Below are 208029 nucleotides of genomic sequence, written 5' to 3' on the forward strand. Positions count from 1 at the left end.
ATCACGAGGTCAGGAGATCGAGACCATCTTGGCTAACACGGTGAAACCCCGTCTCTACTAAAAATACAAAAAATTAGCCGGGCGTGGTGGCGGGCGCCTGTAGTCCCAGCTACTCTGGAGGCTGAGGCAGGAGAATGGCGGGAACCCGGGAGGCGGAGCTTGCAGGGAGTCGAGATCGGGCCACTGCACTCCAGCCTGGGCGACAGAGTGAGACTCCATCTCAAAAAAAAAAAAAGATTTGCCTCAATTATGTTCAGTTGCTTTTTACTTGTATGCATTTTTTTCATTTTTTAAAATGTGAAGTAGGTTTACAGTTTGCTAGATAATATGCTTCATGAAGATAGAAAATGCATCAGCCTTGTGTTGTATGACCAGCGGCTGGCCTAGCAACATGACTCAATAAATATGTATTGAATGAGTGAATTAATGGATGAATTAGGGCAAAGTAGGCAGTGCTTGTGCCATAACTGCACTCATCCTCATTACGCTATGCATGAAGGTTTCTGGTGTGGAAAATGTAGTCCTTCTCATATTACATTGTACCAGAAGATAACTTCTGTTTTTGAAGGGGCTAAGGGGCCTAAACACCCCCCACCCCTCACTGGCCTGATTGATATTCACATATTCCTTTTCCTGCTATTGCTAAAGATCAGTTTGGTTTTTGTAATCCTCTTCTTCATCTTACTTCTTTTTACACCTCAGTGGGGAAACAATGAAGTCCAGGTCTGATAATAACTTTAGACTTCATATGTGGTTGCTATAGACACATTTGCTCATTTTACCATGTAGATAATATCTTTGCTTTCAATATTATGCGTTCAGCAATCAAGTCCAGGGAATTCACATTTGCTAATAGATGATTTAATGTTATGCTATAATGGCAATACTTTAACAAATTAGCCATTAATGAAAAATCTCACAGTTAGTTGTATTTGATCTTTGGCCATGGACTTACAGAGAAGATATTACCAAAGTGATTCATAGAGACTGGTGTTTGGAACTGAATTTTAAAAATCAATTAAGAAAAAATATTAATAAACCAGGAATGTAGTACTCACAGATATATAATAATAACATCAGAAGGGATTTTACTGAGGAAGAAACATACAAGAGTTTTCTTCAGAAGAAGAAAATTAAAGTAGGCATCAACAAAATTAAACCCAGTAATTAAAACCCAATGAGTAATGATCTAGCTTTCTTTATAAAATAATGCTGGGCCTTGTTCTGATGATAATTTGATTCTCTTTGATAAATACAGTAGCAGGGAGGGATAACCTTTGAAAACGAACTTTGATAAAATAACAAAGCATTCACTCTTCTCAGCTTCATGCACAATATCTGATCCTCAAGCCTGATACAGACACACTCACTTCCTTCACCTCGAGACCGGAAGGAGAAGGCTGGGATGACAATGTCTTATGTCTGGAATAATTCATCATCCCACAGTGAGATGTGTCTCCCCACAGTATTACCTTGTCTTATATCTTCCCAATATGATGGATGATGATGAATCGTTGTAGTAGGAGGATGAGTTTATTTCTGAAACATAAAATCCCAGAAATTGGTGTAGATCTTTTGCCTATTGTCCCAGTCTTGCTGGTAAGACACCAACCTGGGAGCATATACTCAAGGGGTAGAGTCTGATTGGCTGGGCTGGACCAGGGGAGAAGCTTCTCTGATGTGGCAGAAGCAGTGCCCTCAAAGGCCACAGTCTGCATGGTCCAGGAAGGAAGATTTCAGCCAGAGCTGCAGAAGTACCACCAAGGACCAAGAGTGGGCAGGTTTAAAACTCAGACCAGAAATTCAAGTCTGGGTAAAAAATAAATCCGTTTTCTGTTCTGTTAAGCTGGCTAGAAAATAAATCTTGATCATCATTTAAGATTCTGCTCCAGAGTTGTGTCAAGATCTTACCTTGCCCACCACAGGATACCATCCATAATGTTCTCTATTAGACTATCCATTGTCCCAGTCTGCATGGGACCCTGCAGTTCAGTGGTTTCTGCACCACACTTGGGGTGCCCAAATACTTAGCAGGACTTGGAATCCCTGGGAGTAGCGCCCAATCTTTCTAGAAGCCCCATGTAGCTATTCCTTGGAGGTCCTCCCCTCTACCCAAGGTAAAGTGGAGTACGCATTCTCACTAACCTACTTCCACTTCCCAGTCTTAGGAATATCTTTCCTCTCAAACACTAAGTGGTAGATAAGCTCAAAGGCAGAATAAACAGGGCACTTGCCTGGCAGGGGTGCACACACGTATATAAATACACACAGAAGCTTTTAAAAGAAACTTTTAAGAATAAATAAAATAAAATCATAATATTCATCAAAAGGAAAACTTTGAATGTAATTGCACTTCTTTTACTGATATGGATAAATATTGTTTCTTGAAATCAACCTAGTGGGTCAGAATAAGTGTTTTTAAAAAATGAAAGAGTAAAATAGAAAATATCAAAATAGGTGACACATAGAAAGCCTAAGTATTTTCTTGTAAGCTTTCATTTCAGTTACATGTATACAAATGTGTGTGTCACCGTGCTGTGATATGAAAGTTATTACTGTAAGTCATAGTCCAAATTTTTGAAAAACTCTGCTCTGTATGATACGCATCCAGAGAGTGAGGTTGTTAGAAATGTGATTTTTGGGAAAATGACTGACACCAGAACTTACAACCAAAGCAGATGAAATGAATGGTTTAATGTTTATTCCAATCTTAGCTATTCAGGAGGCTGAAGTGGGAGGCTCCCTTGAAGCCACGTGTTCTAGGCTATAGTTAGCCATGATCGTGGCACTGCACTCCAGCCTGGGTGACAGAGCAAAACCCTGTCTCTAAAAAATAAAATAAATAACATAAATATTTATTCCAGAAAAGTCAAGATCTAATTATATATATATAACATTATTGATGATGCACTTGGGATATTTTCTTGAATCAAAGAGACCTTCAGACCATCCCAGGTAACTGTCTCAATCACCTAAAAGCATGGCTAATAGCCACTGTCTCTGTTGCCCTAAAGGGCACTACCTGCTATTTAATGACAATTTACTGTATATAAGACCCTGTTCTAAAGGCTTTATATACAGGATCTCTTGGTCCTTATGACAAGTTTATGAGGCTGGTATTAATTCCCGGAGTTTAAGATGAAGACACTAGGAGGCAGGCAAGGTGACTGACTTGTCCAGCAGAAGAAGAATTCAAACCCTATTGACATCCACATCCCCAAGTCTAATCTGGAGGGAGGGATAGCGATACCACATCTTCCCTGAGAATCTGTCCCCTCGATGCTTAGCAACTTAGCTTTTTTCTGACAGAAAGATTTTCTCTGGGTCTAATTTAAATTGCTCATGCTGCAGTCGAAGCCCTTTGCCTCTTTGTCTCCTTTGTGGCGGCCAAGAACAGCTGGTCACTGTCCCACTAACAATGATGCGTCGTCAAGTAGGGGACAATAATTTTCCTCCTTCAGAACCAACAATCCCAGCTTCTTGAACTGTTTTTCTTTGGCCCTGTTTTCTCCCAACCCTTCAATTATTTCTTTTTTTGCCCAGTTTCTTGGGGATAGCTCCACAGCTTCGCTCCTTGTCAGCAATGGATGTGGGGGCAGGATGAGGTTTGGGCACTTCTAGTTTCTATTCCTCTGAATTCCCCTGGCTTCTAATCTCATTCAGCCACTGGGGGCCCTGACAGCCCCTCTTAGAGCCCCTGTGCACACAGATCTTGGCTTCCACGCATCCACTTGGAATTGTACAGGGCACGGGTGCCTCCAGGGCCCTTCACCTCATGTGTGGATGGCTATTGTTAAAGTTTGTCACAGTCTCCCTAACTCAGCCTCTCCCCTTAGGATGCCCATCCCCCACCCTCCAAATATCCTTGAAATCCCCTACTCAAGTGCTCAGCAATTCCTGGTTACCAGGAGCTTGGAATCTCGCCCACCCTTGGCTAGCTACATGCCTTTTCTATTTCCCTCTAAGCTCTTTTTATTTTCTGCTTCAGAGTTTTTATGTATGTGTCACATTGTTCTTTTTTATGATCAATTTGTAGTTTAACTTTTTAGACAGGCAAAACTTTCACATGGTATAAAATTCAAAAGGTACAAAAGGCACACACAGCAAGCATTTTTCCTAATACCTTGTCCCCTAGAGGCACGTGACTAGTGTTACCAGTTTTTTTGTATATCATTCCAGGCATATCCCACTTATCTATTTTGTGATTTTACATATACATACACATATTTATATGTGATACATATCCAATTTTTGATAGATATACACATACATATGTACCCATATACATATATGTATTATCCATACACTGGATATCTACTGCACACAGTTTTCTGTGCTTTATTTTCAATTAGAAGTATAGCTTGGTGACTATTCCATTCCATCATATTTATAGAGCTTCTCCATCTTCTTTATGGCTGTATAATACTCTGTTCCATGGATAAACCCTAATTTATTTCATCAGTCCCTCCTGAAGGACTTTGATTTTAGGAACATAGACTTTGGAATCAGACTACCTTGATAGAATTCTGGCTTGATCACATATTAGCTATATGATCTTGGACAACTTATTTAACTTCTCTGTGCCTCAGTTTTCTCACTTGTAAACTGGCAATTACAATAGTACCTCCTCTTAGGGTTGTTGTGAGGATTAAATATGTTAATCAATGTCAAGTACTTAGAACAGTGAATGGCACATAGTAAGCTCCAGTAAACATTAGCTATTGATTATTTCTCAAGTTTTGCTATTGCATTCTGTGCTGCAGTAAATAACCTTGAACATAGGAGTGATACCCAAATATTTAACAGCTATTACAGAATGGGCACTGATGAATCAGAATAATGCTGGCCACAGTGCTGAAGCAGGGTTCCAGAGGTCCCATGTGGTCACAGGCATTTACCTCTTGATTTGCTGGGTTGCAGCAAAGGCTAGGGGTTCTTGGGGAGGGATCGTATGGCAGGACAGCAGCATTTACTCATCAATAAATAAGCATTTTTTTTTTTTTGAGACAGAGTCTCGCTCTGTCACCCAGGCTGGAGTGCAGTGGTGTGATTTTGGTTCACTGCAACCTCTGCCTCCCAGGTTCAAGTGATTCTTCTGCCTCAGCCTCCTGAATAGCTGGGATTACAGGCATGCATTTTTTTTTTTTGTATTTTTTGTATTTTTATATTTTTAGTAGAGACAGGGTTTCACCATGTTTTCCAGGCTGGTCTTGAACTCCTAACCTCAGGTGATCCACCTGCCTTGGCCTCCCAAAGTGCTGGAATTACAGGCATGGCCAAGCATTTCAATATTTCTAACAACCAGCTCTGGAGCATACCAGAACATGTGCAGTTAGTTAGCTATGTGTTCACATATCACTTCATACTTATGTGCATATTATCTTTTAGGATAAATTCTGGGAAGTGGAATTGCTAAGTCGAAGGTTATAAACACTTGCAATTTGTCCTCCTTGGAGATCGTACCAATTTGCCTAATTTCCAGCAATATATGTGGGTAGAGCTTCTTTTTATCTTTGCCCATCTAATAGGTGAAAAATGATACCTCAGTGTGGTTTGCATTTCTCTTATTGTGATTGAGACTTAACAGCCATTTAGGCTGGGCACAGTGGCTCACGCTTGTAGTCCCAGCACTTTGGGAGGCCAAGGCAGATGGATTGCCTGAGGCCAGGAGTTCCAGATCAGCCTGGCCAACATGGCAAAACCCCGTCTCTACCGAAAATACAAAAAAAGTTGTCAGGCGTGGTGGTGTGTGCCTGTAGTCCCAAGTACTCGAGAGGCTGAGGTATGAGAATCGCTTGAACCCGGGAAGCGGAGGTTGCAGTGAGCTGAGATCACACCACTGCACTCCAGCCTGGGCGAAAGAGCAAGACTGTCAAAAAAAAAAAAAAAAAGATTTAACAGCCATTTACACATTTTCTTTTTTGTCTTTTATTATGGTTCATATTATGATTGAGTTTTAATGTCCTTTTATGTGTTTAACAGTCCTTTACATTTCCTTTTCTGTGTACTGCCTTCTTATATGCTTCACCCATTTCACTTTTGTGTTGTTGGCCTTTTTTATATTGATTTGTAGGAGTTCTTTATATATCATATGCCATTTGTTCTTTTACTTAACTATACAAATTTATCGAGCACCTACAGCAGGCTTAGTGCTGTTTGCTGTTCCAGGACTAAGGATACAGAGATTAAAAAAAAAAACAAAAAAAACAAACAATAACACAGTATTTACCTTCAAAGAACTTGCAAACTAGTGAAGAAGACAGGTAAAAAAATTAACATTCACAATAAAGAATAAAAAATAATTTGAGAGGGTGAGCATGGGGTGCTTTGAGAGCACAGAGGAGAGAGAAAACTCACATGAACCATGTCTGATTAGGGAATTCTGCAAAGGGTGTTCAAAGCCTTTGAGTGGAAGATGCTTGATAAACCCTTGTTCTGTGTGTAAAGACTGATTGGCTCCTGTGGTTAAGTACTTGGTTGGCTCCTCTGTTTCAGACTCATTTCTAAGGAGGCCAGTATTCTGATTGTCATCATATCTGACTTTGCTCCATATTTACGACCTATTCCCAGCCCCTGAAGCACACAAAGAATAGTGTAAACATGTTATTACCATCACTGGGAAAGCTCTAACTTCACACGTTTTTGATGATAAGTAGCTTTATCTCTGTTGAAGAAAGATAGTTTACTATTGAGCTATCAGCTAGATTTCACAAATAGATGGGGGCTTTTCCAAATATAAAACAGGCCATATCCCCAAATGTGGTATTTTGATCTACCTATTAATCATTTAGCAACCTTTGGGTTTTCAATGCTGGTTGGACATAATATAGCACTCAGGCCCAACAGTGACCTTCATCTTTCTATTGTATCTTTTATTGAGGACCTGCTGTGAATGTTTCACATCCAATTAACCCATATAGCAGCACATGGTATTAAGTGGGCCATCCTATTTTAAGACTTTTTTTTATAAGAGTTGAATGCAGTTTGGACGATCTATTCCAGCTGGGACTGAAGCAATTGAACACAAGCCTTGGGCAGAACAAAATTTCTTAACAGCTACAGATTGCCTTGTGTGTGGTCTAGGGCACAGCTGATTCCTTGCAATAGTGTATGTCATAAACCCTCAAAGCAGCTCCTACCTTATCCACCAAGGTTGAGAGTTCTTGCTTCAGCTCTCAGCATTGCCAAAGAAATGAATTCCACTTTTCTGTCAGGAAGATGGCATGTTGTCTGAATTAATGGATAAGAATGGCTACATAATTTGTGGGGGCTCAATGCAAAGCAAAAATATAGGACCTCTTGTTTAAAATTATTAACAATTTCAAATGATGACTGCAGAATATTAAACAAAACCAGGGAGAGGCAGAGCCAGATCTACAATCATAGATGTAATATGACTAAAATACATGGAGAAGGGAGGTGCAGATTATTTTCCATGCCCTGAAATTTATAATTTCCTCTATTATAAACCATAACTTATGGTATATATTTTTTAGTAGCTAATTTTGTGTGCCTTCCTTCCCCTTCAAATTAGGCCCAGAATTCAAGTCTTTTGGGCCCCAATTCAATGAACTTTTGACTCACCAGTACTTTTCAAACTTTCTAAACTGTGACCTTACGACAGTGTTACCTTGAAATCTAGGTCTCATCAACACACACATATACAAGTAAATAAAAGCTCCATTAATGGGTGTTTTTACTTGCAATGCAAATATTTGCTCTGCTATTCTTTTACATACCATTTCATTGAAAACAAACAAGTGCCAGTCATGACCCCCTACACTGATTTTATGAACCACTAATGGGTCATATCACACAGTTCAAAAAATACTGCTTGAATGTCTATGTTGCTTATCTGCTGGGAGTGGTGGGTGAAGCCTGAGGACATTTCACAGAAAGCCTCTTCTAGAATAAGAACCACCAAGGCCCAGATGTGCTGGTAATAGGGCAAGAAATAGACATATTTGAACTCTAATAGGGGAATCTAAATTGGAACAATCTTTCTAAAAGTAATTTGTTAAGTTTACTGTAAGTTTACCGTAGAGTCTTAAAAATGTGTTCACTCTGACTCAGCGATTCCACCTTTAAAAATCAGGCCAAGGAAATAATCATTGATGTAGACAAAGACTTAGCTACAAAGGATGATCAATGCAATATCATTTATATAATGGAGGAAAACTGGAAACAACTTAAATGTCAAGAGTTGAGAATTAGTTAAAGGAGGGCCTATATCTATGAATTGAATGTACTGCCATTAAGTCATATATGTAATGAAAGTTTTAGTGATAAAAATATTTATGATATATTAATTGAGGAAAGCGGATACAGAACAGTACATACTGTCAGTATGAAAAAGATGAGGATTTATATAAATTTATATGCATTTAAGGCTGGCCATGGTGGCTCACATCTGTAATCCCAGCACTTTGGGAGGCCAAGGTGGGTGGATCACTTGAAGTCAGGAGTTCGAGACCAGCCTGGCCAACATGGTGAAACCCCATCTCTACTAAAAATTCAAAAATTAGCTAGGTGTGGTGGTGCATGCCTATATTCTCAGCTACTAGGGAGGTTGAGGTGGGAGAATTAGTTGAACCCATGAGGTGGAGGTTGCAGTGAGCTGAGATTGCACCACTGCACTCTAGCCTAGGTAGCAGAGTAACACTATTTCTCAAAAAAAAAAAAATTGTGTTTAAACATTTAGAAGAAAACATATCAACTATTAACAGTGTATTCTGTGAATCTATGGTGTATTAGTCTACTAGGACGGCCATAACAAAATACCACAGACAGGGTGGCTTAAACAGTAGACATTTATTTCTTACAGTTCTGGAGTCTGGAAGTCCAAGCTCAAGGTGTTGTTAGGTTTGTTTTCTCCTGGGGCTTCTCTCCTTGGCTTGAAGATGGCCAACTTCTTGCTGTGTCTTCACATGGTCTTTCCTCTGTGCATGCAAACTTCCAGTAGGTGTTCCTTTTCTTATAAAGACACCAGTCCTATTGGATTAGGGTCCAATCCTTATGACCTAATTTAATCATAATTATCTTCTCAAAGGCCCTATCTCCAACTGTGATCACATTTGAGATTAGGGCTTCAACCTGTGAATTTTGGGGAGATACAATTCAGTCCATAACATATGGGTTGTAAGATTATGGGGGAATTTTATTTTCTTCTTTTTGATTTTCTATACTTTCTAATCTTTCTACAATGACCATTGTATAATTTAAATTTAAATGACTTATTTAATTTAAAAAAATAACCAATATAGGGCTCCTCTAAAAAGAAGAGTGGGGCAGGGAAGATAATGAAAGCAACATGCATTTGATGTAGGATAAGTGAAGAAACTCATTTGAGACTGTCTAACTACAATATAGTAACATTTTATCTCTTGGGTTACATAGCCAATAAAGCAGTTTGTGAATATTTTCTTTTTAAAGGGTTCTAATCATTAGCACTGGCTGTCCAAGTTCTGATGAAGCTTCAGCTCCATTTTTCATCTGTCCGTAGAAGAGTTTCTCCACGACATGGACCCAGGGACTTCAGTGAGTCACTTAAAATAGGTTGATTTCAGTCACTTAAAATAGCGTGATGGCTCACGCCTGTAATCCCAGTGCTTTGGGAGCCTGAGGCAGGAAGATCTGTTGAGGCCAGGAGTTTGAGACCAGCCTGGGTAACAAAAAACTTAAAAATTACCAACAAGGGCCGTGTGCGGTGGCTCACACCTGTAATCCCAGCAGTTCAGGAGGCCGAGGCGGGCAGATCATGAGGTCAGGAGTTCGAGACCAGCCTGACTAACATGGTGAAACCCCGTCTCTACTAAAAATACAAAAATTTGGCGTGGTGGTGCATGCCTGTAATCCCAGCTACTCAGGAGGCTGAGGCAAGAGAATCGCTTGACCCTGGGTGACAGAGGGAGGTTGCAGTGAGCCGAGATCATGCCATTGCACTCCAGCCTGGGCGACAGAGTGAGATTCCATCTAAAAAAAAAAAAAAATTGTCAACAAAAAATAAAAAAAATAGCCAGTCATGGTGGCACAGACCTGTAGTCGCAGCTGCTACTTGGGAGGCTGAGGCAGGAGGATTGCTTGAGCCCAGGAGTTCGAGATCACAGTGAGCTATGGTCATGCCACTGCACTCCAGCCTAGGTGACAGAGCAAGACTGTCTCAAAAACAAACAAAGAAAAAAACTCAGCTGACTGCAGGGGTGGATGGGGCTCCCATATGGCTACTAGCTTCTGGAAGATTTCATATCTAGTGGGGTATGCCATTTTCTTCTCTTCAATGTTTTTTACCACACATTCTCATGTGATATTTCAGGTGGATCCTTACAATAACCCTATGACATAGGAATTCATTCCCTTCTATTATATATATTTTTTGTACGAAGAAACTAAGGTCCCAGAGATTGACTTGCCCAAGGTCACATGATCAGACCCAGAGTTCAGACCCAGGCCCCTGACCCTAACGTCCATGCTTTCAACACCACCCCTACCATGTTACCTTTAGGTCTTGGAAATTTTGTCTGGTTCTGAGAACTCAGTTTCTGGAGGGTTGTGGCGTCTAATAAGAAAAAAGAAGTTATTAAAGGCTCAGCCACCAAGCACTTTCCAACAGATTGATTCCATGTTGGGACAAAGACTCACACTCACAGCCAAGCCTGAGCCAGTGGGGACAGAGGCCAGTTGGATTATCCATGCTCTTTCTCTTTCTCTCTCCTTGTTCATTTCAGTGTCCCCTTCGTGGCCACCGTTTGTGAAGTTGAATGCCCTGACACTGTACTCTGACTGTAGTGCTCACTCAGGCCTCAGAGTCTGGCATAGACCCCTCCCTTGATATACCAGTATTCAAAGTTTGGCTGTTTTGTTTCCTGTTTGTTTCAGGATCTTACAGTTCCTGACCTGTTGTGAACTAATTCACTGAACAGGAGAGGTGAGGAGTGCAGATGTTTAACTGAAAAGAGAGAATCCTGGAAAGGGCAAGGAAGTCAAAATATTAATAAAAATAATAATTTCTATGGATGCAAATCTTTTTTGGCAGGATGGCCTTTCTGTTATATTTGTAATAATATACCAGAGTTGATCACTAACAATATGATAATGACTTCTATCCCTATTTTATTCAGCAATTAATTAAAATGTCCCAGTACTGATAAGCATTTCACAGAATAAATATTTTGATCTCACTTTCCCTGGGTTGATAGTGGAGTACAGGATAGGGTAAAGACTATCAGCTTTGGAGAAAACAAACCTGTATTTAAAGCCCCTGATTTGTCTCTTTTGCATAAGTCTTTGTCTCTTTGCCTGAATCTCTCAGGCTTAGTCTCCTCATTTGTTAAAGGAAGATAATACTGTCTAGCTCCTAACTTGTAAGGACTAAGTGAAAGAAGCTTTCTTTCTCCCAGTGCTGCCCTGGAGCCAGCTTACCCTGGTTCATGAGAGTCAACTGTTAAACTTTCAGGGCATTCTGAGCTGGTTGTTGTTAAACATAGCCCTTATCAAAAATTAAATTATATAAACTTATAATTAAAGACATTAAAACAAACAAAAGTAATAAATACTCAAAACTTACCATGCCCTAATTATTTTGCTATTTTACGATCGTCTATGCTCTTGTGGTTATTTATGCCTAGTGCATCTGTGTGGTGGCGTATAATGGTGTGCCAGTTTGCATTCTCCGCAAGTCCATTGTTAGGTGACTTTACATTGGTAGTTTGAAAGTGGCCACAACTAGAATATTTACAACACAAAAAAATTTACAAATCAAGACCTCATTTATTGTATTATCTATTGTCTAAGGCAGGCCTGTTCAACTTTGGCACTATTGACATTTGGGGCTGCATAATTCTTGGTTGTGGAGGGAGAAGCTGTGCATTGTAGGATATTTAGCAGCATTCTGGCCTCTCCTTACTAAATGACACTCCCTTTAAGTTGTGACAACCACAACTGTGTCCAGATATTGCCAAATATGCCTTGGGGAGCAGAATTGCTCCTTCTCTCCATTGAGAGCTACTGGTCTAAGGAGTTGGCAAATTAAGGTCAGTGGGCAAAATTTGGCCCGTGGATGTTTATATACAGCCCTCAAGCTAAGAAGTTCTGCATTTTTAGAGGATTGTAAAACATAACAGAGACTAGATGTGGTCTGCAAAGCCTAAGATATTTACTTTTTCGCCCCTTAAAGAAAATGTTTGTTGACCCTTAGTCTTAGTGATAAAGAAACTGTTAACAAAGCAGATTAAACTTAAAAGAGCTTCATGTTAGTAGCTGTTACATTGTGAAGAACACACACAATACTGAAGAAATGTTCTTCGGTATATGAAAGAACAGTTTCCAGTATATGAAAACTATTATTTGATTCAGCAAAGAAGCTACTCACGTCACCAACGAACAAGTGAATTTCCAACATACGTAAAGGTGGAACTCAAAGAGGGTTCAGTTTAACAAAAATAATTTGTGTGAAAATCATAGTTTAACAGTAGATCACATATAACATTTCAGTACGATATTTATATTGGAGAAAGGATTAGTGGTCTGGAATGCGATTCCATTTGTCAAACCATGGTTGAACGGCAACCATAAGTTGGCTATCAATACAAGAGTTCAGCAAAACTCAATGAAAACATCCCAGTTGACTCACTGGCTACATGGAATTTACAATATACAGAAACTGTATATTTATTATTATTTGTAAAACATGTGTTACTTACCTGTTCTATCAGTAAAATTTAAAATAAATGTTTATATGTATATATTCACCCACCTCTCTGAGAACTGGTTGTTAATCACCTACCAGCACACCACTGCTCCCACCTCCTGTTCTATCCCGATTTCTTTGTTCCTCCCCCACATTCTTCCTTGAAAGACATTGTCCTTCTCTTTATTTAATGGGATTCTCCAACCTCTCTCCTGTCTCAGAGCCTTTGCTGCTGTCTTTTCCTTACCCTGAAATGCTCCTTTTTTTCCTTCTCAACACCTTTCACTCCCAACACATCAGAGATCCTTCCATCTTAGCTAAAACATCACTTTCTTAGAGGAAGCCTTTCTAAACCCCTCTGACATGGTGAGGGCTCCCTGATAAATACAGTCGCAGAACCCTGTGCTTCTCCTTCATAACATGCTGTCACAAGAGAACTTATAAGATTGTCTGTGTAGTTTTTATTAATTGTCTGTCTCTCACACTAGGCTGTAAATTGCATGACTGCAGGAACCATATCATTTTGTTCACTGCTGATTTGCCAGTGCTTAACAGACTGTTTGGAAAATATTAGCTGCTCAGTAAATGCTTGTTCCTTTTCCCCTTCTTTCTTTCTGTGCTAGTTAGAATTAATCCCATGAATAGAGAGCACATTTTCTGTTTGTTATGATTAATGGAGAGTATTTTATGACACCCTGAACTTTTCCATCTTATCACATAACACAAGTGAATGTTATTCATTCTTTATATGATTTACTTTATTGTTATGGTTATTGCTGTTATTATTTTGCTGAGTGTCCCTTGTTCATGGGATGGTGAGCTTTCAGAGCTTGGGTTTTGGGTCTCTCCTACTCAGCACTAGCACATTGCCTGGGGCATCCAGTTATCAGGGACACAGTGGTGAACAAGATAGGTGTAATCATCTATTTATGTTCCATATAGTGAGAGAGACATGAAACATGTCCATGTATGCTAAGTGGTGCTCAGTGCTTAGTGCTACAGGGTAAAATAAAGCAAGGTAAGAATGAGAAGAGAGGCCAGGTGCGGTGGCTTACGCCTGTAATTCCAGCACTTTGGGAGGCTGAGGCGGGAAGATCGCTTGAGCTTAGGAGTTTGAGACAAGCCTGGGCAACATAGCGAAACTCCATCTCTACTAAATACAAAAAATTAGCTGGGTGTGGCGGCACGTGCATGTAGTCTCAGCTACTCGGGAGGCCGAGGCAGGAGAACCGCTTGAACCCGAAATGCTGAGGTTGCAGTGAGCCAAGATCATGCCACTGCTCTCCAGCCTAGGTGATAGAGCCAGACTGTGTCTCCAAAAACAAACAAACAAAAAAAGGAATGAGAAATGAGAAGTGATATCCTGTACTGGGAAGAGAAATGGCATTGTATTTGGTGTGTCCAGGAAAGGCCTCTCTGGTAAGGTGAGTAGAAACCTGTAGCATGCAATGGAAGGTCTCTGGGCAAAAATCAATCCAGGCTATGGAACAGAAAGTACAGGGGCCCTGGGGAGAGAATGTGCTTTATGAGTTCAGAGAACAACAAGGAGGCCTCATGACCGGCGTGAGTGATAGATGAAGTTAGAGCTATGTTGGGATGGGGTAGGATTCAGGGTCATTTAGATCCTTGGGGTCACTGTAAGAAGTTTGGCCATTACTCTGAGAGAGATGAAAGCCTGTGGGGGTTTTGAGCAAAAGAACGACATGATCCTTTGGTTTTGGTAGGATCACTCTGGCTGCCATGCTGGGAACAAATGACAGAGTGCAAGCATGGAAATAAGGAGGCCACTTAGGAGGCCATGGCACAAACCCAGGTGCAAGAAACCTGGCATGGACCAGAGAGATGACAGTGGAGGTGGTGGGAAGGTATCAGATTCAATACATATATTGTGAAGGTAAAACTTAAACATTTTCTAATGGATTGATTGTGTGGTGTGAAGAGAAGAAAAATAATTGTTGAAATTTTTGAATGGGCTCTTATGTCATACCCAGCACTATGTGCTACACCACTGGAGATCCAAAAGGATGGGAAATACATGCCACCCTCAGGGAGTATCCAGTCCAGTGGGCAAATACGATTGTCAGTGTGAAGGCCCAGAGAAAATAATAACAGCTAACCCCTACACAGCACTTTCTGTGTGTCAGGTACCAGCGCTTTGCATAGATTAATTCATTAAATCCTTGCAATAACCTCATGAAATACATAGTAATTATATCTTTATTTTACAGATGGGGAAACTGAGACAGATGTTAAGGAAAAGCCTAAGGTCTAAGGTCACACAGCTTGTAAGTGGCAGAGCTGGGATTTGAACCCAGCCGGTCCAGCGCCACAGTCTGTGTCTTCAGTCATTGTCTCCATCTCTGCTGGAGAGAATGAAATCACAGTACAGGCTCTTATCATCCAAGAAGAAATGGGCTTGGTGTCACATAGAAGTCACACAGGAGTCCCTCAGGCAGCCCAGAGCTGCAGAGTGCAGTAAGTGTCAGTGCAAACTCTCTTCAAAAGAAAATGTACAGGCCTGGGGTGACCCTCTTCCTTGTGCCGAAGGGGCTGGAGGATGCACCATAGTACATTGGGAACCCCCAGAAGTAGGTAGGAAGTAGGAGCCTGTAGGACCTACAAAAATGCTATTTTATAAGAGAAGCAAAATATAACATTTCTAACAGGTTTGAATGTAGATCTTCTACTAGCTGACCTTGTGACGGGAAACAAATGACACACATCACAGATGGGAAATGCACACATCACATACACACACACACACACACACACACACAGGTGCATGTGCAGCCATGCTGCTTTGGGAAGTTGTTTCTCAGCTCACTCATTGATTGCGTTAACAAAGAGTTACACAATGCTTTTTCTGTGAGAGGCACTGTGCTAAGACAAAGGGTAGATACAAAGACAAGTCTGCTACCATGCCTGGTTTTTGTAAAAGAGATAAAACAAGTAGAAAACTATAATATATAAGGTCAGAGGATTTAAGGGACAGCAAGGAAACTACAAATAAAAGATCAAGGGAGTTGGGTGGGGAGAATAGGGGCAGATGAGGAATGGGGCTGGCTTCAGGGAGAACTCTGCTTCTGTTCCACGCCTGGAAGATGTGTGGGTGTGAAAAGAAAGTAACTGAGGTAGAAGGAAGAGCTTGTGCAAAAGTGTGGAGGCGGGAGAGCTTGGTACAGGTTGGCAGAGGTTGGGATGTCTGAAGGGACAGAATGTGAGAAAATCCTAGAGACATTAGGGCTAGATCTTCAGGTGTGGAAGGGGTTCTAAATGTCAAGCATTTTGTGTTCGTTTTTTAGGCATAGAGAGTGCATTGGGGATTTTCGATGAGGGGAGTGCCTAGCAAGTTGCTGGGTACATAGTAGGCTGATAATCAATCAATGATGGTTCAACTAATGAAGGAGAGAAATAATAATTGCCACAAATTATTGGGTGATTGCTATCTGCCACACACTTTTCTAAACATTTTCACTACTCATGTAATTCTCACCACAGCCCATGAGATGGTTTCTCCATATCCATTCTACAGATGAGGAAACTGAGACTCAGAGAGGCTAAGTGTCTTGCTCAAGGCTGTGACTAAAGAGTGGGCATCTAACCAGAGCCTGTGCTTCCACACTGCTGTGCAATTTGGAAAACAGAAGAAGGGGAGAGAAGAAAAAGGGGTTGTGGGACCAATGTCATCCAGAAAGGAAGCTATGATAGGCCCAAAGTAGGAGAAGAACAATGTGGGTTGGAAATAAGAGACATTCCAAAGATGCAATCAACCCAAATCTGTTATTATTTGATATGGGTGGCTGGGCAGAGGGAAGGGTCAAAAAGGCTCCCAGCTTCTAGTTCAGTCCCGGGGAAGTGATAGAGCTATTCAAAGAAGTTGTAGTGAGAGAGAGGGAAGATGACAGTTTGGTTTTAGTTGATGTGTACAGAAATACGGGTGCCCAGGAGCCCACAAAACGGCCAGAGGAGAAATGCTTTCAAAGGCAAGCTGCAGGGCTCCTTGGTTTTGTCACATTCCTCATTCTGGGGCTTTGCGGTTTTGTCTTGGGAATCTCGAGGCTCTCCCAAGGTTCCTTTCTATGTTTATATCATTTAGCAGGGAAGGATTGTTAATGACTAATCTGTGTCCATGAGGCACAGAGCCAAGGAAGAGATGCTGCTGCTAGCCCAGAAGGCCGCCTGTGATCATGCACAGTACACTGGAACTCTCTCCTCCTCCTCACCTCATTGTCTCCCCGACTTATCCTAATGCGAAATTGGATTCTGAGCATTTGTAGCAAAATCGCTGGGATCTGGAGAGGAAGACTCAGTCCAGAATCCTCCCAGGGCCTTGAAAGTCCATCTCTGACCCAAAACAATCCAAGTAAGTACCTAATTCCTTTGGGAGTGGGTTGTGTATCTCACAGCAACAGAGAAAAAATAGTCACTTAAAAGTTTCTCTTTGACATCTGTAATGTATGTCAATAAATGAATTCTAAGTTAGTAGAGTTTGATGTAAAGTCCTGAAAATTAAAAAAGAGAGAAACTAAAAAACAAAAAGAAGCAGAAGCAAAAGTTAATGAGTCTTAACAGTTGCTTACCTATTGAAAACTTATTTAGAAATACTCTTTTAACATTGTGGTCACCTGAGTAAATCACTGGAGATAGTGCATTTCAGAAATGTCTCCGTTCTGATTCCATAAACAATTTGACTTGTATAGTGTGCTATATTTTGGTGATTTATCAAATCTTGATGTGAGTTTGGGAGTATTGCTAATGTCAGATGACTTGGGAACTAAGAATAAGACATTTAACCTATGCTTAATTGAAATGAAATTTTTCCCTAGAAGAAGAGTAGGTGGAAAAAGTCTTCTTTCTTGACTTCAGTTGTAAACTCTTCTATTGCTTTCCATTTTGAATATTAATATGACAGGAAATATCAGATGGAAATATTTTTAAAAGATAGAAATGTGAGTATGACGAAGAACTTTAGTAATAAAATTGTCCAAGGACTAAATTTATAGATAAGATACCTCTTTGTCTCCTTATTGACAGAGTGAATGGGGCAACTGTGGAGCCTGACTTACTTCTTTTAATTGGGTTTTTATTCAGAAGGGAGGGGCAGGAGGGAATGACAAGTGACTCACCTTGAATTCTTCCTCTAAGAAACTCACACCTGAGCTTTGAGCTATAAAGAAATCTGATGCTGTTTCTGGTGCTGTCTTAGAATCACTTCAGGAGTATTGACAAGAGGGGTAGGAACCCTTAGAAATAATATTAGTGATAAATAAGAAGGCAGGAAGAAACTTTTGGAGGTGATGGATAGGTTTATGGTATAGATTGTGGTGATGATTTAATGAGTGTATGCCTATCCCCAGACTCATCAAAGTGTATACATGGAATATGTAAAGCTTTTATATGTCAGTCACACCTCAGTAAAGTGGTTTACCTATCTATCTATCTATCTATCTATCTATCTATCTAAATTTTTTTTTCTGTTCCTAAAAAAAGGAAGGGAGAAGAGAGGAAAAGATGTTCAGGGAGCTACCATTTTGTTTCTAGCTGTGATTTTATAAAATGATAGACACTTTTATCTTTGTGTTACGTTCCTACCCCCAGTCCTCCAAATTATGGATCTGTGCCATTTGTACCGTGGACTTTTCTGTTTTCTGAGGATGTTGCAACAAATACTGATGCAACTCCTGGTTAACTGATAAAGTACTGGCCAGGGACAAAGCTCTCTTGTCCTGAGACCCTTCCTCAAGATTTGCAGCAATTTCCCACCACGTACCTCTGCCCTCTCCTCACAGCTGGAGAGGGAAAGTCATGGAATCCTTGTCCTTCCTCTTGTTTCCACCTCTTCAAGATTGGGCCAATTGCAATGGAATATCCATTGGTTGTGAGGCCTTTGTACTCTGCAAGGAAAAGAAAAGAAATGTGTGTATGTATGAGTGTGTGATGGAGCTAACTTTTCTACAATGTCTACTAACATGTCCTAGCCTTTACTTCATTCGCCTGTTTCCTTCTCACAAAAACCCTGTATGGGAGTTTTTCTTTACTTTTTATTATTATTTTTTTGAGACAAAGTCTCGCTCTGTCTCCCAGGCTGGAGTGCAGTGGCGCTATATCGGCTCACTGCAGCCTCCACCTCCCGGGTTCAAGCGATTCTCCTGCCTCAGCCTCCTGAGTAGCTGGTACTACAGGCGTGCACCACCATGCCACTATTTTTTGTATTTTTAGTAGAGACGGGGTTTCACTATGTTGGCCAGACTGGTCTCGAACTCTTGACCTCAGGTGATCCGCCCGCCTCGGCTTCCCAGAGTGCTAGGATTACAGGCGTGAGCCACTGCGCCCAGCCAGGAGTTTTTCTTATACTCATTTTACAGATGAGAAAACTGAGACTCAAAAAATACAAGTGACCCGTCCACAGGCAGATAGTTAGGAAGTAGCGGGACCTGAACTTGAGGGCGGGTCTTTCTGACTCCAAAGCCTCTTCCTGGCTACTCTGATATTGGCTATTGGCGGAGGCTGGGAAAACTTGAAATGGGGAATGATCGGGGAGCGGCGAGGGGGGACCAGCCGTTAAGCATTCCAGCCTGACAGGGGTGATTTGTTAAACCCAGGAACTAGTTAGACGTTTCCTGAAACCTCCTGCATAGGGCATTTTCGAGAGATTGCACCATCAGTAGGGAAACTGGAAAGTTTGGAGCACTATTTGTTTTAACCCAGAGACCAGTCTAAGATAGCTGGGTGAATATTTCCGTTATCAGCGTTTTAATTAAAGACCACAATGAACTCTCCATGCTGCTGTGATTAGGGACATCTTAGAGAGGAGCTCAGAACTGCTGTGGCTCACAGTCTCTGGATTATGAATGCCATGAGAATGCATATCATGATGTGATAGATTTTCAAAGGCTCACATTGTCATTAGGTGGGTGCATAAAGGACAGAAAAGGTTCTTTACTTCATAGAAAGAGATTTCCCTTCCCTTTGCTCTCAGTCTCATTTTTATCTTAGTCTCTAGCAACACAGATTATAAAGGGGAATAAAAGAAAATAGGAACAAGCTAGATACAGTGATGAGTGCCTGTGATCCCAGCAGCTCGGGCGGCTGAGGTGGAAGGATTGCTTGAGCTCAGGAGTTCAAGGCTGCAGTGAGCTATGATAATGCCACTATACTCTAGCCTGGGTAACATAGAGAGACACCACCTCAAAATTTTTTTTAAAAAATAAGAAATAGGAACAATTTTCCTCCCAGGTATTTTTTTATTGTCACAGTAGTTTCTACCAGTGAAGATGTAGCTAAAAGGCATCACCATACGAGTGTCCTTAGTCACCAAGCTGTATGAGGAGGCAAAAATCATTATTACATACAAATATTCATCCTTCTGTCTTTTCTCTCCCTTCTCTCACCCTGCTCTGGAATCCCCTAACCCCTTTGCTCTTCACAGTGAATTATTTTCTCCCTCAGTTTGCCCATTTCCAATTTTGGCCATAAAAGAACATCTACTATTCCTACTCTCTCTGCTTTGTAAATTGGTGATAAGATGACACTAATATAATGCAACTTGATTGCAAAGTAAAATTGCAAATATTGCACAGGAAAAAAAATAAGATTTATTCTTTGTTAGGATTAAGAAATATAACAGGGTTCTGGTGATTAAAATAAATAAGTATAAATATAAAATAAATTTTTATTAATTTTCATTTTTTAATATAAAATCCTAACAAAACTTTGAGATTTTGCTTCCCATTTTAAAGAGATTTAGATGACCTTTCCCAGGTCTCAATGAACCTGAGACAACCTGGGTCTATTACACTTTAATTAATGTTATTAATGTAAAGAAAAGGAGAAATGGTATGGCTTTGCATTTTCAAGTCCTGTAGATATATTTAACACAGTTATCTGGAAAACATGGTAAATAATGTAGTTGTGCATGGAGAAGATAGTCCTGCTGTGGGATGTTGCTGATTAGAGAAAACAAAAACACTGCTCTGGGCTGTGACTGTTCCTAAGCAGAGAGCTATTTGCTGCCATGTCCTAGAGAGTTATGGAAGCTGCCAGTGTAGACGACAAGTTGATACCAGCCTGGGGCTTAAGGAGCAAAAGCTGGTTGCCATCCAGAATTTGCAGGGCAGAGACAGGACAAAGAAATGTCATTCCAAAGTGGTCATGTAAAAGATTCTTGCTCTCCTGGAGTCCCGACTCTGAATCTGAGGCTATAGCTGGGCTTCAGGGGGCCAGGGTCACTTAAGACTACATTTAAAAATCTATGCATTTTACAGAGAATTTTTAGGGCAGTGAATTCATTCTATATGATATTACCAATGGTGGGTACATGTTATTATACACTTGTCAAGACCCATAGAATACACAACACCAAGATTGAGCCCTAATGTAAACTATAGTCCTTCGCTGATAAAGATGTGTCAGCATAGGTTCATCGATTGTAAAAAAATGTGCCACTCTGGTGCTGGTTGTTGAAAGTAAAGGAGGCTGTGCATGTGTGTGGGGGGTGGGGGAGAAGACGTATATGGAGGCTCTCCATACATTTTGTTCAATTTTATAGTGAACATAAAATTTCTCCTAAACATTTATTAATTTAGAAAAATATCTGTATTTTGTGTATGTCTTTCCTAGAGAGAGGTTTATAATTTTTGTTGAAGCTCAAAAATGCTGCACAATCCTAAAATTGTTTTAAGAAAATGAAGCAAACCCTTCTTTTCTGGAGAATCTAAATATACCTGCTTATAGCATCTGATTATATAATTGGCAAAGTTGAGGACAGGAAATGATACCCTAGGAGACTGACATATCTTAATGTAGTCATTGTGTTAAAAGTTTCAACATTATGAATAAGTCTAAAATATTTTTTGACCTTCCCCTAGCCCTATTCTCCTCTACTTCACTGTTTCAATGTTAATACATATCAAAACACTTTAATCTTGTTTAACCACTTCCTAATAGTTGATACTATAGAGCACAGTTCATTTAGCCATTCCACTGTTGATGGTTTTTTAGGTGGTTTGCCCTCTTTCTGCATTAGAGGCAATGCTACAATGAACATCCTGGTGCATACCAGCAAAGATTTCTCCAGGAAAGATACCTAGGAATTAAAATTGCACTTTATTTTAAGATACACTGCTAAAGAGCCCTCCAAAAAGACTAAAACCTATGCCCCCACTAGCAATATGTGAGAATGCATATTTTCATACACTTTGAATATTATCAAAGTTAAAATTTTTTGATAATCTCATAGGTGAAAATGGTATTTAGTTATAGTAATATCCATTTTCCTAATTATTATTAGTTTCAGATATTTTCTGTGTTTACTGGCCACTTGTGTTTCCACTTTGGTGAATTTCCTTTTTGTATCCTTTGCCAATTTCTCTCTTGGGTTGTTTATCCTTTCTGTTTTTATTTATAGGAATCGTTTATATATTGTTTGTACTAATATTTTTGGTGTTATTTATGTTGTAAATATTTTTATCCATTTTTATATATTTAGCTTTGTTTGTGATGCCTTAACCTCTGTCTTACATTTCAACGTTCTCAAATGTATTCTTTTCCTATTTACTTCTTATTTAATAAAGTCCTTCTCAATCCCCAAATCCATAAAGATCATAAATATATTTTCTCCCAATAATTTTATAATTTTCAGTCTTTAATCCATCTGAGATGTATTTTCCAAGAATGATTCATAAAGATGTCTTTATTTTTACCCTCAAAGCATAGGCAATTTTCTTGCCACAATTTCTTGAATAGGTCATCCTTCTTCCACTGATTTGAGCTGAGTCCACTAGCTACAGCATAGACAACTATTTAGGGTTGCTCAGAACACAGCATGCTATTTTCCCTTCCTATAGCCATCCCTGTTGCGTGTCATTTTCCTAGCCTAATGCCTATTCCTTCAAGACTAAGTTCAAGAATCAACCCTCCACGCTCAGAAAGATTTCCCTCATTCTCCTCACTATACCCTTGTTTAAAACTCATCAATTACTTCCATTTAGAAGAAAATCCAAACTCCTTACCATGGCCAACAGGCCATACAAGAGCTGCCTACTCTCAGACCTCATTTCCTATAGCCCCTCCTTGGCTCACTCATTTCCAGCCTCACTGGGCTTGTGTTGTTCTTCCAACACTCCAAGCCCAGGCCCTTTGCTTTTGCTGATCACTCTGCCTGAACTTATTTTCCCTTTGTATGACTTACTCATTCTTGTCCTTCACATCTCAGTTCGAATGTCCACTTTTCAGAGAGCTCTTCTCTGATTGCCCTCTCCAAAACTGTGTTCAACTACAACACTCTATACTTCTCTTTTACTTTCTTATTATCCTCATCAGAAATCCTATTATTTGTTGACTTGTGTATTATTCACTTATCCCTCTAGAATGTAAGCTCTTTGTCTTACCACTGTATTTCTAAAACCTAGACCGAAACTTGGTATGTAGTAGAGAATTAATGAATATTGGATGAATGAATGTCCCTGCTTGTGCTCCTGATGGCACCTGTGCTTAGCTCTGTTGTAGCAATCCTCACACTACTACCATTGGGTTTTTCTTGCCTGACTTTTCCACTAAGCTTTCTGAAAAATCATTATTTTTTACTATGTCTAGTGTCTGTCAATAAATGTGCACTGACAAAATAAATGAGTGAATGAATGGGAAATTGATGTTGAGATGCCGTTTTTAAAGAGTAAGTACCTTATCACACATAGCTAAAGAGACCAACTGACACATCCACCGTACTAGTGGGAAATCTTAGATCTATAAGTTTAGAAACATTTCTATCTTCCAAGTTACCACAGGAGACAGTGTTACTGATTGTTTCATGATTATAAACAGGACCCCCATCTTCCCACCTCCTATGGGAATTTTCTTATTGTTCTTCCAGTTTCCACTAACCAGTCTCCTCACTGCCCTTCTAGCCTCAGATCATCCCCCAATCCCAAAGCCCAGGCCATATATGTTAGCGGTTTTTTTAGACAGCATCTCACTTCCAGGTACTGATTTCTATACCAGTCATTTATGTCTTTGTAACAACCATCCCAAAGCTTAGTGGCATAAAACAGGAATGATCCATTAATTCTCATAGTTCTGTGGGGCGGCTGAGCAGCTTCTCTGCTGGTTATGCCTGGGTTCACTCATGTTGCTCATTCAGATGTGAGTTCAACTGGAATGAAAGGACTGAGATGGCCTCACTCATGTCTGGGGTCTTGATGTGGCCGTCAGCTGGGATAGTTGGAAGAGCTGGACTTCTTTCTCCATGAGATTTTTAAATCTGAGATATCTGCAAACAGTATGGCAATCTCAGGGCAGCATTCTTTCTTAGATATGGAAAACAGAAGCTACAAGGTCTCTTAAAGCCTGGCTTAGAAGTCCCCAACCTCACTTCCACCACATTCTGTTGGTCAACGAATTTATTAGACCAGCTCAGGTCCAAGGGCTAGCGAAACAGACTTTGTGCATTGATGAGAGGTGTGGCAAACTCACATTGTAAGAGCGTGTGGAAAGGAAGCAATTGTGGTGGCCATCTTTGCAAACAATTTCCATGAGTAAGAGGCATAATATTTCAAAGATCCAATTAAGTATTTGAAAAAAAAAATGACAAGTTAGTCACGGAGAAAGCATTCAACAAATAGCTTCTTGACCATTTTGACTAATGTACATAATGCGAAAAAAGAAAAAACAAACTTTCCTGATTATGAAGAGTGAACATTAAGAAGACCAAACAACCACAACAACAAAACTATTCCTGGTAGTTCTGATGGAAGAGAATTAACAACGGGAAATTCGCGAGATTAATTAAAACTATTTCCGGCCCAGCATGGTGGCTCACTCCTGTAATCCCAGCACTTTGGGAGGCTGAGGTGGGCAGATTGCTTGAGCTCAGGAGTTCTAGACCAGCCTGGGCAACATGGTGAAATCCTGTCTCTACAAAAAATTAAAAAAATTAGCTGGGGCTGGGCACGGTGGCTCATGCCTGAATCCCAGCACTTTGGGAGGCCGAAGCTGGCAGATCATGAGGTCAGGAGATCGAGACCATCCTGGCTAACACGGTGAAACCCCATCTCTACTAAAAATACAAAAAATTAGCTGGGCATGGTGGCGGGTGCCTGTAGTCCCAGCTACTCGGGAGGCTGAGGCAGGAGAATGGTGTGAACCCAGGAGGCGGAGCTTGCAGTGAGCCGAGATGGCACCACTGCACTCCAGCCTGGGTGACAGAGCGAGACTCCATCTCAAAAAAATAAAAATAAAAATAAATAAATAAATAAATAAAATTAGCTGGGCAAGTGGTGCATGCCTGTAGTCCCAGCTACTTGGGAGGCTGAGGTGTGAGGATTGCTTGAGCCTGGGAGGTCAAGACTGCAGCGAGCTAAGATCGCACCACTGCATTCCAGCCCAGGTGAAAGAGAGAGACCCTGTCTCAAAACAAACAAACAAACAACAAAAACCCTGAAACAAAACAAAACAATTTCCTGGGGTGGTCAACTCATGTATAAAATGGTTCCCATGGGGAGACTGGAAAGCCTATGCTTAAGAGATTTCCAATAAAAATGGTTACCATTCACTAATTAGTCTACATTGTGGGGAAGCAGACTTAGTTGTTAGATTTCTTTATGTGACAAAAAAAAAATCCTTCTTCGGCTCTTGTGTGTATTGTGTTGTATGCCTCTATTCACTAATTTCTGTCCTATGGCCTAAGCAAGACTGATTCTAAAGGTGGTTATCTAGTAAGGTATATTATTCATTCACTCATTTATGTATTAGTTACTTTATTTATTCATGCAACCATTTGTTCATTTACTCAATTAACAAGAATTTATTGTGCATCTAAGATGTACCTGGCTGGCATTGTGCAAGGCATTGGAGATCCAATGTAATCTCTCCTAGAGCTGCTGGTTTAATGGGAGACACAGAAAACCAAATCCACAAAAACAAAGGTTGAATTACAATGGTAACACCACTGCAAAGAAGAAGTACCCAGGGCTATGAACGTCTCCTGGAGTTTGTGCTAATCAAGGAGTTGAGAAGCAGGGCTAGGCCTAGAGCTAGGCAAGTGAGGCACTGAGGGTGCAAAATTTAAGAAGACATTCACTTCCAGGTTCCTGGTCCTGGAAGCCTCAACTCCAGGTGCTTCTTCTACATCTAGTTGGAAATAAAGGTCAGCTGTTGTTTAGGCACCATTGTGTAAGCTCCAGAGAGCAGAGACGCTTTGAAAGCTGTGGATATCTAGTTGATGCAGGTATTTTATTATTTATTTATTTATTTGAGACAGAGTGTCACTCTGTCACAAGACTGGAGTGTAGTGGCGCAATCTCGGCTCACTGCAACCTCTGCTTCCTGGGTTCAAGCAATTCTTCTGCCTCAGCCTCCCAAGTAGCTGGGACTACAGGCGTGTGCCACCGTGCCCAGCTAATTTTTGTATTTTTAGTAGAGATGGAGTTTCACCATGTTGGCCAGGCTGGTCTCAAATCCCTGACCTCAGGTGATCCACCCACCTCAGCCTCCCAAAGTGCTGGGATTACAGGCATGAGCCACTGTGCCTGGCCTGTCATAGTTCTTGACAAACAAGTCATATTTCTTGCTGCTAATGGGCACAAACAAAACTGAGGTTGATTAGTTTGAATATCAGTATAAGTTGATCATAGATATGATCCAGAGAATGCTATTATTAAAAATTTAATTAAAATGTTAATTTAAATATTAAATTTTATTTTAATCTATCACTAAAAATCTATGTAGTGGTTACTAAGATAGTAATAAAAATTGTTTGGTTCTTATAGAGCACTGTCTTCAGAATGATGTGGTCCAATGGTCATATTGGCTCGCAGCCATCCTTGTTGGCCATATGTTGTCCTTGACGTGTCTCTGGATTTTCGGAAGTATCTATTTATTCTAAATCTGTATTTCTGTCCTGGAAAGAACTTCAGTTTGAGTGCTGCTTGAAGACCAAATACTTGGAAAAATAAAACGTTTTTTCTTTTCCTAGAGCTCTTTTCTCTTTTTCCTTAAGAATATATTTCCAGGTCAGGCGCGGTGGCTCACGCCTGTAATCCCAGCACTTTGGGAGGCCAAGGCGGGTGGATCACTTGAGGTCAGGAGTTTGAGACCAGTCTGGCCAACATGGTGAAACCCTGTCTCTACTGAAAATACAAAAATTAGCTGGGTGTGGTGGTGCATGCCTGTAATCCCAACTACTCGGGAGGCTGAGGCAGGAGAATCACTTGAACCCGGGAGATGAAGATTGCAGTGAACTGAGGTCGTGCCACTGCACTCCGACCTGGGCAACAGAGCAAGACTCTGTCTCAGAAAAAAAAAAAAAAAAAAAAGAATGTATTTCCAGCCTTTGGGCAGAATCTAAGGCTTCCTCTGAGCATAAAATGATGATGGTTAGAAAACCTTCATGTTTTTTCCTGCCCTTTAAAAATGGATTACATAGATATCCAACAAAGTGTATACTTTCTATCAACAACTGAGTTCATTTGAGACAATGTCACCAAGGATGATGTCTTGATATGTAGAGTTCATAGTGAACTAGTGCATGTAATCGGTTTTTATCTTCATCCTCCAAGCACTAAGATTCCTCTAAATCAGAGTCAAAGTTATTTAATTGCAGCAGTGTCTTTCCAAGGTCTCCGATTGCAAATGGTTTATACTAAGTCAGAGGAGCTCCATACGCCATGAACTTCCCATGACACACGGTATCTAAATAAGTAAATATTGATAACCAGAAAGTGGGAGTCCAAGCTACCAGTAACTATGTGTCTTATCACAATAAAAACAAACAGTGCATACCATTTCTGAAATAATTCCTGGGTCCTTAAATGAAGACTTAGGTTACAGCATTTTAGAAATAAGCAAAAAGTAAAATAAACATTTTGTCCCTCCTTTCACCAATACCCAAGGTTTAAACTTTGTATCATGGGGCTGCTGCTTCTCCTTCCTCCTCCTTTTTGTATGCTGTACACAAGTTCCTTCCTTCCCATCTCTACTGACGCCACGCTGCTATGCACTCTGGTCACCACACAACAACTTCCTGAATGTTTCTCCTTCTTTTACTGCTTCCCCTCCCCAGCCCACCTTCTCACTAGAGTAATCATATCTACTGATTTTATTGTGCCACTCAAAATTTCCAGTAGTTCCCCATTGACCACAGTTAGGTTCCCCAAACATTTTATGGGGAGGAATTACTTTTTCCTCAAAGCTTTAAGAATGGTGTGTAGCAAGGGCAAGGATGTGTGAGAAAGAGAGAAGCCCTGTATGAACTTGTGTATTTTTACATAGGAAGCTTTCCATATATAATTTCATTCAATCTTTTTCATTGTGAAATATTTTCAACATGCAACAAAATAGAGTAATATAATCAACTTCCTTGTATTTATTGCTCAACTTAGAAGGAGAGCATTACAGGTATTATAGAAACTCCCTATGTACCTGCCCAGTCACATTCTGCAGCTCTATTCTGAATATGGGGCTCATTACTTTCATTCATGTCTTTACAGTTAAGGCAAGGATCACAAGCTTTTTCTACAAAGGATAGACTGAATATTTTAGACTTTGCAGACCATATGGACTGTATTGCAACCACAGTACTTAACTCTGTACTGTGGCTCAGAAAGGAGCCATAGAGAGCAAGTAAACAAAAGGGCAAATCTGGTCCTTGGCAGGCTGGGTTGGGTCTGAGAGTCATAGTTTGCTGATCTCTGCAGTAGAGTAACAGTAATAATATGTAGCACTGCTTTGCATATCTTTATATCAAACTGTATGTATTATTCTGCAACCTGATTCTTTTGCTCAATATGATGTTTCCCCATTTATTCATATGAATACATCTAGTTCTAGTTCATTTTATTTTATTTTATTTTTTAATTTTTTTTGAGATGGAGTGCTCTGTTGCACAGGCTGGAGTACAGTGGTGCGATCTCGGCTCACTGCAACCTCCACTTCCTGGGTTCAAGTGATTCTCCTGCCTCAGCCTCCCGAGTAGCTGGGATTACAGGCATGTGTCACCACCCCCGGCTAATTTTTTGTATTTGTAGTAGAGAAGGGATTTCACCATGTTGGCCAGGCTGGTCTCGAACTCCTGACCTCAGCTGATCTGCCCACCTCGGCCTCCCAAAGTGCTGGGATTACAGGTGTGAGCCACTATGCCCAGCCGCTAGTTCATTTTATAGTCATTTATTTTAGTTCAGATTATAATTATTTTAATTGCTGTATAGTATTCACCTGTGAATGTGCAATTTATTTATTGTATCCATTCTCTTTTTGATGGACATTATGCTGTTTCCAATTTCTTACCATTGGAAACAATGTGGTGAACTTTTTTTGTACATGTCACTGTATACATATATTTGAAAACCTATGAAAGATTCACTTTTTAAGCTTTACGGCAACCCTATTATTTCGATTTAAATCCCCAATCAGGGGAGTGTCTGGGTGGTAGTGTCAGGAGGAGGTGCTGAGTGAGTAGTTCCAGGTCATGCGTGAAGCTACGGAATGTCAGAACTGGCACTCCACCCTTAATCTCCTCATGTCTCATCCCCAGTGATATTTATACTAGACCAAAGCTATTATTTCTGCATATGTAAAACATTGCCAGCTATGCAAAGGGAATATGAAATAAATATAAGCAATGATTCCTCTCTTCTAGAAGTTTACGATCTGGTGATATAGTAAAGACAAAACAGATGAAATCAAAGCATTAATTACTATACAAGGAGGAGGGAGAGAAAAATGACAAGGAAGCATCAATCAACAAACTGGAACATATAGGGGAAAAATCTATAAGACTGAGAGGTGCAAGAGCACATTTGAGCAAATGGAGACATGCTGTGCCCTTGAAAGGCAAAATTAAATATCAGAAATGAGCAGATTTTCTCCCTAAATATCTACGTTTGGCACCGTCTCAAACTCCCAAAGAAACTTTTCTTTTTAAGAGTGTGATAAAAGATATGATAATTTTATCACAGAAAACAAGCAAGGGTATCTTAGGAAATGTTGAAAGAGAATGATCGATAATAAGAAAGGATGATATTGATACAAGAAGTAACTGCACGATCAATGGAAAACTAAAGTCTTAAAGAAGCACTATGAACCAATGGGTGAGGGAAAATGTACTCAAGAAGCAATTCTGAAAAAAAAAAATCCACCTTGTACCATAAACTAAAAATAAGAAGCAATAAAAGTAACCTTTAAAAAATCAGATATATTTAACTACATGCAATGCAAAACTTTTTAGGTAAAGGTAATTTAAAGGCATGTAGTAAATATAATAGAATGCTAATACATTCAACGTATGAAGAACTCTGCCAAGTCAATAAAAAAAGGAACACTTCAGTAGAAAAATGGCAAAGGAAGTAAACCCAAAATGGAAACTGTCACACATAGCCAATATAGATGTAAAGAAATGTTTTTTAAATTACTGCTAATCAGAGTAATTTAATACAACAAGATAGGATTTGTCACCTAGTAAATTAGAAAAAATTGTTCAAAGTGAGAGTGGGTGATGCTAATAAAGGTATGATGAGAAAAGCAGTCTTACTGCTGGTGGGAGTATAAATGGAAAAAAATGATAGAACACAATTTGACATTTTTTATGCTTTGCTGTATTGCCTCAATTTTCTGCAATGACCCTTTTATTTTAAAAATACTTTAGCTTAAAAATAAATTTTAATAACTTTTCAGAAAAACAGTGGATGAAGGAATGCTTAAAGTTGGGGTTTTATTAAGTTAACAAACTATTAATTGAGACTGATTAGGCTAACAGAGGGGGCAGCTGGCTAATCTATCCTGCATCCACCCTATCCCTCTTCCAGGACAGGGGTGGGGAATGGGGGAGTCAGGGGGAAGGTAGGGAAGTGATCATGTTCAAATCAGATCTTTTTCTTTTCTTTACCTGCTCTGATTCTTCTTCTTCTTCTTTTTTTTTTTTTTTTTTTGAGACGAGTCTCACTCTGTTGCCCAGGCTGGAGTGCTGGAGTGCTGGAGTGCAGTGGCGTGATCTCGAGTTACTGCAACCTCTGCCTCCCAGGTTCAAATGATTCTCCTGCCTCAGCCTCCTGAGTAGCTTGGATTACAGGCACCTGCCACCACGCCTGGCTAATTTTTATATTTTTAGTAAAGACGGGGTTTCACCATGTTGACCAGGCTGGTCTCAAACTCCTGACCTCAAGTGATCCGCCTGTCTCAGCCTCCCAAAGTGTTGGGATTACAGGTGTGAACCACTATGTCTGGCCTTTAGCTGCATTTCTAAGGAGATTTGCTTCCTCTACTTCATGTGTTCTGCCAGCTGTTGACCATGGCTATCACCTGACAATGTTGTTTTCCTTTCTTTCTTTTCTTTTTGAGATGGAATCTCACTCTGTTTCCCAGGTTAGTGCAGTGGTGCAATTTTGGGTCACTGCAACTTCTGCCTCCCGAGTTCAAGTGATTCTCCTGCCTCAGCCTCTCGAGTAGCTGGGATTACAAGCCTGTGCCACCATGCCTGGTTAATTTTTGTATTTTTATTAGAGATGAGATTCCTCATGTTGGCCAGGCTGGTCTTGAACTCCCGACCTCAAGTAATCCGCCCACCTCAGCCTCCCAAAGTGCTGGGATTACAGGCGTGAGCCACTGCATCCGGCCATAATGTTGTTTTTCTTTCTGATCTGGTGTTCTCTCTTCCACAATAGACTGCTTTCTCTACTTGTGCCTTTTGGCATGGAAAATGAGCTGCCCCATTTGTAGAGACAGTCTCATGGACAAGGCATAGTTTTGAGTAAATGGGTACTCATAATAGCTAGTCATAAAGTAAATCCTGAAATTTTAAAAAAATGTTTAAAATCTTAAAGTCATTAGAAATTAAAAAAATTCAAATTTATATACATATTTTAGTGGCAGAAAATATGATAAAATGACCAATAACAGACTCTCACGTGTAGACATATGCTACCTTAGGATAAAATTCTGCCATGAAGTGGAATGGAATGAAATGTAAACTTGAGGAAGAACAGGAATGATTAAAAAGTTTCCAGCTGTTAAAGAATAACTTCATCTATTTCTTAAAAGGATAAGGGAGGGTAAAAAGTTGCTGTGATATTTAGATTTAATCGAATTATTTAAAAGTAATGCAACAACATGTAAAAATGTCAATTTTTATAATACATCAGAAATTATATTACTTGCAACTATTTTATTTTTTAGTGAAAGACATTAGATGTCAACCCAAAAAGTGTGTTGAAGGAGCATATTGTTTTTCAAGGGTCTTTCAAAGGTTAAAATTCTCAACCTATAACATGACTCCTTTTATGGAAGGGAGGATTTGAAGGAAAAAAGACTATAGAGCTAAAGTCAAGGGTCTCCTGGGAGTTCTTCTTTTGCAGTTCCTTCCCCAAAATGAAAGTGAAGAGTATTAGAGAAAGAAGAGCACCAAAGTAACCGTAATTAGACAAATAATGTATATGGAAACTCTTGGCAAATAGGCTAAAGTTGCTAATCCCAGTAAGAAGCTGTTAAGAGGTAAAGAAAATCTGACTATTATGAGATGTATTTAATTAAGTGGGTTTATATCCCCAAGGTAATCTTTACATTTATTCATAGTTTACCTCTAACACTACTTTGATTGTTTGAATCCCTTCTGTTCTTTGTTTCAGGCAGGGATTAACATACTTTTTGTGTAAAAGGCTAGATAGTAAATATTTTTGGGTTTCTGAACCGTGCAGTCTTGTGTTGCAACTACTGTACTCAACTCTGCTACTGCAGGGAGAAAAGAGCCATAGATATTCCATAAACAAGTGGCTGTGGCTGAGTACCATTAAACTATTTATAGGCACTGAATATGAATTTCATATAATTTCCATGTGTCATAAAATATTCTTCTTTTGTTTTTTTTAACCATCTGAAAATGTAAAACCATTCTAAGCTCACAGGCTACACAAAAACAGGCAGCCGACCGGATTTGGCCTGCAGGCAATAGTTTACCAACTCTGTTTTTAGATACAGTATTTGAAGGCCCTTTTATACTGAAGAGTGAGAACAATATTCTGGAAGGATACACAAAGAATTAGCAATTGTAATTGTATTTAGGTAAGGAAAATGGGTGTCTAAGCTGGGAAGACTTTTTTTCAGTATACTGTTTGAATTGTTTACCATGTGCTTGTGTTACTATTTCAAAAATTTAGTTTCTTTTTTTTTAAAGCCCATTCGGGAATTGTAAACCCAATGAATCTGACTTGAGTGGACCCTGCTAACTATCTGGATTCTAGAGAGTTCTGCTGTTAGCTAATCAGGGGCATTCACATGGTAGGTCTCCAATCAGGGATAATAACTTAAATGATGCAGAATTAGGGGAACTGGACTTTTCATTTGGGAGAGCAAGTGATAAATTATGTCCTAAGCTTTTGTGCCAATAGGGCTTATAACATTTCTCCAGGAAGAGCAAGTCAAATGTCATAGAATTTGGCAGAACTAAGCAAGAAAAACAATAAATGCAGATAATTTAATAGAGCCAACATTTCTTGAGGGCTGACTGTATGCCAGGCCCTTAATTTGAAGGTGCCAAGTTTATATGAATGTATTGAAGAAAATATATCACAGGAATCCAAAATGAAGATGAGTGTGCCTGGAAAATATTAAAAAACTGTAATGTGCAGTGGAAGTACGGGGGAGCTTGCTGAACATGGCTCAAGGTTAAAAAAGACAGATGTGAGACAAGGAGAGCACAGAGGGAAACCTGAAGTCAGAGTCACAGAGCTGTAATATCCTATTTTTAAAGACCAGAGGAAATGGGCCTTAAGTTACAGAGTATAAGCTTGGGTTGAATATTAGGAAAACTTTCTGACCGTTCACATTGTGGGTTCCTGGAAAATATTATTATGGGAAATTGTGGAATTTCCTATTCCCAAGATAGGAGAAACTCTAGAACAATAATTGCCTAAATTTTGATGGGGAGTGGGGTATTTAAGCCCATTTATTATACAATATACAGACACATATACATATTTAGTATCATGATTCATATATGTATTCATATATACACATTATATATATCCTTATACAATTGATATGTACATGCTGAAATTTGAATTTCCCTAGTCCTCAACTAGCTTATGAGTATGAATGAGGTCCTGTTAATAACAACAACTCAACATTTTTCTTTTGAGACTTTAGCTCTGTCGTCCAGGCTGGAATGCAGTGGCATGATCAGAGTTCACTGCAGCCTCGACCTCCCAGGCTCAAGTGATCCTCCTGCTTCAACTTCCCAAGTAGCTTGGCTGGGACTACAGGTGTGCATCACCATGCCCAGCTAATTTTTAAATTTTTATTAGAGGTGAGTTTTGTCATGTTGCCCAGGCTGGTCTCGAACTCTTGGGCTTGAGTGATTCTCCTGCCTTGGCCTTCCAAAGTGATGGGATTACAGGCAGTAGCCACTGTGCCTAGCCAGAAACTCAACTTTTACTGGCTTACTCTTCAGGACCTCCCGCTCCTATCAGAGCCTCCCTCCCCGACAACACCCCAGTTATTTCAGGAGTGCCTTGGGGTCTCTTCATGTTTATAACTAAGTCTGCTCTGGCTGTTCCTTCCACTCCATTTTGTGTCCATGGGGCAGAGCAGTGCCCAACCAGTAGTCATGATTCCTCTGCTGGGCACCTCTGCTGCCCAGCCCTCTTGGGTTCGGAGTTCCACTGTGATATATGGCATAGTTGTTTGAGGATGAGGGTGAGGTTGAAGTGAGTTCTCTCTCTCTTCTGCTTGTTGCATTGGACGGATCTGCCTTATACCTCAATGTTTCCAGACTTCATTTTTATTTACAACCCTTTTCTTCTCACCTCTGGGTGGTAGGAAGGTCTCCTGAATCTAGTATGGGTTGGTCAAACACAGCTACACTGAAAATTACATATGTCTCTAATGGCTAAGGCTTTCCTTTGGGGTGAAGTTCATGGTCCCTAGCTCTCTATGAGTTTAGAATGGATTTTCTCCCACCAAGCCGCTTATATTAATGGATAGTAGAGTTTGGCAGTAGGGCTTGGTGGAATTTGATGGGCTATGCCGTGGGTTTACCAGATGGACCCAGATATGCCTGGAACCCACAGTGGACACAGTTTGTGTCTCTTCTCAGAAGACTCTCCCTCATTCTTGCTTCTTCATGTGGTTCTTCTCTGTTGTCTTCCCATCAATGCAGATTGCTCTAGTATCGCCCATCTTTAAAAATTGCCCTTGAAACTACATCCTCCCTCCGCTACTTCTCTATCTCTTGACTCTCTATCTCTTCACATCCAAACCTCTCTATTACAGCATCCTGTTATTTGCCTTCATAAACAGCTTTCATGACAATATATAATTATCTATGTATTTGGGTGATTATTTAATATTTATTCCTAATTAAGCTTGATATCATGGATCATGAATGTTTATTTTCCTTTTGCCATTTTATCTTCAAATATCTAGCACAGAGTTTAGTGCAGAATATGTGCTCACTGAATATTTGTTGCAAGCATTGAATAAATGAATAAATGAAGGAAACAGGTTTCTGGTGGACGACTTTCCCAGCAGCCAAGTGCACCTGAAACTCACTTCTGTTTGAGCTAGGACATTTGGTGAGTGAGAGAGAAAGAGAGATACGAATAATGGGGAAATCCTAATGAAATACATACTTATCCAAAAAACCCACTATATCCTCTTCCTGGGCAGCAAATATAGACAGCTATTTATTTGTAAATAAAGTCATACCTTGGTGGAGACAGAAAAAAAAGGTTTGAAAATCATCCTCAGAAAACAGCTTGGGAAAAGAGATTCTGACAGCACACATTATCACTTTTCATTATTTAACCTTTCAAATTACTTCTTTAGGGAGGTAGAAGACATCGTAGAAGGAGTGAAAGAAGAAAAGAAGACTTAGAAACATAGCTCAAAGTGAACACTGCTTCTCTTAGTTTCCTGGATTTCTTCTGGACATTTCCTCAAGATGAAACTTCAGACACTTTGGTGAGATTTACCATTATTTTTCTTCTTACTATATCTTTTTAAAAAGCCCCGGATCAATACATGACCAAGGTAGATCATGACAGTGAAAATGAAAGCCCCTGAAATTTCCTCTAAAAGGCAGATACAAGGAATATCTCTGATTTTCTGATCTGCTGACATAATGCCTAAATAGTCAAAAAAAATTCCAGTAGGAAGTGGCTTTAAATCACTATTAATGTTTATAAAAACCTATTCAACTTTAGAATAAAGTTTAAGATAATAAATCATGGATTCATCTCATTTTAAATCAAGGCCTTTTATATTTGTTTTTTTTTCTAATAAAGACATAGTCAAAATGTCATCATATCTTGCCCAAATCTCCCAAGGGCTGAAATTTGAATGAAAACATACGGTGTTTTTTTCAGATAAATTAGTATCTTTTATGCAAGCACGTATCTTGGGCATTTTTAGGTCCAAATGAGGTATAAAAATGATAAATATTGAGAAAAGATACATACAGAAAGGCTATAGTAAAATGCATTCAAAGGGAGCCATTTGTACTTTCGTAAACTATCTCGCTGTCTCCTTCCCCAGCTCTCCTAACCAACCCTTCCCGCATTCCCACAGTCACAAACTATTTATTTTCCTTTCAGGAGTTTTTTTTGAAGACCACCATAAAGAAAGTGCATTTCAATTGAAAAATTTGGATGGGATCAAAAATGAATCTCATTGAACATTCCCATTTACCTACCACAGATGAATTTTCTTTTTCTGAAAATTTATTTGGTAAGTTGTCAAGTTCATTTGAATATCAATAAGAACAAACTACGATTTGGAAATACATGAGGAAATGCCTAGATGATGAGTCCAGCCCAGGGTCAAGAACATGTTTTTGTTCCTTCCAAGTACTCAATCAATGTTAGCTACTCTGCAAGGTTAGAGGTAGATCGGACCTTGGATTCATGGGACTTAATGGTCTTCATTTTTATAGATGAGGACTGCAAAAGCTTTGTGAATTGCTCAAGGCCGCGAGGCTAGATAATTAACAGAGCAGGGAGTAGAAAGCGATTCCTCCTCTAAGGCTAATTCCAATATTATTATAGCAGGTACTAAACTATGAAATCATGATTCTTATGGCTTAATATGACACCTATTAAAGGCTGAGTTTACTTAGGTTATAGCTGGGCAGATTTCCTTTTGCAGTTCCTCCGGTGCTGGGGGATCTATGGCACAGTGTCAGGATTAGTCATTTAAGCAGGATTGAGGACAAATTGTACTAAGCAGTTTTCAGTAGATCTGTAACTAGATGATACCATAAAATGATATATTGCTCCACTTTATGCATTTATGAAAAACATCTCATTATAAAGAGTTTCAACTGCAAACATTAACAAAGATTTAACCAAGGCAATATTTTGGGTGGGACAGGGAGCCTTTCTGCCAGTGTTAAAATAATTCCCTTCTGCATAATAGCCCTGCTGGCAGCCTGGGATGCTCCCAGTTTTCACCCTCCGTTAATATATGGGCCATGATATACCATAATAGTGAAAATGCAAACACTAGAAGTTCCTCAAAGTTCAATGTATGAAGGCATGACCGCTTATTTGGTTGCTGATATTCCTAGGACCTGTTAATTAATAATTTGTTCTGTTACCTATTAGTCATTAGCACTTTAGTGTGTAATAGTTGATTAGGCCATTTCCAAAAAGGGGTCATTATTTGTAATAATTATTTACATGTGTACCTGCCTCCATACAGTACAAATGCATTTAAGGGCAGTGACCATATTTCATTAATATTTTATTATCCAGTGCATATTTAGTAGGCACTTGATAAATAAGAGTCCAGTAATAAATAATAGAAGGGAAAAGAAAAAGAGGTTTATGGAAAAAACAGATGTTGATCCGTAACTCTTAGAGAGACCAAAGGCGGCAGTAATTATTTATTAAATGCCAGTTCTCCCAAGTACTTGCTGCATCTTATTTCTTCCAGTTGGCTTATCTTCATCCTGTAGATGCAGTCAAGGGCAGTGGGAGGCCCTGCCTCCATGTCTAGCCACTTGACCATTTGCTTCTGGCCTGCCTGCCCTTCCGTGGTTCCTCAGAACAGAGTCAATGTATAGACATCTTAATGATTTTTTCTTCTAGCAATCAGAACTCACAGAATAATTAGGACTATTGGCACATACCACAGATAAAGAAAAATTGCACTCAAGATTTTTTTTCAAACAGAAACTTCCATTTCCTGCTGTAAAATTTTATGATTGTAGGTTGAGATCTCTGAGCTTAGGCTTCATCATTACTAAACCAATCTATTCAGCTCCAATTTGCATACAGAGAGAAAATTGTAGGGTTTTCCTTACAAGCTAGCCCAATTTTCAGCCAGCACAGAAGATTTCAGGGTGATTTCAGCAGCCATAAGGTGAAAAAGATGCCAGTAAATTCAGAAAAAGCCACGAAGATGCCGTCAGGTTAGAAGCATCTAAAGATGATTGCTAAGGAAGCACTGTGCCTTCTGCTTTTATGGTGTGGTTCTCTCCTCTCTCTCTTTTGCTGGACCACATTCTTATTCCATTTCCTAACACTGCATTTAAGGTTTCTGAGAATATATAGCACAAGCTGCATGAGCTGCAATGCAGAGCTGTAATTCTTTGCTGGAGCAGTTTCCTCAACTCTTTATCTGGTCCCCTCTTCTGGTAAACTAATCTGACCATGTGTGACCATTAGGACTCCTTTTCCTTTTCTCCACTAAGCTGTAGAGCCACGTCTAAGCATTATTTTCAAATCTCTTTCCCCTAGGCCCTCAGTCTCACTTCACTTAACACATCTGAGCTAGGCTGGGCATAGTGGCTCACACCTGTAATTCCAGCACTTTGGGAGGCTGAGGGAGGTGGATCACGAGGTCAGGAGATCAAGATCATCCTGGCCAACATGGTTAAACCCTGTCTCTACTAAAAATACAAAAATTAGCTTGGTGTGGTGGTGCATGCCTATAATCCCAGCTACTCAAGAGAACTGAGGCAGGAGAATCGCTTGAACCAGGGCAGAGGTTGCAGTGAGTCGAGATCGCGCCACTGCACTCCAGCCTGGTGACAGAGTGAGGCTCCAACTCAAGAAAAACAAACAAAAAAAAAACATACCTGAGCTAAAGGTATGCCAAAGGGGAGGACGAAGAAAATTTTGATTCCTTTATTCCTCTTCCTCATCTTCTTGTGTGTCATGATGACATTGATGGCTTCTATGGCCCCTTCATGTGCGTAGGGTGGAAGGCACCAGGGAAAAGACTGGCCCATGAATGAGTAGCCCACAGGCCTAACTCAGTACTCCTGAGTCTAAGCTACGCCAGGGGTTCAGAAGGGTTAATCCATGGGTTCAACTGCCCAGAAAGCTGGACTCTTTTCCAGTGGTTAACTGTGTATTGAAAACAGCAGTCATGTTGTTATAATAAAGGCAAACAAGGTTAATGGAATAGTCTATGGATAGCTGTCACTTCTTCTCTTCAAATATCGGACACTGACAATACGCTGGGCCTTGGAATAAAGCAGAGAATAGGACAGGCAAGATCCTAGTAGAAAGCAAACTCACAATAAACTTGTAAGTAAATCAATAAACAAAATAATATTATTTTTATACCTTATTTGGACCTACAGATGCCCAAGGTAGTGATACATGCTATGAAGGCAACAAAATAGGGTGATGCCCTATAGCCTGGAGTGATGGGCTGCTCTAAGTGGTATAGTCAGGAAAGGCCCCTGAGGAGTCCACAATTGAGCACAGCCTGAAAGACAAGAAGCCAGAGAGAACATTCCGGGAGGAGACAATAACAAGTGCAACGGCCCAAAGTCTGGAATGGACTCAGAAGGACCTTGTCTTCTACTCATTTTTATTTAGGGGTGGACAACTGCTTTCCCATTAACCAGCTGTGCAGCCTTGAACAGCTCACTCAAGTTCAGTTGGTAAAAGTAGATTATCAGGCTGGGAATTCTAGGACATTTACTCAAATTAAACATTTGAGTCCACAAAAATGCTACTGTTGTCCACGTCAGGAAGTGGTGACTTAATGGTACTCACTTGGTACACGGCTCAACAAGTCCTTTTAAGGTGGTCCTGGGCATGGTCCCCTTCACTGCAGGTTATTATAAAGGTCATAATTCAATGACAACTTTAAGGCATTTAGAAGGTGACCTGAAGACAAATACAGACAAGCACTCACTACTGGGTCCTGGAGACAATAATGACCTTTTCAGTGATAACTTGCAGCTTCTTCTAGAGGTGACCATGGGCCCCTTACTCTTCAAAGGCTTTGCTTAAGGTGAAGGGGAAATTTCTTCACCCCTGTAATGTTTATTCCAAAAAGCAGAGCCCAAATGAGGACTTGTGTGAAGGCAGTTTATGTGAGACATGATGAGGGAGTGGAGGCGAGGGAGTGGGCGATGCAACAGGGAAGGAGGGAAAACCAAAGAGGTCAGTTGTCAAGATCCCTGGTGTGGGGGAGGCCAGCTTGATGCCACTGGGAGCAGCACAGAGAACTGTCAGCAGAGGGGTCAGGGACTGGAGCATATATTAATATTAACTGCCCCTCGGCTCCCGTTGGTTGAGCGTCACCCCAGGGGGCATTAATTCCCCGCACTTCTGGACTGTTTTTGAGCTCAGGCCAAGCTGTCTCCTGTGGGATTAGAGAAGTTCTGGGCAGAAAGCATAGGAACGTGCGGCATGCTCTTGAAATGACAGGTGGTCAGCCTGCAGTCATCATCTGAGCTCGTGTATGATCAGCTGCCACAGGTATGGCCGAGATCAGAGACGGGCTGAAGGGATGTGACAGCTCCACCAGAAAAAGAAGAAAAGAAACTTGGACAGAATGGAATCAGAGAGATGGGGGTTGGAATCACCTCCCTGAAGTCCTTTAATTTATTCTGTTGCCAGACATCCCTGACAAATCCAGACGGAAATCTAGCCCGTCGGTAACTGAATCCACGTAGAGGCCTGGGGGTGGAAGGACACAGTTACCACACAGAGATTCGTCTCCTTTCCTCTGGGAGATCCTGCAAGCCAGGAAGCTTGGTCAAAGATTAATTTAGTGGATTAAAAAAGGCGTCTCTGATGAATGAATAAGGCAAAGTTTTATGCAATTAGTGCATAATAAAAAGTAATAATGACAAAGTCCACAGCTCCCCACCATCTGACATAGTGAATAAAACAGGAGATGGTATATTAACTAAAGTCTATATTTACTTTTAGCAAATTATGTTTTTAAAACTCAAAAATTACAAAAATTTAGAGACTAAAGAGACAAAGCATTCCAACAATAAGAGAAGAAGCAAGAGAAAATACAGTCTTATCCTCCCACACCCAATGTTCCTGGGCACAGTGATTCCTGATTCACTTAGCACAGTGACACTGGGAATGGAAATAAGGAATAAAATAGCGGGAAATGAAATCTCAGAGGCAAGTGAGATTCTCTGAACTTCAGTTTTTACCCACATAAAATGAGGATAATAATGTCACACTTCACAGGTTGTTGGGAGGAAGGAATGGGCTGTGTGGGAAAGCGCTCTGTAAGCTGCAAGGCATCCTAAAATGTTACAATTAATCCAGAGTTTGAAATGTAGTTGTCATATTTTAAATTGTTGAAATGATAAACACCATTCCACTCATTAAAAGAAGGAAGTACTGTTTATCTCAACATTGTGGAGTGCAAAGAACTTTCAAGGGGCCAGAGAGAATCAACAATACGTAAATAAGGCTGGGCGCGGGGGCTCATGCCTGTAATCCCAGCACATTGGAAGGCCAAGGCAGGCGGATCACCAGAGGTCAGGAGTTTGAGACCAGACTGGCTAACGTGGTGAAACCTCGTCTCTACTAAATATACAAAATTAGCTGGGCGTGGTGGCACGTGCCTGTAATCCCAGCTACTCGGGAGGCTGAGGCAGGAGAATCGCTTGAACCCAGGAGGCGGAGGTTACAATGAGATGGGCGACAGAGTGAGCCTCAGTCTCCAAAAAAAAAACCAAACAAACAAAACAAGAAAAAAACACCAAAAAACAAAAACAAACAATATGTAAATAAATTTCTGGTTACCTCACCTTTGCATTATTACATTGCTAACAACAGCTTTGGAATCCACGTCTTGTATTGCTTTTATTATTGTATCTAACAGTCTTTCCGGAGCCCCATTCTGATTGAGGCCTAGCAAGTGTCAGGAGGTAGATCCTATACAATCCCATTCACTTATCTTTCATTTCCTTTGGCTATTTCTCATTGCCTTATGCTTCACTTAGCTGTGTATGCCCATTTTCTTAGGGTGCGCTTTATTTCTTTATTTTTATTTTTATAGAGAAAGGGCCTTGCTCTGTCACCCAGGCTGGAGTGCAGTGGCACAATCAGAGCTCACTGCAGCCTTGAACTACTGGGCCCAAGCAATCCTCCCTCCTCAGCCTCTTCATGCTTTATTTGTATCAGAATACACTCACTTTGAAATCTGCTTCTTCCCTATGACTTATGCTTAAATTGAACGAATCTTCCAGATGTTACAGAGTCAGTCAGATGTTTTAAAATGCAATTAAAGGTTTTGAGATGCAGTTTGTAGAATATTTCTGACATTTGATTTCAGGTATTTTTCCATCTCACTGAGTTCAACTCAAGTGAACGTAGTTCTGACTTCTTGGGTGAATTAAAGTTCAAAGTTTCCAAAAGATAGAGAGATACCATTGTCTCAGATAAAATGAAGCTTTGTTTCAGCATACTTGAAATATTTTGTCACTGCTATTTCTTCTCCACAGCTCTTCCATAGCTGTAAGCAGTCTCTAAGGCATTTAATTTACTGTTACTTTGGTTTTTTCTTTCTCAAGGAATCTCAGTTCTGGTTCTCTTGATAGTGGAGTAAAGAAATGGGAGAAGGAAAGAAATATTGAATGAGCCTCTTCTTATTACAAAATAGATTACTGATTCTTTCAGCAGGGGCTTGCAGAGTTTGGAAAAGGTGTGCAATGAGTCAGAGAGTTGGCCAGCTGGTAGGCGATTCCACTGCAGTCTAGGCCTTAGCTCTCAACCCTGCAGGCTAAGAAACAGATTCTTAGGGATGCCAAGTTAAAAAAGATTGACTATAAAATCATATTGCAAATATATTAACTTACAACAATAAAAATAATTGTAATGATAACAGCTAGTATTTCTTGAGTGCTTTATAGAAATTAATGTGTCAGATATCAAGCTAAGTACATTTTAGATTTGTTAACAGATTTCCTGGGTTGGTTCCAATCTCTGCCATCTACTACCCTGTGGTCTTGGACAAATTCCTTAACTTTGCACAAGTTACTTGCCTTATTTAAATAAGGTGATAAGAAGAATGCCTGGCACATCACAAGTACTCTATTTGCCACTAAAATTCACTCTCACAACACACCTATAAGGTAGGTACCATTACTGTTCCCCTTTTATGGTGAGAAAAGGAATATTTAGTGATGTTAAATAATCTGCTAAACATTCCATAATTAGTAAGTAGGCAACTGAAATATAATCAGGACAAGGAAACAAAATCCAATGTTTAAGTCTCCAGGCTTAGAGAATACTTCTATTAACCTTGTCAACTGGGAAGGTCTTTCAATAAGATTATCTACCTTTAAAGTCTGCTGACCATGTCTGTTCTGAAGGATAGTTCTCAGAAAAAAAACATTGCCAACATTTACTCTAGGACCTCCCTTTTTTCATGCCTTCATAGCTGATGCCCCACTCAGCGTGAGAGGTACAACATTCACAGTGCTCCCAAATACTCTGCCGAACAGTGCCATCAGATAGAACTTTCTGTGACGAAGGAAATGTTCTAGCTCTACTTCGTCCAATACAGTAGCCACTATTCGCATGTGGTTATTGAACACTTAAAATGTGACTGGTGTGACTGAGGAACTGACTCTAATTTAATTTAAATCAATTTAATTTAAATAGCCTGATATGGTTGGGCTCTGTGTCCCCACCCAAATCTCATCTCAAATTATAATCCCCACATGTTGAGGGAGAGACTTGGTGACAGGTGATTGGATCATGGGGGTGGTTTCCCCATGCTGTTCTCATGATAGTGAGTGAGTTCTCATGAGATCTTGTTGTTTGATAAGTATCTGGTGCTTCTCCCTTCCTACTCTCTCTCCTGCTGCCTTTTGAGGACATGCTTTGCTGCCCTTTCACCTTCTACCACGATTATAAGTTTCCTGAGACTTCCCCAGCCATGCAGAACTGTGAGTCAATTAAACCTTTTTTCTTCATAAATTGCCCAGTCTTGGATAGTTCTTCATAGCAGTGTGAAAAGAGACTAATAAATAGCCATACATAGCTAGTGGCTACTGTTTTAGACAGCAGAGATATTCAGGAAAAAATATTTTTTTAGGGAAAAAATAATATGAGACAGTTGATCATCTCTAAGAGAAATTCAAAGGGATCCAATCAGTCTTGTTATGAGAACATTCTGTGTGAATTTCACTCAGCAACAAGGGTTTCCTGGGTCAGCTAAATAATCCTGCTCATTTCTTATCTAGTATAGATGTTTCTGAGGGCAACCGACAGGTCCATTTATTTTGGCCAGTGAAAAACTTAGTGGAGAATTCTTGAAATGGAAAATTCTGAATCATTCGTCTAGCTTCATATCCTTTGGGTAGCTTTTTCACCTATGACCCTCTCAGGGAAAGGATAGCTCTGGGATTGTGAGGAAGGGAGAACGAGGTCAGAAGTAAACTGAGGACTGAAAATGGCTTTGCAGATGGTGACCCCGATCAAGCAATTCAAACTGAAATATACCCATAGACCACCACTCTTTTCCTCTTTCTTGGCAATTAGGGCAAGTGTACCTTAGTTTTTCCACCACGGGATTTTGAGTCAGAAGACCTGGGTTAAAGTCCCAGCTTCATTCCTTACTAATGGGATGACTATAGACAAATCACTGAAACTCACTGAGTTTAAAAATAGGCTTAAAGATAGTGGAAGTTAGAAATAATACCTCCCTCCAAGGGTGCAAGTGAAGATCTGATGAGATAATGCATATGGAACCGCTTTGGAAACTTGTGAAGGCTATAGAAATGTCTTAGCAATGATTATTCCACTTGTATAGCTCACCTTTGCCTTTCAAAATTGCTTTCATATTTACTATCTCATTTTATCTTCAGAACAGGCCTAAATAGGGCATGAATTATTATCTATGTTTTACCATCTATTGATGTGGACAAATGGGGCCCACAGAAGCTGAGAGACTCATCTAAGGTTACACAGTGCATCTCGCTACATTATGCCTGGGCTCCACCCTGGATCAACTGAGTCCCCTTCTAAAGCCCTCATTTCTAAAAAACAACCAATAGACTTAAGCTTGATGTACAAAAGTTATGCTGAAGGATAAAATATAGAATTATTCCTATTCAATAAGCAACCCAAGGTACAACATGAGTCCAAAGCTGAGCAATCATAACATCAATGTAGTGATGATGGGTAGCCACCTGTTGTGCTAAGCATTTTATAAATACTATTTTAGTTAATAATCACGTATAATTCTTTGAGGTTGTATAGTTATCAACCCCATTTTACAACCAAGGAAATAAAGGCAGAAAATGGTTCAGGAATTTGTCCATTGTCCACAGAGCTAATAAGTGCCAAGACAGCCTGGATGTATTAGTTTGCTGGGTCTGCTGTAACAAAGTAACATAGACTGGGTAGCTTAAACCACAGAAATTATCCCATAGTTCTGGAGGCTGGAAGTCCAAAATCAAGGTGTCAGCAGGGTTAGCTCTTCCTGAAGGCTGTGGGTGGAGGATGTGCTCCAGGGCTCTCTCCTTGGCCCACAGATGGCCATCTCCGTCTCCTCTCTGTGTGTTCACATCAACTTCCCTCTCTGTGTTTCTGTCTCTGTAACCAAATTTCCAGTTTTTATAAGGATACAAGTCATATTGGATCTTCATTTTAATTTGATTTTCTCTGTAATGACCCTATCAACAATTAAGGTCACATTCTGAGGTACTGGGGTTTAAGGCTTCAACATATATACATCCTCATCTTACAATGGTTCAACCTACTATGTTTAGACTTTACAATGGTGTGAAATAGACACTTTTAGCATAGTTTTCAATAAATTGCATGAGATATTCAGTTCTTTATTACAAAAAAGGCTTTGTGCTAGATGATTTTGTCTTACATGGTGGTAGGCATGTCTTACATGGTGGTAGGGAAGACAGAATGAGAGCCAAGCAAAAGGGGAAACCCCTTATAAAACCATCAGATCTTGTGAGACTTACTCACTACCACGAGAACAGTGTGGGGGAAACCAACCCCATGATTCAATTATCTCCTACAGGATCCGTCCCACAACACGTGGGGATTATGGGAGCTACAATTCAAGATGAGATTTGGGTTGGGACACAGCCAAACCATATCAAGCATTATGCTTTAAATTCTTCCATTTTAAATCATACCATTCCATTTTAAATCATACCATTCTGCCACCTTTTGATGGGGACAAATGTCAGGACCCGGAGCATGGCACTTGACCTCCAAGTCCAGTTTTAGAGCCAGTGAACAGAAACCCACCCTCTAAAAGTTCTTAAACTGGAAAAGTACTCCCCCAAAATGTTTATCTAAGAGACTGGTTTCCAGCTTACTAGGCAATTTGGCATTAAGAACTTTCCTCATAAACATTTACAAATATTCTGCTCCGTAATGAAGTTAATCAGTAAACCACACAACCTCTGTCCTCTCTCACTCCTTACCTAGTCTCATTTTCAGTGGCTGTGAATAAGCTAAGAATGGTAATGCAGTTTCAGGGGTTAGAAAATCCAATTCAAATTAGTCCTCACTGCAGCTGTACGCCGTCAGGATTTTTCATGGAAATGATGAGTATGAAGCCCGCGAAAGGTAGGACACTGTTCACAGGTGCTTTCAGGTCGAGCTCTTGCAACTGGACTGAGGAAATCTGGGGACTTTGGTTGGAGATGACAGTAACAGATGTCTGTCAAAGATAGTGGCTCAGTCAGACCCAGAAGACTGGAATGAGAGTTTGGGTTGGGGTGATTTTTATAGGGTTCTAAACAGACGAATATCTTATGGGGATGAAATCCAAGGATGTTTCCCCTAATATTCTTCATAGACTCTTATGTCAAATTATCACTATTCTTCCAAACCAAACATTAGACAATTCTAATATTAATATCAATGGACACTTGAAAAAACATTTTAACAGACATTATTTAATGCAGTGCTCCTAAAATGGCAAGTCTCAGTTCCCAGGGGATCACAAAATTTATTTAGTGTCTCGTGACCAGCATTAAAAACTGGATTAGAATATAATAGAATAGAAATATTAGTGTCCCTCAAGGAGTAAAGACAAGTGGTATTTCATGAAATTTTGTTTCAGTTACATGTGTATAAGTATGTACGAGGGATATGAGATAAAATGTATCTAAAACCGTAGGTTGTGGTAAAAAAAAAAATGAAAAGAGTTTGGGAAACACGAATTAATGAAGTAGTTTCACAGCAGGTTTCTCCCAATAGTCCATGAAAAATCAGATAAGCACAGAGTTGAGCTTTAGGCCCAGGCTCTTGGTTTTCTCTGAATTAAAACATCGATTATAATTAAAACACAGTATAATGTAAATCATATTTTAATATTTTTTAAAACAGAAATTCATCTTTTAAATTTCCAGCAAGAAAAAACTCGAGTCATTTTTATAATAATGATAATTGTGAACATGTTTTTGGTCATAGACTTGGTAGCATACCATTTTGTTTAAATGCGATGTTTAAAAGTGACCGACACTGTATTTAGAAATGGAAATGAGTTGGAAGGCCGGGGAAGCAAATTTTCTATTTACTTCAATTTAACCAACATTTAATAAACATTTACTATGTGTCAGCCATTGAGTTAGATGCCAGGAATATAAAGAAAAGAATATAGTCTAATATTTTCCCTCAAAGAGTTCACAGACTAATCACAACAATCACAAAAGTATACATGTGTATGTGGTGTCAGGCACTATGCAGTTTCCATTCTTTGTCTTAGTTCATCTTTATTACAGCCTCTCATGCAGGCACTACATTCTTTCAGCTTTGTAAAGGAAGGAACAGAAGCTTAAAGAAGTTCCATGTCTTTCCCAGGTTCATATACCTAACAAGTTGTGGGTGAAATGAATCCAGATTTGTCTGCTCAGAGGGCACTCTTAGGTAGTATCTCATACCATCTCAAGTTCAGCGTGGAAGATAAGCCTGTAAACAAAAGAAATGATTGTATGTGCTTCCAATAAGTGCCATAATAGAAGTGTGTACAGAGGTAGGAGAGGTGAATTCCACCTGGGGGAACTGGGGCAGACCTCCCAGAGTAGGTGACCAGAAGTAGGTGATCAGCTGACAAGGCAGGGAGAGGCACTGACATCACAAAGGCCTGATGCCAGGAACAGCAAACAACTTTGCAGTAAAGCCCTGCCATTTAGTGAAGAAACCATGGATTAAGAAATAAAGGAAGGCAAAAAAAAAAAGTGACTTTTCTAGGCACTGCAATTCAACAGACATTCATTAAACATTTACTATGGTCAGCATTGTGCCAGGAATGAAAAACTGGATATAAACTGGACCCTTTCTTAGGAGCATCAGAAACTCACTGTGAGATTATGGGGGAGTGCCATTGTTTTTATGCAAACCTGATTTCCCATTTGGGGGTACAGTGGTTCTGGTCCCAAACTCCTTAGAGCTGCACTGGCTAATATGCCACATGTGGCTATTCAACTTTAACTTAGAATTAAATAAAATTTAACAGTCAGACTCTAAGTATCACTAGCCACATTCCAAGGGTTCAATATCCCTATGTGGTTAGTGGCTACCATATTGGTAGGTACAGAACCCTTCTATCACCTCAGAAAGCTCCCTCAGATGGCACTCCTTTAGAGAAGGTGTTGAAACCTGGAGACTGTCTAACCAGAAGAATTTTACTTTCTTTTCAGGGCTTCTCAGACTCCCCTGGAGTCCATCCATGTGTTCTCATTTAAGAACTCGTCCCTAAACTTCCATGGAGAACCGTCACAAAGGAATCCTAATTCTCATACTCTTTGATAGGCTAATTCCAAAATAAAGATTCCTAAATCTAAATTTTAATATGTATTTTCCCTTTTAAATTGTATCAAAATAGAAATAAATTTACCTTTTCAGAAAGCATACTCTAAATTAAAGTCGAACTACCTCTACTCCCTCCACATCTTATTTTCTGCCAATGTTGTATTTGTTTACTTGTTTACTTATTTTTGTCCTAACCCTTGACATCCCCACTTCCCAAAACACACAAACAAGAGAAAGGCTGGGCCTTCGTATGTGTCTTTTCACTTTCATATGTTCAGACCCTAACACAGTGACTGCTAAATAGCAAGTGTTTATAACACACACACACACACACACACACACACACACACACACACAGAGAGAGAGAGAGAACATGAGCATATGTTTATAAATAATAATTTGTAATGAAAGAACTATCCTAATACTTATATCATCAAGACAGACTGTGTTAATAATTACTTATTAACTATCAATTAACTATGATTAAAATCAGGATTTTGCTAGGTTCTTTAGGAAACATGTCTTTTAATGACACTCAACTTACCGAAACTGCTTCTCAGCAACCGTATTTTACACTCAGAACTACCTTCTGAGATAGCAACAGTCCCATTTTTATAGGAGAGATTGAAATAGGAAAAGCTTAGCCAGTTAAGATCTCATGGTCAGTTAACTGTGGAAGTTGTTCTAGTCCAACCATTTTGGAATATTTGGCCATGCTGGTTCTTTGGTTGTAAAGTTCCTTTGTAATTACTTCTCTATTTGTGGAGATTTAGGAGACACACTATGAAATGCTAGAAGTGAATGTGCTTTGAGAATAGAAGGTTTTTTTTGTTTTTTGAGATGGAGTCTCGCTCTGTCACCCAGGCTGGAGTGCAATGACATGATCTTGGCTCATCACTGCAGGCTCCACCTCCCAGGTTCAAGTGATTCTCCTGCCTCAGCCTCCCGAGTGGCTGGGTTACACGCACCTGCCACCACGTCCAGCTAATTTTTGTATCTTTAGTAGAGACGGGGTTTCACCATGTTGGTCAGGCTGGTCTTGAACTCCTTACCTCAGGTGATCCACTCGCCTTTGCCTCCCAAAGTGCTGGGATTACAGGCATTAGCCACTGCACTTGGCCAAGAATAGAAGTATTATTTAATATTATTGTGTACGGTTCTCATATTTTTACTGATGTTCTACTGTTTTAGCATGATATTATCTATATCTTTGTGAAAGCTTTCCATTTTGATCTAGATTATTCCAGAGACTGAAAGACAGGGATATTATTATCTGACTTGACTTGGGACTCCTTTGTATTTCTTGATTATGAAAATAATTGTTTTGTTGAAATAATGCTTAAAGATTTTAGAATTGTCATATGAGGAGAAAAAAAGTACACATCTCCTTGGATGCTACAGAATCCAGATTCTATCGGTTTTTGATCTTGGGCAAATTACTTAACCTTACTAGACCTGTGGCAGAGAGAAATTGGGCTAAGGGAGGAAGGGGAGTTAAGGGAATAAGATAGGTTAGAGGATAAAATCTAAGTGTACGTGAAACTAATGCTTTTAATACTTTTTAGTTTTTTTCAATTCCATTCACTCCAGAAATTTTCATCGTATTTGGTGATGAAATAGATCAGGATTTTGCTTCTATTTTATCTTTTCTTTTTGTGTAATAATTCCATATTTTTCTCCTTCCATTTTGCGGTCATAAGACAAGGCACCATTTCTAAAATATTTTGTCCATCAGACATACTCGTTTTTTTGTTTGTTTATTTTATTTTGTTTTGTTTTTGTTTTTGTTTTTTTTGAGACAGAGTCTTGCTCTGTCTCCAGGCTGGAGTGCAGTGGCGCGATCTCGGCTCACTACAACCACCACATCCCAGGTTCAAGTGATTCTCCTGCCTCAGCCTCCCAGGTAGCTGGGACTACAGGTGTGCACCACCAAGCCCAGCTAATTTTTTTGTATTTTTAGTAGAGACGGGGTTTCACCATGTTGGCTAGGATGGTCTCAATCTTTTGACCTTGTGAACCACCTGCCTCGGCCTCCCAAAGTGCTGGGATTACAGGCGTGAGCCACTGCACCTGGCCTATGCTGTTTTTATATGGATAAGTCACACAGAAGGAAAGGAAATTGATTTTTGTACAGATACTGTATACCATGTGTTCTGTCAATCATTTCCTGGGTTAATGCAGAAAGCATTATTTTCAACATGTAATATGTATATTCTGAAATTTGGCAGTGTAGAAAAGCCCTAAATTCTAATGTTCATAAACTATTAGTCATATACTTATGGAGACTTTTAGATATAAAGAAGAACTAGAAGATTATCTAGGGTGGAGTCTTCTCTTTACAGATGAACAGAGGGAGGCCCAGGTAGGGTAAGTAATGGTTTTTAAATGGCATGTAACTAGATTCAGGAACATGACTGCCAGGGACCTAGAAACCTCTTCTGTTGGGAAGACTTCCCAAGAGAAGCAATACCCACAGGGAATTTAGAGGTAAGTGGACATTAGTGAGATGAAGCCCTGGAAGGGGTTGGCTGTGTTGAGAACCATTTCAGGCTCAGGAAGCAGCAGGTGGGAGAAGTCCTGAGTCTGGAAGCGGCAAGGCACATTCAAGAAACAGAGATGTCCGAACATGCAAAATGGCTGGAAAAGAAAGCAAGGGTAGAGTCATGCAGAAGCTTGCAGGCCCAGTTATAGGTTATGTGCAAGCGGAGGCCGAGAAGGGGGTAACAAACACAAGTAGGAGGATGCAGAGAGGGGCTTTGAAGATCATGTTTTTAAGTATCACACACCTGAAATTACCCCCAGAGAGCAGCAATTCAGTGCATGGGCTTTGAGATTAGACTCCTAGAGCTCAAGTCTCATCTACTTAGGTAGGTAGGAGTAAAGTTGCTTAACTACTATGTGCCTCATGGTACTCATTTGTAAGTGGGGGTTAATAATGTTACCCACCTCATAGAGTTTTGTGAGGAATAAATGAGAACATACAAGTGCCTGCTACTACGAAGAACTCTATAAAAGTTTTCTGCAAAATGTGGTAATAGTAATCATAATAATTATAGTAATCGTTTCAACTATCTTTTGAGCACAGCAAAGAGCATTGCCAATTTGAAATCCCCAAAGCCCCAAAAAACCACGTTTTTCTAAAAGTTTGGCACACACTTTTTTGGTGACAGAACCTGACCTGAATGAATGTGAAACTATTTATGGTCTTTACTTATTGCACTTGCTGTGAATATTCATACGTTTCCCTGTGGAAAATATTGCTGTATTTGATTCTGGGTTCTGTTCCAGACTGTGCTGGGAGGGATATATAAATAGCACTGTATTCTGTTCTGAAATCCTGAAAATTCTGACTTCTAAAACACATACGACTGCCAGGGTTTCAGATAAGGAACTGTGAATCTGTATCATCTCACTCAATCCTCAGACTAACTCTTGATATCGATATTATCATCCCAACCTTGCTGCCATGAAAACCAAGATTTATCAATAGTTTGAATAATTTGCTCAAAATCCCACTGTTCATAAGAGATGGAATTGGAATTTTGGTCTAGAATTGTCTGACAACACTTTGAAGAGTCAGACACATTTGTAAACTTTCCTATCTCTTATTTATGTCTATTTTTTCAGCATTTGCATAATTTCAATTTTTTATTTTCTAAAGAGCCATAGTTGATGTTTCCAGGAAATAGAAGCATTTTCATAACCTGATGATTTTCTATTACCTAGAGGTTTTCTAAATAAGGGACTCCTTTAATAATGATGGTAGTAAGAATAATTGTTATTATTCCTATTTTAAGTCAGCTATAATTTATCGAGCACTTCTGTGTGCCAAACATTTAGCAAAGCACTTGGCACACATTATCTCATATAATCCTTACATCAACCCAATGAGGTAGGTGTTATTATTCTCTGTTTTATTAGAAGAAGACTGCAACTTAAAGACATTAAGGAATTGCCAGCTGCACACAGATTGTAAGTAACAGAGCAGGAATTTGAATCCAGTAGATAGATTGCAGGCACTGTATTCTTTTTTTTAAAGCTCCTCCTTTGTTTTATAATGATTAAAATAACACATACATATACACATGGCAAAAACTACAAACAGTAAAAAAAATTATGCAATCTTCTATCCCAGAATATAATGTAAAAATATCACCTCTCACAGTCACCACCACCTACTTTCTTCTGTATCATGCAGAAATTTGTCTTTGCACGTGGGCACGTGCGCGCACACACACACACACACACACACACAGAGTTGGTGTTTAATACCGATGTGAATATACACATTGGTCTATAGCTTACCTTTTTCATATAGCACCATATTGTAGAAAATTTCCATAACAGCACATAGAAATCTAAATAATTGTTTTACATCTACTTAATAGTGTATGGATGTAACAAATTTATTGAAGCAGACTCCTATGGATGAATATTTAGATCGTTTCCAATTTATGGCTCTTGCGAATGTGCTGCAAGTGAATATTTTTACAAAATACTTTTTCATAGAGGTTCAAGCATATTTCTAAAATAAATTTTCAAGCAGTGGAAAATTTATGCTGGGTGAAAAGGACATTGAAGTTTAAAAAACTGGAAAATATTGACAAATTTCCCCCCAAAAATATTTGTTTCCCCAACAGTGTGTATTATTAAACTTTTTAAACCCTCACACATTTGAAGATGAAAACTGTAATGTTTTAGTTTCAATTTAAATTTAATTATTGGCAAAGGTGAGCACATTTTTCTGTTTACAAAACACGGTTATATTTCTAACATTGACTATTCCTTTCCTTTATCCCTTTTTCCATAGCTTCTCAAATATTTTCTTATTGGTTTTCAGGAGCTCTTTATACATTAATGAGATGAGTCTGTCCTCTATGTTGCAGATATTTTTCTGAATTTTTAATTTGTCATTTAATTTTATATATATATATATATATATATATATACTCTAAAGAAGTTGTAAACTTTTATGTAGTTAAATGTTTCAATCTTTTCTTAGAGCCCACACTCCTAACCATTACGCCAAACTGCCTCTCTAATTTCCAGAATGATGACATTCATTCCAGTTTTGTTGTCACTTTTGTTCAGGTGTTTTAACAGAACAAGTGGCAGGTCCTCTGGGACAGAACCTGGAAGTGGAACCATACTCGCAATACAGCAATGTTCAGTTTCCCCAAGTTCAACCACAGATTTCCTCGTCATCCTATTATTCCAACCTGGGTTTCTACCCCCAGCAGCCTGAAGAGTGGTACTCTCCTGGAATATATGAACTCAGGCGTATGCCAGCTGAGACTCTCTACCAGGGAGAAACTGAGGTAGCAGAGATGCCTGTAACAAAGAAGCCCCGCATGGGCGCGTCAGCAGGGAGGATCAAAGGGGATGAGCTGTGTGTTGTTTGTGGAGACAGAGCCTCTGGATACCACTATAATGCACTGACCTGTGAGGGGTGTAAAGGTAAGCATCTTTGATTGGCAGTTTTCTCCTTCAGGTTTTACTATATTGGTTGTTGAAATCCCTTGAACTAATTGCTTCCCTTTTCCCAGGCAACTTCCCATTTTCTCCTCCTGTGCGCCTACCTCCTCCTACATCCTCACCTTTGTTGTGTAGTCAAAGATCTGTAGGAAAAGACTGTTAGAGTATTTAGCTTAATGTTTAAGACTGTTAGAGTATCTAGCTTAGAGTGTTTAGCTTTCTTCCTTTTCACAACCTCACACGTAGCTAAAGGGAACTTATGATTAAATTGAATTTTTTGTAGGTTTTGTTTGTTTTTGTTGTTTTTTTAAAAAAGAAAGAAGAAAGTGATGAACACATCTCTTTTAAAATTAAGATCTAGAAGAATACAACTTTATTCAATAAATATTTAAAAATATTTTTCATGTACTTTAGTTAATTGAGAAAGAGAGAAAGAAAGAGCCAAGTAATAATAGCTTATATTACAAAAAAATATTTTAACTTGGCATGGTGGCTCATGCCTGTAATCCCAGCACTTTGGGAGGCCGAGGCAGGCAGATCACCTGAGATCAGGAGTTCAAGACCAGCCTGGCCAACACGGTGAAATCTCGTCTCTACTAAAAATACAAAAATTAGCTGGGTGTGGTGGCAGGTGCCTGTAATTCCAGCTACTCAGGAGGCTGAGGCAGGAGAATCGCTTGAACCTGGGAGGTGGAGGTTGCAGTGAGCCAAGATCGCACCATTGCACTCCAGCCTGGGCAACAAGAGCGAAAATCCATCTCAAAAAATAATTTTTTTTTTTTTTATTTAGCCTAGGCATGGTGGCTCATGCCTGTAGTTCCAGCACTTTGGGAGGCTGAGGTGGGTGGATCGCTTGAGTCCAGGAGTTCGAGACTAGATAGAGCAACATGGGAAAACCCCATCTCTACAAAAAATACAAAAATTAGTCAGGTGTGGTGGAGCACGCATGTTGTCCCAGCTACTTGGGAGGCAGAGGTGGGAGGATCACCTGAGCCCGGGAGGTTGAGGCTGCAGTGAGCCGTGATCATGCCACTGCACTCCAGACTGAATGACAGAGAGAGACCCTGCCTCAAAAAATATATATTTTATTTAGCAGTAATACAGTTCTGTTATGGATGCTATAGAGAAATCATAACAAAATTGCAATCCATTTAAGATGGATAAAATATAATAAATGAAATATAAAAATGACAATGTAGGCCGGGCATGGTGGCTCACGCCTGTAATCCCAGCACTTTGGGAGACCAAGACGGGTGGATCATGAGGTCAGGAGAATGAGACCATCTGACTAACACGGTGAAACCCCGTCTCTACTAAAAATACAAAAAAATTAGCTGGGCTTGGTGGTGCATGCCTGTAGTCCCAGCTACTCAGGAGGCTGAGGCAGGAGAATGGCGTGAACCCGAGAGGCAGAGGTTGCAGTGAGCCGAGATCACGCCACTGCACTCCAGCCTGGGCAACTGAGCGAGACTCCGTCTCCAAAAAAAAAAAAAGACAATGTAAAATCCCATGTGATTACTGTCTCAACTAAGGCACAGATAATCGTGGTATTTATTCATTAAACAAATATTTTGGGAACACCTACCATGGGTCAGGCACTCTGCTAACATCTAGAACATTGAATACTGAATAAAAACCATCTCTTGAGCAGAATCTTTCGGATGGTGTGACACACTGGGGTTCCCTGATGTTGGTGGTTGCCACAGAAATAAACAGAGGACCCAGTCACATAAGATCGGCTCAAGGACATTTCAAACCTTTGAAAGTTCAAATGATCAGATTGTGTAAAGCCACATTAGTCACTTCTTAAAAACTGGGTATGATATTGTTAGAATTTTTTTTAAATAAAGAAGCATTTGTACACCAACTTTACAAACTAAAGCAGATCTATAAAGAAAACTTAAAAGATCCCACTTATGGCCTTCAGAATGTCCTTAACCTTTTTGTGGAGAGTCACGTCTGAATAGGTAAATGAACTTATACATTCGTTGGAAGCATAGATTAAGTCTTCTCTACCTATATTGCTACTCATAGCACCTAGCACAGTGCCTGGTACATAGTAAATATGGAATGTCTTTTGAATGACACAATGAAAAACCATGTTCATCACTGGTACGTAATTAATCAGCCTCTACTTTGCAAAAACACATTAAAATTTTTTTTTACAATACTTAATTCTTTCCCATCTCCGAATGATAAAAAGTAAATATTACCCTCGATTCCTATATGAAGTGGCAGATCTTTTTGAGCTGGCAGAGCTGTGGAGATCGAGATCTGCTTATGTTAAAGATTTTAAAATGGTGTGGAATAAAGCAGGAAAACATTTCTAATTGGTTAGAAAAATAAAATAGGCCGGACGCTGTGGTTCACTTATGTAAGTCCCAGCACTATGGGAGGCCGAGGTGGGGGGATCACCTAAGGTCAGGAGTTCAAGACCAGCCTGGCCAACATGGTGAAACCCCATCTCTACTAAAAGTACAAAAATTAGCTGGGCATAGTGGCACGCACCTGTAGTCCCAGCTACTTGGGAGTCTGAGACAGGAGAATTCCTCGAATCCAGAAGGTGGAGGTTGCAGTGAGCTGAGATTGTGCCATTGCACTCCATCCTGGATGACAGAGCGAGACTCCGTCAAAGACAGAAAGGAAGGAAGGAAGGAAGGAAGGAAGGAAGGAAGGAAGGAAGGAAGGAAGGAAGGAAGGAAGGAAGGAAAAAATAAAGTAGTTTCCAAATGACAAGCCTTGAACTGGAATTAAAATAAACAAAAATAAAACTTCTACAGTTAGGTTTGAGAAACCAACTGCTGATCTACAGGAAAGAAAAAGAACAAACTTTATAGTAGCTCTAGTCAAAAAGTGGCTGGGGCTCTTACACTGGAGGGCAAATTAGGACCAAAAGATGAAGCTTATAGGATGGCATCTTTTGAGGCCTAATTCAAGAATTAATTTTTTAGCACTAACATGAATTGTCCCAACAATGAGATTGGCTTTTTGCCTTAGGTGGTAACGAACTTCTCATTATTACAGGAATTCAAAAAGAGGTTAGATAAACAGGTTTGAGTACAGGAGATTTGTATGTTAGGTGGGACACTGTATTAGCTGGCTTCTGAAGTCCTTCCTTAAATTCTGTGAATCTGTAGTACCATATTTATAATATTCTAATCTGCCTGTTTCATCTTCTAAGCAAGTTTATAAATTTCATAAGTTAAAAAGTGACTATAATTCATGTACTCCCTCCTGTTGCTATGAACTGATGAAAGGGAAAGCTAGACCATGGTTTTTAAACCTTGACACTATTGACATTTTAGGCTGAAAAACTCTGTTGTGGGGGGATGTCTTGTACATACTGTGGGATATTTAGTAGTAGCCCTGGCTTCTATCCACTAGATCCCAGTAGCAACCCCCCACTTGTGACAACCAAAAGTGTCTACAGACATTGCTAAATGTCCTCTGGGGTTACAATCACCCCAGTTGAGAATCACTGAGAGAGACTATTCAGTGAAAAGTATAATATAGAGCTTCTCAAACTTGAGCTACACCTGGAGATTTCTTGAGGGAAGCTATAATATTTCTTGGGTGCCTCTAATGTTGACTTAAATTGCTTTTAATGAATTACTTATGCTATCAAGCAATTATAGCATAAGCTATATTATATTATAATAGCTATATTATATTGTGTATCATCTTTTATACACTGAAAAATTTCTATACACAAAGGAACAAACACAAATTTACAAAATTACATACAAACAAAACTACAAAACCAATAAAATAATGAAGTATATTAGATTGTATGGTTTTGTTGCCCAAAATGTTACCAAACTCAGGTTCTTTTGAGTTTGGTATCACTAGACCATGTGTCATATGAGGCCTCAATTCTCCACTGCTTTTCTCTCTTCGAAGAATTGATTCAACCAAACCTTTGTTCATCCAGAGCTCCATTTGGCCATCCCTGAGCTGGGTACATCTCAGGCATATGAAGTTTGCCTTTGCCATTTTGTCAAAGCTTTTTTTTTTTTTTTTTTTTTTTGAGACAGAGTCTTGCTCTGTTGCCCAGGCTGGAGGGCAATGGCATGATCTCCACTCACTGCAACCTCTGCCTCCTGGGTTCAAGTGATTCTCCTGCCTCAGCCTCCCCGAGTAGCTGGGCTTACAGGCGCCCTCCACTATGCCCAGCTAATTTTTGTATTTTTAGTAGAGATGGAGTTTCACCATGTTGGCCAGGCTGGTCTCAAATCCCTGACCTCAGGTGATCCACCCACCTCAGCCTCCCAAAGTGCTGGGATTACAGGCATGAGCCACTGTGCCTGGCCTGTCATAGTTCTTGACAAACAAGTCATATTTCTTGCTGCTAATGGGCACAAACAAAACTGAGGGTGATTAGTTTGAATATCAGTATAAGATGATCATAGATATGATCCAGAGAATGCTATTATTAGTTTTTTAAAGACTGGCATAAAATAAAAATGTAAAAAATAAATTTAATATGTGTAAAGGCCTTAGAAAAAAGTGTGGCACATAGTCAAAACTCAATAGATGTCTATTGTTATTATTGTTATGGTCCTAGAATTGATTTACATATCGTGTAATGGCAATGTGAGTGTTTTCTGCTTATATTGATAAATATTGATGCTCAAATCATCGTGAGTTGTTTAACAAGATTTATTTGACATAGATTCAGATTACCTAAAGCCACTTCAACTTGTCTGTGTAGACCAGTGCTACTCAAAGCATAGTACCTGGACCAGCAGTATCAGTATCACTAGAGAATTTATAGAATGTGGGGTTTTACCCCAGACTTACTGAATCAGAATTTCTGGGAAAGGGGCCCAAGAATCTGTGATTTAACCAGCACTACATGCTAAAGTTTGAGAATACTGGCGTAAAAATCATATCCAAAATCTTCCTAAGGCCACTCATCTGGCCAAGCATCTTGGTTTTGTGTTGTGAGTGTGAAACCCACAGGATGGGAAAAGAGAATAGGAGGAATGCTACTCTCCATGAGGTCATCAAAAGCACAATTCAGTAGAATAAAATGTAGACTTGAAACCTGGACTGGAAAGACACAAAGCCTAATCTAAGTCATGTTTCCTGCTGGGAGAGAAAGAAGCAGAAAAGAACACGCATAATTTATTCGGAAAATCTGATTCAAAAGAAAAATTCCAATATACATACTTTTGAACCTACAAATTTCAGTGCTGATGACATGCTAATTCTTTTTTTTTTTCTGAAACGGATTCTTGCTCTGTCACCCAGGCTGGAGTGCAGTGGCGCGATCTCAGCTCACAAACTCCGCCTCCCGGGTTCACGCCATTCTCCTGCCTCAGCCTCCCGAGTAGCTGGGACTACAGGCACCTGCCACCACGCCCGGCTAATTTTTTGTATTTTTAGTAGAGACAGGGTTTCACCATGTTAGCCAGAATGATCTCCATCTCCTGACCTCGTGATCCGCCCGCCTCGGCCTCCCAAAGTTCTGGGATTACAGGCGTGAGCCACCGTGCCCGGCCGATGACATGCTAATTCTTATGGTAGGCATTTTGGAAACATTCTCTCTGATCTTTACAGCAACTATGGAAAGTAGGAATTATTGTGTCTATTTTAAAATGAGGAATAAGCATATCATTTCCAAAACAAGCTAAGATATAGAGATGCCAGTGCTAATAGCTTGTGTGATGTGTTTACTATACTTTAGTAATACACTTATTAATTCTCATATCTTATGTCCATTTTATTTTATTTTCTTAAATTTATGATTGACATAATAATTGTACATGTTTATGGGGTACAACATGTTTTCATACATGTATAATTGTGTAATGATCAAATCAGGGTAATTAGCACATCTAACAGCTTAATTTATCATTTCTTCATTATGAGAATATTAAAAAACCTCTCTTCTAGTTATTTTGAAATACACAGTACATTATTATTAACTCTAGTCATGCTGCTATGCAATAGAACATCAGACATATTCCTTCTATCTAACTGTATTCTTGGACCCGTTGACTAATTTCACTGTCCCCTTCTCCCCCCATCCTCCTCATCCTCTCATAACTACCATTCTACTCTCTATTTCCATGAGAACAACGTTTTAGATTCTACATATAAGTGAGATCATATGGTATTTGTCTTTCTGTGCTTGGCTTATTTCATTTCATGTAATATCCTCCGGGCTCATCCATGTTATCACAAATGGCAGGATTTCATTCTTTTTTATGGCTGAATAGTATTCCATTATGTATACATACCACATTTTCTTGATCCAGTCATCCATTGATGAACGCTTAGGTTGATCCCCTATCTTGGCCATTGTGAATAATGCTGCAATAAACATAGGAGTGCAGATATCTCTTTGACATACTGATTTCATTTCCTGTGGAGATATACCCTGTGGTGGGATTCCTGGATTATATAGTAGTTACATTTTTAATTTTGTGAGGAAACATCATACTGTTTTCCATTATGACTACACAAATTTACACTCCCACCAGCAGTAAGGGTTGACTTTTCTCTACATCCTTGCCAAAACTTGTTATCTTTTGATTTATTGATAGTCATTCTAAATGGAGTGAGGTGATATCTCATTGTAGTTTTGCATTTTCCTGATGATTAGTGGTGTTGAGTGCCTTATGCCCATTTTATGGAAGTGGAAGCTGAAGCATAAGTTGTTAATCTATTTACCCAAGTTTTCATAGCTAATAAGAGCTTCAAAACTATAGCTTATAATCTAACTCCAGAGCCTGTATGATTGACCACTAGGCTATGATGCCTTTTATTGGTTGTCCACTAAGTGATTGTTCTGCTCTTCAGTTGTTTGCTCAAGGGTAATATTGACTAATTCAATGGCGAGAGGAAGAAAACGAAGCAGTCCGTTTAGCTGTTAAAGAATCAGTAGTGTCTAAGCCAAGGGAATGAATCCCTAAAGTCACTAACCTTGGATAGCTTACCTCCTTAGAAGAGAATTTTTCTTTCTGTCTTGTGAACTGTGCTTATGACCAAGTGAAACTTGGTCCACCTGCGAAGAGTTCTGGGGCATGGCAGGGTAAATAGAGTGAGACCAGTGGGCCAAGGACAACCCTGGAAAACACTTACCTTAAAGGTGGTCAGGGGAAGAGAAGCCCACAAAGGATATAGAATAGAAGTAATCAAGATAGAAGTCTACAAGGAAGTGCAGGATCACAGAAGGCAAGGAGATGGAGAAAGTAGTCAGAAGAGAGCCAACCTTTGGGGAGGTTTAGGAAGGAGAAGCTGGATTTGGACATAAATATATTTTTAAGAGCAGAGAAAGACAAAATTTTTCCATTGATTTTGATTTGAGACGTTGCCCCCATGGTGTCAGGAAAAGGACAAGCATGCAAGGGAGAGGATGGGTTGGAACCAGGCAGGGCCCATGTTCTATGCCAGGGATTGGCACATTTTTTTCTGTAAACATCCAGACAATAACAAGTTGAGGCTTCACACCACAGCAGCCTCTGTTGCAACTAATCAACTCTGCTACTGGAGTGCAAAGGCAGCCACATAGAAAATGAGCATAGCTATATTTCAGTAAGCTATACTTACAAAAATAGGCAGGAAAAAAAATGACAGTGGGCTGGCTGCAGTTTGCTGAACACTGTTCTTGACCAATGACTTTTTTTTTTTTTTTTTTTTTTGAGATGGACTCTCGCTCTGTCACCCAGGCTGGAGCGCAGTGGCAATCTTGGCCCACAGCAACCTCCACCTGGGTTCAAGTGATTCTCCTGCCTCAGCCTCCCAAGTAGCTGGGATTACAGGCACCAGCCACCATGCCCAGCTAATTTTTGTATTTTTAGTAGAGACGGGGTTTCACCATGTTGGCTAGGGTGGTTTTGAAGTCCTGACCTCAAGTGATCCACCCGTCTCAGCCTTCCAAAGTGCTGCGGTTGCAGGCATGAGCCACCGTGCCTGGCCTTGACCCATGACTCTTAAGGGTTGGTGTACGAATTAACTGGAAGCTGTGTAGTGAATGAGCACAAGATTCAACTCACAGCCCCTATGTGAGAGAAATGTAACTTTATTTTTTAAAATTGGATTTAATTCAGTCTAGAGCTCGGTGGAAACTTTATTTCATTTTATTCAGTATCATTCCATTCACCCCCGCCAAAATTCTTCTGGCGGTTTATCTAAGTACCAGGATTAAGGGAGGGTTGTGGAGGGATTGGGCACTGGGGAGTGGGGCTCTGGCCCCACAGCTGTGGGGCTGGGTGGGGCTTGGTGCCACAGCTGTTGACACAGTCTGAGATCTGTTGGAGTGCTGTTGTATTTGGTCTTCAGTCACCAGTGGGAAAGGTCTCTGTGACACCATCCTGGGGTACTGAGCACACTCTTCCATCACGTCTGGCCCTGGCTGTCTCCTTCATTCAGCTCAGGTGGGTGGGTTCTGATGTTGCATCAGTGCTGTGTTGGGATGCCTGGCTTCCCAGAGAAACCATGCTGCCATTTCATCTGCTCTATGCCATGCTGGGTGCAGAGAACCCTGGGGGTTTCTCCAGTTCTACCCAGGAAAGGGCATAAGAATCCTCGTCTTCCAGGATCCCAAATGACGTGGAGTTTCTATAATCTCTCAATCCACCTATCCTAGGATTCTGTCTGGGGATAGGGAGTTGGGAGGGACAGAGCTCAGGACCTTCTCAGGTACCTAACATGTCTTAGCTCTTTGACTTCCCCTTTAGTTGTCTGCTTCCTCCCGACTTGAATAAGTTTTATCTGGTCTTCAGGATTGGGGGCTTAAGCTCTGGCGTCTGAAAAGCCAAAAACAGGCTCCTTTATCTTCCTTATGTGTTCTCCTGTGAAAACAAATGAAAATTATCCTACCTTAGTGAATGGAGGAATGAGGAAGGGCTGTGAGGAAAACCAGAGGAGAAGGACAGAATAGAGTGGAATGCATATCAGAGGACCAATGCCTCATGCCTGCAGGTCTTGTGAGAGCTGCTCAGCCAACCTGGTTTCCCCGCTGACCCCGCAGCCCACTTCCCCCATGCACATCTCTTGATATCTGCACTCAGCAGATGCAAAGCGAATTATACTCTGTAACTTTCCATCAAAGGGAGCACGGGCTTTGCGGGCTGACAAGCTCACATTGAATCTAGGCTCTGCACTTCTTGGCTGAATAAACAAGTTACTTAATATTTACTGGTTAGAGTTCAGCAAAATAAAACAGAAACCAACAATTCAAGCAGAAAAGAATTAATACAGAAGTTGGAAGAGTCAGAGTAACAGGATCTATGCTAAGTTTCTGGGAGATGCTCAGAGCCACACTGCAGAACTGGCCCGCCGGTTGCTTTTCTGCCAAAATCAAGAAGATGGGGACTCAGGAAGCCACCTCAGGACTGTTGGCTCCAGGAAGACACCACCTCAGCTGCCATCTAGGGATCAGGAAGTTGCCTTCACTGGCAATCACTAACTCCAGAGACGGGGCTTGCCTGCCAAATCTGCACCTGCAAACAATGAATACCCTGTCCCCTGCCTTTCAATACCCTCAAAGCTAGTGACTGGAAGCCAGAGTGCTGCCACAGCAAAACTCCACAATCCCGCTTACCAGTAGAAACAACGGAAGAACAGCTTGCTTCTCCTTTCCAAAAGTCTTACAAGGGCATCTCTATGGGAGAGCTTAAATCATATCCACCATGTTAGCTGCGAAGGAAGTCTGGGCAAGGTTATGTTCTACTTTCCTGCCTCTCTGGTAATAGGATGTGCACTAGACTAGAAGGGAGGTGCAGAAGATATAAAGCTAGCGAATTCTTAAGACCGTGCAATATTTATTCCTCTGAGCCTCAGATCTGCAAAATAGGGATATTATCTATTTTGTGGGACATTTGTGTGGATTGTACAAGATTTATATTACATTATATTATATATTAGAATTTACCAGCTCTCTTGCTTTAGTATTTCACTGAAGATTTGTCAGTCCTGTGATACTTAAAACAAACAAAGAAAACACAAGAGAATTTAAAAAAAAAAAGCAACCTTAGAAACAAAACAAAGATCAGGGTTAAATTTCCTCATTACATTGGTCTCTTTTTCTGGTTCCACTAAAAATATTTTAATTTGTCTCAGTGTTTTATTTGTCATAAGTATTTATAGCATCAATGAGAGAAATGATGGTTTTCAATTTTTGTAAGTAATAACTTGGGAACACAAGCATCACGCAGAATGACAATGACTGCCACTTTCTCAGGACTAGATTAAATCAAGAGCTTTCTTTTGCCCTCAGTTATCAGTGCAGCATATGGAAATGTGCTAATGTCTGAATGAATTTTGATTCAAACCTCAAACCTCAACCAACAAAACTGATCAGCATCTAACTGAAAATTTCAAATGGCTGCATTTCCAAATAGGTCAGTGTCTGTCACATTTGTTTCAATGCCAAGAGAGTCTTCACACATCCGAGAATGGTAGAATTCCTAAAAGATGCTGTCTGAGTAAATGAGTGACCCTACTGCCTTTCTGAATATATTTTTGTGTAGGATTGTGAACCAGCATTAGACTTAGGTCTGAAGTTTTAAAAAAGCTTCCAAAAGTATTGAAACTATTCCAGTATAGAATAGATGTAGTGTTTCCAAAGGATCCTTTGTTTATGGACATTTGTGAAAGCTGAGGAGTGCTGACCTATATATAAACTTATTGACATCCTATTTAAGATCAAGCAAGGTCTGATTTTATACAATTTAATAATGATCCTAATGAATTCTAGAGGTCAAATTATCTTGGAGTATGATGCAAGATGGGGTTCCAAACTATTTCACTGCATTGGAACCCTTTTGTAGTAAGTGTTATGAAAATCGTGGGAAGAGTAGGACCCTGAAGGCAAACAACATGCTTTCCAATCCCAGCTGATTCTCTTCCCAGGTGTCCTAAATTACTTAACCTTTCTGATCTTTAGACTCCCCACCTGTAAGATAAGGACAACAATGAAGATGAGATAAAGATGAGGAGATGATGATGATGATGGTGATGATGATAATGGTGATGGTGATGGTGATGGTGGTGGTGATAATGATGATGATGGTGATGGTGATGATGATGGTAATTATGGTAATGTTGGTGATGTGATGATGATGATAGTAATAATCATGTTGATAGATAATCTATATCAAGTGATTACTATGTGCAGGCACTGTTCTGGGAGGCTTTATATGTACTAATTTGTTTAATCTTCAGGACAGTCTTTTGAAGCAGGTATCTGTAGATTGTCATGAGGATTAAATAAATTGATACCTGTAAAGTACTTAACAGAGTTCTTCCCAATGGAAAATCCTCAATCATTGCCTGCTATTATTACTATTATCATTGGGTTGTTGTGAATTTAAAAAAATGGGATATTATTTTTAAAATATCTAGCTCTGTACCTGGCACTCTTTTTAAAAAGTTTTTTTTTTTTTAGATTTCAATAGCTTTTGGGGGTACAGTCGTACAAATGGTTTTTTGTTACATGAATGACTTGTATAGTGATGAATTCTGAGATTTTGTTGTACCTGTCACCAGAGTGTATACATTTTATCCAATATGTAGTTTTTTATCCCACACTTTTCTCCCCTCCTCCCTTTTGAGTCTCTGAAGTCTATTATACACTCTGTATACCTTTGCTTACTGATAGCTTAGGTCCCACTTGTAAGTGGGAACACATGGCATTTGGTTTTCCATTCCTGAGTTACTTCACTTAGAATAATGGCCTTCTGCTCTACCCAAGTTGCTGCAAAAGACATTATTTCATTCCTTTTTATGGCTGAATGGTATTCCATGGTGTATATATACCACAGTTTCTTTATCCACTCATTGGTTGATGGGCACTTAGATTGGTTCTATATCTTTGCAATTGTGAATTGGGTTGCAATAAACATACATATGCATGTGTCTTTTTATCTAATTACTTTTTTTCCTTTGGGTAGACACTCACTAGTGGGATTGCTGGATCGAATGGTAGATCTACTTTCAGTTCTTTAAGAAATCTCCATAACGTTTTCCATAGAGGTTGTACTAATTTACATTCTCACCAACAGTGAAAAGCATTCCCCTTTCACTACATCCACACCAAAATCTATTATTTTTTGACTTTTTAAAAATGGGCATTCTTGCAGGAGTAAGGTAGTATCTCATTGTCATTTTAATTTGCATTTCCCCAATGATTAGTGATACTGAACATGTTTTCATGTGTTTTTTGGCCATTTGTATGTGTTCTTTTGAGAAATGTCTATTCATGTCATTTGTCCACTTTTTGATGAGATTACTTGATTTTTCCCTTGCTGATTTATTGAGTTTCTTATAGATTCTGGATACTAGTACTTTGTCAGATGCATAGTTTGCAAATATTTTATCCCATTCTGTGGGTTGTCTGTTCACTCTGATGATTATTTATTTTGCTGTGTAGAATCTTTTTAGTTTAATCAGGTCCCATTTATTTATTTGTTTGTTTTTGTTGCATTTGTTTTTGGGGTTTTAGTCTTGATGTACCTGGCACTCTTACATGCTCAGTAATCATTAGATGTGATTTTGTTGGTGAATTCTTATTTGTTATTCCTCTGTTCATTCAACCTCCCCAGTCTGGGTCATACACTGTTTTCAAAACTCTCCCTCTTCCTATTAGTTAACCCAATTCTTTATTCAGCAAATATTATTAAGTACCAGTTTGTATGCCGGAGTCTATTCTAAGCATAGGAGATGCCTTGGTGAGCAAACCAGACCAAATTCTTGCCTTCATAGTCACCATTCTAAAGCAAAAGCAGAAAAATAGTCTACATAACTCAGCTAAAATAGACAAAAAGAGAAAACAGTCAAGCAAACAAAAAGATTAAGAAATATAAAATCAGTAAAAGAGTATCGAAAAGAATACGTAGAAAAATGCAATGGTAATAAAATGATTTCCAGGGAATATGAACTGACATTTCACATAAACATATAGGTGATGAGGCAAGACAAACTAAGATGATAAAAACTAAATTTAAACAAGAAAAAATGTTTAAAGCAAACATATAAGCAATATGTATAAGTAGTGGTTAAAAGAAACGTCTTAAAGCATAAATTACTAAATGAGAAAAGTTATAAATCTACACTCAAGAAAAAAATGGAAATAGGCATTTAAGCAGCAGTTTGGAGGTGAAAGGTTTAACCCCACAGAGCAAACGAATTCACTTGGGCTCAGGTAGCTACGAGCAGCATCAGGCACCTCCCAGTGCTGGAATTCACCTATTAGAAACCCAGAACACCCCTAGGAACCTCAGGGAAGATGCTGGGGACCAGGTGCCGGTCACTGTGGGCCACTAGCTTCTGGGGGTTTGCCTACCTGGCACTTTAAATGGTCACTGAAGGTATCCAAAGCCAAACTCCAGCACAGCTTGGCTGTCCTCATCATAACCCCTGTCCTCATCCTCTCAGCAGAAACCCAGTAGGTCTGATGGTGTCAGTGGGTTTTTGCTTTCTACTCCTTTAGCCTCCTTCATCACTTAATAAGCATTTTGTCAAAGAAATGAGTGCATGTGATTCCAAAGTCAAATGGTAAGAAGGGCATATCATTAGAAAAAAGCCCCACTCCTACCCTCTTCAACTGCTCCTAGAGGCAACCCCTAAGAACCACTTCAGTTTTCTTTGCTTTTTGTATTTTATTGTTTCTTTCTTTGTTGTGTGGATAGTCTTTATTTATTTCTGTAGTACCATCTTCCCTCCCAACAAACATGGAAGAAAAAAAGAAGGGGCTGGTGGGAAGAAATGCCCTGGGGGACACACCTCTCCAATCTCTGCAGTTTTGAAGAGGGAGTGTTGAGGTGGAAGTCTTGGGGATATGGGGAAGATGGCCAGCCCCTCCTCTTGTCTCCCAGGTGGCTCTTGGCAGCCTTTTAAAGCTTAAACTCATCAGTTATTTTGGAGACGATGCTTTTAAAAGACTTGGAAGTCTGGGATATATGCTTAAATGGAAACTTCTTGAGATATCTCCAAAGCAATTTTCACACCTCCATCTTCCACTGTACTGAGTTCTCTTGGTCCCACTGTGGCTGCATGCACAGCAGCATGCAGTTCTTGTACAGTCTCTGGAGTCTGAAGGAGTTCCATTTTGTCTTATCAATGATCTGCACAGCTACCTCTTTCCTAGTTAGGGTGTGTCAGGCCAACTGCATGGTGACCAAGTTACCCTGGTTGATGGTCGTGATGAGCCAGTAGTTGCCAATATGGGTATCCTCAGCAGAGATGCCTGAGAGGTCCTGCAGTACGTTGGAGATAGGGCTTGGAGTCAAGGTGTCCCGAGGTAGGCTTAAATTTGGGAAAAGCTGATTAAAAGCTTGGTCCAAATCATGTCAAAAGAATATAACTTCCAAAATCCACCTGATGACCTAATCTTTATAATGAAATCAAAACACAATGCCAGAGAAAAATAAAAATAAACAAAAACAAATGCTAACACACTAAATTTAAAAAGAAAAATGAGAAAAAATTCTTACAAAGTCTTTGTATAGTTTTGGTATTAGGGTAATGCTGGCCTCATAAAATAAGTTAGAAAGTGTTCCCTCTGCTTCTATTTTCTGGAAAAGATTGTACAGAATTGGTATCATTTCTTCTTTAAATGCTTGACAGAATAAACCAGTGAGACCATCTGGGCCTGTTGCTTTCTGTTTTAGGTTATTCATTATTGATTCAATTTCTTTAATAGTATAGGCCTATTTTGATGACCAATTTCTCCTTGTTGAGTTTTGGTAGGGTATGTCTTTCCAGGAATTTCATCTAAGTTAGCAAATTAGCAGGCTTGGAGTTGTTCATATTTCTTTATTTTTCTTTTAATGTCCATGGGATTAGTAACGATGGGCCTCTCCTTCATTTCTGATATTGGTAATTTGTGTCTTCTCTCTCTCTTTTTTCTTGGTTAGCCTTGCTGGGCTTGGTTAGCCTAGCCTTATTAATTTTATAGATCTATTTTATTGACTCTATTAATTTTTATTGATCTATTTAAAGAACCAGCTTTTGGTTTCACTGGTTTTTCTCTATCATTTTCTTACTTTCAATTTCATTGATCTCTGCTCTAATTTTAAGTATTTTTTTTTTTTGCTTATTTTGGATTTAATTTGTTCTTTTCTAGTTTCCTAAAGTGGAAGCTTAGATTATTGATTTTAGATCTTAATCAATATATGCATTTTAATGCTATAAATTTCTCTGTAAACACTGCTTTTGTCACATCCCATAAATTTTGATAAATTGTATTTTCATTTCCCTTTAGTTCATTTTCACTTAGTTCTTTAAGTAGTCACCTCTATGTCTTCTATTTGCATTATGTGTAACCTTTTAGAAACCTTTGTGATGTAAGATATGTTATATTCCTATATTTCTCTAAATCAAAGTTAATCTCTTCTAAGCTCACAACTCTCCCGGCTGATGTGAAATTCATCTGGTCTATGTTTGAGAATACTCCTTCCTCCAGGATCGTGCGCAAACCTCAGGATCATGTTCAACTTTGAATTGGTCCCTTCAAAGTGAACAACTCAGCCACAGTCCAGCATGGACATCTTACCCCAGGGTTTTCAAGGCCATGGTTCTTAGTATCTTCCTGTCCTTGTCTCAGAGCTACATCATTAGAGATCTGTCACTCCTCTAGAAGCTCTTTATTAGTGCTGGTTCAATACTCACAGAACCTCCCAGACTCATCCCATTCCCAATTCTACAAGCATTGCCCTTCACCTCCAACACCTTTGAGATGATGCAATATAACCGTTTCAAAGAGAGGTCGAAAACAAAAATCCTATGTGAGAGTTATCTTTATTTAGAGACAGAAAAATTGCAGCTTTTGTCCCAGCAAGTGAACAAGAGTTTCCGCCCTCTTGGGATGGAAAAGAAAATGAAAAAGCAATAGAAGCAAGAAAAAAGCACACATAAATACCTTGATCAGTTATCCTTTCATCTTAATGCTCCTACAATTATTGCAAAACAATCATTTATGAACTCAAACTGGGGACGGTAACAAATTTGTTATGGGCTGGGCACTTGCCATGCTGTGTAAAACCTGGGTAGATTCATGTCTCAAGATAATTTTTAAAAATGTAAACTTCCTACTAAAAGGACAGCATAAGGCAGTGGTTAAGAGCACAGAGTCAGGTGGGCACAGTGGCTCATGCCTGTAATCCCAACAGTTTGGGAGGTTGAGGCAGGAGGATTGCTTGAGCCCAGGAGTGAGAGACCTGCCTGGACAACATAGCTAGACTCAGTCTCTATAAAAAATTAAAAATTATTAATAGCTGGGCATGGTGGGGTACACCCATAGTCCCAGCTACTCAGGAGGCTGAGGTGAGAGGATCGCTTGAGCCCAGGAGTTTGAGGTTGCAGTGAGCTATGATTGCACCATGCAATCCACCCTGGGCGACAGAGCAAGACCTTGTCTAAAAAAATAGGAAATAAAAAGAGTGTAGGGTGTGAGCTTATCAAGGTTCACATCTAAACTCTACCATTTGCTCTCTGCAGGACCTTGAGCAAATTAACTTCTTTGTAACTCAGTCTCCTCTTTGGTAAGAAAGAGATAATAGTATGTGATGTTCCCCTTCCTGTGTGCATGTGTTCTCATTGTTCAATTCCCACCTATGAGTGAGAACATATGGTGTTTGGTTTTTTGTCCTTGCGATCGTTTGCTGAGAATGATGGTTTCCAGCTTCATCCATGTCCCTACAAAGGACATGAACTCATCATTTTTTATGGCTGTATATTATCCCTAAAACTTAAAGTATAATAATAAAAAAAAAGAAAGAGATAATAGTAGTATCTGCCTCATTGGATTGTTATGAATAGGAAATGAATTGCCATTTACCATTTTAGAACAGTGCCTGGCACAAAATAAGTGCTGTATAAGCGGAGACAGACCTAGAAGCTGTCTCTATTTAGGTCATCTTGAATGGAAGGATCTCTAGTTACTCACCTCTGTGTGTTTGCTGCTATTTTAAAAGCCTGTAGACCCTTAAAGTTTTACAACATCAACCAATATTTTATTGATTGCAAAGTAATGGGTGGCCTACTACCAGTGGCTATCAGTATCAGTCACTGGAGTCTGGCACGTGCATGTGTATGTACACATATATGTGTATGACTTGAGAATAGGGTGTGGTATGTGGCTTCTACCAGTATAAAGAAGCATGAGAAGTGCCTGAACTCAGGAAGCAGAGGTTGCAGTGAGCTGAGATCACGCCACTGCACTTCAGCCTGGGCAACAGAGTGAGGCTCCATCTGGGAAAGAAAAAAAAAAAAGAGGCAGAAAAGCAGTGTGCAATATTCTGCAGAATCGAGGAATCCATGTAAAAGTACCATCCTATAGCTATTTTCTTGCTACCCCAGGGATCCCATTGGTGCTACACATTCCCCAGATGGCAATGCCAACCCTGTCTACTTATCCTGTATTACCAGCAAGGCTCTGTTCCTCAGTGAATTTCCTTTCCATTCATTTTCAAATGACTTTTCTGATATGAGCATTGTTGAATATGCACAAGAAAGAGGCAGAGGTATGTGTATGGATAGATTTGCATAAGTATAAATACAGTATATGTACCCATATTTAAATGATATAATGATAATATTGTGTTGCTATTCAGAGTGAAAGCTAATTAATTCAGCTATTGAGATGATAATGATTTCTTTTTCAGTTAATACCAGAGTCAAAAAACCCTGCAGAATGGTTCTACGCACTGTTCCTTTGACTCATCTTGGAAGAAAGACCTTTATTCTGTTAACTATTAAGCTGTCTATCAGTATCTATGACAGTTTTAAAGGAAATCATTCCTGGGAGGGGTAGAAGATTATTAGTAGGAAGGCTGACTCATGTAGGCTCAAGTGGACATTGAGGTCATGATTTGGTACCAGGAAAGAAAAAGTCCTCTTTTTGCTTTTAGTCTCTTAAAATGCATGCTTTGGTATTTGCACTCTCAATATCAACACTGATCTGCAGCACAAAGTCTTTTTTTAGACTTTATTTGGTTGGATTTGACATTTAGAAAAATGTTAAGATCTTTCCTACTGAAATTTACACCAGCTGAAAAATTCACAAGCAAGTCCATGACTTTCTTAACCTTGACATCTCTAACTTTTCCTTCAGCCTCTGTTTTCATATTTCATGAGTTACCAAAACCTGATGTTCTCTCTGTTTCCTCCTTTCTCTTCTGTCCCACTTTAGTTCAGGCATTGGTAGCCTCTCAGTTGTATTATGGCAATAGTCTCCTCTCTCTAGTCTCCAATACGCGTTCCACCTTTACCTTGCTCCGAGGAGCTTCCCAACATACAGGTTAGGTCATACTGTCCCCTGTCAAAGCCTTTAATGGCTTCCCTCTTTCAACATGGTAAAGACTCAACTCCTTTGCTTGGCATTCAAGGACACTTAATCACATTCTGTTCCTGTTACAACTGCTTACCCATCTCCCACTAATTCTCTCCATACTCTACCCAACCGCCACCAAGATGGAGTATCTACCCTTTCTTGGAATTTTCATAACACCCTGTGTTTGCTCATTTTTCCGAATGTCTTTCCTCCCTCATGGTCCATGTTTCTAAAACCTTACTTATTCTTCAAAGCCCAGATCAAATTCTATTTCCTTCATGGACCCCTCCCTGATTCTGGCTACTCTTAATTAATCAGGTTCACTCCCAGTCTATACAATGCCTTTTCTTCGGGGCGCTTGACTTCTAGCAGTTGGGAAATCCTCATATTATACTTATCTTGCTAGAACAATTTTTAAGTGCCTTCTGCTGGAAAATTGTCATAAGAAATATGCAGCTCTACATGGGTGCAGTGTAATTGCTGCCTCTCCTCCTTAAATGTGGCACAATCTTTACAAGCATATGGTGTGGACCTGCTTCTACATTTCAATAATTTATTCCTTGTTTAGCTATCTCATCACTCATATTTTATATTATGCTGTAAATTTACTTCTGTTTATTCCAACTAAGTATGCAACTCTGAAGACAAGGAATGTCTTATTCATCTTGGTATTTCCCAGGTCAGAGAATGCAGCTTTCAGATAGTTGGTACTTAACAGTAAACTATTTTACTCTCTTGTAACCCAAGGGTGGCAATTGCAAGATAGTAAAGAGTACAGGCTTTAGTGCATGACTGCCTGGGTTTGAACCTTCCTAGCCAACTACTAACCATGTGATCATGGCCAAGATACTTAAACTCTCTGTACCTTTTTTTCTTCATCTATAATATGGGGACAAATAATACTATCTTCATCATAAAATTGATATAAGAATTACATCAGTAAATGGAGGTAAAGTAGCTCAAACAATAGCTACTAGGTGCTTAATAAATGTTAGATATTATTCCAACAGTCTGTTAAAATAGGAAGGACTCCTCTCAATTTTGACAGAGACATGAAGACACTAGATGCTACATTCCAAGGTGAGCCCATCTGGCAGAAATTTCACAGTGGATATTCAAGAACCAGTTAAACATCTCACTTATTTTGAGGGAATGAAGAGATCAGGAGTTGGAAATTATAGAGAGGTCTTATAAAGATTTTGGAGCATGTGACTAGTGTGCTGTGTGAATCTTACATCCCTACTGCAAAGGAGAATGTTGGAAATGGGAGTGTCTGTCCCTCGGGCCACCACTGGAACGTGTAGTAACTTTGTGAGAATTGGAAAATGGTGTCCCCTCATGCCCCCAAAATGTATACTAAAGAGGTCCTGTTGCCCCAAGCCCAATGAAAGAGTCTTCAAGACGATCACTTGAGTAGGTTGACATGTATCCCCTGAAGCTGACAGACATGGGGACTTTGTGTCTCACTTTCACCCGAGAAGTTGAAAGGCAGGAAGCCGGGTGGCTGACTGCTCATGGATAAATGGGAGAGATTTCTCTGCTCCACAGAGATTGTTAGATCAGAGAAAGCCATTATGGGGTTATCTTAGGTCCATGTGAAGAGAACCACATAGAGTGACCTCAGTGTAAAAATTGTGGAGTGAATCGCCAGATTCCTAGATGTTGAAGGAGACACATACCATGGGCTAGAATAGATATGTATTTGCCCTCATCAAAAAAGTTCAGATGAGGCTGGGCGTGGTGGCTCATGCCTGTAATCCCAGCACTTTGGGAGGCTGAGGCGGGCAGATCACTTAAGGTCAGGAGTTTGAGACCAGCCTGGCCAACATGGTGAAACCCCATCTCTACTAAAAATACAAAAATTAGTCGGCCGCGGTGGGCGGCGCCTGTCATCCTAGCTGCTCCAGAGGGTGAGGCAGGAGAATCCATTGAACCTGGGAGGCAGAGACTGCATGAGCTGAGATTGTGCCACTGCACTCCAGCCTGGGCGACAGAACAAGACTCTGTCTCAAAAAAACAAAAAACAAAGTTCAGATGAAAGTATCCCGAAGATGAGAGGTCTCTAAACAACCCAACCCAATGGAGAAAGAGACAACTTTGAAAACTTGCTATGCACAAACCAGCTTACAGAAATACTAGGCGAGTAACTGCCTTCCTGTCATTTCTTCTCTTACCTCTCACAATCCTCTCCTGAATTCAACACTGCCTCCTTGACTCTGAAAGTGTCAGGAACTGTGGTTAGTCAGATGGAGGAGAAAGCAGAAAGTGGGGAAATGGAGCAGCAGAGTTGAAGTCGGTTACCTCCCTTCTTCACTCTAGGCATCTTACCTGTTAACAGGCTGCAGCTGTGCTATACCTTCTCGGGGGAGATGGTTGCTTTTAGCTCAAGGTTGGCATTTTTATTATTATGCCAGGCTGGCATATAAAGTACTGAATTGAAACCTTGAATGCGATTTTCTCCCTGAATGCCTGGTTAACAGCAACTCACTTTCCAAAACTTAGCTCAGTGCTCACTCCCTATCCTGACCTCTTCATCCCAAACTGAGGAATCTGTGTGTCTGCTCTGCCGCAGTGCAGCTTTTAGAGCCCAGGCAACATGTAATTTCACTTGTTTAGTTGTTTGTGCGTCTTTGTCCTCAGCCAGCCTTTAAACTCTTGGAGCCCAGGGGTGAATTGTTTGCCTTTGTACCCTCTGCACTTAGTGCTCACTGGCATAGAATTGTCCCCCAATAAAGATCTATGAAAGTAATTTGTCTTAGAAAACAAATTCACATTTTTCCTAAGAGAGGCTATAATTCAAATTTGTCTTTATTTCTGAGAGATAAATTAAAAACAACAGGCTTCTCAACAACACAATGTCACATAAAGTATTTGTCACTGGTGTGCTCAAGGATGGCCTGGGTGCTCTCCAGCAGTTGGTGAGAAAATGTCCTGGCATCTCTCAATCCAAACCTGTTTTTTTCCTGAGAAGCTGTGAGAGGACTTTTTACACTTTTCAGTGTTTCTCCCACAGGTTTCTTCAGGAGAAGCATTACCAAAAACGCTGTGTACAAGTGTAAAAACGGGGGCAACTGTGTGATGGATATGTACATGCGAAGAAAGTGTCAAGAGTGTCGACTAAGGAAATGCAAAGAGATGGGAATGTTGGCTGAATGTATGTATACAGGTATTCACTTCAAGCAATTACATTTCACTAAAAATCTCTTAAGGAGGCAGATGTCAGGTAACTCATCACGAGAGTGCTACTTCACATATTAAAGAAGGAACCTACTAAGCCATCTAAGTTCTTGAAAAGGGTAATGAACCACTGAAATTGTCCAAACTGTCAACTAAAGAGCATTTTAGTCACCCGAAAGAAATGGGTTTTTTTTGTTGTTTTTCTTTGTCGCAGTGAACTATACATGGAGCCCAGTGGCATTAACATACCATTCAAATAATGTGCTTTAATGAGCTACGAATGACATCTAAAAGTTTCCTCTAAATTTGATTTTAATATACTTATTATTTATTGCTTAATTAGCATACAAATTCACTATTGTGGAAAAAAATGAGAATGCTTTATAAGGTATAACTGCCTCTGAATTGTCTAAATAGAGTTCTAAACCAAGTCATTTTATTAAGGATCTGTCTTCTCTTAGTGCAGCTTTGAACCAATTTGTATAGGTTTACACAGGAAATTAACTACTCCCAGTTTTAATATAATTTTGTCTTTCTATCTGATAAAGAGACACTGTATTAACTGCTGGCTTTGTGAGGAACTGTAATCTTCATCAAAAATTGGAATGCATGCTAGTATATAACATAATTAATTTTTCATTCTGCAAATTCTACAGACCACTCAGATTCTGAGATATGTCCTGTTTCTCCTCAAAACACAAATAGACAAATGTCACCAAGGGGATGACAGCATTCAGGCAGGGAATGCCAAATGAAATAAAAGCCTTCAGAAGGTGACTCCAGTTCTATTGTTACCAAACTGTACGGGCAACTGGGATGGACCCAGGGAAATAATGCATGCAGGTTGGGGGAAAATAGGTCTGTGTAAATAATCCAGCTCTGGGTGGATGAAAATTTTATAGTAGCTGATCACAATCTCATCTTAGCATACATGAAATGAGAACCTGCAATAGGGGCTGCTGCTGGAATCCAATCTTGCAATGGAAACACTTACTCTGACACTGCACAGCTCATATAGCTCATCACTTAAATATGAACTTGTTCCAGCTGGAGCGCTGAGGACATTTTGCATGAAGCCACATATAGCAGTCTATAATATTTATGAACACAAACTCATCCAGTAACAGATGCGGATATTTCATGGTTCTATAAAATAAATTCCCTGTACAAAGAAATTCCTGGAACTTTGTTTTATTGGCATTGAGAAAAGAGTAAGGACGTTAAATGGGATGAAGGGAAGATTGTTTTACATTATTTTTAATAGCTCTCTTTTTTTTTTTTTTGTTGAGACGGAGTCTCGCTCTGTCGCCCAGGCCGGACTGCGGACTGCAGTGGCGCAATCTCGGCTCACTGCAAGCTCCGCTTCCCGGGTTCACGCCATTCTCCTGCCTCAGCCTCCCGAGTAGCTGGGACTACAGGCGCCCGCCACTGCGCCCGGCTAATTTTTTGTATTTTTAGTAGAGACGGGGTTTCACCTTGTTAGCCAGGATGGTCTCGATCTCCTGACCTCATCCACCCGCCTCGGCCTCCCAAAGTGCTGGGATTACAGGCGTGAGCCACCGCGCCCGGCCTTAATAGCTCTCTTTAAGTGTAAATCAATGAGGTTGATTGTATGATCATTCAAAGACATTTTAAAAGTCACCTTGTATTATTTTTATTTTTAACTGTATTCTCAGGAATTGGCACTGTTCTTAAAATTAACAGGATTTTAAAAATTTCCCTAAAGGATGTTAACATTTGTTTTTCTCAATAAGTTTATATGTATTTAATGTGAAATTCAATATCCTTCTTCTGGTACAGTATGTAAACATGGATGAAAATAATATTAATGGCATGTTTTAAAACACCAATTTTCACAGTCCCCTAGAGCAGGAACAGGGAGAGTGTCATTCACCTTTTCATTGACTGAATCCCTTGCATTTGTACAATGCTTTCATATCACAAGTTCTTTATATAAAGCTCATTTAAAAATGATTATTGCTTTTATTTTGTGTAGATTATTGCTTTTAATCTACACAAAACTCTATGAGGTAGATATTATTCCCATTTTACAAATGAGGAAACTGAGACTCACAGAGGTTAAACTACTTGTTCAAGGTTAAGTCTCAAACCTTGGCCTTCCCTTTCTAAAATGCATAAAAGGCTAGCGTTAGTTCTGTGCCATTGCATAGGGGATCTTCTGGGCCAGGTACATATCAGTGGTTTTATGACCACACACCCAACAGTACTTTCTGTGATTGGTGAAGTCTCTATGCTTATTTGTTTTAGGCTTGTTAACTGAAATTCAGTGTAAATCTAAGCGACTGAGAAAAAATGTGAAGCAGCATGCAGATCAGACCGTGAATGAAGACAGTGAAGGTCGTGACTTGCGACAAGTGACCTCGACAACAAAGTCATGCAGGGTAATAATATGCAATGGTGTCTGCCAAGACTGGCAGGAACTGAGTTTCTAGGTACATAGTGAGCTGGCCAGGAGGCTTTCAAATTAAAGCCACAGGCACAGCTGAATTTCTAGTCCAATTGTTCATTAAAATGGATTCCTAATACATGCTTTGATGTAAACATTCAAATAGTAGCAATGCATAAACTAAAAAGTGAAAGTTTTCCTTCTCTCTGACTCCATTCCAGTCCTACTACCTAGTGTTTGCCAGCAGAAATGATTTGGTGTATAAAATGGATTTTTTCCAACTGAGTATTGATGACCATTTTTTCCCTCTTTTTGAGAAGACAGTCTCAAACTGGGAAGAACATGGTCTCAATAGAGGCTGTGGATTAATCCTTATAAATGAGTAAAACAGGGTGAATACACGTATGTGGATGAATAGAGAAAAGTCCTACCCACTGGGGTTACAAATTTCTCAAGAAATCCATTGAGCAACTTAGGACAAAATAGGGGAACAGCATCCAAGGTGTTTAGACACACACATTGTGATAATGCACAGGACATTTGATGGAATTTTATTTTGCCATTAGCTGAAAAACCAGTAAGCTATGATTGTCCAAACCACACCCTTCTCAATATTTATTACATTATTGACAAAGAAAACTTTATCCACATTTAGTTTTACAAATACGTATTTTTGTATTTATTTAAGAAAAAGTATTTTATATGAAAGCATTATTTTGCCATAGTGCTTCATCAGTAACACTTTGGTATAAGAAAACAAAGAGTTGACATAATTATTCACACTCTTCAAAAGATGCTGTAGAGGGAGAAAGAGATGTTTGGGGTCTGAATTGTCCAGATTGTTGACTCTCTATTTTAGGGGTTGACAAACTTTTTTTCTTTAAAGGGCTTTGGCCACATGGTATCTACAACAGCTACTCAACTCTGCCATTTTAGTGCAAAAGTAGCAGAGACAATACATAAACAAATGAGTGTGACTGTGTTCCAATAAAACTTTATAAAATCCAATGGATTTGGTCCATGGGCCACAGTTTGTTGATCCCTCCTCCACATGAATACTCTCAGATGACTTCACCAGGTGGAATTCATGTAGAATAGTATATGAATATAGTATTCATAGTAGTCATACTATATGAAAACCTTTCATTAGTTATAATTAAAGCTTGAACTTTCAGTGACCTTCAATATGAATGGGCTCAATAGTCTTCATATCCAGACTACCATTTATTCCTAAGAAATACACAAGTGGAATATTTTGTTATTCATATTTTATAGATAGGAAAATTCAGTGAAATGTGATATGGCCTGCCTGAGGACCCAGAGAAAGAAATTATACACTCTCTTAGAACTCATAGTTCCTGCTGTATTTATGCCTTTTTTTTTTTATGATTTCTGCTATTAGGTCCCTCCAGATGAATGCACATATAGAAAGAAGGCTTTATACACATCTTCCCTAACACCTTTTATTTTCTTGCCAGTGTAGGAGAAAACTGAACTCACCCCAGATCAACAGACTCTTCTACATTTTATTATGGATTCATATAACAAACAGAGGATGCCTCAGGAAATAACAAATAAAATTGTATGTATAATATCTGAAAATATGTGGGTTTAAAGTTAATATTTTCTGGAGTTTTTATTGCCTTGGAGGTATAATTTATATGTGAATATGTTACTTTGAAATGATTAGAGCTGAGAATTCAAGTTAGACTTTTAAACTCTCAGCAACATTAAACAATTCAAGAGTATGAAGTCTCCCACCTATCTTGATAATGGTAATTGCCCTCCAAAGATCTGAGAAATAGTAAGATGGGTTTTCAAATTTTATCATCTAAACCTAGTTTTTCTTTAGTCTAATGGTTTTATATTATCATTTTCTTATCTACTTTTTAATCATTGGTTTTTTTCTTAAAATTTAGTTAAAAGAAGAATTCAGTGCAGAAGAAAATTTTCTCATTTTGACGGAAATGGCAACCAATCATGTACAGGTTCTTGTAGAATTCACAAAAAAGCTACCAGGTATTTTTTAAATAATCAAAGTTAATATTTATTGAGAGTTTAAATATGTGCCCACAGATTAGATTACCTATTTTACATACGGTGTTTTAATTTTCAAAACATTCCTGTGAGATCAGCTCTATTTTCACTATTACTTTGCCAAGTATTTTCACATGTACTTATTTCACTGCTATTCTCTACAATAGTCTTGTGACATTGAGAAAGGCAGGTCTGTTCTTTGTAAAATGAAAATCATTTAATATCTGATTTAAAGTAACTGTCGAACTACTATAGACATAAGATATTAGAACTAGAAAGGATATTTAAAATAATGTATAATAATTCTTTCAAATCAATAGATTAAAAATTGAAACTTTGCAAAGTTGTCATTCACCCATTTATTCCTTCAATAAGCAATTGTTGATACCTACTCTATACTAAGTGCCTGGCTATTACCTTCAGGGAGAGTGATCAAAGGTGATAATAATAATGATAAATACACATACATACACATACACACGAAGTGCTGTTTGAACACAGAGGAACTGGTTGCTAATTGTGTCTAGGAAAGATGGAGAGACTTCAGGGAGGATCATATTTGAGTTGAGTCTAAAAGAAAAAGAAGTTTTCCAGTTGGCATGGAGAAGCAGCAGCATTCCAAGTTGAGAGATCTGCTTGTTTTTTTGTTTTTGTTTTGTTTTGTTTGAGACGGAGTCTCGCTCTGTTGCCCAGGCTGGAGTGCAATGGCATGATCTTGGCTCACTGCAACCTCTGCTTCCCGAGTTCAAGCAATTCTCCTGCCTCAGTCTCCTGAGTAGCTGGGACTACAGGCACACACCACCATGCCCAGCTAATTTTTGTATTTTTAGTAGAGATGGGGTTTCACCATATTGGACAGGCTGAATTCAAACTCCTGACCTCAAGTGAGCTGCCCGACTTGGCCAAAGTGCTGGGATTACAGGCGCAAGCCACCATGTCTGGCCGAGAAATCTGCTTGTTATAAGGCACTGAGGCATGAACAAGAATAGGATTATTTGAGATAGGAGAGAAAATTCAGTGTGGTTATAGTATAGTGTCTGTGGTGGGCTCCTAGGTTAGACAATAAGGTAAGTTGGTACCAGACTGATGAAGGCCTAACTAAGGAATTTAATCTGTGTACCCTGGACAGTAAAGAGATTTCGGTGGTTTTTGTAGCAGAGGGAAATGAAGTTTTTGTTATACAGAAATGACTTAATCAGGTTCATGTAAGATGAATTTGAATGGAAAGGGTCTGGGGGCAGGGAAGATCAAGTAGTATGCTACTGCACAAGTCCAGGCAACAGGGCTTGAAATAAAGCAATAGCAGTGGGGAAGAGAAGAAGAAACAAAAAGAAGAGAGATTCAAAAATCGATAGGGCTTGAGGAACAGTTGTATGTGTAAGGTGAGGGAGAGGGACTTACTTATCCACACTCATTCTGATGGTGCCAGTATAGAAACTAGAATGTGGGAGTCTTCTTATATCCCAGCCTCAAATTCTTTTTGCCACATTATTAATGCTATCTAAGCTAATGGGTTTTAGTTGTTTCAGTGTTTATTAAAATATTGGTGTATTGAAATCCCGTAGTCTAGAAGAGTATAATAAATACCTTGTATAGCAGCATAATACTATAATATTAAATTATAGAAGATAACTTCTGACATAGGATTTTAGTTAAACATGTTAATTTGCCTTCTTTTTGCCAGCATTATGCTATTATTTTATTAAATGTGTCACAGATAGACATAAGCCTACATAAAACTCATAAAGTGTGAGGAGAAATTTCTCACTATCATTGAAACACTAATATGCTCTCATTTCTTTATTAACAATGAAAGAGGAACTTAATTTACTATATGCTAATTAAACTGAAGGCAAGCTCAATAAAAAACTGGATTATATAAGAGTAAAAACTGTGGAGGAAAGAACTGGAAAAAGGAGATATTTTTGGTTATTTATGGGAAGAGATTTTTTAAGTTCAAATGGTCAGTTGGTTTTGAATCAAGAAATAATTGAAGACAAATAAAAACCTTATTCATAAGAAGGTAGCTTATCTGAAAGCAATAGCAATATCTTGGCATCTCTTAATTCCCAGTGCCTAGCCTCGTTCCTGAGGGAGCAAGTACAATTAGTGTGTGTTCAATGAGTAAAGCAGAAGGAAAAAATTTAAAATATGGAAAGAAATAAAAGGCAAAAACCCTTGAGAAGGAAAAAAATTGACAATAATGACAGAGATAGCATTATTACAAGTAGTAACAATAGGGATATAATACCAGTACTGAAGGGATATTTTGTGAAAAACTGAATTGAATCATTCCATTCAGTATTCATTGAGCACAACCTGTGCCAGGCACTGTCCAAGGTGCTGGAGTCCCTGAGGGCAATAAGACAGGGCCCCTTTCCTCAAAGAAGCTCTTAGATTCTCTCGGATGGTGGCTCAATTTTTAGCGTTGCTCTCTTCTCTATACTCCCTTTGCTATTTAGTTCTTCCCAAGCCATTTAGGCCCTGATGGTGTTATCTCTATTCATGTGAGTGTATGTGCCAGCATGCACATGAGCTTGTGTTTTGTTTCCCATTCATTCATTCAATCTGTCAATTATCCAACAAATAATTCTTAGGTACCTATTATGTGCCAGGAACTGGGGATACAAAAGTAAAGAAAAACAAGGCCTCTGCCCCCAAGAAATGTACACTCCAGTAGAGGTGGCAGACAATTAACAAATAAGCAAATAAATCTATAATATCATGTCGGGTGGTGATAAGTTCTATAAACTAAAATAAAGCAGGTAGAGACTAGTAGTGGTGGGGAGTGTATTTTAGATTGGGGAATGCTGGAGCAGAGGCTTGATTGCAGGAAGGAGCAGGGCATGGGGCATGGGGTTATCTGGGAAGAACATTAATCTCTGAGGCAAAAAGAGGCTTGTGTGTTCACAGCAGGGCCAGGTGGTCAGTGTGGCTGGAACACAAAGAGTAGAGGGAATGAGGAGTAGAAAATGAGTTCAGAGAAGCTGTTGGGACTGTACTATTTAAGCCTGGATAACAACTTTGAATTTTCCAGGGAGTGTTATATTCCATCAGGTTGGCAATTCTTACCATATTTTTCTGATTTTCCCCCACCCTGTGTGTCGCAGTGCTGAGTTCAGAGCAGATACATCAACATGACTTTGGTTGGCTGTTTTTGGGAAATACTACCCGTTCTTTAGCTTGACTAAAGACTCATGAGTTAGCCAAATATTCTGGGTGCATATAAAGTTTTCTTCTGGCTTGTAGATGCTTCCAATCTGCAGAGTTGACCCTGTCACATCAGGTGTGACTAACATAATGGCTCAAAGAAAATCTACCTGTGTCTAGTTTCTGAGGGTTTCTTCATCTGAATCAGTGTATCTATGCCATAATATATGTATCTACTTGGACTTGACATCTCCCTTTGCCCAGCTTGTTTAATAAATTCTGCTCAATGAAGATAAAAGCCTCTATTTTATTGGCGAGTACAAATGGACTCAACTAGACTACCCAATTTTAAACAACTACAGAATCACTTGATGTAAATGTTTTATCAATGGCAATGATGGTGATCATGAAATATTGTTACTCCTTGATACCAATTTGATTATCATCATTACCTAGGATTTCAGACTTTGGACCATGAAGACCAGATTGCTTTGCTGAAAGGGTCTGCGGTTGAAGCTATGTTCCTTCGTTCAGCTGAGATTTTCAATAAGAAACTTCCGTCTGGGCATTCTGACCTATTGGAAGAAAGAATTCGAAATAGTGGTAAGTGATTTGGCTAATGGTAAAAGAGTTTGTTTCTAGGAGTAAAATTGGTGTGCTTCATGAGGGTGGGGCTCTTGCCAATCTTATGCAATGTTATATGCCTGTTGTGCCTAGCATGAAGAATGGCTCTAAAAAGATATGTGTTAAATTGATAAGACTTCTAGAGGCTTGGTTCAAATATCTCTGTTGTAATAACAAAGTAGCAAAACTACCCCTTTACTGCACTAAGATGAAGAGCCAAAGGAAGACTTTTTTAAAGATTGGAAAATTCATCTGATTTTGAACAACTAGCACAAAGGAGCTAGGATTCTTCAGCCAAGAAAAAGATTATTTAAAATCTTCTGGTATGTAAGACTAAGTATCCAGCTATTATATATCTGTATCAAAATAAAATAAGAAGACATTTTAATAGCAACATTTATATGTCATTTACTAGGTCTCAGACACTTTTCTTTCTTTTTTCTTCCTTTCTTTTTTTTTTTTAGACACAGTCTTGCTCTTTGCCCAGGCTGGAGTGTAGTGGTGTGATCTCGGCTCACTGCAGCCTCTGTTTCCCAGGTTCCAGCAATTCTTGTGCCTCAGCCTCCCGAGTAGCCAGGATTATAGGCATGTACTACCACACCCAGCTAATTTTGGTATTTTTAGTAGAGACAGAGTTTCTCCATGTTTCCCGAGCTGGTCTCAAACTCTTGGTCTCAAGCGATCAGCCTGACTTGGCCTTCCAAAGTGCTGAGATTACAGGTGTGAGCCACCGTGCCTGACTAAAGTTAACTTTTTTTTTCTTTTCTTTTTTTTTTTTTGAGACAGAATCTTGCTCTGTTGCTTAGGCTAGAGTGCAGTGGCATGCTCTTGGCTCACCAGTTTCCCCTGGGTTCAAGTGATTTTTTTGTGCTTCAGCTTCCCAAGTAGCTGGGACTACAGGCGCATGCCATCACACCCAGCTAATTTTTGTATTTTTAGTAGAGACAGGGTTTCACCATGTTGGCCAGGCTGGTCTTGGACTCCTGGCCTCGAGTGATCCACCTACCTCGGCCTCCCAAAGTGCTAGGATTAAAGGCATGAGCCACCACACCCAGCCGGTTTCAGACACTTTTCTAAATATATGATTTCATCTAATCTTCTCAAATATTCTATGAATAAATACTATTATCATTCCCATTTTTCAAATGGAAAAGCTGAGACAGAGAAAGGTTAAATAACTTTCCCAATGACAGAGAGGAAGTCTGACTTCAGAAGCTTTGTGTCAGCCCAATGCAGTGGCTCACGCCTATAATCCCAGAACTTTGGGAGGCAGAGGGGGGTGGATCACTTGAAATCAGGAGTTCAAGACCAGCCTGGCCAACATAGTGAAACTCCGTCTCTACTAAAAATACAAAAAATTAGCTGGGCATGGTAGTACGTGCCTGTAATCCCAGTTACTCAGGAAGCTGAGGCAGGAGAATTGCTTGAACTTGGGAGATGGAGGTTGCAGTGAGTCAAGATCGTGCCACCACACTCCAGCCTGGGCAACAGAGTGAGACTCAGTCTGAAAAAAAAAGAAGCTTTGTGTCTTAACCACTATGCTATAGTACCTCTCAAGAGACGAGATAATAGCACAAGTTACTCAGTGTTTAACTTATTGTGGAATAACACTGTGACAGGGAAGCTCAAGAGACATTGAGATGAATTACCAGGAATTCTGTGCAATTTATCTTAGGAGATCCTTAAGATAGGATGAGTTCTTATTTTCCCGAGAGATTTCATATATGGGTTGGGAGTGGGGAATGAATGAGATGACTTCTCAGGATGTTTTCTTTCTAAAGTCTTATCATTAACAAAAGCAAATTTAAAGACTTTTAAAACCGATATTTTAAGATAGAGATTAGAGGGAAAGTTTTCAGGTAGTTCTGCATCTGTGATATAAGTGAAATAATTTTTTAAATGGAAAATTATTTTTAAAGGCAGTTTCTCCATAGTCATTATGTTTTTTTCCTAGTTAAAAACAAAAAGCATAATTAGCATCATTGGTAGATTTAAAAACCACACACTTTAAAAAGATGCATTATTCTTAATATATTAATTTACTAGTCTAACAAATATTTAAGGGCAAGGTACTATGGTAGCAGTGAAGAGAGAAATCAAGCATGTTCTTTCCCCTAAGAAGCTTACAGTCTAATGGGAAGAGATTAACTGTCCATGATTATGATAAAATATGGAAGAGAAAAACAGAGAGATGATGACTCCTAGTTGAGAGAGCTCCGAAAAAGTTTTATTGGCATTTGAGCTGGGACTTGAATGAGATTTGATTTGGATATCCAGGGTGCAAGAGAGAAGGACCAGCAGGAGCAAAGAGAAAGAGGCAAGAAAGCTCAGGGAATGCACACAAAGAAGGGTGAGTAGCTGAGCTGACTGAATTGAGGGTTACATTAAAGGGAAATAGAAAGGAATAAAAGAATCAGATGATTGAGGGCCTTGGATGCTGGGCTAATGATTTTGTTATTTCCCAAGTAATAGGAGAGATGGAAGATTTTTGAGCAGAGGAGGGAAAATGTCAAAATTAAGCTTTACAAATTTTCTAGCAGTGTTAGGGTAAGCCAGAACAGAAGTCACCTCTTAGGAGGCAAGAAGTCTCAAAGATGTCACGCTTGCTGCCAGGAGAAATGGAGAGAAGAGAAAGGATCTGGGAGATATATCTTCGTGGCTTATCAACTTTTGAAAGACATTATGTTGTCAAGAAATATGGATTTTGGTTCTGGACAGATTGTGTGTGTGTGTGTGTGTGTGTGTGTGTCCAGGCTAAGGGGAAAATGTTGAATCAGGTAACCTCCAAGGCACCATTCAGTTCTACAAGTCTTACTGCTTTTCCTCTCTTAAATAATTCAATTTTCCTGATGGGTGGTTTAGCTAGTCACTAGGCCAGCTACTGAAGTATCCTGATTTTAAAGCCATAATCAATAATTGACAGTTCAACTTAGGAAAGAATTAAAGGACAGGCTGAATTTTCACATGTATGGGTATAATTGTTGTTTTAGACTATTGAACATACACTGGTGGTTCTCTCTTTATGCAGAAAACTACAATGGCTTCAACAGGTTCAGCAGCTTAGCTTTGTCATTTATTTGATTCTGGCTTCCATGGACTGTGGCGGTGCTCCCTTTAAGAAAATCCCAGTTGGCCGGGTGCGGTGGCTCACGCCTCTAATCCCAGCACTTTGGGAGGCCAAGGCGGGTGGATTACAAGGTCAGGAGATCGAGACCATCCTGGCTAACATGGTGAAACCCCGTCTCTACTAAAAATACAAACAATTAGTCAGGCGTGGTGGCGGGTGCCTGTAGTCCCAGCTACTCGGGAGGCTGAGGCAGGAGAATGGCGTGAACCCAGGAGGTGGAGCTTACAGTGAGCCGAGATCACGCCACTGTACTCCAGCCTGGGGGACAGAGTGAGACTCGGTCTCACAAAAAAAAAAAAAAAAAAAAATCCATCAGTCAAATCTAATTCTTACAAAACTAATAAAATAAAAAGGAATGATGACTCATGACAAAACTTATTCATTTTACTGACAGGTCTCTACTCTAGGGAATGTGTGTTTGGTTTATTCATCAAGAGACAGTGGTGATTAAGGATACTGACTGTGGAATCTGGATTGAATATGGGCCCCACTACTTATTAGCTACATGTCCCATTTTTTTAAAGCTGTTGAAATAGACTTCATAACCAATTTGATCTCTTTGAAATCATGTTTAACTTTAATATTTATTCTGCAGTCTTGCCTCAAGTTTGATAATAAAATCTTGATAAGACAGGGTTTTCTTCTTTTTGAGTCAGTATTTTATCCCAAGCACCTAGCACATGCCTGGCTTGGACTGGGTGCTCCACAAAATTCTGTGGAATAACGAAAAAAATGAATGAAGGTTTGTCCGGAGCTATAAAACTGGTCTGTTTATTTACTTTTCAGATGGTTGTTTCCCTGAATATCAGAGTTGTTAATGTCCAAAGCTAACAAGTAACCAACAAAAAGTTGGTTAAACATTCTTCTAGACATTGCCTGTAGTAGTTAATTTGGGGAACAGATATCTTTTTTGCATTTGAGTGTAAGAAAAGGAAAAAGACAGTTTGGATATGGAAGTTCTGTTGTGTTCTCTCTCCTCCTCCTCCTCAAAGATGAGTCATTTAAAGTTGATTCAGGTGCCAGACAATGAAAAAGAGGGGTGCAATGTCTGCCATATGAATTGAAATGTTTTGATGAGAGGGCATCTGCAGGAGAATTATCTGGTGGTTGTTCTATCTTTCTTTCTCTGTCTCTTTTTCTCTCCTGGATGCTCAGCTTCCTTTAAAAAAAAATCTTTGCCTGGCTCCATCAGATCTCCTGGGTCCTGAGCCAAGTCAGATGCTGCCATTTCCATGATGACCACTGGGTTAGTACCAGATTCCTTCCCCAGCCTGGCTGAGGTGGGGAAAATCCCTTCCACTGTGGTTCAGCTAAAAGGGGAAAAATAGTCTTCCAAAAAAGTTTACAAGGCTACTAAGAGGAGAATTATGTTTATAGAAAGGCATATATAAGGCTGAGCATGCTGACTCACACCTACAATCCCAGCACTTTGGGAGGCCAAGGCAGGAAGATTGCTTGAGCCCAGGAATTTGAGACCAGCCTGAGCCACAGAGCGAGACTCCATCTTTACAAAAAAGTTAAAAAAATTAGCTGGGCATGGTGGCATGAGTCTGTAATCTCAGCTAGTTGAGAGGCTGAGGTGGGAGGGTCTCTAGAGCCCAGGAGGTGGAGGTTGCAGTGAGCTGAGATTGTGCCACTGTACTCCAGCCTGGGTGACAGAGTGAGACCTTGTCTCAAAAAAAAAAAAAAAAAAAAAAAAAAAACCAAACGGGGGGCATATATGCGTAATGTCTGGATCTATTAATTACGGCACCAGAAAGATAATTATTCAGCACCTACTGTGTGTCAGGCTGTATTATCAGTGTTTGTGTGAGCTTTGGGTCCTACAAGAAGCAGATATCAACATGGGACTAAATATGTCAGAAGTTAATTGGGGGAAATGCCTCTGAAGAATAAAGGGGGAGGAAGCAGGTGGAGTCCAGGAGACTGTACACTACTATGCTGATCTGACACCTGTGAAAGTGGAGCAGGAAGGCATGATTGGGCATGAAGAGCATCAGATCACAGCACAGTCCTGAGAAAGTCTCAGCTAGGCCATTGGAGAGGGACCTAGTCCGAGCTGCCCACTGAATGGACAAGCACTAACACACCCACTATGCTCATTCACCAGTTGAGACAAGACTGGTGAAAGTGTGTCCTCAGCACTCACAGGGCGGCAGCTGGAGGCTATCAGCCAGCCAGACTCCCTACTGTGGGCTGTCTTTAAGGGTGATCTGAGTGGGTCATCTCCATGGCTAACATTTTGCTTCACGAAAAATATTGTTTGCTCTTTGTAGCACTTTGAGGTAGATATTATCAATTCTATGCCAGACCTAGACCCTGTTAATCCCAATAACAAAATATCAGTCCCAAGTATCTGTTCCCTCTGATATTACTCTCTAACTTTCCAGCTTGCCACCTTCCAGTACCCTGACTCTAGGGATTCTTTGTTCCAAATCAACGTCCATTGCCGGGCGCGGTGGCTCATGCTTGTAATCCCAGCACTTTGGGAGGCTGAGGCAGGTGGATCACGAGGTCAGGAGTTTGAGACCAGCTTGGCCAACATAGTGAAACCTTGTCTCTATTAAAAATATAAAAAATTAGCCTGGCGTGGTGGCAGGCACCTGTAATCCTAGCTACTCAGGAGGCTGAGGCAGGAGAATTGCCTGAACCCAGGAGGTGGAGGCAGCAGTAAGCCAAGATCGTGCCACTGCACTCCAGCCTGGGTGACAGAGTGAGACTCTGTCTCAAAAAACAAACAAACAAACAAACAAACAAAATCAAAAATCCATTTGTTGACCCTCCATCCACTAACCCTCCAGCCATTGACTCTACTTCCTTTTGCCTGACCACACTTTCCTCAGTACTTGGCTTAGAGTTCGTGGTTCATCAATATGATCATTTCCTTAGATCATTCACCAGATATCCTCAACTCTTTGTCTTTCTTTCACCTAAGAAAACCCTCTGCCTGACTGAGTACGACTCTTAACCTACTCTGTGCTTGAGCCTGAGAACTGAAACAGTATGACTGGCTTACCCAAAGTTAGTGATCAAACACTTCAGGTGGACCTCAGTACTTTCCATGTATCCCTTTTCTCTAGCCAATTCACTCTTATACTTATGGAAAATTGTCTTGTACCTTCTCTTTCTTCAAATTTCCAACATCTCTTCCCACTCATTCTCAACTATAACTTTGTTGAGAAAAGGTGTCTTTCAAGAACATGCCATAGGAGTTGGAGCTCAAGGATATGTGGTCAAACCCCAGCTTCAAGGAAATGTAATCAAGCTTAGAGAAAGATGAACTCCCCGAGCTTAGTCAATATGTCAAGACAGAGATTGTCACAAGAAACAAAGCTGGAGCCAAGTTCCTAGAATTAGATGCACACAGAGCTCCCCAGGGTTTTCTGAGAGTTGACTTCATCCACATGATCCACTATGGCTCCCTACCATTTTGGTAACATTCCAGCAAGTGGGGAGGGCAAAGGGGAAAAAGAGTGGCACACCTTCCCTTTAAAGGAATAATCCTGAAGTGGTATGCACAACTTCACAGAGTTCCCCAGAGTTTTCTGAGTCTGGGTCAGAATTGAAACCTGTTGAGGCAAGTGGTGTGGTTCTAGCCGTGAAGACACAAAAGCTTCCAAAACCAAAGTCAGGCAGTTACACCTTGGGGCTCCCATGATTTCTGGCTGCCACATATTGCTGGAGCCTCTCTGTCACAAATCAGCTACCTCCAACAGAAGCAATTGTCTTATTCCTTTGTTTTATTTATTTATTTATTTATTTATTTATTTTGAGACAGAGTCTCACTCTGTCGCCCAGGCTGGAGTGCAGTGACCGTGATCTCGGCTCACTGCAACCTCCGCCTCCTGGGTTCAAGCGATTCTCCTGCCTCAGCCTCCCAAGTAGCTGGGACTACCGGGGCGTGCCCCCATGCTTGGCTAATTTTTTGTATTTTTAGTAGAGACGGGGTTTTACCATGTTAGCCAGGATGGTCTCGATCTCCTGACCTCATGATTCGCCCGCCTTGGCCTCCCAAAGTGCTGGGATTACAGGCTTGAGCCACCGCACCCGGCCCTGTTCCTCTTTTTATTATATTAAGCACTTTATAAACACTTGTTTTTTGCCTGAAGAATACTTATGAGCTGAGTGCGGTGGCTCACACCTGTAATCCCAGCCCTTTGGGAGGCCGAGGCGGGTGGATCATGAGGTCAGGAGATTGAGACCATCCTGGCTAACATGGTGAAACCCCGTCTCTACTAAAAATATAAAAAATTAGCCGGGCATGGTGGCACGCACCTGTAGTCCCAGCTAGTCAGGAGGCTGAGGCTGGAGAATTGCTTGAACCCGGAAGGCGGAGGTTTCAGTGAGCCAAGATTGCACCACTGCACTCCAGCCTGGGCAACAGAGCAAGACTCCATCTCAATTAAAAAAAAAAAAAAAAGAATACCTCTGATGATCAGTTGTAGGGTAGAGATGATTTGCATCCCCTAAACCTTCAGAACAGGCAAGGCTTTCTGACTCATGTCATCTCTCATCAGAATATCTCCTCATATTTCTCAGGGTGGTGGCTCATTAGCCTCCCTCCTCTCACTTGATGAGACACTTAGCTTCGAATCTTATCATTTTCATTTGACTCTGCCTGTAGGGCAACTATCCGGTAGCAATGGAAGATCATTTCCATTAGGACCTGTATTTGTTTATTTGTTTACTTTTTTTTAACAAGCTTTTATTGAGTACTTCTATGGGATAGGTACACTGGCGGTACAAAGATGAATAAGATAAAGTCATAATCCTCAAGGACTTCATCTTCTAGGGGAAATATATTTGAAAAGAATTAATCACAATAGATTTCATGCATAATTTAAGTTAGAGGTTTGGCTGCTGTAACAGAGACAAAAAATAAAGAGTGCTTAAACAAGATGGAAATGTATTTCTATCTTATACTAGTCTGGGCATGAGGAGAATGGGACTGATAGGGAATCTTCATAGTGTCCCTCTGTGTCATAGTTCTATCCATACAGATGGATGTCATGCTCATCCATCCACAGAGAGTTGACTTCATCTTCTTGGTCCAGTATGGCTCCCCACCATTTTGGTAAAAACACATTCCAGGCCGGGCACAGTGGCTCACACCTGTAATCCCAGCACTTCGGGAGGCCAACGTGGGCAGATCACGAGGTCACAAGATTGAGACCATCCTGGCTAACACAGTGAAACCCCATCCCTACTAAAAATACAAAAAATTAGCCGGGCATGGTGGCATGTGCCGGTAGTCCCAGCTACTCTGAAGGCTGAGGCAGGAGAATCCCTGGAACCTGGGAGGCAGAGGTTGTAATGAGCACAGATAGTGCCACTGCACTCCAGCCTGGGCAACAGAGTGAGACTCCATCTCAAAAACAAGCAAACAAACAAAAACACATTCCAGCAAGTAGGGAGGGCAAAGGGGAAAAAGAATGGCACACCTTCCCTGTAAGTGAATAATCCTGAAGTGTTACACATAACTTCTACTGGCATTCCATTGGCAAGAACTTAACTTCTTCATCACACCTTGAGACAAGAGACCTGTAAAGAGAACTACTAATGCAATAACTGGGTGAGAAATGATGAGGGTCTTGCTGGTTAGAATGCATATAATCAAAAAGAAAAAAATCTTCCATGTAATTTCATAAGTTTCAGAACTTGTGATACCTCAAGTTTCAGAAAAGCTAAAGAATGAAGTTTTCCAGAATATGATCTGTATAAATAAATATGCATGTTTCTAGTTTATAATAAGATACTTTCTCCAAATATCAACCATATATTGTGACAATAAAAACCATCCAAACTCACATGCTGCTGCATATTTTATCTATAATGTTTTCATTTATTAATATTTATGAATTTCCTTCTCCCAGTGGGTTTTCAGAACATTGCCTCTTCCACACAACACATAAAAACCTGATCTCGCAAGATGACCTTTCAGACTAACTTTTTATTCTTATGCTAATACAATCATTCTTATTTCTATTATACATTTAATTCCAGAGTAACATAATGCTCAAAGTTACTCTGTTTATGCCTATGCAACTCTTTAAAGAATATGATGTGAAATCTCTTTTCTTGTTCTTCAAATTCATACTCTTTTGTTTGCTGTTATTAAATCCCAATCACATACACAAAGATAACTGTCTCTGAGATGCTTTTAATGAGAATTAGAGTATTTATGTTAATTGAGGCTTTAGAACGTATATCTGATATAATTTGTGCTTGAGTTGTTTCTATACAATTCTAGTGCATCATTGATTTTATTCCTAATGTACCATTACTTACAAACTAGGGGTTTAAGTTGGAATTGTTAATAAAAATAGGAATAATCATAGTATATAAAATATTATAGACTGAAATAGGTTTGCTAACACTGAATGAGTTTATATTTTGTTTTGTTTTGATTTTTTTTGAGACAAAGTTTCATTCTTATCGTCCAGGCTAGAGTGCAATGGCACGATCTGGGCTTACTGCAACCTCCGCCTCCTGGGTTCAGGCAATTCTCCAGCCTCAGCCTCCTGAGAAGCTGGGGTTACAGGCGACAGGCAACATGTCCGGTTAATTTTTTGTATTTTTAGTAGAGATGGAGTTTCACCATGTTGGCCAGGCTGGTCTTAAACTCCTAAGCTCAGGTGATCTTTCCGCCTCAGCCTCCCAAAGTGCTGGGATTACAGGTGTGAGCCACCGCGCCTGGCCCAAGTTTACATTTTAACATTAAGGAAATTAGCAATAACCTCTCAGAGATCAAAGCAACTTGTTCTGTCCATTTCAAATATAAATAATCCCTGACATTTATAGTAGTTTTGGGCCTTTTTCCATCCCCACAAGGGACATAAATAAAATATTCAATTCAGTAAGAATTTACCAGTATGACAATATATCTCATGTTTTGCAATGTTTTGTTTTCACATGCATTATCCTGTTAGTGCTGCTCCCAATGGCCCTCACTAGGTGAGTGTTATTTATAAAATATCCTATTTTATAGATGTAGAAATGGGCTTAGAGAGGCAAGATGACCTGCTCAAGTTCATACAGCTAATCAAAAGAGTGCGAGGAAATTAAGGTGGGTATTCTAACTCAGAGCCCAGCACTCTTTCTATATGTGGCATCTGTCACTCACCAATTTCTAATATTTGCCCAACTATCTGCTAGCAGGGAATATAAAGTAAAACATGGTTTCTGCCCTTCAGTTGAGAGATAAAGTATAAGCAGTTGTTAGCAATTTCAAATTGCTTTAAGTCAGTGATCAAATGAATAGACAATGAAGTCAGAGAAAGGAGATAATCTTGTTAGGGTGATGAAGTTGTAGCCCTTAATAGTACCATACTAAAATATACTGTGCTTATTTTTGTTATATGATTTCACTGCTTTAGCCTTTTCAGCTTGCACAAAATGAAAACAGTTACCAGAACTATGTTTTCCAAAGATGCAAATCTAAGCTGATTATCAGTTCAGATACTGTCTTTGAGAGGGGTTAGAAATGTAAAGAAACAAATGATAGACTATTTATAAGAAGGGTAAATGCTTTAGTTAAATTTAGAAATCTTAACACCTCTACTTTTGCTTTTGAAAGTGGTCACATGCTAACTTTTGCATGGGCAAATTTAGGACTCAAATTATAGGAAGAAACCTTCCTTGGATTAAGAGGAAACATTAAAGAAATACAAGTGAGGTTATTTCCATTGCCCCTAGGCAGAATCCATTGTTCCTCAGCTGTATTTCCCAAGCTTTTTGTACTTGCTCGGTTTTAGATATTATGTATTTATTTATGTCAAGTCGCCCCTTGGTATCCACAGAGGATTGGTTCTAAGATCTCTCTTGGATACCAGTTAATGGCTGCTCAAGTCCCTGATATAAAATACAACCTTTGTATATAACCTATGTACATCCTGTTGTATACTCTAAATCACCTCCAGATGACTTATAATACCTAATACAATGTAAGTGGTATGTAAATAATTGCTTCACTGTATTGTTTAGGGAATAATGACAAGAAAAAAGTCTGTACACGTTCATTACAGTTGCAATACTTTTCCCAAATATTTTTGATCTGTGGTTGGTTGAATCCATGGATACAGAACCCACAGAGAGTTAACTGTATCTGCTTCTTCCATTAACCTGTTAATTGCCTGAGGACTTCATATTCCCAGATTCCCAGCACTAATATAGTGCCTGACACATAGCAGGAATACAAATATTGGTGAATTTTGTTGAGTTGAATCTGGAACTTGACAGTCCAAACTCTGGTAACTCCTAAGCCCTGGTGAGACCTAATTAGGCCGGATAGTTTTTAGCCACTAGGACTAATGGGAAGCATATCATGTATTATATATTTTAAATTAAATATTTTATACTTAAAGTAGTTCTTTTTTGAATTGCTAGTTTGATGGCAGCTGTTTACTTAGGACCAAGAGTATGGCACAAATGACTCCCTGGGGAAAGTTTAGCAGTTGAAATAGAGGACATAGTCCAATCTCTTAGCACCACAAGAATATGTCCATTGCCTTAATGGCATCCCTTGTCCCCATCACATCTCACAACTATGTCACCTTCATCATAAAGAACTACGAAAACATACTACTGCCTGATTTAACATGCATTTATTAATCTCCTATTATGTCTTCAGAAGGATGCTAGTTATTAGAGATGCAGAGGTGAATAAGAAATATCTGGCCAGTCACAGTGGCTCACTCCCATAATCCCAACATTTAAGGAGGCCAAGGTGGAAGGATTGCTTAAGACCAGGAGTTCGAGACCGGCCTAGAATACATAGCAAGTCCCTGTCTCTACAAAAAATAAAATGTCTGGATGTGGTGGTGCATACCTGTAGTCCTAGCCACTCAAGAGACTGAGGCAGGAGAACTGCTTGAGCCCCCAGGAGGCCAAGGCTGCAGTGGGTTATGATTGTGCCACTGCACTCCAGCCTGGGTGACATAGCCAGATTCTGTCATAAAAAAAAAAAAATCTATGGAGCACCCTTTATGGGTCAGGCAGCATGGCAGCCACTGGAGATAACAGTAACTGATTCCCACTCTTCTTTTTTTTTTGAGACGGAGTCTCGCTCTGTCACCCAGGCTAGAGTGCAGTGCAGCGATCTTAGCTCGCTGCAACCTCCGTCTCTCGGGTTCAAGCAATTCTCCTGCCTCAGCCTCCTGAGTAGCTGGGACTACAGGCGCGTGCCACCACACCTAGCTAATTTGTTGTATTTTTAGTAGAGATGGGGTTTCACCGTGTTAGCCAGGATGGTCTTGATCTCTTGACCTTGTGATCCGCCCGCCTTGGCCTCCCAAAGTGCTGGGATTACAGGTGTGAGTCACTGCGCCCGGCCGATTCCCACTCTTATAAAATGTATATGGTATTTCACACTCCAGTGAGAAGGAGAGATATGAATTGTGATAAGTTGCAATAGAACTGAACCTAGAAAAGGAAGTAACTAATTCTGCTTCTCTGTGACAGGGAAAGCTCCATAGAGGAAGCAAAATTTGAACTTGGCCTTGAACCATGGATGGGGTGCCTTAGTCTAACAGGGATCCTGCCTTGTATTTCAGGAAAAAGCATGAAGACATAAAAAGTGTATCCCACTTGTTAGGGGAGCTGTCAGAATGCTCTTGGCCGATAGCTACAGAAAATAAACTCATTATGGCCTAAAAAAGTAAGAAAATGTATGAGCTCAAACAAGAAACCCAGAGGAAGGGTGACAGCAGAATTGGTTAATTTAGGGGCAGAACCCACCATCGGAAACACAGATCCATCTCATCTTTCTGCTTTGCTATCCTTGGCGTATTGACCTTCCCCACAGGCTGGTTCTCCTCCTGGTCATCTAATGGCCACAGCAGTGCTAGGCACTATGTCTGGGCACAACACTGGTCAAAGGAAAAAGAAATGCTGTCTTCCTCAGTATGGAAATCTTTCTTAGGAACTTCCCAGTAGACTCCCCTTTAGTCTCATGGGCCCAAATTTCACTGCTGTCCCTAACTACACCAACCTCTGATGTGGGAAATGAGACCAACAGTGGCTGGACCTTGGGCTGGAGCTGGGATTTGCCTCTACCATAGTGTATGGCCATGGGGCAGGGAGGGGGAAGGGAGCCTGTGCAGGCAACAAGCTGAATCAGCTTTAGGAGCCTTAGATGAATCGGTGTTATTAGTTCCTAGGGAAACTATTGGGCTGCTGAGAGATTAGTTTGAAAGGAAAGCAGAAGGCAGATGTGGCTTTGTGTGCCGTGTCAGGGATTTATACCTTGACCTCTGTGCTATGGAGTGATGTCATTTCTAGAAAAGTTTCAAGTTACATGGTTTTAAGGAAATAGTATCATTTTTAACCAGATGCTCAGTCCATCTTGAGGACGTCATCAGAATAAGTCATATAGAGGTATTTAAGATACTAGGATATATGTCTAGTGTAATATGCATACTTGTAAATAACACACACACACACACACACACACACACACACCTGCTTCATTTTTGTTCCCAATTACGACTAGAAAGCTAATTAGGAAATAAAAACTTTTAACATTTAAAACACCTAAAGCAGTATAGTGTTAATTCTATCAAATGGTTATTCTCTCAAAGAATATTTCTGATCATTGAACATAATTTATTAATCACAGACCTCTTTTTAAAAAAGGGAAAACAAATAGGAAACAGGAGCAGAAACATAACATTATTTTTGCATTTTCAGACTTTTCCATGGCAAAGTCTTTGGTAGTTAAGTTAGAAAATAGCCCCCCCTTGTGACCAAAAATCAGGTAATTGGTCATTCAAGCGAAAATGAAGCAAATTTTAAGCAATTCTCCAGGAAGAAGGAAGCAGGAAAACAGGAAAAGGCTGTCCCCTTCAGGATGATGTTAGTGTTACATCTCCAGTGTTAGAAATTGCTGGTTCACAAGCCCTTTGTTTATGTTGGCATGGTTAACTCTGATTGTTGACTCTAATTCCAAAAGTAGATTTATATTTATCTATCTTGTAGGAAAATTATTTTTTAACTCTCCCATTATTTCTTTTTTACATTTTCTCTATATTCACTCTTGGCTTTTACAACATGCACAAGATGAAATAATCATTTTAAAAACTTTAACCTTATTTTCCCCAAATGTTATCAATTGTAATTAGATAGCTAATGGAGGCAACATCTCTGGAGGGTGTGTGGGGATTTAGAAAGGCAAATGAAATAGGAAATTTGGTAATCAAAGAAATTTCTAAAAATTTTAATATTTTCAAATCAGCTGTCTTGAATATCCCTAAATCTTCATGTACTATTTAATTTAATGGCATAGCCATAAATTATTATTTTAGGTAACCACAACTGAGGAGTGTAGTCTCTGAATGCTGAAGAAAGCATAAAGATTGACATTTTTTTGAAGATGAAAAAGAACAGCCTTACCAAGAAAATAGAGAACTTAGTTTAGCTTTAATACCTGGAAAAATACTGAAGCAAATCACTGATCAGCCAGTTTGTATTTATCCCCAGTAATTTGCAGAATTTGTTGGTTTTTTAAAACCTACATGGCTTTGTAAAGACAAAAGTTCACACGTTTAATCTAAGACTTAAGATGAACTGAAATTAAGATGGACTAATGTGTTGATTCAGTTCTCCTGAATAATGATAATAATAGCTACTATTATAATTATCTACTCTGACATTTATTGAGGATTTACTATGAACCTGGAATTGTGCTAAGCACTCTCTATATATCTCATATAACACTACTGTTATATGGAGTACACATTATATTACACGTGACAACATTTCACAGATGAGAAAATGAAGTCTTAAAAAATTTAAGTAATGTCCCAAGACCAAGTCGTGGAGTTTGGTTTCAAACTCAGAGCTAGCTTATGACCTCTTAACCACTAGGTTTGCTGGAAGCCAGGACTGGTATTCTCCAGGCTCACATTCTCCAATCCTCTGCACTTTAAGTTGTATCTAGTTGGGTCATGGGTATTTAGTTCATTCTGTAACAGCTGGATAAAGGGCAATCTTCCACATGATGTAATCCCCAAATTGCTCAACAAAGACATTGTTGTTAATAGAGTCCACTGGGGTCAATTAAAAAATCAAAGTCAAAGGGGAGCAGAGGGTGGTATTTTGACCAGAGAGGAAAACGGCAAGGATTTAATTTGGGAAGACTGTTTTTTAAAAAATATTTAAACATTTATTGTGCTCAAAATTTAAATCCAAAAAAATTAAATAAATCGTATAATTCTCTTTATAGGCTGGGTGCGGTGGCTCATGTCTGTAATCCCAGCACTTTGAGAGGCTGAGGCGGGTGGATCACCTGAGGTCGGGAGTTCGAGACCAGCCTGACCAACATGGAGAAACCCCGTATCTACTAAAAATATAAAATTAGCTGGGCATGGTGGTGCATGCCTGTAATCCCAGCTACTCGGGAGACTGAGGCAAAAGAATTGCTTGAACCTGGGAGGCGGAGTTTGCGGTGAGCCTAGACCGTGCCATTGCTCTCCAGCCTGGGCAACAAGAGTGAAACTCCGTCTCAAAGAAAAAAAAAACAAAAAACAAAAAACAACTCTCTTTTAAAGTACAAAATAATTCATCACCTTCCTTTATTATTTACCCATTATTTCATCTAAATGTTTGTAGCTAAGATTTTCTTAAAGCAGGTTACCCATGATTACAGCTGCCTGAGAGGCCTGTCTCGTGGCATGTATATATGTTTCACCAAAGGCAATTTGGGAATGTGTGTTGGATCAAGATTCAGATAATGTAGACTTGGGTTTTCCATTTATTATGCCAGTAAACTTAGTCAACTCAGATTACCCATTCTGAGCCTTACTTTCTCAAGTCTGAAATGGGGATAGTAATACTGGCTTATCAGTACTTCCTGCACAGGATTGTTGTACAGAATCAAATTCGTTTATATATTTGAAAAATATCTACGGAAGGGATGGGTGTAATTATTGAAAAGAAGAAATCCTAGCATACTTCGGGATCTTTTACTACCATTTGCATCACTGTAAGATAGAGAAAAATGAGAGCTGTGTCCATGCATGTTAGAAGTAATTTTTTTCCTTTTTGTATTCATTTTATTTTAATTTTTTTTACATTTTATTTTAGATTCAGGAGGTACATGTGCAGGTTTGTTACATGGTGCGTTAGTCTGTTTTGCATTGCTATAAAGGAATACCTGAGACTGGGTAATTTATAAAGGAAAGAGGTTTATTTGGTTCATGGTTCTGCAGGCTGTGCAAGCATGACACCAGCATCTGCTCAGCTTCTGGGGAAGCCCCAGGGAGCTTTTACTCATGGTGGAAGGTGAAGGGGGAGCAGGCATGTCACATGGTGAGACAGGGAGAAAGAGAGATGCTAGGCTCTTTTAAACATTCATATTTCACAGTAACTAATAAAGTAAGAACTCATTCATTACCATGGGGAGGGCACCAAGCCATTCATGAGGGGTCTACCCCAATGACCCAAACACCTTCCACCAGGCCCCATCTCCAACACTGAGGATTACATTTCAACATGAGATTTAGAGGCAAAAAACATCCAAACTATTTCACATGGATATATTGTGTAATGATGTGATTTGGACTTCTGGTGAACGCATCCCTCATCCAAATAGTGAACATTGTACCCAATAGGTAATCTTTCAACCCTCACCTTCATCCCACCCTCCTGCCTTTTGGAGTTGCCAGTGTCTATTATTTCCATTTGTATGTCCATGTGTATCCATTGTTCAGTGAGGACATGCGGTATTTGATTTTCTGCTTCTGAGTTATTTCACTTATGATACTCTTCTAACAGTGAGAATTTAGGCTTTCTGGTAAGTATACCTTAGATGATAATTGTACTCTTTAGCGTCTGGAATCAAAGTTTATTCTGGTTTGCTCAGCCAAAGCTCTTTAACTCTGGATCTGGTTTGGAAGAAATGGAGCAGTCTATTCTCATCTGGACCAATCCCAGGAAACATCCTCATCTCAATTAATCCATAAGTCACATCACAGGTTTTTGTGTTGGTTTTGTTTTGTTTTTCTGTCACCACGATTCTCCATCCAATGGCTCTTGTGGAATAAAGCAATGCACAGAAGTGGCACTAAGAAGTCTGTTTTTTTTGTTTTTGTTTTTGTTTTTAGAGATAGCATCTTGGCCCGGGCGTGGTGGCTCACGCCTATAATCCCAGCACTTTGGGAGGCTGAGGTGGGTGGATCACAAGGTCAGGGTTTCGAGATCAGCTTGGCCAATATAGTGAAACCCTGTCTCTACTAAAAATACAAAAAAAAAAAAAAAAAAATCAGCCAGGTGTGGTGGCACACACCTGTAGTCCCAGCTACTTGGGAGGCCAAGGGACGGAGGTTGCAGTGAGCCAAGATCACGCCACTGCACTCCAGCCTGGGCAACAAGAGTGAGATTCCATCTCAAAAAAAAAAAAAAAAAAAAAAAAAAAGAGACAGCATCTCACTTTGTCACACAGACTGGAGTGCAGTAGCACAATCACAGCTTACTGCAGCCTCAACCTCCAGGCTTAAGCGATCCTCCCACCTCAGCCTCCTGAGTAGCTGGGACCACAGGCATGTGCCCACTGCACCCAGCTAACTTTTGTAGTTTTTGTAGAGATGGGGTTTTGCCATGTTGCCCAGGCTAGTCTCAAACTCCTGAGCTCAAGCAATCTTCCAGCCTTGGCCTCCTTAAGTGTTGGGATTATAGGCGTAAGCCACTGCACCTGGTTAGAAGTCTTAAATGACAAAGAGGAGTGAGCTAGATAAAAGAGAAAAGGGATATTTCAAGTAGAGAGCACAACATGTACAAAAACTGGGCAATGTGAATTGTTTAGGGAACTACAAGTGGCCGAGGTGGCTAGAGGAAAGGCAGTGTGATAGAGTGATAGAGTGCAGCTTAGCCGTAGCCACTGTCAGGACTTTGGAGCCTGCCAGCTTTGGTTTGAAACCTAGTTCCACCTCTCTCAGCCGAGTGCCTTTGGGCTAGTTATATAACCTCTCTGTATCTACCTCACGGGGTTTAGAACTATTAAATGAATTATGGTATATTAAATGCTTAAAATATTGCATAATACATAATGAGTACTCCTACTATTACTATTGTTATTGTGAATAGTTAGATAGGCAGGGGACAGGTCCTAGAGGCTCCTACGTTAAAAGGAAGAAAATTAAAACTATATGCCTAAAGCCATGGGGAGGTTTAGAAGGTTTTTGTAAGAAGTAGAGAGAAAGTATGTGATGTGATCTGATTTTTAGAAAGGTCATTCCAATGAGAGGTGACAGCGTGCTGGCAGTCCTCAGAGCCCTCGCTTGCTCTCGGCACCTCCTCTGCCTGGGCTCCCACTTTGGCAGCACTTGAGGAGCCCTTCAGCCCACCACTGCACTGTGGGAGCCCCTTTCAGGGCTGGCCAAGGCTGGAGCCCACTCCCTTAGCTTGCAGGGAGGTGTGGAGGGAGAGACGCGAGCGGGAACCGGGGCTGCGTGCAGCGCTTGCAGGCCAGCTGGAATTCCGGGTGGGCGTGGGCTTGGCGGGCCCCTCACTCGGAGCAGCCGGCCAGCCCTGCTGGCCCCGGGTAATAAGGGACTTAGCACCCGGGCCAGTGGCTGCGGAGGGTGTACTGGGTCCCCCAGCAGTGCCAGCCCACCGGCGCTGCGCTGGATTTCTCACCGAGCCTTAGCTGCCTTCCCGAGGGGCAGGGCTCGGGACCTGCAGCCCGCCATGCCTGAGCCTCCCACCCACTCCATGGGCTCCTGTGCGGCCCAAGCCTCCCCAACGAGCACCACCCCCTGCTCCACGGCGCCCAGTCCCATCGACCACCCAAGGGCTGAGGAATGCGAGCGCAGGGCGCATGACTGGCAGACAGCTCCACCTGCAGCCCTGGTGCCGGATCCACTAGGTGAAGCCAGCTGGGCTCCTGAGTCTGGTGGGGACGTGGAGAGTCTTTATATCTAGCTCAGGGATTATAAACACACCAATCAGCACCCTGTGTCTAGCTCAAGGTTTGTGAGTGCACCAATCGACACTGTATCTAGCTGCTCTGGTGGGGCCTTGGAGAACCTTTATGCCTAGCTCAGGGATTGTAAATACACCAATCAGCACCCTGTGTTTAGCTCAAGGTTTGTGAATGCACCAATCGACACTCTGTATCTAGCTGCTCTGGTGGGGCCTTGGAGAACCTGTGTGTGGAAACTCTGTATCTAACTAATCTGATGGGGACGTGGAGAACCTTTGTATCTAGCTCAGGGATTGTAAATGTACCAATCAGCGCCCTGACAAAACAGGCCACTGGGCTCTACCAATCAGCAGGATGTGGGTGGGGCCAGATAAGAGAATAAAAGCAGGCTGCCCGAGCCCGCATTGGCAACCCACTCGGGTCCCCTTCCACACTGTGGAGGCTTTGTTCTTTCGCTCTTTGCAATAACTCTTGCTACTGCTCACTCTTTGGGTCCACGCTGCTTTTATGAGTTGTAACACTCACTGCGAAGATCTGCAGCTTCACTCCTGAACCCAGCGAGACCACGAGCCCACCAGGAGGAATAAACAACTCCAGACGTGCTGCCTTAAGAGCTGTAACACTCACCGCAAAGGTCTGCAGCTTCACTCCTGAGCCAGCGAGACCATGAACCCACCAGAAGGAAGAAACTCCGAACACATCTGAACATCAGAAGGGACAGACTCCAGATGTGCCACCTTAAGAGCTGTAACACCGCGAGGGTCCGCGGCTTCATTCTTGAAGTCAGTGAGACCAAGGACCCACCAATTCCGGACACACCAATACGTGGATAGGGATAGATCAAAGGGAATCAAACTAAAGATAGGAAGGCCAGTAAAGAGGCAACTGCAGTAATCCAGAGGAAGAGAGATGGAAGCTTAAATTAAGTAAATGCCAGGTGCAATAAAGAGGAGAGGGAGCACCAGGTGAGAGTGAGGAGGAGAAGCCACAGGCCTGGGTGCCTGAATCTCAGTTGTCAGGCCTGGGCAGTTGAGTGGTGTGGATACCACTCACCGAGAATGGGAACGCCAGGAAAGAAGTGGATTTGGAGAAACGTGGGGGAGCTTAGTTCTGTGGTGTCTTTGATTTTGGACATACTGGGTTTGAAGAGAACAGCCAATTACTGATGCTTAGTAGGTAATGGCTTGGTGCTTCAGGAAGAGATCAGAACCCTTTGATAAGAACCCTGGCCTGGCTGGGCGCGGTGGCTCACGCCTGTAATCCCAGCACTTTGAGAGGCCGAGGCGGGCGGATCACGAGGTCAGGAGATCAAGACCATCCTGGCTAACACGGTGAAACCCAGTCTCTACTAAAAAATACCAAAAAATTAGCCGGGCGCGGTGGCGGGAGCCTGTAGTCCCAGCTACTGGGGAAGCTGAGGCAGGAGAATGGCGGGAACCCGGGAGGCGGAGCTTGCTGTAAGCCGAGATCACGCCACTGCACTCCAGCCTGGGTGACAGAGCGAGACTCCATCTCAAAAAAAATAAAATAAATAAATAAATAAAGAACCCTGGCCCATTTAGAAATGAAGCTGTCTATACTTCCAGACTGAATAACAACCACTTTTTGTTAGTTGTTTAAGATGTGATCTCTGCCTTAATTATCGATAGTCATATTCAAAAGATTCACTAAATCCCATCTGGAAAATGGAGACGTTTTTGAGATTCTTTTGGCAATTCAAGAGCATTATCATTGATTATTAGTAGTGACTGAAACAAAGACACTGACAAAATTAGACATACACTCATTACACTCATTGTTTTGGCTATATTTTGAGAATTTTGTCAACTGATTGTCTTCACAATGTCCTTCCTTTGGACATATAATAAAAATAATATAGTCATTATTTGAATGTGTGCATATAGTTGCAAAATTACCATGTGTTTATATGTATAATGTGTTTCTAGTTTTACACTGTTTAGTCACTCAAAAATTGTATTATGATTGCAACTTTCCCCCACAGGTATCTCTGATGAATATATAACACCTATGTTTAGTTTTTATAAAAGTATTGGGGAACTGAAAATGACTCAAGAGGAGTATGCTCTGCTTACAGCAATTGTTATCCTGTCTCCAGGTAATTCCAATGTTACATTTTAATTTTTATGCCATTTTTTTCAGTATACTAGTAATAACGTTTATTGAAAAAAATCTGGAAAACATAGAAATATAAAGAAAAAGTAAAGTAGCCTATAATTCTGCTATCCAAATAGAACCATTATTAACCTTTCAGTGCACTTCTTTTCAGTCTTTTTAAAAAATATCACACTTATTCATTTAATAAATGTATATTGAACACCTACTATGTACTAACCATGATGCTAAGCACCGGGGATGCAACAAGACACAGCTCCCATGCAGCTTGCATTCTGGTAGGATGAGAAAGATAATAAATGAAGAAACAATATTTTTTCAGAAGGTGGTAAATGCTACAAAAAATATAATGAGAATATAAAGAAAGAGAGTGGCACAAAAATGGTATTTTAATTTGTGGTCACAGGAGGCTTTTTTTAAGTGGGTGGCATTGGAGCAGGGATCTAAATGAAATTACATACTTTTTAACATAATAAGGAACTTTTTTCTGAGTTTATATTTCTTCTAAAAGTCATTTCCCAAGTCATTAAAAAATTACATTGGTAAAGTTGTAATATGTGCTACATATTCCATTGTATGAATATACAATCATTTACTTAATCTTTACCACATGTTTGTATATTCAGGATATTTCCAGTTTTTTTGATGTTGAAAATGTTTCTTCAACAGTTTTTTTTGGTTGTTGAAATGATACCTCTTTCCATATTTTTTTCTATATTTTTTGGTTACTTTAATAATTTGGGTGTCGAATGATGCCATGCTCATGATTTGTAGAGCATAATAACAATGTTAGCCTTAGGCCATTTTTATACATTATCTTGAGGCAGAAGCTAGTTGTTACTTTGCTTTACCATAAAAATTATGACTTGTGACTAAAAAACTATTCAGCAGAACCTTCTAAAGTTATGTATGGATATGTCCTATGACCCAGTGATTTCACTTCTGAGAATATACTCAACAGAAAGGATGCTCACGTCCACCCTACAGGTTATCTTTAGGGGTTTTGATTGGAAGGGGAATTGGGAGGCTTCTGGGAAGCATTACATGTGTTGTATCTTGATCTCGTTATAATTACGTGTGTGTGCATAAAAATTCATCAGGTTGAACACTTAATTTTCACATTTTGTGTACAACATTTAACTTACACTTCAAAATAGTTAACGTTGCTATAATTATGCTGAATTAATGCTTTTCCACTTTTTAATTTTGTCATTTTATTTTAAACTTCAAAACAGATAGACAATACATAAAGGATAGAGAGGCAGTAGAGAAGCTTCAGGAGCCACTTCTTGATGTGCTACAAAAGTTGTGTAAGATTCACCAGCCTGAAAATCCTCAACACTTTGCCTGTCTCCTGGGTCGCCTGACTGAATTACGGACATTCAATCATCACCACGCTGAGATGCTGATGTCATGGAGAGTAAACGACCACAAGTTTACCCCACTTCTCTGTGAAATCTGGGACGTGCAGTGATGGGGATTACAGGGGAGGGGTCTAGCTCCTTTTTCTCTCTCATATTAATCTGATGTATAACTTTCCTTTATTTCACTTGTACCCAGTTTCACTCAAGAAATCTTGATGAATATTTATGTTGTAATTACATGTGTAACTTCCACAACTGTAAATATTGGGCTAGATAGAACAACTTTCTCTACATTGTGTTTTAAAAGGCTCCAGGGAATCCTGCATTCTAATTGGCAAGCCCTGTTTGCCTAATTAAATTGATTGTTACTTCAATTCTATCTGTTGAACTAGGGAAAATCTCATTTTGCTCATCTTACCATATTGCATATATTTTATTAAAGAGTTGTATTCAATCTTGGCAATAAAGCAAACATAATGGCAACAGGATTTTCTTTGGGAACAAAATTTGATAAATATACAAACTCATTTCTTTAAATGTTGAAAGACATCCTATTGAATCTGAGGGGGTAATTTACAGAAAGATACTGTCTCTCGCACTTTTGTCATCTCTGGAAAAGTCCTGGTGAATAGTCATTCATTTGTAATAGCCCTCTGATCATTTCCTTTTCTTTGAAGTTCAAAGAGAATAGCAAACAGAAAAGTTAACAATTTTCACATAAAATATTCCCTCAAGCAATCCTTTCCCCCATAGTTAGTCTTGAGGCAGGATTCACAAATTCAGAGTATGCAGCTAACTGCAGTGATGGGACCTTCGCTTTCCTCTCTTAAAAGTGAGGAAATGATTGGCTTCATTGTATCCAATCATCTTTCTGTTTTGTTTTGCTTTTGAAAACATTCCTACAGCTGGGAGCACAGCTGCTGTATACTTCCCCCAAAGCAGGAATTAGTTCATTTCCTTCCTTCATTGTTACACTGTTGCATTCTTCTCCCTATTATCCTTTGGTGAATACAATAAAACACCTTCTATAAGTAATGGGCGTATATCTCCCTTTCTCCTAAAGTTAGCCAAAGTGGAGCATGATTAGCAAGCAGTTTTTTTGTATCAAAATACTAGGACAACCCTGGAATTCTAAAAATAACCAGTCAGTGGAAAACTGTGTTGAGGCTAGCATCAATTGGATTCTGATACAACAAAAATGTCTTGAGTTCCTAGTAAGTACAAGATTCATTTGCTAAACTCCATGGAGGATACAAAAATGATTAAGATCCAGTAACAGAGCTGAGCCCAATTGACACCTGTAATCCCAGCACTTTGGGAGACTGAGGCTGGAGGATTGCTTGAACCCAGGAGTTTGAGACCAGCCTGGGCAACATAGGGGAAACCCTGTCTCTACAAAAAATAAAAAAGAATAAAATCAGCCAGGGGCTGTGGCTTGCACCTGTGGTGGTCCCAGCAACTTGGGAGGCTGAAGCAAGAGGATTGCTTGAGCCCCAGAGATGGAGGCTGCATTGAGTCATGATCGCACCACTGCACTCCAGCCTGGGCAACAGAGCGACACCCTGTCTTCAAAAAAAGAGAAAGAAAAAAACCCAGTAACTGCCTGGAGGGAGTTATAAAGGCTGCAGCGGAACTTGCTGTGGGTTTACCCTGGAACTTGGGAAAGTTTCATACAGGAGATGGTACTTCTGCTGGGCTTCAAGGGATAGCCCCAAATTCAGTGGGTCCAGGTAGGAGGGAAGGGGTTCAAGGTGAAAGGGGTGGCAGGAGCAACAGAAGGAAGGTGGTGAGTTGTACAGATGTTAAAAGACGATACGTAATCTGGGGAGGGAGGGAGGATGCACAGTCTCTTTCTAAATCTCAATTTCACCATTGTAAAATGCAGAGATCAGCATTTATTGCATAAGGGGATTTAGCTTATTAATGAAGAGTAAGTGGGAAGTAGCAGGCCCACCAGGGAGAGGGTTGGTGAGGAAAGGACATTGAAGAAAGGAGTAAATTTCAGTTTGGTGTCTCCAGATCTCATGCCGTCTGCGCAGACAGCAGTGAGAAATGAGCCTGGAACTGGTGGGGCACTGGAGACAGAGCAAGAAGCTTAATCCTCTAGATCTGCATTTATTCAAGTGGTTAAGACCTTGTAATAGCAAACAATAATGCTCATCACATGGAAAACTAATTGTGATACTATAAGAAATACATATTGTGTTTTTGTTCCTGGTTTCTGACACAGCTTCTAAAAGCTTTGGGAATTCCTGAGTGATAGGGGTAATAGGAGCAACTCTGGGTAAAAATAAAATACAAATTACAAGTGCTATGAAACAGAAGTATTTCCCTTGCTCTGATATGCACTTTTATGGGTCATTTTCCACACTAGTAGAGTGAGTTTTTTTTCTAAAATGCAAATCTGGTTACATGTTCCCTGTGCTACTTGATTTCCCATTGACTTCAGCAGAGACCCAGAACTCCTTGGGAGAGCAGTTGGCTATTGAGACCTCCTACCGGTTTTGTCTCCTGCCCTACCTATATTCTAGGCTTCCAAATAAAATGCATTCCCCAGAGGTCTATCTTCTCTTACACCAAATGAGAAAGAAAGTATAGAGACAGGGGAAAAGAAATGGGTTTGCTTGTTTTCTTCCTTTTCCTTTCCACCCCAGGTCTCAAGTAGGGGTGATTTTGTGTCTCAGGGGGACATTTGGCAATGTCTGGAGACACTTTTGGTTTTCATAACTTGGAGATAGAGGTGCTACTGGCCTCTAGGGGGTAGGAGCTAGTGATGATGCTAAACTTCCTACAATGCACAGAATAGCCTCCCTCAGCAATTATCTGGCCCAAAATGTTAACAGTGCTGAGGTTTAGAAACCCTGCTCTCTCCCATCCTGTCTTAGTTCATTCCGGCTGCTGTAAAAATAGACCATAAACTGGGTAGCTTATAAACAACAGGAATTGATTCCTTACAGTTCTGGGAAGTCCAAGATGAAGGCACTGGCAGATTCAACGTCTGGTGAGGACTTCCTGGTTCCTAGATGGCATCTTCTAGATGTGCCTGCTAGCTCTCTTGGGTCACTTTTATAAGGGCACTAATCCCAGTCACGAGGCTTCACCTTCATGGCCTAATCACCTCTCAAAGGCCCTACCTCCTAATACTATCAATTTAAGGGTTAGGATTTCAACATATGAATTCTGGGGGGACACAAATATTCAGACCATAGCATATCCCAAGAAAATATGACTCCTACACTGTACTCTCTCTTGACCTGATCTAGCATCTAGCTTCAACATAATTCTCATGGTGGTGGTTTTCTAGTTCATAACAACATTGTGGACAGTCATTTTATTAGTGAATCCAAATACTGGATATGAGCAACTGTTTTGAAATTTTGTTTTCTTTCTTTGTTGTTCAGAATGAGAAACTGATTTCACTCATTGATCCTATAGCAGCAGAATTTTACTTTTCCCCAGATTTTTACAAAATTACAATTTATTATTTTTTCCCTTATGTGAAATAATAAATTCAGTACACTATCACATATCACATTTGGGTGTTAGCTGACTTATTTTTTGGACACTCAGAATCCACTGCCTTTACTTCTGGAAGAGTACTCTGATTTCCTCAGGGGAACCACCCCCTTCCCATCTCTTAGTCCATATGTTTTAAGTGGAGTTGATTCCACCCCCAGCTCCAGAGTTGGAAGTGTGATTCAGGCATAGCTAATCAGAATATCACATATCTTAGGTCACAGTCATTGGTTTAGAATTGGGCAGGTGACTTATTTAAAGAAAATAAGATATACTGCTGGAAGAATTTTTAGGAGGAAGGCAGTGTCAGTTACATGCCTCTGTGTGTGTGTGTGTATTAATTGTTCCAAATTCTTCACTCTCTCCCTGTAGTAGAATTATATGGCCAGGTTATTTGACTCGTGAATTTGCAGTGCCTCTCACAGGAGTAGGCAGAACAGACTTCCCCACCCACTGATGTTGAGCTTGTCCTTGTGGCTTGCTTTTGGCAATAGCACGTGGGTGGAAGTGAGAGTGTCAGTTCCAAGCTATGGCCTTAAGAGACATCACATGTTTCTGCTGCTGCTCTTGCACTTCTGCTATCTGCCATGAGAAGGGAATGCCCTGGATAGTTGCAAGTCTCAGAATGAGAGACAGAAGGAGTACACCTAAACCCAACTTAAGCTTGAAGCAGCATCCCTCCTGTCCACCATGAGCTAACATGCAGATCGACAAACAAGAAAAATCAATGTTTATTACTGTAAGCCACTGAAAGTTAGGAGTTGTTTGTGATACAGCATTATCACAGCAACAGTCTAGCTAATATATCCTATTTGTGTTCAGATCTGTTCCCTTCCTTCCCTTCTCTGTTCATCTAGGGAGGGAGGGCTAACCCCTGACAGGCTGCATTTTATAGGTTTCTCTGTTAACTGGCTTTGGCCAGTTTCAATCAATGGAAAGTATTGATGGGAGACTGGAGGATGAGAAGAAGGGAAAAGCCAGGGTATTTCTCCCTCACTCTCTCTGCCTCAGATTGTATCTCTGGTAAAGATTGCATCTCCTACATGGCTCCCAGTCCCACTGGGAAACTCCCTCCTGCCCCAGTGCTGATGGCCCTGGTTTCTAAACTCCTCTTTTGAACCCTAAGCCCTAGAATTGCAGTGGCTTCCTACTGTTGCTAATCTCTGAGTTGTCTTACCTGCTCCTGTTTACCTTCTCTTGCAAAACCAAGTCTGTGTTAAGTTCCTGCTTTTTGATGCACCTATAGTGGTTTGTGTTTTCTGACTTGAGAACTATATAGAATGACTCACTTTTTTTTGGTTAGACTCAAACCTAAGAGAATGAAGAACTAGAACTTCTGGAAACCATCATATAACCAGGAGGAACCTGAGAATAAAGTCAACATGAAAATCAGAGCCAATAGAGACTGGATTTTGGTGACAATATCTGAAATCTTAGATCAAGCTGTGCCTAAAGTTAGAGAGTTCTATCCTGAGATTTTAATTACATAAGCCAATACCTGCCCTTTTTTTCTTAAGTGAGTTCGAGGATTTTTTTTTTTTTTGCTATCAAATATAACTAAATGTGATAGAAACTTGATCATACTTGAACAGTAAGCCATTTAGAAATAACCTGTGCTCTGTAAGAGCCTGGCGTGGCTACAATGCTAATATCTGTGAAGACGTCTTATAGATGAACTGGGGGAGTAGGGAGTGTAGCTCAATGTAATCATTCTTGCTAGGCTGTTAGATTTTTACATCTCTCTCCAGATATAGATTGTATTAGTTTCTTAGGGGTACTCTAACAAAGTACCACAAATTTGGCAGCTGAAAACAATAGACATTTATATTATTTCACGTTTCTGGAGGCTAGAAGTCCAAAATCAAGGTGTCAGCAGACCAAACTCCCCCCAAAGGCTCTAGGAGAGAATGTTTCCTTGCATCTTCTGGCTTCTGATGGCTCCTAGCATTGCTTGACTTGTGGCAGCAAAGCCCTAAGCTTTGCCTCTGTCTTTACATGGACTTTCTCTCTCTCTCTGTCCCTTTTCTGTCTCTTGTAAAAACACTCCCGTTGGATTTGGGGTCCACTCTACTCCAATATGATCTCATTTCAATCCTTACCTTAATTATACCTGCAAAGACTCTATTTCCAAATAAGGTCACATTCTGAGGTTCTCGACGAACATGAATTTTGGGTGGGCACTATTCAATCCACTATATAAATTTAACACACCATTTTAGTATTGACCATAACATGTTATAAAATTTCATATCATTGAATTATTTATACATATTATTTGTTAACACGAATCAGTATCATTCTTCTAAGACAGAGCTTAGTATTATTTTTAGAATAGTTAGCTCTCAACAGATTATCTGCTGAACAGATAGTTTAATTAATTGTGAATGAATCAATACCTCTATTGCCCAAATATTTCATCCAGTACTTTACACAAGGCACAATCCATAGATTGACATTCAATAAGTCAGAAATAAAAACATTTCTAAAACAACAAAATGCAGAACAAAACAACTAATAAACCAATCAAAATTTAAAAAAGTCTTCAGTGTATTTAAATTACAGTGTATTTTAAACAATAGAAGCATTCTTTGCATGGCTGTGAAAAGGCCAAATCATAGTTCAATACCCGATGGTTATTTGATTATCACAGACCCTTCTGTATTCTGTATACCTTTATGGCAGATGAATGACTATTCCTAATGTAATACCTTTTAAAATTTAGATTTCCAAACATGGTGCTTTCTTTAAAAGTGCAGCACATCTCCACAATTGGAAAGTCAAACTGGTGAGTCTTGTTTTGCATTCTACAATTATGCCAATTTCATGTAAAGATACAACCTCTAAAACATGGCTATTAACCTAACCACCTATTAGAAAGCCTACACTTGAAAGTAGATTGCAGCTCATTAGATGAAACCCTCAATTGCTAATTATAGTTTTAAAATCAAGATAGGTAAATGGTAAGTGTATTTAGATAGTTGGGTACCAGCTGGGAATTAACGTAAAAGTAAGGCGATAGACACAGACACAGACACACACACACACACACACACACACACACACACACACACACACACACACACACAGAGTATACAGAGGAGAAAAGCAACAAGAATTAAAATAATTTAGAGGCAAGGCTGGGCGCGGTGGCTCACGCCTGTAATCCCAACACTTTGGGAAGCCAAGGCGGGCGGATCACCACATCAAGAAATCCAGACCAGCCTGGCTAACACGGTGAAACCCCGCCTCTATTAAAAAAAAAAAATTAGCCTGGCATGATGGCGGGGCGCCTGTAGTCCCAGCTACTCCGGAGGCTGAGGCAGGAAAACGGCGTGAACCCAGGAGGCGGAGCTTGCAGTGAGCCAAGATCGCGCCACTGCACTCCAGCCTGGGCAACAGAGTGAGACTATCTCAAAATAAATAAATAAATAAATAAATAAATAAAATAATAATTATAATAATAATTTAGAGGCAAACTCCTCACCTAATCCCCACATTTAACCAGCAAAGGATGTGGCCTTAGAGAAAAGTGTTTTGCATAGATTTCCTGACTCAGGATTCACTTGCCACTACACTGTCCTTATATCTTTATAAGGTATAGAAATTACAAAGACAAAATAGAACAAAAAGCAAGTTATCATAAAAATGCACTGCTGACAAGATTTTAGTAAAAGGTTTAGAAATATTAAGTAGTGTGTGTTTATGTGTGTGTGTATGAGGCAGAGAATTTTTGTGTACATATCTCATATAGGATAGTTTCAAGTTTTAATAAATGGTATTCAAATGTTTAGATACATAGTATGCACATAATAAAAATAAAAAGTTGACAGCTAAGGACTCATTAAACAAGATCTGTATAACACATTTTTTTCTTAAGTTTCTGTAGAGCAGTGCACATATTTTGATGTTAGGGTTCAAGAAATCCAATGTAATACTTTAATTCAACTCAAAATTTGGCTAAATGGGGTGGTATACAAACTGCCCTTTAGTTTTAAACAGAAACACTATGACACATAGATTTGAAAAATAGGTCCTGTGAATACCTATCTATTGTGGTGATGTGAGCAGCAAAGTGTTGTGGGATTGATTTTAATATTAAAAGTGTTACTGAAACACCAGGGGTTTGGTCTAGGTCCTGCTGCTTGCAGCACAGAAAGCCAAAGACTGATATGACAAGTACTGCCAAGGAAGAAAGTTTTAATCAGGTGCTGCAGCTGAAAAGATGGGAGATCAGTCTCAACTCCATCTTCCTGACCGCTAAAATTAGGGGGTTATATAGCAGGGAAGAAATGTAGCAATGTGTAAGAAGAAAGGAACTAGAGAGGGGCAAGGAAGCAATCAGGATGAATGAAGGGCCAGGCTTTCATTGGCTGAGATGATCTGGTGAGTTTCAGTTCTTTGATACTTTTTGAGAGGTCTAGGGATCCTTTCCTAAGGAAACAACTCGGATAAAACAAATGTAAGTTTTAGGTTTTAAGACCAGAAGGGTCAATTTCTACGGTTGGGACTACTGAGTCAATTTCAAAAGTGGCAACCACTATCTGGTTTCAGGTTCATTTACCACTTAAATATCAACTCCTAGTTACCATCTTCACTCACCCACCTACCCCAGAATGTAAGCTCCATGACAGTAGGATCCCTTGTGCTTAGAATGGAGCCTGACACAGAAGATGTGTAAAATAATATTTGTTGAATTTACTTCTCAAATCTATATCTCCTACACAGACCAATTTAAACAGCTTCAGGTCTAACTTTATCTTCTGAACATCTCCACTTGCACACTCCTCTCACACTTCAAACTGAACACACTCCAAACCAAAATGCATTATTTTCCCCCACAGCCTGTTTTCCTTGTATTCTTTAGATTGGTACCATCATCAATCACATAATAACTAAGTCCAGATGAGTCAGCTTCTTAGGTATCACCAGATACCTCTTCCTCACCATCCCTTCTGAGATAATTTAGGTAACCGTCATCTTTTAATTTAAGGGATTGCCACCTGTCTTACTACCATCTTCAAACATCTGTGAAAATATTGTTTTTCCCCTAAAACACAAATCTGTTCCTACCAGTCCTTCCTTATAATCATCCCAATTGCCTGTGGGAAAGAAACTAAATTCCTCAGCATCTACCAGGCCTTTCATTTGTGTCTACTTCTCCCATCTGATCTGCCTCCCAATCTGCAGACTTCAGTCATTCAAAATGAGTATTCTCAGAACATTTCATGTACTCTCACATCTCTGGAACCTTGTCTTTGTTGCTCTCTCTGCCTGGAAATTAATTCTTATTCCCAGTTATCCCTCCCTCCTGGCAGAGTCTTAATTCATCTTTAAAAATTCAGCTCCTTTCAAACCTCTGCCATCACCCTTCAAGACTCTTAGGGGTTCCTTCTTTCATGGACCTCCACAGACTTCCATTTGGCCTTTACCATGCTGCTGAGCACTTTGAAGCCTAAGGCTGTTTTCATTTCAGTTTCTTTAGCAAGCAACAGTACATCTCATTGTTTTTGTTGAGTAAAGGAAGGAATAAATGCTAGAGAGAGATGTCATTCCAGTTCAGTGCCCACCATTCACAGATGGAGACCTGAGGCCCAGAGAGGAGACATGATTTGAGGAAGGCTAAAAGACTGAATAGGGCCGGGTGAGGTGGCTAACGCCTGTAATCCCAGCACTTTGGGAGGCCGAGGTGGGAGGATCACTGGAGCCCAGGAGTTCAAGACCAGCCTGGGCAACATGGCAAAAACCCATTTCTACAAAAAACACAAAAATTAGCCCGGTGTGGTGGCACAGGCCTGTAATCCTGGCTACTCTGGAGGCTGAGGTGGGAGGATCTCTTGAGTCCGTGAGATCAAGGCTGCAGTGAGCCGAGATCGTGCCACCGCACTCCAGCCTGGGTGACAGGGCAAGACCCTGTCTCAAAAAAAAAAAAAAAAAAAAAAAAAAAAAAAAAAGAAGGGCCTGGGCTGCAACACAGGCCTCGGGGACAAAGCCAGTGATTTTTTTAAAAAATTATTTATTTATTTATTTTATTTTTTGCTATGAAACAAGCCACATTTACAGATATAACCGACTTGGGATTGTTACACTGATGTCTAGTCTCGGCTTTATTTCAACCCTGGGAGCTAGTAAGCATCCCTTACGTTGAAGTTCATTGTTTTTTTGTTTTGTTTTGTTTTGTTTTCAGGCTCCGGTGTTTGCTGAAGAGTCAACATCCTCCTTTTGTGACTTGGGACTACAGGATTCCTCCTCATCCCTCCGCACCTGAGAAGAGGGGCCTCTCTCTGAAAGATTTCTGCTGAGGACCCCCATTCCTGCTGGGTTCCAGGCTGCGTCTCTGGAAACCGTGGCGCCCTCAGGTCAGCCAGCTCCCGAGTGGATGTGGGGTTGGGAGCGGCTCTTAACAGACCAGGATAAAACTCAGGGAAGCGCCTTCAGCTGCACCGCAACATTCCAGGACGCTCAGAAGCAATTATTACAGGCGAGGTTCATTCACCTCTCAGGCCTGTGGGAACAACAGGACGGGCTGTGGCTTTCGAACTGGCTGTCGCTGAAAGGCCAGATCGGAGGACCTGCTCTGACTGAACCACTTCGCCTTTCAGTGAACAGAGGGACTTGGCCACCGAAGCTCCGAGACGCCCGGAGGCGCAGCGCTGGACGCGCTGACAGGCGAGCGCCCACGGGTCGCGTGCTTCCCGGCAGCCCGGGGGCGGGGCCTCAGACCACGCCCCCGCCTTATGATTGGTCCCTTCGAAACAGGCGGCGGCCAGCGGCTACTGACCCTGAGGCCCAGGCGGCGGCGGCAGCGGCGGCGGTTGGTCAGGGGCGTGTTGGCCCCGCACAGATTGAGCCGAGTTGTCGCCCCGCTGGGAGAAGTGACCCTCCTGCGCCTGGTGAGTACTTCCCTGTTTGTCTTCTCTTTTCCTGGCGAACTTTTACGCGCTGTCTCGGGGCCTCCGCGCCTCAGCCTGAGGGCTCCAGGAGCCCCCCGCTCTCTGAGGCCCCGAAGCTGAGGTTTGTTGGGTCTCCCGGCTGCGGGAGCCAGTACGCTCTGCGTTTGCCTGGCTGCGGCAGTCGCGTGCTCTGATTGGCTCCTGGGGCCGTCAAGGTGACGTTGCGCCTGCCTTCACCTGTCCACCCAAGTGCGGAGAGAGGGGCGACAGGTGTGCGGGGCGGTTGGGGCTGCTGGTGTGGGCGAGCTCAGCTGGGGAGGAGGGATCCAGCCGCTACTCGCCCTGCTTTAAATCCAGAGCGGTATCAGAGCCCGAAGGTACTGTGGGATCTTCAGGGGCACCCTCATCCCTAAGCGCCTGGCACTTAGAGGGTCTGTTTTTTTCTGTTCATCATCCTCGGAAAGAATTGATGAAGTCTCTGGCCCTGCAAAGAGAAAGAGACAGACAGTTATTCTTGCCCTCTAGCAAGGTTTATAGGCTCTTCCCTGTTTTTTCTCCCAGTCCATGCAGGGTCTAGAACGCCCACATGTGCGGAACTGGGGAATAGAGCTGGAGACCCTGCGCGATGCCTTCCGCCCACAACCCTCAGTTTGGAGGACTGCCCGGGGAGAGGCTGGCAAAAGAAAGGGAAGGCTTGTAGAGTGCCTTGGAAGTCAGAGGAAAGTTTTGGAGGGCGTGCTCCTCTATGCAGTCACCCGTGGTTCCTTTCCTAATCTTTTCACACCGAGGGATTGAATGTTGTAAATTTGAGTGCTTTGTGGCATGGCATGGTGGAATAGCTGATCCCCAGTGGTTGCAAAGAGATGATTTTAGGTCAGAGCCTGGGTTTTGCTTCGCTTGTGTGAAGAGCAAAAAACAAACAAACAAAAACAACAAGAACAACAGAACCGCTTTGTGAATTGCTATCTGATCACCTGTCTTGGCACTTAAATGATTAGAAATTGAAATTCTCACCACCTCAGATTCCCTTTGGGAACAAATTGGAACTGTTTCAAATGACAGAAGTGGAAACTCTAGTGATCTGGTGTAGATGCCGATACCTGTTGTCTGACTCATCTGTTTCAAAATCTCATTAGAAACCAACTGTCATTGAACAGTAGGTGTTTGCTATCTGACATTGAATTAGAAGTAGTAATTTTTTTTTTTTTAGCGTGACAGAGTTGCTAAGCAGGGGGGCTCTGAAATCAGACTTCATTGGATATCTGACTTTAGACACATTATTTAATCCTTCTAAGCCTAAATTTCCTAGTCTGTGAAAGAAGGTTAATAATAGTTCCTACTTTATTGAGAGGATTGTTGTAAAGATTAAATGAAATTCCACGTAACTAATTTAGCACAGTGCCTGATACATAGCTATTATTATTTCTCTGCTGTTTAACTTAGACAAAAAGTTTTGAGCTCTCCCCAAAGGATGGGGAGAGGTAGAAGGTGAAGGCAGTACCAGAGATAGGGATAATTATTGTTTATTGACTAAATTATACATGTAAAGCATTTAAAACAGTATCTGACACATCATAAACACGTGGATTACTATTTATCAAACACATCATTATATATCAGGTATTGTGTTCTTTACTTATATTATTGTTAAACCTCTTAGTAATCCTAAAATGTAGTTCATGTTATCTCTATTTTTTTTTTTTTTTTTTTTTTTGAGACAGAGTCTCGCTCTGTCGCCCATGCTGGAGTGCAGTGGCGCGATCTCGGCTCACTGCAACCTCTGCCTCCCGGGTTCAAGCGATTCTCCTGCCTCAGCCTCCCGAGTAGTTGGACTCCAGGTGTGTGCCACTACGCCCAGCTGATTTTTGTATTTTGGTAGACACGGGGTTTCACCATGTTGGCCAGGATGGTCTCGATCTCTTGACGTCGTGTTCCGCCCGACTCGGCCTCCCAAAGCTCTGGGATTACAGGCATGAGTCACCGCGCCTGGCCGTTATCTCTATTTTATAGGGGACAAAACTGAAGCTCAAAGAAGGGAAATCACTTACTAGGGTTCACCTGGAATTCAGTGCAGGCTTTTTTCTGTGTTACACACCTTTATATTCCTAACATTAAGTAACTTTCCTGCACTGGATTGTCAGTGTGACCCAGATTAATTTCTGCTGTGGGTATGGGTTTATTTTGAATACATTATGAATTTTAAAATAATGAGAAATAACTTGTGATGGTAAATCAAAATTTGTGATAAAAGAATAGTGTCAACAAAATGCATGCTATTAGTAAAAAAAACAGTGATATTTTGGAGTTTTGATGTTTGGAGAATGGCCACTTCAGAAATGATGTTCCTAATTTATATTTTGATAAATAGAAATGATGTTTGGAGAATTGGCTGTTTCAAAAGTAGTATCTCCTCATTTATATTTTCTCATTTAATTTTCATTTATTCACTATGTTTTTACTAAGCTACTCTTCCTTTTTTTTTCCTATCAATTTAAGTTTGGAGATAATAGGAAAGGTTCAGTTATTTGGATAGATTACTAAAGAGCTTGCTGTTGATGATGAGGAAAGTAAGAGATTAAACTTAATATGTATTCTTATGTTTTACTTTCTTACAGTAACGTGTGTATTTTACTTCTTATTATTGGTTTTCATACTTTGATATTAGATATACCAGTACATATCTAATGAGTCATGCAATGGACATAGAATGATATTAGATATACCTTTACAGATCTAATGAGTCATGCAATGGACATAGAATCTGAGAAAATAGGAAACTTGAGTCTGTTGGCCAATTTGTCTCACATTGAGTTTCTTGATTTTTAATTAGAGTTTAGTTGTCACAGAGAAATGCTTCAGAAGTAATGTTTATGAGATACAGACCATAATTATAACTGTATTTCTTTAATGTTTCTCCTAAAAACTCAGAAAGTGTTTTCATTTGATTACATTGTTACAGAGTAGGTAGGGTGTTTTGGTTAACAGAAAGCCACCATGTATTTCATAAGGGTGTTACAAATTTCCAAAGAACTAGAATGTAATAAAATGTAGCAGCCTACTAAATGTGATGTCATCTTTGCCTCTGTAAGCATCCTAGAGTTTATAGTATTATGACCATCAGTCATGTGCTGGATATTGCTGAAGTGGTGACTCATAGAGACTTCCGCCTACTGTCATACAACATAAACGTTTCTCTAAGAAAGTATAATATTAGCTATGGTGAAGGGCTCACTTTATATAGATAGTTAGCTGTTGAAAAAAAGTTTGATGTTCAGCATGTCTTCTTTGTTACACACACAGAGAATTTAGAAAAGCACTGTGATCCCAGTAACATTACATATACTGTTCTACAGGTTGCTTTTGTTCACTTAACAAAATAGACATATTTTCATATCAGTGCATATAGCTCTGTGTTATTCTTTGAAGTGGTTAAATGAGTCTACTGTATGAATGTCCCATTAGTTATTTGAGCAGTTCCCTGTTAATGGATAGTTAGATATTGTTCTTATATTTTTTATGTTAGTGTTTATATATGTCCCCATACATTCTTTTAATCTATCATGTGTAAAGGCAAACTGATCTTAAGTTCGTTAAAAAAATTGTATGCCACAAAATTTTTGACAAACTAAAAATTATGTCTAATATAAAATTAAGTTATTCAGGTTGGGTCTCTGCCAAACATTTCAAAAGGAAAATTTCAAATAAAAAAAGATTCTCAACAAAGTCTCTATATTTTTCAAATAACATGTAATGTTTTATTAAACTGTAAACATTTTATTTTTCTCTTAAAAATCTTTATCTGTAATAGAAGCATCTGTTGCATTTAGGAGTAATTCTAGTACTAATTTTAACTCTGATTTCATAGTGACATAGAAGAAATGAAGACTGTTAACCACCTTAAGGATCTTATTTTTAAAAGTATAGAGTGCAGCAAAATAGAAGCATATAATATTGCTATATCCCTAAATTGGGGAGATGATTCAGGGAAGACTTTGGAGGAATAGAATCTAGACAGGTAAGAGTGAGTCTGGAAAAGAGGTGTAAGAAGAGCATAGGTGGATCAGCAAGTGCGAAGACCTAGAGGTGAAAGCATGGCGCTTAGAAGGATCTTTAACAAGTTCACTAAGGCTGAAGTGTAAGAGTCAAGAGACAGGGCTGGTGAGGATCCTACAAATCTTTGTTAGCTTGGTTAAGGAGTTTGGGCTTTATCCTGAAAACACTGGGCAACCATTAAGGGTTATAAGCAGGGCAGTAGTAAAATGTCCTTGGATCAGAGTTGTGAAAAAATCATTCTGGCTGTGGTTCATGAAGAACAGGGTTGCAAGGCTGGAGAAAAGGTGACTGTTTCAGTAAACCTGGAGAAGGATGATGGTGGCTTGAACTAGAGGAGTGGCTGTAGGTATTGAGAAAATTTAGAGGTAGAAGCAACAAGATATAGTCACTGTTCTGGCTGAGGAAAGATGGGGCAGGTGGAGGTGTGAGAGAGGAGGGAATTAAGAATGTCCTGGTAACTTAGTGAATTTTAATGGTGTTCCCTGAGATGGTAAACACAGGCAGCCTCTGTAAACATATAAATGAGTGAATGGATGGATGAATGATAGATGTACAAAGGCAGGACCATTTGATGAGGAGGAGGATGATAGTAAATACATAGTACTTGCGGTAGGTTTAACCTATCAGTTTTTTTCTTCTTTTGCATGCTTTATATAGCTGGTGCTCTTTTCTTCATTATTTCAACAGATTAGGTTAGCTGCATCTTCTAATTGTATATCATATTTTGGATACATATTACTTTCTCTAGGTCAAGTGTCTTGGCAAATCTTCCTTTCTTCACGTAAGATGTGTATTGGCGGCAGCCGTGGGAGGTCCAGACACAGGTGGCCATGGAACTCGCTGGTAATAGAGGACACATCTCTTAACTGGGTTGCTCTAAGAACTGATGCCTAAACCATCTCAGCATGGCGTATAAAGGAGAAGGTGGGCATGGCCAGCCTCCCTCAGCTACACTGTCTCAGGTTAGCCCTGGAAGTCTTTACACACGTAGAACCCATACCCATAATATATGTATGGCATCTGACTTTTTCTACCCAAATATGGGAGGTGTGGAAAGCCACATTTACCAGCTCCCTCAGTGCCTGATTGGAAGAGGGGATAAGGTTATAATTGTCATCCATGCTTATGGAAATCGAAAAGGCATCCGTTACCTCACTAATGACCTCAAAGTCTATTACTTGCCTCTGAAAGTCATGTATAACCAGTCTATGGCCATGACCCTCTTTCACAGTCTGCCATTGCTCAAGTACATATTTGTTCAGGAGAGAGTCACAATAATCCATTCACATAGTTCATTTTCTGCCATGGCCCATGATGTTCTCTTCCATGCCAAGACAATGGGGCTTCAAACAGTCTTAACAGACCATCCCCTTTCTGGATTTGCTAAGGTCCATTCAGTGCTTACAAACAAACTTCTAACTGTGTCTCTTTGTGACACAAGCCGTATCATTTGCGTTTCTTATACTAGTAAGGAAAATACCGTACTACGAGCGGCACTGATTACTGAAATAGTGTCTGTCATTCCTAACGCTGTAGATCCTATTGACTTCACTCCAGACCCATTTAGAAGGCATGATAGTATAACTATTGTTGTCAGCAGACTTGTTTACAGAAAGGGAACAAATTTGGTTAGTGGTATTATACCCAAACTCTTGTCAGAAATATTAAGATTTAAATTTCATAATTGGAGGAGAGGGACCAAAGAGAATCATTTTGCAAGAAGTTCCGGAAAGATACCAGTTGCATGACAGGGTGCATCTTTTGGGAGCTTTAGAACACAAGAATGTTAGAAATGTCTTAGTTCAAGGACATATTTTTCTTAATACCTCCCTTACTGAAGCATTCTGCATGGCGATCATGGAAGCAGCCAGCTGTGGTTTACAGGTTGTAAGTACCAGGGTTGGTGGAATTCCTGAGGTGCTTCCGGAAAATCTTACTATTTTATGAGAAACTTCAGTAAAATCTTTGTGTGAGGGATTGGAAAAAGCTATTTTCCAACTGAAGTCAGGGGCATTGCTGGCTCCAGAAAATATCCGTAACATAGTAAAGACTTTCCACACCTGAAGGAATGTTGTGGAGAGAACTGAAAAAGCGTATGACCAAGTATCAGTGGAATCTGTGTTGCCAATGGACAAACAACTGGACAGACTTATTTCTCACAGTGGACCAGTAACAGGCTACATCTTTGCTTTGTTGGCTGTTTTCAACTTCCTCTTCCTCATTTTCTTGAGATGGATGACTCCAGATTCTTATCATTGATACTGGAATAGATGCCACTGGGCCAAGGGGTGCCTGGACTCATAAATGTTCTCACAGTAAAAGAGGGGGTGAGAATATTAAGATATCTAAAACCAGGTAGAAGAGAGCCTACATTGTAAGATTTTAAACATTTGTAATAGTTGTATTAAGACTATGGAAAATAACCTGCTTTTTGGGGGCTTGTGTTTTTTATTAGTTTTTTATAAGTTAATTTAGTAAGTTATGCTACTTCTATATCATTCAATGTTTTCTTTTGAGGAAAGATAAAAACTTAGGCAATTCCTGAGTGTAGAAACCTTGCACTTATTTAAAATTTAGAAGAGAACATTTAAACCATTCAGGTATTAAATTTTTCAGACTACTGAAATCCCTGTAGCAGAGATGTTTTAACATTATATTTTGAGAGCTTTGGGTGCTGAAGGGCCAAACATTTTCTGGGCATTTTTTTGGCCAGTTTTTAATGTTATGCCATTAGTTAGACACTCACTAGATGTTTACAAGTTTTCTTCAGGGAAGTACAACAACTATATGAACTATTTTAAGTCATGTTTATATACATTTATTAGAAATCTAAGTCATGCCTTTAAACATTTATTAGGTTCACTCAGTAGGTGTTAACATAAAATTAACAGGTTCCTTGAGTAAGATAGTCCATCAGTTACCAGCACATTTTGAGCACCTGCTATATGTGGAATGTTGAACTAGATGCTTCCTGCCGTTAAGGACCAGAAATGCATTAACTCTTTATCATTCAAATGGCTTATTTCATCATAGTCATGGTTGATATAAGATATATAGCCTACATGCCAAAAATGCTCATGCCAGTTAATGCCAGGAAAAAAATCACCGACACACTACTAGTACTTCTTTGATCCTGTTCTATGCATTCTCCTAGGTAGAGCCTTCATCTTCCATTGTGTTGATGAAGATATTTTTTGCTTTTTAAATACTAGGGACTGATATCACTGTTGATAGTGCAGAGAAACCCTCCATAATTAAGTTTTCTGTAAAAGCCTTCGTGTTTTCTGAGCAGAATGTACGAGGTGTGCCATCCCAAAACCAGCTGCTACCCTGTCCTTTTAATGTAAGTCACTCTCCTTTGCTGTGGCCTTGCTGATGTCTGATAAGTATTGTCAGTGTGCAAAAGGCTTTATTTCAGAATGTTTTATTTATAGCAAACCAAGTCTGAAAGTTTTAAGAACACAGTCTTTGTGGGTGGATGTTATTAACTGTAATTGTTGTTGCCCAGAGCCATGGGTTTTTTAACCCCAAATTATCCACATGGTGTGTATTATTCTTTGAACTTTTAAGGTTTTTGTGAGAAAAGGACTGTGAAATCAAAATAAGGAGGCACTTGTGGGTGCACTAGATAGATTCCGTCAGTATTGTGATTATGAGATTTTAAAAAATGACAAAATTCACAAAACTTACTACTTTCTAAAAAGTAACATGTCTGTTAACTGGTTGTACTGATATAAAAAGAAATATATTTGGGTTTTGTTTGCACTAAAATGCAAAAGCAAGAGTCCAGTTTTTAATATCTAGAAGTTAGGGAGTTCTTTTGTTGGAGAAAAATGGACTGATCTAAACCATTCATTCTTGTTGAGATTTTTATGTGTAGGAACTCACATATAAACATGAAATAACCACTGCCAATATTCACGGTAAAGTGAGAAACTATAACATTATTTTACTTAACAAGTTTTAAAGGCATACCACCGTTTTTTCCTTATTTTTTGCTTAATTTTTAAAAATTGTCATTTAATTCTTAAATTGTCATTTATTTGAGATGGAAATGAGATTTAAAGTTAGTTGCCTTTGCATGTAAAATATATAACTTGCAAATTAAAATATTTTTATTTTTTTGAACAAGTGGAAGTAAATTTGTTTTACATAAATCTTAATTTTCAACTTTCCTAGATACTGTCACACGTGCCCATGTTAAGAGACCACCAAACAGGCTTTGTGTGAGCAAGAAAGCTTTTCAATCACCTGGGTGCAGGTGGACTGAGTCTGAAAAAGGAGTCAGCAAAGGGAGATAAGGGTGGGCAGTTTTATAGGATTTGGGTAGGTAGTGGAAAATTACGTCGAAGGTGGTTTTTCCCTTGCGGGGCAGGGGCCGGAGTTACAAGGTGCTTGGTGGGGAACTTCTGAGACTCATTGTCCAGGAGAAGGAATGTGACAAGGTCAGTTGATCAATTAGGGTGGGGCAGGAGCAAATCACAATGGTGGAATGTCATCAGTTAAGGCAGGAACTGCCTATTTTCACTTCTTTTGTGGTTCTTCAGTTGCTTCAGGCCATCTGGATGTATACGTGCAGGTCACAGGGGATATGTGATGGCTTAGCTTGGGCTCAGAGGCCTGACAGATACCTTAATTGTAACTGTCAGTGTTGCACTGGTCAGTATTTGGAAACACATTGTTCTACCCTGCTACTTACATTGATTTGAAAGTTAATTTACAGTGATGAGGAATTTATGAAAAATATATTTCTTTTGATGTTTCAAAAGGTTGCCCATGACAAACTGATTTGTTAAAACATGCTACATGTTCAAAAATAAAGACCAGAATGACAAAAAAACCCAGAGTGTATTAGCTTCTAGTTACGGCTGTAACAAATTACCACAAATTTATTGGTTTAAGACGACACATATTCATTATCTTATGGTTTAGAAATCAGAACTCAGGGTCTTTCAGTGCTAAAAGGTGCTGACAGGGTTGTGCTGTGTTTGGAGCCTCCAAGGGAGAGTTCTTTTCCTTTCCCAGTTTCCGCTGACACCTGCATATTCCTTGGCTCCCTCCTCCGTCTTCACAGCCTGCAGTGTAGCACCTCAGATCTCTCTTTGATGCTCTTCCATCATGACTTCTCCTCCTGTCTCTTTGCAGCTGTCCTCACATCACCTTCGGTGACTCTGACCTTTCTGCATCCCTCTTGTTTTTCTTTACCCCCAAGAGAGGGTTCTTGGATCTCATGCAAGAAAGAATTCGGGACAAGTCCATAGAGTAAAGCAAAAGAAAATTTATTAAGAAAGTAAAGGAATAAAGAATGGCACTCCATAGGCAGAGCAGCTCTGCATCCCTCTTACAGGAACTCCTGGGACTACATTGGGTCCACTAGGAAAATCTCCCACCTCAAGAGCCTTAATTAATCTGAAAGGTCCCATTTGCTTTGTAAGGTCACATATTCACAGGTTCTGAGGATTAGGATGTAGACAACTTTGAGAGCCATCATTCTGTCTACTACACATGGAGTTTACTTAAGATGTAAAAATGTTTGTGCCCACTGGGGCAGTTGTATGAATTCCTGAGTAGCTCATTTATCAGAATCCTTGCCCCTTGGCAGAGCTGTTGTCCTGTTAACTTGGAACCTCTGCCTACACAGAAACCTTAGTCATTTCTTTCTTTCTTCCTTCCTTCCTTCCTTTCTTTCTTTTTTTTCTCTCAGCTCACTGCAACCTCCACCTCCCGGGTTCAAGCGATTCTCCTGTCTCAGCCTCCCTAGTAGCTGGAACTACAGGTGTGTGCCACCATGCCGACTAATTTTTTTTGTATTTTTAGTAGAGACGGGGCTTCACCATGTTAGCCAGGATGGTCTTGATCTGATCTCATAATACATCTGCCTTGGCCTCTCAAAGTGCTGGGATTACAGGCATTTGCCACCGCACCCAGCCGTCATTTTTTTTCCTAGTAATTCCTCTGGTATATCAGGCAGCTCACTTGACATGCTAGCACCTTGACCGTAATCACTGTACATATTTTACCTGGAATATGTTGGGTGAGAGGCAAAATTATGTATCAATTCAGGTCACGTAAATAATAATAAGAAATAATAAATGATATCAAAAAAGGTCCCCCGGCAGATGCTGTTCACTATGTGGCTGCTTCTAAACTTTACTGTCACATTTCATCGATAGCAGAAACATTGTGGAGAAGGGAGACAATCAGTTTTTCCTAGGGGTTTTCACATTTCTCCTACAAAAACTGTTTCCTAAACTCCAGGCTTGAATACTTCTATCAACTCTATTTCCAATAGCAACCCAGGAAAACTTATGCTTGGCTAAGCAGTGTATAGGAATAGCTCAAAATAGTAAAAGGCACCATACAGGCAAGTAATAGGGAGAAATGTGAATTCAAGGGCTAAAGATATAATCAGAATTAATTCAGGCCAATCAGGAAGGGCTACTAGAAAGAGGTGAATCAAAAAAGTTACAAGCCTAGATTAGTTAAGATCATGAAGCAACTCTCCAACTGTTTCTTCTCTGTCTCCTTTGCTGACTCCTTCGAAGTGTAAATGTTGGATTTTCACAGGTCTTGTTCTTAGACCCTTGTCACTTCCTTTTCCATTTCCCTCAGATGATGTCATTCTTTCCAATGGCTTTAACTCCCAAGTATTTGCTGACAATTTTTATCTCCTCCTGAATTTTTTTCTTAGTTCTAGATTCATATTTCCAACTGCCTACCCGACATTCCTACTTGAATGTCTTTTTTTTTTTTGAGACAGAGTCTCGTTCTGTCACTCAGGCTGGAGTGCAGTGGTACAATCTAGGTTCACTGCAACCTCCGCATCCCAGGTTCAAGCAATTCTTCTGCCTCAGCCTCCCGAGTAGCTGGGACTATGGGTGCTGCTGCCATGCCCAGCTAAATTTTGTATTTTCAGTAGAGACAGGGTTTCATCATGTTGGCCAGGATGGTCTTGATTTCAAGACCTCGTGAACCACCCACCTTGGCCTCCCAAAGTGCTGGGATTACAGGCCTAAGCCACTGTGCTTGGGCCCTACTTGAATGGTTTTTTTTTTTTTTTTTTTTTTTGAGACGGAGTCTTGCTCTGTTGCCTAGGCTGGAGTGCTGTGGCGCAATCTTGACTCCCTGCAAGCTCTGCCTCCTGGGTTCACGCCATTATCCTGCCTGAGCCTCCCAAGTAGCTGGGACTACAGGCACCCGCCACCACACCTGGCTATTTTTTTTTTTTTTTTTGGTATTTTTAGTAGAGATGGGGTTTCACCGTGTTAGCCAGGATGGTCTCGATCTTCTGACCTCATGATCTGCCTGCCTTGGCCTCCCAAAGTGCTGGGATTACAGGTGTGAGCCACTGTGCCTGGTCCTACTTGAATGTTTTTAAAGGCTTCCTGAAACAAACCAAAACACAGCACTCTTTTTTTTTCTTCCCCCAAGATGGAGTCTTGAGTCTTGCTCTGTCACCCAGGTTGGAGTGCAGTGTAGCAATCTTGGCTCACTGCAACCTGTGCCTCCTGGGTTCAAGCAATTCTCCTGCCTCAGCCTCCCAAGTAGCTGGGATTACAGGTGCCCACCACCACACCTGGCTAATTTTTGTATTTTTAGTAGAGACGGGGTTTCACCATGTTGGCCAGGCTGGTCTTGAACTCCTGACCTCATGATCCACCCACCTTGGCCTCCCAAAGTGCTGAGATTACAGGCGTGAGCCACCACACCCAGCCAACACAGCACTCTTGACCCATGTATGCTGTGTATCCAGCTTCAGGTTGTTCATCACCCTCATCTCAGTAAATGCTGCCTCTGTCTCTGCTCAAATTCCCTAAGCCTGAAACAGTAGTTCTTGACACTCTGCTCTTACATTCCTCTCCTTTACCCCATCATCTCTGACAGTTGCCAAATCCGTTTGTTCTTAACTCCAAATATATGTCAGATCCATCTCCTTTCCAGTGGAGACTGTTAGATTCTAGCTCAGTCACCATTGTTTGTCACTGAACTACTGCAGTGGACTCTTCCCTCTTCCACACTACTCTCCCATCTCATTTCTTATACAGTGTTTCTTTGGCTCTCACCTTTTCTACCCCTACTTGTTTCTCCTTCTCTCAGTGTTTCCCTAGTTCTTTTTCCTACATATTCATCCACTTTTCCCCCTTTTCTCTGTTAAACGCATCACTGTTTCACTCCACCCTTTCTCTCTCTTCCTCGGATTTCCTTTAAAACTGTGAATTAGATCATGTCGCTACTCTCTTAGTTAAAATTCATTAGGGGCTTCCATTGCATTTAGGATAATATCTGGTGAGGGACTTCAATAAACCACTGACAACACTAGACAGGTCATCAAGACAGAAAATCAACCAAGAAACAATGGATTTAAACTATACCTTGGGACAAATGGACTTAACAGATATATACAGAACATTTCATCCAACAACAGCAGACAGAATACACATTCTGTTCAACAGCGCATGGAACTTTCTCCAAGATAGACCATGTAATAGGGCATAAAACGAGCCTCAGTAAATTTAGGAAAATTGAAATTATATCAAGCACTCTCTCAGACCACAGAGGAGTAATACTAGAAATCAACTCCAAAAGGAACCTTCAAAACTGTGCAAACACATGGAAACTCAATAGCCTGCTCCTGAATGAGCATTGGGTCAAAAACGAAATCAAGATGGAAATTTAAATGTCATTTGAACTGAACTACAGTAGTGACACAACCTATCAAAACCTCTAGGATACAGCAAAGGCGGTGCTAAGAGGAAAGTTCATTGCCCCAAACGTGTATATCAAAAAGACTGAAAGAGCACAAACTAATACTCTTAAGGTCACACCTCTAAGGAAATAGAGAAACAAGAACAAACCAAACCCAAACCCAGCAGAAGGAAATAACCAAGATCGTAGCAGAACTAAATGAAATTGAAACAAAAAAATACAAAAGATAAATGAAACAAAAAGCTGGTTCTTTGAAAAGATAAATAAAATTGATAGACCATTGGCAAGCTTAATGAAGAAAAGAAGAGAAAAAATCCAAATAACCTCACTAAGAAACAAAACAGGAGATATTACAACTGACAACACTGAAATATAAAAGATCATTCAAGGCTACTATGAACACCTCTATGCACATAAACTAGAAAATCTAGAAGAGATGGATACATTACTGGAAAAATACAACCCTCCTAGCTTAAAACAGGAAGAATTAGATACCCTGAACAGACCAGTAACAAACAGTGAGATTGAAATGGTAATTAAGAAATTACCAACAAAAAAGAAGTCCAGGACAAGATAGATTCACAACAGAACTCTACCAGACATTCAAAGAAGAATTGGTACCAATCCTTTTGACACAATTCCACAAGATAGAGAAAGAAGGAACCCTCCCCAACTCATTCTATGTAGCCAGCATCACCCTAATAACAAATCCAGGAAAGGACATAACCAAAAAAGAAAACTACAGACCAATATCCTTGATGAACATAGATGCTAAAATCTTTGTAATTGACAAAATACTAGCTAACTGAATCCAACAACATATCAAAAAGATAAACCACCATGATCAAGTGGGTTTTATACCAGGGATGCAAGGATGGTTTAACATATGCGAGTCAGTAAATGTGATACAGCACATAAACAGAATTAAAAGCAAAAATCACATGATCATTTCAGTAGATGGAGAAAAAGCATTAGGCAAAATCCAGCATCCCTTTCTGATTAAAACTCTCAGCAAAATCGGCATACAAGGGGCATACCTTAATATAATAAAAGCCATCTATGGACAAACCCACATCCAACGTAATGCTGAATGGGGAAAAGTTGAAAGCATTCCCTCTGGGAACTGGAACAAGACAAGGATGCCCACTCTGACCACTCCTCTTCAACCTAGTACTGGAAGTCCTAGCCAGAGCAGTGAGAAAAGAGAAAGAAATAAAGGGCATCCAGGCTGGGCGCGGTGGCTCACGCCTGTAATCCCAGCACTTTGGGAGGCTGAGGCGGGTGGATCACAGGGTCAGGAGATCAAGACCATCCTGGCTAACATGGTGAAACCCTGTCTCTACTAAAAATACAAAAAATTAGCCAGGTGTGGTGGTGGGCACCTGTAGTCCCAGCTACTCGGGAGGCTGAGGCAGGAGAATGGTGTGAACCCAGGAGGTGGAGCTTGCAGTGAGCTGAGATCGTGCCACTGCACTCCAGCCTGGGTGACAGAGCGAGACTCCATCTCAAAAAAATAAAATAAAATAAAATAAAGGGCATCCAAATCGGTAAAGAGGAAGTCTAACTATTACTGATTGCTGACGATATGATTGTTTACCTTTAAAACCCTAAGGACTCCTCCAGAAAGCTCTTAGAACAGATAAAATATTGGGGGAACCCACCCCCAATATTTCAGTGTAGGTTCTTTCTATTTTCCATAAGTGTCGGCTGACTGAGAAATAAAGAGAGACAGTACAAAGAGAAGAGTTTTACAGTTGGGCTGCCAGGGGTGACATCACATATCGGTAGGCCTGTGATGCCCTCCTGAGTCTCAGACCAGCAAGTTTTTATTAAGGGTTTCAAAAGGGCAGGGAGTGTAAGAACAAGGAGTAGGTACAAAGATCACATGCTTCAAAGGGCAAAAAACAGAATTACTAATAAGGGTCTAACAAAGATCACATGCTTCTGAGGGAACAGAACAAAGGGGAAAAGCAGAACTAATAAGGGTCTATGTTCAGCAGTGCAGGTATTGTCTTGATAAACATCTTAACAGAAAACAGGGTTTGAGAGCAGAGAACCAGTCTGACCACAAATTTACCAGGGCGGAGTTTTTTCCCACCCTAGTAAGCCTGAGGGTTCTGCAGGAGACCAGGGCATATCTCTGTCCTTATCTCAACTGTGTAAGACAGACATTCCCAGAGCAGCCATTTATAGACCTCCCCCCAGGAACGTATTCCTTTCCCAGGGTATTAATATTAATATTCCTTGCTAGAAAAAGAACTTAGCAATATCTTTCCTACTTGCACATCCATTTATAGGCTCTCTGCAAGAAGAAAAATATGGCTCTTTTTGCCTGACCCCACGGGCAGTCAGACCTTATGCTTGTCTTCCCTTGTTCCATAAAAATCGCTGTTATTCTGTTCTTTTTCAAGGTGCACTGATTTCATATTGTTAAAAAACATGTTTTACAATCAATTTGTAGAGTTAACACAATTATCACAGTGGTCCTGAGGTGATGTACATCCTCAGCTTACGAAGATAACAGGATTAAGAGATTAAAGTAAAGACAGGCATAAGGAATTATAAAAGTATTATTTGGGAACTGATAAATGTCCATATTAATATGAAATCTTCACAATTTATGTTCGTCTGCTGCGGCTCCCTCCGTTTAGGGTCCCTGACTTCCAGCAACAATAAAAATTCAGCAAGGTTTCTGGATACAAGCTTAATGTACACAAATCAGTAGCTCTTCTATACACCAACAGCAACCAAACAGAGAATCAAATCAAGAACTCAACCCCTTTTATAATAGCTGCAAAAAAAAAAATGAATATACCTAACCAAGGAGTCAAAGACCTCTACAAGGAAAACTACAAAACACTGCTGAAACAAATCATAGACAACATGAACAAATGGAAATACATCCCATGCTCATGGATGGGTAGAGTCAATATTGTGAAAATAACCATACTGCCAAAAGCAATCTACAAATTCAACACAATCCCCATCGAAATACCACCATCATTCTTCACAGAATTAGAAAAAACAATTCTAAAATTCATATGGAACCAAAAAAGAGCCCACATAGCCAAAGCAAGACTAATCAAAAAAGAATAAATCTGGAAGCATCACACTACCTGATTTCAAACTATATTATAAGGCCATGGTCACCAAAACAGCGTGGTACAGCTACAAACATAGGCACATAGGAAATGGAACAGAATAGAGAACCCAGAAATAAACCCAAATACTTACAGCCAAATCATCTTTGACAAAGCAAACAAAAACATAAAGTGGGGGAAAGGACACCCTTTTCAACAAATGGTGCCGGGATAATTGGCTAGCCACGTGTAGGATCCTCATCTCTCACCTTACACAAAAATCAACTCAAGATGGATTAAGGATTTAAACCTAAGACCTGAAACTATAAAAATTCTAGAAGATGACACTGGAAAAACTCTTCTAGACATGGGCTTAGGCAAGGATTTAATGACCAAGAACCCAAAAGCAAATGCAGTAAAACAAAGATAAATAGCTGTAACCTAATTAAACTAAGGAGCTTTTAGTTTGTATAGCAAAAGGAACAGTCAGCAGAGTAAACAGACAACCCACAGAGTGGGAGAAAATTTTCATAAGCTATACATCTGACAAAGGACTAATATCCAGAATCTACAACAAACTCAGACAAATCAGTAAGAAAAACCCAAACAATCTCATCAAAAACTGGGCTAAGGACATGAATAGACAGTTCTCAAAAGAAGATATACAAATGGCCAATAAAAATAAGAAAAAATGCTCAGTATCACTAATGATCAGGGAAATGCAAATGAAAACCACAATGTGATACTACCTCACTATTGCAAGAATAGCCATAATCAAAAAATCAAAAAACAATAGATGTTGGCATGGATGCGGTGAACAAGGAACACTTCTACACTGCTGGTGGAAATGTAAACTAGTACAGATGCTGTGGAAAACAGTGTGGAGATTCCTTAAAGAACTAAAAGTAGAACTACCTTTTGATCCAGCAATCCCACTACTGGGTATCTACCCAGAGGAAAAGAAGTCATTCGAAAAAGATACTTGCACATGCATGTTTATAGCAGCAAGATTCACAATTGCAAAATCATGGAAACAACCCAAATACCCATGAATAAATGAGTACAGAAACTGTGTGTGCACTCCCCCCCACCATATAGATAATATATGATGGAATATTATGCAGCCATAAAAAGGAATGAATTAACAGCATTTGCAGTGACCTGGATGAGATTGAAGACTATTATTCTAAGTGAAGTAACTCAGGAATGGAAAACCAGACATTGTGTGTTCTCACTGATAGGTGGGAACTATGCTATGAGGACACAAATGCATAAGAATGATGCAATGGACTTTGGGGACTTGGGGGGAAGAGTGGGAGGGGGGCAAGGGATAGAAGACTACAAATATGGTGCAGTGTATACTGCTCGGGTGATGGATGCACCAAAATCTCACAAATCACCACTAAAAAACTTACTCATGTAACCAAATACCACCTGTACTCCAATAACTTATAGAAAAATAAAAAATAAAAGTAAAAAATAAAATTATGTATTCATTTAGGTATTTGCTATTTTCAGTCTTCTCAACTGGTATATTAACCCCATAAGGGCAGAAACATGTCTTTTATGTTCATCACTGTGTCTCTTGCCTATGGCGTCTAGTTCAGTAAAGGAGGTGAATAAATAAATAAGCGTATACCACATGAAAAAAGATCACAGCGCAAACAGTTAAATAGCCCCAGAAATAAGTATAACTTTTAGAGAGGACATTGAGGAGACAGGTTGAAGGGAATGAAGGGACTATGTTAAATAAATTCCTAAATATTTATTCTAGCAAAGTGAGTTGTCAGTCACAAATTTTTATCTGAGTGTCCTGCCAATTATGATGTGGGTATTTTAAAGCTTTTACTCTCATTTATAACTATATTTATTTTTGTGTTAGTAAAAGCAGCTTTCCAAATTATGCCTAATGATATCTGAGTATTACTAGCTTTGTTTTCTTATCTCTTTAATTGGATAAATTATATCAAATGAACTACAATTATGTCTCATCACCATATTCATAATTCATTTGTTAAGTGCTAACTGTGTATCTGGTACTTTATAGGTATCGTCTCATTTAATTTTTTACAGCAGCCATAAGAAGGAAATGGTCATATTTCATTTTACAGATCAGAACACTGAGGCTCAGAGAAGTTAACTACTCCAAAGTCATATAGCCAGTATTTTCTGGAGCTGTAATTCAAATCAGATGTGTTCAATACCTTCTACTACCCCATTGCTGTCTTTATGGTGAGTTATTTTAGTACACATTAAGAAATACATGAAATATGATTGGTATAGATATATTATTTCTATTTTCTTTATTAGGCAGTTAGGAAACATTTAACTCAAAATTTTAAAGCTAAGAAACTTTTTTTCTGAGTAAATCAGAAAGGATGTTTTCTTCAACTATTTTTCTAAATGAAGCATTAAAAAAGGATGAAATATTTTGACATACAGAAAGGCATACAGACTAGTATAATAACACCTTTGTTCTTACCGCTTATCTTGAAATAAAATCTTACTGGTACAGTTGAAAGGCCCTTGTGCATTCCTCCCCAGGGTCATTTTCCTCTCTCTTCCTCAGTAGTAACCGCGATCTCAACTTGATCCTATCCTTGCAGCTTGTGTATCTTGGCGATAATCTGGTGGCTGAGGGCTGAATGGATGGGTGACACAATGGCAATTAATGTTATTCTTTTTCCTGAAGAAACTTACCTTATTTCTTTGCTTTTTTTTGTTTGCTACTCTTCCTGGTTGACTTCAGATTTGTAACAGATGGAGCCATGACATTTTGAATTCTCCCCATCATACCGTATAACGTGAGAAAGGATTGAAAATGTGTAAGTTTCAGATCCTGTATTTTTGGGACGAAGGATCGGTTCAGTAGTTGGTGTTTTTAATCCCATTATGGTATGAAGTCAAATTAGAATGAAGAGCCTTAATGCAAATAATCTTGAGTACCTCATGACTTTTTAAAAATTTTTAAAGATGAGTGGGTTGGGCTCAAATTCTGGTCAAATTTCAGGTGGATGAGCACATTCTGTGTTTCCAACATTTTCCTCGGATTTTAAAAGTTAAGTATAGTATTCCTAACTTTGTATGATCTATGCATAAGAGTGTCTTGTGAAAGATTCCCAACAGGTTTAGAGTGGAGTTTAGACTTGGTTACGTGAGAGGTCTTCCCTCACCCTCGCGAAATCTAAGGGAAAAGACTTCCTCAAGTTGGCAAAGAATTGAAATAGGCTTCTTCAAAAAGACAGAAAGACAAAAACAAAAAATAAGGACAATATGTTGCTAATTAAGATGCAAAATTAAATGTTACTGGTTCAGTGTAACTGATTTATATGAAACAAATAGAGATTTTTAGGGAATGATAGAAAAGAGGAAAATAGGTAATAAAATGAAGGAGAAGCAAGAAATGTGATTGTGATAGTATCGAGGACTGGGGCTAAAAAGGTACTCTTGGGAATAAATGCCTGAGACACAAAAATATCTTGGAAAGATGATAGTGAATGACTAGAAAATACCAAAGACTGGCTCTTAGTATCTGTTATATAGTGAGTACTTATTACTTAATTGATGATTGACTGATAAAATCTCATCAATGAAAAGCACATGCTCATGTATATTATAGCTTTTCATGTATGAAGATACATAATAACTTCTCTGCATACTATTTTTTAAAGAATTTGTTTTTTAAAGTTAATCCAGATGGTTATATTTTTGTCATCTTAAAAGTAGTTTTTTCTGTTATGCAAGAAGGATGATTTTAAAAATGTATGTGAAGACTCTTGCTAAAGTTCAAGTGACCAAATATTGTGCATAAATTCTTTATTTCTTTCATAAAACTAATTTTGTTGAATTTTCCATAAAAAGTGCAGCGACTAAACATTCTTGTGATAGCTTCTTTGTGAATGTGTCACTGTTCTTGATTTGCACACGCCTTATAATTTAGGCTTTCTTTTGTTTTGGGCTGGCAGCTCCAACTGTTAAAGCTCTTGTCTGATTATGTGGAACTCCATTTTAATAGGAGCAGCTTCTTTGCTGCATTTTTAAAAAATGGTCTTGGAAGCTTCTTACTTCCGAGAAGTGGATCTTTGTTGCGGACAAAGGATTATTTATGCTAAAGGAAAATGTATTCCCCACTGAATTAGCTCGTGGGAAGCATAACAAGCTCATTAGGAATGCTCACTTGTACTTTGGCCTTTTGCTGTGGTGGAGAGAAGGGAAAATGACATCAAAAAGGACATTCTGTTGTCTTTTGCCTTCCTGCAAAGAAAATGTGTTATAATATTAGGCTTTTCAGTATGGTTTAGCTCAGGTTCAACTTTGGTACTAGAAGAAATGTTCCTGAAAGGAAAGTGGTATGTATAGTTGACACTGTGCATGAGGTATGTCTGATATAACTTAGAGGAAAAAATAACTTTTTCTTGGAAAGTAATAGCATTATAGCTTTGTAATTATTATATATTTTTTCTTAAAATATTTTAAAGATGGTTTATAATAAAACTAGACTAGCTTATTATGCTGCTATGAGCAATAAAAAATCCTAGGTTTTTATAGTCTATACTGTTGAATGTTTTTAAACTCTTCACTTTTATCCCTTTGAAAATATAGGAAAGAATTGCATTTACCTAATTCAATGAATTAAAGTATTTTTTTTCCATGTAGATTTCAAGAATACTACTTTGGAGCTAAAATTGCTGTTTCTTCTTTGTCTTTGGGAAATTATTATGGGGAGGCATTGAGCATTTTGGTTCACAGTTAAAATTGATGTTTATCTTTATTAGCAGAATAAGCTTATAGTCAAGTTTGTGAATTTATGCAAAGTGCATATGACCTGTTAGGACTTTGATGACAGTCAGATAAAAGATACTTGACTTTCAATATCAGTTGTTGTAATATTTATATTTACATTATATTCACAGGGGAAAATAAAATTCTGGGAGACTTTTATATGAGCTAAGTTTTGTTGATTTTTTTTCAAAACTGTCCAGATGGTTCAAGAATTACTTTGATGCTAATGCCAGAAAATACATATTATATTAAAGTCTGTTTCAGGTTTTCCTTTTTCAAATGAGTAGTCCTTTATGAAGTAAAAAGGAGTGATATGAATTTTCTTATACTCAGACTTTTCTAACTAGAAGAAAAAGTTTTGCGTTTGCAGTCGAGTAAACACATTCCTAAATCTTGTAATTTGGGGGTTTGGGGGAGTAGCAAAACTGCCACTGTTAACTGTATGTTAATATTTTGTTCTTTTTTCAGAAAAGAAATTTCATTTCAATATAGGTGACTATGCAGCCTGCAATTCAAGTAAGTTTTTTTCTTGGAAACAATATTTAAATTATGAGATTAATATAATTGAACTGTAATAATTAGCAAAGATAAAATTATCACAGTGTTCTTATTGTGCTAGTTTTTTTAAGCATCACATTTTAATAACACATACTATATTTTGACTTTCTAGTTCTCAAAAACGTTCAATTCTAAGCTTTTGTTTATACTGAATATTTGTAAAATTCAAAAATACCTTAGGGTTATCTCTTCTCAGCCTTTTGGCTAAGATCAAGTGTAAAAATACCTTAGGGTTGGTAGGTCTGTCTTATTTATACCACTGTGGGAAAAGAGGTGGAATATTTTGTGGTTTTCCCCTCATTACAATTTAGTATGTATTTACAGTTAAAAGAGCTTTCAGTGAAAACAAATATATGTTTTTAAATTTCAGATAGTTGTTCATGTGCTCTATAAATGCCTGTATATGACTGGCCATTAAAATTTTAAAGAGTGGGTTTTTTTTTTTTTGTTTTGTTTTTTGTGGAGGGGTGCAAGCTGGGTATAATGAGACAATCAGAATAGCCTTATATCTGAATGATTTCCAGAGTTGGTGTTTGCTATATTATTCTTATTTTTTAAGTTTTCTTTCTTTTGTATAAAAAGAACATGATTGAATATTAACTTAAAAATAAAAGTCACATTGAAGGTCTGCCTGGAAAGAAGCAAGCAACTGATAATAAAATTTGCCTTGGGAAGTAAAAACTTGCATCAATTAGATTTCAGTTCTGATCCTAGTTCTGCCCCTTTGATTCTGAGATTCTGGCAAGTTATCTTACTTCTGAGTCTCTGCTTCCTTACCTCTATGGTGAGGATAATAGTGATTAACTTGAGGGTAGTTTTGAGGAATCAATGAGATAACATGTGCAAATGGACTGCTAGAATATATATTGCCTGTAAGCACGTCAGAAGTTTGGTTGTATCCTTGATATGATAAAATTTTCCAGATATAAACCTAGAGATAGTACCTGTGTCATAAAAGTCAGTCTTTCCTTCCCCTCCTCCTTCTTCTCTTCTTTCCTTTCCTTTCCCTTATCAATTTAACAGTGGATGACAGCCTAGAGAAGAGAATTTATCAAATGGTTAAGAACAGCCCTGCATGTGACCCTGTTGTCCACCTTCCTATATTCTGCAGCTGTAGTCTCCTACTCTACTAAATACAGTTCCATCATACTTTTCCTTTTGGGACTGGGGAGTCCATGACTGTCTCCCAGAAGGTCTTATTCTTCCCCTTTGGGTCCTCTCACATCCACTTGCATATGCTTAGAACTCTGTTATTACTCAAAATCATTTTTGACCTGATTACTTCTATTCATCCCCTTTTTATCCAGTCTCAGGAATGTCATAGTTTCTTATCAATTATATTTTCTAGATTCCTTATAGAGTGTTTTCTATTGTTGCCACATTGCCCATGTTTTTTCTTATTTCTACACTAATGGCCATTTATATTTTCTTAACATGGTAGATTCTTTCATAGTTTGTCTAATGATTTCATAAAATCTTCTCTGATCCAGATTCCAAGATCTGTCTTTACTGATTTTTTTTTCCAAGACTATCCTCCCTTCACATGTCTCATGGAGGTTTTTGCTGCTGCATGTGAGGACTTCCCAGGATTTCCACCTCTTTCTCTGCCAATTATATTAGACAGTTACTTGGTTATTAAGTGCCTTGCAGAGAGGAGACATCCAGTGAATAGCTGTTATTAATTGATGTCTTACTAATTTAATACTTCAAGATATTTCTTGCCATTCATCTGTGTCCTTCATTCTGATTAATAAATAAACATATAAAAGCCAATGGACAATAGTTCTTAACCTTTCTGGGGTCATAGTCCCATTTGAAAACCTGACAAAGGCTATGAAGTCACTCTCTGTGAAAAGGCCCATTTGTATATAGGCATAAAATTTTGCCTAAATGTAAGCAAGTGCAAGTACCTAAGTTAATCTGTAGAGTACCCATGAATTAAATATCTCTTAATGACAATATGACAGCTTTCAGCATGTTTGAGAACAATCTTCATACATGCAGTTTTTGTTAATATCTGACTTTTAATACTAATTTCTACTGACTAGCCCAGGTTATTACTAAAGTCGTCTGCTTGCAATAATAGGAAAATCCAACATGTACTCTTCTCTCTAATGTGACAAGAAGTAAAAATGACTTCTTAAAAAATGTTAGCATCTCCATTTTCATACATGATTTTAAAAAAACCACCCTCTTAATTTATGCCCTTCTTTCCTTGACAAACATTTACATCTGCTCTGCTTTTTTTCAGCTCAACCAGATGGTTAATGGACAAATAACATATTCCATTGACTGTCAAATACAATTGATTGTAAGATACATTTTGATTTTGATGGTACAAAGAGTCATTTGCTAATATCTATTCCTCAATTATTGAACAAATATGTTTGAATACTATGTGGTAAGCATTACACTGAGTCTCAGGATTATAATAGAAATAAAATATGCTTATAAAGGGAAGAATTAGTAAAGCGTTACTGTACTTCCTTGGAAATAATTTTAAGAGAATTCAGGGAAATAAATAACATCATTTTCCTATTCATAGGATCCTCATATATTTAGGAATTCATTGCCCAATCCCTACCTTAATTCCTGAAGTAAATGTCCCTTAAATAACTTACATTTCTTTTTTGTCTTTGATGGGGTTTTTAAATTTACTTTTATTTTATTTTTTATTTTTTATTAGATTTCCCTACCCCTGCATGCTTCTTGAGTGTATTCATTTTCTTTGTTTGCCTTGGGGTTAAAAACAAAAAAAAAACTTGTTTATTTCTCATCATGGGAGATTGGAAGTAGTTTCCCCCATTCCCCGCCACCAGTTTGTTGCATTACCTATGGCATTGCTATAGCTTTTGATCTGGTATAGTAAGACTTGCCTCAAATTAACCTCAATAAGCTTAGTATATTTTAAGAGGAAAATGGTCTATATTTAAAAATCAAGAAAGGACTAGATTCACTTGGTATTCCTTTTACTTACAGTTCTTTTTTAAAAGTTTGGTTTTTTTAAAAAAAAATTTTAAAGCCATCACAGACTACAGAGTAGTTAAGTGTAGTACAAAGAAATTTGTTTGCCTGAGCCATTTGAGAGGAAGTGGCGACTCTAATGCACTATTACCTCTGAATATTTTAGTGTGTATTTCTCAAAAACAAGGACATCTTCCTACACAACCACAATGAAATAGTCAGAATCAGGATATTAATGCTGCTTCTGTACTACCATTTAATACGCAGGCCACTTTCAAGTGTTGCCAGTTGTCTCAATAATAACCAGCTCAGAATTATGTGTTGCATTTAGTTTTCATGTCTCTTTAGTTATTAGGCTGGAACAGTATCTCAGTCTTTGCTTGTCTTTAATTACCTTGATACTTTTGAATATTCCCGACCACTTATTTTGTAGAATGTCCCTCAATTTGGATTTGCTTGATGTTTTTTCATGACTAAACTCAGGTTATGCATCTTGGGCAGGAATTTTTATCATTGCCTCCTATCAGGTAGCATATGATTTTGATTTGTCCCATTATTGATAGAGTTCACCTCCATTATTTGGTTCCGATGCTGTCTGTCAGGTTTCTGAACTGTAAAATTACTCCTTTTCCCTTTGTAGTATTTTTTATGCAGGTACTTTGAAACTATGTAAAAATCCCATTCTTGTTAAAATTTCAGTGTATTCATTTATATCTGTGTTAACTCATAGTTTCCTATTTTATTCAGTGTGGTATAATCCATTCCTATCATTTATCTCAATGCTCAAATTGCCCTCAGTTCAGCCAGTAGAAGTCCCTTCATGCTGGCTTATGTGTCCTTTTGGCATTCTTTGAGAGTTTCTTTACTTTCAGATAAGAGATATTTGAATTCAACACCAAAGGATTCATTCTTACTTCTCTCATTCCATATTTGTACCTGTCTTCAGTGAGAAGATTGGCTCCCATTTGATAAATCCTCATGTGTGTTACCATTCTTTTATTGTTGCTGCCACTCACACCCTGGGTAGATGCTCAGCTCACTTGGACTCTGACACTCTGTATTGGGACGTTCCCCCTTTGCACCTGTTAGATGCCCTCTTTATCCTACTCAGGGCCTGACATCTTGCACAGGGCTGTCCCCATACCCGGATGCCCACTCACCTCACTCATGCTCTGACTCTCCATTCCAAGCCACCCCACTCTTGGAATCTCCTATGCGTTTCTCTTAGGCTCTAATATTCCTTTCTAAGTTGTTCAGTAAGGAGAAGGACAAGAGATATTTATATCTGTTTTAAAAAGTGACTTCATAATGACATGATTACTTCTTTTACCATCTGAAGAATTGATACAGCCTTTTCTATGAATAATCTTACATTAAAGAATAATCATATTTCAAAATTTGGCAAGTGTCGATTATAACATCTATAAAATTATAAAATTTATAGAGTGTCAGTTTTTATTCTAAACTCTCAGTTGTTCAGGTAGTATTTCATGCTTTGTGGACCAGTAGGCAAAATTGAGATACTACGCAGTTACTTATATAACAACCATTTTAAAATGTACAAACTATTCTTAGCTTCTGGGCTTACAAAATAGGTGAGACAAGATTTGCCCCATGGACTATAGTTTGCCACCCACTTGTTTTAAACTAAAGTACTTAGAAATTTTTTTAAAGATAACACTGTTATTATGATTTGAAGTTTACAAAATGCCATTTATGCTTCATTCATTCATTTATTCATTCATTCAACAAATGTTTATTGAGTCTCTGCTATCTGCTAGGCTCAATGCCAGATGCTACAAACATGTATTTTATAAGGCAGGAATCACTAACCCATCTTACAGCTAGGATGTTAAGACTCTGGTCAAGTAACTTGTTAAACTTACTCAGCTAACAAGTGAAGGAAAAATATTATTTGTTGAATTCTACCCTCTTGGCTCAATAGTAGAATCCATTCATTAATTCGGGGTTTTCTTACATTGACCACAGTATTGAATATTGAAAATGTCTTGGCTGGGCACAGTGGCTCATGCCTATAATCCCAGCACTTTGGGAGTCTGATGTGGAAGGATCGCTTGAGTCCAGGAGTTCAAGACCAGCCTGGGCAACATAGGGTGACCACATCTCTGCAATACATAAAATTAAAAACTTAGCTGGGTGTGGTGGCATGTGCCTGTGCTCTCAGCTACTCGGGAGGCTGAGGTGGGAGGATTGCTTGAGCCTGGGAGTCAAGGCTGCAGTGAACCATAATCGCATCACTGCACTCTAGCCTGGGCAACAGAATAGGACTAATACTTTGCTTCTAATTTATATATTTGCTGTGAGCCACAGCAGCTTTTTATATGTGTCTATTATGTATGATTTATGCTTCATCATTTAAATATTGATGTGGATTATGATGACTTTTAGCAAAGGTTTTATTCATTCAGTTGATTGATTTTTTTTTTCTTTAGGTATGGTTTGGAGAAGATCTGCCTCTAAGTCCTCGGAGTCCTCTGACTCCCAGACACGGACCAGGATTGGCTAATGTTTGTCAGTACGATGAGTGGATAGCTGTGAGGCATGAAGCCACTTTGTTGCCCATGCAAGAAGATCTGTCAATCTGGTTATCTGGTTTATTAGGTGAGGCTTGAAACAATACCCAAAATTGTATTATCTTATTCAATATGCATTTATTGAGAGCCTTACTCTTTGTCAAGGAGTGATTGTTACAGATGCTGGGGATACTCCAGTGAATGAAATATTCAGTGCCCTTGGTCTCACCCAGGTTACATTTCAGCTGGGGAAATAGTCTGATTCACCCTGAACCTTGGGTCTTGAATAGTAGGAAATTTGCGATTTAACCGAAGAGGTCAGTAAGCTTTGAATAATGAACATTTTCACTGTTAATATTAAAATCATCTTTAAAAATTGTATTGGTCTAATTTTTTTTTTTACTGATTTCCTCCTGCCTCGACCCACCTTAGTCTTGTATAAGCCATGAACTTTGAGTGAAACATATACTGTAGGTTAAATGATTACAATTTTTGAGGCATTGAAGGATACAGCCATATGAAACCTAGGAAGAAATGTCAGGTTGGAGAATGGCATTGTATTTTTTACTCTATTAGAGAATATGATGAATGCTTTAAGCTTTCTCCCCAGAAAAATTTTACTTTAAATAATTTTATGTAGAATTCTAAAGTTTTCCTGAAAAAGAATATCTTAAAAGATACAGCTCTTCCAAGATAATTAAATACCAAATACCCACTGTAGTTGTCTATTATCAGTTTGATGGATAATATTTAGAGTTTATTATGTAATAATAATGTTTTTAAAGAAGACATTCTAGAAGTAAAAAGTTAGTATTCCCTGGGTATTTGTTATGGTATTGTCTTTAATTTTAAAATTGCAACCAAGTCCATCTTATTTATAGAGACTGTTTTTCTTGTGCAAGGAATATTAATATGCAGTGAATTTATTTCATTTTAAATGAAATAAAATCGATGTCAGTTTTTCTGTACTTCTACATTACAGATATTTTTGTTTCAGTATCATTAAGTTAACTGGCCATTATTTGCTATTTTAACTGTACCTTCTAAGAGTAAGTATTTAGAGTCTGATCTGATATTTTTCTAGTGTTTTGCTGTAATCTGATTCTATTTAATTAATTTTAACCATATTGTTTTTATGTTTCTAGAAGATTCTTAACTTTGAAATATGTTTTTAGGTATTAAAGTTAAGGCAGAAAAATTATTGGAAGAACTTGATAATGGAGTACTATTATGTCAACTGATTGATGTTCTTCAAAACATGGTGAAAACATGCAACTCTGAAGAATCAGGGGTAAGTAAATGTTCGACAGTATTGATTTTATGTCTTGGTACATATTAATTTATGTACACTTCTTATCTCTAGAAGGTTGTAAACTTCCATGCCAACTGGCTATGAGATGTTGAATAATTTACTTAACCCTTTTCAAGATCTGGAAAAATGTTCTCTTTCATAAAATGAGATTAGATGTTGAATAATTTACTTAACCCTTTTCAAGATCTGGAAAAATGTTCTCTTTCATAAAATGAGATTAACAGTTCCTTAGGATTTATTTGTGAGAGTTCAATCAAATTAAATGGGTGAATGTATAGATAGTGTCTAACATAGTGCTTGATGCATAGTAGATCCAGCTCTTCTTGAGAACATTAACATAACTTCCTTGTAGAATTGTTGTGAGGGTTAAATGGGAAAAGAGCTTGTGATGGTTCCTGGCACACAAGTAGCAGCTGCTATTATTATTATTTTCTTCTTTATATATTCTCCATATATTGCATTAGTGGTAAATTTTATAAATATTGATTGGATAAATAATACATTTTTTAGACAGTTTTCATTCATTAACCCTGAAGTCATGATTTGAAGTAGATAAGGTTTCCTGTCTTTTCATCAAATGTAGGTATTCTCAAGAGTTTGGAGTCTGGAAATTTACACACAGTTGGTGGAAATATAAAGGAGTATCATCATTCTGGGGGATAGTGGATGATATGTGTGTATATATATATAATATATATATCACTGAAAATAAAGTATATCTTGTAAAAAATATTTTGTGGGTACATACTAGGTATATATATTTATGGGGTACATGAGATACTTTGATACAGGCATGCAATAAGTAATAATCACATCATGGAAAATAGGATATCCATTCCCTCAAGCATTTATTCTTTGTGTTACAAGCCATCCAATTGTACTCTTTTAGTTATTTTTAAATGTACAATTAAATTATTATTGACTGTAGTCACCCTGTTGTGCTATCAAATACTAGGTCTTATTAATTCTTTCTAACTATATATTTTTTGCACCCTTAACCATCTCCACTTCCCCCCACCTGCCACAACCCTTCCCAGCCTCTGCTAACCGTCCTTCTACTATCTCCGTGAGTTCAATTGTTTTGATTTTTAGCACCCACAAATAATTGAGAACATGTGGTGATTGTCTTTCTGTGCCTGATGTATTTCACTTAACATAATGACCTCCAGTTCCATCCATGTTGTTGCAAATGACAGGATCTCAGTCTTTTTAGTAGCTCAGTGGTACTCCATTGTATATGTGTGTCACATTTTCTTTACCTAGTCATCTACTGATGGACTTTTAGGTTGATTCCAAATCTTGGTTATTGAGAACAGTGCTTCAGGAAACATGGGAGTGCAGATAGTCTCTTTAATATACTGATTTCCTTTCTGTTGGGTATATACCCAGTGGGTTGTTGGGTCATACGGTAGCTCTATTTTTAGTTTTTTGAGGAACCTCCAAACTGTTCTCCACAGTGGCTGTAATAATTTATATTACCACCAGCAGTGTATGAGGGTTCCCTTTTCTCCACATCTTTGCCAGCATTTGTTATTGCTTGTCTTTTGGATAAAAGCCATTTTAATTGGGATGAGATATCTCATTGTAGTTTTGATTTGCATTTCTCTGATGATCAGTGATGTTGAGCACCTTTTCATATACCTGTTTGCCATTTGTGTGTCTTTTTGAGAAATGTCTATTCAAATCTTTTGCCCATTTTTAAATTGGATTATTAGATTTTATCCTACAGAGTTGTTTGAGCTCCTTATATATTCTACTTATTAATCCTTTGTCAGATGGATTGTTTGCAAATATTTTCTCCCATTCTTTGGGTTGCTCTTCAAGGTGTTGTTTCCTTTACTGTGCAGAAGCTTTTTAACTTGATATGATCCTATTTATTTTTGATTTGGTTGCTTCTGCTTATGGGGTATTACTCACGAAGCTTTTGCCCAGACCAATATCCTGGAGAGTTTTCCCAATGTTTTCTTGTAGCAGTTGCATAGTATGAGGTCTTAGATTTAAGTCTTTAATCCATTTTTATTTCATTTTTATATATGGTGAGAGATAGGGGTCAAGTTTCATTCTTCTGCATGTGAATACCCAGTTTTCCCAGCAGATTTTATTGAAGAGCCTGTCCTTTCTTCAATCTATGTTCTTAGCATGTTTGTTATAAGTGAGTTCACTGTAGTTATCTGGATTTATTTCTGGGTTTTCTTTTCTGTTCCATTGGTCTGTGTCTCTTTTTATGCCAGTACCATACTGTTTTGGTTGAAGTCAGGTAATTCCTCCAATTTTGTTCTTTTTGCTCAGGATAGCTTTTGACTATTCTCGGTCTTTTGTGATTCTGTATAAATTTTAGGATCTTTTTTCCATTTCTATGAAAAACATCATTGGTATTTTGATAAGTATTGCATTGAATCTGTAGATTGCTTTGAGTAGTATGGCCGTTTTAACAATATTGATTCTTCCAATCCATGCACATGGAATATTTTTCCATTTTTTGGTGTCCTCTTCAATTTTTCATTAGTGTTTTGTTTATTGTAGAGATATTTCACTTCTTAGCTTAAGTTAATTCCTAGGTATTTAATTTTATTTGTGACTGCTGTAAATGGGATTACTTTTTATTTCCTTCTCAGATTGTTGGCACAAAAATGCTACAGATTTTTGTATGTTGATTTTGTGTCCTGAAACTTTACTGAATTTGTTTATCAGCTGTAGTTGTTTTTTTTTTTTTTTTGAGTGTGGGGTCTTTAGGTTTTTCTAACTATAAGATCGTATCATCTGCAAACAAGAATATTTAACATCCTCCTTTCCAGTTTGGATGCCAAATCTTTCTTTCTCTTGTCTAATTACTCTAGCTAGGACTTCCAGAACTGTGTTGAATAACAGTGATGAAAGTGGGCATCCTTGTTGTGGTCCAGACCTTAGAGGAAAGGCTTTCAGTTTTTCCCCATTTGGTATGATACTAGCTGTAGGTCTATCATCATATGGCTTTTATTATGCTGAGGAGTATTCCTTCTATACCCAGTTTCTTTAGGGTTTTTATCACAAAGGGATTTAAATTTTATCAAATGCTTTTTCAACATTAGTTGAAATGATATATACGGTTTTTATACTTCATTCTGTTGATAAGATGTATCACACTGATTGATTTGCATATGTTGAAACATCTTTGCATCCCTGGGATAAATCCCAGTTGGTCATGATGAATAACCTTTTAAATGTATTGTTGAATTCAGTTTGCTAGTATTTTGTTGAGGATTTTTGCATCAACATTCATGAGAGATATTGGTCTGTTGTCTTCATTTTTTGATATGTCTTTGTCTGGTTTTGGTATAATACTGGCCTCATAGAATGAGTTTGGAAGTAATCCCTCCTCTTCTGTTTTTCAGAATAGTTTGAGTAGGATTGCTATTAGTTCTTTAAATGTTTGGTAGAATTCAGCAGTGAAGCCCTAGGGTCCCAGGCTTTTCTTTACTGGGAGGCTTTTTATTACGGCTTTGATCTTGTTACTTGTTATTGGTCTGTTCAGGTTTTGTTGTCATACAGTTGCTCAGTATGATCCTTTAAATTTCTGTGGTATCAGTTGTAATGTCTCCTTTTTCATCTCTGATTTTATTTGGGTCTTCTCTCTTTTTTTCTTAGTCTGACTTAAGGTCTGTCAATTTTATTTATCCTTTCAAAAAACCAACTTCAAGTTTTATCTTTTGGTACTGTTTTTGTCATTTCAATTTTATTTATTTCTTCTGATTTTCATTATTTCTTTTCTTGTACTAATTTCGAGTTGATTTGCACTTGCTTTTTTAGTTCTTTAAGATGCATTGTTAGGTTATTTATTTTATGTTTTTCTTCTTTTTTGATGTGGACACTTACAGCTATAAATTTCCCTCTTAAGACTGCTTTCACTGTATCCCATAGGTTTTGGTATTTGTGCTTTCATTATTATTTTTTTCAAGAAATTTTTCAATTTTCTTCTTAATTTCCTCATTGACCCACTGGTCGGTCATTCAGAAGCATATTATTTAATTTCCATGTGTTTATATTGTTTCTGAAATTACTCTTGTTATGGATTTCTAGTTTTATTCCATTATGGTCAGAGGAGATGCTTTATGTTATTTCAGGTTTTTTTTTTTAATGTTTTAGGACTTGTTTTGTGACCTAACATATGATCTATGCTTGAGAATGATCCATCTGCTGAGGAGAATAAAGCAGCTGCTGAATGAGATGTTCTGTAAATATTTATTTGGTCCATTTGTTCTATAGTGAAGATTAAGTCTGATGTGTCTTTTTTGATTTTCTGTCTGGAAGATCTGACCAATGCTGAAAGTGGGGTGTTGAAGTCTCCAGCTGTTACTGTATTGGAGTCTCTCTCTCTCTTTAGCTGTATTAATATTTGCTTTATTTATCTGAGCGCTCTAGCATTGGGTGCATATATATTTACAATTTTTATATCCTTTTGCTGAATTGACCTCTTTATCATTATACAATGACCTTCTTTGTCTCTTCTTATGGGTTTTGTCTTAGAATTCATTTTGTCTGATATAAATATAGCTACTACTGTTCTTTTTCAGTTTCCCATTGGCATGGAATATCTTTTTCCATTCCTATATTTTCAGTCTATGTGTGTCTTCATAGGTGAAGAGTGTTTCTTGGAGGCAACAGATAATTGGGTCTTGCTTTTTCATCCATTCAGCTACTCTGTGTTTTTTGATTGGAGAATTTACTCTATTTACATTCAGTGTTATAATTGATAAATAAGGACTTATTCCTGCCATTTTGTTGTTTTCTGGTTGTTTTTTGGTTGGCTCCTTCTTTCTTTCCTTCCTGTCTTTCTTTTAGTGAAGGTGATTTTCTCTGGTGGTATGCTTTAATTTCTTACTTTTTATTTTTTGTGTATCTGTTGTATGTTTTTTGATTTGAGGTTACCATGAGGCTTGCAAATAATATAACCCATTATTTTAAACTGATTACGTAAGCAAATGAACTATTAATAGCAAAAAGAAAACTAATAAAAACTCTAACTTTATCCCCTTGCTTTTTAATTTTGGTTGTTTTTCTTTATGTCTTATTATACTGTCTATGTCTTGAAAAGTTGTAGTTATTAATTTTGATTGGTTCATTGCTTAGTCTTTCTACTTTAATATAATATTTTACATACCATAATTACAGTGTTATAGTATTTTGTGTTTTCCTGTGTACTATTACCAGTGAATTTTGTACCTTCAGATGATTTCTTATTGCTCATTAAAAGTCAAAAGATTTATACGATCTGAAGGGAAACCAGAATATTCTTATTGCTCATTAACATCCTTTTCTTTCAGACTGAAGAACTCACTTTAGCATTTCTTGTAGGATGGTCTGGTGTGGATGAAATCCCTCAGTTTTTGTTGTCTGGGAAAATCTTTATTTCTCCTTCATGCTTAAAGGATATTTTCACTGGGTATGCTATTCTAGGGCAAAAGTTTTTTTCCTTCAGCACTTTAAATGCCATGTCACTCTCTCCTGGCCTGTAAGGTTTCCACTGAAAAATTTGCTGCCAGACATACTGGAGCTCCATTGTATATTATTTGTTTCTTTTCTCTTGCTGCTTTTAGGATCCTTTCTTTATCCTTGACCTTTGGGAGTTTATTAAATGTCTTGAGGTAGTGTTCTTTGGGTTAAATCTGCTAGTGTTTTATAACCTTCTTGTACTTGAATATTGGTATCTTTCTCTAGGTTTGGGAAGTTCTGTGATAATACCCCTTTGAATAAACTTTCTATCCCCATCTCTCTCTCTCTCTGCCTCCTTTAAGGCCAATAACTCTTAGGTTTACCCTTTTGAGGCTATTTTCTAGATCCTTTAGGTGTGCTTCGTTGTTTTTTATCTTTTCTTTTCTCTACTCTGTATTTTCAAGTAGTCCTTCCTTGAAGCTCAGTAATTCTTTCTTCTGCTTGATCAGTTCTGCTATTAAGAGACCCTGATGCATTCTTCAGTATGTCAATTGCATTTCTCAACTCTAGAATTTCTGCTTGATTCTTTTAAATAATTTCAGTCTCTTTGTTAAATTTGTCTGATAGTATTCTTTCTCTGTGTTATCTTGAATTTATTTGAGTTTCCAAAACACAGCTATTTTAAATTCTCTGTCTGAAAGGTCACATATCTCTGTTTCTTCAGGATTGGTCCCTGGTACCTTATTGGTGAGGTCGTGTTTTCCTGGATGGTCTTGATGCTTGTAAATGTTCCAGTGTCTAGGCATTGAAGAGTTAGGCATTTATTGTAGTCTTTGCAGTCTGGACTTGTTGTGTCCATTGTTCTTGGGAAGGCTTTTCAGATATTCAAAGGGACTTGGGCCCCAAACCCAATAATGCCATGGTTCTCGCAGACTTATAGAGGTACCACCTTAGTGATCTTGGATAAGGTCTGGAAGAATTCTCTGCATTACCAGGTAGAGATTCTTGTGTGTGCGTGTGGGTTTTTTTCTTTACTTTATCCGAAACAAATGGAGTATCTCCCTTTGTGCTGGGCCTCCTGGATCTGGGGATGGGGGGACACAAGTACCCCTGTGGCCACCACCACTGAGACTGCACTGTTTCACACCTGAAGGCAGCACAGCACTGGGTCTCGCCCAAGACCTGCTGTAACCACCACTTGCCTACCACCTAAGTTCACTCAAGGCTCTAGGGCTCTATTATCAGCAGGTGGCACATCTAGCCAGGTTTGTGTCCCTCCTTTCAGAGTCATGTTCCCCCAGGCCCTGTTGGGTCCAGAGATGCTGTCTAGGAGTGAGATTGAAGTCTTTTTTTTTTGAGACGGAGTCTCGCTCTGTCGCCCAGGCTGGAGTGCAGTGGCACAATCTCAGCTCACTGCAAGCTCTGCCTCCCGGGTTCACGCCATTCTTCTGCCTCAGCCTCCCTAGTAGCTGGGACTACAGGCGCCTGGCACCGTGCCCAGCTGATTTTTTTTGTATTTTTAGTAGAGACGGGGTTTCACCATGGTCTTGATCTCCTGACCTCGTGATCCGCCCGCCTCGGCCTCCCAAAGTTCTGGGATTACAGGATTGAGCTGCTACACCCGGCCTGAAGTCTTAAACCTTAGAAATTTACCTGATGTTCTGTTTTACTGCAGTGAAGCCAGCACTCAGACCACAAGCCAAAATCCTTCCCACTCTTTCTTCCTCTTTTTCTGGGCAGAGAAGCCTCTCCCTGTGGCTACTACCACCACTGGCCCATGTGGGTTTCTGCCAGGCCACTGCTAACAGAACCCAAGGGCTCTTTAGTCAGCTTGTGGTGAATGCTGCCAGGCCTGGGATTCACCCTTCAGGGCAGTGGCCTCCCCTCTGGCCCAGGCCAGTTCCAGAAATGCTGACCAAGAGCCTAGGCCTGAAGCTGGGGACCCCTCAGAGCTTGCTTGGTGCTCTACTCTACTGTGGCTGAGTTGGCCCCTAAGGCACAAGACTAGAGTCTGCTTTACTTTTCCCCCTGCCTTTCTCAAACAGGAGGAGTCTTTCATTGTAGCTACCAATACTGGGAATATATTCAGTCCCACCTGAAGCTAGCATGTCTCAGAGCCCAACACCCATGGCATATTACCTGGGTATCACTGCTGGTTATTCGGGGCCCAGGGGTTCTTTACGCAGCAGGTGATGAATCCTGCCAGGTCACTACTGTGACAAGGCAGCACTGAGTTCAGTGTAAAGTCCTCCAGTTGCTGCGCTCCCTGTCTCCCAAGTGCACAGCTTTCTTTGCACCTTATGGCTGCTGCCAGGGGATGGGGGAGGGGTGGTACAAGCACACGCTTAGCCACCCTGGTTGATGTCTCAGTAGGTCATATGCCCCTCCCCTCTGGTCCACTGGCTCTGTCTGAGTCCAGCTCAGCACTGGGCTTGCCTAGGACTTGGAATTCTTGTGGCCTAGACTGCCCCTCAAGTTCGCTTAGGTCCTCAGAGCACTCCAGTTTGTGGTAGCAAGGCTTGTCTTAACTCAAGCTCTGATTACTTTAATGGGTGAGTCCCCTCTAGCTGGGGTTGGTCCAAATGCTTTCTCTATGGGCAGACATCAGCTACTAAAGCCTGGTTCTGCCTTCTGCTGAACCAGAACAGCAGTGAGTTCAATGTAAAGCCTCAAAATCACTGTGCTCTCCCCCTCCCAAATACACAGATGTTCTGTGCCATGTGGTTGCTGCTGGAAGATGGAGGAAGGGGTGGGCAATTTAAGACTGTCTTTCCTGCCCTCTTCAATGTCTCTCTCAGTGATACGAAATTAAAACCAGATTGCTCATTTGATTTTTTATTCTTGTAATGGTGCTTTTTGTGTGTAGCTAGTTGTTAAAATTTGATGTTCCTATGGGTAAGACGAATGGCGTAGGTTTGTATGCGGCTATCTCGCTCTGCCCCCTAAAGCACATCTTTTGATACATAGTTCTACTTGTAGCAGTTTATTCTGAGAAAATAATCAGAAGTTTATGAAAGTGATAGTACAAAAATTAGGAACAACCTAAATGTTTATCAACAGAGAAATTGTTAAAAATTAATTATGGTAACCAGACACGTTGGAATATTATACATTCATTGGAAACAATTTTTTAAATATGTTATTTTGAACCCCAGATGATGTCTACAACATATCATTTCATGTATATGCACACATACACACACAAATCAAATTGAAGAATAGTTTATGTGACATTTTGTAGATACAAATATGTGTGTAGTTGTGCATAGAGATGTCTTGCCAAAATGTGGGTGAGAGGATTTCAGTTGATAGTTTGTATTTTGCTATTGGTTTGATTTTTTTTTTTTGCAATGATTGTCTATTCTGTATTCAATGAGGAAAAAAAAACTCCTAACGTTATTTTAGTTTTGGAAATAAATAGTAACAGGAAGGATATACAAGGAACTGGTAATAGTGGTTAACTCTAGGGAGAGAGAGGAACTGGGGGTAGGTGAGAGAAAGACTTAATATCCTACTGTACCTACTGCATTAACAAAGATCATATTCATGAATTGCTTATTCAAGTAAAAATTTAAACCAAACCAAAACAAAAAAATCTCTCAGTCTCAGCAGAATTATCTAAATACTCTTGGAGCAGATAGTAAAAAAAATTAAGATTCTGTGAAACTTAGATCATCAGTTTTCAAAGAACTTTAATTAAGAAGGAACAACTACTTCCTTATTTGATAGTCTCCTCAAGAAACTCAGAACCATCTTTATTAATCTGCGTGGAAGGAAGTAAGCAAAAATGGGTGTCTGTGATTCTTTTTTTTTTTTTTTTTGAGAAAGAGTCTTGCTCTGTTGCCCAGGTTGGAGTACAGTGGCACGATCATAGCTTACTGTATCCTGGAACTACTGGGCTCAAGTGATCCTCTCACCTCAGCCTCCTGAGCAGCTGGGACTTTAGCTACATGCAACCACGTCTGGCTAATATTAAAAGAAATATTTTGTAGAGATGAGGTCACACTGTTTCCCAGGCTGGTCTTGAACTCCTAGCCTCAAGCAATCCTGCTTCAGCCTCCGAAAGTACTGGGATTACAAGTGAGTCATCATACTCATCTCTTAACTTTTAACATAGCAAGAATTTGAGGTTTATATTGAACTATGTGTAGAGAGACATAACATTGAGATGTGCTTTGCAATTATTAGGCTGTCAGTTTTTATTTTAATTAAGATTCTTGTTTCATTTTAAAAAGAAAGAGGTGAGAGATGTTTGATCTTACTGCTAATTTTGACCAAATCATTTTTCTAGGAATCATTTTCTGGAATATACTTTAAAGCAGCAGTCCCCAGTCTTTTTGGCACCAGGTACCAGTTTCATGGAAGACAGTTTTTCCACAGATTTGGGCGGGGGTGGTTTTGGGATGTAACTACTCCACCTCAGATCATCAGCCATTAGATTCTCATAAGGAGCACGCAACCTAGATCTCTTGCATGCACAGTTCACAATAGGGTTCAAGCTCCTGTGAGAATCTGATGCCATCGCTGATCTGACAGGCAGAGCTCAGGTGGTAATGCTTGCTTACCCACTACTCACCTCCTGCTGTGTGGCCTGATTGCTAACAGGCCACAGACCGGTACCAGTCTGTGGCCCAGGGGTTGGGGACCTCTGCTTTAAAGTAAAATAAAATAGTTTTCAAAACTATCTTTTTTCTCTAAAATTGTGTACTTTTTGGTTACAGGTGATGGATTGAACATTTATTTAGCAATATCAAAATGAATGTTTAATGAAAGTATCCTTGATACATTTTTGAAATTATTCTTTTGTCTTTTCCAGAATTTTCCAATGAGAAAAGTGCCCTGTAAGAAAGATGCTGCATCAGGTTCATTCTTTGCTCGGGACAATACCGCAAACTTCCTTCACTGGTGTAGGGACATTGGGGTTGATGAAACTTACCTCTTTGAATCTGAAGGTTTAGGTAAGTGATGTTCTTGTCATTCTTGTTTTTAATGCTTACTAGGATGTTTTAATATCCTTCACCTCTAATTTTTCTTTCCAAATAAGGACTCAAATGCCTCATCTCATTTTCCTAGAAAAATGTATACTTTGAATATATGTAGAATTATTGGAGAATCAGATACTAAATCAAATATATTAACCTTTTCACTTAAAGATTTTATGTGTCTAGAATGTCCTAAAATTCTGAATTCCTAAATGAGTTGGCTACAGGAAGGTTCTGGACTAATGCTTTAGTAATTGATATTTTCATTAAGAATTACTCCACCAAGCCTAAAAAGTAGTAACTTCCCTTTAACCGGATAATTACGGAAATGACAGGAGGCCTAATAATGTATTATCACGGTGTTTAGCTTTACCTTACAAACAACAGCTGCCAACTTGATTATCTAATGGATTAATATTTTTGACAATTCATTTTGAGGAGTCATGCTCTGTTGAAGAATTATTGACGTATTTTCTCATTTCCTTGAAGTCAACAGAAGCATCTGTGCAGTGACTAAAGCGGTAGCTATTTAAGTTTTATACTATATTTGAAAGCATTTATATATGTGTACATACACACACACACCCACCACCCCACCCCCACACATTGAATTCATAATGTGATAAGTGCAGCAGTGTACCAAGGGCAGGGCTGTGGGAGTTGTCTGCCCTGGTAGAAGTTTTATCACTGACATAGTTTAGGATTGCTGGTTTGTGGTGATAGTAAAAAGCAAACTGACTTTTTGTTGGTTGTATTATTTTAAAATTCTCTACTGACAGTACACACCCTTATTGCCCTCACACAGGGTAAGCGGCCTCCTGTTTGCTCTGCATCTGGGCACCCCTATCCAGTGTAGAGCAAGCATGGGATGCTATTTTATCCCTCTGTTTGCACCTTGCTTTAGATCCAGATGGGCTGATCATTATTGACAGTGTAGTTGATGTAATGGCACATCTACTTTCTAAAGATCAAAACAAAGTGGAAATGCTTTGAATTCTCTAGTTTCTAGTTTATTATTTCTGAAAGGACATAAGATTGTTGTATATTTCTCATTTTCAGTAGAAGGCATCTTCTCACTCTCCTGAAGGTCAGTATAGGACTAAGTAAAGCACTGCCAATACCAGTAATTCATTTTGAGGCATTGAACCGATAAGCTAATGTTTTTACTCTCCAGAGGTCTCAAAGATGAGCCTCTTAATTTTTTACACTTTGCTAGCAACTCAAAGCTATTTTATGAAACAAATATACTATTTTAAGGAACTTAGAAGATATTTAGAAAAACAAATCTAGTAAAAATTTTAGGATAAATTCCTCTGTTGGTATGAATTTTAAACTCAAATGTAGGCTTTTTATAGCTTTGAAAGAGTATACTTTGTGCTTGGGGTGTATAATAGATGCTATTCATAAATCAAAGAACAATTACCATTTCTTTCTTTTTTTTTTTTTTGAGATGGAGTCTCGCTATGTCGCCCAGGCTGGAGTACAGTGGCGCGATCTCAGCTCACTGCAAGCTCCACCTCCTGGGTTCCCGCCATTCTCCTGCCTCAGCCTCCAGAGTAGCTGGGACTACAGGCACCTGCCACCACGCCTGGCTAATTTTTTGTATTTTTAGTAGAGGCTGGGTTACACCATGTTAGCCAGGGTGGTCTCAATCTCCTGACCTCATGATCTGCCAGCCTAAGCCTCCCAAAGTGCTGGGATTACAGGCATGAGCCACCACGCCAGGCCAACAATTACTATTTCTATTGAGGGAATCAGGGCACATGCAATTCATGCACATATTGCACATGATTAGGTTAGAATTCAGAAGTTTCCTAGAGTTTCTAACTTTAAGGACTGCAACAGAAAAGGAGATGATCCACAACTACTATATCATTGCATTTAGCATGTGTTCTATGATCAGGCCTTTTTAAAAATTGTTTTAAGGATCTCTGTTTACCTTTATATTGCATTTCCTTTTATATTTATTTTTATTTTAAAAATTGTATTAAAATGCACGTAAAATTTACTATCTTAGGCTGGGCGCATTGGCTCACACCTGTAATCCCAGCACTTTGGGAGGCTGAGGCAGGTGGATCACCTGAGGTCAGGAGTTTGAGACCAGCTTGGGCAACATGGCGAAACCCCGTCTCTACAAAAATACAAAAATTAGCTGGGCATGGTGGTGCACGCCTGTAGTCCCAGGTACTCAGGAGGCTGAGGCAGGAGAATTACTTGAACCTGGGAGGCAGAGGTTGCAGTGAGCCAGGATCACGTCGCTACACTCCAGACTGGGTGAAAGAGTGAGACTCATAAAAAAAAAAAAATTACTATCTTAACCATGTAACCATTTTTAAGTGTATTAGGTTTCTTTTGTAGTAGCATAAAAATTGAGATATGCTGTACATAATCTAAAATTCACAATTTTAAAATGTACATTTCAGTGGTTTTTAGTATATTCACTATGTTGTACAATCATTACTACTATCTAATTTCAGAACATTTCTGGAAAATCTGTACCTATTAGCAATTAGTCCCAGTTATTCTCCTACCCCATGCCAAGGCAAACTCTGTTCTCTGTCTCTATGGATTTGCATATTCTGGATGTTTCATATAAATGGAATCATACAATATGTGGCATTTTGTGTCTGTTTCTTTTAGTTAGCACAGTGGTTCATTTATGTTGTAGCATGTAACAGTACTTAATTCCTTTTTATGGTAGACTAATATTCCATCGTATAGATATGCCATATTTTTTTAAGCCATTCATCAGCTAGTGGGCATTTGGATTGTTTCCACTCTGGCTATTATGAATAATGTTGCTCTGAACATTTGTGTACAAATTTTGAAGTAAACATATTTCTTAATTCTCTCAGATATATACCTAAGAGTGGAATTTCTAGGTCATATGGTAATAATTCTGTTTATCTTTTTGAGGAGCTGTTTTCAAAGTGGCTGCACCATTTTACATTTCTGCCAGCAGTGCCCAATGTTCCAATTTCTCCACATCTTTGTCAATACTTATTTGCCTGTTTTTGTTTTTATTATAACCATCCTAGTGGGTGTGAAGTAGTATTTTGTTGTGGTTTTGATTCGCGTTTCCCTAAGGATATTGAACATCTTTTTATATACTTGTTAACCACTTGTATAACTTCTTTGGAGACTATCTATTCAAATCCTTTGCCTATTTTAAAAATTGGGTCATTTACCCTTTTTGTCAACTTGCAAGAATTCTTTATATATTCTAGATACTAGGCCATATTAGATAAGATTTGCAAATATTTTCTCCTAGCCTTTGGGTTATTTTTTTACTTTCTTGATAGTGTCCTTTGATATACGAAAGTTTTAAATTTTGGTGACATTTAATTTATCTATTTTTCTTTTGCTTGTCCATACTTTTGGTCATTTAAAAATCCATTGCCTAATTAAAGTCATATATATTTTTAACATTTTTTTCTATAAATGTTACAGTTTGTGCCTCTTACTTTTAGGTCATTGATCTATTTTAAGTTAATTTTTGTATATGGTGGGAGGTAGGGGTTCAAATTCATTCTTTTGCATGTGGATGTCCAGTTGTGCCAACACCATTTGTTGAAAAGCCTGTTCTCTCCTTATTGAATTGTCTTAGCATCTTGTTGAAATTAATTGTACATAAATGTATGGGTTTATTTCTGGACACTCATTTCCATTCCATTGGTCTGTACATCTATCCCTATGCCAGTGATACACTGTCTTGATTACTGTAGCTTATAGTAAGTTTTGAAATTGGGAGGTGTGGGTCTCCAAATTTGTTCTTTTTCTAGATTGGTTAGGCTTTTCTGTGCCCTTTGGAATCCCATACTAATTTGATCATCAGCTTTTCCATTTCTGGAAAAAAAAAGGGGTGTTGTAATTTTGATAAGGATTACACTGAATCTGTAGGTCAGTTGGGGGAATGTTGCTATCTTAACAAGTTGTCTTCCAATCCATGAACATGAGATGTCTTTATTTATAATCTTTTAAAATTTCATTCAACAGTGTTTTATAGTTTTCAGTGTACAAGTATTACAATTCTGTGATTAGGTTTACTTCTAAGTACTTTTTCTTTTTGAAGCCATTGTAAGTGTAATTATTTTCGTTTCATTTTCAGACTGTTCATTTCTAGTGTATGCAACTAATTTTTGTGTATTGATGTTATCTCCCACAACTTTGAACTTGCTTATTAGCTCTAACAGTTATTTTGTAGATTCTTCAGGGTTTTCTTCTACACATAGGATTATGTTACCTGTTTTTTGTTTTTTTGTTTTTGTTTTTGTTGCTTTGTTTTTTGAGACAGGGTCTCACTCTGTCACCCAGGACTGGAGTATAATGGCACGATAATAGCTCACTGTAGTCTTGAACTCATGGATTCAGTTCATCCTCCTGCCTCAGCCTCTTGAGTATCTGGGATTACAAGTGTGCACCACCATGCCTAGCTAATTAAAAAAACAAACAAACAAAAAAACTGTAGAAACAGGGTCTCACTTTGTTGCCCAGGCTGGTCTCAAACTCCTAGCCTCAAGCGATCTTCCCGCCTCAGTCTCCCAAAGTGCTAGGATTATAGGTGTGAGCCACCATGTCTGGCCTATGTTATCTGTTAATAGAGGTAGTTTTCCTTCTTCCTTTCTAGTCTATATATGATTTATTTATTTTTCTTGCATAAATGCCATGGCTACATCCTCCAATACAATGCTGAATAGAAATAATAAGAGTGGACATCCTTGTCTTTTCCTGGTCTTGAGGGGGAGACTTGCAGTCTTTTACCTTTAAGAATGATAATGGTTGTGGGTTTTTCCTAGATGCCCTTTTATCAGATTGAGAAACTTTCTTTTTTCTTCCTAGTTTGTTCAGTCTTTTTTTTTTTTTAATCATGAAATGGTTGGATTTTGTGAAATACTTCTTTGTCTCTTGAGATAATTGGGTTTTTTTCCTTTATTCTGCTAATAGTATATTGCATTGGGTTGATTTTCTTATATTGAACTATTTCTGGCATAAATGCCACTTGCATGGTATATAATCCTTCTATATGCTGCCAGATTTGGTTTGCCAGTATTTCATTGAGGATTTTTGTATCTATATTCATAAGACATATTGGGTTTTAGTTTTCTTATGATATCTTCATTTGGCTACCTTTGATATCAGGGTAATGCTGTCATCCTAGAATGGGTTAGAAAGTACTTTCTCCTCTTTGTAAGAGTTTGAGAAAGGTATTAACACATAATTCAATGCTAAAGATAGCTTAAAATAAAATTGCGGTACTATATATCTTTTAATGGTATCTCTTGTTGAAAGATCTGAAACATAAGCAATGTTACTAAGCCCTCAATTTTTTAGACTTCAAATGCTGTGCAAATAAAGGTCCATGGTAATTTTTCATTCTGTTCTTATTAGCTGTTTTTTTTAAACTAATTTGTTGAAGATAATAAGTAGAAAAAATAAAAGTGTCTTTTCTTCATTTTTTCTAAACAAGTAAACCTGCTGTCTTCATTATTCTTTTTTATTTAACTCTCTTCTTCCATGCCAGAAATATGTTTCCATACTTAATTTTGCTGTATAAAATAAGTGGTTTTATTTTCCACAGTTTTGCACAAAGATCCAAGACAGGTGTATCTTTGTCTTCTTGAAATTGGTCGAATTGTGTCAAGGTATGTATTCCACAATATTTCAGAATTTCAATGTTATAAACATTTTAAATCTACTGAATTTTAGTTTAGAACACTATTTTCTATAAATAAAAAAATGCTTTAAATGAACTATTTTCCTGTTTTATCTTTTTGTTTCTTTATCAACTTCATTCTGTTTGCATGAGCATATGTAAACATCCGAGTTCTCAATATAGCTTGTCTTCTTTTACTGTTAAACTATGGGAGTGGTTACTTAAATTTTTTAGATTAAGGATAGGGTAAGAGCATGCAGTCTAAGGCAGTTCAAGTCAAAGCAAGTCCTCTGAACACAGAGAGGATCTGGCAGAAGGCAAGGAGTGGTGTCCCCCATACCTACTTCAGTTCTATCTTTACTCAGCAGCTGATTCGAAAGCCACCTTTCAGGATCCCAGGTAGAATATTGGGAGCATCCTGCAACCCAAATATGTGCTATGATGTGAGGACTGTAATATAGATATTTTACAATCTGTGAGACATTAAAAAGCATTTTCAAATATCCCAGTGAAACAATTGGTAGAAGAGGATCATATAGACTTTACTTCAGAAAGAAAATCTATCTTGATATGCAGGCAAGTACTGGGTCAACTTTGCTTGAATGATCAGATCTCCTGGTTGGTTTTCAGATACGGGGTTGAGCCACCAGTGTTAGTAAAACTTGAGAAAGAAATTGAGTTAGAAGAGACTTTGCTTAATACTTCTGGGCCTGAAGATTCCATCAGCATTCCAAAATCATGCTGTCGGCATGAAGAGCTACATGAAGCTGTAAGTAGTTGCCACACTTTCTTTTGACCATGATACCTTGAAGTCTCATAGTTTTAAGCACTTCTAGTGTGCTACAGGTGATGCTATTTTTAAAAGCAAGTGTTTCTTATTCAGAATATAAACCGGTACTATTCTCCATTCTCTGATGAATTCAGGGCATTATATTTTAAAGGTGATTTGTTATTGCTTGTGTATGATGAGGAATAAATGTGTAGTTGAGGAGTGGTGGGGCAAACAGATTGGAACTCATCATGAAGAGAACTATAGGCCACAAGAATTCATTGATTCTTTTTTCAGTCTGGTAGTATTGTAATCTGATTTGCAAATTATAAGGAATATTCTCATGGTCTTGTAGAGGTTATATTGGTTTTGTGGTAATAATCCAGGCATAAGATGAGAGCTTGAACTTGAGCAGCAGTAATGGGGATGGAGCAACAGGAACAAATATAAGACATATTTAGGAAGAATTGTTAGGAGAATTGACAGGAATTAGTGAGTGTTTGTGTGTGAGAGAGAATCTAGGGTGATTTCCAAGGTTTCTCTAAGTAGATGGTATATTGATCCTTGCAGAATACAGGAGGAGGAAAAGTTGTGAGGGAAGATTGATGGGTTTTTTTTTTTGAGCATTCTCTCCTCCAGAATATATCCAAACTTGTTAGATGATAGGTTACAACTGGACAGTCTTCTTAACTTTATCTGTTCATTAGGTAGAAGTTAATAGAATTGCTCTTCCTTGGGTTGTGGGTCTTCTGCAGTGACTACAATGTGAACAATGAAGGTGAACTGAGCATGAACATTTTCTGCTTAGACTGTTGTTTGGACTGTAGCATTTTATAAAGGGGTTAAATATACAAAATTAAGAAATAATGAATAAATCATTACTAATAAACATTTTAAAAGTATTGCTTTGATTGTTTTGTTTAATGTAATAAAAGTCTATAGTAAAACTATCAGATAACCTTGCAAGACAGATTAAGAACATGTCAGAATGAATAACTCTTTTATCTGGCCAAAATATCTACCTACATTATGCTATTCATGTGTGTGTGTGTATATATATATAATGATTGTCAATATCAATATGGGAAGCAGAAAGAATGCAGTAGGTAGAAAATAAAATTTAAATCTCATATAACCTTAAAGAATGATAAATGAAAAGGAAACATTGGAACAATATTTTTATCAAGTGGAAAATACAGTGTGTTCATTTCCCTATTATATAAAGACCTTACACAATTTGATAAGAAAAACTTGCAGTAAGTAAATGGGCAAGGTCTGTGTTCACACAAGAAGAAAGTGCAGTGTTGAAACTTGCTGATAATCAAGGAAATCAGATTAAAACAGCTATGAAATACCATTTGCCCCACTAGCAAGATTTTTTAAAACTATTAAACCTGGTGCTTTTAAATTCTAGCAAACTGTACTTAGTGTTTACTGTTGGCAATGGAAAATGATGTAAACTTTTGAAAAAGAAATGGACAAATATTAAGAGCTACAAAAATATTACTTTTTCATTTTTATTGTAGTTGAAGAGGGAAAAAGTGGCATAAATGAAAGTGTTTATTACATTAGGACTTAGAATGGTGAAAAAGTAAATACCCTCAAATAGGGCAACGGTTTGGCAAATTAGGATTCATAATCTTAACAGGATAATCATTGTGATCATTGTGAAGAATAATGTAGCAACAAGAAAAATGTTTATTTTGTGTAAAATATGTACATATAGACAAACTGTATAGAAATGAGAATGAAAATAATAGTAATATAGTACCTTTGTAGATTATTTTTATTTCCTTAGCTATTTCCTTCAGTATTGTAATGTAAATTATGTAATAAAATCAGAAGAAATCATTTCTTACCTACAGCTCTTATTTCTTTTAGGCTCATGCCTTGTTCTGATTGTGGGTTAGTGCTGATTTGTACTGCTCAATATAAGTGAGATTCGGGTATCTTAAATAAGGAAAAGATACGACTTGTTATATCTGCATTCTTGTTATGAAAACTAAAAAGAAACATTTCTCTAAATATATGTGTGCTATATGAATACATTCATTGTCTACCTGTGAATATGTGATCTACAGATATCTTGGAAAATAAGGAACAATTATTTTCTGATTCACGATTTAGGGTCCTGTTACAAAATATACAACAGCAATTCTATATACTTAGGAAATTTTTACAGACAGAAAGTGGTGACTAAAAGATATATCTCCTTTCAGATTACTTTGGTTAACTAATGTATCAGCATGGTTCTAATAACTGTAAGCCCTTTCCCAGAGTTCAGTTTATTTTTCACCATTTTATGCACATGGTGTGTATGTTTGTATCAACATAGATGCAGATGTGCACGTGTGCATGTGAACAAGATAAACTTGATTGGGTGACTTATGAAAATCAGTTCTATTTGTTTATACGCACGTTATTTTGTTAAATAAATGATATAGGAAAATAAGTTCTGGACCTTTCCTTTCAGGCCCTAGTGAATCCACAGGTGTTCATTTGATTTAGGTAGATATTTAAGACAATCATATAAATTTCTATTGGTGCTCAGCTAAATTAGGCCTATCTAAAGAGACTCTCTTTAATATCATGCCTAAGTTTAGTTATATGAATTCGTTTTGATAAATTTTGTGTGGCAATAATTGAGAAAAACATTCATGACCTTCCTTTTTCAAAAATGTAATTTTAGGAAAAGCCAAATATTTTCCACAGTGGCTGATGTGTGACTTTTTTCAGTCATAGGTATTTCAACAAATATCTTTACTTAATATATTTCCATTTCCATGTTTTAAATATAGAATTCTTAAATTTGTTTTTATATTTACTGCAGTTCTACCATTAAAAAATATTTATAATAATAGAAAATTCTATAAGCTTCTTAACTGGTTGAAGTAGGGTTCCCCCATGCCAACTCCTACTTCCTTAGCAGGCTACTGAAACAGAGCATTTTTAGAGAAATGCATCTTGAATTGAAAATTTTAAGAATTTTATCCAATCTTGAGAGAATAGATGTAAATATGTTTCTGCCAATTTTAATAATAAATTTGATCAAATCTAGATATTTCCCCCAAAATATTAGTTTAGTACACTTTTAAGGGACAAGTGAAAATTCCTACTTAGCCTTTACTGACTGGCCTGTCTCTGATTTGACATGTATTATTAACTCAGGGCTTAAAATAAATTCAAGCTTAATAACGAACTCATATGTTTCCTAAAACTCAACAAATGTGTTAATTGACCTCACTGTGTTATATGTTCGAAGATGAAGGGTGGTGGGGAGGGAGGGTGGGGGGGGGAGAGAGAGAGAGAGAGAGAGAGAGAAAGAGAGAGAGAGAGGCACTGAGAGAGAGACAGACAGAGAGATACCAGCTAGGCTGTTTGGATCTGAAACCTGGCTCTGCTACTTACTAGCTGTATGATCTCAGGCAAGTTTAACCTCTCTTTGGTAAAATTGGGGAAAATAAGAATTTTACCACAAAGTCATTTTGGGAAGACTGTGGCTTTTTTATGTTAGATTAGCAATGTCTAATCTCAATATTTGTTAATAAGCACAGGAGAAGCGATTAAATTATTGAACCTGAAATTTTTATCTTTGAGTTTGGTTTTCCTTAGCTATCAAATAATATTACACTTTAAACAAAATGCTTTTTGTGACAAGCACTAAATTTTATTTGTTCGTCATCTTAGGTTAAACATATTGCTGAGGACCCTCCTTGTAGTTGTTCTCATCGATTTTCTATTGAGTATTTATCTGAAGGACGGTACCGACTAGGGGATAAAATACTCTTTATAAGAGTAAGTCCATTATTTACACTTTATTTACACATAAATACTGTTTTGAAATTGGATTTATTGCTTTACTAACCTTTTGCTCTCCTTTTACTTTTAAAAACATTGGAAAAGATGCTATTAATGGAAGGATTTCACTGTACAGGGAAAATGGAGTAATTTCTTTCATGAGTATATAATGAGTTTAGGTAAACACTCATCACAGCAAACAACTAACTTCAGGATAGCTAAGATTATTTAGGCAGTGAGTATAATGGGGAAAAATCCTTGCATACCTCAAGGAACATATTTCTCAAATTTTCTTAGAAAAAGGAATAATTTTCCATCATAAGAAGAAAAACCAAAACATCTAATAAGATTGAGTATCCATAGTAAAAAAAAAAAAAAAAAAAAAAAAAAAAAAAAAGAAAAGAAAGAAGTGTAGAGTTTATAATAATACAAGCCTTGGGCATTAAACAGAAAATATTTTTCTCATTGACACAGAATCAGTATGTATACCAGTATGCTGATATATATGTTCATTTCCTTCCTCTGTCCCATCTACAGTTGATTAATTGTTCCTTTTGTTGGTAAGGAGATTGAAATTTCACCTGTTCATCATTCTTTCCACTTCTCATACAGAAGCTGTCTTATTTCCAATTTAGGAAAATAATATAAAAGTATTTAAAAATATTATTTCACCATCCATATTTTCTTCTATTTCACATATTATTACCTCCTCAGCCCCACCTAGCTCATACAGAAACATTTGCATGCATTTTCTTTTAATTAGCTTTCTGTTTTAAGGCAGTATGATGTAGTAGTGCACAGAGCATAGGACTTAGAGTTAAAATTTGTGGATAATCTCATACAGTTGTGCAGATTTGCTTACTGAATGGACAGGGCCCTAAAACCCAACTTGAGATATATTGGCAGAGCCAGGATGTCTTATTTTTAGGATGCAAGTTATATGTAAATACCTTCCTTACAAATTGGAAGATTTTGTATCATTAGTTGCATAATTCAATGTGAGTTAAATTTATTATATTAATAATACAAGAAACAAACTGTCAATTTGTAGTGAGGCTGTTGGCAAATGCTCTGAATTTTATAGATCACAGACATCACATATTGTAACTGCTAATGAATTGTAACTATAAACCTCACAGTATTACAGCTTTACTTTTTGTTTTCCTTTGGGGGCAGATGCTTCATGGAAAACATGTCATGGTTCGCGTTGGTGGAGGCTGGGATACTCTTCAAGGATTTTTGCTTAAATATGACCCCTGTCGAATATTACAGTTTGCCACATTAGAACAAAAAATTTTAGCATTTCAAAAAGGAGTTTCTAATGAAAGTGTACCTGATTCGCCTGCCAGAACACCTCAGCCTCCTGAAATGAATCCTTTGTCAGCAGTTAACATGTTTCAGAAACAAAATTCAAAACCCAGCGTGCCAGTTAGTATTCCAAAAAGCAAAGAAAAACAGGGACGTCCACCAGGTGCATTGGTGCCAGCATCTTCACTGAAAGGAGGTAATCTGGGCTCTATGTCAGTCCGTTCTAAATTGCCAAATTCTCCAGCAGCATCTTCTCATCCCAAGCTCAAGTCTTCAAAAGGCATAACGAAGAAACCGCAGGCTCCTTCAAACAATGCATCATCTTCACTTGCTTCATTAAATCCAGTAGGTAAAAACACTTCTTCACCAGCTTTACCAAGAACTGCACCTTGTATATCTGAGTCACCGAGAAAATGTATTTCATCCCCCAATACCCCCAAGGCCAAGGTTATTCCAGCCCAGAATTCAGCAGATCTGCCCGAGTCCACACTTTTGCCAAATAAGTGTTCAGGAAAAACTCAACCTAAGTATTTGAAACATAATCATATTTCTTCCAGAGATAATGCAGTATCTCACTTAGCTGCACATTCAAATTCATCCTCAAAATGTCCCAAGCTGCCTAAAGCAAATATACCTGTAAGACCTAAACCTTCTTTCCAGTCCTCTGCAAAAATGACAAAAACCAGTTCCAAAACCATAGCCACGGGTCTAGGAACACAGTCTCAACCATCCGATGGAGCCCCACAAGCAAAGCCAGTCCCAGCACAGAAACTTAAATCGGCCTTGAATTTAAATCAGCCAGTTTCTGTGTCCTCAGTTTCTCCTGTAAAAGCCACACAGAAATCAAAAGATAAGAATATAGTTTCAGCTACCAAAAAGCAGCCTCAGAATAAAAGTGCATTTCAGAAGACAGGACCCAGCTCCTTGAAGTCTCCTGGCCGTACCCCACTGTCCATCGTGAGCCTACCCCAGTCTTCTACCAAAACACAAACTGCACCGAAGTCAGCACAGACTGTCGCTAAGAGCCAGCATTCAACTAAAGGGCCTCCCAGAAGTGGCAAAACCCCAGCTTCAATCAGGAAACCACCCTCATCTGTTAAGGATGCAGATAGTGGAGATAAAAAACCTACTGCAAAGAAAAAGGAAGATGATGACCATTATTTTGTCATGACTGGAAGTAAGAAACCTAGAAAATAAATACATACTCATTATAAAAAAAGAGAAAAGGAAGAATGAATGTGTTAGCTTCACATCTTAAAAGTTTCTCCTATTTGTGTCTGTCTAAATAGGTGCAGACACTAAGGATAGTGAGGATGGAGGCTGGGATGAGGAAAGGGTTCATCAGAATTCACATATCTGAATTCACTGGAAAGAGCCCTTCTGAAGCAAACAGTTGTAAAATCACTGCAAGGTTTTTATTAATAATAGACATGTATATGATTTTCAGTCTATAGCATCTTTGTTAACATCTGCCTTTTGCAGGAAATGTAAAAGTTATTTAACACTACAAGAATTTTAACAATAGTTGCTCTATTTTTGAATATGTATTAAATATGGAGTTCATATACCTGCTAATATCAACGGTGGTGCTCTTACTATTAGTTAATTGCATTTTGGTTAAAAAAAAAAAAGCAACAGTTTGGCACTTGTCCTACAAAAGGCACCTAATTTAATTTTCTGATCAGGATTGCCTGATCCAACAGTGCTAAGTCATGGCTGCTGCTGACTAGCTTGGCATTATTCTGTGTTAGGTAGAATTCTTATTATTTATTTTTTTAAGCTTTCCAAATTGGAAGGAACTGATTGTTTCATGTGGCTTATATTTACATTGGTAATATTTTGTCACCAATATTTTTGGTTAAAAAAAATCCAACAAATTAACTTACTGAAATATAAACAAATTTTGTAAACAATTTTTTATATTATCTATAAAAACGTAGACACCTTATGTTTCACATGTTGTGCAATGTGACAGGGGAAGCTGATTTAGTAGCTTTTAGCATATTAAAAATAATTTTTTATAATGTAATTTCCTGTGAGTGCAGACCTGACATTTTACATTAAAATAATGTGAAACATCAGAATTATGTTTTAACAACTTTAAAATTAAGATGATGTTAAAATAATTTTAGAGTTATGCTATGTAAAAATTCTATCATGAAATTATTTTTCTCTAGATAGCACAATACCAATTTTAATTAATTTCTTCCAATTAGGTTACTTTTCTTTAATAAAGTTATGCTGCCTTCAGTTTTCCAATGGCAAGTAGACAGGATATGTTCAAGGTTTTCTGCACTGTAGGCACAGTCTCTCAAGCATATCCTGATCATGTAATGACTGCATAAACTCCATCAACCTAAGGTGATACTTGTAAATAATTTATTTTTAAGGGATGGTGACTTTAAAAATTATTAATGAACTTTGAGAAGTTTTAAGAGTGCTTTTAAAACTTCACAGTATTGCCAATTATCTTAGGTTATTCAGTATTCAGGTTTGTGTTTCTCTGTTTTAAACTAAAATGTGTTTTCTGAAGAAAAAAATAATAGTTTACACAAATGTACAATCATAGAATAAGCATTTTAAGCTGGCGACTAGTGTTCTATAGATTACAAAGCAAGAAAACTTTCTATGAAGATAAATGACCTTTTGCCTGAAGAGTACAGATAAAATCAAAGATGTGTGCAAGCTAGTTTTTGGAAGAAGTGATGCTTCTCTTCTTTAAAGAGACAGTCACCAAATACTTGGTTTAACTCGACTATTGACTTGGGCATTGAGAGAGATGATATATACATCTTTGGAAAGTGAAGTCAATGTTCAAGAGGTGATAGAAGCTTTACTTTTTAGTGATCAGAAATATTTAGTGCATCTTTTCAGACAGGAAGAATTTTATCATCAAGTATTCCCTTATAAAACCAAGTAACACTTCTTTATCAGTAACTTTTAGAACTTAAAAGAAAGCAAAAAGTAAATGGAATTGTAGGCAATTTATGAATCCTAGTAGATTTTACAATATGTAATTTATGTTGTTTACAGTATATAAACACTAAGTTTTGTGTTAAATGTGATCAGGAATAAAAGTATCCCACAGGCATCTGACACAAATTCCAGAATTAGCCAAAGAATTGTTTATTTGAGGCCAGGCAATCCCAGCATTTTGGGAAGCCAAGTTGGGCAGATCACGAAGTCAGGAGTTCGAAATCAGCCTGACCAACATGGTGAAACCTCTTCTCTACTAAAAATACAAAATTAGCCGGGCATGGTGGCACATGCCTATAATCTCAGCTACTCAGGAGGCTGAGGCAGGAGGATCGCTTGAACCCGGGAGGCAGAGGTTGCAGTGAGCCAAGATTGCGCCACTGCACTCCAGCCTGGGCAACAGAGTGAGACTCTGTCTCAAAAAAAAAAAAAAAGAAAAAGAAAAGAAAAAGGTTTATTTGAATAATTGGAAGTCAGTTTATACATTACTATTTTTCAGCAGTAGGGAATTTCTCCAATTACATTCATGTTGAATGAATTTTTATTTATATATAGCTTACCCTTCCAAAATAAAAGTGTTTTTTTAATGTTGTTTTGTTTTGTTTTGTTTTTTTCCTTTTTTGAGACGGAGTTTCACTCTTGTTGCCCAGACTGGAGTGCAGTGGCACAATCTCAGCTCATTGCAACCTCTGCCTCCTGGGTTCAAGTGATTCTGCTGCCTCAGCCTCCTGAGTGGTTGGGATTACAGGCATCCACCACCAGGCCCAGCTAATTTTTTTGTATTTTCAGTAGAGATGGGGGTTTCACCATGTCGGCCAGGCTGATCTCAAACTCCTGACCTCAGGTGATCCACCTGCCTCAGCCTCCCAAAGCGCTGGGATTACAGGCATGAGCCATCACACCCAGCGAAAAGTTTTGTTTGAATAAACAATATCCGAAAGACAATTAGTTTCTTCAGATGTATTTTGAAATTCTCCTAAAGAGCTAGTGTTTCTATTCATTTTCACAATTTAAAAACAGCTCTTAACATTGCTGAAGTTGGGAGAACTTTCCATCTCTTCTTAATAACAGTGCAAGATTTTGTAAATTCTTTTTTGTGTTTAATGTTTAATAAAACGAGTATTAAGCTTAAATTACTGAAGTACCTGGGAGAAGTAATGATGTGTACTTTCAAAAAAATGGAAAATGCTTTTATTTTATTTTCTATAATTTGTTAACATGATATGTAAAATTAAACTTCGGAGCACAATGAAATGCCGATTATTTTTACCTTGTTTGGGCTTAAAGTAGGTATTTAAGGTTTATGTGTTCAAAATGCCTTGGTAAATTGGATGACCTCTAACTTTACTGTCCATATGGAGTTTGTCATTCTTTATGGATAAGAGAACTTAAGGAAAAGTTACTGTTTTTCTTCAGTCTTTTTATATCTATCTGATTTAAAATCTGTTACTTTATTAAAAGGCTTCAACAACAGGTTGTTAGGATGTAGTCTTACATCCAGGTTCACATAATAACCCCATTTGAATCCAAATTTGTGTATATTTTCTTATGCCAGCAGTATTTGTATCCAATTTTAACTTAGGTTTGTTTTCTTGAGTATTAAAATTTAAACATATATACCAAGGTCTCAGTTTGCTTTTTTGGTGTATTCTGAATACAGTCTGATCACTTAATTCATGTTGGAAATTGCATATAGGAAGAATTCATAATTTGAGAAGAGTGCTGTTTAAAATGCTTTCTTTATATTTGTGGAATTTATTTCACTGCACCCAGGAGATTATAAGGCCTTGTCATTAATCAACAGTATTTGTTCCTCAAGTTGCTGTATATGCTGGATGTTTTTCCAGAAAGACCAGACTCACATTTAATAATGTTTGAAATAATAGAGATAATTTGTTGGTTATCAAGGTAGAATTCTATAGGTCATACAAGCATTGTGTTCACCAAAGATGACTGATATCAGGAATTTCCAATTTTCAATTCCTGTAATCCTGTTTTAATTTCACACTTTGATACAGTTAGTATATTCTTGCATACTCATCTTTTTCCTATATTCATGACCAGAGCAATTATAAAAAGCAGTTAATTCCATATATATTTCCTGTGACATTTCCAAAAAAGGAAACAAAAACAACGTAGACAAAATTTTAATTGTATTTTCCTAACCCTTTGTGAATGTAAAATTTTATAACCTAAAATTCATTTTATGAAATTTTGGGTAACATTGGGAAAATATTTATTTATTTATTTATTGAGACGGAGTCTCGCTCTGTCACCCAGGCTGGAGTGCAATGACACGATCTCGGCCCACTGCAACCTCTGCCTTCCAGGTTCAAGTGATTCTCCTGTCTCAGCCTCCCTAGTAGCTGGGATTACATGCGTGTGCCATCACGCCCAGCTAATTTTTTGTATTTTAGTAGAGACGAGGTTTCACCATGTTGCCCAGGCTGGTCTCGAACTCCTGAGCTCAAGCAATCCACCCATCTTGGCCTCCCAAAGTGCTAGGATTACAGGCGTGAGCCACTGTGCCCGGCCCGGGAAAATATTTAAAATGTGCCAGTAAGTCTGAAAATATAAAGGCACACATTTTATTAAATTTAAGCTGTTTTCTTAACACTGTTTTGTTCTTGTAGAAAAACACAGTAAGACTTGAGGAAATAATACATGCAAAGATTTAGTTATAAGGATGTTAATTATAGAATATTAATATTGGTATAGCCATAAAGTAACAGTCATTAAAAACATTGTAGACAATGACTTATCTTAAAATTAGTACATGTGATGAAGTGGTTTGTCTTGAGAGACTGCAGTGATAAAACATTATTATGTAATATTTCTTCTGCATTCGGCCAGGAATAGCACAGTACTTGTTACATGGTATATGGGCTCAATAAATGTTATCTATTATATTTAACCTCTTGTGGGTAGTCTTTTAGGGTTTCATATGATACATTTATTTAATATTTTCTTAAATTACTTTAGGTAAATTATTTCACAAATTATATTGGAATGAACAAATAGAATAGAATGAATTAGAGTTGTGTATGACTGTTGACTTCTAGTAGTGAAATGTGGCAGTGTTAAAACTCTAGTATCTACTCAAACCATCATTTATTAATACCTACTGATTTTTATTCTGGGAGATAGAGGAATAAGACAATCATATTCAAGAACCTTGGGTTTATATAGCACTTTGCAAGTCACAAAATACTTGTAATTACATAACATGCAATTTTTCCAACAGTTCCATGAGATGGGTATTATCATTAGAATGTAAGCACCAGGAAGGTAAGAATTACATCTGTTTTGTTTACCACTGCTCCCAAAGCCCAAACCAGTCCCTGGCACTTGGTAGGCGTTCAGTAACTATTTGTTAATAAATGAATGAACTCCCTTTTTTACAGATGAGGAAACTAAGGCTCAAGAAAGTTGTTAGTCAATATAAAAATACCTACTGGGTTAGATTAATTGAATTTTATTTAAAGGATGATTTTTTAAAGCTTTTTATACTTTTCCACAAAGTGTTGAGTTGTACTCCACGTTAATATCCAGAAATAGGACTTACGTAGCATCTTTAAAAAAACACCTGGAATATCACCTCTTGCTTTTTCTTTATTTCTTAGAAAAATCTTGTTTTTGAATTATACTTTATTAGATATTATAAACTTGAAGATTTAGAGATTAGCATATTCTTGTATTTTCTAGTTTAATATTTATAAATCACTGTGTACAGAGCTTTGTTCTTGGAACAATGAATTATTGCATTCAGTCCCAGGACAATACAATAAAGGTGCTCTGTAAATATTTGGTGGATAAATGAATGAGAAAAAAGTTAAATCTAGCACAAAATGCTTATGCAGTATTGGCAATTAAATTTTCTGACAGTGCAATAGAAATAGACATTGATCAAAGTTACTGTAAGTAACCCTAGAACCTCCTTTAAAAAAAAAAAACATTTAAAAATAAGTGATTGTCTTCTGAGTGAGCAGGTTTCATATGCTTCTCCCAAAAGAGAAAAAAATGTAAATTTCTTTCACATAGCCTTGAAGATGTGATACGAAGTTGTATTATGTAGATCCCTTTAATAATTCATTGCACCATGCTAGACATGCCGGAATCCAACAATGAATGGTTAAAGAATAGGCTAACCTGTGGTGTGTTTTGGAAGGGGAGTGAAATGTGACATTTAAAATTTTTATTTTAATCCCAAGCACTGAAATTAAATGAAGCAAGTGTCTTCAAACAGCAATTTGCAGTGTTTCCGTTTACCCTAAGCATCAGAAAAAGCATCTTTTGAAGTGTGAGTGCATGAAGCCCCAGGACTCCTTACAGGTAAGGGGGAAAAAAAAATCAACCCTGCTGAGAATTATAGCCTTTGAAATCTGTGAGGCTCAATGGGGAAGTTAAGGGAGAATAGTTTGGAATCCTAAGAGGCGATACCAGCAGATAGGTGCCAGGCATTGTTCCTTTGACTTTACCCATTATTTTCCCCCATCCCAACTCTTCACCTGGCACACAGTTACCCTTCGTGTCTCAGCTTAAATATCATTTACTCAGAAGCCTCCAGACCCTCCAACCTTACATTTTTTTGATCATTGCATTGCATCTAACACTGTAATTTCCCATTTACTTATCTAAATCTCTCACCAAACCTAGAATGAGAACTCTGTCTCACTTGTTCACAGTTGCACCCCTTGTATTTAGCACAGTGCCCAGATGTTTGTGGAAGAAAGGAAGGAGGGAAGGAAATATCCTTTTACTGATAGAAATAAGCCATCAATATGTGTAAAGAGAACCTCTAGCTTGATTTTGTTGACCCACCTACAGTGCAGGGATTTTTCCTGAGAAAATGGTGTGGTGGAGTTTGAAGAAGCCTGCAGACATAACCTGTTTTAGAGAGGAGAGGAGGGAGGGGAAAAGAGGGCAGTTATGAGAGGCCTTAAAGTTACGGATTTCTTTTGTTGCGTTAACATCTAGAGATTGTAGTATTTTTACAGAAGAAAGATGCTGGAAACGTCCCAATTTATTGTCTAGGTTTTTTTTTTTGTTTTAAAATATTTATTTTCAGGGTTGTGAGAGGCTACTCGGAGCGTAACACTGACATAGACTAGCAAGTGTCCTGCCGCCACCCAAGTTAATCCTCACAGGGAACAGAGGAGGAAACTCAGTCTGTTAGTTTTATTTCTTTAAAATCAATCTCTCAGCAGCAGAATGAAGTCAAAATAATCGAGATAGTCATCTCAGGGCGTGATGGTAATCATCCCAGGTGCTAGCCCCTTCAACAGGTCCTCGATGTACTGAGTCTAGCACAGTAAATTCCTTTTATTATATGTATTTATGATTATTTCTAAAGCAGTCTCCTTGGCCACAATGCAGTGAGACATCATTCATTTGCTCATTTAGCAAACAAGCTCTCTGAGCACCTACTCTGATATCAAGTGTCTACTCAGACACTAAGTTAGGTGCTAGGGATATCACAATAAGCCTAATTACTGCTGTTAAAGCGATTACAATCTTCATTCCAGGGTTGTCTTTTTTTTTTTTTTTTTAATGTGATGTTCTTTTTGACTGTAGCCCACTCACTTCTTTCTTTGTGATATATTTTACTCACGGGATAAAATACCTCCATGAGAGCAGCTTGTGTTTTCCCATATTGCTTCAGATTGGGAGCCTGTAAAACTTAAAAAAGAAAAAAAACTGATATTTGTATCTCAGCCTCAAGAACAAGAGTCATTTACTGCTAAGCGTTGTTACTCAGAAAATACAATAGTGAGAATCAAGTCCTAAACAAGTGAATGAAAACATGAAATCTGAGCTTTCTCTGGGTAAGCCATTAGTTTAAAAATTAACTCACATCCTGATACAAGGATGCTTTTCTAACTCTCTAAAATATTTCCTGTGACACTGGGAATCGATTCCACCCTGCTCCCTCCATTAAGCTCTACCTCAGTCTTAATAAGTAAACCGTGATAACAGAGATGAAATCTCAAACCAGCTTCCTGTGTGATGGGCTGGTCTCCCTACAGCCATTTCAATTATGTAAGAGGAGCACAGCTTTGAGCAGGTGCTCCCCATGATTCGACATTTATGTCTTGTCCCCCTGCTCCAGCAGATGACAGAGGAAACTTGTTCTGTAAAATACATTGCTATGAATCACAGAACACCTTCCAGACCTTTGCATCCTCCTGGCTGGCCTGTAGCCCAAGAGACCCAAAGACGTTCTGGAAAGATCTGGTGTGTTTACTTCAGCTCTTATGGCTGCAAGAACAGAGAGTCACTTTAGCTTTCTTGAATAATGTATTGGTTTATGAATACATGCAACCAAAAGGATAACAAAAATCTGGTAGCAACCCAGAAATCTATGTACACTTAGTCTCACAGAAGATGGAATTAGAATCATTCAGAAGTGTAGGAAACTCTAGAGACAGGTAATCTTGTAGCAGGACAAGCTGCAGACAAAACCCCTCAGATACCAAATTAAAGAAGGAAGGGCTTTATTCGACCAGGAGCTTCGGCAAGACTCACGTCTCCAACAACTGAGCTCCCCGAGTGAGCAATTCCTGTTCCTTTTAAGGGCTCACAACTCTTAAGGGGGTCCGCGTGAGAGGGTCATGATCGATTGAGCAAGCAGTGGGTACGTGACTCGGGGCTGCATGCACCAGTAATTAGAACGGAACAGAACAGGTCAGGGGTTGATCTTTAACTACCAGGCCCAGGGTGTGGCGCCAGGCTGTCTGCTTGTGGATTTCATTTCTGCCTTTTAGTTTTTACTTCTTCTTTCTTTGGAGGCAGAAACTGGGCATAAGACAATTTGAGGGGTGGTCTCCTCCTTTATTCCCCATCTTTGAGAATCTCACTCATTAGTGGGAGTTCTCACTTTCATTCTCACTACCCATGTCTTCTTCCAAGACAGATGGATAGTGATTCACATAGTACACTTGTGCTGAATCATTTTGGCAAACTAAGGTAGCAATGAAGCTTTTTATCATTTGAAGAAGTACAGGTAGCAAACAAGGGAGCAGTAAGCAGGTTCCTATTACTATTATAACTCCTATTATAAGGGTTTTAAATCCTTCTAGCACTGGGAACCATTTTCCAAACATGGCCTCAGGATCAAATCCATGCCACACTTGCATGGGCACATACATGTGTCAGTTTTGTCATATCTCTAACTATGTCTTCAACTACTTGCCCTTGATCATCTATGTGTAGACAGCAATTATTAAGGTTAAATTTCCACAGACTCCTCCTTCAACTGCTAGCAAGTAGTCAAGAGCCAATCTACTTTGATAGACAGTATTTCTCATCTGAGTTTCTTGCTGGGCCAGAATAGTCAAGGCTCTGCCGGTTTAATTAGTGATTATTTCTAAGACAACTTCTAACCATATTATTCGGTTGATCATGTAAATGAGGGTCCGGTATCCCCACGAACCGTCTTGTGTCCAAGTAGCAGGCCCATAATATTGTATGATTCTCTCAGGGGGCCATTCATTATCTTTCCAATTTCCTATAGCTATGCTTCTCTTTTCGCTGGAAGCATAGACAGGGAAGCTCAGGAGTTCACCTGTCTTTATGGACAGTAGGAAGAAAGATGGTTTAATAGTGCCAATAACACAACTACCTGCCCACTGGTCGGGTAATTTGGCATAAGCTCTATGCCCACATGCCCAGTACAATCCAGTGGGGGCTGTCCCGTCCCGGTGGGACTCTGGGTGGATCCACACAGTTTTCAACTTTGGGAATTTACTAAATGGATTTCTCTCTGTGTGATTTGAACTCCACTAAGTGACTGTTTTTGTGGTACTATTATACAGTTTCTGTCCTAGACAACTAAGTCATCCTACAGGGTGAGTGAATTCTTTTCCTTCTCTAGGTATGTAATATTGTCCAATAATTGAGGCTTTCAGGACCCAGAAATTATCAGGGTGATTCTTTTGAGCCAGGAATGCATCAGGAACTGGGTTTGTAGGTACTAACTCTCAGGCTTCCCATGGCCATTGATCTCCCGTTACAGTTCCTCCACATACATAACATGAAGTGACATTGAGAGACTGGGCTACATGCTCGGCTAATTGCAAAAACAAATTTCTTGTTTTTCCTGGAATTTCTGGTACTGGCACATTTAGTTCATCATAGAAAGTTTGAAACACTGGCTCAGAAGAGCGTTTGTAAACTTCTCCTCGAACTAAGATATTTACTCAAGGATCCAGTCCGGCCCCGTCGATTCCTAAGGTCACACGCTCCCCGTTTTTCCAGCGAGGATCAAGGGGATTGGTTATTACTAGCTCTAAGCGGTTACATTGTCCCTTAGTACAGGAAGGGCCATTTTTTCCTTTCTGAAGGTGGACTGGATCCTTTTCTTTTTTTATCTAAGTGGCCTAAATGACACAAGACCAGTATCCACATTCATTTCCACACAGTCCTAATTTATGACAAATGTACTTATTTTCGGTCATATAGCCTTTATCCTAACTAAAAGAGCCACATCCCCTTCCTAACTTACTGCTATTAATGACAGCACAGACATCAAATTTCAAGATTATGCGTTTGGGCACCCCTTTTTCTTCTGTTGTGGCTAATACTTTACTTGTATCATTTATGAGTCCCCACCAGTCTTCGGTCCTTAATCTCTCAAAAACTGTGGACACGGGAGGCCCAGAGGGGTCATAACACACATCTGGCTCATCTGGCTGGTCGTTTCCTGGGCTACATACCTTGTACTGAGTGTCATTATATAAACATGTTCCCTATAAAGTTCCTAGGCATTCATAGTAACTATAGAACAGAAAGATTGTTTTAACTTGTTGCCCTACCTTGGTAACCTGATGTATACACTGAGAGCAGTCCTCCATGCGGGGAAAATCAGTGGAAGTTTTTACTACACAAGTCCAAATTATAAGGAAAATGAGTCCCACGATGATCCTTCTCATGCTTTGGCCGTGCGTAGATCAGTCAGCTTCTGGGTGTGACTGGAGCAGGGCTTGTCGTCCTCCTCAGAGTCACTTTGCAGGGGTTGTCCGGGCTTGGTTTTGCCTCCCAGGTTTCAGCGGCTGCAGGTTTCACACAGGTGTGGTGGATCCAGGCTGGGATTCCTTCTACCTTTACAGCCTTGAGGGTGGTCAGGATGACAATCTGAGGTCCTTTCCACCGTGGCTGCAAAGGGGCTATGTTCTAGTCCTTGATCCACATGTGATCACCTGGAGAGAAAGGGTGAACTGGGGAGAATAAGCTGATGGGACACCTCTCATTTACCCAAGTTGAGATTGTTTGTGTAATTTTTCCTAAAACCTGTAGTTGTCGCTGTAATTTAATTTCACCTAACTCTCAGGGAGTGCCTGGAAGCCCCCATAGGATGGGAGGAGGCCTATGATAACGGTATTTCATAAGGGGAGTATCCTGTTTTCTTATAAGGAGTGCATCTAATTTTAAACAATACCATAGGAAGGGCCTCTATCCACTTTTTTTTTATTATACTTTAAGTTTTAAGGTACATGTACACAACATGCAGATTTGTTGCATATGTATACATGTGCCATATTGGTGTGCTGCACCCATTAACTCGTCATTTAGCATTAGGTATATCTCCTAATGCTATCCCTCCCCCGTCCCCCCACCCCACAACAGGCCCCGGTGTGTGATGTTCCCCCTTCCTGTGTCCATGTGTTCTCATTGTTCAATTCCCATCTATGAGTGAGAACATGCGGTGTTTGGTTTTTTGTCCTTGCGATAGTTTGCTGAGAATGATGCTTTGCAGCTTCATCCATGTCCCTACAAAGGACATGAACGCATCCTTTTTTATGGCTGCATAGTATTCCATGGTGTATATGTGCCACATTTTCTTAATCCAGTCTATCGTTGTTGGACATTTGGGTTGGTTCCGAGTCTTTGCTATTGTGAATAGTGCTGCAATAAACATACATGTGCATGTGTCTTTATAGCAGCATGATTTATAATCCTTTGGGTATATACCCAGTAATGGGATGGCTGGGCCAAATGGTATTTCTAGTTCTGGATCCCTGAGGAATTGCCACACTGACTTCCACAATGGTTGAACTAGTTTACAGTCCCACCAACAGTGTAAAAGTGTTCCTGTTTCTCCACATCCTCTCCAGCACCTGTTGTTTCCTGACTTTTTTTAAATTTAATTTAATTTATTTTATTATTATTATACTTTAAGTTTTAGGGTACATGTGCACAATGTGCAGGTTTGTTACATATGTATGCATGTGCCATGTTGGTGTGCTGCACCCATTAACTCGTCATTTAGCATTAGGTATATATCCTAATGCTATCCCTCCCCCGTCCCCCCACCCCACAACAGTCCCCGGAGTATGATGTTCCCCTTCCTGTGTCCATGTGTTCTCATTGTTCAATTCCCACCTATGAATGAGAACATGCGGTGTTTGGTTTTTTGTCCTTGTGATAGTTTGCTGAGAATGATGGTTTCCAGTTTCATCCATGTCCCTACAAAGAACATGAACTCTTCATTTTTTATGGCTACATAGTATTCCATGGTGTATATGTGCCACATTTTCTTAATCCAGTCTATTGTTGTTGGATATTTGGGTTGGTTCCAAGTCTTTGCTATTGTGAATAGTGCTGCAATAAACATACGTGTGCATGTGTCTTTATAGCAGCATGATTTATAATCCTTTGGGTATATACCCAGTAATGGTATGGCTGGGTCAAATGGTATTTCTAGTTCTAGATCCCTGAGGAATTGCCACACTGACTTCCACAATGGTTGATTAGTTTACAGTCCCACCAACAGTGTGAAAGTGTTCCTGTTTCTCCACATCCTCTCCAGCACCTGTTGTTTCCTGACTTTTTAATGATCACCATTCTAACTGGTGTGAGATGGTATCTCATTGTGGTTTTGATTTGCATTTCTCTGATGGCCAGTGATGATGAGCATTTTTTCATGTGTTTTTTGGCTGCATAAGTGTCTTCTTTTGAGAAGTGCCTGTTCATATCCTCTGCCCACTTTTTGATGGGGCCGATTGTTTTTTTCTTGTAAATTTGTTTGAGTTCATTGTAGTTTCTGGATATTAGCCCTTTGTCAGATGAGTAGGTTGCGAAAATTTTCTCCCATTTTGTAGGTTGCCTGTTCACTCTGATGGTAGTTTCTTTTGCTGTGCAGAAGCTCTTTGGTTTAATTAGATCCCATTTGTCAATTTTGTCTTTTGTTGCCATTGCTTTTGGTGTTTTAGACATGAAGTCCTTGCCCATGCCTATGTCCTGAATGGTATTGCCTAGGTTTTCTTCTAGGGCTTTTATGGTTTTAAGTCTAACATTTAAGTCTTTAATCCATCTTGAATTAATTTTTGTATAAGGTGTAAGGAAGGGATCTAGTTTCAGCTTTCTACATATGGCTAGGCAGTTTTCCCAGTACCATTTATTAAATAGGGAATCCTTTCCCCATTGCTTGTTTTGGTCAGGTTTGTCGAAGATCAGATAGTTGTAGATATGCGGCATTATTTCTGAGGGCTCTGTTCTGTTCCATTGGTCTATATCTCTGTTTTGGTACCAGTACCATGCTGTTTTGATTACTGTAGCCTTGTAGTATAGTTTGAAGTCGGGTAGCATGATGCCTCCAGCTTTGTTCTTTTGGCTTAGGATTGACTTGGCAATGCAGGCTCTTTTTTGGTTCCATTTGAACTTTAAAGTAGTTTTTTCCAATTCTGTGAAGAAAGTCATTGGTAGCTTGATGGGGATGGCATTGAATCGATAAATTACCTTGGGCAGTATGGCCATTTTCACGATATTGATTCTTCCTACCCATGAGCATGGAATGTTCTTCCATTTGTTTGTATCCTCTTTTATCTCCTTGAGCAGTGGTTTGTAGTTCTCCTTGAAGAGGTCCTTCACGTCCCTTGTAAGTTGGATTCCTAGGTATTTTATTCTCTTTGAAGCAATTGTGAATGGGAGTTCACTCATGATTTGGCTCTCTGTTTGTCTGTTATTGGTGTATAAGAATGCTTGTGATTTTTGCACATTGATTTTGTATCCTGAGACTTTGCTGAAGTTGCCTATCAGCTTAAGGAGATTTTGGGCTGAGACAATGGGGTTTTGTAGATATACAATCATGTCATCTGCAAACAGGGACAATGTGACTTCCTCTTTTCCTAATTGAGTACCCTTTATTTCCTTCTCCTGCCTGATTACCCTGGCCAGAACTTCCAACACTATGTTGAATAGGAGTGGTGAGAAAGGGCATCCCTGTGTTGTGCCAGTTTTCAAAGGGAATGCTTCCAGTTTTTGCCCATTCGGTATGATATTTGCTGTGGGTTTGTCATAGATAGCTCTTATTATTTTGAGATATGTCCCATCAATACCTAATTTATTGAGAGTTTTTAGCATGAAGGGTTGTTGAATTTTGTCAAAGGCTTTTTCTGCATCTATTGAGATAATCATGTGGTTTTTGTCGTTGGTTCTGTTTATATGCTGGATTATGTTTATTGATTTGCGTATGTTGAACCAGCCTTGCATCCCAGGGATGAAGCCCACTTGATCATGGTGGATAAGCTTTCTGATGTGCTGCTGGATTCAGTTTGCCAGTATTTTATTGAGGATTTTTGCATCGATGTTCATCAGGGATATTGGTCTAAAATTCTCTTTTTTTGTTGTGTCTCTGCCAGGCTTTGGTATCAGCATGATGCTGGCCTCATAAAATGAGTTAGGGAGGATTCCCTCTTTTCCTATTGATTGGAATAGTTTCAGAAGGAATGGTACCATCTCCTCCTTGTACCTCTGGTAGAATTCGGCTGTGAATCCATCTGGTCCTAGACTTTTTTTGGTTGGTAAGCTATTAATTATTGCATCAATTTCAGAGCCTGTTATCGGTCTATTCAGAGATTCAACTTCTTCCTGGTTTAGTCTTGGGAGGGTGTATTTGTCAAAGAATTTATTCATTTCTTCTAGATTTTCTAGTTTATTTGCGTAGAGGTGTTTATAGTATTCTCTGACGGTAGTTTGTATTTCTGTGGGATCAGTGGTGATGTCCCCTTTATATTTTTTATTGCGGCTATTTGATTCTTCTCTCTTTTCTTCTTTATTAGTCTTGCTAGTGGTCTATCAATTTTGTTGATCCTTTCAAAAAACCAGCTCCTGGATTCATTGATTTTTTGAAGGGTTTTTTGTGTCTCTATCTCCTCCAGTTCTGCTCTGATCTTAGTTATTTCTTGCCTTCTGCTTGCTTTTGAATGTGTTAGCTCTTGCTTCTCTAGTTCTTTTAATTGTGATGTTAGGGTGTCAATTTTAGATCTTTACTGCTTTCTCTTGTGGGCATTTAGTGCTGTAAGTTTCCCTCTACACACTGCTTTGAATGTGTCCCAGAGATTCTGGTATGTTGTGTCTTTGTTCACGCTGGTTTCAAATAACATCTTTATTTTTGCCTTCATTTTGTTATGTACCCAGTAGTCATTCAGGAGCAGGTTGTTCAGTTTCCATGTAGTTGAGCGGTTTTGAGTGAGTTTCTTAATCCTGAGTTCTAGTTTGATTGCACTGTGGTCTGAGAGACAGTTTGTTACAATTTCTGTTCTTTTACATTTGCTGAGGAGTGCTTTATTTCCAACTATGTGGTCAATTTTGGAATAGGTGTGGTGTGGTGCTGAAAAGAATGTATATTCTGTTGATTTGGGGTGGAGAGTTCTGTAGATGTCTATTAGGTCCGCTTGGTGCAGAGCTGAGTTCAATTCCTTGGTATCCTTGTTAACTTTCTGTCTCATTTATCTGTCTAATGTTGACAGTGGGGTGTTAAAGTCTCCCATTATTATTGTGTGGGAGTCTAAGTCTCTTTGTAGGTCTCTAAGGACCTGCTTTATGAATCTGGGTGCCCCTGTATTGGGTGCATATATATTTAGGATAGTTAGCTCTTCTTGTTGAATTGATCCCTTTACCATTATGTAATGGCCTTCTTTGTCTCTTTTGATCTTTGTTTGTTTAAAGTCTGTTTTATCAGAGACTAGGATTGCAATCCCTGCCTTTTTTTGTTTTCCATTTGCTTGGTAGATCTGCCTCCATCCCTTTATTTTGAGCCTATGTGTGTCTCTGCACGTGAGATGGGTTTTCTGAATACAGCACACTGATGGGTCTTGAGTCTTTATCCAATTTGCCAGTGTGTGTCTTTTAATTGGAGCATTTAGCCCATTTACATTTCAGGTTAATATTGTTATGTGTGAATTTGATCCTGTCGTTATGATGTTAGCTGGTTATTTTGCTCATTAGTTGATGCAGTTTCTTCCTAGCCTCGATGGTCTTTACAGTTTGGCCTGTTTTTGCAGTGGCTGGTGCTGCTTGTTCCTTTCCACGTTTAGTGCTTCCTTCAGGAGCTCTTTTAGGGCATGCCTGGTGGTGACAAAATCTCTCAGCATTTGCTTGTCTGTAAAGTATTTTATTTCTTCTTCACTTATGAAGCTTAGTTTGGCTGGATATGAAATTCTGGGTTTAAAATTCTTTAAGAATGTTGAATATTGGCCCGCACTCTCTTCTGGCTTGTAGAGTTTCTGCCGAGAGATCAGCTGTTAGTCTGATGGGCTTCCCTTTGTGGGTAACCCGACCTTTCTCTCTGGCTGCCATTAACATTTTTTCCTTCATTTCAACTTTGGTGAATCTGACAATTATATGTCTTGGAGTTGCTCTTCTCGAGGAGTATCTTTGTGCCATTCTCCGTATTTCCTGAATTTGAATGTTGGCCTGCCTTGCTAGATTGGGGAAGTTCTCCTGGATAATATCCTTCAGAGTGTTTTCCAACTTGGTTCCATTCTCCCCGTCACTTTCAGGTACACCAATCAGACGTAGATTTGGTCTTTTCACATAGTCCCATATTTCTTGGAGGCTTTGTTCGTTTCTTTTTATTCTTTTTTCTCTAAACTTCTCTTTTCACTTCATTTCATTCATTTGATCTTCCATCACTGATACCCTTTCTTCCAGTTGATTGAATCGGCTACTGAGGCTTATGCATTCTTCACGTAGTTCTCGTGCCGTGGTTTTCAGCTCCGTCAGGTCCTTTAAGGACTTCTCTGCATTGGTTATTCTAGTTAGCCATTTGTCTAATCTGTTTTCAAGGTTTTTAACTTCTTTGCCATGGGTTCAAGCTTCCTCCTTTAGCTCGGAGTAGTTTGATCGTCCGAAGCCTTCTTCTCTCAACTCGTCAAAGTCATTCTCTGTCCAGCTTTGTTCCATTGCTGGTGAGGAGCTGCGTTCCTTTGGAGGAGGAGAGGTGCTCTGATTTTTAGAGTTTCCAGTTTTTCTGCTCTGTTTTTTCCCCATCTTTGTGGTTTTATCTACCTTTGGTCTTTGATAATGGTGACGTACAGATGGGTTTTTGGTGTGGATGTTCTTTCTGTTTGTTAGTTTTCCTTCTAACAGTCAGGACCCTCAGCTGCAGGTCTGTTGGAGTTTGCTGGAGGTCCACTCCAGACCCTGATTGCCTGGGTATCAGCAGCAGAGGCTGCAGAACAGTGGATATTGGTGAACAGCAAATGTTGCTGCCTGATCATTTCTCTGGAAGTTTTGTCTCAGAGGAGTACCCGGCCGTGTGAGGTGTCAGTCTGCCCCTACTGGGGGTTGCCTCCCAGTTAGGCTACTCGGGGGTCAGGGACCCACTTGAGGAGGCATTCTGTCCATTCTCAGATCTCAAGCTGTGTGCTGGGAGAACCACTACTCTCTTCAAAGCTGTCAGACAGGGACATTTAAGTCCACAGAGGTTTCTGCTGCCTTTTGTTTGGCTATGCCCTGCCCCTAGAGGTGGAGCCTACAGAGGCAGGCAGGCCTCCTTGAGCTGCGGTGGGCTCCACCCAGTTCGAGCTTCCCAGCTGCTTTGTTTACCTACTGAAGCCTCGGCAATGGCGGGCGCCCCTCCCCCAGCCTCACTGCTTCCTTGCAGTTTGATCTCAGACTGCTGTGCTAGCAATGAGTGAGGCTCCGTGGGCGTAGGACCCTCCAAGCCAGGCACAGGATATAATCTCCTGGTGTGCCGTTTACTAAGACCTTTGAAAAAGTGCAGCATTAGGGTGGGAGTGACCAGATTTTCAAGGTGCCGTCTGTCACCCCTTTCTTTGACTAGGAAAGGGTATTCCCTGACCCCTTGCGCTTCCCGGATGAGGTGATGCCTCGCCCTGCTTTGGCACACATTTGGTGCACTGCACCCACTGTCCGGCACCCACTGTCCGACACTCCTCAGTGAGATGAACCCAGTACCTCAGTTGGAAATGCAGAAATCACCTGTCTTCTGTGTCGTTCATGCTGGGAGCTGTAGACTGGAGCTGTTCCTATTCGGCCATCTTGGCTCCACCCCCCTCTATCCACTTTAATCCTGTTTCCTAACATACTTTCCCTAAACTGCTTTTGATAGTCTGATTCATTCACTCCACTTTTCCAGAACTCTGAGGTCAGTAGGTGGCATGTGTCTTCCAAGTGATTCCTGATGCCTTTGCTGTCTTCTGTACCAAGTCAGCCACAAACGCCGGCCCGTTATCTGAGCTGATTCATAAGGGCAGTCTGAACCTAGGAATGAGATCTCAGAGAAGCACACAGGTTACCTCATAGGCCTTTTCAGTTCGTGTTGGATAAGCCTCCACATACCCAGAGTAAGTACACACAAGAACCAGCAAATACTTGTTATCTCCACATTTCGGCATTTCTGTGAAATTTACCTGAAGATCCTCAAAAGGAGCCACTCCATAAGCTTGTATGCCGGGCAGAACAGTGGGGCCTTGCCTCGCATTGTGCTGTCAGCAAGTCACACACCACTATGCTACTGGTTTGGCAAGGGCTGGCAAGTGTGACATGTAGAAGTACCGGCCTAACAATTTTTCAAGTGACTCTTGACCTAGATGAGTGGTTTCATGCATGGCCAATACGATTGTGGCTCCCAGCAACTGCGGCACAGCTACTTTCCCATCTGGCAGTCTGATCCAGCCTCCTTTTATTACTTGTCCCCTTCTGCATGGAAGAAGTCTTTCTTCCCTAGAATAGGTAGGTACCAGTTCAGGTGTTTGAGGGAGTAAAGGGGCTGCTACTGATGCCCAGTAAGGGGTAGATGCTGCCTTTGGAGCTTCTGAATTAGCTCGAGAGTTTCCTAAGGCCACTGAGGTGGAGGCTCACTGGTGTCCCCTGCATGCATGACTGCCACCTTCTGAGGTTTCCACATTGCCTCTAGTAATTGTAGAGTTTCTTGTTGATATTTTATGTCCTTTTCCCCAGAGTTTAACAGGTCTTTTTCCTTATATAATGCTCCACGAACTTGGAGGGTTAGAAAGGCATATTGAGAGTCAGTGTAGATGTTTACAGTCTTACCTTCACTGAGTTCTAGCACCTGAGTTAAAGCAATGAGCTCAGCCTTCTGGGCTGAATTGCCCTGTGGCAATGGTTTGGCTTCAATGACAGCATTCAAAGTTACCACCGCATATCCTGCACATCTTTCTCCTTGTGGGTTGATGAAGCTGCTCCTGTCCACATATAAATCCTAGTCTACTGATGCCTATGACTGGTCCTGAAGGTCAGGTCTGCTAGAATAAACTGAGTCCAACACCTCTACACAGTTATGCTCAACCGGGCTCTCTGATATTGGAAGCAGGGTGGTGGGATTTAGGGTGTTACAGACTTCGATGGTTATGCGGGGATTTTTACATAGCAAGATTTGGTACTTGGTTAATCTAGCATTTGTTAGCCAATGATGTCCTTTGGTATTCACCAAAGTTACCACAGCATGGTGGGGGCCTTTATATTCAGGTTTTGCCCAAGGGTTAGTTTATCTGCTTCTTGTGCTAACAGGGCTGTTGCTGCCAGGGCCCTTAGACATGGTGGCCAGCCTTTGGAAACCCTATCTAGTTGTTTTGAGAGATAGGCCACTGGCCTTGGCCAGTACCCCACAGTCTGGGTTGAAACTCCAACTGCCATTTTTTCTCTTTCTGACACACAGAGTGTAAAGGGCTTTGTCAAATCTGGTAGTCCTAGGGCTGGGGCCGACATAAGTTTTTCCTTTAACTTACAAAAGGCTTGCTGTTGTAGAGGCCCCCATTCACAGGGCTCCCAGTCACCCCCCTTTGTAACCCCGTACAAAGGTTTGGCTAGCACTGCAAAGTTTGGAATCCATAATCTGCAAAACCTCACAGCTCCTAGGAATTCCCTTACTTGCCTTCTGGTTTTAGGTGCCGGTAGGCTGCAGATGACCTGCTTTCTTTCTGACCCCAGGCTGTGCTCCCCTTTCTGAATAGTGAATCCCAGGTAGCGTACCTGCTGTCTGCAGATCTGAGCTTTCTTCTTGTCCACCAGGTCCCGAAGCAGGGCATCCATCCCTTTTGCGCACCCGACTGCCGTGGAGTGTTCCAGCAGAAGGTCGTCCACGTACAGGAGCTAGATGCATCCTGGGTCTTTAGCATGAAACTTTTGCAGGTCTCCAGCCAGAGCCTCCCTGAAGATAGTAGGAGAGTTCTTGAACCCTTGGGGAAGTCGGGTCCAAGTGTACTGAGTAGTGATACCTGACTCCGGATCTTCCCACTGAAAGGCATACAGCTTCTGGCTCTCAGGAGCTATTCTGTTGCTAAAGAAGGCATCTTTTAAGTCCAGACAGGTAAACCAGCTGTCCTCAGCCGGCAGCAGCCCTAACAATGTGTAAGGGTTAGGAACTGTTGGGTGCCGAGTCACTGCAGCTTGGTTGACCAAGCGCAAGTCCTGTACTGGTCAGTAGTCCTTGGTCCCTGGCTTAGGGACAGGCAGGAGGGGTGTTCCATGGAGACTGGCAAGGAACTATAATTCCATAGGCTTTCAAGCACCTGAGATGAACCTGGATTCTTTCGAGAGCTTCCCTGGGAACCGGATACTGCTTTTGTCTAATTGGTTGGGCCCCAGGATTAACTTCTATGAGTATGGGGGCTTGGTTGACTGTCAGTCCCGGAGGATGCCCATACTCGAGGCCATCGCTTAGCTAGAGCTGGTTTTATCTCTTGTCCTGGCTCAGTTAGAAAAAGTCTCCATTCTTCTTCCCAGGGGACCGTAAGGGCCATGATAACTCCTGTTCCCGGTAACTTTAGCTGTAAAGAGCCCTGTTTTGTAAAGGAGATGGTGGCTCTTAGCTTGCTAAGCAAGTCTCTTCCCAGCAGGGGCAAGGGACAGTCAGGCATATACAAGAACTAGTGAACTATTTCATATCCCCCCACCGAGCAGGTCTGTGGTAGACAGAAAGCCTGCTTAGTGGAAACTCCTGTTGCTCAGATTATATCAATGGTTTTCTTGGATAAGGGGGTGACCTGGGGGGTCACTACTGAATGTTCAGCACCAGTATCGACCAAAAACTTAATGTCCTTGCCCCCAGTTGTAATCCTGACCGTGGGCTCCTTGGGGGTGCTTGAGACCGGTGCCTTTCAGTCCAGTAGCCCTTCAGCCAGATTGAACGAAGCTCCCTCACCTTTATCTGAGGTCTTTTGTTCCAAATCAGCTTGCTTTTCCTTCAGCTGGGGACACTTATCTTTCCAATGTCCTATTTCCTTACAGTAGGTGCATTGGTTACATTGCAAGCATGGACGATTAGACTGGGTATTCTTCCCGGAACCCCCCTTTCCCTGTCCTTTCAGGGGAATTCCCCTAATGGCCGCAGCCAGTAAGTCGGCATTTTGCCTAGCCTGGCATTGGCCTTCCTTATGGCTTTCTCTGTGGCTTGTTGCATCTCCATTCACAAACCCTTGATTGGCTATTTCCAGTAACTGTGAGGTATTCATACCTGCAAACCCAGCCTGTTTCTGCAATTTTCTCCTGATATCTTCCGTGCTTTGACTGACTAAGGCCATGTTAATCATGCGCTGATTTTCAGGGCTATCTGGATCAAAAGGAGTGTACATACGGTAAACCTCACATAGTCTTTCATAGAATTGTGCAGGACTCTTCTCTTTTCCTTGGATGACCTCAGAAACCTTATTTACATTTGTAGCCTTTTGAGCCCCTTTCTTTAGACCTTCTATTAATGCCTCACGGTGCCATCTTAGCCTCTCCATGTCTGGTCCCTCGTTCGAGTCCCATTGGGGGTCTGTTCCTGGCAGCTGAATTCATATATATTCTTGGGGGTTTTGGAAATCAGCTGGGACATGCTCCTCTAGCCACTTAGTTGCCACCCAGAGCACCCTTCGCCTTTCATCTGTATTAAAGAGGTACATGAGCAGCTGGTGGCAATCAGCCCAAGTAGGATTATGGGTCTGTATAATAATTTGGAGCAAGTCAATTAAAGCTTGAGGCTTTTCGGTGTAAGATGGAGTATTATTTTTCCAATTGAGGAGGTCAGCAGAGGCGGAAGGTTGATACACAAAGGCACGCCTTTCCATGTGTCCTTATTCATCTACCCCAGTACATTGCTGCTCTCTCAGGGGCACTTGTATTCCAGTCTTGGGCCATAAGCGAGCTGCCAAGGGAGGAGTTTCTCCCACGGCTTCACTTCCTCTTTTGTCTACTCTGGGTGGTCTAGGAGTGTGGCTATCTGGTGGAGGTGTAGGTGCTGTGGTCTCAGGAGTGGGGAGCCCTTCCTGTCGATAAGGGGTGGGGTACTGCTGGTACCAATTCCTGCCACGATTCTTCTGGTGTTGGGTCTGACAGGACTTTTGGTGCCGACTTCCCTTGGTGGTTGGAGAGAGAACCTTTCTTAACTAACTGTCCCTTTGCTACTAGTACTGCTGCTGCCTGTCCTCTTAACCACTGTGGGGGCAGGGGAGTGGTCCAAAACTAGCTGTAACCAAGAATCTATATACAGGAACTGATCTGGGTGCCCTGGCTTACAGGTTACCCTGTGCCATACCTTTGAGACAAGGGACCTGTCCAGGCTTCCTTCTGATAGCCAACCCACCTCTAATGCTGGCCAGTCTATCTCGCACAAAGTTCTAAGTTTTCCTGGTGTCATAGTAACTCCATAGTCTCCCTTAAATCCCTTTTTGAAATTTTTCAACATAGTTCCTAGTGGGGTGGGCTTATTTTGTGCCTGACCCATGTTCTCGAGACAAAACACCACGCTCACACCGCACGCACACCACAAAACAAAGAACGGGTAAAAAGGGCACACACACACTTTTTTAGTTTATACCAAACCAGAATCAGAACCAAAATCAGAGTATCAAGAAATTCAAGCCAGGTCAAAACCAAAACCAAAGTATCAAGCAATGCAAGTCAAGTCAAAAAAAAAAAAACCAAAGTGCCGGTATGGGCATGCAGTGGGTGGTCAGGCCACGCTTCCACTCAAATGGAGTAGGCAAGTTCCAAAGACTAGTCTTACCAAGTTTCAGATGTCTGGTCTCCAAGTGCCGGTTCCTTCCCAGTGTTCAGCCACTGCATTGATCCTCCACGGGGGCCTGCCATGCACTACTCCGGCAAGGCATTCCACCAGGGCAATTGCCTACCAGGGAGCGCTCTCAGGATCCGTGTCGCTCAAGCTGGCTGGAGTCCCCTGCAGGGATGCTCCACAGGGAAGGCCTAAGCCGCCTAAGGGGCTGCCTCAACCGTCCATTAATTGCTTCACTTCCCAGTCAGGAAACCAAGAAATGTAGCAGGACAAGCCACAGACAAAACCCCTCAGACACCAAGTTAAAGAAGGAAGGTCTTTATTCAGCCGGGAGCTTCAGCAAGACTCACGTCTCCAACAACTGAGCTCCCTGAGTGAGCAATTCCTGTCCCTTTTAAGGGCTCACAACTCTAAGGGGGTCCACATGAGAGGGTCTTGATCGATTGAGCAAGCAGGAGGTATGTGACTGGGGGCTGCATGCACCGGTAATTAGAACGGAACAGAACAGGACAGGGATCTTCACAGTGCTTTTCTTATGCAAATAACTGATTAGGTCAGGGGTCGATCTTTAACTACCAGGCCCAGGGTGTGGCACCAGGCTGTCGGCTTGTGGATTTCATTTCTGCCTTTTAGTTTTTACTTCTTTCTTTGGAGGCAGAAATTGGGCATAAGACAATATGAGGGGTGGTCTCCTCCCTTGATCTCATCTCCCTTCGTGTAGCCTGAGTTCCCAACTCTTTGCTCTGGTGCTCTGCCATGAATAGACTCTTGCCAATGTCAAAGTTTCTGCTCTGCTTTCTGTGTTTTCTTGTATCTTCACAAAAACAAAACAAAACAAAAAAAACCCTACCAATACCATTTGCCAGTCTAAGGTCTTAAGAGAGAATCTGATTGTCTTAATCACCATTGTGTCTTTTGGGGAGAGCATTTTGCTCTAGCCACTGCCTAGGTCACCAGTCAACCAATGAACTGGCTACCTTTAGATCACAGACTTTGACCAATTAGTGTGTGAATGGGTCATATGGTCTAGCGCATGGCTACCTTAGCACGAGGGTGAGAATAGCTTGGCTTACTTGTCTTAGCAGAAGCTGCAGCCTGGGCAGTTTTCCCTAAAAATCTGGGCATGATTGATTTGTGCAGTGCTCTTGGAAAACAAGTCTAGAATTTAGTTGAATTTTGTCTGAGCTACCTAGGGAGGTCATTTGTATTAAGGAACCATCAATTTCCAGCATTGACCTTTTAGGTCATTGAGACCACTGTGATGGAGATGTGTTCCCTGGACCCTCACAAGTTCAAACCTGTATTTTGGTGGCCAGAAATGTTTAAATATATGAATTTTTCTGAGGATGAGCATCTATAATGTCCTAATCAGCAAAATTGTGTTTTTTCCCTGGATTCTTGAGAATCACCTCCCTAAATGGACTCACAATGGGACTTTCCAAAGCCCTTTTCTGAATGAGAGATAAAATGTTCTAGAAGTTCACTTCTCAATTTCAAGAGGTGCTATCTCAACCCTTACACTACATTGTCAAAACAAGCTACAACAATGTAATCAGTTCCTTAATACTAGCAGTCAAACCAGTGCTTGGGAATCATGTAAATAAAACAATGGATTGGTTAACTTTTTCTGTTGGTGGTTTTAGTATTTTTTAGACATGGTCTGAGGTGCTCATGGTTTATTTTATGAGACACAATTATTCCTATCCATGAAATTCTGTCTCAACATGACTTCCAATGACTCCTTGAAACGGATTTTACCTGTCTTGACTCTGTTTTTCCCTCCTAAGAAATTTCTGTTAGATGATAGGGCACAACTGTATAAGTTAAAGATGATTTTTATTTAACCCTAAAGATGATTTTTATTTAACCCCCAAGCTTTGAAGCTGGTAGAGATGTTAAATATATTCACCACTTACCATGCCCATTTGCTTCCTAGTACAGCAGGACTTTGCTTTTCCTTGCAATTCTTCCTTGTTTAAATAATTGCAAAAAGAAGCCATTCGCAGATTTTACCCCCATATTTAGAACTTCTTTCTAAACCCTGAAGGGGTTCTGAGATTGCACTTAATTAGAACCTACTTTGTGCCAGACACTGTGCTGAGTGCTTTGCATATAGTAACTGATTTAATTTTTACCATTCTATAAGATTCTATTGTCATAATCCCCATTTTATGGATGAGGAAACTGAGACATTGAGAAACTTTTTCCATTCCTCTGCTTTTTGAGGAAGGTCTGACTCTAATAAGTCATCTCAAACAAATACTTGATAATGAGCTATTTAGCTTTCTCTAGAAGTGATGCCACTGGGCAGAAAAATATGCTGGTGATGCTGGTCACAAATGACTCAGGTGTGTTGGCCATGTCCCCAGGGTGCCTGGTTTGTGGCATGCCCATGTACACAGGGATACACACAGCACTTTGCCTCTCCCAGAGCAAGACCAACCAAATATACCCTCTCTCACGTCTTCAATTTGTCTCTTTTCCCAGCTTTTCCTTAGTACTAAAAACATGCTGAAGACTTCAATTGCTTTCTTTCTTCTTTTTCTCCCTGCTCCCTCACGCCCAAGTTACTGCCATGTATTGGTCAGGCTGGACTAGGCTTTGTTGCAGAAACAATAAACCATCTTTGTGCCTTGGGCAATAAAGGTTATGTCTGGCTCATGCTAGGTGTCCATCAGGGTCACCTGGGGCTCTGCTCATCGTAGTTGCTCAGAGACCCAGGCTGATGGAATCTTTGTCCTGACAAATGCTTTGGCAATTGATTACCATGGCAGGGAGAAGGGGGAATGGGAACAGTCAACCCCTTCTCTTTGAAACTCCTTTCTTGCTCCTCCCGCCATAGTTTTTCCGATTCTTCTATGATTCTGTGATCCCTCACTCCTGTTTTCTGACTTTTCTTCCTCCTCTGCCCTTTCCATGTATCTGTTTCCTAAGAACTATCTCTTAGCCCTCTTCTCTCCTAATAGATATCCTCTCTTGGCATTTCTTCCAAACTGTGGTTTCCAGTACCATTTCTGTGTGAATAATTTCCAGATCTTTATTTTCAGCTCTATTTCCCTGAGCCCCAATTCCATTGTCAACAGCCATCAGTCTTCAAATCTATCTAAAAAGGAATTTCCATCTCTACCAAATTTACATTTCCTCCTGGCTCTCCTATTTCTGTTAACTCCTCTCCTCTCCCAACATTGAAACTCAAACTATTTTAGAATGTGTCTCAAATCCATCCCCTTCTCTGTTACTGACCACGTTCATGGCCTCACCTCTCTCCTGGAAGACAATAGCTTCCTAATAGCCCTCTGACCACACTTTCAACTTTTCTAAATGGTTCAAGGCTGCACACTGTACAACTCTAGGAAGCACCATTCACAATGTATTCTAGGGGAATGGCGCCCCCTGGAGTTGTGCAGTGGAGTAGCTCTGCAGACCCCACCCAACTGACCTTACATAGCTCAAGTTGAATCCTGACACTCCACTGCTCAAAAACTTCCTTGGTTCCCCATTCCAACCTGAATGAAGGCCACATGCCTTGGCTCTGTCCCCTACAGGTTACGATGGAAGTCACCCTCCCTCTTCTGAAATTCCACATCTCTCCTATACCAAGTAGCACTTTCTATCCTGCATTTTACTGATTTAAGAATACTCTTACCTCCTCGATGTGTGAAAATTTACTTACTTGAGGTGTTAAATTAATAAAGATTCATTTGTTGCAAATGATAGGAAAACCCAAGACGAATGGCTTACGTTTAAAAAGATAATGCATTGGCTCACATCAATGAGCCTTGCAGAGAGTACATCCTACTGCTTGAGGCATGGCTGGATGTGGACTTACCCCAGATCCTCAGGATTCTCTCCCTTTCTTTCCATTTGAGGAAGCTGAAACCACAAAAGGCCTGTCTGGGGCAGCTGGAGCCAAGGATGCCACAGTAATGAGAGCAGAAGGAACACGCTGTCACTTTTCCCTTTTCCTCTCCTCCAGCGGCTCACTGGTGCCTTCCACTGGCTGACCCTGCAGTCTGGGACATGCAGCTGCACGGCTCAGAGCAGAGCAGATCAGGGGAACGAAAGGAGTGGGTATGAGGGCAAACAAGCAACCACCAGCATAAATACCTTTCTCAAAGTCCCACAACAGTAAGTGGTGGAGCCTGGCCTTGAACCCATAGCTGGGGCTTTGAATCCTGCCCCTCCACGCAGCAAGGAGGCATAAAAGTGCATTTCAGTCTGAGGCATCTGAGTGAGCCAAGGCCAGCTGGGAAAGTCTGGAAGGTGTATGGAAGTAGCAGAGAATTTATTTGGGCCGCAGTGTTAAGGTGCTTACAGAAGAACAGTGGCAAATAGGAGTACATGTTGCATAAAGCCTAGAGGACTGGGCTGGAGTTTGGTTTTTGTTCAGGATGCAAAAGGAAAGTTACCAAAAGAAAAGGAAAAGTTAAGGTAAGTTATAGCTATAAAAATGTCAGAAACAGGAAAAAAAAAACTTGGACTCACCTCAAATAAAATCAAGATACAAAATGAAATAATTCTAAAGAGCAAAAATTACAATACCATAAAGAGTTGATTTGTTTCCTAATTTTTGTATGGTTGCCATCCTGGATACTGATAACAGAAATCAGGAATGAACATTCCTTTATTCCTTCAAGTGAAAACCTACTATGAGCTGGGGACTGTGCTGGAGTTTTAGAGGATGGCAACATGAACCATTTGTTGGGCTTTTCTAATATTTCTCTTGTCTTTTGAAGTGCAGGTGAGCGCCCCATGTCATGACCTTTTGTCTGAAAAGAGATCTGAGGCGTACAGAAAGTACGTTGAAAGGTTGTTCACTTTGTACTCTTTGTGTGGTTTTAAATCTCAAGGTTATATGCTCTGGTTGGCTTTGTCTGAAGTTAAATGGCCTGACTTGCAAATAATATTGATGGAATGTGCACAAAAAAAGAAGTGACCACAAAGACAGAAAATGTCTCTGGGTGAGGGCAGTAAACTGGGAGATTTTTGCATGTTTCTTGGGGTAAGACTGACTAGTTATTAAGCCCCTTGATGCTTCTATTTTTAAAATCACAAACTGATAATACTTGCCATGTAATCACAAGTATATCATTCACATCTTCTACAATACAGATGTAGAATGCCTGATTTGGAATCATACAGTAGGCATATCAAAAAGGAACACTATATATTATATAAACTGGACATCTGCAGATGGCTAACTTCATCATTTTGAATCAACAAGCAGCGAGTTCACATACATGTATCCCTAGGTAGTTGAAAAATTTAGTCCAACCTCCCCCATAACCTAAAACTTATGTAACCAATTTATTTATTTATTTATTAAACATTTGTTTAGCACCTGCTATCTTCCATAAATTCAACAAAGATTTATTAATTGCCTATATGTGTTCAGCTATGTCTAATGGTGAACAAAATAAAAATGGGTTGACCCCTCATGGAGCTTACACTCTAATGGAAGTGGCATCTACACCTGTGGTTTGGTGCAGATTGTGCTGTGAAAAACCTCATTCTTTAGCAGGGACGACAGACTTATAGTCAGCACAGCTGCAAACACAATGTGATGAGTGCATGAAAGTGTGCTTTGGGAATGAGCGGTGATCTCTCTGAGTGCCCAGGCAAGGCTTTTCCAAGAAGCGAATGCAATAGCTGGACCTCAAAAGAAGAGAAGGAGCTTCTGGACATTTGAAGAAATACATTTTAAGTTGAAGGAGTGACAGGATGCTGAGACATGGAAATGGGAAACAGCATTCACAGTTTAGAATGTGGGGCTTTGAAGGTGTGGGAACAGTGGTCAAACCAAGTCATGTGTAGCCTTGTGGGCCACGTGATGGAGTTTGGGTTTAGTGGGAGGCATATGGAGGTGGTTGATGAATGTGAAACAGAGGAATGACATGAATGGGTGTGCCCTTTAAGAAACCATCTACAAGCACTAAAACTCCAGGAACTACGATCAACGTAAGTTGGCCATTCTCTGGGTGGGGGTGGGTGGGGGTGTGTGTATGAGAGAGGAGTCTAGGAGGCTCTCACACTTCTGTCTGTTTGCAGCAGCCTCTATTTGACCTCCAGACTCCAGACTTTTCATACTAAACACGTTATGCAGGCCACAACCAGGTCTATCTTCTTTGAACATATCTTTTGCCATGTAGCATCTTCACTCCAAAATTTTGAGTGTTTTTTTTGGTTTTTTTGTTTTTTCCGAGATGGAGTCTCGCTCTGTCATCCAGGCTGGAGTGCAATGGCACCATCTCGGCTTACTGCAACCTCCCCATCCCTGGTTCAAGCTATTCTCCTGCCTCAGCCTCCTGAGTAGCTGGGACTACAGGTGCCCGCCACCACACCCAGCTAATTTTTGTATTTTTAGTAGAGACAGGGTTTCACCGTGTTACCCAGGATGGTCTTGATCTCCTGTCCTCGTGATCCACCCTCCTCAGCCTCTCAAAGTGCTGGGATTACAGGCGTGAGCCATTGCACCTGGCCAATTTTGAGTGTTTCTTACACCACAAATGTGAATTTTTGAACTTCCTTTGAAAGATCTTCATTGAGTTTTAAAATCCCCTACTCATCTGAACACTCCTGTTCTCACTGTTAAACAAACATTCTGTCCTCTTTCATCTCAGTGCCCTTGCTATCTTCTTGCTAGGTATCCTAAGTGCACCAACCTCCAAGACTAGTTTAAACCTCATCGCCTTCATGCGGCCTTCTGACCACTTCATGCCTACCTGCTCCACTGTACCCTCATCTATTGTAGCTTGGAGCTAAGTGCATAATACTAGACTATAATAAGCTTCTCCAGGCAAAGAATTTTTGTCTATTTTGTCCTCTACTATATTCACACACTAAGAATAGTGCTTGGAAGATAAGTAGGTATTTGACAAACATTTGTTGAATAAATGAATGAATGAATGAATGAATGACTATGAAGTCCTTTATAAAAATTTAACAAAGAAAACACTATCAAGAATAAAACACTTAGTAAATCTGATCATGCATTGAGTCAACAAGCATGTACTGAGTGAATGCTATGTGACAAGCATTGTGATAGCTTCCGGGTATTCAAAAAAATAATTAGATTTGGAGTTCATCCTCAAAAAGTTCACAGTGAGAACAAAATCATTGTCCTACAGAATCAAATTCTGGTGAATATTTACATTTTCACACACATTAAAAATCAGTAGGGAACAATATAACCAGTACATTTTTGTTAAAAAGAAAACAAGAATTTTATGTCCTTTAGATTTCAACATTTTAAAAGTCTGATAATACCAAAACTTGATGAAGATGGGTAGCAACAGCAACCTTCAAACATGGCTAGTGGGAAGGAAAATTAGATGCTTTCTAATTTTGGAGTGCTTTCTCAGTTATTTAGTAAAGGTGAAGATGTGTGTATAAGACAATCCAGCAATTTCAGTCCTACATAGAGAAACTCTCAGATGTGTGCACATGGAGACATGTACAATCATGCTAATTACAGCACTGTTTAAAATGAACAGCTAGAAAACAACCGAAATGTCCCATCAATAGCAAAAGGGATAAGTAAATTATGATTGTATCCAGAAATGGAATCTTCTGAAAGTGAAAATAAATAAACTCGAGCTATAATTATTCACATAACTCAATCTCATAAATATATTGAATGAAAAACAAGTTGTAGAATGATAATTCAGCAAGATCCTATTTCTGCAAAGTGTAAACATAGAAAATAATACAATATGTTATTTGTGGCTTGATATATATGTAATAAAAGTAAAAAATATGCCTGATAGGGTGACTAACCATCCCGGTTTGCCTAGGACTTTCCCTGTTTTAGCTCAGAAAGTCCTGTATCTCGGGAAACTCCTCAGTCCCAGACAAACCAGGACAGTTGGTCACCTTACCTGAAAAAGATAAACACTAAGCCTAGAATGGTGGTTACTTCTTGAGGAAGTGAAGGAAATGGGATTGGACAAGGTTATACTGGGTATAATTCAGCTGAATTTGTAATGTTCTATTTCTTAAGCTGGATTATGAGTATGTGAGTGAGACAATTCAATGCATTCCGATTGGGAGCACAGATCCGATAGAGTAAAAATAAATTAGAAAAAAAAGTGTATCTCAAAGCAGTTATTTATCCATGAACTTAACAGGTTATGGAGAAAGGGCGATCATTTCATCTTTGACCATAACCTTAAAACTGCCAAGAGCAAGAGCCACCTCATCTGAGATGTTTCTTTGAGTATTTCTCCCTCCACTCTCACCACCATCCCCTCCCAGTCCTTTCACCTGTACAACGATTGCAGAGCTTCTGGAAATACACACACATACACACAGACACACACACGCACTAGGCACTCAGAGCCAACATTCATACAGTAGTTTCCTGAACTACTTGTAAATGTCTCTTGTCTCTCTTAGCCGAGTTCCCTGAGGGCAGGGTCTGCTTGACACTACCTTCACATTCTGCTGGCAGGAAGGGGAGTGCTCCAGAGCCAGGGCCCTGAAAGTACTTTACATCATGATTTTACCACTCACTAACTCTGCGATCTTGGGAAAATAACCACACCTCAATGTCCTCAACTATAACATGAGGATAGCACTCCTTATAAGGCAGATATGAGGACCAAGTAAGAAAATGCTTCTAAAACATTGAGTGTGATGCTTGGGAAATATGCTGAGCCTAATATGGTTGATAGGTAAAATTTTTTAAAATTAAAAACTAATTCTAAAGTATAGGAACAAAATATATTGCATACATATTTCAATACCATGCAAATTATTTTAAACTGTGATATAGGATTAAAATAAATCTAGTAAGGAAAGACAGGAGGAATGAGCTTCACATTCTTACCCAACCATCTGTAGAAATATTAAAATTAGAACATTTTTATGACAGAGAATTGTCATGTTCGTTGAACTGAATTGTGAAAAAAAATGGTCAGGTTCTGTTTAATGTAACTATTCCTATGAGACTAATTAAAGTCTGAAGCTCTGTTTCTTTTTTTGGAAGCCATGTCTGCTTAAAATGAGCTCTAATTGTCCCTATTTACACACTGACTGCAGAGTGCCCATCCTGCAGCAGACAACTCTGTAATTAGCTCCATTCAAGAACAAAGCAGTGACCATCTTTCAGCTGCTTTCTGGCTTTTGAGCTTAGGAAGCAAAGAAGAGTTTTTCTGGCTCTCTTGCAAAATGGAATTTAAATCTGCCACAAGCAATCAGTTGCAAGAATGATAATTGCACAGTTTGTTACAATTGATTTATACAGGCCCCAGGAAAGAATGAAGATCTCCTGACTAAAATTGTCAAATGAATAATTAATGATATGTGAAATTTTCCTTCCTTGGGATTTTATTGGCTGCATCTAGAATAAACTGGTAATGCTGACCTATTACTCATGCAGTGTATAAACCAGCTGATATTTTGGGACTGTCTGTCAATCGCTCTCATAGATATCATCCTCTTGAATAGTCACCATGATCTGCTTCATATTCAACATTCTGCACTTCTCAGATGAAGAACTTTCAATGAAAAAAATTAATTGAATTACAACTTGTAAAAGAACAAATGCAAAGGTTAAAATTGTGCTACTAAGTCCACAAAACTTTTAAGCATCACCAAAATCTTTTACAAAGGAGCATGTGAACCAGATTAGTGCCCCTCCTCCCCCACAACACACACACATGCACATGCTCATTCAGCTCAGAGGAAATGGAATGATTCCACTTGGGTGTGTCATACAACTATCTATTTTGCTTGTTTAACCCCATCTATAAGTCTTTTTTATTATGTGAATTTAACCCATCTACATTTATTGTGATTACTGATGTATTTGAACTATCTGCCAATTGCTCTGTTTCTATTTTGTCTTTTGCTTCTTTTTTCTCTTTTCTTGCCTTCTGTTTTCTTCTTTCTCCTTTTTCTTTTCAACAGTTTGCAAACTTTCCATTTCTATCATTTCGATGGTTACATTAAAAATGTTAGTACACATACAAAATGCAACTCTTAAATGAAACAAGGAACTTAGCATGCTTGTCTTCTCTTTCAACCCCACCCACCACCATCTTTTCATATTATTATTATCTAGAATGTCAGGTCCCTCTTGTCTTTAAATAAGGAAAAATAATTATTCCTATTTTTTTGCAGCCCATAATTATTTCTATTTTTTAGTCAGTAATTGTATCCTTCCCCTTTTTCAAGGATTTATTTCTCCTCCTTTAGTAATTCTGTGGGAGAAGATCTTTGGATAATAAACTAAGTAAGTCTTTGCATGAAGATGTCCATTTCATCCTTACTTTAAAAAAATTATGCTTACCTTTGTGAATAGGAAATCTCATCACATGATACAAAACTCAAGTAAGCTAAATGTTGTCTCAGTTGGATATAGAATTCTAGATTGAATATTGCTTTCCTGAGGCATCGATATCACTCTATTTGTTCTGGCATCCACTTTTACTGATTAGAAATTTTCCATCATTCTGATTGTCACTCACTGTAGTTTCTCTCTGGTGGCTTTTAAGGATTTTCTCATTCTTCTTAATGTTCTGGTTATTGTGCTTCTACAAGGTGCTTAGAATGGAAATTTTTTAAAAAGTTGTCCTGCATGGCACTTGATATACCTTTTTACCCTGAAGACTCAGGTCAGATTATAACAATCTGTCTTTCATGTCTCTAAACTTCACTTTCATATTTTCTGCCACTTTATGTCCCTGGCTGTTTTCGGTGATGCCCCGACTTTCAATCATTAATGCTTTCTTTAACTGAATCCAGTCAACTGCATTCAGACTTTCCAGGATTTTTTTTATTGGTACCTTTTCATAACTCATTGTTCTCCATTATAACCACCATTGTTGGATATTCTCTCTTTTATCTCTTTCAAGATTTTAAACATAGTTCAAAGTCCTTTGGGGATTGCTGTATTTCTATTTCTTTGGCTATAAAATGTCCTATTTGTTGGGTTTGTTGGATCCCTTTCATGGATTTGGATTAACTCATGAATTGGTAAGCTTGTGGCCTCAGTCCTCTTTTATTACTTGGAGGACTCTTTTTAAAATCATGATTATAGATTTTTAAATGCAAAAGTATATAAGCTATTATTTTGATGTATCTGGGTTGGAAAAAAAGTTCCATGTGCTCTTACTTCTTCACTGTGACTGGAAATTAGCTTATTTGATTAAAAAAATAAAAGTCTGAAAGAAAAAAATAAAGCAGAAAAAATATATCAAATATGTTTGGATAAAGTTAAATAGGACACAATGAAAAAAATTCACATATAGATTATAGCTCTAGGACATTTTTATCTAAACTTGAGTTTCTTTGGTTGGATGAGGTGTATTTAAATGCATTGTTTCACATTGTTTCACAAGATAATTGTGAATTATGAAATCACTCACTTGTTTTTTTTTAAATTCAACAAACATTTATTCAATGCCTCTGCACAGAACTGTATTAAGTATAGTTATACAAAGACCAGCAGGCCCTAGTGTTTTCATCTGTAAAATGGAAGTATTAGGATAGTCCATGCAAGGTGGTTGTAAAGAGCAGAAATGAAGACTATAAATTGCCTAGCAGACTTCCTGGCATATTGTAGGCATCTAATAAACGCAATAGTTATTCTCTTTGTCATCATGGAGATCGTGTGAGTTTTGAACACAAACAGGTAAACAGATATTCAAACACACAAACACTTTTAAGACACACACGAACACTTTTAAGACACAAAGAAGGGAGTGATCAACCGTGCTTGTGATGGCTGGGAAGTCTTTGTATAGTAGAAGACACTTGAACTGGGTCCTGAAGATTGAGTAGGAGTTTGCTAAATGGAAAGTTTAGGGAAAGTGGAAAACCACATTCAAAGACATGGACACTTGACACTTGTATTGCATTCTGGGAGTTGAAATTGTATTGTATTGCGGGAATTGAAAATACTCAGGGTATGTGGAAGATGTGGGGTGAGCAGAAGCAGGGAAAATGTGTTCGAAGAGGGTAGGCAGAGTCCAAGAAAAGAGGGAGGGGCATTTCAGTTAGATGCTGCAACAGTTTGGTGGAGAGACGATGAGGGATGCAAGTCAACAAAGATTGTAGGAGTGAAGAGTTGGGAGAAGACTTCAAAACAGTTGGGAGATAAAATATACAGTACTTGACAGTGATAGAATGTGGAAGTTCGAATGCCAATAAAACCACAGCTGTCGGACTTGGGCAAGTTACTTAACCTCTCTGGGCATTTGCTTCCTCAACTGTAAACTGGAAATAAAAATAGGACCTACTTCATGGGGTTGTATTAATGATTAAGAAAGACAAGATCTGTATAGCATTTTTAAAATCACCTAACTCACAGAAAGTTTCAATAAATAACTATGTGGGATGTGGAGGGTGCTGGAGGAGCCAGTGATGAAGCCCAGGTTTCTAGCTTAGCAACTGAGAGGTGGCTGCTGCTGCTACTCATGGAGACAGGGACCTCAGAGGAGGAACAGGTTTGCCTCCGAGCTCCTCCCTATCAATTAGGAAGAATCAAGCTATTGTTAGGGTCAGCTGGAACAAGCCTCCAAGGAGCTAGGCATCTCCTTCCTTAGACAAACCAGTTCAGAGCTTTCATCTGTACCATGGCTGTGGGCAAGCAGAATACACAATCCAGGGAGCAAAATGTAGGGCCTAAGACGGAAATGTCCAGGAAGTCCTCGGGAATCTCTGGTCACCTTACAGCTGTAATGAGAACTGTACTGAAGGCGGCTGAAAAAAAATAGGAGCATTTTAGGAAGCAAGACTAAAAATAGCTATGCTCTGTTTGGAAGCTGAGAGGAAGAAACCATCCACTAAAGGATCAAACTCGTTATCTTATGATTTTCATTGAGGATTTGTGTAAGTTTCCATTTGCTAATATCATGTCCTCATGTTCAACAGTTTTTTAGGCCATATTATTTCATGTCACCCTGTAGTGAAATAATACAGCCTTGTATTATTCTTGTATTATTATTAATACAAGAATTAATGAATTAATCATAAAACAAAAATTATTATCTTGTATTATTATTCTTGATGGTCAAGAAGAGATATTATTATCTCCATTTTACAGATGAGAAAACTGAGGCTCAGGGAGATATTATTTGCTCAAGTCCTCATAGCCAGAAAATATGTCAGAATCAGGACGAGTGACAAATATTTTGATTTCCAGTTCCTTTCTCTTTCCCTTTCTTGTTATTGCTTCTTGATGTGCATCTTATTCGTGGGGAACCCTTCTTCCCATCTCATGATGTCTCTTTCCTATGAAGAACTCTCAGTCAGTTTAACTCCTGGCTCCTTTCCCTTTTCTCAGCCCACCCCAGGGAGGTAGTAACTTCCTTGATTGGTAAATTTGAGAAGAATTTCACACTTTTTTCTCTTATGGAAGGAGACTGTCGGACCAGAGAGAAATTCTACTCTGCTCTTCAGTTCTAAAAGGTAAGGGGATAGGACAGCTTTTTGGATTCATTTCTTCCTGGAATTTGGTGCTTAAATCTCCTAATCTTGTCAGCAGGCTCATTCAGTTACTACCCTAAACTTTGCCCTTCCACCTAGCTTCTGTAATGAATAACGTTGTTATTTTGGTTTCTATCTTTAGTCATTAGTTTATTTCCCAAATTGCTCAGAACCTGGACAGAGAAGGGTCCTATTCATTGGGGGTTCCCTTGGAGACCTCCTACATATCTGCAATACTCTAGAGAGTTTAGAAATAAGAATGAAGTATGAGTTCAAACAATCATGGCCAGATATGACAGTAACCACAGGAAGTGTTACATGACTCAGAAAATATGTTAGACATGGGAAAGGAAAATATCTTGGGCCCATATCACTAAGCTAAAGAGAGAATTCAAGCTGGGAACTGCTTAGGGCACCTGCCTCCCATTCTATTCAAAGTTTTCCCTCTGCTCACTGAGATAAATGCACGTCTGATTGCCTCCTTTGGAAAGGCTAATCAGAAACTCAAAAGAATGCAACGGTTTGTCTCTCACCTACCTGTGACCTGGAAGCCGCCTCCTAGCTTCCTCCACGTTTCCTGCCTTTGCTTTGAGTTGTCCCACCTTTCCAGACCGAACCAATGTACTTCTTACATATACTGATTGATATCTCAGGTCTCCGTAAAATGTATAAAACCAAGCTGTGCCCCAAACCCCTTAGGCACATGTCGTCAGGACTTCTGGAGGCTGTGTGGCGGGTGCATGTCCTCAACCTTGGCAAAATAAACTTTCTAAATTAACTGAGACCTGTCTCAGATTTTCTGGGTCCACAGACATTAACATAAGTTAGCTTGGAGAAGCGACTTATGGTATAAGTAGCAATTAATAGATGAAAATGCTGAAAAAGAAACCCATTTTCTTAGGAGAAAAATCAATGGACTAGATAACAAATTAACCTCTATTCACTGCTTAGGTCTCTAGGAGAAAAATAAAATCCATATAAACCAAGTATGCAGTAGTTGTAAGAAACAGCATCATAAGGCCGGATGCGGTGGCTCACGCCTGTAATCTCAGCACTTTGGGAGGCCGAGGCAGGCGAATCACGAGGTCAGGAGTTCGCGACCAGCCTCATCAACATGGTGAAACCTGTCTCTACTAAAAATACAAAAAAATTAGCCAGGCGTGGTGGCACACACCTGTAATCCCAGCTACTTGGGAGGCTGAAGCAGGAGAATTGCTTGAACCCAGGAGGCAGAGGTTGCAGTGAGCCGAGATCGCACCACTGCACTACAGCCTGGGTGACAGAGCAAGACTGTCTCAAAAAAAAAAAAAAAAAAAAGAAAAGAAAAAAAAAAAGAAATAGGATCATAAATGAAAGCTAAGATGAAGCATAAGTTTTGGGGAAAAACCAGTTTCTATGGAATAATCTTAGACATGAGCTTCTTTCCTTAAAAAAGCATCTTGACCGGGCACGGTGGCTCACGCCTATAATCCCAGCACTTTGGGAGGACAAGGTCATGAGATCAGGAGATCGAGACCATCCTGGCTAACACGATGAAACCCTGTCTCTACTAAAAATACAAAAACAAAATGAGCCGGGCGCCTGTAGTCCCAGCTACTCAGGAGGCTGAGGTGGAAGAATGGCATGAACCCAGGAGGCATAGCTTGCAGTGAGCCGAGATCATGCCACGGCACTCCAGCCTGGGCGACAGAGCGAGACTCTGTCTCAAAAAAAAAAAAAAAAAAAAAAAGCATCTTAAGATGCAGCTGCCTGGATTAACTTTATCCAAATTTTTTTTGTGTGTGCTTACTTTATGCCAGACTTTATACATAAAAACCTACGCAAACACACACGTGAAAAGAGAATGTGGTTCCTCATGGAAGAAAAAAGTTGAACAAATTTCTCAACTGAGAATAAAGATCTTGTAGTCAGACCCTTCGTTTTGCACCAGGGCTAGAGAGCCCAGGAAGGTGTATCTGCAGATCCTAGATCTTGGGGATGGTTGGTTCAAATGTTAGTATGCCAGACTCACTCTTGTTCAGGTCAGAATAGCTACCATATAATGAATCCCCGAGGTAGAGAAGCAGCTTGCTATCTTTCTGGATCTTTCCAGCTCTCCTGCTTCTCCCCTAGAACTGTCGATGTGTGTGGTTAATGGTTTATCCCTTGCTTACTGTGTCTGAGCCTCTGACAAGGATGTTCACCTTGGGGATGCTTATTTGCAAAGAATCTCTACTGAGTTTCTGTCACTTTTTTCATCTACTAATGAAGTAACTTGAGACTAGCAATATATCTCATTCTAGAAACTTGCATGGAAGATGGTGTGATGTACATACAGTACCTATTTCAAAATAGAAATGTCACAATGCATCTGGTACTTCAAAGAGTGACTTTTGTTTTCTACTTTGGATTTTTGCTTGGATGCTCCTAAACATGACGTATAAACTCTTCTACCAGGGTCTAAGCTTCCCAGAGGCAGGAGTTGTATCTTACAAATCTATGTACCTCTTCCAGTGGTATGCATACAGATTGTGCTCAAAAAATACTTATTAGATGAAAGACTGGTCACATTATTAAGAGAAGAAAGAACTCTAAGCCACCCTGAGATTTACCAGTTAGTCTACTTTATCATCAGGCTTATAATCATCCACAAATGCATTCATAGGCAGAAGAAAGATGGTGTCCTGGAGGGAAAAATACTTTCAGCAACAGGGATGTTAAAAGTTTGCAGGTCAACTTTAAATCATGTCCTTTTGGCTGCAAACAAAAGAATCCTTTAGTGCAACTAATCTAAAAATATTTCTATTTGTCAGAAATACCTTAATTTTATTAGGATTACTGGTCAATGTTAAAGAATGGTTTTATAGTTCTTGGTAAATATCACTAACTGCTATTAAACGTCTTTTCTCTTTCCTTCCTTCCTTCCTTCTTTCTTTCTTTCTTCTTACTTTTTCTTTTCTCTGTCTCTTGCTCTCTCTGTCTCTCTCTATCTCTCTCTGTCTCTCTCTCTCTTTCTTTGTTTGTTTGTTTGTTTTTTTTTTTTTGAGACAGGGTCTCACTCTTGCCCAGGCTGGAGTGTAGTGGTGTGATCTTGGCTGATTGCAACCTCAGTGCCTCAGCCTCCAGAGTAGCTAGGATTATAGGCATGTGCCACCATGCCCAGCTTATTATTATTATTATTTTTTTGAGATGGAGTCTCGTTTCCTCACCCAGGCTGGAGTGCAGTGTTGCGATCTTGGGTCACTGCAACCTCCACCTCCCAGGTTCAAGCGATTCTCCTGCCTCAGCCTCCCGAGTAGCTGGGATTACAGGCGCACACCACCGCATCTGGCTAATTTTTGTATTTTTAGTATTTTTGTATTTTTCACCATGTTGGCCAGGCTGGTCTTGAACTCCTGACCTCAGGTTATCTGCCCGCCTCAGCCTCCCAAAGTGCTGGGATTACAGGCGTGAGCCACCGCGCCCAGCTGCCCAGCTAATTTTTGTATATATATATTTTTTTCAGTAGAGACAGGATTTCACCATGTTGGCCAGGTGGGTCTCGAACTCCTGGCCTCAAGTGATCTGCCTGCCTCAGCCTCCCAAAGTGCTGGGATTATAAGAGTGAGCCTCCATGCCCAGCCTTGAATGTCTTTTCTTGATTTCCAATGCCACTGGTAGGGTTAAGAACTTGTCTTTCCTAGTACCTCTCCCCTTCTTCAA

General features: G+C 39.4%; 2 protein-coding genes and 1 pseudogene across 27 annotated transcripts, besides 6 other annotated features; all 3 read left to right on the top strand.

Annotated features, from left to right (window-relative positions):
- Positions 6327-6527: a silencer, noted in NCBI's record as "peak1912 fragment used in MPRA reporter construct". NCBI's record gives its function as "represses an SCP1 promoter by STARR-seq MPRAs in K562 erythroleukemia cells {active_cell/tissue: K562}" and the evidence as "EXISTENCE:reporter gene assay evidence [ECO:0000049][PMID:32103011]".
- Positions 16855-107403, top strand: NR1H4 (nuclear receptor subfamily 1 group H member 4). 12 transcript variants are annotated; one of them, NM_001206977.2, is made up of 12 exons: positions 16855-17048; positions 33805-33971; positions 35492-35626; positions 36259-36391; positions 53767-54132; positions 75447-75599; positions 77879-78012; positions 79501-79599; positions 79937-80036; positions 83661-83807; positions 104874-104987; positions 106240-107403. In NM_001206977.2, exons 4-12 carry the CDS (start codon positions 36313-36315, stop codon positions 106476-106478), a joined length of 1431 nt encoding a protein of 476 aa, NP_001193906.1. In that variant the 5' UTR covers positions 16855-17048; positions 33805-33971; positions 35492-35626; positions 36259-36312; the 3' UTR covers positions 106479-107403. The 12 variants fall into 12 exon arrangements, 11 of the variants coding, with proteins under 11 accessions (NP_001193906.1, XP_047285899.1, NP_001193908.1 ...); XM_047429943.1 differs by having other exon boundaries at positions 75447-75587; NR_135146.2 differs by lacking the exon at positions 33805-33971 and having other exon boundaries at positions 75447-75587; positions 79496-79599.
- Positions 68716-68885: an enhancer, noted in NCBI's record as "experimental_22518 CRE fragment used in MPRA reporter constructs". NCBI's record gives its function as "activates a minimal promoter by MPRAs in K562 erythroleukemia cells, with activity observed for the introgressed 12:100919590 variant allele {active_cell/tissue: K562}" and the evidence as "EXISTENCE:reporter gene assay evidence [ECO:0000049][PMID:34662402]".
- Positions 82287-82487: a silencer, noted in NCBI's record as "peak1913 fragment used in MPRA reporter construct". NCBI's record gives its function as "represses an SCP1 promoter by STARR-seq MPRAs in K562 erythroleukemia cells {active_cell/tissue: K562}" and the evidence as "EXISTENCE:reporter gene assay evidence [ECO:0000049][PMID:32103011]".
- Positions 116518-116647: a silencer, noted in NCBI's record as "silent region_4767". NCBI's record gives its function as "represses an Ori minimal core promoter by ATAC-STARR-seq in GM12878 lymphoblastoid cells {active_cell/tissue: GM12878}" and the evidence as "EXISTENCE:reporter gene assay evidence [ECO:0000049][PMID:35858748]".
- On the top strand, positions 116673-171277 carry GAS2L3 (growth arrest specific 2 like 3). 15 transcript variants are annotated; one of them, XM_047428734.1, is made up of 13 exons: positions 116673-116774; positions 117336-117930; positions 121576-124170; positions 134725-134845; positions 135363-135438; positions 137864-137911; positions 143371-143539; positions 144627-144742; positions 154989-155130; positions 160733-160796; positions 161438-161576; positions 165264-165371; positions 166551-171277. In XM_047428734.1, exons 6-13 carry the CDS (start codon positions 137894-137896, stop codon positions 167877-167879), a joined length of 2085 nt encoding a protein of 694 aa, XP_047284690.1. In that variant the 5' UTR covers positions 116673-116774; positions 117336-117930; positions 121576-124170; positions 134725-134845; positions 135363-135438; positions 137864-137893; the 3' UTR covers positions 167880-171277. The 15 variants fall into 15 exon arrangements, with proteins under 15 accessions (XP_047284690.1, XP_047284689.1, XP_047284686.1 ...); XM_047428733.1 differs by having other exon boundaries at positions 121576-121789; XM_047428730.1 differs by lacking the exon at positions 121576-124170 and having other exon boundaries at positions 117336-118612.
- Positions 116678-116967: an enhancer, noted in NCBI's record as "active region_6860". NCBI's record gives its function as "activates an Ori minimal core promoter by ATAC-STARR-seq in GM12878 lymphoblastoid cells {active_cell/tissue: GM12878}" and the evidence as "EXISTENCE:reporter gene assay evidence [ECO:0000049][PMID:35858748]".
- On the top strand, positions 121648-125661 carry PIGAP1 (phosphatidylinositol glycan anchor biosynthesis class A pseudogene 1; annotated as a pseudogene).
- Positions 204559-205087: an enhancer, noted in NCBI's record as "OCT4-NANOG hESC enhancer chr12:101055348-101055876 (GRCh37/hg19 assembly coordinates)". NCBI's record gives its function as "activates a minimal SCP1, AML or CMV promoter by ChIP-STARR-seq in primed H9 embryonic stem cells {active_cell/tissue: H9 hESC(primed)}" and the evidence as "EXISTENCE:reporter gene assay evidence [ECO:0000049][PMID:30033119]".

This window comes from Homo sapiens, chromosome 12 (genome assembly GCF_000001405.40).
Source record: "Homo sapiens chromosome 12, GRCh38.p14 Primary Assembly".
NCBI lineage: Eukaryota > Metazoa > Chordata > Mammalia > Primates > Hominidae > Homo > Homo sapiens.

What these genes read in the sequence shown, in the direction of transcription:
- GAS2L3 (XM_047428730.1), top strand. An exon ending in GCAACTCTGAAGAATCAGGG is followed by an intron (nt 144,743 to 154,988) that starts GTAAGTAAATGT and finishes TGTCTTTTCCAG; the next exon opens with AATTTTCCAATGAGAAAAGT. An exon ending in ATTGGTCGAATTGTGTCAAG is followed by an intron (nt 160,797 to 161,437) that starts GTATGTATTCCA and finishes GTTGGTTTTCAG; the next exon opens with ATACGGGGTTGAGCCACCAG.
- NR1H4 (NM_001206993.2), top strand. Translation starts at nt 46,377, where the DNA reads ATGGTAATGCAGTTTCAGGGGTTAGAAAATCCAATTCAAATTAGTCCT. An exon ending in CGACAACAAAGTCATGCAGG is followed by an intron (nt 78,013 to 79,500) that starts GTAATAATATGC and finishes TTGCCAGTGTAG; the next exon opens with GAGAAAACTGAACTCACCCC. An exon ending in AGGAAATAACAAATAAAATT is followed by an intron (nt 79,600 to 79,936) that starts GTATGTATAATA and finishes CTTAAAATTTAG; the next exon opens with TTAAAAGAAGAATTCAGTGC.